This window comes from Zalophus californianus, chromosome 16 (genome assembly GCF_009762305.2).
Source record: "Zalophus californianus isolate mZalCal1 chromosome 16, mZalCal1.pri.v2, whole genome shotgun sequence".
NCBI classification, from domain to species: Eukaryota; Metazoa; Chordata; class Mammalia; order Carnivora; family Otariidae; genus Zalophus; species Zalophus californianus.
Window position 1 is genome coordinate 24792315 of NC_045610.1, and position 243793 is coordinate 25036107.

Below are 243793 nucleotides of genomic sequence, written 5' to 3' on the forward strand. Positions count from 1 at the left end.
ATCAGAAACTCCGGGGGTGGGGCCTGGCAATGTGGGGCCCAACAAGCCCCCCACCCCTGCCCCGCCCCGCCGTGATGCTCATGCGCTCAAGTCTGAGAACCACTGTTCTATAGTAACAGTGATAATACAGCAGAGATCAGTGATTATGGGCCCTCAAAACCGTGAGCTGTGTGTCCACCTGGCTAAGGGAAGCTAGTGGGAACTAAGCCCCTACCAGTGCCAAGCATTCTACATCCCTTATTCTTTTCATCTGCACAAAAACCTGAGAGCTAGGAAAAAACAAAACAAAACAAAACAAAAAGAAACCTGAGAGCTAGAGATTCTGAGCCCCTTTACTAAAGAGGGCTCAGAGAGGCAAGGTGATTGGCCTGGGGTCACACAGCAGGGAGCACAGGTCTGCTCGCTCCTGGTTTCCTGCTGAGCCCGGTCCCTTCCACAGATCCTCACATTCTCCAAGAAGCTGTACTATGATAACGAACAGACACTGAGAATGACAGATAACGTCAGGCCCTTGCAGGACCAGGGGCAGCGCCTCGTGTTCAAGTCTCAGGCCCCGGGACAGCTGCTTCCCTTGCCCCTGCCCGCCCTGCTGGTCCCCATGCTCACCTGCCTGACGGCTGGCTTCCTCCGATGATCGCTCACTTCTGGACACTTGACCTCTGCTCTCAGCGTGTAGAGGCCTGGGGCCTCCATTCCTCAGGCTTCCTAGCTTGGATTTTGATGATAATTAAATGGATATATTTTTGGAGAAAACTCTCTCAGGTCTATTTTTAGCTTCTATCTATCCCTGTGACTATCCCTGCCCTGTTCCCCTCAATCCGCCGCCGTTCCAGGGGAAGGGCCTGAAGTCCTGGAGATTCCTTCTGAGCAGGGACCATGAGGCACCCCCTCCCACCTTTGTGAACTCCCTGTCTACACCCCACTTGGAAAAATGCAAAGACGGCTCTGAGTTCCAACACAGAGAAAGCCACAGAAGTTCCAATCCAGCCTCCTCACTGTGTAACGGAGGAAGCCGAAGCTCCGAACAGAGAGCAGGCTGGATGGAGGCCACATGGTGGGGCTCTGGTAGAGGTGCCTCAGCCCCCGGCCCAGCGCTGTCTCCTCTGTCCTCGGGCTGGAGAGTGCGGGTCGTGTGTGCGTGCAGCCTAGGCAAGGGAGGTGCCAGGGTGTTCATTTATTTGCCCAAATATTTCTTGAGCGTCTATGTTCTAGGCACTGGGGATATGGCAGGGAAGGCAGACGAAAAATGCCAGCCCTCCTGGAGTCACCAGTCTAGCTGGAGTCACTGTGAATCAAACAAACATCGTACAGGTATCAGAAGGCAGTAAGAGCTACAGAGAAGCAAAATTGGGAAGGGAAGGTGGTTAGGGAAGGTCTCAGCTGGAAGGGACATCGGGAAGACTTGAATGAGGCCAGGGAGGGGGGCCATCTGGGAGCCAGCAGGTGTTCCTGTGGGGAGGGAAGGGCGCCAGTCAGAGGAAGAGCAGGAAGGCCAGCAGGAGTGGGGTGAGGGAAGGAGAAAGCCCTCGAGAGAGAGCTGGAGGGCCGGGGAGTGGGGGAGGTAAAGGGGAAAAGGGAGAGGTTAAGTGTGTGGGGGGCAGGGAGGGCTTATAGGAGGATATTGTAAGGATGCTGGTTTTGATCCTGAGAGGCTAGAGCAGAGGGGCCTGATATACTCCGTTGGGGGGAAGCAGGGGCTGCAGGGGGGAGGGGGGAGGGGAGGCTTCAATGATCCAAGGTGAATCCGAGCGTCTTTGGACACTTTGTGAGACCAGGAGGAGGCAGGTATGGGGAGGAGGAGGGTCCAGAAAACTGAGGGAGAAGGAGATAAGGGGCCCAAGGACAGGTCCCAAGCCAGGCAAGCAGGGGTCGAGGGGCCCCAGGCTCTGGGATCTCATCATCCAGGGCAGGGCTGGATTGTGGAGCCTGAGCTCAGGGAAGGGGAGGAGAATGAGGGTTGCTGGGTGAAGAGGGGTCCCTGGGGGGGTGGTGCTCTAGCAGGTTCTACCATCTGCAGGTGGTGAACTTCCCCACAGGAAGATGTGCCAGCTAATCGGGCACTCAAGGGATCCCATTACCCAGTGCTAGAAGCCCCTCCACCCCCACCCCCTGCAAGCCCTTGGTCTCTGGAGGGGAGCTGGTTGGTGGAGGTGACCTCTACGCCTTCTGCTACCCTGACACTCAGGGCCCCTGACCGGCCCTTTTCCCCTCCAGAGCTTCCCCTCCCCTTTTCCCCTCCGTGACCAAGAATAAGCACCCTCCTCCCTTCGTGCGGGTGACCACGTAGCCGTGAGGGTGGTGGTATTGCCGTCACCATGGCAACAGCAGGCAGCCTGTGTCAGCAGTGGGTGTGTGGACACCAAACCTGTTCTCTTTGGTTCCTGGTGCAGCCCCTGGGGGATCTGAGAGTACCCCCTCCCACCCGAGGCTCAGGGCTCTCAGAAATCCCAACTGTGCCCCCCACCACTAAGCCCCACACCCACCTGTCCGGGCCCTCCAGGCGGCATTCAGTGAGTAACAGGGCAGCAGGACCCAGAAGCCCCAGCTCTCTCCAAGGGACTCGAGGAGCCCAGGGGGAAGGCACGTGACCCTCCCTCGTCCCCCTGACCCCACAGTAATAAACCTGGCCAGTGGGTGCCAGAATGGGCACAGCTTGTTCAGGTCCCAGGGCTGAAACGTCTTCCCTGAGTTGCGTCCACCCTCCCTCACGCCTACGGCCCAGTAAGTGCTGTCAGCACGTGATTCATAGCAAGGTCATTCCTGGCCAGTGGCTGCCGGAGCCATTCCTGGAATTGGCCCCCACACCCTGGAGGTTGAGCCTGACAGGCAATCCCTCTTGTGGGGTGTGTGGGTTCTAGAGAGTCTCCTCTTCTGAGTCAATTCAATCCTTCCGTGCTGCCCCACCACCCTGGGCAGACCCCTTTCTAGAGACCGAGCCTGGCTCCTGACACAACTCTGCCGGAGATGTTAGGGGGCTGCCAGGGGCCCCCTTATTCAGAAAGAGGGCCCAGACTACCCTCCCCACAGCCCTGCTTTCATTTACTTCTACTGCCCCTTGGTCACTGCCCTGGGCATACAGTGTGTACACACACGCTTGCACACACATTCACTGTGGCCGGCCAGGCCTGGGGAAGGCCCAGTGCCTGATAGTTTGGGTCACCACCCGACTTCTCTGGGGTTGCCGGCTCCCAGCAAAGACCATGAGACACATCCGTTGGATGCCCGCTGAGTGCCAGACATGGGCCTCACTACAATCCTGTAAGGGTGGTGTTCTTCCTCTGTTGCACAGACGAGATGCCAAGGCACAGAGAGAGGTTAAGGTGATGTGGGAAACAAAGGCAGAAGAAAAATCCTTCAGTTTCCTTACTACTTAACAGCGCAATGACAAATTCTTGAAACAGGCCTAGTGACATTCCTCTAGGGACTCAACTGCCTTGATTTTGACCCTTTGGTAAGGGGCAAAAAGCCATCCTAGCCCGACCCTCCAGGATCCTGGAGTCTACTTTTAAACATGCAGAAATTTCTCCGTAAGCTCCCTTTATCTCCACTCCCACCCCCAACCAAGATACATGTTAGGAATCCTCTTCTAAGCATACGGCCCACTGATACACATCTGAAGGGTCTCCTCACTGAGTTTTTACGAAACAGTAATAAATGCCCTTTTTCTAACAATAGTTAGCCCCCTCAGGATCCTGGAAACCTTGTTTCCAAAAGACCTGGGAAGTTGGTTCTGTCCCTAACCCCCTCCCAACTTGCAAGTGTATAACGGGCCACTCCTCAGGATCTCAGTGCAGCTCCTTCTGCCCCACGGGTCGTGTCCCTGGGCTTTAATAAAGCTACCTTTTTGCAGCAAAGACATCTCAAGAATTCTTGGCCGTTGGCTTTGAACCCTAACATCTTTCCAAGGGGACCTGTCAGAATTTGGGGTCACTTCTCTGTACCTCCTCAGCTCCCACTTTTGGCCTGTGGCTGTTCCCAGGGAGACATATCTTTGGACCAGGGGTAGGGTGGGGTCTGTAGCACCCTGTCCCACCCTGTCTCTGCTGGCTGCTCTGTATCCCCGATGGCCCCGATGGCCCATTTCTCTGGTCTCCCTCTGGCCCCTGTTTAGATTTGGCATCTGGGTGGGAGCCAGGGGCTAAAAATACTCCCCATGTGTTTAGATGATTCTTGGAAAATAAACTTCCCCCATCTTGGCTCTCGGTTTGCACACTTCCTGGTCCTGCTTCCTGTGGCTCTGATCTGACAGGGCAGGGTGGGGGTGGGGAGAGTAGAAGGGTCTATAGGGGCCCAGAGTCATGGATCTGAAGTGTGCATGTGAGCACAGGTATGCGGAAAGCCTGCTTTGACACCAGACTCTAGGGGTTGCCTATACAGAGGCCCCATTATGAATAGTGCCCCTGTATGGTATGACCCCGAGGCTCTGTGCTTCTGTGTGGGAAGAGGCAGGGCAGCTGGTGGCATGGGCGCAAGGCCTCCCTGCTCTGGGCCTGTTTTTCCGTCTACGAAATGGGCTAAGCTTGACCTTTCCATCGGACCGGGCCTCGCGGTCCTCTGGCTTCTGCCGGTGACCTTGAAAGGAGGGCCGGGCCCATCTCCGCGGGCAGGGCGCTGCTCCTGCAGCACCTCCACTTACACATCTAGCAGCTCTGTTTGTTTAACTGAGTAGGGACAAAGGCATTATCTCCTCTAGGGACTAAGGACATGTCCCTGGGCCCAGGCGGGCCTGGGGCGGGGCTTCCTTTGGTGGGGTGCTACAGGACAGACAAGTCACAAGCCAGTTCCTTCCTCTGAGCCCTAGCCCCGGCTGAAAATGGACACATGGAAGGCTCTTCACATTCCACGTGTCGGCTGCTACAAGGCCTGGGAGGCTAGGCAGAGGGCCAGGGGACAGGGGAGGGATAAAGGTACATTTTGATCTTCCAACAAGATTTAGTCTTTCAACAAATACTATTATTTCCTCCGTGCCAGGGACTGAGGATTTGGGTAGGAAAAAACCCAGTCTGTGCTCCTCCCCCAAGACTCCTGGCCAAAGGGCAGACACGAGCAGGGCACAATACTGCCAGCTCTACAAAATAGACGGAGCATGGACCTCAGAGCCACACAGACCTAGATTTGAGTCTTCTTCTACTGCTGTGAAAAGCAAACGAGGAGCCTTTGATAACTGACCTTCCTTGAGCTTCTGTTTTCCTCATCTGTAAAATGGGAATGATGATGGTATTTACTTCATAAGGTCACTGTCAGGATGAAACAAGATGCCTGGCCGAGAGGATGTATTCCATAATTTGTAGTTATCATTATGATTCTTTTTATTAGAAAGAGCACTGAAGTTTGGGCAGGACCTACAGATGAAGAGAAACTGGCCGCTTCCAGGGATGGGGATAGGAAAGAGTAGGTGGGGTCCAAATTCTGAGGAGTGATGCCGCGATTTGCCTCTGTGATGGGGAGCAGAGGTGAGGTGGGGTTGCAGTCCTGCTCCTACGCAAGGGAGAAGCTGCAAGACCCCTCAAGGGGTCTGCTTCTCCGCTCAGACACTCGGACATCCCCCCCCCGCCCCAGCACTCCACCCCACCCATACACAGCTCAGGCCCAACCTGACCTCTGCCCAGAGTTGACTAAGGTCACCCAGAACAAAAGGGGGAGGCAAGGGGACCAACTGAGGCCCAGCCTGCTCTGCGGCGCTCACGTCCCTGCCTCGGTGGGTGGGGGTCCAGGGTAGAGTCGGGCCGAGCCTCCCCAGGCCCCCTGCTGCGTCCCTGCTGTGGGATCCATTTCACTTTCCTCCAGGCCTTCCTTGGGAGCTGCAGGATTACCGGATGTGCCCTCCGATGGGTCCCTTTCTCTATCACTGGCTCTGTCCCTGGCCGTCTGTCCTGTCTGGATTTGCTGCAGGCTCTCCCCAGCATATGATCTGTACCTAGGATTGCCAGATAAATTTGAATTTCAGAGAAAGAACACTTTTTTAAGTCTATCTCCAAAATTGCACCGGGCAGACTTATACTAAAACATTATCTGTTGTTTATCTGCCACTGAACTTGACCTGGGTGTCTTGAATTTGTATTTAGCAGGTCTGGTGACCTACCCCCATCCCACCTACGTCAGGCAAACTGAGGCCGAGAGGGAAGGGTGGACAAAGGAAGGGGTCAGAGACTGAGCAACCACCAGTTCCTCCTTGACCATCCCCCTCTCCCTCCGGCTGGCCACACCTTCCAGGAACTGATAGCAACTGGTTGAGGGTTTTCCCCTGCCTGGTATCAGGTTCCCTGTTGGGAGGGCAACTGGGTACACCTGGGCTGCCAGTGGACTTCCTCCCCACAGTTTTCCAAAGACTTGGGAGAGGTCGGTGCCAAGGAAACTGATGTGAAGAAAAATTCTTGTTTCCTTACTATTTACAGCCCATTGACAGGCCAAGTGACATTTCTCTAGGGACTCAACTGCCTTGATGTGGACACTTTGATAAGGGGCAAAAGGCAATCCTAGCCCGACCCTCCAGGATCCTGGGGTCTACTTTAAACATGCAGAAATTCCTTTGGAAGCTCCCTTTATCTCTACCTGCCCACCCCAAGATACAAGATACATCTCCTGCAAGCATATGGCCCACTGATAACACACCTGAAGGGTCTCCTGACTGAGGGTTTACTAAACAATAATAAATGACCTTCCCCAACAATAGCTAGGCCCCTCAGTGTCCTAGAAAACCTTGTTTCCCCAAAAGACCTTGGAGGTTTGTTCAGTCCCTAACCCCCTCCCAACTTGCAAGTACATAATCACCACCCCTTACAACTCCAGTGCAGCTCTTCCTGCCCACGGGTCCTGTCCCTGGGCTTTAATAAAACCACCTTTTTGTACCAAAGACATCTCAAGAACTCTTTCTTGGCCGTCGGACCCTAACATTTTCCTACACCAGAAATCGGATTCCTTCTCTTTGGGTCTCTGCTTGATGCCCGCCTCAGTGAGCTGGAGTGCGAGGGCCCCTTCCTGAGCTCAGCTCCCCCCAGCAGACCAGCCACCTCTCACGGAAGGGAGCCCTTGGGCAGCATCTGGCTGCCATCTCCAGGTGACGTCAGAAGGGGCCTGATGCCAGGGTTTTATTTACAAAGTCAGGAGAGACTCAAGAGGAACAGAACTCAGCTGCCTGCGGGAGCTGGAGTGCTCGCTCGCGTCAGAGCGTGGAGGACAGGAAGAGCAGGGCCCAGACACCGGCAGGCAGCTGAGTTCCCTCTGCCTAACTGCCGCCCCTCTGGTTCCTTTCTCCTTGTAATCGTCCTGATCTGTTTCACTACCTTCAGCTGTCATTATTTGCATGCACTATTTCACTGAATCCTGACAGTAATCTTTAGAACAAAAGCCTGCACTGGCACAGCCTCTTGGGGACAGCAGGGATCTTCATCTGTTCCGTTGACTACTTGTGGGGGACACTGTCCTGCACAGCTCAAAGCCCTAGGGATGCCTGCTCCCCCCACCCCCCACGATGAGTGCTGCTGGAGTGCAGATGCCTTCAGTCGTTGGCCTCTCCAGGGCAAGGAAGCCCCTCACTCAAGGTCACACTCCTTTCTGCAGCAGCCTCCAGCCAGTGACTGATCAGGTTGGGGGTACAGTCAGTCCAGTTCGGGGTGACTCCAAGGGATCATTCCAGCTTCTGAGCTCTGGGTGGGGCCAGTCAAGGTGACCACTGGGCCCGTGTGGCAGCTCCATCTCTCCCTCATCCCAGCCCAACCCTGCTTTGCTCTCTTCCACAGGTGTGGGTCCTAGAGGCACTTTTTTAAAAAAAGATTTTTATGTATTTATTTGCGGGGGCGGGGGCAGAGCACCAGCAGGGGGAGAGGCAGAGGGAGAGGGAGAAGCAGACTTCTCGTTGAGCAGGGAGCCCGATGTGGGGCTCAATCCCAGGACCCGGAGATTATGACCTGAGCCGAAGGCAGACGCTTAACCAACTGAGCCACCCAGGCGCCCCTTAGAGGCACTTCAATAAACATCTTGTGCACTGAACTCTGTCAGCTTCCTGGGGGAGCCAACCTGCAGGACTGTGGGGTATCAGTGCCCAGACAGCCTGGAGCACGTAGTAGGCTTTCAATCAGGACTGGCTTGGAAGAACCCTGGGACAGGCATTGCTAGTCCTGACTCCACACAAGTAACACTACACTAACAGCAGCTAATACTTATTCAGGTAAAACTATGCAACATGCTTTATTATCTCACTTAATCCTTAAAACAAGCTTCCGAGATGTGCGTTTCTATTTTCTCCATTTTCAGAGGAGGGAATGAAATGCATGGGACCTGTGACTGGCCGGTGGTTTAGCGGTAGTGGGACTTGGACCCTGTACAGGGCGGTACTCAACCCCACCCTTGGATCCTCAGTGTGCTCCACCATTTTTCTGAAGGAAACTGAGGCGTGGAGAGAGAAAGGGACTTGCCCCTTCCAGTGAGTGGCTGCCAGGTCTACAAACCCTGCAGTCCGAGCAGCTCCCCTTGGACTGAGTGCTGCTGGCCTGGAAGCACTTCCACGGTAGCTTGCGTTTAGAAGTCACCCAGCCAGCCAGAGACATGCTGTTCCCTAGATCTGGAACACTCTACCCTGCCCCCTCCCTACCTGTGTTCTTCTCATGAGGTTTACACACCAGCCAAAAACCCAGCTTAAAAGTGACTCCTCTGTGAAGCCCTCTTCAATGGAGGGCAGCTCCCCTCCATCTCCCTGACCAAGACCCCTGACTTGACATGATAGAAGATAAGACAAGGATTGCCTCTTAGGCATCCCGGTATGGAAGTGCCACTCCTTGGGTGGCCACATGGGGGGGGGGATGACAGATGTTTGCAAGATGAATGAATTTAAAAAAATGATAGCAAAACACTGAATTAGCAGGCACCATTCCAGGGCTGGAACTAAATATTTACCTTGCCCCCGGGGCAATCCTGAGAGATAAGCCAGGTTTTCTAAGCTCTATTTATGCTGACTTTCCTTCTGTGACTGACACAATCAATCTGGTTTTGTTAACAGTTTCCACATGTAGGGCCTGGACATAGGAGACACCTGATCCTAGGCTTTCACTGTTCCTCACATCATGTGTCCTTCTCAGGGAATCTGTTTCCCAATCCTTGGCCTGAGGTGACTGGGCTCCTCCATTCCGTGGGCACAGTCTCCACAAGGCTGCAGGTCAAATTGGGACCTCACTCTAGTGTGAGCTGTGGGTTCACGGGCAGCCACGGGGTTAACAGCTCTATCAGGAGCTTCTTGGACTATGTAGGACAGTCTTGCCTGGGTCCACTGCCCAAGTGGTCTCCTGGGAGATACCTCTTAAGGGAAACGGATTGCGTGTGACACGCTGGGTCCAAGTAAAGAGTCATAAGGGAGGATGGACTTGGAGTCCAGTGTGGCATTTATTAGCCTCTGGGATTCACACTGGAGTCTGTTAGAAAGAAACCCTCAGGCCCAAAATGGAGTCACCTATGTTAAAAGCCCAATGTCAGCAAACCAAGACTTAATACCTAACCTAACTGCAGTTTCAGCTCCCCTGGGATTGTAACCTTTAACCAGTCAGCCTGGAATTTCCTGGTCAGCACTAGGAAATGTACTGATAGACCCTTTCCCTTCCCTTAAAAGGGTGACCTTGCTTAAAACAATGCATTCTTTGCTAATAATTTCTTTTTCTGTTCTCTCTCTGCCTTTGAAAACATTTTCTTTCCTGCAGCTCAGTGGAGCTCTCCTCTACTTGCTAGACAGGATGCGCCCGATTCATGAATCAATTAGGAAAGCCAATTAGATCTCAAAAACTTACTTGGTTGAATTCTAGTTATTCAACAGGCCGTAACAGTAATGGAAGTGGCCCATGAAGATGGAAAGAGCAATCTCAGCTAAACACTAACACTTGCTTGTGGGGGGCAGGCAGCTCTGATGTGGGGACACTGGTATAAAGGCCCAGCGAACAACTCCCACCCTGGTGTCCATTCTGTGAGGGGACATTTTGGGGAGGCGGTGCTGGTGTTGCATGAGGGGATCAGAGATTGGAGGCTCCTCCTCAGGGGACACCACATGACAGCTGAGAGGCTTAGTTTAAGACATCTGTGAGATGCCCTCGGGAGGCAGCCTTCGCTATGTACAGGGAGAGGGGGATAAGGGGGAAGATGCAGTGAAACCTGTGTTATCACAGGGAGTGACCGTTCACTCACGGGGCGTGAGGCTGCTGAGGTGGGGCCAGCACACCTAGCACACCAGCCGATCCAGGAGACGCTGCTGTGTGGAATCCGCTGAGAGCGCAAGCTCAGGGCGTGGGCCTGTGCTCTAGATGAGGAAGAGGGTTTCCACAACAAACATCAGTGCAAACAGGGTAACAGATGAAATGTTTCATCCAAGCCTCTGCCAGGCGCCGAGCCTGTGCTGCCTCTCCCAGAAAGGTAGTACCCGGGCAGCGTGGTAGCTCCCTGACCCCGACATCGCTTTGCACATCAGTTTGCATTTATGGTGGTGATTTCCTCAGAGTCCACATTAGGCATGCTTCTCTTTCTTTTTTGACATATACCGGTTTCCCTTGCTATCCAAAAGTACAGCCTTCCTGGTGCCCCTGGGTGGCTCAGTCAATTAAGCGTCTGACTCTTGGTTTTGACTCAGATCATGACCTCTGGGCTGGGAGATCGAGCCCTGTTGTTGTGCTCCAGGCTCAGTGGGGCATCTGCTTGGGGTTCTCTCCCCCTCTGCCCATCCCTGCCTCTCAAAACAAAAACAAAGAAGTAGAGCATTCCTATGAAACCTTTCCTAAATTGAAGCGGTATAAAGCAAAGAGTATCGCCCACCTTCTGAAAGTTCTTGTTATACAACTTAGCCTTCATGAAAGACCCACGTTAATATGGTAGTGGCTTTTTTCATAAAAGTGAAAATCCTCTTTGGATTTCTTTTGGTAATGGAAAACTGGTACTAATGTAGGTCTTCTGTAAAAGTGAAGTGATGTAACTCCAACTTTCGGAAAATGGGGGATACCATTTTTGGAGAATGGGGCGCCTGGAGAGGGCATGAAAGCTCCACCCCCTTTCCTGCATACCTTGTATCGATTTTGGATTGAGGTCTAGCATTTCTATTACCATTGAAGAGGATAGAAAAACAAAGTTGGACTCATAGACCCCAGGGCGGGGGTGGGGAGGGGAAGGGGAAGACAATGGGCTGCCTCTGTGGGGCTCAGCACAGCCCGGACTGAATGGAAGGCGGCTGAGGAGTCGGCCTGCTCTGTGATGGACCGGCCATAGACGTGTGGTATTTGCTTTAGAACCCAGGCTGACAGGCGCGAAAACCTGGGTAGAAACAGTTTGGCTCAATTGTTCTCCCTCCCTTCCAGGGAAAAGGCCAGGAAGGAAAAGTCCCCAGCGTAGGGGAGGAGGCATTGTCCTCAGTGGGTTAAGTACCGTCAGGTAGCCCGGTCTGGCGGGGGGCCAGTGGGAAGCATGAGAATCTCAGGGCTGCTATAGCTGGGGGCTGCCCTCCCAAGAACAGCTCATTCAGTCCCTTTTGTCTTTCCTATCCTGCCTCTGGAACCATCACATCCCTGATCACATGTCCTGATATCTTCGGACACTTCAAAGTCCAGTTTGGAGTCACAGGCCTTGACCTGACCCCGAGTCCTTTCTCCCTCCCTCCCCAGTCCCACCCCCCCTCCTACGCCCTCTGTCCAGCTCCTAAGACCCCTGGGCTAGCAGAAGTGGAGAGAACAAACCTAGGGTGTCAGTCTCAGACAAGAGTCACTTCATGGCTGTCTGCTCCCAAGTGTTTATCTTCCAGGAACAAGGGGAGGAGGCTGTTTTCAGGACAACTACTTCCTCTCCTTGTGTAACAATAACACTTGCACATTGGCATAAGTGTTATCAGTTGTAAAAGGGTTTCACATTGACTTTTTTTTTTTTAACTTACTTAAGTAATCTCTACACCCAATGTGGGGCTCGAACTCACGACCCCAAGATCAAGAGTCGGGTGCTCTTCTGACTGAGCCAGCCAGGTGCCCTATCACTTTCACTTTCTCCTTCAGTGCTTACCACAACACTATAATGTAGTCAGGGTCATGGTGACCCTCATCTCTTGTCAAAGAAGCTCACAGGGGTTGTTTGGAGAGCTGGGTTGGTGAGCACGGGGAGACGTGAGGAGAATGGGGTGCCTGGAGAAGGCATGAAAGCTCCACACCCTTTCCTGCATACCTTGCCTGATGCATCTAGCTGTTCCTGAGCTGTGTATTTTCGTAGTAAGTCAGTAATCCAGTGGGGGCGGGGAAAGAAGGTCACGGGGGCTCAGAGTGCTTGACCATCTTGCCAGAGGTTGCTAAGTGGTAGATTACACACTCCAGTTGAAGCAGAGATGAGGTGGTATAGAAGCAGCCAGATTAACCTTTGAATCCAGCTCGGAAACGTTCCATCTGTGTGACACTTTTTTTTAAGATTTTATTTATTTGAGAGAGAGAGAATGAGAGAGAGCACGAGAGGGAAGAGGGTCAGAGGGAGAAGCAGACTCCCTGCTGAGCAGGGAGCCCGATGTGGGACTCGATCCCGGGACTCCAGGATCATGACCTGAGCCGAAGGCACTCGCTTAACCAACTGAGCCACCCAGGCGCCTCTGTGTGACACTTTGGATGAGAGACTTAATTTTATTGAGTTTCAGTTTCCTCATCCATAAAAAGGGATGATAATGCATCCCTCATAAAGCTGTGGTGAGCATTTAATAATGAATGAGATGTGCACAGCATGGGATTGGTAAATGGTAGATGTCCACTGATTGGCTAAGTGCCCCTTCCAGCTGTTCTTCTGGTTCCAAGTGCAGGCCTATCCTTTATGCCACACAGTAGGCGCTCAATAAACATTTGATGGATGAGCAATAAATTCCCCTTCCCCAACTCTTCCCAAAGTGAAAGAATGTTTATTTACAGCTCCAAGCCACAGGGAGCTCTGCAAACAAGGAGTGGCAGCAGTAACTCTCTCCAGCTGGCACAGTGGAAGGTCAAAGACCCTGGGGCTGGCTTCCTGTAGATGTCCAGCCACAGGTGCTCCAGCTGCTACCTGTGGTCTCTGCAGGGTTGGGAGCGGGCCTTCACTCTTGTTGGCTGTCTCCCCCCCCGCCCCCCCCCCCCCCCCACCGCTGCCCAGATGTCCTGTGAGCTTCAGAAAGGTCCACCCCAAGGCCACGGTGATTTCCAGCAGACCAAATGAGAATCTCTCCTGTGGCTTGGGACAATTCTCTGGGAGTTCCTCAGGCCCTGCATGACATCTTTCTGTATGCTTAGAGGTCAAAGGTGCTTTAATGCACATCTGATCCCTCACAGGTTGTTCAAGCAGCAACCCATCTCCCACCCTCACTTCAATCCGAGCAACTCCAACCTCATCTGCTTTAGCCACCTGTCCTTCAGATAAAATGGAGTTGGAAGGGTCCAGTCCCAATGTTGTTTCAAACCAAAAGCTGAAGACCACTGACTTAACGCAACCCCTTTATTATTCACAAAGGGGACTGAGGTGCAGAGGAGACAAATAATCTGCTCAAGGTCATACAATTCTTCAAGGAGCAGAAAAAACACTACAGACTAGATCTCTAGTCCTTGCCTTCTGTGGTGGCAGCTGAGTGCCCCAAACTTGAGGCTATAGCAGCCCCCGACGACCATAGGCATCTCCTGATGCAGTCCGGGAGGCTCTCTGCTGATCACTAATATGGAAGTCCCCTTCTCTCTACTTAACCTACAATCCCAGTGAGCACTAGGGTTTAGCCATCAGTAGCAGAGGATCCTGCTGTAGAGAATTAAAGAAGCCTGCCCCCATGGTCACCCAAAGCTTTGGATGCCCTACCAGCTCCCTCTGCTTTCTGGGCCTCCTCTCTCCTTCTTCGTTTCCAAAGCCCTTCTGGTTTTTCTCCCACCTTCCTGCCTGATTCTTTTTTCTTTTTCCTCCACTTAACTTTGATTATATTGGAGCACTTTAAGCCCAGCACCCTTCTGCGTTCCTCTTGGGCTCATGGTAAGGTTCAAAGTTCATTCTCAACAGAAATTTCAGCAAAAGGGGATTGTGTGTATAAAAAAGAGAAAGTTAAATGACAGCAAACAAAAACTTGCTTACAATAAAATGGTCTAAATGTAGTATGCACTTATGTAAACCATATGAAGGGGCGCCTCGGTGGCTTAAGCGTCTGCCTTCGGCTCAGGTCATGATCCCAGGGTCCTAGGATCGAGCCCGCATCAGGCTCCCTGCTCAGTGGGGAGCCTGCTTTTCTCTCTCCCTCTGCCTGCCGCTCGGCCTGCTTGTGCTCTAATAAATAAATAAAAAATCTTAAAAAAAAAACAGGTCTACACATCTCTGCTCCCTTGCCTGTTTAGACTGCCAGACTGTTCTGCACGCTTCTGATAAAGTCCCGATCTTGCTTCATGACACAGCTCATTTCCCTTTCCCATTTGGTTTTCCCTAAGTACTTTGTCAATAGCCTACTGTCTATTGCCCTCAGTCAGCACCTCATCAAAGACAATTATATCTAGGGAGCTTTGGTTAATTACTACCACTGCTCCTTGCATGTGTGCATATGCATATCATCATTCTCTGATTAGACTGAATAATGACTCATTCCCTGGAGCCCTGGTTTCCATAAATGACCAACCTGACGACCAGTGCGAACTGGCTGTAAAACATTATCCCCAGAGGAACTTATTAAAATTCAGATTCTTGGACTGCGTGGGAGATCTCCTAAATCTGAGTGTAGATGTACAGAACACAGGTTCAGTATGACAATGATGGGTGGGGACCCTGGAATCAGCACTTTTAACAAGCTCCTAGTTGATTTTGATGATACTGACAAATTGCCGGGTTGGGAACTGCTGACCCAGAGAACCTGGCACAGAGCCCTGTACCTAGAACGTGCTTACATGTTGTTATCTATATGCTTCTGGACTGGTAATGAACTTGATCATAACATGGTTGTATTATGCCTGTGTTCTGTTTCCCTAAATGAGGAAAGAATACTGTTATTTGAGTACTTAATAGGCATCAGATTCTGGGCCTATTTACATATATTACCTACTCCTTATAATAACCTTTTGAAGTAACATGGTATTCACTGGGCATGAGAAATCTGAGCATCTAAGGGACTTTTTAGTGCACAGCTGTTGTAATAGTTGATCTACAACCTGACTTTTGACTTAATGGGCTCTAAATCCATAATCTTTCTACTTGCCAGAGGGCACAGACTGGTGGCTTGTATCTAGCTTGCAGATAGGCTTTATGTGAGCAGTACAATGGTTAAAATTTTTTAAACATTAATCATAGACATTTCTAAATTGGGTATTTTGTATTAAAATCTGGATTACTGGTTTCTCTTTAGGGGTAAAGAAAAGATACGGTAACACGGGGGCCCACCTTCCTGCATGGCAACAATCAAATGGAGCCTTTGGATGGGTATGTGCTTGCATAGTCCCCACTACTCCCCATTCTCATCCATGGCTGAACCTGTTTCTCTTATACTCTGTTCTGAAACCGGGGTCCTATAGGCCTCTGAGTTTGCAATTCTTGCACTCTTATTTACTGTCTTGCTTTTCATTGTTCAGGAAGTTTGGCAAACCTAAAGACATCCTCTTTTTATTTGCACTGTCTTGTATGAGTCTCTGATCATAGGGGTGGGTGTGTGCACTTCTGACTCTGTGATTACTAAGGAACCAGCTGGTACATCATCGGGGAAACTAGGATCCTCTGTTCCCTAAGCTACACATTCTGGTTCTGGACTAGTAAAATCCTATATGCAACCCTTAAAATAGTTGGAGGAAATGTGGCAATTCATCAATTTGCTTCGATTCAATTGTGTCTGCAATTACGAAAGGCCAATGCCACCAAGCGGTAGAGAGATTGCATGTAGAAATGCTACTCTCAGCCAGAGAGGCTGGGAGGCCAAAAACCTCTCTCAATTTAAAGGGCCATTCAGAAACTAGAAACAAAATGCTTACCCATCTCCACAGGCCGGTTCTTTTCACGGTTGTCCTCTAGGGTGTCTGGGTGGCTCAGTTGGTTAAGCATCTGCCTTCAGCTCGGGTCATGATCCCAGGGTCCTGGGATCAAGTCCCATATCAGGCTCCCTGCTCGGCGGGGAGTCTGCTTCTCCCTCTCCCTCTGCTTCTCTGTCAAATAAATAAATAAAATCTTAAAAAAAGAAAAAGTTTATTCTTTAAAGAGCCAGAAACACAGACTGGCATTTTAGGAGTCATGCTTTATTTTGTATCTTTTTTAAAAAAGACATTTATTGGGGCGCCTGGGTGGCTCAGTCATTAAGCGTCTGCCTTTGGCTCAGGTCACGATCCCAGGGTCCTGGGATCGAGCCCCGCATCGGGCTCCCTGCTCAGCAGGAGGCCTGCTTCTCCCTCTCCCACTCCCCCTGCTTGTGTTCCCTCTCTCGCTGTGTCTCTCTCTGTCAAATAAATAAATAAAATCTTTTTTTATTTTTTATTTTTTTTATATTTTTATTTTTTTTAAAGATTTTTTATTTATTTACTTGAGAGAGAGAGAGAGAATGAGAGAGAGAGCACGAGAGGGAAGAGAGTCAGAGGGAGAAGCAGACTCCCTGCTGCGCAGGGAGCCCAGTGTGGGACTCGATCCCAGGACTCCAGGACCATGACCTGAGCCGAAGGCAGTCGCTTAACCAACTGAGCCCAGGCACCCTAAAATCTTTTTTTTAAAGATTTTATTTATTTGAGAGAGAGAGAATGAGAGACAGAGAGCACGAGAGGGAAGACGGTCAGAGGGAGAAGCAGACTCCCTGCTGAGCAGGGAGCCCGATGTGGGACTCGATCCCGGGACTCCAGGATCATGACCTGAGCTGAAGGCAGTTGCTTAACCAACTGAGCCACCCAGGCGCCCAATAAATAACATCTTTAAAAAAAAATGAAAAGACATTTATTTGAGAGAGAGAGGGAGAACACAGAGGGAGAGTAAAAGGGAAAAGCAGAATCCTCGTGGAGCAGGGAGCCCGATGCGGGGCTCCATCCCAGGACCCTGGGATCATGACCTGAGCTGAAGGCAGACACTTAACGACAGAGCCACCCAGGTGCCCTATTTTCGATGACTTTCTGGATTCTTTGTTTGTTTCCTTAAAGTAGCTACCACTGCTGCTGATTCAACATGTTTAATTCTATACATTTTTAATGTGTATTCCCGTTTTTGAGAATTTGAGCGAAGAGCTATTAAATTTTTTAGCATTAGAACAGCAAGAGTAAAAAAACCTCTTGGCAAAACATGATTGAATCTCATGGGGGTTGGATTCCACATTCATTGAGCATTTACCAAGGAACTGCCAGGCTTTTGTATACTTCATTTACTTAAGATAAGGCCGAGAGGTAGGCATTCTATTTTTAAAGATAAACAGTGACTGAGGGTGAAGGACCCACTGCCAAGTGCTTCCTTGGCGCCCTCCCAGAGAGACAACCCAGGGATATCCTTGGTTTCTCAGCGCCCCCTAAAAACCCAGGATCATCGAATCATTATTCAATGATAAGTCTTCCTCTTCACCTTCTGTCTTAAACTGCAAGAAAATGATTGTTAAGACCTCCTTCATCAAGTCTCTGTTCACTATCAGCTCTCATACACCCCCCTCCCCCCACGCCAGTGCCTTCCAAATAATTTCCTAACAGGGATGTGAGCAAAGTTTAAATCAATTCACCTGGTCACTGCAGGGATCTTGTTCTACCTTCAACAGTTTCCATTCTTTCGGAGATGGAGCATCCACTCTATGTCAGGTAGGTATTATTCAAGTAGGAGAATTAAACAGGGTCACAGAGAGAAAGGCTGAAAAATTTGACTTTTTTGGTGTTTACTTGTATAGAGGAAAAACAGCACATAGATGCATCCACAGTATTTAATTTGTTTGGGTAATAGTTACAGATAAACAGGTACACTCCATATACAATTACCAATACTTTTTTATACAGTTCATATTTCAGTACATCAACACTATTTTATTTACACTCTATATATGTACATTAACATCTTTCTAAAGTCAGTGCATTGTCAACAAGTTTTATACAGTAATTTACAAGGTGAATGTAGTTAATAGTTAATTTAATAAATTTTCTGCTAGTCATGAATTAAAAAATTAATTACAACCAATATAACAAACACAGATCAAACAACATTAGTAGATTGTGCTACCTGCTTAAATAAAACATCTGTAAGGAAATTATTTTAAATCTTCCACTTTTTCACGGGATTTGTCCAGGTAGAAATGGACAGATTTTTATATACTGAAATCATGACACTATAAAGCCTGCATTTTGTCTGACTTCATCATATTTTACCATTTAGGCCACTCCTTCCTACTTGTAATTACAGTCTTTTTCTGAATAGGGTTTTGACTTAGGTATCCATTTAAAACAACCTTTCCAAATGCTCTGAGAAGAACTGGATAATAACCTGCCTCAGGTATCAGAGCACAAATGCTTAATTACATTGGTACCTACTATCTGTGAGGAAGGAAGGTTAATGAAATCTGACAATTAATGAGAATCACTCCCAGGGTCCAGATGAATAAAAAAAAGAATGGAAAAAAAGGGGGGGGAATATTTACTTTACATATATTTAAAAACAACACAGGGAAAAAAAATGCTGCCCGAAATAAATAACATTTATACTTTTGTTCCAGTTTTGAATTATCAGAGGAAAAAAATGAAGCGAGCAAAGAAACATAATTTTTGATGAACACTACTGTGAAATTATTAAAAAAAGAAAGAAAAAAAAAGACAAACACCAAAAAACCCAAAAGACCAAACAAATGGACATGCAAACAAAACAAAAGCTTACTTCCTAAACCCACCAATTAAATAAAAAATACATACTATCAGTGTCTGGGATGTGTTTTGTTTTTAAATTTAATATGATGGGGCAAAATACCCCCTATTCAAGTTAATTTATAGCCCTTACAGCCATCAAATATGAACATGTTTTAAAAAAGTTCACTTGCATGTATTCTCTCTTTTTTTTAAAGTGCAAAACAAAGAAACAAAGAACAAACAACCCCTAGTTGTAAAACACCATCTAGCTTTGATGCCACCTTCCCTCTCAGAAGCTCTTGTGCAACGTGGGCATGTAATGATGGTGCAAATATTGGCAACTATCCTACTGTGCTTCAGCAGGGGTGGGGGATCCATTTCTGAGGACACTTGAAGTATCCTCAACATAAGATGCCTCTATGTGCAGGGCTCCTTTAGCTGGATTTCCCAGGATGCTTTTTTTCCCCCTACAGGGTCTCTGACCATGGCCCTGGGTAGAAGGCACACAGCTCTTGAGAGAGTCTCCTTTCTGAACTGACCACTTCTATATGCCTCTGCCACGAATGACTGGTTGTGTCTCAAACACGAACACAACAGAAACAAAAAGCAAGAAAGGCATAGAAAGAGTGGGGGAAATGGTTTAAAAAATAAATAGAAAAATGTGTGTCCATGCCAGAAGAATCCTTTGCACACCTTCTGATCTTGCTTTCTCCATCTTGTCAATATAATGGAATAAAACTTCAGGAAAAAGGAGGTAGCATATCATGTCGTCCCCAGACAACACTACAATTTTTTGTTTGACTTTGACTCCCAGGAAATTCTTAGCATTTTGTTATGGTTATTGGTAAACTCTACACTCACTACATGTTTGTTTATATCTGGACAAGCACAATTTAGTTCTTATTTGGTCCCAGGTGGCTGGTGCCAAACCCTTTTGCTTCCAGGCTAATGGTGGCTCTGCCTGAAAGTTCTCTACCAGAGAGCTCGTGTGAGACACTTCCAAACCAAAGTATTACTACTGTTATGTTAACTGCTATTTTAATTAGGATTTTTATTTTGTGCTTCAGGGTCACAGGATAAAATAACTACATTTAGCTTGCCTTTCAGCGACGCTTCTGCCAAATGTCAGCTACAGGGAGCCGTCCCCCTCACCACTAGCCTGCCTAGCAGCCAGAGTGGAAGCTCTACTGTAACACACAGTACTTTTTGTAATCAGACTCAAAGTCTTCATCCATGCTGCTCGTGTCTGCCATCTTTTTGCCATCGATCTTTGGCAGAAATTGTGCATAGTCTATCCCCTGCTGCTCATAGAAAAGAATGTAGGCAGAGTCGGTGTCAATTTCATCTGGGTGAAGTTCCTGAAGGGGAAAGAAAAGCCTTTAATAAAAAAGCCGTCCCTATGCTGGCTCTTAATCCTTGCTAGGGAAGGGAGCACCAACCTTCTTTAATTACTAACCCAGACTGCTTCCAATCAACTTAATATTTTGGCTGCCTGGTACCTGCCCTAAAATAAGTCCTATTATTCTCAATGTTTGTTTTGGGGAAAATAGTCTGACCATTGACAAATAAGAAGAATGAAAACAAAATAAAGAAAAAAACATCAAATCCTAATAGCTCAAAAGGTAAGAACCTTTTCTCATTAACCAATATCTTCTTTTTCCTCACCGTTCATGTTTTCATTCTCTACTCTGCACATCACTTTTTTTCCTTTAATACTGAAGGCACCTATATAATGACTCTAACAAAAATATCTATTTCCTATTTGGGACAAAGTCCATGATTTCAACAAATGTCCCCTAGATTTGTCGACATTTCTGTTTCTTTTATTTAAAGAGTGGGGATATTTACCTTACAGCTGCTGTCATTATAACAGTACCACTTGCTGTTTGGGTTTTTGGCATAAGTGACATAATGGCCCCCGCCCAGAATTCCTGAATGGCACTGCAAGAGAGAAAAAAGTAGAGGTATGTTAGTGGTTAACAGCAGTCTGGCCAGGGCACAACACTAGGACCCAATCAGGAAAACACAATCACTTAAGCGATTAAGAAAAATGTTTTGGAACCACCTACCCTTTTCTAAAAATAAAACAAAAAGAAAAGTCAAAGTTTAAAAGCTCCAAATCTTACCATTTTATAGTTGTAACTATTTTTTAAAAAGCTAAAATTCCCTAGGTGTACATAACTATGAATGCCTTGAACCCGTGACTCCAATTATAATATTACATGATTATCCCCTGCATTACACTGGGAGCACCTTGGATTCTACCCAGAAGGCCAAGATCTACTGCTAACTTTGTTATCATTAAGTTCAACGCCCAGCAAATAAGGAGGCCCTGAAAAAAATGACTGATGAATGAATGAAGATGAAGGAACCACAGAGAAGTGCAGATCACTCTGGAAACCATGTAACCACTTACCGAAATTGCATATAGATTATAAATAGGCTTAACACGAACATCTTCTCTTTGGTCATCAGTGCTATCTTCTTCACTGTGGTTTTCAAGCTGACCATTGCTGTAGCCATTGCCACATGCCTCATGATCATAAAGAAATCCATTGGCCAGAGCTCCTTCATGGTCCTGAGGGGTGACCAGCTCAGTTTGGCTGCCCCCCAGCATGTGCCCTCGGCTTGAGGCATCAGCCAGCTCACAAACTTGTCCAGCCCCATTCTCTCTGCTGGCATCCAAGTTCTCCTTACTACTTGACAGTTTATTTTTGCTGCCGATCTGGGGTAGCCGGAGCCTCCCTTTGCTCCTCCCTAAAGTCCTAGGGCTACTGTTAGGGCTGCTATTTTTGCTGGAGGGACAACTGGTTCCACTTTTTCTTGTTGAAGAAGGTGAACCTGTGAAAGGGAGAGAAGGACAAGATTCATAAATCCCAAATGCCACAAGTTTAACCAGCCGCCAAATGCTAACTTTGAAGCCAACTTCACAAGTGTACACATAAAAGTAAATACAGGGGTGTTCTGACCAGCTACTTTTTATTCCTATTATGTAGCCAATGAGTTCTTCCTCAGGCCAAGCTCCCACAGGCAGCAATGTCCTGAAAACGTAAAGTACCATGTAGGGACTTAAAAACAGCAGAAAGATGAAAATAAAATAAAAACAAACAGCAGAAAGATAACTTCGGTCAGATTCAGTTCCAAACAATTAGACTAAAAAAAAAAAAAACCACAATTACACTAAGATGTATTACAAATATTCTCCTTTGTTAAAGTAGATTAAAAGATATGATAGCCAATTATTAAGCACTTACTATTGCTAGGCACAGTATTGGGAACTCTCTACTATCTCTACCTCTCACAACAATCTGGTAAGGTAGTCGATCTCAAACCTTTTGGTCACAGCCTCCCTCACCTCCTTATGTACTCTTAAAAATTGTTGAAGACTCTAGAACTTTTGCTTCTGTGGGTTATATCTGTCAATATTAGTATTAGAAATTAAAACTGAGGAACTAAAAAATATGATACGTAAACACATATTTCACTGAAGATATCACATATCATGGTGGCTCTTACTCCAGGCACATTTGTGAGAATAGAAGTTGAAAAGGTGAATACTGTCTTAGTATTTTTTATGAAAAGAGTTCTACTCCTCCAGGCCCCCTGAAAGGGTCTCTCAGAGACCCTCTAGGGGTTCCCAGACTATACTTTGGGAACAAGGATGACAACTATCATTCATGATCACAACAGGTATCAGGCATATATGGTGTTTCGTTCTTGATGTAGCAAATCCTCAGACTCTGGGAACTTTTATGAATGAGAAAATAGATTTAGGGAGGCTGCATCTCTTGCTAAAAGTGACACAGGTGACTCAAATCTAGATAGGTCTGATTCCAGATAGGTTCCTTCTACCTCACCAAGCAGTTGTTCCAGAGTGGAAAAAGAGGGAAACACGAAGCCTATAGGGGTCCCAGGAAAGCCCTTCTCAGGGTGACATCTGGGCTCCATGAGACCCTCCAGGCTTCCTCACCTTTAGGGCTACTGATGATGTTTGCACTGAGTGAAGATGGGCTCTTGCTTAGGAGCACCTCCTCTTCCCCAGCTGAATTCTGAGCATCCACTTTCTTCGCGTCTCCTCCCGGAACCCTGGGCTCAGAGAGGTCATCCCCCTGGGGTGTGAGTGGTTTACGCTGACAGAGAGCCGGGTCTCTTGGTACCAAAAAAGCACTCGGGTCAAAACTTTCACGAGGAAATTTAACAATTTTCTGTGACTTTATCCATCGACCATTTACAAATTGAAATCGTTTAAGGTGAATAATCTGAAGAAGGAAAGGTAGAAAACAATTATGTTAAAGGGTTCAGAAGATACAAAATTACATGTAAAAACCTCAAGTCTAATACATGTGAATGTTCAAGAATATATAATCTTTTTTTTTCAAAAAGAATATATCTTATTATGTAACAGAATTATCAGTGGGGCCACTGGCCTTTAGATGTATAGCTAACATGGTAATCTCCCTAATTTCATAACCTGTGCATATCCTAAATTCTTCCCAAATTTCTGCAACATCCTAGGAGCCCATATTTGCGTGTCTTCCTCTGCTTCCTGGGCCTGTGACCCACACTGACTTTTACCTTTTTCCAACATCATAGAAGATCCACTCACAAATATACTTCTGTCATGAAGACAGAAGACTATACTGAGTATTTTGAAGAAAAATGGATGAAACTTACCCAATCTCCAGTAGGAGGCCTCTCATTTCTTACCATATCCTTTGGTTGTTACCAGAGAGTTTCACTGTCCTAAAGAACGTAAGAATCTCCCTTTTCCTTTGTGGCTTCTCTTTTCTTTTTCAAGAGCAACAAATTCCTCTAATCTTATACAGTGTTATTATATGATCTAGTGTGGGCACAGATCTTTGGGTGGCTACCTCTACCCTAAACGCTCACAATTTACTGTGTATATAAAGAGAAACCCTTCCTAAGGGGCATACTCCTATATGGATCTACAGAAGCCCATGGAGCTCTCAACATAAAATTCATTCTTTAAAGACATAAAAAACATAGTTTTTATATAAATACCTTTACTGCATATGTTCTGTGTGATTTCACAGGCATACATAATTATCAAAACTCATCAAACTAGACATTTAAAATCTATGCATTTAATTTCATGTTAATTACACCTCAGTTAAAAATAAACTTTCCCCCTTCCCACCCACCTGTCCCAAGCTTGCCCCTGCCCTTTTCCTTTCCTCCCAGAGTTCCCATCCCTGGAGCTGGCTAATTAATGTTATTAATTTCCTGTGCATCCCTTACTGGGAAGTTGTTCTGGTCCAAGGAAAGAAAACCTACATTTACCGTCTCACAGAGTAGTAGGAAGAAGACATGAAGAAAAAAATACACACAAGGTCTGGTTAAAATATACCAGTGCCTTACAGTTACATTTGATATGATACTTCCACCCTTAAGGAAAAATACTTTCTTTCTTAAATGAACAGGAAGATATGGCACTTCAAACTCTCCTGACAAGCAACAGAAGCATCTTCTCCTGAAGTTCAAATTCACCAGGACGCACACCTTGCGGCACTTCTCACATACTGCACTGAACTACAGTTAATGTTCTATATGACTTCCCTCTCCTTCTAGCCTGTATGCTCCTTCAGAGCAGGAACTGGGAGTAATAATATGTATAGAACAATTAATCTGTGTGCAACACAAAAACCTTGCACAGCCAAAGTGTTTTAAATACTGCCACAGGAAGAGTCTTCTTATTCTCAAAAGTAATAGAATTCCTATCTGTTCATGACTTCCTTCCTATATGCCAGGCTCCTGCTCTCTCAGAGGTAGGGCTGTAACATACCAGGATTGGGGGAAGCCTCCAGAGATCCAGCTTCTTGGTTGCCAAGCAGTGGGTCTTACACTTGGAACAGTAGTACATCTCATTTTCCCCTAGCTCCTCCTCACTGGTGAAAGCACGGAGACAGCTGTCCAGGTTGATGGGCTCAGCTTGTGCTTGTCGACTCTGTTCCACACTCTCATGCTCATCGACAACCTGCAGATGGAGGGAACAATAGGAATGGCAGAAGGGGTGGGCAGAAGGGAAGGAGGGAGGGGGTTTAAAATGGTCCCATGGCTAGGCATCATCCGTTAGGTGACTCATTCTCATTTTATTCTACATGAGGAAAAAGAAAACAGGACTCAAACAAGTCTGAGCAAATGCAGTATTTGTACATTTACTTCCAAAATCACATCAATAACATCTTGGATCAAATTTCTATTTATATGACTGTAATTGCTTTTCTTGAAAATTCTCTGAACTCTTCAAAAAGACAAAAACAAGGAATTGCCTGTTTGTTTTACAATTTTTGAATTATAATGATATATTTTATTTAATCCAATACATACAAAACGTATCATTTCAACATGTGATCAATATGAGAATTATTGATGACATATTTTAGATTCTTTTTTTTTAAAAGATTTTATTTATTTATTAGAGAGAGAGAGGATGAGAGAGAGCACAAGAGGGAAGAAGGTCAGAGGGAGAAGCAGACTCCCTGCTGAGCAGGGAGCCCAATGTGGGACTCGATCCCGGGACTCCAGGATCATGACCTGAGCCGAAGGCAGTTGCTTAACCAACTGAGCCACCCAGGTGCCCTAGATTCTTTTTCACTAAGTCTTTGGAATCCTTAACTTGAATCAGGCACATTTAAGTGTTCAAGAGCCACATGTGACTAGCGGCTACTACACCTCTATTTTACAATTTTGAAGTCCTAAAACAGCTTACATGTGAGCTCACCCTCAAGCCAGGGGTGTTGAGGTTAGGCCATTCATTTTCAACCAGAAAGACAATATTATTAGTAGGCTGCAGGCTTTACAGGAGAAATAATATCACTGGAACACAGGTGCCAGATCTGGATTAAATCAGAAAGGGTACAAAAAGCTCGCCAAGAGAAGGGAACATATGAGAGCATGAAACCCCACAGGATAAAACTCATTTGCATGCTGGTGCCATGTAACAGAGTTATCAGAATACCATGTGTATCATCTGTCCCCTGCCTCATGGGGCGTTTTTACCAGAGACGGCAATAAAGAGACGGCAATAAAAGCAACAGCGGGCTCAAAAAATGCCTAACTTTGTCGAGAAGACCCCTAATACCTGCCCAAACCTTTCCGGTTCTACTAACCAGCATGCTAGGTTCAGGAGCAAGAAGGACATATGTATGAGAGAGAGCGAGCAGAGGGGGTAGGTGTGCAAGGATGTGTGTTGGAGGTAGTGTGGGGTCAGCAAAGAGGAGAGCGGGAGGTACCTAGAATGCAACAGACAAGGAAGAATTTTCCCCTCTCCCATTCTTGTTGCCACTTAACAGCAACCGAGAACCACAGTGGGTGAGGCACAGCATCAGGACTTTGAATGCTACCGTGAGACTTCACACGGGGATCTTTTCATCCCAGGGCGGGGTCTGGACACCAAGTCCAACAATAAGGTCTCTCTTTCTGGCAAAGGGCACACACATGTCCATTACTGAACTTATTACTGACCCCATTCAGAGGTGAATTTGTTCTCTTTGCCTGAGGCAACTTCCCTTCTGTTTTCCTTCCTGAACTTATGATGGGAACACTGAGCCACCTAGCTTACAGATTGGCACGGCTCAGGACATTCAGTTTACAAGAGGTTTTCATGTGTGACTTTCCCCACATGAGAGGCTTGCTGAGTCACAGGCTGTCAAATGCTGGGTTGACCATGCAGTTAACGGTTTTAGCATTGCATCACCAGCCATTTCTAAAGATCTACAAAGAGGAACTTAGAGAAAAGTCTTTTTTTTTTTTTTTTTTTTCCAGAATGAGAAATCTGGCTTGACCTTAGGTCACTGACTTCTTTTCTGATACTAACTTTCATCATCTTTAGAGCTGGTCATCTAAGGGAAAAACTGACATGCTTCAAAAGAAAGTATGTTGCATCATGGTTGCTGGAATCAGAGTAGTAAAACAGTAATATTCTTTTCTCATAGCCAGTTAAACATTATCTCTATCAGGGATGCTTTATGGACAACAACCAATTGCAGTAAGCTAGTAAAGAATGTTGATCTTTATTCACTGTATTTCTCATGGAACACACAGGCTACTGGAGACAAGGAGGAAGGTTCGTTAAAAAAAACCTATTTGTGGGCTGATAATAATTTTTATTTATCAATAAAATTTCCCTAAATGACAAAGATTCCCTTTTTATGTCTTGGGATCCATTCCCACATCCTCTACCACTATTCAAATAGTTTAAATCACTCATTGGCACCCTCTTTCTTCTTCTGCTTGAAAGCTCATCCTTAACACAAAACATAAAGAATGAAGTCATGGCTTTCTCACATGATAAGACTATTAGAAAAAGAGGGAGATATAAAAAGCTATCTACTTCAATTAGCTATTGAGGAATGTGAAGTCTAAATAGGTGAAAAATAAAAAGACTAAGAGTAATTGCCTCTTTTTCTGTGTACCAAATAAAACATTTACATAGAAATTTTGAAAGCACAGAAAAATATAAAAAGGCAGGGAAACTTTTATATTCTTTTTTTTTTTTTTTAAATGTAGGCTCCACGCTCAGTGTGGAGCTCAATGGGGGCTTGAACTCAAAACCCTGAGATCATGATCTCAGCCAAAACCAAGAGTGGGACGCTTAACCAAATGAACCACCCAGGTGCCTGCCGTTTTATGTTCTTTTCCTTTTCCTAAATAGTATTCTTTTATATTGAAAAGATTTTTCAGTATGTGCAATTCTATACCTTGCTTTAAAAATAACCCATGACATCGTTAAGTATCTTCCCATATATGCCAATAAAAAAAAAAAAAACTGTGGTAATGGGGCACCTGGGGGGCGCAGTCTGTTAAGCATCCAATTCTTGGTTTCAGCTCAGGTTGTGATCTCAGGGTCATGAGACCAAGCCCCGTGCAGGGCTCTGAGCTTGGCTCTGAGCTTCGCGTGGAGTCTGCTTGAGACTCTCTCAAATAAATAAATCTTTAAAAAAAAACCCAGAAACCCCCCCAAAACCCCTGGTAATCATTATTTTCAATGACTGCATAATAGTTTACCCAGCTATTATACTATGCTTTATTTAACCATTCCTCTAATGTGGGACAAATACAAGTTTCAAATTTTTCTACTATTCTAAAAATACTATGATGAAGATTTGTCAGCAAATTACAGAGTATTTCCCTAGAATAAATTCCTAGAATCACTGGGATAAAAAACATAAAATATATGGGCAAAAATGTCAATTCTGAACCAAGGAATCTCCCTTGTCTACGTGACTCCCCAAGCACATGCAGAAACCACAGGTAGGAAGAGAAATTATGTAGAAATAAATTAGTCAAAAAAAAAAAAAAAAGAAAGAAAGAAATTAGTCATGTGGCCCCAGCCCCTAGCAAAGCAGGATATATCAACAGTAAGTTGGTTTCCATGGTATCCTAAGAGCATCACTGAAAGTGGAAATGGGGTGAGACTGAACAGGTCACGTAGGCCCTTCTTTCTATAAGCAGAATGTCCTCTAGAGTTTTTCAGATTGTACACTGGAAATTTCCATCAAGAGCCACATAAATGCAAAAGCCACTACAATTCTTCAGGTGACTAAAAAAAAAAAAAAAAATCCTTTGATTCTGTTGCTTTTACTTCTCCATCAGATTTGTCATATCTCTATCCATTAGCTACCTAGCCAAACTATCCTTCAAATGATATTTGGCAAACATTTTTAGGTATGGAGTTAGTATTCTTTTTGAAGTAACATTTTCAAAATTTAAAACTGCTCTGGCAATAGAGGAATGCTAAGTGTAAGAATAGCCATTGAGATGTACTCTTAGGTGCCCGGTCTTCAAACTTTCAATCTTTTCTCTAATTTTTCTGATCACTATGCCCATTAAGAACCTATAGCCCTGGGATGCCTTTGAGTTAACAGTGGTTACCAAATGCTACAGCTTCAATAATAATTAATAAACAGGCAGAGAGATATTTATTGCTTGGTATGTGATGGCCAAACAATATAACATCTTAAATATACCCAGAGTTTCAAGATTTATTTATTATTAGTATTTTTGAAATATAATGCCCCAATACAATTAACTCTAGAAGTGGGAAAACTGAAACATCCATGTAATCATGCCAATATATTAAGTGCCGCAGAGAATACCAATGAATATTTTTCTGATTGATGATTTAGATCACCTAAAACAGAAACGGCACAATACGATTAAACTGGGAAAATGCTTACAAATAAAAATCACCATCTTATGGTGGCCTTGAGTACTCACCCTTTCCTGTGATGTTTGATAGCGGAGGTGAAGAGCTGTGGGATCCCAATCCACAGCAATATAGGCATTTCCGATGAAAGCTCGGTCTTCCCCACAATCAATTTTACAGCCTCTGCAAAATCTAAAGGGGGGGGAATGATCTACTGAAGGATGGAATAATTATGAAAGAATCCAAATTTTCTTTATCAGATATATTCTCCCTTTCTACTCCACTTTCTTTCTTGGGTTCACAGTCTGTCATGGGCCTCTAACTTAAGACTGATCAATGCATGAATATATATTAGTAATTATTATTATTTCAGGGAAGCATGCCTATCACTTCTCATGTCTCTGTTTTTTCAAAGCACTTGACAGCCATTTTTAGTCCACATGAGTATGTGGACTTTATGGCAAGTAAATGACATGGAAATTGGACATTTGAGATAATACATGGGTAAGAAAATTCTAAATTTAGTTATTTAATGCTCTGAGGTAGGATAACTCATCTGATATAACAATGCCTATTTCTTTGTTTGTAAAAGTGATATGCTAAGTCTATTACAGTTTTCTGAAGGCTGACTTCAGTACTCAGGTATTTTCCAAGGTGCAACAGTAATGACCAATAAATCTCCATAATTCTTCTAAAAATAAAAAACAGATTTCCAGGAAAGTCTAGTAAGTAGACTATGTTTCACTGGACTCAGAACTGCTAAACTGATTTATATTTAAAGAGCAGAAAGTATAAAATAATAAATGTTGATCATAAACTATGAATTTGATGAGTATCATAGAGTTTATAGAACCACCTAAGACTCAAGAGCAAACCTAAGTTATAGACCTCATAATAAGGAAAAGATGAATCAATAATTCCTAAGTTTATTCTAAGCTTCTCATTATTCAATATTACTTCTTTTTTTTTTTTAAGATTTTACTTATTTATTTGACAGAGACACAGCGAGAGAGGGAACACAAGCAGGGGGAGTGAGAGACGGAGAAGCAGGCTTCCCGTGGAGCAGGGAGCCTGATGCGGGGCCCGATCCCAGGACCCTGGGATCATGACCTGAGCTGAAGGCAGACACTTAACAACTGAGCCACCCAGGAACCCCATATTCAATATTACTTCTAAAAACTGGAAACCTTATGAAAAAGGTATAATATCTGAAGTTGCAATTCTACTAAAATTTTTCTTTTGCAGAAGATCACTTTACCTATACCATGGGCACCAAGCACAGGAGTTTCCATCTTTCTGCACAACTCGTAGAGTGAAGGGATATTGATAGCCCATACTGTCATCACTGAAACAGAACATAAACCAAAGAGTATAAAAAAACATTTCTGATTTGAGGTCTCAACTCCTTTTCATTTTCTCTTGAAGTAACCCAAGGCAGGGACATCTGTCATAGCAGTATGCTCATGGTGATGGTTCAATGCTGGTTATCTTAACCCATAAGCAGCAGCCAGCCCTGTACTAAACACACTCAGGGCTCCCATGCTGTATCCCTGCATACAGAAGGGTAGACAGACTAGACTGCCAGATGTCTCTAAGAGAGTCCATGTGGTCCACGCAAATTTTATAAGATAAGCAAATCATGAAATCAAATACCAATTATCCTTCAGTCCTAATTCTATCATAAGATTTAATTCACACTAAACAAGTAATTAGACCTTTCTATGACAAGAACATTGACACAGCACAGAAGGCTGAAACGTCATAATGGTTTTTTAGAAGAGTCGACTAACTATATATTTAGAAGTTTTCTTTAATCAGAATCCTGATGTGGTACATGAGTTACCCCTTTTCCCTGCTTTAACTACTCAAAGCTATAAGGTACATAACATTTTTATTTATTTATTTTTTTTAAAGATTTATCCATTTGACAGAGAGAGAGAGACAGCGAGAGAGGGAACACAAGCAGGGGGAGTAGGAGAGGGAGAAGCAGGCTTCCTGCAGAGCAGGCAGCCCCATGTGGGGCTTGATCCCAGAACCCTGGGATCATGACCTGAGCCAGAGGCGGGTGCTTAATGACTGAGCCACCCAGGCGCCCCAGTAACATTTTTAGAGTAATGTCTTTTAACTGCAAAACAGTCTTGAATTCTCCAACTTAAAAAAATATTTATTCATCCTTGCCCCAATAAGAAGCAATACAGGGCAGCACATCTGGCAATTGGCAGTGGCTATTACATGGTTGCTGAAGGTAATCAAACCATGATAAGGACTTCACCACCTCCAAAAACCTCCGTTCCAAATATCCTACTTTGCAACAACCATCTCCTATCCTTTTAAATCACTTATTCAAGTATCACTACTTTAACAATTATTTGACCAAAGAGAAATTTATTTATTTCTTAAAAAGATTTTATTTATTAGAGAGAGAGAGCAGGGGCAGAGGAAGAGGGAGGAGACTCCCTGCTGAGCCGAGAGCCTGACACGGGGCCTCGATCCCAGGACCCTGGAATCGTGACCTGAGCCGAAGGTAAGACACTTAACCAACTGAGCTACCCAGGCCCCCAAGACCAAAGAGAAATTTCTAGTCACTGCCCTCAAATCCTCACTTTTCCTCCTTGTCCACTGTCCCTCAAAATCATCTTTTATATAGATCCTCAATTCCAGGAATTTGTCCATCTAATGTAAACATTCAAATTTACTGACATTAACACTCACAAAAAGAGAGAACTGTACAGTGAACCCCCATGTATTTGTCACCCAGCTATAACAATCACCAATCCTTGGCCACATCTATTTCATCTATCCCCTGGATTCTTTCATTCCATTAAAAAAAAAACTATGGTAAAATATACATAAAATTTACCATTTAACCATTTTTAAGTATACAATTCGGTGGCATTAAGTACGTTCACAATGCTGTGCAACCATCACCACCATCCATCTCCAGAAATTTTTCATCTTCCCAAACAGAAACTGTGTACCCATCAAGCAATAATAATTCCCCTGCACCTCTCCTCCCAAACCCTGGTAACCCCTAATCTACTTTCTGTCTATGAATTGCTACTTGAGATATCTTTTAAAAGTGAAATCCCATAGTATTTGTCCTTTTGTGTCTGGTTTATTTCACTTAGTATAATGTTTCTTTTTTTTTTTTTAAAGATTTTATTTATTTATTTGAGAGAATGAGAGATAGAGAGCACGAGAGGGAAGAGAGTCAGAGGGAGAAGCAGACTCCCCGCTGAGCAGGGAGCCCGATGCGGGACTCGATCCCGGGGCTCCAGGATCATGACCTGAGCCGAAGGCAGTTGCTTAACCGACTGAGCCACCCAGGCGCCCCTAGTATAATGTTTCTGAGGTTCATCTATGTTATAGTGGGTATTGGAACTTCATTCCTTTTTATGGTTAATGAACCCTCCGTTGTATGGATATACCACATATTGTTTATCCATTTGTCTGTTGATGAACATTTGGGTTATTAGCCTCTTGGCTATTGTGACCCACTAATTATTTTGAAGGAAATTGGAGGCATTTTACCATTTTCATTCATAAATATTTCAGCGTGCTTTCTCTTATTATTTCTTTATTGCCTGTAGAAGCACTTTCTCTTTTACCTGTTCTAACCTCCATGCCTTCATCTACACCACTCTACCAAAACAGCTTTTGCAAAGGTCACAAAGACTGCCATTTTATCAAGTCCAGTGGTCAGTTCCCACTGGCTGTTCCTTCTCAATCTCACTTGTCATTTTTCAACCTCTAAACGTTGGAATGGATCAGGAATTAGACTGTGGGTATCTTCTCTATATAACTCTTACTCTCTAAATGATATCATCTGGTCTCAGGGCTTTAAATACCAACTATTTGCTGATGACACCTGTGTCCATCTTCAGCAAAGGACACTTCAGTCTATTTCCCACTTGAAAATATAACCTACATCTTGAATTTAACTTGATTCCTGTCATCTCTTGCCCAAACCTGCTCCTTCCTCAGTTTTCCTCATTTCATTAAATGTTAAGACCATTCATAAACAATTGCTCAGGCTGAAAACCAAGCTTGGATTCCTCTTTCCCTCATACTCCATATCCAATTCATTAGCAAGCCCTGGGAAAAGTCCTCATTTGGAAGTCTTTCAATTCAGTCCGACTTTCCTTCAAATTTAATCCTGCCTTACTGTCATTTTTACTAAACACAACATTCCTCAACTAAATTGCTTATCTATTATTTGCAGTTTTCCTTTAAGATTTATCCTCAAGCCTTATCGTCGGCATCAAAAAACCCCATAACATAACCTACCAGCAAAGACAGCTTCTATTCAGTTAACACAGAAGCTGAACTCTCACTTGCACCACGACAACGAGATAATAAACTGCAATTCAGTTCAGATATAAATAAGGCATCATGATCCTAACAATTATTAGAAATAAACACATTTACTAATCCAACAGAACACTGGTAGGAGGAATGGAAAGAAAACAGAAGACATTTATTTTCTTTACCTAGACTTACGAAATTATTCTGTGTTAAACTGACATGGTATGGAAATAATCCAACTAAATCATTTGTTATGGCATGGGAATTTTTTAGAGTTCATGTATAGAAATGCACACTATTGTTCCCATCCTCAATTTCAGAGGGTTGAGAGGATACAAATTTCCTGGTGAATTCATACTCTCTAATTTTGCAATAACAAAAGTCAAGGATATTACCTGAAGGATTTAAAGCATTAGCAGGGGGGGTTTTAGGTAAGAGATTAGAGAATGAAAGGATTATTAGACACTAGAATGTCTAGGTGATAAAAGGAAGCTGTATAGTCTCTCCTACTCAAAAGATGAAACCAAATGGTTGAATTATATGCTCTCTGGGTGGTTCTTAAACAAGTGATTAACCTAACATGGAATGTATCCTATGTATCACACAGAATTCATAGAAATTCTTCTTCTTGAGTTTGGAAACCACAGGTCTAGGCTGATCCCCTAAACTCACCAATCCTGAGCATGGTTACTGGCTTCCTGAGGTGGGAGTGGGCTGGCTAATCGAGACACTTGAATCCAAACCGCATCATACAAGTCCTTCTTCCGGGTATGCACCGTACATGGAACAATCAGTGGCATTCCAAAGAGGCTGGGGCGATTCTTCTGAGATGAAAGGAAATACAGTTCTGTCCTCATCTGTATGTACAAACAAGAGAAGAGAGGACTGAGAAGACAGGCCTTTGATTCCTCCCTTTCATTCTTCTAAGACGGCCAATAACAGACATTGTTATCATTTTCAAATTAGTCACTACCACACCTCCATTTATTGACAGAACCATCTTTCCCTCATATGAAGAGAATGATTATTTAAAGTGGAGTCACTGAAAGGCTGAGGTATTGCCAGCTTCAGAGCTGCTATCAAACATAGGTTTTCAACATTTAATATTTTCAAACTAGTTTTTTCTGATAAATATTTCTCACACACACTGATTCATATGTAAAAACCAGTAATAGTTTCATAGCTCAAGGCTTTTAAAAGCAATTAAAATCCTTTCTCTAGAAAGTATGCCAGTAAACCAAAACTCCCTCCAAATGCGATTTTCTAATAAGGTGTTGACAGCTGCTGTTAGAGCATAATTCTCAAACTTTTGGAAAGGTACAAAACCCAGTCATTTAATGCTGTAAACACTTATGCACCTTCCTAAAAGTAGCTGAGTGACGTTAGTCATTTTTGTTTTTTAATTACATGATAGAATAAAAGTAAGGTACACTTTAAAAATATTTGATTTTAGTATGTTAAGGAGATTTTTATGATATTCCTTAATATAGAGATACTGCACAGAAGTAGCTTAGAAATGGCTGCTTAATAAAACAAAAGTTTAGGGGTGCCTGGGTGGCTCACTTGGTTAAGCGACTGCCTTCGGCTCAGGTCATGATCCGGGGTCCTGGGATCGAGTCCCACATAGGGCTCCCCCTGCTCTGCGGGGAGCCTGCTTCTCCCCTCTGCCTCTGCCTGTCACTCCCCCCGCTTGTGCTCTCTCTCTGTGTCAAATAAATAAAATCTTAAAAAAACAAATAAATAAAACAAAAGTTTAATGTAATAGAAAGGTTGGTTGGAGTTCAGGATTACTCAAAAAAGCTGCCAAGCACTTGGGACATTTAATTCTTTAAGGCTGGTCTCTGTGTAGTAGTTAGAGAAGCTAAATCAACAACTTAAAAACTCACTAAGGGTTATCTAGTTTCTAGGTGAAAAGACTTCAGATTCTCAAGCATTTTATCTTGCCATTATTCATTTTTTAATTAAAAATTTTAAAAAGATTTTGATTTTATTTTTTTAAAGATTTTATTTATTTATTTGACAGAGAGAGAGAGAGAGCGCACAAACATGCGGAGCAGCAGACAGAAGGAGAGGGAGAAGAAAGCTCCCCGCTGAGCAGGGAGCCCGATGCAGGACTCGATCCCAGGACTCCGGGATCATGACCTGAGCCAAAGGCAGTCGCTTAATCAACTGAGCAACCCAGGTGCCCCTAAAAGATTTTATTTTTAAGTAAACTCTACATCCAACGTGGGGCTCAAACTTACAAACCCCGAGATCAAGAGTCGCACGCTCCACTAACTGTGCCAGCCAGGCACCCCTTGCCATTATTTATTTAAGCTTAGTTAAATACATGATTCTAAGACCCCATTTCATGTGTTGATGTTCTTACAAGACTCATAGAAGTTGGGATGCCTGGATGGCTCAGTCGGTTAAGCATCTGCCTTTGGCTCAGGTCATGATCCCAGGGTCCTGGGATAGAACCCCACGTAGGGCTCCCTGCTCAGCAGGGAGCCTGCTTCTCCCTCTCCCTCTGCCCCTCCCCCCTGCTTGTGAACTCTCTCCCAAATAAAATCTTAAAAAAAAAAAAAAACTCACAGAAATGTGGATAGAATTCAGAACTATTTTAAATTCAGAACAACTGTTTTTTAAAAATCTAAAAATGTAAAAAAAAATCTAAAAACGTAGACTAGTTTTTCTTAAACTTCTACTATTTTTCCACTCCAACTCTAAGCAGATGACTTATTTTACTAAATGAGACTAAGTGAGATCACCTAAGCAATGATCTCTTTCCTCTACTCTCCTCAGTGTATCTCTTTTCTAAACCCACACAAAATTTTCATCCTCTTGAAGGTAACTTCTCGCAGTACCGTGGGGAGAGTCTGCTCAGTTCCATAGGGATAATGCTCCCACTTTCCTAAACCAGAAATTCTCCCTTTGCTCTCTCCTAACAACTTTTCCTCTCAGCTGAAAAAACTCATTGGACCTGACTGTGCAAAGAACTTGCTCCGTTTCTTTACTAGGTTACACTGTGAAACTGTAGTTTTCACTCTGACTTCTCTAGCCCATGTAAACCACTTCTTTTTTCTTTTAAATTGACTTGCCCTTTAGTTGTCATGTCAATACCGTTTTTCTATTTCTCTCTCTATTTTCTGAATACTGCTTATGTTGCCTTGCCTTAATCCTATTCTTTTTCTACCTTGTAGAAGGAAATAGGAAAAAAAAACTACTTTCAAAGTAACTCAACCATGATACCAAGAAGGTGGCAGGGAAAATGAAGAAATGGTAAATTCAAGTACTTCAAGTACTTTGAAAGAAGAAATTAAAGGGCATAGTGATATACTGAATATAGGGTTTTAGAAGAAAAGGGGGAAAAATCTAAGAACACTCCCAGCCTTTAGCTTTAGCGTGGAAGAATAATGTTGCCTTTCACAGAAATAATGGGAAAAGGAACCTGACTTGAGACAGACAGATGGTAAAATCAAATTTAGGCATTCCCAAAGCAGCTGCCTAGATCATGAAGGAAACTGGAAACAGGGAACTAGTTAAAAGGTGAAAATTAAGAGCTAACAATGTGGCTTTATGGTCCAATAATTATGAAAACCTGTACATAATGCTTTAGCACTTACCAAGCAATTATGTAACATATACATGATAATTGAAGAGAGCTGTTTTCTAAGAAAGACTGAAAAAAAGTACATCAGAGTTCTTAATTTATGATGTGATAACACTTGGTAAAAAAAGACAGGGAAATGCATGGATCAATTATTTTAGCTGATGGGACCAGTTGGAGCTGTGCTTAAAGACAATTCCAAGTCACAAGTGGATCCCTTAATTCTCTGTCTACTCATACAATCCTGTCTAGAACATGGTCCACAGAATGTTATCCATATGGTCAGAAACTCACTTTAAGTCAAGAGTTATTAATTCAAAGGGGGAGAAAAGTACATTTTATTTTATTTTTTTTAAGATTTTATTTGAGAGAGAGAATGAGAGATAGAGAGCACGAGAGGGAAGAGGGTCAGAGGGAGAAGCAGACCCCCCTGCTGAGCAGGGAGCCTGATGTGTCCCCCCGGGACTCCGGGATCATGACCTGAGCCGAAGGCAGTCGCTTAACCGACCGAGCCACCCAGGCGCCCGAGAAAAGTACATTTTAAAGAATTATCAGAAAGCAAAGGGCTGTATTATTACCACTCAGGTCAAGACAGAATACAGCCAGCACTCCAAAAGCCTCCCTATGCTTCCTCCCAATCACAAATTCTTTCTCCCTTCTAAAGTTAACAGTTTTAGGGCACCTGCGTGGCTCAGTCGGTTAAGTGTCTGACTCTTGATTTTGGCTCAGGTCATGGTCTCAGGGTTGTGAGGTCGAGCCCCATGTTGGGCTCCGTGCTGGGTGTGGAGGCTGCTTGGGATTCTCTCTTCTTCTCCCTCCACCCCCGCTGCCCTGCTCATGCACTTTCTCTAAATAAATAAATAAGTAAATAAAAATTAAAAGGAAAGTTACCAGTTTTTCTGAATTTTATGGTAGTCACTTCCTTGCTTTGTATAATTTCGTAGCCGATGCATAAAAAACAATTCCATTTTCCCTGTTTCTAAAGTTTTTGTTTAAAAAAATCATATAATTTATATTTTGTGTCTGGCTTCTTTCCCACAATATTATGTTTATGAGATTCATATATGTTGAATATAACTCTAAATCCATTCATTTTCATTGCTGTATAATATTCTATGGATATGTCTCAACTTGTTATCCCTCTACTACTAACGGACATTTATTTATTTATTTATTTATTTATTTATTTTTTTAAAGATTTTATTTATTTATTTGAGAGAGAGAGAATGAGAGATAGAGAGCACAAGAGGGAAGAGGGTCAGAGCGAGAAGCAGACTCCCTGCTGAGCAGGGAGCCCAATGTGGGACTCGATCCCGGGACTCCAGGATCATGACCTGAGCTGAAGGCAGTCGCTTAACCAACTGAGCCACCCAGGCGCCCGGACATTTATTTTTTTTAAGATTTATTTATTTTAGAGAGAGAGCAAGAGCGAGCAAGGGCGAGAGGGGCGAGGGGCAGAAGAAGAGGGAGGGAATCTCAAGCAGACTCTCCGCTGAGCACGGAGCCTGATGCGGGGCTCAATCTCACAACCCTGAGATCATGACCTGACCTGAAATCAAGAGTCCAACGCTTAACCAACTGAGACACCTAGGTGCACCAACTAATGGACATTTAATGTTTTCATCTTTTCATTTTCAGCTTTGGGTTATAGACAATGCTGTTATCTGAATGAATATTCTTCTACACTCCTGGTACACATATGTCTCTTTTTAGATGCTTAAAAAGGATAATTATCTTTAACTAGGTAACTATTTTCTAAAAGAGCTATATTAATTTATACTCTTATTAACAGTGTATGAGAATCCCTGTTGCTCAAATATCCTTATCAACAGTCAATCTGTTTAGTCTTAGCTCTTCTGGCAACGTGACTTTAATTTGCATTTCCCTGGTTAGAAGTGTGGCTGATCACTTTTTCATGTGGTTACTGGCTATTGGATATCCTTTCTGTGAAGTGCCTGTTTAAGTATCAACCATTTTTTATGTTTTTTTTCTTAATGATTTACATGAGTCCTTTGTATTTTCTGGATTGAGCCCTTTGGCGGTTATAGATGTTGCAAATATCTTCTATTCCAAGGCTTGCCTTTCTACTCTCTTAATGGTGTCTTTTTTTTTTTAAAGATTTTTTTATTTCTTTATTTGACAGAGAGAGAGAGCAGAAGCAGGGGGAGAGGCAGAGGCAGAGGGAGAAGCAGACTCCCCGTGGAGCAGGGAGCCCAACATGGGGCTTGATCCCAGGACCCTGGAATCATGACCTGAGCCGAAGGCAGCTGCTTAATTGACTGAGCCCCCCAGGCGCCCCTTAATGGTGTCTTTTGATGGAACTAAAGTTCTTAATTTTAATGATATCCAATTTATTAATCTTTTCCTTTATGGTTAGTGCTTTTTTTTTAAGATTTTTATTTATTTATTTGAGAGAGCGGGAATGAAAGAGAGAGAGAGAGCACATGAGAGGGGGGAGGGTCGGAGGGAGAAGCAGACTCCCCGCTGAGCGGGGAGCCTGATGCGGGACTCAATCCCGGGACTCCAGGATCATGACCCGAGCCGAAGGCAGTTGCTTAACCAACTGAGCCACCCAGGCGCCCTATGGTTAGTGCTTTTTGTGTCCTATTTAAGCAGTCTTTCCCTACGTCAAGGTCACAAATGTTATTCACCTTTATCATCTTCGGGGGGTTGTTTTATTGTTTTGCTTTCACATATATTCTATAGTCCACCTGGAATTGAACACTGTGTGATGAGAGAGGGAGATGCCAAGTTTCATATGGCTATCCAATTATCTCATCACCATTTACTGAGAAAATTGTCTTTTCTCTCACTGATCTGCAATGCCATCTTTGTCATAAAACAAGTGTTCATACATTTGTGAACCTGTTTCTGGGCCCTCTATTCTAATCCATTGGTCTACTTGCCTTTTTTCACAATATCACAATGTCTTAAGTATGTAGTAATATAAAATTGTAATATCTGGTAGCTCAATTCCTCGTGTTTTGTTCTTCTTCAAGAGTGTCTTGGTTATTCTGGTGCTTTGTACTTCCACTTTTCTTTTTTTTTTTTTTACTTTTTAAGTAAGCTCTAGGCCCAACATGGGGCTTAAACTCAAGACCCCAAGATCAAGAGTTGCATGCTCTACCGACTGAGCCAACCAGGCACCCCTGTACTTCCATTTTAGAATCAGCTTATCAAGTTATACATACACAATCACCCACACACAGAGTTAGCATTTTCATTGGGATTGTGCAGTGAATCTGTAGGTCAGTTTGTGGAGAACTGATATCTTTGAAATATTGGGTCTTCTAATCCATGAACGTGGTCTAATCCTTCAAATATTTGAGTCTTCTTTAATTTTTGTCAATATTTTATTGTTTTCCATATAGATGCCTTATATATCTGTTGTAGTTTATTTCTAGGTACTTAATTTTTTTCATACTATGACAAACAATATCTGTAGTGGATTGAATGGTGGCTCCCTGAAAGGTATGTCCACATCCTAACCCTCAGAACTTGTGAATGTGACTTTATTTGGCAAAATCGTTTTTGCAGATGTAATTAAGTAGAGGATCTTGAGGTTGAGATATCCTGGATTATCTGGATGGCCCTTACATCTAATGATAAGTGCTCTTATCAGTAAGTTATCAGTAAAAAAGCAAAGGGAGAAGGAGAAGACCATGCAAAGAAGGAGGCAGAGACTGGAGTTACCAGCTAAGAAATGCCTATGGAAGCTGGAAGAGGCAAGGAAGGATTCTCCTCTAAAGCCTTTGGAGGGAGCACGGCCCTGTTGATTTCAGATGTCTTGATTTTAGACTTCCAGCCTTTAGAAATATGTATGAAAGAATAAATTTCTGTTGTTTTAATCCACCAAATTTGTGCTAATTTTTTACAGCAGTCCTATGAAACAACTTGTTTTACCCAAGAACACACTTGTTTCTCTCCAACCAACCAAACCAATCTCCAAAGGTATCCACACTTAATGGCAGCGAAGGTGTACATGTCTACATGAACATAGGAGACACAAACTTTTAAAAGAAAGTAGTATTCTGGGTGCCTGGGTGGCTCAGATGGTTAAACATCTGCCTTCAGCTCAGGTCATGATGAGAGGGTCCGTCCAGGGATCGAGCCCCGCATCAGGCTCCACGCCTGCTTCTCCCTCTCCCTCTACTGTTTCCCCTGCTTGTGCTCTCTTGCTCTGTCAAATAAATAAATAAAATCTTTAAAAAAATAAAAAATAAAAGAAAGTAGTATTCAGATGTACCAGCTATCCTGTTGCTGTTTAATATGAGTGAGGAATGTCATTTCATACATAGGCCAGCATGTGTGATACCAAATCCCAGCTCTGATCACTTACACTATCATACATAATATATTGAAAGTGAACAAAATGAAGATGCTTCAAAGACAGAAAGTGGCTATGTTTCACATAGGACACTGGCAAGACCAGCAGTAACTTGCTTAGCATTAAACTAACCATTTTTCGGTGGACTGCAATGATGTAGCCTGTAAAGGAATTGTCAGGAAGAGATGGCATATGACCATTCACCATTCCATTTGTGAAGTTTTTCTCAGTTCCACATGGCACAACAGTGTTTGGCATTCCATTGGGTATGAATATTGGTCGGGGCAAGTCCCCATTGGTGGTTAGAGTGAACATTCCATTTGTAGATGGGGAAGAGGAGAAATCTACAAATTCAAAGATAAGGATAGCATCATAAGCTTGTGGTGCCTTCATCTTTGCTCTTTCCTCAAATAATGTGGGGACTCTGACCACTGTAGTACAGTCTCTTTTAGCAAAGGACAGGGAGAAATCATAGTTCAAATAGTAATTCTAGATTGATTAGAAGATTTTAATTTCAGATTTTATTTCTATAACTCACACTTAAGACTAAATGACAAAGCAAGAATAATTGCTGGAAAGTTTTCTGAATAGTATAAGTAAATTTTTGTAAGAACCTTTATCAGCACTATATTGTTACATGCAGTTTTCTTTTTCCTCTCTACAAATTCATTTCTCCATTCTCTTAAAAATGTTTAGTTGAATACAGTAGTCTCTAGCTAGATGTTGCCTTTTTTTTTAACTTTACACAGATTTCCCATATACCCTAGGTCTCCACAACTGCAAAGCCTTCCCCATTAGCAACACCCCCCAACCAAAGTAATATATTTGTTACAAATGATGATGAAAGATACTTTTTAAATTTAAAATAAAAATGCAATTTTTTCAGTCTCAATAGTGCTCAACACTCCATGTGACTAGTGGATATTCTATTAGATGCAAAAGGTTATAGGATAGACAAACAATACTATATGGTCAAAAAGACTCAGATAACCATATCAAATCACATGCAATATTAGATAAACAGTAATTCTTCTTTTGTTTTTCTTTCCCACCCTAATCCTAAAGAGATTACTTTTTAGTTGTGTTTATTATTTTGTTTTCTGATAGTATATATCTCTTATGCCATCTGTTGACATGTTAGTGTCACATAAAAAGAATTAAGAGATCTGAATTCCAGTGGCAGATTTAGTTAAGCATCTACTTGTCACTTACACTGCCTGAATTTTAGGCTCCTTGTCTAAAAAATGAGGAATTTGAGCCAAATGATCACCAAGGTTTCCATCAGGCTCCAAAATTCTTTTGCCCAAATATCCTTAGCCCAAACAAATATAAACCCAATATTTAAAGCTAAAATCAAAAGAAGGAGCTCTAGTTCTACCTTACCTGTCTGTATTGGACTAGAAGCTGAAATCGGAGATCCAGGAATGGGGATTTCAAATGCACACAAAAATCCACTTACTGAGAGTCGTACTTTTTGGTTGTCCTGAGGGAAATTCTACAGAAAAAGAGGTAAGATGAGCAGGGGGAAATGTTTCAGGTAAAATGGAAAATCATCACTCTGATACATACAAGCTCATGTCTTCGATGCTTCCACCAATAAAACAAATAAGATGATTGAATAATTTTTATCAAACAACTAAAAGATGAAAGCTTGATATACTGACTGAAAACTAACCTGACAAAACCGTTATCCCTTTCCATAGGAAAGAAGTATATTGTGTGTAACTGGCTCCTTAAGTTTTGTCCCTCGTTTCAAGCATCTAAACCCCAACCTCAGAGAGTTCTTACCTTTGCTTTACACATGAGAAAAACATCAATTAGGTGAGTTTGTTTAGAAACCCCAAAGATAAATATTAATAATACCAATGGTAGGAGCTCAATTCAGGGTAGGTAACATATTATTTTATTAGAAAATTTTTTAAACTTATTTTATTTAAATTCAATTAGCGGGGGCGCCTGGGTGGCTCAGTCGTTAAGCGTCTGCCTTGGGCTCAGGTCATGATCTCAGGGTCCTGGGATCAAGCCCCGCATTGGGCTCCCAGCTCGGCGGGAAGCCTGCTTCTCCCTCTCCCATTCCCCCTGCTTGTGTTCCCTCTCTCGCTGTCTCTGTCAAATAAATAAGATCTTTAATAAAATAAAATTCAATTAGTGTATCATTAGTTTCAGATGTACAGTTCAGTTATTCATCCAGTGCTCATTGCATCACTTGCCCTCCTTAATGCCCAATACCCAGTTACTCCATCCCTCCCCATGTAAATTTATTTATTTTTTTGTTTCAAATTTTTTAAAAATTCTAGTTAGTTAACATATGGTGTAATATTAGTTTTAGGCAATATACTTGTTAAACTGCTTATTTTTGTAGCTGGTATGCAGGAAGAAGTGACCTACGTCAATTTGTCTTTGCTCTCTAACTTCTTAAGAGTATTGAAAGGCCAGGTGTATATATTCATAAAGAAACAGTAAAAGCACACATTTATAAATATGTATAAAGTTTTAACCTAGGAAGAATTCTAGTGAGCGTGGTAATATAGAAGAGCTGCAGGGGCGCCTGGGTAGCTCAGTCGTTAAGCGTCTGCCTTCGGCTCACGTCATGATCCCAGGGTCCTGGGATCGAGCCCCACATCAGGCTCCCTGCTCCGCGGGAAGCCTGCTTCTCCCTCTCCCACTCCCCCTGCTTGTGTTCCCTCTCTCGCTGTGTCTCTCTCTGTCAAATAAATAAATAAAATCTTAAAAAAAAAAAAAAGAAGAGCTGTAAAGTGTAGCACCAGTAGTCAATAGGGGAATTCTATACTGTAGTGACATAGCTCCATACAGATAGCACTGGACTCATATATTTCCCTTCTTTAAAAATGCCACTATCATTATTACTTCTTTATGCTGGCAGATAACCCTTTTTAAAGCTTCTGGGATGGGAAACTTGAGAAATTTTTTTGTTGTCTTTGTTGTTACTAGTATCTCCTTCAGTCATTAATTGATAAAACTGTGATTTTTTTTTTATTTAAAAGATTTATTTTATTTATCTGAGAGAGAGAGCGGTGGGGGGGAGAGTAGAGGGAGAAGCAGACTCCCCACTGAGCACAGAGGTGGATGCAGGGCTTGATTCCAGGACCCCGAGATCATGACCTGAGCCGAAATCAAGAGTTAGCCAGCCGCTCAATCGACTGAGCCATCCAGGAGTCCCGAGAAAACTGTGATCTTTGAAGGATGGAATCAAGGGTTTCTTAGAAAGAATAGTTAATATTACCTTTATGTTGGAACCATGTACTTCTGCAAGAAGGATTTGTTCTGATTTAAGCCCACAGAGATCGCTCAGCTGTTTTTTTAATCCCGTGTACTTTTCATCCATATTCAGTCGTAGTCCATATCGTACAGGGGTAGTACCATCCAGCTTAATAACTAGTAAAGAAAAAACATCTTTTATCAGTAAAATGCAGGTTTCTTTGAAAGCTTTCCTGTGTGTGTGTGTGTGTGTGTGTGTGTGTGTGTGTGTGTGTGTGAGAGAGAGAGAGAGAGAGAGAGAGAGAGAGAAAGAGAGAGAGAGACTTGGAAATAGCAAACATTTCAGTCTAGAATTTTTTTTTTGAAGATTTTATTATTTATTTGAGAGAGAGGGATAGAACATGAGCAGGGGGAACAGCAGAGGGAGAGAGAGAAGCAGAGTCCCTGCTGAGCAGGGAGCCCAATGTGGGACTCCATCCCAGGACCCTGGGATCATGACCTGAGCTGAAGACAGACACTTAACCGACTAAGCTACCCAGGCGCCCCTCAGTCTAGAATTTTTATTTTATTTGTAAACTACAATAGATAGTACTCGGGGATGATATTGAATGAAATCATTATTATTTTTTTTAAAGATTATTTATTTATTTATTAAAGAGAGAGAGGGACAGCGAGAGATGGAACACAAGTAGGGGGAATGGGAGAGGGACAAGCAGGCTTCCTGCTAAGCAGGAAGCCTGACACGGGGCTCGATCCCAGGACCCTGGGACCATGACCTGAGCCAAAGGCAGACGCTTAACGACTGAGCCACCCAGGCACCCGAAATCATTATTTTTTGATGTTCATCTGCTACAGAAGTGTGAATGGCTTTGCAAGATTGTAAAGAGTTTCTGATATGTTTGAAACAACAGAGGAATCAATGGGTACAAGGCTTGGACCTATATTCCAGGTCTTTCAAACTTCAACTTATGCCTAAAATTAGATTGCTAGATTATAACATGCTGGCCAATTTTTATGAGAATGCATTATAAAGAAATGACTATACTTACAAATTCGGGTTACCTGAATAAGGTAAAAGACACTGAAGTAATTTTTCAGAACTTTGTGACCTACCTGTTATTTCTAAGTGCATATAACTGTCCATTGGGAGTGGTAAAGACAAAAAATTGAAAGGGTCAAATCGGACACTTATATGCCCACATGTCTTGCATCTGACTTGGGACCTCAGCTGCCCATGGAACAAATCCACAACAATTGATCTATTCCTTCTCAGATGGTTGTCCCAGGCCTAGCAAGGAAAAAGATTAGAGAAATTTTTTCCCCCAAAATTCAAAAGATAATTATTTCTACACAAATTCAAATAAATTGGCTAAATCTGTTAGGTTTAAATGTCAAGAATATAATCCTCTGAAACTAATATAACATTGTGTATCAACTATACCCCAATAAAAAAAAGAACATAATCCTTAAACTTCATTTAAAATACGGAAGCTCTCTGCCTGTAAATTTACAATGCAGTATGTAATTTAAAATGTACCACCTACTGAGATAGTACAGAAAACCAGTTCTTGAATGGAATGTGATTCTTTCTGTTCAACCTATATGATATTAAATACAGATGGAAAATCCTATTTTTTTGTTCTTATCATTGTGACAATGATGAGTATTAAAGTTCTTTATCCATTAAAAGGCAGATAAAACATGCCTATTGGTCACTGTACACATTATTTTAGCAATTATGGGGACTCCAAGTTCTACTGAATAATTATTCCTACATTCTTTCCCAAAAGTTTACAATGTAAAAAGGCAACATTTTAAAACTTGCATTAAAGATGCTTTGTTTTGGTGTTACTGAACAAGAATTAAACAGAGAAATATAAATTCCTTCACTTCCACAGTACAATTCTGATCATAGAATAGTTTAGCTAGCATTTACGTTGTGCAACACACATTTATGGCCAGAACATTTGATCTACTGCTTACATTAGAAATTCAAAACTGACAAACCTCTGCAGCTACTTCCCAGTCTGGTCGGCCATCGCTGTCCTTCAGTTCCACATATGGCTTCTCATGGACTCGGTTGAGATCCTCATGAAGACCATCCAAGAGAAAAGCCAGAAGTTCTTGGGAGTCTTGTTGCTGGAACCCATTAAACCTGGGAGCATATTTTGCTATGGTCCACTATAAATATAACAGGAATCAAACTCATTATTTGCTACCCCATAAAATTTGGAATGAACATGCCCCATCATTCATTCAGAGGCATTATGAGAAGGTAAACAGTATTTAGTCTGCCTTGATTTCAGCAAATATATTTTGAATAATCACGAAATCTTTCTAGTCTTAATCTCAAATGACAAAGAAAAAAAGGTATTTTGGCCAATACTGTGTCCCAGTTCAGTATCATATAAGCAAACAGTTCTTTAGGTACACAGATATTATTTAAGACAGGTAGGACACAAATATTAAAATAGCTTTTGCTCTCATTGAAAAAGTTCCTGTTACAGTTTTCTTTTACAGTTAACTCTTCTAGTCTTGTATCCTAACTTTTATTGTTAGAGGCAGAATAGCCTTGTGTTTAACTGTGAGGACTTACTAACTAGCTTATAATCTTGGGCAAGCTGTTTAACTGCCCTGAGCCTTAGTTTCCTAAGCCATAAAATGAGGATAATAATATTGCTTTACATTTTAGGATTATTTAGAAGATTAAATGAGTTAATACACATAAAGTAATAGTGCTTGGAAGTGGTTAAGTAGTCAAAGTTTTAGTTATTATGATTAATTTTTAATCTAAAAAGTTTTTGTGTTGTTTTTAAAGATAAAAAATAATCCTAAAAAATAATAATCCTAACTTTACTACATATAATATAAAATTTGTATCCATGAATTTCAGTAATATACTTTCTTTCTGCTTTTTATTTTTAATTAAATTAATTATTTTTAAATTAGGCTCCATGCCCAGCGTGGAGCCCAATGTGGGGGTTAAACTCCATCACCGTGAGATCAAGACCTGAGTTGAGAGAGCTGGATGCTTAATCGACTGAGACACCCAGGTGCCCCTCTTGCTGCTTTTTAAAATTCTGTAGGTGGGGGACCTGGATAGCTCAGTCGGTTAAGCATCTGTCTTCAGCTTGGGTCACGATCCCAGGGTCCTGGGATTGAACCCCACATTGGGCTCCCTGCTCAGCGGGGAGCCTGCTTCTCCCTCTCCCTCTCCCTCTGCTTGCCACTCCCCCTGCTTGTCCTCTCTGGCCCTCTCTCTCTCTGTCAAATAAATAAATAAAATCTTAAAAAACAATTCTATAGATAGAACTAATTATCTTAGTAATGTTAAAAATGTATCAGTATCATTTACTATGCTCAGAGGTATACCCTGCAGTTAAAATATCGCTAACAGTAAAGGACTAACAAAGGAAGATTTACTATGTATACATATATTTGATAAATTAGTAAACTGAATGACATCCCAAATTTAGACTATGACTTTGATCATTTCCTAACACTACACCTATAGCAGCATTTTACATATATTTGAGCAAGTAAAAATATTTGACACCTAGTTTATGTCTCATGAAAGATCTAAAACACATTAGTTAAACTAAAGCTAAAAAGCTAAACATAAAAAGCAGGTAGAAAAAAATCAGTTACTTAAACAACTGCTTAGGACTTAATACATTTGTATTATTTTAATCTGCTTACCCGAAGCTTTAATGGGGCAACATTCTTCTGAGTTCCACTCCAAAGTTCCTGTACTAAATCCCCATAGCATTTAGCCATATGCCCCTTCATACCAATGGGATTTGTCCTAGAAGTTAGAGAGGAAAATCTGTTACCAAAGGTTCTCAAAAATCACAATCACATGGGCATAGAAATGTCTAGCATCTATTTTCTCACATCAAAATTTCTTTTTAAAACAAGAGAAGTATCCCTTGCCCCTTATTTCATACTAAATAGGGCAAATAAGATAAGTCTTTTCTCCCCCGGGGTGAAGAAAGAGATTTAAGTGATAGTGGGTTCATATCAAAGTCATAAAGAGAGGGTAATGAACCAAGAAGTACTACCTGTTGAGTTCATAAAGATGTCTCCCTGAGATAAAATACTGTGTCAGTGGCTGTGTGTTACTAACACACTGGATGCTTGAGTTCATGAAGCAAGTGTTTCCCAGGTTACTCAGACCAGTGGCTCCTTTTTCTGTGGGAACTGGAACAAACAATTATGAGAAGGAAGCCTAACTATAGTAAGATGTCGCAGGCAGATCAGTTACTTGTATTTGATGCAATGATTTTTATAATTTTTTTTAATCAGCTAAATGGAGCTAATACTTCTTTATCTGGTCTTGTAATGCCAAAGTAGAGAAGGTTTTTCATAGACAGTCACTGGCAATCATGATAATCCAAGCTCATTTGTAATCTAAAACTAGCAAAGATTCTCTTTAACTAGTGCTAAGATAGTTTTTTACAATTCAAACAATCCTCTCCAGTGTATTATGTCTTTAAAAATATATAAATTATTTAATTGCAAGGTTAGAAAAAAAAATTGTGATACTCCAGGAAAAAGAAAAAGGGGTCCTAATCAATTTTGAACTAGAAAGCCAGAAGTTGTTAACACTTCAATAGCTGAGAAAGAAAAAAAGAATAATTTTAAGATAATCTCTTTAGAAATAATTAACCAGAGACTTACCCTTGTGTCTATCTATTTTACTACTGTTTGCTATAAAGGACATTTCCTCAGGCCAACTCATATCTTTGTTGCGAACTGGAAAGACAGAGAGAAGAACGTGTTAATTTCTTACCCATTCAAATCACACCCACTCAATTGCTTCTGTTTAAAAAAAAAAAATTTCTTGTTTCTAAATCAGAAACTGAAAAAAAAATTGAGTTAATTTTAGTAATTGATTCTGAAACCATTCCAATTCTTTATATTGGGGACTTCATAGCCACTTGATTAGAATTCATTAGTAAGCTATTCCCTCAATTACCAACCTGAATTATAATTATACTCAAACATCTATAGAAGTAATTAAAGCTCTTAAACTTAATGCATTAGAATTATCACAATTCCTTCTTAAATTATGACAACTGTTAGAATAATCTATTTTATTTATTTTTTCAACTTTTTAAAATTTTATTATGTTATGTTAATCACCATACATTACATCATTAGTTTTTGATGTAGTGTTCCGTGATTCATTGTTTGCATATAACACCCAGTGCTCCATTCAATACATGAGAGACTATGGACTGAGAAACAAACTGAGGGTTCTAGAGGGGAGGGGGGTGGCGGGATGGGTTAGCCTGGTGATGGGTATTAAGGAGGGCGGGTATTGAATGGAGCACTGGGTGTTATAATCTATTTATTTTAATACAAAGGCAGTCTGCAGTGTTTCCAAAAATCTTGAAGGGAAAAGATACATTTTTAAGTTTACAGTGACATGTCCATGTCAGTGTGTAAATCTATGTGTGGCGAGTGACCAGCGTTTGATGACTAATGAAAGCCTCTGCCACTAACTATGCCAGAAAGTTAGTTTTCTTACTCAAACTCAAAAAGGCAGGTTGAAATTTTATAAATTTATAACTGAATTCACTTGTTTCTACCCAATGTTTCTATTCCTTGCCAACCAATGAATGCAGACATATTTTTCTTTTAAAGCAATCTAGATAGTATGTAGGATTACATAAGAGCTTAATGGTTTTTCTTTACTATAAAGAATATAATGATCAAATAATAGAAAAATTATAAAACAGATTATTAGTAACTAAATCTTTAAATTCTTTCCCTAAAACCTAATATAGATGCATGCTTCCATCTTATACCTTCAATAACCAGATGCTGCTCATCTTGGATTTTCAAATATTCCAATCTATGATCCTCATCATCCAGAAGAGTAAGGTAATTCTGTGTATGGAGGAGGAAATGATTTTGTTAATTTGATTACTAAACTAAACTTGAAAAGGAAATAAAAATGAATGATAATTAAAACAATTAAACATGTCCTTGTATTTCCATAACTCATGTGACAGATATTTTGCATATTATAGTTGTTCATAAATATTTATAATTTAGGTGGCAAAATGAGAGAAAAACAATGTCTGCTTTATAAACAAATACTTTATGCTCTAAAACAAAATTATAACAGAATTTTGGGGAGATCAGAAGACTCATCACACACCAACCCAAAATTCATTGAGATTTAGATTTTCTGAAGCACTTGTACAAAAGAAATTTTCTTTAGTATCTAGTATGAAATTCAGTAAACATGCTTATGATCAAGATGAAACTTACCAGGAACCAAAAATATAAAATCAAAGTCCTACAGTAGAATTACATGTTTTTGTTTGTGCTCACAAAACTAAGTTATTTAATTCTAAGGGAGATACTATTATGTATGAGAAAATTGAGACAGTTAAGTGACTTGCTCTGGATTATACAAGTAAACAAGTGGTAGGGCCAGGATTTAATCCCTGGCAGCGTGGCTCCAGGAACAGTGCTCTTAACTATTATACTATACTGCCTCTCAATGGTGATCACAGGAAGATATAAAGAGGGAACAATGGAATAGAGAACAGGTTAAAACTGCATATCTTATGATCCAATTTCAGAGTATAATCTGAAAACATACTGCATGTGTTAGGAAGAATATATAACCAATTAATAGCACTACCTCTGAGGAGGATGGGAGACAGGGGTCAGAGAATGAGAATGAAGAATTTTCACTATATACTTTTGTACTGTTTGGATCTTTTTCAGCATGTGTACAAGTCACCTTACAACAGGAAATGACTTACCTCACTGTTGTAGAGCCACAGGCGCATATCTTCCTCTTTGATGCGTAGCCTTTGAGACAGATATTCATGAATTTCCTTGATGGTCTGCATTCGACTAAAACAGCCTGTATAGGCTAAGACCCGCTTTAATGGCGCATTCGGAGAAGGTACATTTCCTATGGTCAAGGTAATCATAGTAAGGAAAAAGGTAGATGTAAAAAAAAAAAAAAGCACCCCATTCAGCAATGACTGTTTTAGGAAGTAATGATGAGAAATGAGAATTATAGGCTTAATAATTTTATAAATTAAGAAGCTTTAAAATTAAGATAGGAGACCAGCTGTGTTAAGTTCAAAGCCCTTAACTTTGGAAGGAAGAGCAACAAAACCAGAAGCCCAAGTAACAGGTAGTATTTGGATCCCAAGAGGAGTGGCAAATATCAACAATAGACACGGTATCTTGGCTGCCCTCAGCAGGGTCACACTCAATAGCAAAATCAATATTCAATGTAAGAATGGGGAAGATCATATGGGACTGGATTTGAATTCCACAGATAATTGGATTCACTAAAAAGAATTCCACAGAAAATTGAATTCATTAAAAAGAAAACCACTGGCCCAAAATGGGATCACTTATGTTAAAGCTCTAAGTCAGTAAACTAAGACTTATTAATACCTGACCTAACTGCAGTTTCAAACCCCTAGAAATGTAACCTTTAACCGGTCAACATGGGAATTTCTTCGTCAGTACTAGGAAATTTATTGATAGACCCTACTATTCCCTTTAAAAGGGAGACCTTGCTTAAAACAATGGAATCTTTGTGAAGAGTTTCCTTTTTTCCACTCCCTCTCTACCTAACACTTTTTTTCCTTTTTTCTGTAGCTCTTGGGAGCACCCCTCTACTTGCTAGAAGGGACGTTGCCAGATTCATAAATCAATTAATAAAGCCAATTAGATCTTTCAAATTTACTTGGTTGAATTTTTGTTATTTAACAACATGACCCACTTTCTTAAAATAAATTGTCTTTGAATTACTAATCCCATCACTCCCAGTAATTAAGTGCCCCAAATACCAGGCACAGAAGTACAATTACACAAGAAACTTTTACTTAAAATTCTAAATAGGCAGAGACTCTACAATGGCCAGAGTTTAAAGTGAAACCAAGAACGTTCCCATGACAAAAAAAATTGCCCCGCTGAAAAGGCAGGAGGCAGGAAAACCATATAACCTGCCTGCAAAATAAGATGACAGCAGAAATGATCGTGAATTGCAAGAGGGCTCAAGAAACAAAAAGAATGGTAATAAGGGGAAAGAGAGATAAGTGAAGAAAGAATATATCAAGTTTAACCACCTACTTCAAAAGAGAAGGGGGATGAAGCAACAAGAGATTATGGAAGTCAAAAACAGGTTGCTAATACAATTAACTAAACCTTGGTTTACTATTCAGCCAAAAACCCAGGCAAGAGCTGTAGCTTAAAATGGTCCTCTCTAGCTATAGTAGGTTATAGTTTACCGAGCAACCCCAAACAAAAATAAACATAGCATATCAATATAATCCATCTAGGGTACAATTATACATGCCAGGTAATTTTCTACCCGTCCAAAGGAGACTCAGCTTTTTTCCTCTTATTAAATGCCTTTGAATCTTCACCTACTAAACAAAGCAGAGAAAAGTATTGGTATCATCTGCTTTTTTTATTTTTAAAGATTTTATTTATTTGACAGAGACAGACACAGTGAAAGAGGGAACACAAGCAAGGGGAGTGGGAGAGGGAGAAGCAGACTCCCCACTGAGCAGGGATTCTGACAGATGAGCAGGGATTCTGACAGACGTGGGGCTTGATCCCAGGACCCTGGGATCATGACCTGAGCCGAAGGCAGACGCTTAACAACTGAGCCACCCAGGCGCTCCTATCATCCGCTTTTTAAAGAGCTTGCAAAAAGAATTCACTCACCTCCAACAGGCTGAAAAACCATATGAGAAACAAAGACCCTGTAGCCTTATCTGTCACAAGGCTATGTTTAAGTCACTGTTAACTGTGTCACAGTTTGTACACCCATCACTTCAGAAGTAATAAAAGAGTCTAGTAAACAGCCCTAATACACTGAGTAATGAGAAAGATGAAAAATAAGTTATGGCAGAACAAAACCCAACCATGATCAATTTTTAAACCTAGCAAATAGACTAGCAAATATTTTACTATCAGATAGCAAGCAAAGGATAATTCTTAACAGAAAATAAAAGAACAAAATTTTCCAATTATACATCAGAGGATTAGTTATAAGATTACAGCAAGAAAGCGTATTTTCATAAACTTCAAAATGACTAATGATTGATTTCAGAATTAATTAGTAAGGAATAAAATTTCAAATTAAGAATAAATTTGGAGCATAACTACCCAGTTCAAGGATTTAGAAGCATTTGCAAGTGTAGTGTCCAAGTCAATTTCTCTTGTTGTAAGCCACATAAGAAATTTATTTGAATTCTAGACAGTTTTTATAGCATAGCTCATTAAGCAGGCAGCCACTTATTACACATAATTTTGTGTTTTTGAATAGCACTAACAAATCTAGTGGAATTTACAGAAGCAGCAAAAATCTAGGATCAGCACAAGAGTTACAAAGAGTACTTACTAAAAGCGCAACAACACATCTTGCTTCTCATGTTATCTTTCAAAGAGAATTGAGAAAGATATATGCTATGGGTGCCATGGAAGCAAGGTGAATATTTTTATTCAATGGAAAATTAAATTAAGAATGTTTCATAGTGATTCTATTTCACTGCTCCTCGATTTTGACATTTTCCCAAGTTTGGTCAGGCAGAAGCCAATGCTTTGCTATAATTCTTACCAAACAATATGTGTAAGAATATCCAATATCTTATGTGAATATAACCTTTAAGGAAGACAAACTATTTGATTTCAAAGGAGGAATGGTGCTCATAGGGTTGGTTTGGGTTCAAAGGTAGTTCTTGCATCCTAAGTTATATTAATAACATTCTGGCATTGTTACACAAAGTAAGACTTTGTGTAAATGTATAACTCATTATTTCTGCTGAAGAACAATGTCAAATATTTGCAAAGCAAAAGCATAGAGCAAGTCCTGCCTGTCAATAAAATTTAACCTCACAAAGAAATCAAAGGGAACTTTCTGCATGTAATACATTAAAATGGGAACTTATATGTCATTTTGATAGGCTTGATGTTTTTTTCTTTAAATTTTTATTGTTATGTTAATCACCATATATTACCTCATTAGTTTTTGATGTAGTGTTCCATGATTCATTGCTAGGCTTGATGTTTTTCAAAGCAAATGTGCCATTTTAATTTTCAAAAATATATTCTTCACTTTATATTATCTGTCTCTTATAAAGACTCCTTGGACCAAGCATGAGAAATGTATCATGTTTTGCCAAGAGTCCCCCAAAACACCAACAAATAAACAGAAATATGATATTGTGAAAGAAATTACTTTTCAGATATTTGAGTGGAGTTGAAAAGACCAGTCAGTCATTGACTGGCAGATTCTAACTTAGGACAAATAATTTATAATGGCTTCTTTTCTTTGTATGCTTACAAACCAGAAAAGGAAACAATTCTCAGTTTGATGATGAGACTTTGCCACTACCCCATCTAGTCTTGCGCATGACCATAGATCTAAGCCCCACAGATGATTTACTGATTCTGTATGAAAGTAGATGGGAATATGTGTTAGTACAGTGGCACCAGACTTTGAGCAACTTGGTTGTTTTTGTTTTTGAAAGAGATGTATGGTATTCTTGCTGCATTCTTAAGTTACCTCTTGGTAAATGCTGAGGAAACATTCTCAGGCTCATCATACCCATATTCACCCAGATGTTAGACTGCTGTGTCCGAGTGGCAGGCTGCTGTCTTAGAAAGAGAAGATATCGAGGAAATAACTCCAGCTCTGGGATTTCTGTCTTGCTATTCTTGATCACCTATTGTTATAAAAGATATAATGTGATCACTATAAAAGAAACAAAACGTCATTTTTTACCGAATTTCTGAGATTTATTTTTAAACTAAAATGTTCAATAGGTTCACTACCTATGTTAGATTACAAAGATTCATAGATTTAAATTACATGGGTTTAAATACTCTCAGGCTCCTGGTCCTAAACCTATCTTCCAAGATTAGAACTCCTGGTGATTATTTTCTCCTCTTTTATTTAAAAGCAAGTAACAGTGAAATTAAGGGGAAAAATCCTAAATATTATCTATAATTCTATTCCCTTCACACTATAATTCTTTTCACTTTTACATACTTCATGTATATAAATGATGTCCTTTAAGGGACAAATTCTTAGGTCTGGAGTTGTAAGTCAAAAAGTATGGAAGGCCATATCATTAACTATCTAAGTTATTTTGCCAGCCAAAGTGTAGCAATTTATAATATTCTCAGAAATTTATGAACATATTTCTCATAAAACCTTATCAGTGGACATCATTTGAAAATACCCTGTTTCTTTAACACATATAAAGAATATTATAAATTTGCTTAAAATTTTATTTCTTATATTAGTAGTAAGGATAAAAATGTTTTCATATAAAAATTTGCTATGTTCTACTGTAACTGGTTTGCTCAATATATTTTTGTCTATGATAAAGACAATTACAGTGGGTGAACGAAATTGAGATTCATGTTGAAACAGGATTTTTCAGTAACCCCCTCCAATAATGTGCTTGCCAGCCCAAAGACACAGGAAAACATTTCATTATAAAAATACTGCTCCAAGAGTTTTAAGAGTAGAACATTATCAATTTAGTATTCCAAAAGGATAGCAGGATTAACATACTTTAAAACATAAAATCCTACATAATCTTTAACAGTCCAAGTGATCAGGTTTTATTTTATTTCCTTCTGCCCTAGTAACCAATGTCTTCTGCAATAGAGCATTTTTCAGTATCAAGAGGGGGCAGTAAAGAACCAAATGAAAACAATGCTACAAACCAAACAATTAGGACTTTTTCTTAAAAGTATTCTGCATATTCTGATATGCTACAGTATGGCACTTGAAAAGTTCCATTCGGGAGCTTTTTCAAATCCTACTTAAATGATAAGCAGTAAAAGGGCTCTCCCTGGTATTCTCCTCTAAGACTGCTGGACGAAGTCTGTCCACTTCTAGACAGGTACTAATAGCTACAAAGCCAACCATAATTTCTTATGATTTCAGTTTAATATGATTTGAGGCAAGATTAATAATTCAGTATCGGTAGTTGTCAGGCTACATAAAAACATACCTTTGGCAGAATTTGAACTGATAATGAAGTAGTTTTTATAATATGCATCTTGTTTGCCAAGATAAATGATTTTGTGAAAAATTACAAATTAACAAATTCTTATGCACAAACATACAAAAACACATATTTATTTACATTTTAATTATTCTTGTCTTTGAATTTGTTAACTTCAGTGGCAACTGGCAAACAATAGATGCAATTCCGTGTGCAAGAATTTGCCTTAAAGAGATCACACATTTGGAAAAAACCCTGAGATCAAGACCTGAGCTGAGATCAAGAGTTGGATGCTTAACCGACTGAGCTACCCAGACACCCCAAAGATATTTTTAAATAAGTAGTATGACTTATGTAAGTATGAAGGTGAAAGCATTCACTTTTAACCTTGCTATGGCAATACATTTAGTATTCTCTACCTGAAAACACCATTTTATTTTATTGTCCTTTTTTTAAAAAGATTTTATTTATTCATTTGAGACACAGAGATACAGAGGGAGAGAGAGAACATGAGCAGGGGGAGAGGCAGAGGGAGAAGGAGAAGCAGGCTCCCATCTAGCAGGGAGCCCAATGTGGGGCTCAATCCCAGGACCCCGGGATCATGACCTGAGCCGAAGGCAGACGCTTAACCATCTGAGCCACCCAGGAGCCCTGAAAATACCATTTTAAATGTTTTTTGCAGCATTTTTTCCTGAAATCAGGCAAATGTGTCATATTTAGAGATGAAAAAAATTCTATCAAGCTAGCAAATGCAGCTTTGATCTAGTAAAATTATTTTAATATTTGTCTGGCATCAATGTAAAAAACATACCTTGTGTGAGGCTCTGAAGATGACGATGATGATGCTATTAGCAACTGTCAGCATTTGCTGACCACTTACTATAAATCAGATGCTGTGCTAATTGTATGTATTATTTAATTATCAAAACAACTCTAATGAAATAGATACGGTCATGTTCATTTTAGAGAAGAGGAAGAAACTAAGGTTTAGAGATTGGGACACTGGTAATCCAAATCTAGGCAGGCTCTAAAACATCAAACTATATATATGTCAAACACAATTATCACAATGTTTTCCCAGATATAGAATATAAAGATAAAGCTGGAAAGTCCCAGAAATTAAGTGACTAACTGAAGGACTACCCCACCTCCCAATAAATAAAGTATATGTATGTTTATGTATCTATGTACATTCGTATTTGTATGTATCTTCTAGGAGTTCTGATGCCAAATACAGTAGGAACCTTTTGGAGCCAACAAACACAAAGCCCAAATTCCTGTTTCCGACTTAAACACAATTTTTAATAAACATAATTATTAGTCAAAGTCAACATCAAAATTATAGACTAAGGCTTTACAGCAGACTTCTTCCTCTCTTTGGAAGTGATCTAAGTTACTGTATCTCATTTATGCAAACTTTTCTGGTGTAAGAAATTTCAATCTGGGACATTATATGAGGGAGAGTGTTTCTTGATCTACAAAAAGAACCTTCTTACGAAGTATTTTACTGCATTGACAACACAAAGAGTATTCAGGGTATGAATCCTAAGCCCAACAGTATAATGGTATAGTTAACTCGCTAATATTGTGATATTATATACTTCAAGTCTTTTAAATTACTTTAGAGCATTTTATTTATGCTCTCAATGACTCATCCTAGTAATGGCAACAATCAGAATTCACTTGCCTTGGATTCCTGTTATCACCCTGTTATGATCATTTTTGTGTCCTTCCCTCAAAAAGACAAAACACAAAAATCCACCAACAACTATGGGATGAACCAACCCCTAAATGGATGCCTGTGTGGTTAATAAAGATAACAGTCTCAGAAGTAATCATTGCACCACTTCCCCTATATTCACTGAACTTTTCAGCACCGGCTCTCAGACTTCTGCTCCAGCCTAAGCCCTACATTATCCTAAAGTCTGCGTTTATATGGATGACTTATTTAATAGCCTAGCCTCACAATCCCTTGACTTTATTTAGTCCAGTGACTACTCCCTCCGCTCCAGGTAAGCCACCCACTCCCACAGGCACATCATTGTAGAGCTGGTACTAATACAGTGCTCGGTGAATGTATGAATAAATGAATGAATAAATGTAAAGAAATCTCAATTTTGTTCAACTAATTTACAGGTACTGAGTACTCTGTTGCCATTAGTAAGAACTAATTTGTGGATAGTGAGATTCATATAGAAAAGTAATGGAAGACCCAACCAGGACTGTTCCTTTCATAAAGCACCACTGGTTATACTTACAGGTCTGGGTAGAGCCAGATTTGCTCCATACCAGTGATAAAGCGCTCTCCACACAGGTTCTGGGACCATTTCATAATCTCTTCCATGGATCAGCTGTGGCGTTCGTTTTAATCGTCCTCCTTCTAGTGTTAATGATGTAGCCTTAGAAAGAACGGAATACAAATGTTGATATTTAATATTTTTAGTATTATAGTCTCGTGTTTTAACAAAATCTAGACACAGGAGAACAAACACATATGTCACTATTCAGTTTCATGTTATCGGAAAGTAATTTTCTAAACGAGATTTTTATTTTTAACTTTCGAAATAAATTATTTAAGAAAGAGAACTCAAGGCAAATCATTTGAAAAATCACTAGAGCATTTGGAAATGAGACTGGCTTAGAAATTATTATTTTGGAAAAAAATTCCACATACACATAAAACTACATTTTCAAAGTAGCTGTCCTAATAAGTAAGAATATTTCTAAGGATTACTACACTGCTTCTATGCAATTACTAAATCATAAAATATCCTCACAGAAATATACTGTGCAGAGATTTCCATCTCCAACAGGTTAATTTAATGAACCATGAATGTACGAATGTCATGCTATACATTAAAACCTCTAGAATGAAATTTATTTGCCACTTTTTTGAAAGAGAATTGTTTTACATAGATGTCGTATCACCTACCTTTACAGGTTCTTGAGTTACTAGTGGCTGGTTATCAATAGCCCCTGGTTTCTGAGGATTGAGATGCAACAAAATATTCCCATTGGCTCCTAGCAAACACTGGTTATTATTGTCAGACGTGTTATGCTGTCGGGCAAAGCACATATCTGCCCCCGGTGTGGCAGAATACAGAAAGCCTGTAAGGGAAAAGAGGATGGAATCTCTTTATTTTTAGTTATTATACATAAATAGGCTTGAAGATATGAACTCAATGTCCATGTATTAGATTAATGCTATTTTTCTGTTGGCAGGTCAGTACAGTATAAGATTTTGATAACTCTGCAGAAGATAGGAAATACAGACGTCATCCTTCTGGACAATACCTACCGTAACACTAGGTGGAAGAAAAGCTTTAAAAACTGTTACCAAATGAGGCGCCTGACTGGTGCAGTCGGTTAAGTGTCCGACTCTTCATTTCAGCTCAGGTCATGATCTCAGGGTTGTAAGATCCAGCCCCACGTCTGGCTCCACGCTCAGCTCAGCGTGGAGTCTGCTTGGGATTCTTTCTTTCCCTCTCCCCCTGGCCCTGGTCCCCCTCAACCCCATTCACATGCTCTCTTTCTAAAATAAATAAATACAAATCTAAAAAAACAAAAAACCCCCCAAAAAACCAACAGTTACCAAATGAACATTTGGCCAGCATCCTAAAATATCTAATAATTCACAAGAATTATACATCCTCTGATAGAAAAGGAAGAGGTATGGTCAAATACCTGGGATCTCACACAGTCACCCTTAATTCTTTTTTTTCACCTGTAAACACATTCCAAATGTTCTTAGTAGATTGGTCATAAGAAGTCTCTAAACCAAAGGGAAGGAGCTAAAACAAGAACTGTAACAGAAGAGTGCCAGAGAGGAGGGAACTTCCCTAATAAATTTATTTCAAAGGAAGGCATGCCAGGTTACAATAGAAAAATGCACACAGAAAAATGATTAATGATGACTTAAGAGTTGTGAACCTCAATGGTATTTTAAGCTTTTTCAACTCTGAACTACAGACTAACCATTCTAGCCATCAACTGAGTAAACATTCTAGCCATCAGTCACTTTAAACCTTTTGTCTGCGGCACTGCTCAGCCTATGGGTAGCACAGGTCAGGGTAAGCACGTATCAAAAAGGACCTTAGAGAGGGTTAAAAATAATCTTGGTGTTAAAGCTCATCAGAGACAGAACTTCTAGGACTGCTGAATGATCGCTGTAATGTCAGATGGGGAACAAGAAGGAGTAGATTCTACAAAGAACTTTGTAGAGAGGATGCTAGATCTGTCCAATTTGCCAGATCTCAAAGATGAAATAACAACAGAGTAAGGTTGAGAGCACTGCCACTGTTATCAGCAGAAGGATCAGCTCAACTCAACTATGCCACAAACATCAAAGTATTTTCCCCAAATGTGTAGAAACATTGAGTTTTAGTGTTTTTTTAGTTTTTAGTTTTAGTCCTACCAAAGACTGTAGGGGATTATGGGAAGCATTATGACTTTTTCTCAATAGTTTAACAAAATAATCCCCCAATTCCAGCCTGAAATGTCTGTAGAATCTGATATGAGGGTGCATTTAATCCAATGAAGGCAGAGAGTGTCTCGGAGATGGAATTTTAGATTTTCTCAAAAACAGTCTTTTCTCAAAAATTGTCTTTCCAAATTATTGACAAAATAATAGCAATACAGAAAGAAGTAGCTTTAATCAATGAAAACAGTGAAAGTATTTTTTTTCTTCTTTTTTTTTTTTTTTACAAATGAACTTACTTATTTTAAGGAGGTCCATGCCCCACATGGGCCTTGAACCACAACCCTGAGATCAATAGTTGCATGCTCTACTGACTGAGCCAGCCAGGCGCCCCAACAGTGAACATATTTTCAAATTGAGAGATTAATGAAGTAGAATATAGAAGAGTTTCTCTTTGTAAAGCTACTAATGTATTCAGGAATTTTATAATTGACCATTTCATTGAAAACTTATTTCTGTGAATAGAAACCTGATTATATCCTACGAAGCACATTTCTGACAAAGTATACTCCTTTAAGACATGACCCTCAATAAACTTTATGGGAAACAAGCCATACTTACCACTGCCAGCAGTTTCTGAGGCTTCAGATGCAGAAGAAATGTTGTCTGAAAATTTCTCTTCTGTGGTATTCACGTAAGTGAGGCTGCCTCCTCCGATTCTATCTTCACTCTGCTCTATACAATGTACTGCTGTTCCAAATGAGTATTTTCCTCCATTCAGAACAGATGATGGCTCAATTACAACAGGGCTGGCATCCTAAAAATCACGAAGTAAGAGATTAAAAGGTACAATTTAATAATCCAAGAACTAAGCAGCCTTCAAAAATGAATCCCCAAATTACCTATCGCTTCTAATCCTCCTGTAGTTAGCTACTGCCAATTAAGAACTTTTTTTTTAAGATTTTATTTATTTTTTGACAGAGAGAGACAGTGAGAGAGGGAACACAAGCAGGGGCAGTGGGAGAGGGAGAAGCAGGCTTCCCACTGAGCAGGCAGCCCAGTGCTGGGCTCGATCCAGGACCCTGGGATCATGACCTGAGCTGAAGGCAGACGCTTAATGACTGAGCCACCTAGGTACCCCAATTAAGAACATTTTAATGTATAACTAAATTTTAGTTTTTTCCAAGGGGAAGAGTGTGTATAAATAAAATTGGTAACGCAGACTGGGAACACATACTGCAAAGGACTCTGACAGAAAGTGAGTGAGTGATGTACGTATGTATGTGTTTATTTAATTTTTTTAAAAAATCTTTTTTTAATCTTTTAAGATTTTATTAATTTGACAGAGAGGCAGAGAGACAGCACAAATAGGCAAAGCAGCAGGCAGAGGGAGAGGGAGAAGCAGGCTCCCAGATGAGCAGGGAGCCCCATGCGGGGCTCCATCCCAGCACTCTGGGATCACGACCCAAGCTGAAGGCAGACACTCAACTGACTGAGCCATCCAGGCACCCCTGTTTATTTATTTTTTAAAGATTTATTTATTTATTATTGCAGAGGGAAGCAGGGGGTGGGGGTAGGGAGGGGAGGAACAGAAGGAGAGGGAGAGAGAATCCCCAGCAGACTACCTGCCAAGTGCGGAGCCCAACATGGGTCTCGACCTCCTGACCCTGAGATCACGACCTGAGCCAAAATCAACAGTCAGACACTCAACCGAGCCACCCAGGTGCCCCTGTTTATTTATTATGTTTTAAAGTAAGCTCTACATCCAATGTGGACCTTAAAAGCATGACCCTGAGATCAAGAGTCGCATGTTCTACCGATTGAGCCAGCCAGCCAGCAGCCCAGGTGCCCCGAACACAAGGTAATTTAGGCTTTATTCTGTTGAAAACTGAAAATCATGGAAGGTTTTTTCTTATATTAAAAAATTAAATAATATTTATTCTTTTTATTATTACAGATTATATTGTCACTGTAGGAAATATAGAAAAATATCACAAATATGCCAAATGACCCCATCATTTAGCATTAACTACAGTTGATATTTTGATGTTTCCTTTATTTTTTTGTGACTGAAAACATACACGTACATGTAAAAAATAGTGTGCAGTATATAGTTGGAATTAAGGGCAGCTTTCTGACTTACCAGCTATGTGAACTTTCACAATAATTTTTTTTAAGTAGGCTCCACACCCAGCATGGAGCCCAACACAGGACTTGATTGAACACACTACTCTGAGATCAAGACCTGAGCTGAGATCAAGAGTCAGATACTTAACTGACTCTTGAGCCACCCAGGAGCCCCCACAATAAGTAAATTTCTAAGCCTCAGTTTCTTCATGGGTAGAAATCAGGATAATATTAGTATCTACCTCAGAGTTACTGTGAAGATTTCATGAGCAACATATGTAAAGTGCCTCGCATTTAGTAAATGTGAACTATCATTCTGGTTGCTATAAAACAGGTATTACATTTTATTTTTTAATTTTTATTTTTTATAGTTTTTCTTTTTTTTTTAAGATTTTATTTATTTATTTATGAGAGACAGAGAGAGGGAGAGAGAGAGAGAGGCAGAGGGAGAAGCAGTCTCCCAAGGAGCAGGGGGCCCGATGCAGGACTCGATCCCAGGACTCCAGGACCATGACCTGAGCCAAAGGCAGACACTTAACCATCTGAGCCACCCAGGCACCCAGGTATTACATTTGAAACACAGCATATAGTTTTTCTTTCACTTAGCTTATTTTCACAGGATTTTTCTGTGAGAGGCTTTCAAACGGAACAGTATAATCCATTTTTTACTTCAAAAAGTACTCTACAGAAAGGACTAGAGGCAGAAATGGAAAACTGAGACACAAGTTAGAGGTATCCTGTAATGGGGCGCCTGGGTGGCTCAATCGGTTAAGCATCCAACTCTTGATTTCAGCTCAGGTCATGATCTCGGGGTTGTGGGATCAGGCCCTGTGTCAGGCTCCTTGCTCAGCAGGGAGTCTACTTGAGATTCGCTCTCACTCTCCCTCTGCCTCTCCCTTCCCTGCGAGGTCTCTTCTCTCTAAAATAAATATAAATAATTTTTTTTAAAAAAAATAAAGTGTTAAAAAAAAAGTGGCTCCTATAATAATTCAAGGCAAGAGATGATAAGGTACTAATCCATAAAGCTAGATCCAGAAATAAGTAGATGGAGAGAAGAACATGGATTAAGGATATGTAGGAGGTGAAAAAATTTGACAACTAATTGTGTATGAAAGAGGAGCAAAGATAACTCCAGGTAGAACCTGAGGTGCTGGTGTAGATGATTAGATGGGAGTTGGCACCTTTATAAGATAAAGTATATGAGTTAATGGGATCATTTGGGGAATGAGCTTATTTTGGGATATTCTTGTTTGAGTTACCTGGACACTTGAGTCTTGTGGTCAGGACAGAAAAAGAGGCAGAATATAAAAATTTGAAGCTCAAGAGCCTTCCTGAAGAATAAGAACATGGTGTATGTAGAATAAGGAGAGAACAAAATTTACAAAATAGGCAATGTAAGAATCTGGAAGGTCACTGAATCTGATGATGGAAGAAAAATCAGGAGTACAGTACCAGAAGCAGAGACTATTAGCACAGAATTATTTTCTACTAAGTTTAGTGATAGAAAAACAGAACGATAAGATTCTGAGAACATTTATCTATGAATGTTTTTAGAAGATCAGGATATTTGTAACTGACAGGGTAAAGAGAAAGACTAAAGGGATTTACCAGTGAAACAAGGTCCCACAGGCATCTGAGGAGATTTGCAATAGCATGGGGAGAAGAACTCAAGTTGCATTCAGTAAACACTGACATGCATTTTATGGAGAAAACTGATTACTGGAGGCACTGCTTATAAAGCAAATGACCCAACCCAAGAAAAATATCCAATTTAAAAGACGAACTCCAAGTAACAGCATAGCAATTGCACAGTGGGGGCTTTAGTTTCTTTTAATGCAATTAGAGCATCCCTAATTTTAGCGCAGAGAGACACTGGATCAACATTTTATTAGATGCTTTCTCCTCTCTTATCTATAAGCCAGGTGAATACTATCAATCTGTAGATCCTTCAGAAGACAGCTCCGAAGAAATTTCAGTGCCTTTAACTGAAAGAGTGGCAAGAAGAATGAGAATAAAACCTAGGTCCCTTTCTACAGACCAACTGACTTTTGGGATTACATTTTTTAAAATATCAAGTGTTAAAACTTCAATTCAGAAGCATATGGATTCTTTATAACAGATCCTAATGTTGGCATCTTCTGTCAATAAGTTTCCTAAAGTATGGGAAAGGTACCAGATTATTCTGGGTATTAAATAACCTAGTTCACAGTGAAAAAGTTAGTCCCTATCAATTCTCTCTCAATCCTCTAATTACTTCAAGGAAAGGGTCCCCATTTGGTACTAATGTGCTAATCTTTTTTTTTAATGTGCTAATCTAATACTTGATCTGCTAATGAACACTTGATCATTTCTCTTTTTAACAGAGAACAGATCTTAATACTAGTCTTCAAAGGGCAATACTATTTAGCTGGAATTTGATATTTTCACTGAATTTATTTTTATTTTGACCTTCTATTTCTGGAGTGTGACACTGATTTTTTATTTAAGATACTGATATAAAGTTTATTTTAAAAATATTTATTTACATAAAAATGATAAAGTAATTTAAATAAACATATTAAGCAAATAATTTTATGGGCATTATATGGCAAAATATGATGGCCATAGTACACAAATGACTAAAAACTGGGAATCTACATTAAATATGAATTTTGGGCATTAGGATTTATTCTTTTCTTAAGTAAGCTCTATGCCCAACATGGGGCTTGAACTCATGACCCGGAGAGCAACAGTTGCATGCTCTACCAACTGAACCAGCTAGGCGCCCCCATCAGTATTTTAAATTAGACTATGCACCAAAGAAATCAAAATTGTATGGACAACAGAACAAAAATAACCTATGGCTAAAGAAGCTGAAATGTAAATTAGGCTTGAGTAATTTATATTATTAATCCTATGTTTGGCCTTCAGTGTGTGGATTTCATGGCAATTTCTTAAAGATAATATTGATTGTCTCACAGCTTTTCTGATGTCGAGTCCATACCAACGAAAATGGATTCAATTTAAATTAAGTTTCAAAAGAAATTTTCAGTAAACAAGATGACTTATTTATATTAATTCAATCTTTTTTTTTCAATTATGCTTTCTGATTTATTTGGTCTGGAGCGGAACAGAGGCATTTCTTTTCTTCCTTTTTTTGTAAAGGCCTTTATGTGATCCTATTACGCAGTCAAAATTGATTACCACTGCCCTAGTGAGGATGTGTTTTCATAACGTGCTCCAAACGCTGAGAGTATAGTAGTAACTGATTTCTTACTGAATGTACTACTTGCTCTGGAACTTGCTTTTTAAAAAGCTTCAGATTTTAATGAACCTTTGGGTCATTTGCTTCTTTCCTATAAAGATGGAGTAAAACTAATAAGATAGCCATTTTGAAAGAATAACTTGAAAAATTAAAGTCTTCTAGCAGGTCACTTCATTATCCTACAGGAAAATCACTTTATTTCTGCTACAAGTGTTCTTGAACTTAAATGATGTCCACATAACTATCATGTGGACTTGACAGGCAACTCTTTTTAGAATTTATATTCAATTCTCTATTCCATTCAAGTTTGTTTATGTACTATAAGATACTTTTAAAAAATATGTATTAATAAATTTTGAGGAAGATTGGGTCTCCTTTAATTCCACTTGAGTAAAAAATTTCTTCAAGCTTTCCTCTGAGTTTGACATTTTTTTATTATTTAAAAAAATTTTATTAACATATAATGTATTATTTGTTTCAGGGGTACAGGTCTGTGATTCACCAGTCTTACACAGTTCACAGCGCTCACCATAGTAGATACCCTCTCCAATATCCATCACCAGCCACCCCATCCCTCCTACCCCCCTGCACTCCAGCAACCCTCAGTTTGTTTCCTGAGATTAAGAGTCTCTTATGTATACCACATCTTCTTTATCCATTCATCCGTCGATGGACATCTTGGCTCTTTCCATAGTTTGACTACTGTGGACATTGTTGCTATAAACATCGGGGTGCACGTACCCCTTCAGATCCCTACATTTGTACCTTTGGGGTAAATACCCAGAAGTACAATTGCTGGGTTGTATGGTAGCGCTATTTTCAACTTTTTGAGGATCAGAGAAAGACATGTATCATACGATCTCACTGATATGAGGAATTCTTAATCTCAGGAAACAAACTGAGGGTTGCTGGAGTGGGGGGGGAGGGATGGGGTGGCTGGGTGACAGACACTGGGGAGGGTATGTGCTATGGTGAACGCTGTGAATTGTGTAAGACTGTTGAATCACAGACCTGTACCTCTGAAACAAATAATACATTATATGTTAAAAAAAAAAAAAAGAAGATAGCAGGAAGGGAAAAATTAAGGGGGGGAAATCGGAGGGAGAGACGAACCATGAGAGACTATGGACTCTGAGAAACAAACTGAGGGTTCTAGAGGGGAGGAGGGTGGGGGGATGGATTAGCCTGGTGATGGGTATTAAAGAGGGCACGTTCTGCATGGAGCACTGGGTGTTATACGCAAACAATGAATCATGGAACACTACGTCAAAAACTAATGATGTATGGTGATTAACATAACATAATAAAATTTAAAAAAAAAGAAAGAATGTAAAAAAAAAAGAGTCTCTTATAGTCTGTCTCCCTCTCTGGTTTCCTCTTGTTTCATTTTTGTGAGTTTGACATTTAACAGAATTTCAAAGAGAAATATTTGGAATTGTATTTAAAATTTTTTTTAAAGATTTATTTATTTATTTGAGAGAGAGAGAGAGAGAGAGCTGCACAAGTGGGGGAGGGGGAAAGGGGCAGAGGGAGAGGGAGAAGCAGACTCCCAGCTGAGCAGGGAGCCCAACTCAGGGCTCGGTCCCAGGACCCCAGATTATGACCTGAGCTGAGGGCAGACACTTAAAATTGACTGGCCCAGGCTTTGGAAATCTTATATATAGCTTATATTTCTAAAGAAAATTTACATGAAACCATTCTTATTTCTTTTCTGAACAGATAAGTCCTTAGGATGAAATCTACAGATATCATTGGTAAGAAAACGGGGTGATAAAAATATTACCAGGCATTAAATCTGTTAGAGTTTTACAATAATTCAGCAACAGAATAATTGTAATAGCTTATCAGAGACTGCAATCTTTCATCAGTGACTGCACACCATACCATATACTTTTAACATGGCGCAGTGAATGATACCCTTTTTAGATAGAGAATAAAGGCTTTTCTTCACTTATTTTCCAATGTTCCAACTATAGTGGTCTATCTTCTCACTGTCTGGCTTGCTTTTGTATTCTAGGAATCTATTGCTCTCAGTGTTGGGCACTCTCTGAAACTGTCACCATCACTCAGGTTCTTTCTTCTTCCCCCTTCTCTGCCCTATTTTTCAGATCATTGCTTCCACCCTTGGCTTTTAGTGAAATTGTCAACATTTTCAGTTGACTAATCTTATGACTACTTTCCTTTTACATGTTTGTGGATGGTCACATACATAGCCACTGGCTCTGAGTGTTATTTCCCGTTGCTCCAAGAAATTTTCCCCTTAAATGTCAAAGGGTCTTGTTTTGTTTTTACTGACTTCTGGTTCTGGAACTATTAGCAACTATCCTGTGTTTTCAGAAGATAGGTCTCTAGGTAGGTCAAGTTTCACCAATGGTGAAAAATTTCCTCCTTCTCTGAGTCAATGATTTCTAAAAGTGCTATGTGGCACTTTAATATAAGATAATTCTATTTTGAGCATGTCATGATTTCTTTTGAGTTGTATCAGTGGTTAATGATGTTCCAAAATAAGGGTCAGGATTCACTTTCTTCTCTATCAGTGATGATGCTACTTTTTTCTATACATATGAATATTACAAGTATTAATGAACTTAAACAACTACTAGTTATGCCAATTTTACATTTCATTAGTCTGCAATGCTGGTTTTTGAAAAATGGAAGATAGTATGGAGTAATGGAAAAAGTACTAAGGTAGGAGTCAAGAGACCTGAACTCTAGAAATCTAGATCAGGTAATAAAGTAATTGCCTAATACAACTCTGTGCAATTACAAAACCTAAAGGGCCCTTTAGAGGCTTTGTTTGTAAATTTAGAAAAGTGCTTAAAGTGCTTTCTAACTCCAAAGTCACATAACAACCAATAATACATAATAAACAGTAAAATCTGTAATTGAGTAGTAAGAGCTGCTCCCTCAGTTCTCAAACAGGAGGGAAGACAACAATATATACTACAATGATGACAAACAGAAAAGATTTCATCATTTCTCCCCATTTACATTTGTACAAAAGGAGATTTCACATCGTAGAAAAAACTTCGGCTCATCAAAGGAACAGATCTCATAAGCAGATCAAATATTCAAACTCAAGTCAATCATTCATATCTGAGGCAAACCACTTCTGAGAAAGGACTGCTTATTTTTCCTGCTCCCTTAGTCTCTATTTAGGCATGCTACTGTCTGAAAGATACAGTCTGCCCTCATAGACAATTACTAATTCACATAAGCAAATATGCCATTTTATGAAAAGACATTAACTAAAGCTAACTTATATCTTATTAGGTGGGCAGACTAAGCCCAGAGGAAATTATCCAACACATTAAAAACACCGATTTATTTTTCTTAAATAAAGCATTTGCCAAAATTGCCATATATACTGAAAAGGCAAATGTAAATCACTAATTACTACTGCTACTGCTTTGCTAAAACCACTGCTAGTATTACTACCATTACTTCCTTTAACTTTACATAGGGTCCTACTTGCCAGGCATGGGGCTAAGTGCTTCACATATGTTAATTCATTTAATTCTTTGTAACAACCCTACTGAAATAGGTATCATTATTAACCCTGTTGTTTGTATGAGGAAACTGAGGCAGAGAAAGGCTAAGTAACTTGTTCAAGGTCATACCACAAGTAGCAGGACCAGGACTCTAACACAGGGAGTACAAGCTCACTACTATTATCCTATACTGTTTTCTCAGACTATTAGCTAATACTTATTAAGTACTTACTATGTGCCAGACACTGTTCTAAGACGCTTAGCATGTATCGACTCCTCTAATCTTCATAACCTCCTGTGATGGAGGTAACTGTTCTTTTTTTTTTTGCAAAACCTGTGTAACTTTATTTAGCCCGGTGTTTTCCAAGCCTGGTGGATCACGGAACCTTCTAATACCTCGTGGGACAGTGTTCCACGGGACACCACAGTTTGGGAATGCTATGGGCAAAGGCTGCAGGGGAGCCTCTGAAAGTAGAGGAAGGGTCTGGCCCAGGTAAGCCACAGCAAGATTCCAGTGCCAGAGGGGGAAGGAGGGAGGCGGCTGCAAAGCCCAGGGCGAGGGACCCCATAACTGAAGGGAAGGGTGCACATGAGAGACCCACGGTGGGGAGACAAAGAGGACCAGAGTGCTGTTTGGATGTGGAGGGGAGAGAAAAGGAGGCAGAGGTGACCCTGAGAATTCACATTTCGGGAGGCAGCAGGAAGGGGGCAAGGATTGGGGGGCATCCCTCACTTCCACACCACCCACTCTCTGCCCGCTCGCCCCATCGCTCCTCCCCAACCGTGTGACCGAGGTGAGTCTCGGCCCCGTGGCTTCCCCCCCCCAGGAGGAGCCTGGAGAGAGAAGGGTGGGAACAGCCACGTCATGGGGACGAGCAGCCCCCAGGAGGCCGGAGACGTGCTGCCCCCGCTACGCACAGATCGTGTAGTTGTAAAATCGACAGCAGACGTCCAGGGCCTCTCGGTGGACCTCTGGGCTGGGGCTCTGGAAGGCCCCGCAGCAGCACTGGTACACCTCGAAGTTGCTGCCGTCCATGGTTGTGTTCAGGAAGGTCGTGCAGTTGACCGCAGCCCCCCGGGGCACATAGAGGATCCCTGCCACGCAGGCATTCACCAGCGACACACAGGTCCCAGTGCAGAGCACCCGCAGCACTATCTGGGAGAAGTCGCTCTTCCGCTGGGGGGCCATGGAGGTCAGTCCTCCCAGCATGATCCCAATGGAACTGAAGTTGGCAAATCCACAGAGGGCAAACGTCGTGAGGATTTCTGCTCTGACCTTGGAGGTAACTGTTCTTAATCTCATTTTACAGACAAGGCCCAGGATGTCACTTTTTTAAAAAGTGATTTGCATTTTTTTTTTAAAGATTTTATTTATTTGAGAGCGAGAGAGCATGAGCAGGGCGGGGGGGGAGAGAGGGAGAGAGAGAGAGAGAGAGAGAGAGAGAGAGAGAGAAGCAGGACTCGCTGAACTGGGAGCCTACATGGGGCTTGATCCCAGGACCCCAGTGAAATCAAGAGTCAGACGCTTAACTGACTGAGCCACCTAGATGCCCCCAGCCAGTTTCATTTTAAAGTAACTTTAAAGTCTGCATTTGACAGACACATACTAGACAATAACACAGAATGCCACAGTGGAGAGAATATGATACTTAAGTGCAGACTTCCCCCTCCACATCTCTCCCTTACCACCCTCCACTAATTCTTTTAATGCAAGAAGGGTTATGGCAGGCAAGAGCAAATCAGGTTTGTGTTCTTGGCAGTGCACTTCTGTTTATAAGGGATGAGCTGTGAAGAACAAGACCTCTACCGTGTTCCTACAGGAAACAAAAAGTAATACTTCAAAACACAAAATGAGGTTACACTTTGCATCTGCAGACAGTAAAATATTAATAACCATTCATTCTAAGGCCAATCTAAGAACATAAAGGACAGAAAACATTTCAAAATAGAGTGGGATGCTTTACCCCAATGTTTTCATTTTCTACTTAACAATCACCATCATTATCATGTACCTATACAAGGTTTGAAGTCATTTGCCTACTTGTTTACTCCTTCAACAACACTGATTAATATATTTTGTATGTGAAAACACAATATTAAACTCTGAAAAATAGAAAAAGAACCAGGCAGAATAATGAAGTCAATAACATAAACAGTCTACCAATATTCTGATAAATAAACAATGACCGAAAAAGACACATAGAAAAACAATATAAATTGGGTGCCTGGGTGGCTCAGTCATTAAACGTCTGCCTTCTGCTCAGGTCATCATCCCGGGGTCCTGGGATCGAGCCCCACATCGGGCTCCCTGCTCAGCAGGAAGCCTGCTTCTCCCTCTCCTACTCCCCCTGCTTGTGCTCCCTCTCTCACTGTGTCTCTCTCTGTCAAATAAATAAATAAAATCTTAAAAAAAGAAAAGAAAAAATATAAATTAAATAATCAGGTTAGTGATCATTTGGTAAGTAACAAGGAGTCTACATTAATCAACTGGCTCTCCAAATATGGAGAAATTTGATTCCTGGCATTACTCTGAGTCTTTTAATTCTGAAGAAAAATCCATTCTGTTTTAAGTAAGATGAGAATATTCACTAATGAGAATTTCTCTTTGAATTCTTTATTTAGAACAATGGCAGATTATCATTTAGAAATTGAGTTCTAATTTAAGTTCTGAAATTAACTTTTTTAAACAGAAAATCAATACTTCTTACCCAAGGGTCTTCAACATTTTGATGAAAAAGGTGAACAAATGAAGGATAATGTAACTGATGTGGTTGAGATACCATTGGCTTAAAAGTCAGTGCTTAGGTTTGATCCCAGAACTTCCACCCTGTATTTAGGTTACCTTTCATGTCAGCCTCAGGTTCATCACAGGTAAAATGAGTTCATACCACCTTCCTCCCAGGGATACTGTGAGGATTAACTGAGATATGTAAGGTGCATATGCAAGCACCCCCATGTCCATTATTACCTTCCTCACAGAGTTGTTGCAAGGGAGGAAATTTATGTGGAAGTTTAAGCACAGGGCTTAGTCCATAGAAGTATCACACAGGTATTCATTTCTTCCCCCTTCCAATCCTTATCTACATTGAAGCATTTTATTCCTGGCCAGTAGTCACACAAAGTCTGATAGAGTTGAGAATTCTATGAAATATGTAGATAAAGGGGAATCATACTCACATATTTGACATATTCTTTCCACTGCTGCCACCACTGCATGGAGATGATAAACCAATTGTGTCCTGGTTGCAGACCATACCTGCTCTCTCGTTCTAACCATCCTCTGCACATACAAAAGAAATTCAGTACATCAAATGGTATATGAAACGGATGATCACACACACATCCAGAAGTTATCATTAGAAATTCTTACAAAGTAAAAACATGACACAGATATACTCGGGAGACTGCCATAGTTTCAATTAGTGAAACACTGATAAGTCAATTTTAGGAGTCTTAACACCACTATCAAGCTTCATACCTGATGTTTTAAAAAATATTTTTATTGAGGAATAATTTACATAACATAAAATTTACCTGAATTAAGAGTATAACTCAATGATTGTGGTAAATTTATAGACATGTGCAACTATCACCACAATCCAACAATCCAATTCTAGAACATTTCCATTACCCCCAACAGCTATCCTGTGTCCACTTTTAGTCAATTCATGTTACCACCCTCAGCCCAGGAAATCACTAGTCTATTTTCTGTCTCTTACAAATTTCCCTTTTCTGAACATTTCATATAAATGGAATAATAGAACACATGGTCTTTTACATCTGGCCTCTTTGACTTACCATGTTTTTGAGGTTCACCTACGTTGTAGCAGATATCATTACTTTGTGCTTTGTAATTCCATTCCAAATACTATTTTTTTATTTTATTTATTTATTTATTTTTAAAAAGATTTTATTTATTTGAGAGAGAGAATGAGAGAGAGAGCACATGAGAGGGGGGAAGGGCAGAGGGAGAAGCAGACTCCCTGCTGAGCAGGGAGCCCGATGTGGGACTCGATCCTGGATCCTGGGACTCCAGGATCATGACCTGAGCTGAAGGCAGTCACTTAACCAACTGAGCCACCCAGGTGCCCCCCAAATATTATTTTTTAAAAAGATTTATTTACAGAGAGAGAGCGAGAGTGAGCACGAGTGTGGGGGAGGGGCAGAGGGAGAGGTATAGAGAGAATCTCAAGCAGACTCCCCACTGAGCACATAGCCTGACACAGGGCTCAATCCCAGGACCCTGAGATCATGACCTGAGCCAAAATCAAGAGTTGCCCGGCTGCTTAACTGACTGAGCCAAATACTATTTATAATGCATCCCACAGGTAGGTATACACCACATTTTGTTTATCCATCTAACATCTGATATTTTGAAATTGGCAAGCTATTCTCCAAAGTGGCCGCACCATTTAACACTTTCATCAGTAATGTATAATGGTTCTAGTTTTTTCATATTCTTGGCAATGCTTGTTACTATCTTTTCTATCATAAAGGTTTAAGTGGGTGTGAAGTGGCATCACATCGTGATTTTAAAGTCTGTTTTTACGAAGGAGAAATTCATAACATAAGGTGGTGGTTGCATATTTTGAATGTACTAATGCCATTGAATTGTATGCTTTAAAATAGTCACTTCTATGCTATGTGTATTTCTCCAAAACATTCTCATACATCCCAACTGAGTAGTTATACATTAGGTGGTTATTTCCTATTACTACCTTCCCCGAGTCTTTGATAATCACCATTCTTTCTGTATCTATTCATTTACCTATTCTGGATATTTCATATAAATGGAATCATTCAATGTGACCTTCCATTATTTGGGTTCTCTCATTTGTAAGGTTCATCCATGTTGTTGCATGCACAAATACATGTACCATTCCTTCGTAAGGCTGAATAATTTTCCATAGTATGTATATATGACATTTTGTTTATCCATTCATCCACTGATGGCTATTTGGACTGTTTCCACTTACTGGCTAATGTGTATTGTGTTGCTATGAACATTTGTGTACCAACACTGGAGCTCCTGTTTTCAACTGTTTGGGGTATATATCTAGAAGTGGAATTGCCAGGTTACATGGTAGTTGAGGAACTACCAATTTTTTTGCACAGCAGTTACACCATTTTACATTTCCACCAGCGATGTATCAGTGCCCCAATTTCTCCATATCCTCACAGAATTTATTGTCCATTTAAAAAATTATAAACATCCTAGTAAATGCAAAGTAGAATCATTGTGGTTTTCAGAGTTGCATTTCCTTAATGACTAATGATTTTGAGCAACTTTTTATGTGCTTGATGACCATCTGTATGTCATCTCTGGAGAAATGTGTTTTCAAGTCCCTTGCCCAGTTTTTAGTTTTCTTTTTGTCGGTGAGCTGCAGGAGTTCTGTATATATTCTGGTTACTTGACCTCTGGCAGATCTATGACTTACAAATATTATCTCCCATTTTGTAGGCTGTCTTTTTACTTTCTTGACAACGTCCTTTGATAAAAAGAAGTTTTAAATTTTAATGAGTCAAATTTATCTATTTTTTCTTTGGTTGCTTATGCTTTTAGTGTCACATACAAGAATTCAACTTAAAAGCCAAATCACTCTTGAAAAAATATTCTTCCCAGATATAGAATAGAAGTACCGTAGTGCTTTTCTGGATTCCAAGATTTCTGATGAGAAACCTGCTGTTAATCTTATTGAGAAGCTACTGTATGTGTAGCTTTTCTCTTGCTTTTAAGATTTACTCTGTCCCGGGTGCCTGGGTGGCTCAGTCGGTTAAGCGACTGCCTTCGGCTCAGGTCATGATCCTGGAGTCCCGGGATCGAGTCCCGCATCGGGCTCCCTGCTCGGCAGGGAGTCTGCCTCTCCCTCTGACCTTCTTGCCTCTCATGCTCTCTCTCTACCATTCTCTCTCTCTCTCAATAAATAAATAAATAAATAAATAAAACTTTAAAAAAAAAAAAGATTTACTCTGTCCCTAGGCTTCTGACCATCTGATTATAATGTGTCTTGGTGTGAGTCACTTAAGAGTTTTATCCTTCTTGGAGTTCAATGAGCTTTTGAATGTTTAGTTAACATCTTTTGTCAAATTTGGGGAGTTTGGGGCCATTATTTCTTCAAATATTCTGCCACTTTCCCTCCTCTCCTTTCTGGGATTCCTATCATGTGTATGCCGATATGGCTGCTGCTATTTCATAGGTCTAGTGAGCTCTGTTCATTTCCCTTCGTTCTTTTTTCTATTTCTCAGTCTCAATAGCTTCAACTGACCTATCTTTAGATTTTAACTTCTCTCAGCCAGGCTTTGGGTTCTCAGTGTAAAAAAACAAAAACATTCCTAACTTGCAGGCTGTATAAATCAGGCATTGGACCAAAGTTAGCCAACGGGCCATAATCCGTGGCTTAACAATATTGCAGGTGTACCTGAATATGTACTCTGCTGTTGTTGGTTGGTGTCGTCCTGCTGCATGCACATGTATTTACAATTTTTATATCTTCCTGATGAATTAAAACTTTTATCATTATAAAATGTCTGCCTGTAATAATAATTCTTTGCCTAAAAAGCCATTTTTTCCTAATGTCGGTACATCCACTCCAGCTCTCTTATGGTTACTATGTGCCTGGTTATATCTATTTCATCATTTTACTTTCAACCTATTTGTGTCTTTGAATGTCAAGTATTTGGATTAAAAATATCAGTCTATATTTATTTATTTTTAAAGATTTTATTTATTTATTTGACAGAGAGAGACACAACGAGAGAGGGAACACAAGCAGAGGGACTGGTAGAGGGAGAAGGAGGCTTCCCACGGAGCAGGGAACCCGATGTGGGGCTCGATCCCACGACCCTGGGATCATGACCTGAGCCGAAGGCAGACGCTTAACGACTGAGCCACCCAGGCACCCCAAAAATATCAGTCTATCTTTAGCTTCTGATAATTGTTTAATCCATTTATATTTAAGGTAATTATTAATATGGATTTGTGCCTACCATTTTATTACTTGTTTCCTACTCATCTCAAGTATTTTTATTTGTTTTTCTATTCCTCCTTTACTTCCTTTTGTGTTAAGTAGATTGTTTCCTACTATATCATTTTAATTATTTTCTAAAGAAACTGTATTTGGGATTATTTTCTTACTGGTTGCTCTAGAGGTACAAAATAAAGCTTAACAGATGCTACTTCAGATTAATACTAATTTATTCCAGTAAATTATAGAAGCTGCTCAAATATAGTTCTACTTCCTATTCTTTTGGTTGTATTATCATCATCATGCATATGACATCTTTTTAAGCTGTAAGAACAACATAGCTTTCAAATTATTGTCTCATGATTTTGTATTTTATTAATTAAAAGGATGAAACAGGCTGCCCGTGGACGCCGCAGAGTAAGTATTGTTAAAGTCTCCCCTCCCACCACCGTCATGTCTAAGTCAGAGTCTCCCAAAGAGCCTGAACAGCTGAGGAAGCTCTTCATCGGAGGTTTGAGCTTTGAAACAACCGATGAGAGTCTGAGGAGCCATTTTGAGCAATGGGGAACGCTTACGGACTGTGTGGTAATGAGAGATCCAAACACCAAGCGCTCCAGAGGCTTTGGGTTTGTCACGTATGCCACTGTGGAGGAGGTGGATGCAGCCATGAACGCAAGGCCACACAAGGTGGATGGAAGAGTTGTGGAACCAAAGAGGGCTGTCTCAAGACAAGATTCTCAAAGACCTGGTGCCCACTTAACTGTGAAAAAGATTTTTGTTGGTGGCATTAAAGAAGACACTGAAGAACATCATCTAAGAGATTATTTTGAACAGTATGGGAAAGTTGAAGTGATCGAGATCATGACTGACCCAGGCAGTGGCAAAAAGAGAGGTTTTGCTTTTGTAACATTTGATGACCATGACTCTGTGGACAAGATTGTCATTCAAAAATACCATACTGTGAATGGCCACAACTGTGCAGTAAGGAAAGCCCTATCTAAGCAAGAGATGGCTAGTGCTTCATCCAGCCAAAGAGGTCGAAGTGGTTCTGGAAACTTTGGTGGTGGTCGTGGAGGTGGTTTTGGTGGGAATGACAACTTTGGTCGTGGAGGGAACTTCAGTGGTCGAGGTGGCTTTGGTGGCAGTCGAGGTGGTGGTGGATATGGTGGCAGTGGGGATGGCTGTAACGGATTTGGTAATGATGGAAGCAACTCTGGAGGTGGCAGAAGCTATCATAGTTTTGGCAATTACAACAATCAATCCTCAAATTTTGGGCCCAGGAAAGGAGGAAATTTTGGAGGCAGAAGCTCTGGCCCCTATGGTGGTGGAGGCCAATACTTTGCCAAACCACGAAACCAAGGTGGCTGTGGTGGTTCCAGGAGCAGCAGTAGCTATTGCAGTGGCAGGAGGTTTTAAGTGCTGCCAGGAAACAAAGCTTAGCAGGAGAGGAGAGCCAGAGAAGTGACAGGGAAGCTACAGGTTACAAGAGATTTGTGAACTCAGCCAAGCACAGTGGTGGCAGGGCCTAGCTGCTACAGAGAAGACATGTTTTAGACAATACTCATGTGTATGGGCAAAAAACTCGAGGACTGTATTTGTGACTAATTGTACAACAGGTTATTTTAGTTTCTGTTCTGTGGAAAGTGTAAAGCATTCCAACAAAGGGTTTTAATGTAGATTTTTTTTTTTTTTTGCACCCATGCTGTTGACTGCTAAATGTAATAGTCTGATCATGACGCTGAATAAATGTGTCTTTAAAAAAAAAAAGGATGAAACAGAAAAACATTTATACTGTCTTAAGTATGTAATTATGTTTACTGGTGCTCTATATTTCTTTGTGTAGTTCAAATTATTGTTTGGGGTCACTTTGTTTTAGCATGAAGAAGTTCTTTCAGTATTTTCAGTATTTTAATCCTTTAGTATTTAAGTGTTTACTAGCAACAGTGTTTATATGGGAATATTTTCAAATTACCTAAATTTCTGAAGGATAGTTCTGCCTGATAAAGAATTCTGGGTTGACAGTTTTTCCCCCTTCAGCACTTTGAATGTCATCCCACTGCCTACCGACCTCCATCATTTCTATAAAAAAATGGTCAGCCGTTAATCTTATTGGGGTTGCCTTCTACAGAACGAGTAATCTTTCTCTTCCTACTATTAGGATCTTTTCTTTGTAGCTTTGAACAGTTTGTGATATGTTTAGATGTGGATCTCTGTTTTTAACCTCCTTGCAGTTCGTTGAGCTTCTTGGATTAACAAATTAAAGCAATTTTAGGAGGTTTGGCCATTATTTCATCAAATATTTTTTTCTGCTCCTTTCTCTCCTTTTGGGAATTCCATTATGTGTGTATTGATATAGTTGTCTCTGGTGTTCCACATATCTCAGGTTCTGTTCATTTTTATTTATTTTCTCTGTTCTTTGTATTGGAAAAATCTATTTAATTATATTCTATTTTGCTGGTTATTTCTCTGCAGCTCCAATCTGTTGCTGAGTCACTGGGGTGAATTTTCATTTATTATAATTTTCAACTCCAGAATTTCCATTTAGATCACTTTCAAAATTTCTGTTGATATTTTATATTTGATTAGTTACTGTCATCATACTTTCCTTTAATTCTTTAAAACAAAGCTTCCATTAGCAGTGAAAGCATTTACAATACTGCTTTGAAGGCTTTGTGTCCTAAGTCAATCTGGGGCTACCTCTATCAATGAGTGTCCCCACCACCACCACAGGTCACATTTTCCTATTTTGTTGCATGTTTCATCATCTTCTGTTACTGAGAACTGGACATATTTGATAATATATTTCGCCAATTCTGTTTTCTGATACTACCTGTGTGTTTTGCCTTGTGACTTCCTGGACTAATTCTATAAAGTGTTTCCCCTGCAGTGTGAGGCTGTTTAGTTTTCTTCATTATTGGCTTCCTCGAGGAGAGCATAACTTACTGGTCAGCCAATGACTGGTGAGGGGCTGTGCTGAAACATCTTGAGCCAGTGACACTTGCACCTTTTTCTTGATGTATCAGTTCAGTTTGGGAAATGATGCAAAGTTCAGGCAGGTTACAAAATTTCCTAGGTTTTTATTTTCTGCATGTGCAAGGCCTTACATTCAATCAGGAATTAATAGATAGCTAAGACCCTCTTTGGTTTCTGCTGAGCTTGTGCATAGCCTTGTATATATGAGCAGCCTTCCAGATCATTTGGGATATGGGGAAGTTTATCAATACATACTATGGTTGTCTTGTTCTCTGGATCTCTTTGTTAAACTTTTGACTGGTCTCTCAGTTTGTTGCTTTCCTTAACCAGTATCTCAACCCCAAGCTAATGATATTCCTTGACTATTTGCCACCATGATCACTGTTTGTTACAATTCTCTTAGGCAGGCATTCATCCCTGCTCTATTCCAAATCAAGTCAGCCCTGTCATCCCTGCCTTGGTAAAACTATCATGTTGGGTAGGAGGGAATGGGATTAGCCCTAGGTAAAATTACTATGGATTCCCATTATTCTTATCAAGGTTTAGTGGTTTTTCTTGAATAAATGCTTCTCAACTTGTTGAATACCTATGGTCAGTTTCCAGAATCCTGAAATAGTTGGCTGACAATTTTGTACAGTGCTATATTTTGTCCAGTTGCTTTTGAGGGAAAGGATTTGCTGAGATCCTCACTCAGCCACTGCAGAAATCATGATACTAATTTTGAAACAAATTACTGACCCTTTATGTTAGAGACAAATATTTCTTTCACCTCGTTGCTTATTTACCAACCTGATTCATCTTTTAAAAATTATCCTAAAAATTCAAATGAATTTTTAGAAGTGAAAATGGAGGTAAAATAAAACAAAACTCAAAAATCACAAACGAAATTAATCAGTTTGGAATCTAGAATTTAAATTTCAGATTTATTTAAAAATAAGGAATACAGGGGTGCCTGGGTGACTCAGTCGTTAAGCGTCTGCCTTCGGCTCAGGTCATGATCCCAGGGTCCTGGGATTGAGCCCCGCATCGGGCTCCCTGCTCAGCAGGAAACCTGCTTCTCCCTCTCCCACTCCCCCTGCTTGTGTTCCCTCTCTCGTTGTGTCTCTCTCTGTCAAATAAATAAATAAAATCTTTAAAAAATTAAAAATTAAAAAATAAAAATAAGGAATACAGAAAGCAGATCATTTGATTTCAATGATGAAAAAAGTTCTAGACTTGATTCTATCACTTCCATGCAATTTTGGTAAGTTCCTCAACTTTTGTGAATCTCAGTTTCCTCTTTTATAAAATGGGATGGTGACACTAATTTAATGCAGTTATTTTAAGGAACAGATGAAATAATGCAAGTAGAACAAAGTTCCATAAAAACATGAGATTATGCCAACATTATATTTTTAAATAGGGATGCTATAAGCATCTGCAAAATAATTAAGCCAAGAAATATATACACTGTGCTATATAGGCTCCCTGCTCGGCGGGGAGTCTGCTTCTCCCTCTGACCCTATCCCCTCTCATGTGCTCTCTCTCTCTCATTCTCTCTCTCAAATAAATAAAATCTTTAAAAAAAAAAGTTAAAAAAAATAGCATTCCTTTAAAAAAATTTTTTTTAAATATGTTATTTATTTATTTGTCAGAGAGCGAGACAGAGAGAGAGAGAAAGAGCACAAGCAGGGGGAGTAGCAGGCAGAGGGAGAAGCAAGCCCCCTGCTGAGCAAGAAGCCCGAAGCGGGACTTGATCCCAGCACCCTGGGATCATGACCTGAGCCGAAGGCAGATGCTTAACCGACTGAGCCACCCAGGCATCCCTTCTTTTTTTTTTAAATCAACATTTCTTTTTTTTAAGTTTTTATTTTAATACCAGTTAGTTAACATACAGTGTTACGTTAGTTTCAGGTGTACAATATAGTGATTCAACAATTCCATACATCACCCAGTGCTTATCTCAGTAGCATTCTTAGTATCTATGGTAAGTCATGCTGACTTCAGAAGATATTAGTATGTGATGAAATCAGACTGCAATATTCTAAGAAAAAAAAAAGCTACTGCAGCTACATAAAAGCCTTTCAGTATTTCTTTACAATTTCTCATTTGTATACTTAAATATTTTTTAAAATGTTATTTTATGATAGCTAAAAATCAGAAAAAAAATCAAGACAACATTGTCAACATAGGAATATTATAAACAAGAATGAGTCTTCTGAGCATGAAAATTAAAAAGACTACATGAGACAAGTTTTTTTATGAAAACAATATTTTAAAAAATGGATTTTGCTTAACATTCTTTAAAAAAATAACCGTTTTTTATTTTTTTAATTTTTATTTATTTTTTTTAAAGATTTTATTTATTTATTTATGAGAGACAGAGAGAGAGAGAGAGAGAGAGAGGCAGGGGGAGAAGCAGGCTCCCCGCCGAGCAGGGAGCCCGACGCGGGGCTCGATCCCAGGACCCTGGGACCATGACCTGAGCCGAAGGCAGTCGCTTAACGACTGAGCCCCCCAGGCGCCCCTGTTTCGGTAAACTCTTTTATCAAGCAATCCTACACCAAAAAAAAGTACTGAAAAATTTGTATACACACTACTTTTAAGAATAAGTAACAAACTATGTATTGAATTTATTTTTAAAAGCGAAGTTTATTAGAGATTCTGTCCTGTTTCTGAAACTTTCTACACAAATGTAGAGTATAATGGTATAACACTCAAACAATGAAGGATAGCTGATGTACTAAAAATTGAATCACAGCCATAAAAACGTGCAAGCCTATTAACCAAGATATTTCATCACAAGTAATTTTGCCTAAATACACATCTAACCAAAGGAATATAGACTTTATTACTAAATTATACTAAGAAAAATAGAGATTAAAAATAGGGGATGAAAAGGGCCTATTAATCATTTGAATCATAAGAGGCTTTACTGATATGTAAAAGTATCATTTGATATGATCTGCAGTGAAAATGGAGGCCCAAAATAAAACAATATTTTGAAGTATTCTCATTTAAAAAAAATTACAAATTCCAACAAAGGCATAAACATATGGGTATACGTATATAAAAATGTCAATAGTGCAACCATCAACAAAATGAAGTCAATCTATGGGATGGGAGGAAATATTTGCAAACCACAAATCTGGTAAGGGATTATATCCAAAAAAAAAAAAGAAATTCATATCACTTAATAGTAAAATTAATAATAATAATAATAAAAAAATAACAAAGAACCTAAATAGACATTTTTCTAAAAAAAGACATACAAATGGCCAACAGCTACATGAAAAGATATTTAACATCACTAATCATCAGGGAAATACAAATCAAAACACAATGAGGTACGACCTCACACCTGTCAGGATGGTTATTATCAAAAACACAAGAGATAATATACACTGGCCAAGATGGAGAGAAAAAGGACCCCTTGTACCCTGCTGGTGGGACTGTAAGCTGGAATAGCCACTGTAAGAAAAAGGCTTCACATGAGATTTTAAGAAAGAACTACCATATAACCCAGCAATCCCACTTCTGGGTATATAACCAAAGGAAGCAAAATCATCTGGAAGATGACAGCTTTACTTCCATATTCTTTGAAGCATTATTCACAAAAGTCAAGGTATGGAAACAACCTAAGTGTCCAACAATGAATGAATGGATAAACAAAATGTGGTACATATATACAATGGACTATTATCTAGTCTTAAGAAGGAAATCCTGTCATTTACAGCAACAGGAATGAGGATGAAAGGAATTATACCAAGTGAAATAAGCCAAAGAGAGACAAATACTGCAAGGTATAGCACTTATATGTAGAATCATAAAAAAGTCGAATTCAGAAACAGAGAGTAGAAAAGTGGTTGTTGGGGGTTGGGGGAAATAGAGAAAGGCTGATAAAAAAGGGTACAAACTTTTGTGATAAGATGTATCAAGTCTGCAGATGTAATGTACAACATGGTGACTACAGTTGATTAACACTATAGTGTATAACTGAAGAGTGGAACTTAAATATTCTCACTCACACTAAAAAGTATGTGAGGGGCTAGTGATGGATGTGTTAATTCGATGAAGGGAATCCTTTCACAATGGATACATATATCAAATCACACTGTACGCTTTAAATATCTTACAATATTAGATGTCAGTTATACCTCAATAATGCTGGAAAAAATGTCAACAGCAATTACCTGTAAATAAAGAGGTGATGGGCATTTTTTTGCTTCTTTTTGTTTAGCTCTACTTTATAATCAAACATGAATTGTTTTGTAGTAAGGAAAAATTGCTACCTTTTATCTTTTGTATAAAATGTCTTATTTCAAAAAATAATAATTCAGTACTCAATGCAATTTTAATGCTAATGAGAATCTGATTTCTGAATTAATCCAATCCCTTGGTTAGGAAATTAACAAAAATATTTCAACATGAAATTAATTTGGAGAAACAAAGTGTCACTGTAATGACTGTATTAAAATGGGACATGCTGTTACTTATTAACAATATATTTCAGGTGTCAGAAATTTCAACTATATATACATATAATGAAAAATACACAGATTGAAACTATAAACTTACCTAATAATTTGTCCTTCCTCTTCTGGAGTGGCTGGTCTTAACCCCAGAACTATGTGACATACCTAGAGAAAAAAGTGGTAAATCAAACTTCATTGACTGGTGCCAAAGACTGGACTGTATAATATTTCACATTCTCTGCATGAGTTCCACTTTGTAGATGGGAATCTGAATTAGCAATAGCTTTCAACTGATGAGTTATCAATGATTCACTTGAACAACTTTGACCTTTAAACTTTAGCTGTTTGTTTTTATTTTAAACAAACCATTTCAATAGAGGCCAACTTCCAAATCTCTGTGTGAGATAGGAAAGGAAAGGAGGGAGGGAGGGCGAGAGAGACAGAGAGACAGAGAAAGAAGAAAGAAAAGAACCATGCAGAGAATATTATTTTCATTCCTGAAATCTGAAGAGCATATCATGGCACTTGGGGAGGAAGGTGGAGGGGAGATGAAGAGGCTATAGGAGACAAAAGATATGGGTGGCACTTTAAATAGTTCAAAGAGAAAAATTATTGCCACTAATGTTAAATATGCTTTTTAAGACTCATTTCCTCCTTATTTGCCTTCTCTAAATATCATCACAAAAGATGTAATTTTTTTCAACATTTTCTCATGAAAAATTTCAAAAATACAGAAAAGTTGAAAGAATTTTACACTGAACACATTATACCCATTACCTAGATTCTAACATTAACATTTTATTATACTTGCATCTATCTATCCCTTAATTCATCCATCAATCCATCTTAATTTTTGGATGCATTTCAAAGTAAATTACAGACATTAGTACAGCTTTTTATAAATACATCAGCATGGCCAACATTAATCAGAGTTCAATATCTGTTTACAGTTTTGTTTACCTTTTGAGGTAACATTTACATAACAACAAAATCCACAAATTGGGTTTTTGAGACTCAGCAGTTCATTTTTACTGCTGAGTAGTATTCCACTGTTTGAACATACCACTGTTTGTTTCATCCATTCTCATATTAACAAATACTTGAGCTTTTGAAACCTATTTTTCTTTTTTAAAGATTTATTTATTTGAGGGGCCTGGGGGGAATCAGAGGGAGAGATTCTTCAAGCAGACTCCCCACTGAGCCTGATGCAGGGCTTGATCTGACTACCTCATCTGACCTGAGCCAAAATCAAGAGTTGGACGCTTAACCGACTGAGCCACACAGATGCCTCAAAACCTATTTTTCTAAGCAAACTTACAGAAAATGGAAATACTGGGTAAGTCAAGAAATAGAACACTGCTATCTCATCCAAAGTCCCACTATGGGTTCCTTCTCACACATCACTGAGCCTCTTTGATGTAACCATGATCCTCAATTCTGTCACCATAGAATAGGTTTTGTCTGCTTTTGAATTTTTTGGTCTAGTATTTTCAACTCAAGATTATATAAGATTCATCCATGTTTTTGTGTATGGCACTATTATACTTATTTTCATTGCATTACAATATACCACTCTATGCACATGTTACAATTTACTTATTGTTTATGTATTTATTGTTGATAAGTACTTGGGTCATTTTCTGCTTTGGGCTATAACAAGTTATAAGAACTTACCTGTATGTCTTATGGTGCTCAGATATACACGTTTCTGTAGGGCTTACATACAGGGTAGACTTTATGAGTCATGGAGTAAGTGTACATTCAACTTTTGAAAATACTGCCAAGCAATTTCCAAATTATTTGTTTATTTTTTTAAAGATCTTATTTCTTTATTTATCAGAGAAGAGTGAGAGAACACAAACAGGGGGAGTGGCACTCCCCACTGTGCAGGGAGCCTGACACGGAGCTCAATCCCAGGACCCCGGGGTCATGACCTGAGCTGAAGTCAGACACTTAAGTGACTGAGCCACCCAGGTGCCCCAATTCCCAAAGTATTTGTAATAATTTATATACCTACTGGCAATGTATGAGAGTTCCAGGTTCTTGTTATCCTCACCAATACTTCATATCACTTAAAAACTATTCTGGGGCATGTCTACTACTATTTCATATGTGGTTTTAATAGTATTTCTATGATGACTAAGGAGCCCCTTTTCATAACATTCATTAACTATTTGGATATTCTCTTTGGTAAAGCATCTCTTCAAGTTTTCTTTACACATTTTTATACTAAAGTTTTACCTTTTTCTCATTGATTTTTATGCTCTGTATGCCCTAGACACCCATCTTGTTGGATATAGGTATCACAAACAACTTCTCCCACTGCACTACTTATCTTTTCATTTTCTTAATGGTATCTCCCAATTAAAAAACAAAAATAAAAAACCTCTTAATTTTACTGAAGTCCAACTTAAAAACTTTTCCTTGGTGGTTAATGCTTTCTGTGTCCTTTTAAAGAACTCTTTTCCACCTCAAAGCCATTAAAATATTCTTGTACATTATTTTCTAAATGCTTTATTTTTACCTTTCAAACTTTTTAGACTTATAATCCTACTTGGGATTAATTTTCATCTATGGCATGAGGTAGGAATAATGATGCATTTTTCCCCATAGAGATACCAATTGACCCAGTACACCATTTATTGACAAGATCATCCCCTCCCATCTGCAATGCAATGTCTTCTTGGTTATAAATCAAGTGATCACATACATGTAGGTCTGTTTAAATAAACTCTCAGTATTGTTTCACTGGTCTATGTCTACCTTCACACACACAAATATCATATTGTCTTAATACTGTTGTTTTACAGGAAGTCGTAATATCCGGTGACTTCAGTCCTCTAACACTGTTCTTTACATTATCCTATTTTTGGCCCTTTCTACTTCTTTATGTACTTAGAATCAGCTTAAGTTCCACAAAAACAATGACATTAAACTTTCTGGGATTTTGATTGCTAGCATACCAAATCTACAAACCAATTTAAAGGGATCTGACACCTTGAAGATGTTGAGCCTTAAGACCCATAAATGTGGATTATCTTCCTCTGCATTGGTTTTTTATTGCATCTGTAATAAATTATCACAAATTCAGCATCTTAAAACAACACAAATTTATTATCTTACAGTTCTGTAGGTCAAAAGTCAGACATGGACCTCGCTAGGTTAAAAAGTCAAGGTGTCGGGCGCCTGGGTGGCTCAGTTGGTTAAGCGACTGCCTTCGGCTTGGGTCATGATCCTGGAGTCCCGGGATCGAGTCCCGCATCAGGCTCCCTGCTCAGCAGGGAGTCTGCTTCTCCCTCTGACCCTCTTCCTTCTCATGCTTTCTATCTCTCATTCTCTCTCTCAAATAAATAAATAAAATCTTTAAAAAAAAAAAAATCAAGGTGTCGGGGCACCTAGGTGGCTCAGTAGGTTAAGCATCTGCCTTCGGCTCAGGTCATGATCCCAGGGTCCTGGGGTTGAGTCCTGTATCAAGCGCAGGGAGGCTGGTTCTCCCTCTGCCTCTTTCTCTCTGTCTCTCATGAATAAATAAATAAAATCTTAAAAAAAAAATCAAGGTGTCAGCAGAGCTGCATTCCTTTCTGGAGGTTAAAAAAAGAATACAGGGGCCTGGGGGTTTCAGTTGTTAAGTGGCTGCCTTAGGCTCAGGTCATGATCCCAGGGTCCTGGGATCGAGCCCCGTATTGGGCTCCCTGCTCGGCCGGGAAGCCTGCTTCTCCGTTTCCCACTGCCCCTGCCTGTGTTCCCTCTCTCGTTGTCTCTGTCAAATAAATAAGTAATCTTAAAAAAATAAAAAATAAAAAAAGAATACATTTCCTTGCCTTTTCCAGCTTCCAGAGTTCATCCACATTACTTTGCTCACAGCCCCTTCCTTTACCTCAAAGCCAGCATCTCTAACCCTTCTTCCAATGTCATTTCTCTCCCTCTCCTCCTTTACCTCCCTCCCTCTTTCTGACCACAGCTGGAAAAGGTGCTCTACTTTTAAGGACTCATGTGATTAGACAGGCCCATCTGCTAGGCTAATCTCCCTGTCTCAGAGTCTTTAACCTGATACATCTGCAAAGTCCCTTTTGCCATGTAAGATTACATATGCAAAGGTTCCAGGGATTAGGGCATGGATAACTGGTGTTGGAGGTGGTGTGCATTTTTCTGCCTACCACGCTTTTTAAAACTTGACACTTTTTGACAAATGCACAAGAAACAAGACCCTGGTTATGTTTAGCATGCTTCCTCTGCAAAATATTGCGCACTGAGTTTACAAAAAAGATTGAAAATAAAGATACTACTACAGGGATGGTTTTCTAATTCTATTGACACTTATGTATGTTACACTTAAATAGCCAAAACACTCAGTCAAGAGGGATCTTGCCAAATAAGAGCGTATTTCAAGCTTTTATTGCTAGACTTACCAACTAACTCTACCAATTTTAAGACACATAGAAAATAAAACAACTTAGCATAACAGTCTCTTACTTAAAAGTGTATTGTATATGAAATAAAGTGAATGTAGTAAAATGTATGTTAAAATGTAGGTGACAGGTATTCAATGGAAACTATTCCAGCTCTTCATAGTATGTTAGAAACACACACACACAAAAGTAAATCTCAAGCATATGCTTATTTATAAATAAGTCATAGAAAAATAGTGCCACTCCAAGTCCTTGATAAGAATGAGAAAAAAAATAAGAAAATAGAAAAGGCAATACAAAAAAAATCAAAATGCTATGCTATGTGAGAGCTACAAGATGACACAGACATAAGCCTAAGTGATCTAAATGTTTATATAATTATGAGATAAAGTAATGAGGATATTATTTTAAATGAGATAAAAATAGTTGATCAATTTACCAAGCAAGTCATTTCTGTTTAGAATAGTGATTTATACAATTTTTGTATTTGTTTATATTTTATAAAGCCATCAACTTAAATCCTGATGAAAATTATAACTGATAGTGGAGCAACTGCTTGATGTAAATTGATATTACAGGCTTTTTAGACTGCATATGTTTTATATCTATAGTCATTAGTCACTAGCTATTAGGAAGAGGCCAATTTCCATTTATTCCAACATAGCCATACACAGACGAGTTTTTCTTTTTTTTTAAAATGGAAGAGTATCACCCAGCCACCCCATCCCTCCCACCCCACCCCCACTCCAGCAACCCTCCATTTGTTTCCTGAGATTAAGAATTCCTCATATCCGTGAGGTCATATGATACATGTCTTTCTCTGATAGACTTATTTCATTCAGCATAACACCAGCATGGAGCACTGGGTGTTATGCACAAACAATGAATCATGGAACACTACATCAAAAACTAATGATGTAATGTATGGTGATTAACATAACAATAAAAAATTTAAAGAAAAAAAATGGAAGAGCATGATAGATACAAAAATACCAAACTTTACTGACCTTCACAGGGGTGTTTTTACAAGGGAAGGAAAATAAAAAAAGAATCTAAAATACCACTACTAAATCAACCACTACTATTTATGAAGAATTATAAAAAATGGGAAATCATAAATTACTTTTTTAAACTGGAGCAAGAGAACTACTCTAATGAGGAAAATAGTTGAAATCTGGCAAGCCTTATGACTTAATGTTCATTCCTGGCATTTTGCACTTTTTCTCTCCTCCTTCTTCAATCTTTCTTGGTTCTTCTAAAGAATTTTTTAAAAAATTTAGAAATAGCCTTGCAGCCAAAATAATCTAACTGGAGAGACTGTGTACATTGAAAATTTTACAGCTGCCTACTTATGATCCATCTTTCTGTTCACACTGACTGAGTTGTTAGGAAGGGCCTTTAAAAAAGACAACAGTGAAGAAAAATAGGAAATTATGATGGCTTTTGCAATCTAAAATTATTCTCTATGTATTTAACACGCTGGTCTACCATGAGTTATAAGATAAATAAAACATAATCACCTCTATTCTACTTCCTCATCTCTCATGTCATGATTTTGAGATGCCTCAGGGCTCTCATACTCTATCTTACCATCTTTCAGGTGTATACAGGATAATGTAGTTCTTTTTATAATAGGTGGTTTTGTAGCTGAGTTGTAATAACCACTACACAATGAAACAGACGTAGAACTACTATTCTCTGTACCTGTCATTTACCTTAAACATACCTGGAAAAGCAGATTCAAAAATTCATTGGCAAGAACATTTTTCACACTCCAGATCTGATAGTCTTCTAGAGTAAGATGGCCCATCTGAAAGAGAAAGAATATTTTAGAAGATTTCATGTTAAGAAATGTCCTCATTTTTAAAGACTGTTTTTTTTTTTTTTAATTTATTTGAGAGAGAGAGAGGAGGGGACGCATAAGCAGGGAGGAGGAGCAGAGGGAGATGGAGAAGTAGACTCCCTGCTGAGCAGGGAGCCCGACAAGGGGCTCAACATGGGGCTCAATCCCAGGGATCATGACTTGAGCTGAAGGCAGACGCCCAACTGACTAAGCCATCTAGGCACCCCAAGAATGCCCTCATTTTTATAGCATTTGAATAAAATCTGGTTTATTAAACTTATATCAGTAATTTTTCTGAAAGCAAACCAAAAATTTAAAGTAGATGCTGTGTGTTCATCTGAAAACTTAGACCAGCTAGGATAAGTTTAAAAGTAACAAAACTCTGTCAAAGCAGTCAGTGGTAATAAGGACAATTTATTGTCAACAATCTTCATTCCTCCAAATAGATCTGGGAAATAACTCACATTATCTCCTGCTTCAAGGGTTATCTATGGAAAACCGCAAAAGGCTCTGAATAGGGAAAGTGGAATATTTACAAATTGTGAAAGCAAAAAGCAGACTCTCTGGATTATGCACTTTATTCTAATAATTTTCTTTTCTTTCTTTTTTTTAAAGATTTTATTTATTCATTTGAGAGAGAGAAAATGACCCAAGAGAACATGAGCAGGGGAAGGGGCAGTGGGAGAGGCAGAAGCAGACTCCCTGCTGAGCAGGGAGCCCAATGTGGGGCTCTTCCAGGACCTCAGGATCATGATTTGAGAGGAAGAGACACTCAACCAACTGAGCCACACAGGAGTCCCAATTCTAACAATTTTCTAAGCCCCTCTTAGAAATATCTGACAATATTATCAGACTAATTAGACATTTAAAGGAACTTGATAACAAATTTTTGATATATCAAAAATGAATAAATAACTATATTAATTTTCCCCAAAAAACAATTTAACAAATTACAAGTTGAGTAAAGCAACATTTTTGTGGTGTCAACATATACAAAAAATTACATATGCATATAGAGGCAACATGTTTTTTTCTTGTTCAGCAGAACTATAACCATATAGTTCATATAACTATAATTTACTAAAATTATAGTAAAGCTATAACTTTACTGCATGTGTTCAATTCTAGATGAACAGTAATGTTTTTTGCTTTTATTAATGATATTGATATGTTCTCTTTTCACTATATGATAACCATATATGATACAAAAAGATTTTAAAGTACTGTGATTATAATTATTAGTTTTCATAATACAGCTTCTTCTTAGTATGTTAATACTAAATCTAAAAGTACCAAAAAAAGTGTAATATTGACATAATCTGTCTCCAGTGATAATGGTTAATAGGTTTGGCTGAAAGGTCCAAGTTTTATTCTAAACTGTTACCATTATTAGCTTCTTGTTTTTTTTCTTTTTTTTAAAGACTTTATTTTTTTTTTTTTTATTTTTTTTTTTTATTTTTTTTTTTAAAGATTTTATTTATTTATTTGAGAGAGAGAGAGAATGAGAGATAGAAAGCACGAAGGGAAGAGGGTCAGAGGGAGAAGCAGACTCCCTGCCGAGCAGGAAGCCCGATGTGGGACTCGATCCCGGGACTCCAGGATCATGACCTGAGCCGAAGGCAGTCGCTTAACCAACTGAGCCACCCAGGCGCCCTTAAAGACTTTATTTATTGGGGTGCCTGGGTGGCTCAGTCATTAAGCGTCTGCCTCCGGCTGAGGTCTTGATCCCAGGGTCCTGGGATTGAGCACCGCATCGGGCTCCCTGCTCTGCGGGAAGCCTGCTTCTCCCTCTGCCACTCCCCCTGCTTGTGTTCCCTCTCTCGCTGTAACTCTCTCTGTCAAATAAATAAATAAAATCTTTTAAAAAAATTTTATTTATTTATTTATTTGAGAGAGAGAGTGAGTGAGAGTAAGAGAGGGCACGAGTGGGGGAAGGGAGAGAGAGAAACAGACTCCCCTGCCAAGCAGGAAGCCCAGTGCAGGGCTCAATCCCAGGACCCCAGGATCATGACCTGAGAGGAAGGTAGGTCAACCTACTTACGCTCAACCAACTTAGCCACCCAGATGTCCCTAATTATCTTCTTGTTAATGTTCACAGTAGAGCCAGAAGAAGAAATTACATCTTACATAAAATAGACAGTAATAATACCTACATATTTACCGCTCAGAAAAAGGGTATTAGAAATGGTACCTCTATATCAGGGATTTTCTAACAGAAATTTTTCCAGGTTTCTATGCATATCAAAGAGAAGTGGATACCTTAGTTTTTTGGAAGAGAGAAGCAAAGGAGGGAGAAGGCTGTATTGCCAAACAAGCTCAAGCCCTGTAAGACTCACTTCTATTATTTGTTTCTATTGAGCATCAGTTAATAAGACTATAATGATTCCTTCTGGAATTGTGACTGAAGAAAGAAAAAAAAAAACCTGATGTCACTTATTTTTTCTAAACCTCTGTAATACCACTACGGACTATCTCTAACCAATCTGGTACTTGGTACATATCCATGTTTGAATGGAAAGGCTCAAAATAACTCAAATGTGCCTCACATATGTGCTTTATTTTCAATTTCACACAGGGTCACAAAGACATTACAGTAATATAAGCCATAGGAATAAATCTATAATAATATCCTTATTAATAAATGTTGTCTAAAAAAAAAATCAAGAATTTACTCTTTGTAAAGTATATGCTTATTCCTGGTATTACATGATTAATTTGGTTGCCATTAAATAATTCAGGGGAGAGCTTTACCAATACTATTGAAAAAAGTAATTCAGGAATGTATGCATTACCCCCAGATTGAGATAAAAAATCATTTCCATCAGAGCGCCTGGGTGGCTCAGTTGGTTAAGCATCTGACTTCGGCTCAGGTCGTGATCTCAGGGTCCTGGGATCAAGTCCCACGTGGGGCTCCCCATGTCGAGCTCCCCATGTTGGGCTCCTGGCTCAGCAGGGAGTTTGCTTATCCCCCTGCCCCTCCCCCTGCTTGTGCACTCTCTTTCTCTCAAATAAACAAACAAAATCTTAAAAAAAAAAATCATTTCCATCATCCCAGATATCTTACGGTCCTTCCCAATTAATCCACCCATCCCCCAAATAACTATTCTAATACCTATCACCATTTGTTAGTTTTGCCTCTGTTTTTGAGTTTCATATACATGGAAACATACAGTAAATATTCTTTATTGTGTGACTTCTTTTGCTCAGTATAAGGTTAGCCCTACCATAACTTATTAAAATGGGAAAAATAAATATTATAAACCATAGATGATAAGGGCTATGTCTACTTAATTTTTATAAAATACCTAGCTTATAAAATATAGATATATATATAAACACTTAATGGAGTTGTTTAAAGATGGAATGGGCTGGGCGCCTGGGTGGCACAGTTAGTTAAGCATCTGCCTTCAGCTCAGGTCACTATCTCGGCGTCCTGGGATCAAGCCCCACTGCCCTTCCGCCCACCCCTGCTTGTACTCTTTCTCTTGTGCACACACCTCTCTCTCTCTAATAAATAAATAAAATCTTAAAAAAAAAAAAAAGATGGAATGGGCTATCTTTAGAGACAACTTGGAGGTACTATAACTAAGTCCAAATAAGCACTTGGAGGAGATGATGCAGGAGAGATTCAAATATGTATATAAGCTATATATCCTAATTCAGAGTACCATGGTAGTTTTATTTATTTATTTTTTAAAAGATTTTATTTATTTATTTGACAGAGAGAGACACAGTGAGAGAGGGAACACAAGCAGGGGGAGTAGAAGAGGGAGAAGCAGGCTTCCCGCAGAGCAGGGAGCCCGATGCAGGGCTCGATCCCAGGACCCCAGGACCCCAGGATCACGACCTGAGCCGAAGGCAGACGCTTAACGACTGAGCCACCCAGGTGCCCCACCATGGTATTTTTAGAAAAGAATATAATTCATTTTAGTCCTAGCTAGACTCACCTTTGTGGTGTCATGTGCATTTAATATGCCTTCTACAATGTCAGATAGATCCGTATGTAACTCCTTTAAAAAAAGAGATCCAAAGGAATAATTAGAAAAGAGTAGTTACCATTTTTATTATTCAATGGCTAAAGTATACTGTATTTTGGTCAAGTATTTAAAGAATTTTTTTATTAAAAATTTTTTTAATATTATTTTATATTTTTACAGCGTTATACATGTTATATTGGTTTCAGGTATACAATATAGTGGTTCAAAAATTCCATACATCACCCACTGCTCATCACAAGTGCCCTCCCTAATTCCCATCACCTGTTTAACCCATCCTCCCACATCCCTCCACTCTAGTAATTATCAGTCAAGTACTTTTTTAAAATTACCTTAATAAATAGATTTGCTTTGAAATAATTAAGAGAATTCTCCTGCAGTTTCATTCTTACTTTACACAGTAAGTTCAGTTTATTAAATTTTCTAAGGCATATTCTCTTCCCAATTTTGTACCTTCAGCTATGAATATGTGGAGTAGTAGCCTCTCTTTTTAAATCCTCCACTCTATTTTCCTATTGGAAGTTTACATGCAACAATATGTATAAAATCAGAACTTACCGGGATATCATCTGTGCGGTTGTCCTTCCACACCTCTAAAAGTGCAACCACCATGTCTCTCAGTTCAACCCTGGAGAGAACTCCATCACGGTCAACATCAAACACCTTGAAGCAAACTAAAGAAAAGAAACTCTTATGGAGGGAAATTACTTTTCTATTCTGAAGTACAATGACTTTCACTAGAAGTTGCCCTACTAAAATCACTTAGTTTCTCAAGCAAGTATATTCTGGATTAAGTTCTCATCTGCAGCAGACTATAATACGTCTTTAAAGTCCTCTGCACTAGTAGGATTTCTGCATACTTCATATATCTCTCTCTGAATCACTACCTGGGTTACAGAGTCCTATCCTTTCCCCAAATCTAGAGCTAAATTCCTTGCAAACTAATAAAAAAGGATTAAGTTACCATACAATAAATATTACAATACCTCAGAGTTTTGAGGAGGTAATCCAAGCCTTTAATTTCTAATATTTAAAACTGATCATTGCAGAATTGATTTTTATAATGTTGAAAATATTCCATTTATATTAAGAATCAATAATAAGGTGGGGCACCTGGGTGGCTCAGTCGGTTAAGCGTCTGACTCTTGGTTTTGGCTCAGGTCATGAACTAAGGGTCATGATATCAAGCCCCACTTTGGGCTCCATGCTCAGTGGGGAGTCTGCTTGAGATTCTCTCTCGCCCTCTCCTGCTGGCCCTCCCCATCCCTGCTCACTTTCACAATTGCTCACTCTCTCTCAAATTTAAAAAAGAAAAAAGAATCAATAACAAGGTGTTATAAAGATGGTCTGCTTCCACTCTGCCTCTCTAATATAATTAATGCACACTCAATTTTTTGCCAAAGAACAATTTCAACTCTTCAATGAAGTTATATACAACATGCTAAGAATTAGAAATATCAGCAGTGGGGTGCCTGGGTGGCTCAGTCGGTTTAGGTGTCTGACTTTGGCTCAGGTCATGATCTCAGGGTCCTGGGATTGAGCCCTGCTCAGCAAGAAGTCTGCTTCTCTACTCAGCAAGAAGTCTGCTTCTCCTTCTACCCCTCCCCTAACTCCTGCACATACACTCTCCCAAATAAATAAATAAAATCTTCAAAAAAAAAAAAAGAAAAGAAATATCAGCACTTTCCTAATTAACTCCAAACAAATCACGACAGTTTGCTAACTTCTGTTAGTCCATCAGCAAAAAGGAAATTAAAAACAAATATAAGGTGATAATTAACCTCATATGAGAAGCAAAGATTTCAGCCTCCTTATTTAAAATTAGAACTTTAATGGGAACATGTAATCTACTATAAAGCCAGACTGTAGTAATGGCATATCATCAGGGAAGAATCCTGAATTTTAAGATTAAATAATTATCTATTTCAATATGCCGCCATAATAATTATGCTATTAAATCAATTGAGTGCATCACAGTAAATATTACTAAAGAAGATCAAAATATCAAATAGCACACCCAAAATAAGTGACATTTGTGAAGCTGTATTTTAGAAAGACACAGAAATGATGATCCTAGTAAATACAATAGAATTAGGTTCCAATTTGTTGCATTTTCTCAAATATGGTTAAGATTTAATAATGTAATGTACTTATGCTTGTAAATTATGCTATAACATTTTAGCTAGGTTAAAAAGACCATTTTAGTATTTAATAAAGTTGTGTTTTGATCATAGATTTCATCTTACTAATAAAATATTAATGTATACAAGTGACAGAAAATGAGTTGTACTTTAAATTATGCAAGACACAAAATTCTCTATGGACTACCAGAAAATGTTTTCTAAATGCTTACTGTCAAATATATTGTGACTGATGTAGTTCACTTATCATGAACTGCAAATTCATCAGGAAAATCAATTCCATTATTAATCACAAAGATCCCAAACTACTCCACAGTAAAAAAGAAGAGAAGATTGAATCCTTAGACTGACTTCAGTAAAACCTCAACGTGAGACTGGTATTTGCCAACCTGACAACGTGATAAAAATTCAAGCCTTAATACACAGATGATGTTACATGGATGAATGCTAATTTTTTCTCTGTATATACAGTTTGCAAATTTTTAATTGTTTAAATTAAATGTTTAACACACTTACATTTTTGTCTTTCAGCCAGGGGTCCCCTGCAACAGGCTGATAACCCACAAGATATCTCCTTAAAATCTATATGATTGTCACGATTTTCATCAAAAGCATTGAACAAACCTGTGAAATAGGAAAAGACACCATAAATCACAGCCAACAAGCCTCCTAATGTTAATACTATCATGTTTATGAAAGGAGAATGACACCCATAAACTGGCCAAATTAAAAAAAAAAAAGTTTATCAGTAATTCCCACTGTCTCAGGAAGCATTTTTCTCCTGGTATAACTAAAACTTAAGATCCTCGCAGAAAATACATTACAGTCGTTTAGTGTTCAGTTATATTTTCCTGTTTGTCTCTATCTTCTATCAGTTGTAACAGCTAAAGATGACAATAGTATGTAAAAAATTAAAATCAATTTAAAAAATTAAAAACTGAAAAAAATCAGCAATTACAATTATCCTTACTTAGAAAGATTAAGAAGAAAAAGGAAAAATGAAGGAGAAAAGCTGATGTATGCTCAAAGATATAACATGTTATGTAAGCTCCCATAAAGCTTTCATTAAGCAAAGAAAAAAAACACCATATTACAAACAAAAGATATTCTCTGTACTGTAGTCTTCTTTGTCATAGTTCATGTTTTATAAATAAATATTTAAAATCAGAAAGAGAATATAATCCTGTGGTTTTTAAACTTTTTGTAAAATACAAGTGGAATAATTTTGTTTTCAAATAAAATGATTTCTCAATATTCAATTCTAAAAAGGTAAAATCCCAATTGCACTGTTGAAGTAAGTGGAAAAGCCTAGAGCCCTATCTGCTCTGGCTCCTCCAATAAGTACTTCTGAAGTAGCCCAGGAATCTGAAGAACACAGACTGTACATTTTAAGAATGTAATTCCTTAAACAGTAGAAAACTAAAGCTCAGGAGGGGTTAAATGATTGGCCAAAAGTAAAGAAAAGTTGAAAAAGGTCAGAATCAAAAAGAGAACCCAAATATTCAGATTCTGAATATTTTTATGATATCACCCATAATTACTCTCTGTATTCCTAATTAAACAAAAAATGTTATAATAATGAAAAGTTTAGAGCTAGAAAGGACCTCAGAGATGGTCCAGTCCAACAGTTTCTTAAATCTTTTTTTGGTGCAGGGGGTATAGGGGTGGGGTGGGGTGGATACAGCAGTGGAACCTTCTTATGTAGAAGAAAAAAAGTGGAGGCGCTTGAGGTGAAGAAGAGGTGGGGTTATGTGTGGAGACCTGGAGCTCTACCCAGGCAGTGAGCACCACCCTAATCCCTGTACCAGTGGCTGAGATACTTCACTGGAATACAGTGACTAACTTGGTCAAACTCGTTTTATATTTGAGGATATTCAGGTGCAGGGAGCTAACCTTTATGCAAGGTTACATAGGTAGAATAGGAAGCTCAACACTACAATCTTAATTCCCCTTTTAGTTTTTTTCCACTATACTATTTTTAAGAAACTTGCAAACTTATAACATTATGGGGTCTTTTAGAGTTAAGATATATTGATTAGAAATAAGAGATGGCTTCAGGTGTGTTTACCAAAGAACATTTGTAGAAAATAGAATGATTCCTACCTTCACTTAGAGATGGACGAATGGGTGGTGAAACCAATGGGCCAAATGTCTCTAGGTCAAACCGTCCAGTCCGGGATTGAGCCTTTAGCAACCAGTAGCGTTTCTCCAGATCAATGATGTCTGATTCCTCCACTGAGCGTTAAATCAAGTAAGATTATAAAACCTCAGACTTCTCTTCTAGGCAGTTAGTTCAACCTGATCATTTAACTTCCAAGGATACATTTTAATTTTCCAATTCAATTGCTAAAAACAATTACCTAAACAACACTCTGAAAGACAAATATATTATATCTAAAATGGCATGAAAATTGGGGTGCCTGGGTGGCTTAGCTGGTTAAGTGTCTGACTCTTGATTTTGCTGACTCTTGATTTTGGCTCATATCATGATCTCAGGGTCATGAGATCTAGCCTGGAGTTGGGCTCCCCACTGGGTTTGATTAAGATTCTCTCTCCCTCTCCATATGCCCCTCCCCCACCCCCGCTTGTGCTCTAAAATAAATTAAAAAATAAAGAAAACGGCATGAAAATTAAATTTAAATTAATATAAAAGTGGCTTCAAAATCAGAAAAAAAATGTTTGCAATTTCCCATTAAGTAGTTTGCTTAAATCCAACATGTAAAATAATAAACAACTGAGATATTTCTTTTTGGGTTCCTATACCACTTTTCTTATACTCATTTTTCATAATTTTCAATCTCTATCTTGGATTTAAAGATTTTTTTTTAATTCACGTTAGTTAACATATAGTATATTATTAGTTTCAGGGGGAGAATTTAATGATTCATCAGTTGCATGTAACACCCAGTGCTCATTACATCAAGTGCCCTCCTTAATGCCCATCACCCAATTACCTCATTCCCCCCACCCACCTCCCCTCTAGCAACCCTCAGTTTATTCCCTAGAGTTAAGAGTCTCTTATGGTTTGCCTCTCTCTCTGTTTTTATCTTATTTCATTCCTGGTTACACTGTAATCATCCTAATAGCAGGATCCATGTCTGATTCATCCTGTTGATAGAATAACTACCTACAGAGTCGATACTTATTAAATTAATGAAAAAGAATATGAAAAGGATCTTATAAATAACAAAAGTCAATAAATGACAGATGAGGTAGAATAGGATTTATAATGTGGTAAGTAATAGGAGCATCATGAAAACATGAATATCTTTCTCTCCTCATTCAACAGAGGGTACAATAAAAAATTACAGATAAGCTCCAACCATAGTTACATTTTATATGTGCTTTTCCCCCCAAAGAACTAAAGTAAGATCTAGAAAGCAAGCAGGTGAGTCCTTCCATTGCCATGGTTTTTTTTACCTGCAGCCACTTTCCAGACATTGGTAAGGTATGAGGACCCAAAGCAGTGAGATTTCACTAAGTTAAACCGAGAAGCTGTAGTTCTGGGAGGTTAAGACAGCTGAAATTTACAGGGCAGATTACTGGAGAGGAAAGAGTTATACAAAGAAAGAGCTCCAAAAGTCTGCACAGGACTCTTGTTGAGTTTTGGCAGAATAGCAGAAGAGTAAGCTGTGTATGCACACAGTGAAATTCATTGAGGCTGGGCTTGGATATGCCTAAGTTTTGACCAGCCAGAGTGGAGATACCTTACTGAATGAACACTGGGAGTATTCATAGACTCAGAGGGTCACACTTAAAAAAGGGGAAAAACTAACTCCAGAATAAAGACTACTCCAGACCTGCCCCAACACAGCTTTTAAAAAAATCCTTCAAAATGTCAAGCTGATCCACAAGTAATTTAACTGCCTATCAAAAGAAAACAAACTTCTTTTAAAGGGAGAATCCACTTAGCCTTAAGATTCACAATGTCTAGCATCCACAAAAATATGAAAACAAGCAGGAAAAAGTGATCCAAAACCAAGATAAAAATTAGTCAATACAAAAAGCTAATAGAAATAACAGATGATGGAATTAGCAAACAAGGCCTTAAAACATCTATTAGAAATACCTCAAGAATTTACGGAAAACCATGACTACACTGAGGAAAGAAATGGAATCTATAAAAAAGTACCAACTGGAACTACTAAAGAATACAATATCTGAAATTTAAAAATTCACTGGAAAATTTAATAGCAGACTAAAACCTACAGAGGAAAGATAAGTGATTCTGAACACCAAGCAAAAGAAATGCTATCCAAATGGAAGCATAAGGAGAGAAAAAAGGTGAAGTTACTAGAATCTTAGTGAACTATATAAGATAGTATCAAGCAGCACAACACACATGGGATCCCATAAAGGGATGGCAGAAAATATCTGAAATAATAACAGCTGAAAAATTCCCAAATCTGATGAAAACTGTAATTCCACAAATCCCAAAGTTCATTAAACAACTCTGTGTAAGAAAAATTCAAAGAAGACCAAACCACGGCAAGTCACAATCAAATTGCTAATAGCAAAACTTTAAAGCAGCAACAGAGGTAAGCAAAACACATTACAAACAAGGGAACGAAGATAAGCAATGACTTCCCTTCAGAAACAAGGGAGCCAGAAGACAATGGGGGAAAAAAGTGCTGAAAGAAAAAAAGTACTGTTAATCTCATATTCTATATCCCGTGAAAATATTCTTCCCCCAAAAAAGGCAAAATGAAGAATTTTTTGGACAAATCAAAGCTGAGAGACTTCATCAATAGCAGAACTGCACCAAAAGTAGTATTAAAGGATGTTCCTCAGACTGAATGATGCCAGAGAGCAATCAACACAAGGGAATGATGAAAATAGGGAATGCAAAGTCCCTCATTTCCATGGGGCTGATATCACTGATCATCCCAGATTTTGGATAGGAGCTTGACTGCAGCTTTGGTTAGACTAAGTTTGCCTCTGTTCAAATGCTTTGAAAACTGAGTTCAGATTTTTATTCAGGAAAACCCAGAAACTGCTAGTTTTTGAAATTAGGGGTCCATAAACTCCAGCCTAAAGGCTGCATGCATGTTTATATAAATAACATTTTATTAAAACACAGCCACGCCATTTACTTACATATAGTCTATGACTGCTAATGTCTTATAATGGCAGAGTTGAGTAATGGTGATAAACAGACATATGGCCCCCAAGTCTGAAATATTTATTATCTGCCTTTTTAAAAAAATGTTTTGTCAATCTCTGTGTTAGATCTTAAACTTGCATGACCGCAAGACCAAAACTATGAGACTTCACAAAATGACAGCACCTAGGGACCACAGAGCCTTGAGACTGCTAGCCTTCAACAGTCTGAGATTTCAAAACTGTTAGGCCATGAAACTGCAAATCAAGAGATCTCTCTTCACTTTTCAGCTTGCCCCCAATCTCAGCAAGATTTCCACATGAGAGAACTGGGTGGAAACAATTATCTTTGTATTTAGGGTCTCTTCAGATTCAAATCTGAAACAGGTTTCTCAAAAGTCTGGCTGGTTTCTCCTCATTCCCGTAAAGCTTGTCCTCAGGCAGGCTCACTCCTCTGCCAGCCTTACTCCCAATCTCAGCCTCTGGCCTGAGATAGGAAAGACCTCTACATCCCTTGATCACCTAGGAAGGGCTTTGTCCCTCTGGAGTTTAGTCTTTCCCTCTCCCTTCCTAAGATTTCTTTGCATTCGAGGGCTTTAAAAAAAGAGTATGATTATTTAGTTTATGTGATGATTTCATGTTATTACAATGGGAGTGAAGGTCTTTCATATCTTTCTACTTCCCAACCTCAAGCAGAACCCTTCAATTATTATTTAACATGAATCTGAAAATTCTTGCCAATTCAGTAAGATATAAATACAAAGTATAAAATTAGAAAAGAAGCAAGGTTATTCTTTGCATATGAGCACAATGCATATCAAAAAACAGAGGTTTTTTATTTTTTTACAAATTATAACTGAGTTTAAAAATCTGTAGAGATACAAAATACATATACAAAAATCAATGTTTTTCTCTATAACATTAATAACGTGTAAGAAAACATTAAAGAGAAAAAACACAAAACTAGCAATTCCCCATAAGAAACAAATATCTAAAAGTAAACTTTAAGATGTGAGATTTTTATGAAGAAAACTTTATAAAATAATATTAAAGATCTGAATAAATGAAGCCTACCATGGTCCTAAAAAGGGCCTTGATAGAGGCATACCATGGGCTTGAATAGGGTGGTTCTGTAAGATCACACTGTGAGGGTGACAGGAGTACAGATCTGGAGGAGGCAAGGGGGCAAATGGAGAAAAACCTTTCTACACAGAGAGAACAAGGAGAGAGGCCTTGAGACAAAAGCACGCTTAGCAAGGTCAAGGAAAAGAAAGAAGATCAGAGTGACTGAAGTGGAGTTAGTGAGGGAGACAGGAGTAGGAGATAAAGTCTAAGGAAAAATGGGGGTCAGGTTAATGTAGGTCATTGTGAGGACTTTGGTTTTAAACTGTGAACCATGGAGGGCCTGAAGCGGAGGACTGACATGATCTCACTTAGATTACTCTTCACTACTAAGTTGAGAACAGCCTGGTGGGCAGCAAGAACAGAAGTGAGATGACCAGTTAGATGTTTAATAAAGATTTAAAATCATCAATACATGCAATTGAAAAACATTAAGACCACAGATTAACAAGCACAGACAGACAATTCATAATAATGGGGGGACTTAATTTCACTAATAATAAAAAAAACCACTTCAGAAGAAAAATTTAAACAGAATCATGCTACTTCTCTGCTTCAAAACTTTTCAACATTCTTCCCGAAGATACCTGCAATGGTTACTCCAACGACTCCTTCAGTTCTTCACTCAAATGTCACATTCTCAGACCATCTGAACTGCACCCCACCTAATGATACTCCTCCATCCCTTTTCCCTGTTTTACTTTGCTCCCTAATATTTATCAATATATGGCATAATTTACTTGTTTTGTTTATTGGATGCCTCCTTCAGCTAGAACATATCTTCCTTGAGGTAAGGTCTTACGGCCTATTTTGTTCATTGTTATATTCTAACACTCAGAATAATACCTGACACATTTTGAACACTCATTTAATATTTTTTAATGAACAAATAAGAATTATTTGTTGAACCCAGGATATATATATTCAGAATAATGTTAACTGTGATAAAAGATGAAGATTGGTATCAGTAGGGAAACTTGGCCTCCAATAACTTACAAGTTACTAGGAAGACAAGAACAGTGTTCTCTAAATTTCCACTGCTTTCAAAGGATTCTTACTCTATTCTTTAGTAGTTTTAGCACAAATTTAGGGGGAAAACTTTTTTACTCACCAACAAGATAACTGAGAGATAGTCAAATCAAAATGCATACCTGTACTGTATTTGTGTAAGTGCTATAGTCGTAAGAAGGTGAATAAATGAAAACATATATTCTACCAACTTCCACAAAATTTTAAGAAAAATTACATTCTTTTTGCTTGGTTTTCAAGGGGCTCTCAGGACTTAAAGCTGATGTCTCTCTATTTTCCCTTCATACTCCTTATTCTGCCCTGTTTTCTATACCTGAAACCTAAAAGAGAGGTTTTTACTTAAATGATCTAAGAGTGAAATTCTTTTGAAAGTAAAATATGAAAATAAAAATCAATCTGCACTAGGAATACAGAATTTTGTGCACGTTATTACACATGAGCAGATGGAAGAACTGAGATTTTGAGAAAGACAATGTTCTAATTTACCCTGAAGCAGAAAAAGTACATGGAAATGACCATACCTGCCACAGGTGAAAACAAAAAAGGCCTTGACAGAAGTCACTGATTCTAACTTGTCCCCATTTTATGCTCTCTTAGAAAGTTCTTAACTTGGCTATCCCTAGAATAGTCCTCTTAATGATCCACAAAATCTAGGAACAGGGATTCTAAGAGTGAAAATGAAGTTACCCTACACTTTGATATTTAAAAAGAACTAATTACTTATTATTAAAAGTAACTATAAACAACAGTGAAAACTGAGTCACAGTTATAACATGTTTTAAAAAGTTAAAAACTCAAGGGGCGCCTGGGTGGCTCAGTCAGTTAAGCGTCTGCCTTCGGCTCAGGTCATGATCCCAGGGTCCTGGGACTGGGCCCCACATCAGGCTCTCTGCTCAGCAGGAAGCCTGCTTCTCCTTCTCCCTCTGCCTGCAGGTCCCCCTGCTTGTGCTGTCAAATAAATAAAATCTTTAAAAAAAAAGTTAAAAATTGAAAATACTAATAATACTAATTTAATTTTTAATTTTTTTTAGAAAGATTTTATTTGAGAGAGAAAGCGAGCACAAATGGGGGTAGGGACAGAGGGAGAGGGAGAAGCAGACTCCCCACTGAGTGGGGAGCCAGATGCTCGATCCTAGGACTGAGAGATCATGACCTGGGCTGAAGTCAGACACTTAATCCACTGAGCCACCCAAGCACCCCAATTTTAAATTTATATTACTTGTTTTTACTAGACTAGTAACACATTTTGTTGCATGAAAAATTATTTAAAATATAGGTAATAAAAAAAAGGAAAAAGAAAAAATATAATTGCATGTTTTCATACAGCCATATTTATTTGGACATACATGTATTTATTTATTTAAAGATTCATTTATTTGTTTTAGAAAGAGAGAGAGCACGCACGCACACAAGATAGAGCTAGAGCATAAGCAGGGGGAGGGATAGAGGGAGAGGAAAAGAGAGAATCCCAAGCAGACTCCCTGCTGAGCTCGGAGCCCAAAGTGGGGCCCAATCCCATGACCCTGAGATCATGACCTGAGCCAAAAATCAAGAGTTGGACGCTTAACTGATTGAACCACCCAGGCACCCCTGAAGGTACATGTATTTAAACCGAATGTCACTTAGATTGTTTGGGAAGATTATTTTCAATACTTTCATTGTTATCATCTATACCATTGTTATGATTTCTCAAATTACACAAAATCATTGTTCACAGTTTCAAATAATCAATGGGCTAAATTAATTTTTAAAATTTTATAACAAAATCATCAAGAAAGACTGAGATACAAAAAAGATAAAATTTTCACACAAGTGTACACATTTTTCTTTTTTAAACAAAGACCAAATATACTACATTGTAACCTTCTTTTTTTTAAAGATTTTATTTATTTATTTGAGAGAGAGAATGAGAGAGAGAGAGCGAGCACATGAGAGGGGGAGGGTCAGAGGGAGAAGCTGACTCCCTGCTGAGCAGGGAGCCCGATGCGGGACTCGATCCCGGGACTCCAGGATCATGACCTGAGCTGAAGGCAGTCGCTTAACCAACTGAGCCACCCAGACGCCCCCCTTGTAACCTTCTGATGAATCAACCTTTGCAAAGGTCCAATTATTTTGGAACTGGAGCTAATTTTTAAAATATGCAAAACTTCTAATGAGCACGTAGCTTTCATTTTTTTTAGAAGAGAGGTATCTACTTCAAATACCTAGATAACTGAATCTACTAAAAAGAAGTATTTAAAAATTTAACAATAAGGAGAGTAATCACAGGTGTCTGATAAATATATTAAGATAGCATACTGTTTCCTTTTCCAAAATTAAGATATCTGTTCACTCCATTTAGAATATATGAAAGAAAGAGAAACCTCTTCTGTTCCTGCAGAGAAACAGCTTTCTCAAATTCTAAACTTTCTTCCAAGTAATAGATCTGCACATAAAAAATCTGACCCTGAAACAAAACAAAGAAGACAGCAGCCTTAACAGAAACTGTGTTCTTATTTCTATAATTCTTGGTACTGAGCATATGTTCAGTAAGTACTTCTGATTAACTGGTGTTTACACAATACACTAAATTAGAAACACACACACAAATCACACTAACTGCCTCTCAATTTTTTTTTACTTTTGAAAACTGTTTATTAATCTCCTTAAGAAACACAATTTCTTTGCTTAAGGAGAAATGTGGAAAGACACGTAGAAGATATTTAAAAGAAAAAAAAATGATTAGACTGTCATGGTCACCAATTAAAACCATGTTTTACGGTTGCCTTTTAAACTTATGTGATCTGTTCGTATTTTCGTTATAGACTGCATGCAATCCATTATCGAGTATTTGCCAAAAGCAAGCTAAAGTAAATTATATATATTAGTACTAACCAAACATTTTACATGAATTGGCAGCTGAATTCCTGGGAAGAGGGAAGGAAACTAACTTTATTTTCACTTAAAGAAGTTAGAGGTAATGACTGCAATAATTACTCTACTGGCAATTCATAGGTCAATACCAAAACTTACACTTTACTAGTTAAATAGGATTGAATTTATCACCCACCTACAGGTATAATTTTTTCTGGTTCACAACAGCAGCACACCATACTCCCAACATTCTAAATAATTCTTGGCCCATACTTTGGGCCATCCTAATCAAGTCTCACCTTACCAGAGGCTGCAGCTGCAGAAATAGGTCTTTAATGCCAAAACTGGATTCTCATTTAAAACAAAACAAAACAAAACAAAACAAAAACAGGCAAAATATCCCAGTATTTTCAAACAGTAACATAGCTCTTTAACATTGTTGAGGAAGCAACCTGTTCACAAACGCAATGACCTTCTGAGATCTACTTAAATCAGCTGTAATCCCTACATCACATACAACCAGCTAAGAGGATAATGAAGAAGGGATATGCAGATTTACTAGGCGTTTATATTCAAAGAATCACTGAAATACTTTTTTTCTCATTGAAAAAAGGTGCTAGCAATACCAACTGAAGTGTGGCAAGGGAATATAACATGAATTTTTAGTTGAGATAATAAATGCTAAAACAGAGACAATTTAAGTTAGATATGAAAAGAAAAATGATCAAAATGAATTCTATGGCCCTAAAATTAGCCCAAAATACTACATTAATTACCTCAACATCCAGATTCTACTACTAAAAAGAAATCACTGAGTTAATAGGCTTATTCATTCTTATGATACATTTTAAGGAAATCCCAAAAACTCTTTCTTAGTTTATTTAGAGACATATTTATAAGAAAGAATAGGCACAGGGGCACCTGGGTGGCTCAATCCATTAAGTGTCTGACTCTTGATCTCAGCACAGGTCTTGATCTTAGGAATGTGAGTTCAAGCCCTATGCTGGGCTCCATGATGGGTGTGGAGCCTACTTAAGAAAACAAAAACAAAAATAAAGAAAAAAAATTGGTACACATATTTTCTGCCAAAAATATAGCTAAATTATGTGAAAATATGATCAACACTAAAGAAAATAACTCATTTTTAAAACATAGTTCATAAAATCATAGTTCTACTGCCAATTTCACTGTTGGTAAATATACAATCATTCAAGGATCTTGCTTGGATCAAATGAAATTAATTATTGACGAGATATAAAAAAATAATCATTTGTAAATATCCCAAGAGGGGGGAAAAAAAGGAAATTGGAAAAGTGAATCTGCAAAACTGTCTGGAGTCTGAAGGAGATGGCGCACCACAACCACAATAACCACATGACCAACTCCTTTATCTATAATTACAAGCTACTCATAAAAGATTGAAGAATAACAAGAGTGTGTGTCAATAAACTGTTCATCCCAGTTTTGGCACCGATTAGCCATCTGATCTTGAGAAAGTTTCTTTAATTCCTTAGAGCCTTAGTTTCCTCATCTTTAGAATATGGATAAAATGAACCTCAAAGAGGGCACAAGGATTAAACAAGATAATATACACAGAGTACATATAGTACCTCCTCTAGTAAATGCTCAATCTGCACTAATAATGAACCTTCAGGAAGAGAAATTAAGAACACAGTCCTATTTATATACAACTATTAAAAAGAATAAAATATCTAGAAATAAATTTAATCAAGCAGAGAGGAGACCTATACTCTGAAAACTGTAGGACCTTCTTTAGTATTATGTTTAGATTCCCTTCTATTTTTTTGTGTATATATTATAGATTTTTGGCTTGTGGTTACCATGAGATTCATACAACACCCGAATATATATACAGTAGTCTATTTTAAGTTTGTGGTCATGTAAGCTCAAATGCATTCTAAAAACACTACATTTTTACCATCTGCCCCCACATTTATGTTTTTGATGTCATATTTTACTTTTTATTCTGAGTATGCCTTAACTAATTATTGTAGAAATAGACTTTACTACTTTGTCTTTTAACCTTCATACTAGCATTACAAGTGGTTGCACTACCTTTACTATATGTTTGCTTTTACCAGTCAGATTTTTTTCTTTCATAATTTTCTTCTACTTCATGGCCTTTTCTTTTCCACTTAAAGAAGTCCCTTGAATATTTCTTATAAGGCAGGTTTAATGGTGATAAACTCCTTTAACTTTTGTTTGGGAAGTCTGGGAAACTCTTTCTCTCTCCTTTTATTCTGAGTGATAACCTTGTCGGGGAGAGTATTCTTGGTTGTAGGTTTTTTTCCTTACAGCACTTTGAATATATCATGCTACTCCCTTTGGCCTGCAAAGTTTCTGCTGAAAAATCAGCTCATGGTCTCATGGGGGTTCTCCTGTATTTGCTCTTACTGCTTTTAAGTTTCTCTCTGATCTTAATTTTTGACATTTCATTTGGGGGGAGGGGCAGAAGGAGAGAAGCAGACCCCCACTGAACACAGAGCCGACGGGAGGGCTCAATCTCATGACTTTGAGATTATGACCTGAGCCAAAATCGAGAGTCAGATGCTTACCTGACTGAGCCACCTAGGCGCCCCTAATTTTTGACATTTTAATTATTATGCTTCTTCCTGGGGATCTCTTTGGGTTTATCTCATATGGAACTCTCTGTGATTCCTGGACCCAAATGTCCCCAGATTTAGGGAAATTTTCAGCTTTTATTTCTTCAAAAATGTTTTCTGCCCCTTTCTCTCTTCTCCTTTTGGTACCCCCATGATACAAATATTAATAGGCCTGATGTTGTCCCAGAAGTCCTTTAAACCATCCTCATTTTTAATAATTCTTTTTCCTTTTTGCTGTTCAGCTTGGGTGATGTCCACCACTCTGTCTTCCAGATTGTTGATCTGTTTTTCTGCATCATTAATCTGCTATCGATTCCCTCTAGTGTATTTTTCATTTCATTTACTATATTCTTCACCTCTGATTGGTTGTTTTTTATATTTTCTAGCTCTTTGTTGCTGTTTTCACTGTGTTTATCCATTCTTTTCCTCAGTTCGGTGAGCATCTTTAGAACCACTGCTTTTAAGTCTTTATCAAGAAGATTGTTCATCTGTTTCATTAGTTCTTTTTCTGAGGTTTTGTCTTATTTTTTCATTTAGAACGTATTCCTGTGTCTCCTCATTCTACCTGTGTTTGTTTCTATGTATTAGGTAGATCAGTCACATCTCCTAGTCTTGAAGGAGTGGCCTTATGTAGAACACATCCTGTGGGGCCCAGAAGCACAGTCCCCCTGGCCACCAAAACCAGGAGCTCCAAGGGTATTCCCCTGTGGGTTGTATGTGCCTTCCTATTGTGACTGGGGTGTGATGGCTGCAAGGGCACTGATAAGTGGGACTGTCCCTAGCACAACTGGCCGAAATGACTGGATGCGGCTGCTATAGGCACACTAGTGAGTTGGGCTGACCCTCTGGGGTGGAAGTCAGTTTGGGGGTTGCTGGTCCAGGCCACACCCACACACTGCGTGCAGAATGGCAGGAGCTACTTTGGGGGTCCCTGGTCTTGGTGGAGGCCACCCAATGGGTGCTGTGGGGAGGGAGCCATTTGAGAAGGGTACTAGATCCAGCTGACAAGCTGTTTTGGAGAGTCACCTGCTTGGAGGGGGGACAATTTAGGGGTGCAGGAATGCTGGGTTATGGTGAGTGGTACTAGTAAAGCAGATGGAGAATGTCAGAAATGGCACCTACCAGCACCAGGCCAGCTAAGTAGGAGAGTAAGAAAAATGGCACCTACCTCCGTTTCTGTTCCAGGATAAAGTTCCTACAAACCCCTGCCCCTTCAGCACATGCACTAAAATTGGCAAATAAATCTCCTTCACATATGACCCAGGGACTTTTCAAACTCCTGCCTCTGTGCTCTTGGAGTGAGTGCATTTGTGCACAGACTACTTTTAAGAGTAGAGTTTCGGGTTTCTTATAGCTCAGCAGCTCTCCTGGAGTTAAGCGCTGCTGAGTGTCAAAGCAAGGCTTTTTGGGAGCTCATCTTTCCAGTACAGGACCCTAGAGTGGAGATGTCCCATGTGGGGCTTGAAATCCCTTGTTCTCCAGGGAGGACTTCCACACTTGTGATATACCTTCTGTGTAAGGGTTACCACACTGGGGGTGTCGTTCCTGACTACACCATATCTCTGCGCCCCTCCTACCTAGCTCAGTGTGGCTTCTCCTTTCTATCTTTAGTTGTGGATTAGCTGTTCTACTCGTCTTAAGGTCGTTGGGGTTGTAGTTTTGGTGTGTCTGTGAGAGGACGTAAGCCCAGAATCTTCCTTCTCTACCACCTTGATCTTCTTCAGATCTAATCTTAGGTATTTAAATAGCAAATTATAATAGAAAAATATAACAGCCCTAATAAAAATTTAATTGAGATCTACTCAAACATTAAAAACTTTACTCTGCACTAAAGTTCCAATTCAGTTTCTTAAATTAAAAAAAAAATGGTAAGGTAACAATAATTTGGAATTTGCAGTTCTGAAAAATGCACTTGCCATGACAAAATCTAAAATCTTGTATAAATCAAATCAGTTAATTATTCTAACCTGTATTGAATACAAATAGCTCCCCAGTTTCCTTTGTGATTTACATAAAAGAGAACAACATTTGATTAAATATGGCAATGTGTTCAACTTACTGTGAATTCAAATTTTACTTTATAATTGTATGTGAAAAAGTAATTAAAGGCATCTACACTCTAATGTAAATGTTATAAGTGAGAAATTTTAATTCCTTTTTGTTTCCTAGATACTTTGGCTCATTACACAAACTTAAATGGAGTCACTGATGCTTTAAAATAAATATTTTCTATCTACTTATAAATCGGTTAATAACACTATTTTTTTAATACAAGTTTCCACATTCAGGACACATTATTTGAGAAGTTTAATGTACCAAATATTCTCTGAGTGGAAGAGCCTGCAAAGAATTCAACTGTGAACTGTTCACCCAGAAACTGAGAATTTACACATAATATGACAAATCATAGCCATCAGAATGTAAACCTACCCATGTCAGAATTTATAAATGAAATTTAGCAGTAATTCTGACTTTGTGATAATGCTTTCATAGTAAGCCCCATGAAGAACGTAGCTATCTGCTGAAGCCCATAGCCACTGAGTTGTCTATTCCACTGGTTTATGTTGGTTCTTTGTTTCTATAAATTATAAAATAAAACAAACTAGGAAGAAAAAGACTTCCTTCCCACAGATGTGGACGAGGTAATTTTTATACCGATCTACAACCCTCTATTACAAAATTACTTGCTTCTAAAACAATCACTCCCTGGAGATAATGGGGTGAAGCTCACCGACATTTGCAAGCCAAGTGTTCAGTGATACATGAGGATGCATATTCATTGTAAAGCAACAATTCCAGAACACGCATGGAGCTGAGTCCTTTAAAACAGGTATTATCTCAAGTACGCCTAAAGGGTAGAACAATATGCCAACCCAAATATGTCACTTTGGCATAAGGATTAAATTGAGTTGCAGGTAATTGAGAAGAAGCAGGTAAGAGAAAAGCTCTCTGCAAACTACCCCCCGCCCCATTTACTTAATCTGTAAAAGTGTCTTCCCTGCCCCTCTACCAGGAAGGACAGAAATAATCACCAGAGACTACTCTAGATCCTTACCAACATGGAGATTGCACCAGATAAATGAATCTACATAACAAACCTTACTAAGCAGCCCTATCTACTATTAGTTTCTCCACACATTTGCCTTCCCATGATTTGCCACCTCTAGAAGCTCAAAGTCAGTCTTTTTCCTTTGTCTTGTCTCTTTCCTACAAAATTACTGTTCTTTGCTAAGATGAGATATAAACTCAAGTTCTAACCACCTGTTTCAGTTACTCATCAATAAATACTCCCATGCATAAGAAATGTTAATAAACTTATGTTTTTTGCTTGTTATCTGCCTTTTGTCGGTCTAATTTAAAGGGCCCTAGCCAATGAACCCAAGATGGATAGAGCAAAAAAGTTTTCCTCCCCTACATGCCTTAGAACACACCTGTGAAGTAAACTGTATCATTTTCCCTGTTTTCCAGAGGAGGAAAAAGAAGTTCAGAGAGATTAAATAAATTTCTCAAACTTACATGAGTAATAAGTGGTAGGGCCAGAGTGTGACTCAGAGTCTGAAGACTCCTAAACATCCTATCAGTATTTCTCAAAATGTAGTTCATGGCCCACCTACATCAGAATTACGTTAGATGTCTGTTCAAGTACGCAGTTCTAAGGCCCACTGAATAACAATCATGATCATAGAACCAGTAACCTGCACTTTTAATACCCTCTCCAAATAATTCTAATGCTCAGTTAAAGACTGGTAACTACCAATATACCATCGTAGCCTTATATTTGATTAATTTTTAATTTTGGTGTATTCCTCTTACAAGAGACAAGGATTGACAAAATTCAACTAAGATGCCAGCATTTAAAATGTTATAAATAACTGAAAAAATCTGAAGCATAGCATTTCTTCAGGCTTTTACCATACACTACTGACTTATTTCTATGGCCACCAGGGAAATCAATGGGCGCACTACAGGGGTAGATAAAATAATTAATTCAGATAGATAATTCCCTCCTATTTATAATAAGCTGATCCTCTATGTGCCTTAATGCTAACCAATTTTCTGTATTTAACATCATTTATCTAACCAAGGGTTTCAGAAGGAAGATCTTAGAACTAACTTTGCAACCTTCAGCAGTTACTTCAGCAGTGATTTTTAAATATCATAATTCATTTCCCCCTAAAAATATAGTATGTCTTTATATGAACACATATTATGAGACTGTTGAACCTTTTTTTTTTTTTTTTAAGATTATATCCATTTAGGGCGCCTGGGTGGCTCAGTCGTTGGGCGTCTGCCTTCGGCTCGGGTCATGGTCCCGGGGTCCTGGGATCGAGTCCCGCATCGGGCTCCCTGCTCAGCGAGAAGCCTGCTTCTCCCTCTCCCACTCCCCCTGCTTGTGTTCCTGCTCTCGCTGTCTCTCTCTGTCAAATAAATAAATAAAATCTAAAAAAAAAAAAGATTATATCCATTTATATGAGAGACAGTGAGAAAGAATACAGCAGAGGGGGCGGGGGCAGGGAAAAGCAAGCTCCCTGCTGAACAGGGAGCCCTCGATCCTAGGAAGGACCCCGGGATCACCAGGACCCGGGATCACAATGTGAGCTGCAAAGGCAGTCACTTAACCGACTGAGCCACCCAGGCGCCCCGAGACTGTTGAACCTTATTCAAACATGATGTTGGCCTTTCTCCTTGGCATTAGTGCTATAATCCTAAAAGAGCATGTACTTCCTGCTCACTCCTCGGGAAATCAAATGTTTAAATCAGTACTTAGGAAGTAGACTGTTAGTGGCTGAAAAATTTTCAATACTGTCCAGTCCAGTAACATGCATTTATTTAGTCCACTGTACTAAAAAGAACTCAAAGATGAATTGGACAAGAGCCTTGTCCTCCAGGGACCTGTAACTTCTGGGGAGAATCAAAGCCATTTCCAAATGCCTCTAAGGTAAGGCAAAAAGCATCTTAATTGCTTTAATTGAAGTGTAAAATGAGCAAGAATGCAAATGGAAAGTAATTCAAACTGAAGTAAAATGGAGAAAGCATGACAAAAAAGGGAGCATATGAATTGGGCTTTGAGGGCAAAGAAGTATTTCTTTGGTCTGCTCAAATCCAGTCTTAGCAAAGAATCCTGCCAAGTTGTCTGCCTACCCTGGATATCTGATCAAGTTCCTCATACCCCACCTTTGATGAGTAAGTCCTTGGCTTGCCTTTAGCAAGAATTCCCCCTACCTTTGACATCTCTTCTTAGTAATTTTCCCTCCACTGACCACCTTGCCTCACTCCCCAGCTACAATTCCTCATTTGTCCTCGTTAGAGAGTTTTGACCAATCTCTCTCTCCTCTAGCAATTCACTAGTGCAGAAGTCTTGGATTTGAGTCTTCCTTACCATTTTAACAAGTGTCAGAATAACTTTTTCTTTAACATAAGTCATTAAAAGAAAGTAGTCACACTTAGCCAATATTAACAGAAAAATAATTTACCATACAATCACAAATAAAAGCAAAAGTTCAGCAAAATATCCATAAGAATGACAATTTAAATATTAAAGTAAGTTAGAGCTTACAGTGAATATAAAAGATTCCCTAATTGTTTATGCAAAACAATTTTTTTTAAAGAGGCTTCCTATCAAAAATAAAGACAAGGGCACTGAAAAGTAGTAGAATCAAGTTCATTGCCAATTCATGCCAGAATTTATCGGAATTTCTGGTAAGAATGGAACGAAAATGGGCAGAAAAGTAGCTGCTGTATAATTAAGAGCCAGTCATAGTTCCATAAAGCAACAGATACAAATAGTATGTGACATCCAAGGTACTCTATTCAGTCAACAAATACTTATTTTTAAGGCTTGGCACAGAGGGAGAAAAAGGAAAGAATATAGACTCTATGACTTAAGAGAGATGACATGTACACAGGCTCTACACTGGGCATAGAGCCTGCTTGGCATTCTCTCTCTCCCTCTCCCTCTGCCCCTCCCCCACCCACTCGCATGTTCTCTCTCTCTCTCTAAAAAAGAGAGAGATGACATGTACACATAAATAGAATGCTATAAATAATTACAATAAAAGATGGAAAGTGGTAAGCTTATCCAAGAAGTGTACATAAAGGTGTTACGAGAGTTCAGAGGAATGACAGATGATTTCTCACAGGAAGGCAAGAAAAGGTTTCATGGAAACAAAGGGGCATGTGATTTAAGTCTTCAAAGATGACCAGGATTTATAGGGAGAAGGAAAGGGAAAGGCATTCCAGGGTTAAGAAGTAGCATTAGCAAAAGCCCAGTGCAGGTACTTTTCTGTACCCACAGTGGTGGGTTCAATGCTATCCCTCAAAAATTCATGATCACCTGGAACCTCAGAATGTGACCTTATTTGGAAATAGGGTCTTTGTAGATGTAATGAATTCAGCACCCTGAATTTAGGCTGGGCCCTAAATCCAATAACTAGCATCCTTATAAGAAAAGGAGAGGACACAGAGAGATATAGAGAGGGCCACAGGGAGATGGAGGCAGAGAGTGGAGTTACACTGCCACAAGCAAAGCCTGGGGTCGCCAGAAGCTGGGAGAGGCAAGGAAGGATTCTTTCCTAGGGCCTTCAGAGGAAATGTGTTAACACCTTGATTTCAGTTTCCAGAACTGTGCTAATTTGTTACAGCAACTTTAGGAAACTAAACCTCTTGGTTAAGGACAATTAGTAGAGGGCTATTGTGAAATAGTATGAAATTGGTTTCTCTGCCCCTGGTTCCTAATATTTGGTCTTTGGCCAAACTCTTATAACTTCCTGAATGATAAGGGTTTCTGACAAAGAAGTCCTAAATCCCTTGTAATTTCCTGGGTGATAGCAGTCTTTTGTTCTAATGCTTGAGGTGATTCTTTTTTTTTTTTTTTAAGATTTTATTTATTTATTTGAGAGGGAGAGAATGAGAGATAGAGAGCACGAGAGGGAAGAGGGTCAGAGGGAGAAGCAGACTCCCTGCTGAGCAGGGAGCCCGATGCGGGACTCCAGGATCATGACCTGAGCCGAAGGCAGTCGCTTAACCAACTGAGCCACCCAGGCACCCATGCTTGAGGTGATTCTTGTTGGGCTTCTGGATGGGGGCTGGTCACCAGAGAGACCAAGCCATAATTAGAAACTTGGAACTTTCAGCCCTACTCCCCATTTGCTAGAGACTGGAAATTCAGTTAATAATTGATCATACCTATATGTGATGAGGCCTCCATAAAAATCCCAAAAGTATGGGCTTTGGAGAGCTTCTGGTTGGATGAACATATCCACATGCCAGAAGGATTGGCGCATCCCAGCTCCTGTGCTTGGGACCCTTCCAGACTTGCCCTATGTATCTCTTCATCTGGCTTTTCATCTGTGTTTTAACATATGCTTTATTATATATTAAGTCAGTAAATATAAACTGTTTCCCTGAGTTTTATGAGCTCTTCTCCCAAATTATCAAACCCAAGGAGGGGGATCATCTAATTCAGAGCTGGTTGATCAGAAGCACTGGTGACAACCGGGATTTGTGATTGGCCTCTGATGTGGGCAGCAGATGGATAGTCTTATGGGACTGAGCCCTAAACCTGTGGTATCTGTGCTAACCCCCAGGTAGACAGTATGTGAGAAATGAACTGAACTATAGAACACCCATTTGGTATATAAAGAACACTGGGGAATTGCTTTGTGTGGGGAAAAACCCCACACATGTGAACTACAAAAATATTTGGTGAGTAGAGAAAAAACAAGAGTTTTCCTTTTCAGCTATGTACCAAATGCTCCAGAGTATTTTTATTTTATTACACTTTGGAAGAAAAAAACCACTGACAATAAATTTCTCCTTAAGAGCCATATTCTCGTATTACCAGGCAATTGTATTAAAAAGTGAATAGAAAACAATGAAATGCCATTACTTACAATGTGTGACTCCAGCTAGAGTTTGGTAGAAAGTGGGAGTATCACTATCATCAGTGAGGGTCACATAAACACCTCCAGATAGTAGCCAACGAGAGAAGGTAAAAGCATCTTTGTTTAGAAGAAGCCAATTTCTAAACTTTTCATAGTTTACCTTTTCACCCTAAAATTAAAAGAAAAAAAAAAAACGATAGGTTTAGTCAAATTTTAAGGTATCTTACTTAGAACTTGCACAACCTGAAATCTGCGATTTGTTGACATTTACCTTTGGCTGACATTTAGGATTATCTAAATAACACTACAGGCTGTACACTTGGAAATCAAACTGCTTTCAAAAATAACTGTATTTAAGAACTTCCATTTCCATAAAATCTATATTGCTAGTTGTAAATTATTTCATCAATTAATTAAAGCAGCGCATTGTTACTAATAAGCCAAATTTTATTTACTAAGGTATATCCTGAAATCAGTAACTGCATTTTTTTCTATATTTAAGAAGGCCAATCTTTTACTAATCTGTCATAATTAGCATATTTTAATTAAATATGTGTGGTATTAAAATACTCTTCTAAATTTCATGGGCAAATTAAAAATAACTATCCTAGGGCCCTCTTCCAGAAGGCATCACTGAATACATGTATTCATAAGTCAACTAGAATACAAAAAGAAACAAGTACATTTCTATTTCTTTGCTTTCTTATCAAATATTTTGTTTTCTAAATCTCTGGATAAAAAAAGTATCTGAGCAGAGAAAGAACATCACTTAGCTGTGCAAGTCAATTTCTTTGTCTGGAAGACAAGAGGACCTAGGGTGAATGAGGGCCAGATGTTTCTATGAAAAAAAGAAGCAACCCACTTGGAAATACAATGAAGAAAGACATTCAGGAGCCTATCAGGTCTAATCCTGATAGAAATATTAAGGAATACAAATAACTCATAACCTAAAAGAGATATATGGTAGAAATAATTTCTACATTGTTTGGCAGCATCCTATTAAGTACAGCAATATACTTAGCCTAGTAGTTTCAGAAGACTTAACAGTATAATCCAAAACCTCAAAACAACATTGACAGTCTTGTTTTTCTGAATGGAAGAATGTGGCATTCAGAGTTGCTGCAGGGACATGTGAGGACATTGCCAGCATGTGTAGAAATTAGGGATCATACCCATATTCTTTCTCTGTTTCCCACATTTAGTCTAGAAAGACGATTAGCTGTATATATCTCACAAGCTCACACACATTTTTACACATGTTAACATCTCTAACATTGGGATGAATTTTAATATCAATAGCATCCTTCAATTATAACTGGCAGGTTTTTTCTTTTTTTGTAATACATACAGGTACATCTTACAATTGATGGGATCTTAGATACAGCGAAACATGTAGCATCATTGGTTTCAGAGAAGCTAAGATGTTGTTGCTATAAAATGCACCCTCATGTACTAAGAAAGAGAGAAGCTGCCAGTTAAAATAGACACTTCTACCACCTTCCCATATAGTTAATATTATTTACAATTCCCTAAGCACTGTTCTAAAAAATTTTTTTTAAGATTTTCTTTTTAAGTAATCTCTATACCCAACATGGGGCTCAAACTCACAATCCTGAGGTCAAGAGTCACAAGCTCCCCCCAAATGAGGCAGCCAGGCACCCCTAAACATTTTTATATTAATTTAATCTTCAAAGTAACCCTCTGTAGGAGATACTATTATCATCTCTATTTCACCCAAGAGAAAATTGAGGCATTAAAAAGTTAAATAATCTAAGGTTATACAGTGACAGGGATATGACTGAACCCAGGTAGTCCAAATCTTCTAAGCCTAAGCTATACACCACACTTGTTGGCTGACTCAGTGAAATATAAAATAGGCGCTGAAATCTATCTGTCCATTCAGATCACTGCAATACTGGTAACACCAAAATTCCATCTGTTAAACCTGACTTTTTATGTTTTTGAGTCATGGACATCTTCTAAAAAGGGCAGCAAACAGAAAATTACCTTTTATAAATTGTCACAATAGCAGTTTAGAAAAAAAATTCCAGAAACATGGAGCAATTAAAAATGAACAGGCTCCTGAAACTGATACATCTTTAAAGAACAATACAAAATATGAATTTCTACCTTAAAAATTGACAACCAAAGAAAATATTCAGTAAGAAAAGAATAATACAACTCCTATGTGGTTTCCTTTAAAACTTCATCAAGGCTAATAAAAGTACAAGATAGAAAAAGCTGAAACCCATTCCATGTCACTAAATCTAGGTGCTAGGTCCACATCTTTTAGCTAAAGTGCTTCTCTTTATAGTTTTGGGGGTTTTTTTTGGATTGCCCCAAAACAACACAAAGCACTGTTATGGGAGGTCTAAATAAGTCCATTCTAATACAAGTAGATTCATACTGAAACATGGTTAACTTGAAAAGCAAGGGTTTGGACATAATCAGACACATTACTCAGAAATTACAGCAGGTAAATACATCAAGTAGTTGAATCAGATAAAAAATTAGCCCATTTACAGGGTTGGTTTTTTACCAACCACAAGCATCTAGTGATTTAAATAGCTTCTTCATGAGTATTCCAAAACCAGGGCCTCTCATTTCTTTGATCTTTCCTCTTCCAAAGATCTTGTCCTTCATACAACACTTAACCGCAACCTTACTAACAGCCTTATGATCTTTTCATTATAATAACGGTTCCCTTTCCATTAAATGCAATTTTAACATTCCACTTTCCCCCTTACAATTTCCTCTTATGAGCAAACTTCTTTTAGTATCCTAACTCCAGTGATTTTTTTTTTTTTAACTCCACAGGACCTACACCAATGACCTTCTTCTACATTGCCAAATCTAATAATCACTTCTCAATGATCAAAGGTCAACCCACTTGACCTTTCAGTTTATTTGATGCAAGTACTCCTTTCTTTTAAAACACTTTCATCACTTGGCTTCCAGGACACCATTCTCTTCTGGTTCTCCTTATGGGTTATTCCTTAGGTTCCTGTTTTGATTCTTCTTCATCTCATTAATCTCTAAACATTGGAATACAGGACTCAGTCTTCCAATCTGTTTTCTATCTAAATTCACTCTAAGATGATCTCATCCTCAACTATAAGCCAACAAATCCTATTCCATGAACTCTAAATCATATATCAAAAAGCATAGTTGACATCTCCACTTTAATGTCTAAAATGATTCTCAAATTTAATTATGTCCTAAATCTCCCTTGATATCAAAACCCCAAACTTGAACCTCTAATAGTCTTAGCCATCGTAATTAAAGGAAACTTCATTCACTTACTAAATCAAGCCAAACACCTTAATCATCCTCTTCTCTCTGCCATACACCATAATCAATACAAGAAAAATTCCTGTCAATTCTCTCTTCAAAATAAATGCAGAATCTGAAAACTTATCATCTCACTGTTATACCATGATCTACATGACTATCACCTCTTACCTGGATTATTAACAGATAACTCAGTTGGACTCCGTTTAGTCTACCCTCTACAGAAGAGCCAAACTGATCATGTTAAAAAAAAAACCTTATGTTGGGGCACCTGGGTGGCTCAGTCAGTTAAGTGTCTGACTCTTGGTTTTGGCACAGGTCACGATCTTGGGGTCATGAGATTGAGCCGGGTGGACTCTGCATTCAGCAGAGGCTGAGATTCTCTTTCTCCCTCTCCCACTGCCCCTCCCCTCTATGCTCTCGCTCTCAAATAATCTTAAAAACAAACAAACAAAACAAAAAAACGCTCATCTATTCATTCCTCTGCCCAAAACGTTCCAATGTTTTACCTCACTTGATAAAAGTCAAAGAACTCACACTGTCCTCCAAAGTCATATATAATCTCCCCCACTTTATCCCACCCTCTTCCCCAACCTCTGTAACTTCATTTCCTACCACTCTCTTACTCTATTCCAGGTTACTTGTTGCTTGGACATGTCAAGCAGGGCCTTCGCTGTATTCTCTTCTTGAAAAATGCTTTCCCCTAGATATCTGCATGGTTATAGCTCTCTTCCTTTAAATTCTTAGTTCAAATGTCACTTTATCTGACAAGCCTTTCCCAATTATCCTACACAAAATTATCTACACAGTCACATCCTCCTTATCACTAACTATCCCCCTTATTTTACTTAAATTTTCCCCTATAGCACTAATTATCATCTAATACATGTACCTGCTATTGTGCATAAACTTTAGAGAACTTCAGAGAACTGGGTTTAGAGAAACTAGAAACATTTAATTCCCATCTATAAAATGGGAATGTGTGCATAAAACGCATTAAAATAAGAAAAATATACATTCTCCCCCAAAATGTGCAGAGTATTAATGCATTTGACATCTCTGTGAAAAATCCAATTAAGCAGGCCTGCAAAGATTAGATGACTTTTTTTGACCAGACAATATTTGTTACTGGAGAGAAAAACCATAGCTTAGTTTGTCTTGAAGTACTGAAATACCATCACAGCAACTTCCAGTCAATATGTCAATGCAGGAAGCCAATCCTTTTATACCAAACACAGAGAAATGCTGGGTAAATTGTAACACCATAACCACTACCAAAATACAGGCATACAGGCAAGCTCAAAGCAAGAAAGGGAAATCCCCAGGTGCTACCAACACAGAAGAAACTCAGACAGAATAGTGAAAAGCTAGAGGGTCCAAAGAGACGTTAGAACCAAATATATGCATATGGCTGGAGTATAGACAATCAGTCCCTATACAGTTAGGAAGGTGATTAAACTAAACTGAATAAAACTATGAGCAGTGGGACTGTCATATCTGTGAAATGCAAGTAGGTAAAACAGCCACCTGTAAGAAATCATGCAGCATTGAGTTCACTGCAGGAAAGGATCAGAAAATTCTAAAAGGGTTTTTACTCTACCATCTCTAGGGACTTTTCCCATATTAGCAGACCTAGGAAAAGGAAGGAAAAAAAAGAGTTTTCTCTGTTAAAGATATGCATTTTTTATTGTTTAAGTCTTCTACAATGAAAATGTATTATTTATGAAAACAGGAAAAAATGACAGACTTTTCAGACCTAAATATTTCACTATGCAATCAGCTAAGTTAAATAAATGATAAAATAAGCCTTGACAGGTCCCAGAGTCACAGAATGACTCAAGGCCATTTATACAATGAAAAGCAACGAAACTACAATGTGAGCTATGCTCAGCTTCCTGCAGGATCACCAGTGTGTGTTGGTGTAAGAATGTGAGAGTGTGTTTCATTATACCATAAGTATAGACACTTGCCTTTTAAGTAGAATTGGGAATTTTCAGATTCACAAATATAGCAATAATAAGTGTCATGGACCTTTGAGCACAGCTGAAACATCAACCATTAAAAACAAAAATGTCAAGAATATGCTGCACGTAAACATCTAAGAGTTAATACTTTGTAGCAGGTAGGGATGAAATGTAAATCTTTAAATATACCTCTGAGAAACACTTCCTGAGTGTATCTGGGACTTTACCATCCACCACATGGAGCATTCTTTCCATTTCTTCCCGTACAACATAACTCCCAGATTCACTTGCAAAAAGACTAAAAATGTCTAGGAGAAAGAAAGAATAAATTAAACTTACCATAGATTAAATATACTTTGGTAGAAGTAGGGAAGGAAGTGAGAGGTAAATATTACTGAGTGATTACTAGTGCCAAGCACTTTATAAATATATAATTTAATTTATTCCAAAAAAAAAAAGAAAGAAAGAAAATGAAAACCAGCAATACAAATTAAAACAGCAATGGGATAGCTTTTCAAACACACCAAATTTGCAAAAATGTTTAGGTGTGACAAGACAAAGTGTCAGCAATAAATTGGGAGAAACAGAAACTTTTATACACTGTTAATAAGAGTATGAATTATTGGGTTGCCTGGGTGGCTCAGTTGGTTAAGTGGCTGCCTTTGGCTCAGGTCATGATCCTGGTGTTCTGGGATCGAGTCCCACATCAGGCTCCTTGCTCAGCAGGGAGCCTGCTTCTCCCTCTGCCTGCAGCTTCCCCCACTTGTACTTGCTCTCTCTCTTCTCTGACAAATAAATAAATAAAATCTTAAAAAAAAAAAGTATGAATTATTGCAACCATTTTGGAGAGTAACTTGGCCAAATCTAGCAAAGGTGATATATGCTAGAAATTCAGATTCTAAGCAACTCAACTTCCACCCTTGAGAAACTTTCATCCATATGCATGAGATACAACAATGTTCACTGGAGTATTATTAGTATTAGCAAAACTTAGGGAAAAAAAGATAAATGTCTATCAATAAGAAAATAGGTAAACTGAGATATACACACACAATGAAATGCTATATAGCAGTTAGAATAAAGGAACTAAGTGTTTCAAGATGGATAAGTATCAAAAATATTCAGGGAAAAAGCAAATTGCAAAATAATCTGTACCATATGCCATTTACTTAAAAAGTTTAAAATCTGCAAAAGAGGTGAAGATATGTTTAAGGGTATATAAAAAGTCATAAATGTATAAAGACCTACATGAGGGGCGCCTGGGTGGCTCAGTCGTTAAGCGTCTGCCTTCGGCTCAGGTCATGATCCCAGGGTCCCGGGATCGAGCCCCGCATCGGGCTCCCTGCTCTGCGGGAAGCCTGCTTCTCCCTCCCCCACTCCCTCTACTTGCGTTCCCTCTCTCGCTGTGTCTCTCTCTGTCAAATAAATAAATAAAATCTTTAAAAAAAAAGATTCTCAGGCGCCTGGGTGGCTCAGTCGGTTGAGCGACTGCCTTCGGCTCAGGTCATGATCCTGGAGTCCCGGGATCGAGTCCCACATCGGGCTCCCTGCTCAGCGGGAAGTCTGCTTCTCCCTCTGACCCTCTTCCCTCTCGTGCTCTCTATCTCTCATTCTCTCTCTCTCTCAAATAAATGAATAAAATCTTTAAAAAATAAATAAATAGGTAGATAAATAAATAAATACACAGACCTACATGAGGAACGAAAGATCACTATATCCATGAGAGTGGGTACCTCTGTGAAGGGAAGAATGGGGACAGAACCATGAAGAGATACAGAGAGAGAGAGCACCACACCTTGGCTGTATTATTTTATTTCCTAAAAAAATAAGATCCGGGACAAATATGATATAATGTTAAGAAATAATAAAGCTGGGTGGATGTACATATTATATGTATGTTTGAAATATTGCTGTTATGGATTGAACTGCATCTCCCAGAAAGATATGTTGAAACCCAACCTCCAGGTACTTGTGAATGGGACCTTATTTGGAAAGATAGAAGACAGAAAGGTAGAAGAGACATTCCATCCCTCTGAAGGCATTATTCTCTCAGAGGGAGCAGGGCCCTGCCAACATCTTCAATTTGGACTTCTAGTTTACAGAACTGTAAGACAGTTAAGTTTCTGTTGTTTTAAGCCATTTATGAAAGTATGCAGTACTTTGTTAGGGCAACCCTAGAAAACTAATACAACGGTATAATAAAAATAAAGAGGGGCACCTGGGTGTGTGGCTCAGTCAGTTAAGTGTCTGCCTTCAGCTCGGGGCATGATCCTGGGGTCCTGGGATCGAGCCCCACATTGAGCTCTCTACTCAAAGGGGAGCCTGCTTCTGTGCTCTTTTTCTCTCTCTCAAAGAAATAAATAAAATCTTAAAAAAAAAAAACACATTTAAATATATGTTTATGTTTGTGAGCCTCCCAAAAATGTTATTTTTAATTACTGGCTGCCTGGAGCCACACTATTTGTTGGTAGAGGGATGCTAATTTGAAAAACCAGGATCACAGTGAAATTCCAATTGGGTTTAAGGATACATTCAATATCTTAACTGTGATAATGTGGGTACATATATGTGTCGAAACATATCAAAATCTGTACTTTTTATATGTGCATTTTAAGTCAATTACACCTCAATAAAACTATAAAAAAGGAAAAAGATTAAAAAGAACAGTCTAAATTCAGGGGTAAGAGAGAAGATTCTGAGAGACTTAGGGGAAGCAGTCAGAAGGCAGGTTAGAAAAGGAAGAAGGAAGAGAGAAAGACCCAACATCCAGTGGCCAAGGATAAAAACCTAGGAATTTTTGGAGCAAAGTGTTATATATATCCTATGTAACAGAAACACTTGCCTTTACTTCCCCTGGGAAATTTTCCTTTTTTTTTTTTCTTTTTTAAGGATTTTATTTATGTATTTGAAAGAGAGAGTGAGCAAAAGAGGAGAGAGCACAAGCCCGGGGAAGGGCAGAGGGAGAAGCAGGCTCCCTGCTGAGCAGGGAGTCTGATGCAGGACTCGATCCCAGAACCCTGTGATCATAACCTGAACTGAAAGCAGAAGCTTAACTCACTGAGCCACTCAGGCGCCCCTCCCCTGGGAAATTTTCAATAAAACTTTCATCCCAAAAAGAAACCCACCTTTATTAGCAGTTGTTCTCCATTTTTCCTCTCCTCCACCAGCCTCTGGCAATCACTAATCTACTGTGCCTAAGGATTTGCTTAATCCAGACATTTCATATAAATGGAATTACATACTACGTGGCCTACTTTGGCATTTATGACTTCAATAATATTTTCAGGTTCACATGTTACAGCATTTATTTGTACTTTATTCCTTTTTATTGTCAAGCAGTAATTTATTATATGGACATACACATTTTGTTTATGTTGAATGCATAAGTTGATGGACACTAGGGTTGTTTGCATCTTGTGACTATTATGCACAGTGCTTCTGTGAATACTCATGCATATTTTTTTAATGAATACATGTTTTCAATTTTCCGGGATATATACATAGGAGTGGAATTGCCAGGTCATATGATAACTCAATGTTTAACAATTTGAAGAACTACCTAACAGTTTTCCAAAAGTGACAGTACTATTTTACACTCCCAGCAACAATGTATAAGGGTTGCAACTTTTCCATCCTCACCAATCCTAATCTGTCTTTTTTATTTCAGCCATCCTGGTAGATATGCCGTGGTATCTCACTCTAATTTTAATGCATATTTCCCTAATACCTGATCATGTTGAGCATTTTTTCAAGTGCTTATTGGCCACTTGTATATTTTCTTTGGAGAAATATTAACTCAAATGCTTTGACTGTCATCAAGAATTTTCAGGTAAGGAGCGCCTGGGTGGCTCAGTCGTTAGGCGTCTGCTTTCGGCTCAGGTCATGATCCCAGGGTCCTGGGATTGAGCCCCGCATCGGGCTCCCTGCTCCGCGGGAAGCCTGCTTCTCCCTTTCCCACTCCCCCTGCTTGTGTTCCCTCTCTTGCTGTCTCTCTGTCAAATAAATAAAATCTTTAAAAAAAAAAAAAGAATTTTCAGGTAAATTATTCTGCACACAAATGTAGTATCATCATTTTGAGATAATAAAAGTACTTACATTTTGCTTTCTCTTCATCTCTGCCTCTTGTAAGAAGGACAAGTCCAACTATTAAGTTATTGAAGTGCAGTCCTTTGGATGTTCCACCAAAAGAACAGTAAATCACCTAGGAGAAAATGATAAAGACAACGTTAGATGTTTTAGTTGTTGAGGAATTTGAGGCTGGTATCACCTTTACCAAATCTTGTCTCCATCTCCAAATAAGGCTTTGGTAAACTTTAGTGAAATGATGTTAAGTTTCTCCCTCTTCTTCCTCTTACACATCTTGTTATTGCACTCAGCCAAAAATACACTGTATCTATTCTAAAGTACATATATCACTGGCTCACACACTGAATATTCTTTCTCTTTGGAGTCCTTATCAAGGCCAAAGAAGATAAAGGTCCTCCCCTTCAAAAGCCCCAATAATGTGATAAGAATTTTGTGTAATTACAGAATTTCCTTCAACCTCTGTAAAACTTAGACACATTTTGATTTGAAAGATGGACATTCTCTTAAGTGAAAGTTCAGAAATGGAATGGCAATCATATTACAATATATAAATGTATCAAATTAACATGTATGCCTCAAATTTACAATGTTATTTGTTCAATTTTTAAAAAGTAAAATATATAGAGACCACAAAAGACACTTTTTACACTCTTAGAAATGAGTATTACAGTGATCAAAAATAAAGAAAAAAAGCTATGCATAAGAAAGGGACAGCAACAATCACATAAATTCATTGGACAATTTTGTGATATTGTGTTATAAGAAGAAATACATATATGGTCTTCTTCCAGGTTCCTGATACAAGAGCTTCTAAAAATCCTTCCTTACTGATGTAGGTGAAAGGAGCATCTTTTGTTATTCATCTAATAAGCCCCTTTCATTCATATGCTAATGAGGTGACTTCTGGTGGGCCTTTACAAAGCTCAGAATGTAAGCCTACCAATCAGAGGAAAAGATGTGATTAGAGGACTGAACTATTCAGCATCTCTCCACAGTCTCCAGGAAGGGGAAAGGGGCCTGAAACTGAGTTAATCACCAATAGCCAATCAATAGCCAATTATTTAACCAACCATGCCTACGTAATGGAACTTCCATTAAAAACCCTTAAACCATGGGGTTTGGAGAGCTTCCAGGTTGGTGAATACATCAAGGTGCTAGAAGGGTGGAGCACCCAGAGATGGCATGGAAGTTCTGCATACCATCTCCCTCCTTGCCCATCCAGATCCCTTGCTGCCGCCACCGTCAGCCTCTCTTCCCATTTGGCTGTTACTGAGTTGTAGTCTTTAAAATAAACTGGTAGGGCGCCTGGGTGGCTCAGTTGTTAAGCGTCTGCCTTCGGTTCAGGTCATGATCCCAGGGTCCTGGGATCGAGTCCCACATCAGGCTCCCTGCTCAGCGGGAAGCCTGCTTCTCCCTCTCCCACTCCCCCTGCTTGTGTTCTGCTCTCACTGTCTCTCTCTGTCAAATAAATAAATAAAATCTTAAAAAAAAAATAAAAAAAAATAAACTGGTAATAGTAATTAAAGTGTCTTCCTGAGTTCTGTGAGCCATTCTAACAAATTATCGAACCCCTAGAGGAGTCACAGGAACCCTAGATTTACAGCCAATTGGTCAGAAGTACCAGAGGTCCAGGACCAGACCTGTGAGGTATGCACTAATTCCAGGTACTTAGTATCAGAATTGAATTGAACTGTAGGACATCCAAGTGGTGTCCAGAGAGTTGAAAAACTGACTGATAAAGGGAAAAAACCCACACAACTGGTGTCAGAAGTGCCATGTTCTTTAAAACAAACTCACCTAGTATTTGCGATGCAGAATTTTTGTCAATAAAATGCATGATTAAAGAATAGTTCAAACCCAAAGGAATCTATAGATTCAATGCAACTTCTACTAAAATACCAACATCATTTTTCAAAGAACTACAACAAACAATATTAAAATTTGCATGGAACCACAAAAGACCCCCCCCTCCAATAGTCAAAGCAGTCTTGAGAAAGAACAACAAAGCTGGAACTCCCAGATTTCAAGATTTACTACAAAGTTATAGTAATCAATACAGCATAATATTGTCATAAAAACAGACATAGAAATCAATGGAACAGAATAAACAGCCCAGAAATAAACACATACTTATATGGTCAATTAATCTATGACAAAAGAGGCAAGAATATACAATGAGAAAATGAAAAGTCTCTTCAATAAATGGTGCTGGGAAAACTGGACAGGTCTGGGAAACTAGACTACCTGTTTATACAAAACACAAAAATAAAATAAAAATGGAATCAAGATTTCTATGTGAGATATCAAACCGTAAAACTCCCAGAAGAAAACATAGGCAGTAATTTCTTTGACATCAGCTGTTGTTAACATTTTTCTAGGTAAAATGGAAACAAAAGCAAAAATAAAACTATTGGGACTACACCAAAATAAAAATATTTTGCATACTGATGGAAACCATCAACAAAATGAAAAGGCAATCTACTGAATGAGAAAAGATATTCGAAAAATAATATATCTGATAAGGGGTTAATATCTAAAATATATATAAGAACTTACACAATTCAACACCAAAAAAACAAATAATCTGATTTTAAAATGGACATGGGGCACCTGGGTGGCTCAATCAGTTAAGCACCTGATTCTTGATCTCAGCTCAGGTCTTGATCTCAGGGTTGTGAGTTCAAGCCCCACAGGTTGGGCTCTGTGCTGGGCATGGAGCTACTTAAAAAAAAAAGGGCAGAGGATCTGAACAGGCATTTTTTCCAAAGTAAACATACAGATAGCCAACAGACACATGAAAAGATGCTCGATATCAGTAATCATCAGGGAAGTGCAAATCAAAACCACAATGAGGTATCACCTTACACTTATCAGAACGGCTAGAATCAAAAACACAAAAAATAACAAGTGTTGGTGAGGACTGGAGAAAAAGGGAGCCCTTGTACACTGTTGGTGGGATTATAAATTGTGCAGCCCCTGTAGAAAAGGGTACAGAGGTTCCTCAAAATATCAAAAATAGAAATACCATATGGTCCAGTAATTCCACTACTGGCTATTTACCCAAAGAAAATGAAAACGCTAATTTGAAAAGATATATGCACCCCTATGCTTATTGCAGTATTATTTATAATGGCCAAGATATGGAAGTAACTCAAGTGTCCACTGATAGATGAATGGATAAAGAAGATGTGGTGTGTGTACACACACACACACACACACACACAGGAATATTACTCAGCCATACAAAAGGGATGAGATCTTGACAACTGCAACAACACGGATGGACCCAGAAGTTATTATGCCAAGTGAGATAAGTCAGACAGAGAAAGACAATGATTTCACTTATATGTGGAATCTAAAAAGCAAAACAAATGAATAAACAAACAAAAAGAAGAAACAGACCCGAAGATACAGAAAAACTGATGGCTGCCAGAGGGGCAGGGGAGGATAGGCAAATGGGTGAAGGGGAGTGGGAGATACAGGCTTCCAGTTATAGAATTAATAAGTCACATGGATAAAAGGTACAGCATAGGGAATATAGTCAATTGTACTATAATAGTATTGTATGGTGACTGATGGTAGCTACACTTGTGCTGAGCATAGCATGATGAATAGAGAAGCTAAATCACTATGTTGTACACCTGAAACTAATTTAACATTGTATATCAATTATACTTCAATAAAAAAAGAATTAAAGAAATAAAACTTAGAATCAATATGAAAAATGAAAATATATTAAGTGATATTTATAATTATATTTAATAACACACTTGATGCCAAAAACTTTGTATCTCTGGTGCCATTGATAGAAAAGTCTAGCAAAAACTAACCTAGGGAGATGGCTTCAGATTAGAACATAAAAAAAATTTTTAAAAATCTTAATATACTTTATGGAGTAACTATTTTTAGTTGGCCCCTGCATAAACTGAAAGAAGGTAACAGAAAAAACCCTCTATCCCTGAGGCAGGGGTAGAAAACATCATAGCCCTAGATCTTTAGAGATCCCCTACCCCTGGGAGAGAGGTGGAACCACTGAGAAAGTCTCTGGGGATACACTGCCTGCCTAAAACTGAAACAGAAAAATGGAAAACAGACTGTCCCCTGCCCTAGCACCCACACCCATTACCACCATTGTGTTAGCAAACACTGAGGTAATAAATAACATCAGTCTACTGCTGGGAAGGGAAGAGTAGGGAGAGAGACACTCTCTAAGGTACTGTAACAACTAAGAAAGTGAGATCCAAAGTTGAAGGTAGGGCAGACATTAGAAAAATCCTCTGGTGGGGCACCTGGGTGGCTCAGTCAGTTAAGCGTCCAACTCTTGATTTCAGCTTGGGTCATGATCTCAGGGTCCTGAGATCGAGCCCTGTGTCAGGCTCAGCTCTCAGCAGGGAGTCTGCTTGAGATTCTCTCCCTCTGTGTGTGCTTTCTCTCTCAAAAAATAAATAAATCTTAGGGGCGCCTGGGTGGCGCAGTTGGTTAAGTGACTGCCTTCAGCTCAGGTCATAATCCCAGAGTCCCGGGATCAAGTCCCACGTCCCTGCTCAGCGGGGAGTCTGCTTCTCCCTCTGCCCTTCACCCTGCTTGTATTCTCTCTTGCTCACTCTCTCTCTCAAATAAATAAAATCTTTAAAAAAAATAAAAATAAAAAAGGTAACCCTAGACTGGAATTTGAAGTCTGTAGTGCACTGTGGGTAAGCATAGCAATACAAAATACAGCTCAACCACAGACAAGACGGACTCAGCTACTCATGCTAAAGATCTAGGCAGGCATAAATACTATTTCCCTCAGTCTGTACTGTCTGGTATATAAAACATCCATCTTTCAACCACAAATTATAAGTTACACAAGGAAGGAAAGGAAAAAACCACCCTGACAAAGGAAAAACGGGAACAGAGAGTTAATAAAAGCTTTGGAATGGCTCAACAGTAAACTCCAGAGAGTCAAGTAAGAGACTGTCCAAAATGAAACAGGGGAAAAAATGTGTGGGTAGGAAGGAACAAAACAGAAGATCCAAGAGCTGTGGTAAAATCAACTGATTTAACACACATGCAGTTGAAATCTTAGAAGTAAAAGAGAATGGAGAAGAAGTATCTGAAAAGATAATGCTGAGAATTTTCCAAAACTAATAAAGACACAAAACCACAGACAGAAGTTGTTCTGAGAACAGGGAGGATAAATTACACCTCTAACCCCCCAAAACCAACCAGACAAATCATATTCAAACTACTCAAAACCAAAGATAAAAAGAAAATCTTTAAGGCACACAGAGGGAAAAAAACATACTATATCGAGAGAAACATTTCTCATCAAAAACTACATAAGCCAGGGCGCCTGGGTGGCTCAGTTGGTTAAGCGACTGCCTTCGGCTCAGGTCATGATCCTGGAGTCCTGGGATCGAGTCCCGCATCGGGCTCCCTGCTCGGCGGGGAGTCTGCTTCTCCCTCTAACCCTCCCCCCTCTCATGTGCTCTCTCTCTCTCTCATTCTCACTCTCTCAAAAATAAATAAATAAATCTTTTAAAAAAAAAAAAAAACTACATAAGCCAGAAGATGGTGAAGTGGCACATTTTCAACACTAAGAAGAAAAAACTGAGAATCCTACACTCAGAGAAAGTATCTTTGAAAAAGAAAGGTCAAATAGATTTTTTCAGGAAAACAAAAACAAAGAAGTCATTACCAGCAAAGCTGCACCACATAAAATGGGAAGAAAAGCACTTTAGGCTAAAGGAAATACAATACCAAACCAGACTCATGTACCTACACAAAGACAAAATAAGGGAAATGGCAATAAATGAAGGTACATATAAAATGTAGTTTTTTCCTTATTTTTAATTGCTCTAAAAGATAATTGGCTATCTAAAGGAATAGGAGTAAAAATGTAATGTTTATAGCATGTGTAAAATTAAAACACATGGCGGGCCTGGGTGGCTCAGATGGTTAAGTGCCTGCCTTCAGCTCAGGTCATGGTATCAGGGTCCTGGGATCGAGCCCCACATAGGGCTCCCTGCTCAGCGGGAAGCCTGCTTCTCCCTCTCCCTCTACTGCTCCCCCTGCTTGTACTCTCTCACTCTCTCTGTCGAATAAATAAATAAAATCTTTAAAAAATATATTAAAACACATGACAGTAGCACAGAAGATGGGAGAAAGGAACTGGACACGTACTGTTGCATACTACACGTACAATGGTATATCATGTATCTTGATCTTTATATTGCCAGTCATTAAGAAACTACTTACTAAATCACAGCACTATAGTCCTCAACCCAACATTAACTCCATTAATAAATTATTATTTTCATAATAATAAAAACAACAGCCAACATTTAAATGCCTATTATGTGCCATAAAACTGTTGTGGTAAGTGGTTTAACAGTATTAAGCCTCAAGATGATTCCATGAGGAAAGTATTACTGGTTGTCCCCATTTTGTGGTTGAGCAAAACTAGAGCCCAAGGAGAGTAAGTAACTTGTCCAAAGTCATACATTAATGAGGTGGCAGAGTCAAGATTCAAACCCTAGGCAAGACAGGTTCCTGAAACTGAACTCTTAACCACTTCATGGTTCTATAATATGGCTATAAACACTCTTTAGTATTACATGAAATGAAAGCCATCATCAGCAAGATGAAACTGTTTTGGTAAAATCTATTGAAAATTAAACTACAAAATTCCAAAATTCCAAATACAAATTCAATGTATAACCACTATGTCTTCGGCATCTCCTTTCCCCTGCTTTAACTTAATAATGTAGGCTCTTCATTTCTGACCACTTACCTGACTTTAATACAAAGACAGTAAAGTTAATCAAGGAATTTTGGGTAAGATATGATTTTCAGTGTTGCAAGTATTTCTAAAATACAGAAGATTTTGTTTTGAATACGTCTGGTTGGAATGCTGGAACATACTGGTAACCTCACTCCCAAAATACAGGAACAGTAATAACCATCCAAAACTACCAAGTTCAAAAGTTCATCTGACAGATGAGGAAAAGAGGCCCAGGAAAATCACCCTATTTCCTGAATTCTAAGGCATATGTATTTTCCACCTTTTATTAATGTTTCAGAAATCATCACGTATCTAACACATCTAATGTGCAATATTTTTATCCCCAAGAAGTTATTTTTAAAGCAATGGTTATGTTACAACTGACAATGCTTTAACACTAATGAAATACTAAGTGCCATGCTCATTACTACTCAGCTTTGTTTTTAGGATTGGTGAGAGCGTGTGTGCACAGGATAGAAAGGATATTTTGATGCTACTTTTTAAAAAGCACATAAGTGTTTATTATTATTGTAACTCATTATAAGATCTTTATTTAAAAATCTCTTGGGGTGCCTCAATGGCTCAGTTGGTTAAGTGTCCGATTCTTGATTTCAGGGCCGTGAGTTGGAGCCCTGCGTTAGGCTCCCCCCCGCAAAAAAATCTTTTTAGTTATTTTCTGTAGCTATTAAAAAATAAAGGAGAATAAGAAACATATTTTCTTAAATATTTGGTAGCCATAAATATCCAGACTGAGACTTGGCATATTATACTAATGTAGAATAAAACTGATGCTTTAAACATGCATAAAATGCATTTTTTGCATTTTATGCATAAGATGCATAAAAATGATCTCACTAGCTTCCTTTCAGGCAATGATATCATCCCAGTAAATAATATCATTAGTGCAGAAAAGAAATTAATATGCATTTTAAAAGAGAAAGACTTTAAAAACAAACGAGAAAGACTTATTCTATATTCTGTAACATACCAAGAATTCTTGGAATATAGTTAAAAGGTTAAAAACAGGCAGATGTACATAGATCTCCAGATTTAAGGAAAAGTTGTGCCATGTTTCAGCTGCTGCCCTGTTCCCTGGTCCTTCTCCTCCCACTGTCTTTTGGCTATAAGGTACAAGGGTATTCCACTATTCCTTGGGGAAAATAAGTGATGCACACTTTCATGGCCTTTGACGTGAGAGAGACCTGGGTTTGAACACAGCCTTTATTAATTTATTAGCTATATGATCTTGGGCAAATCACTTAACTTCCTGAGACTTAGTTCCACTCCATTCCATGCCCGTGTCACATGTCTTCTCATTCCAGGACCCAGACCGAAGAGTAGCTCCTGTGTGTGAAGTGCTATTCTCAGGGCAGAAGACAGAAACCAGAGCTTGACTCCACTTTGTTAATTAGTAAGAATTAATTCGGAATCAATGAGCTCATAACTTTTGCCTTGGAAAGTTTCCTAAGTAAACTCTACTACGCTTTTTAAACTGCTTGATTAATACTCAACAGAACCAAATTTATGTTTTCAATTTTCATTTCATTTTACATAAATTTTGTGAGGATCAATACTTTTCCATTTAAACTTTTAATGAGCATTTGATTCATCAACTAGTTTTACTCCATATCAAAATTTTTCTATGCTTTCTTTTGAAGTTGTTATTTCTTTCAAAACCAATTTTCTCACATCAAATTTAGCAGCTCTCAATTTGTTAATGAAGAACTGATTTTTCTGGAAATGCCTAGACAACAACAAACTTATTCTGTGTTTTAAAAAAAGCTCTATGCAGTTTATTCTTAATGTGATATGTAAATATTTTATTATGTATTACAAGATACTTTAAAAATATAACCATACTAGGACTACCACTTAAAAAACCTGTCTCCCCCAAATTCTTATGTTGAATCCCAATGTGAGGTAGGACACTTTGGGAGGTGATTAGGTAATGTAGAGCCCTCATGAATGAGATTAGTCATCCTTACAAAAGAGGCCTGAGAGAGCTCCCTTGCCCTTTCTACCATGTGAGACAGGTGACACAGGGAAAGAGAGTTATCTATGAAGCAGAAAGCAAGCCCTCACCAGATTCTATATGTGTGGGCATCTTTTTTTTTTTTTTTTAAGATTTTATCTATTCATTTGAGACACACACAGAAAGAGAACATGAACAGGGGGAGAGGTAGAGGGAAAAGGAGAAGCAGACTTCCCGCTGAGCCAGGAGCCTGACGTAGGGCTCGATCCCAGGACCCGGAGATCATGACCTGAGCCGAAGGCAGAAGCTTAACCCAGATCTGAGCCACCCAGGCACTCCTATGGGGGCATCTTAATCTTGGGTTTCCCAGACTCCAGAACTGTGAGAAACAAATTTCTGTTGTTTATAAGTCACTCAGAATACGATATTGTTATACCAGTCCAAACAGACTGACATGAAAACTAACAAAAATTCCTTAGTATCACCAAGTATCTAGTCAGTATTCAAGTTTCCTCAACTGTCTCGTAATTTTTTTCAACTTGTTTGTTCAAATTAGGATCTAAAATATATAATTCGTTGCTAGACTCTTAAGTCTCTTTATATGTACATTTTCTTTCTCTCTCTCTCCTTCCAACCCTGTCTTTTTTTCCTCACAATTTACTTGCTGAAGAAACCAAGATGTTGGTCCTGAGCAGTTACCCAAAGTTTGCATTTTGATGATTACATATTCTGTCCTCTGTATTTTCTGTGCAATGGTAGTTCCAGCGAACTGATTATATTTTTTAGCAAAAACCACCTCCCAGTTGATGCTATTGTATCTCCATCAGAAGGCACATAATGACTGCTTATCTCTCTTTCTGTGACATTAGTAGCCATTGATGGCCACTGCCTACACTCACAAATTCACTAAAGGTTAAAAAATGCTGGTAATTATAATCCTGCCATTCTTTTGTTAATTGGCTAGAATACTTCTATAGCAAGAAAATTCCCCTAAGCAACTGTTTGGCCATCCTGAGATATATTTTGTATAGAAGAGCCAGGGTGGCCCAAGATTAGAGGTGCTGAGGGTGCTTATTGATTGGGTATTAGTGATTGCTTCTCAGACTTTTCAGTGGACTGTGCTAGAAAATACATCATGAATTTATACTCATACTCCCATATACATGTAATCTTTCCCTTCTTATGTCAACTAATCACTATATTTTTATATGGATTAAATATTTCAATATGAACAATGTGTCAATCCTCCTTCCTAAAGGGCATTGCTGAACTAAGGTAACAAGAAGGTAGCATAATAAGAACAGGAATGTAATTCCAATGATAATTTCAAAAGGGAAATTGAGAGCATAAAGCATGAAAATATTAGGCCTAGATATTTGTAGGAGAGGCTTCTGATGCTCTCACAAATATAGTTCTCCTTTCTTTTGGGGCATAAGGCAAGGAAACATTTCTTCATGCTCCTTGTAATTGATATGACTATTTGTGACCAAAGGGCTAAGGAAAGAATGACAAATACCACTTCTGGGCTAAATATCTAATTGCAGGCAAGAGACCCCTCCCTGGCATGACCACCTCTACCTTGGTGATTTACAGAAGCTCTTTCTGATAAACAAAAACGCCATAAGAATTGACACTGCCTGGAAAGTTGAACCTACACATAAAGGAGCTGTTACAGAGAATCACCTGACTCCATCAACAGAATTTTTATGAGTGAAAAATAACCTTTTGTTATCTCAAGCTACTATTTTGGGGGAAACATCTGTTACAAAAGTGTAACATCATCTATACTGACTCACATAGCATTAAAAAAAAAAAGTACAAAAGCTCAAAGTAAAAAAAAAAACCAAAACATATTTTCCCAAAGACCCTGATTCTACCAACCGATAGGCCTAAAAATTGTCTTTTATATAATTAATGACAAATATGTAACATGAATACACAAAATGAGTCACACTCTATGTTGGTGAAGTTCAAAGAATAATTCAAGCACACAATAAGACCCACAGTACATAATCTATGAAAACACAAAATGTTCATTTACATAAAATATACTTAATACCCATAAAATTTCAAATATTGCTATTCGAATGCAAACTCTGATTCTATATATGTGTTGAAAAGATTTTTCCTCTTAAAGATAAAAAGTATTTGTTTACATTACTGCCTTTGCAGAAAGTCTATTCCAACTAAATGTTTCTTTACTTCAAATGCATTTCATAATACTAATCAAATTTTCCTTTTCTGTAAATTCTATACAGAAATATCATGAGATAGAGTCAGACTTAGCTTCAGAAAATCAAAAAAGGACCCCTTGAAGTTCCGAATAACATTCAGGAGTATAATGTAAACTCCACACACAAAAAAGAACAAATACCAAGGAAAAACTACCAGGTATTGGGAAGCTGAATATTACCCAAAGCTTGTACGAAGTTGACAAGTCAGAAGAGAGACCTCCATTAATATCCAGTGCATTTAGAAGAGACTCCAGAAGAATCAATCCTCACTATTAGAACTAAAAAAAGATTTAGAATAAAGGCTACTTAAGACCCAACATAACAAAAATTTAAAATAAGCCTCAGAAGGATTAGACTAATCTGCAACTAATTTCACTGTTGCTAGAATAAAAGAGAGCTAGCACTATTTAAATGAAGACAACAAAACTCAAGTACTCAAGACATAAAGTTTATAATATCCACTAGAGGGGTGCTTGGTGGCTCAGTCAGTTAAGCATTTGACTCTTGGTTTCCACTCAGGTCATGATCTCATGGATCATGACACTGAGCCAGTGTAGGGCTCTGCAATCAGCAGGGAGTCTGCTTGAAGATATTCTCTCCTACTCTGTCCCTCCCCCTGCTTGCACATGCTCTCTCTCTCTCTCTCTAAAATAAATGAATAAATCTTTAAAAAATATTAGAGGTGCCTGGGTGGAACAGCTGGTTAAGCCTCCCAACTCTTGGTTTCAGCTCAGGCTGTGACTGCAGGGTGGTGGGATCAAGCCCAGCCGCAGGCTCCACGCTCAATGCAGAATCGGCTTGGGTTTCTCACTCCCTCTCCCCCTACCCCCCACCCCATGCTCTCTCTGTCTCTCTCTTTATGTGGCTCAGTTGGTTAAGCATCTGCCTTCAGCTCAGGTCATGATCCCGGGGTCCTGGGATCAAGCCCTGCCTGGCTTCCTGCTCAGTGGGGAGTCTGCTTCACCCTCTCCCTCTGCCTCTCCCCTTTGCTCATGCTCTCTCTCTCAGATGAGTAAAGTCTTTTAAAAAAATTTATATTATCCAGCAGATATAAACAATACTAGATGTAAGAAGAAAATGTAAACAATCACCAGAAATAAAATCAGGCAAAAGAATGACAGAGATGATTAAAAACTAGTATATAAGAAGCTGAAAATAACTATTAAATAAGGTTAAGGATTTAAATGAAGATATGAACATGAAAACTGAAACTATATATTTTTACAAAAATTTTTAAGTATTTTATTTATTTGAGTGGGGGAGAGAGAGTGAGAGTGTGTGTGCATGCATGCACACAAGCAGTGAGGAAGGGGTAGAGGGAGATGCAGGTTCTTTGCTGAGCAGGGAGCCCAATGCAGGACTCGATCCCAGGACCCTGGAATCATGACCTGAGCTGAAGGCAGACGCTTAACAGACTGAGCCACCCAGGTGCCCCTGAAACCATATTTTAAAAGAAAAAATTTAATTTTCAAAGTGAAAAAATAACAATACCTGAAAAAGTTAACTGTAGAGTTTTAACATCATATTTAACACTGGCAAGTAAAAGATCAGTGAACCTAAAGACCAGACAATTTTATCTATCCAAGCTGAAGTACAATAAGAAAAAATGTTACAAGTGGGGGATGGGGAAGAGATGAAAGTAAATTAAAGAGAAAATCAGAGTCCCAGTCATGTGAATAATCACCATTTTTGCGTGCATGTAATTGGAGGCCAAGAAAAAGGAAGGGGAGATAGAAAACATATTTGAAAGATAGTGGCAAAGTACCTCTCCAGTTCAATCACAGATCCAAGATTCTTAAAAAGAAACTCATACAAGATAAATACAGAAAACCAAACTAAGGCATATCATATATTCATGAAAAAACAATGAAAATTTTGGGGCGCCTGGGTGGCTCAGTCATTAAGCGTCTGCCTTAGGCTCAGGTCATGATCCCAGGGTCCTGGGATCGAGCCCCGCATTGGGCTCCAGCCCTGCACTGGGCTCCCTGCTCAGCGGGAAACCTGCAGAATCTCCCTCTCCCACTCCCCCTGCTTGTGTTCCCTCTCTCGCTGTCTCTCTCTGTCAAATAAATAAATTAATTAAAATTTAAAAAAAAAAAAAAGAAAATTTTAAAAGCACCGAGGGGGAAAAAAATGGACACATTATATAGCAAAACAAAAATAATCACTGACTTCTGAAAAACACAAGCCAGAAGACAGTAAAAGGAACACATTTAAAGGGCTGAAAGGAAGAAAAAACTGCACACAGCCTAGGATTCTATATTCAATAACAAAGACAACCCAATTAATGAGCAAATGAAAAAACAAAAACTAGGAGACTTTATAAACCAGAAAACAAATAATGGGCAGATGACTTAAACAGAAATTTCTCCAAAGAAGATATACAAATGGGGGCACCTGGGTGGCTCAGTCGTTAGGCGTCTGCCTTCAGCTCAGGTCATGGTCCCAGGGTCCTGGGATTGAGCCCCACATCGGGCTCTCTGCTCTGCGGGAAGCCTGCTTCTCCCTCTCCCACTCCCCCTGCCTGTGTTCCCCCTATTGCTGTGTCTCTCTCTGTCAAATACATAAATAAAATCTTAAAAAAAAAAAAAGATATACAAATGACCAATAAGCACATGAAAAGATGCTCAAAATCTTAGTCATTACAGAAATGTAAATCAAATGAATAAAGCAATCTTTTAATCATTAAATATACCAATTCTTACTCTGAAAAAGGGCTCAATTCAAACCACTATAAAAGTGGTTAAATTATACATCTTTCTAAGAGATCACATAAAAAATAAACTAACTCCCGGGGCACCTGTGTGGCTCAGTCGGTTAAGCATTTGCCTTCAGCTCAGGTCATGATCTTGGGGTCCTGGGATCAAGCCCTGCCTGGCTTCCTGCTCAGCGGGGAGCCTGCTTCTCCCTCTCCCTCTCCCTGCCACTCCCCCTACTTGTGCTCTCTTTCTCTCTCTGTCAAATAAATAAATAAAATCTTAAAAGAAAAGAAATAGACCAGCTCCCTCATATGCCTAACCCAAAGTTAGCCTAGAAGTTACAAAAAAAATTTATTAGATTCCATGTTATGACAAAGATCATGTTCCAGAAATTTTAAACGGTACAGTAATCAAATTAACAAATAAGAATTAAAGTAAATGCAAGCTTACTTTCCTTAGACAAATATTTGACAAGATCTCATTATATTTTAGATATTATGGTAAACTGTAGACTTAATAATTATAGTTAGAGCCATACAAATATGGCTGAGTGATTATAAACACAAAAAATACTGATTAAAAATTCTATATCTTCTTTTTTTAATTCTGCTTTTTTTAAAGTGTTTATTTTATTGTATGTTTTATTTTTTTAAAAGATTTTGTCAGAGAGAGAGAGAGCACAAGCAGGGGGATCAGAAGGCAGAGGGAGAAGCAGGCTCCCCGCTGAGCAAGGAGCCTCATGTGGGATTCGATCCCAGGACCCTGGGATCATGACCTGAGCTGAAGGCAGTTGCCTAACCAACTGAGCCACCCAGGTGTCCCAAGAATTCTATATTTTCTTTGGAAAAAAGACTCTAAAGAAGTCCTAACTGGACTTTATTTTTATTATAACTATTAAACATTTTTTAAGATTTTATTTATTTATTTGACACACATGGGGGGAAGAGCACAAGCAGGGGGAGCAGAAGGAGAAGCAGGCTCCCCAATGAGCAGGGAGCCCTATGTGGGGCTCCATACCAGGACCCTGGGATCATGACCTGAGCCAAAGGCAAATGCTTAACTGACTGAGCCAACCAGGCGCCCCTATTAAACATCTTTTTGTCAGTGATTTGGATTTGACACAGAAGGCATGTATATTAATTTCATAAATGACAAAAGCAGGAGGAATGGCTAATAAAATAGGTAACAATATAGAATCAAATTCGCCTTAGGCAAAATGTATTTAGAGTTTCTTAAAAACAGTGTATATAAGGATAGAAAAACAAGATTAAGCTTGAAAATTTTTAGCTAAGAAAGCTATGAGCTTTTTGCTTAAGTTAATACAATTTTATGCTGCATGGTAGTGATTAAAGAATTAAATATTCTCCTACTGTTCACTAATCTAATTCCATCTAGAGAACAGCATGAGATTAAATAGTATACATATTAACTATGCTTAAGAAGCAGCAGGGGAAAAGGACTTATTCACATGCCTAGAAGGGAAGGTTCCAGTTTCCCAATTCAAATAGGTGAATTCCAACTCAAAGAGGTAAATGATTTCCATTGGGCATTCTAGTAGCACAAACTTTGGGATCATGATACTATGCCAAAATCCCCAGTGGCTTCCAGCTCCACCGCCATCTCTAAAGCTAGAAAATGAGACTGGGACTAGGTCAGGGGCATACACCAAACTATTTCAATGCCCCCAAATTTAAATGGAGTGGAACCATAAGCAAAAATTTCATTGAATTCAAGACATCCTACATCTTCAAATTGATTTGTCACATCAATTTAAAATATACAACAATTAGCAAGATAAAAAAACTTTTAACAATGTAAGAGAAACGTTAAACAGAAGGATACTGTGAGGAAAAAACCACTTTCAAGTTACTAGTTACAATGAGATACTATTCAGCCATAAAAAGAAAGGAACTTCTAACACATGCTACAACCTGGATGGATCCTGAAAACATTATGTAAAGTGAAATGAGCTACACAAAAAGAGAAATATTGTATGATTCCATTCATATGAAATATTTATAATAAGCAAATTCAAAGAGGCAGAAAGTGGACTGTGAGGCAAGGGGTTGGGGGGAGGCCTATTACTGCTTAATGGGTATAGAGCTTCTCTTTAGGGTGATAAAAATATTTTAGACAAAGATAGTAGTGATATGTCCATAACACTGTGAATTCAATTAATGCCACTGAAATGTACTTAAAAATGGTTAAAATGGCAAATTTTATTCTATGTATTTTATTCCAACTACCTCTCTGCCCTCTCTCAGCTCAGGAGGATCCAGCAAAGAAAGTGACTTACTGGAGTCCTGACCTATCTCACTCATCCAGTCCAAGTCTGTAGTGTCATGGAGTTACTTAGAAAATTTAAAGACTGACTAGCAAAATCAAACAAAACCTAACCCAAAGAGAGCCCTTAAATAACTCAAGTAATTCTAGTTATTAAGAAATAAAGAGGGGGTGCCTGGGTGGCTCAGTTGATGGGCGTCTGCCTTCGGCTCAGGTCATGATCCCAGGGTCCTGGGATCGAGCCCTGCATCGAGCTCCCCGCTCTGTGGGAAGCCTGCTTCTCCCACTCCCCCACTGCTTGTGTTCCCTCTCTCGCTGTCTCTTAAAAAAAAAAAAAAATCTTAAAAAAAAAGAAGGAAATAATTCCCAACTTACACACTATATACCTACAGTTTGTGAAAATGACTATTTAGAATACAGAATGCATTTTCCCTCATAATTAATGATCAGATTTCCTTAGCTAACCCCCAGAATTCTACCTAAAATATAATGAGGTTAAAATACTGAGTAATTAACAACAATAATTATAAGGACCTTAAAAGCATACTACTATGAATGTATGTACTTCATCTGTGTTATTTATGAACTAAATAAGCTTGGGAGCTAGTATAGGAATGCAGTCATCATCTACAAACATTGTTTCAAGAGAGATAGGCCTGCACTATGTGGTAAAAAAGGTAATAAAAAGACAACATGAATATGTCTCTGCTCATCTCTCCTCCCTTACCTGGTTCTTCCTAGTCCCACTGCTGAGATTATTAGGCAGACAAAAATAAGCTGAAGAAATGGAGTGAGCAACTGGAGTAGGGACAGGAGACATTATCAGGTCCCTATATCCTAGAAATGATACATCTAGCCAAAATCACATTCACAGAACCTGGACATTCCTCTAAGGATGGGATCAATCAAGCAAGATAGTAACATGTTTGACTACCCTTTTTGTCCATTCCTTCCTCTCATTTCTAGGAATCCAGTTCAAGTCAAGAAATAATGAGGCAACTGATCACAGAACACAACTTTCTGCACCATACACATCGGCTACTGGCAATAATAAACCTGCAGGGAAGTCAACAGTACCAGGGAATGGTAGTGAGGTGCTGTCACATGCCACTGCTGCCCTAGGTCTTTAAAAAGATAGGGACTCTACTATTTTGAAGAATGTGATAATAACTTTGTGCCAAGACATTCTTCTCTTACTTGTTCCCTCAGTAATCAAAGATTCACATATTCATTCTAGGCAACAACAACAACAACAGAGTAAACAAGTGGGACTACATCAAACCAAAAAGCTTCTGCACAGCAAAAAAAACCAACAACAGAATGAAAAGGCAACCTATGGAATGGGAGAAAATATTTGCAAATCATATATACAATAACATACATATGTTGTATGCTATCGTACAGTGCAATAGCACAAAAACAAAACAAAACAAAAAAACCTGATTCTTAAAATGGCAGGAATCAAACAGACATTCTTCCAAAGACATTCAAATGACCAATAGGTATATGAAAAGGTGCGCAACATCATTAATCACTGGAATAATGCAAATCAAAACCACAATGAGATACCACCTCACACCTGTTAGAATAGCTATCATTGGGGCGCCTGGGTGGTGCAGTTTGTTTAGTGTCTGACTCTTGGTTTAAGCTCAGGTGGTGATCTCAGGGTCATGAAATCAAGCCTCTGCGCTCAACAGGGAGTCTGCTTAAGACATTGTCTCCCCTCATGAACCATGAGAGACAATGGACTCTGAAAAACAAACTGAGGGTTCTAGAGGGGAGGGGGGTGAGGGGATGGGTTAGCCTGGTGATGGGTATTAAAGAGGGCACATTCTGCGTGGAGCACTGGGTGTTACGCACAATGAATCATGGAACACTACATCAAAAACTAAGGATGTAATGTATGGTGATTAACATAACAAAATTTAAAAAAAGACACTCTCTCCCCTCATTTTTCTCTGCTCCCCACCTTGCTCACTCTCTCTCTAAAATAAATAAAGCAATCTTAAAAAAAAAGAAAAGAACAGCTATCATCTATAGACAAACACATCAAAAAGAATACAATATCTAGGAATGAATTAACCAAGAAGGTGAAAGACCTGTACTCTGAAAACTATAACACTGATAAAAGAAACTGAAGAAACACAAAGGAATGGGAAGATATACTGTACTCATGAATTAGAAGATTATTGCTAAAATGCCCATACTACCCAAAACAACCTACAAATTCAATGTAATCCCTATCAAAATACCAACGGCATTTTTCACAAAACTAGAACAAATAATCCTAAAATTTATATGAAACCATAAAAGACCTCCAATAACCAAAGCAACCTAGAGAAAGAAGAACAAAGCTGGTGGCATCACAACCGCAGATTTCAAACTATACTACAAAGCTGTAACAGTCAAAACAATATGGTACTGGCACAAAAAGAGATACATAGATCAATGGAAGAGAACAGTGAGTCCAGAAATAAACCCATGTTTATATGGTCAATTAATCTTCGACAAAGGAGACAAGAATATACAATGGGGAAAAAACAGTCTCTTTAATAAATGGGTGTTGGAAAAACTAGACAACTTTATGCAAAAGAATGAAACCAGGACCACTTTCATTATAGCATATACAAAAACAAACTCAAAATGAATTAAAGACCTTAATGTAAGACCAGAAACCATAAAACTCCGGAGAAAACATAGATAGTAAGGTCTTTGATATGAGTCTTTGTAGTATTTTTTTGGATCTGTTTCCTCAGGGAAAGGTAACAAAAGCAAAAATAAACAAATAGAACTACATCAAACTAAAAAAACTCTTGCAGTGAAGGAAACCATAAGCAAAATGAAAAGGAAACCTACTGAATGGTAAAAGATATTTGAAAATGATATAACCATAAGAGGTTAATATCCAAAATATATAAAGAACTCACACAACTCACTATGAAAAACAAACAATCCAATTAAAAGTGGGAAGAGGACCTGAATGGACATTATATAATAGAGAATACATACAGATGGCCAACAGGCACATGAAAAGATGCCCAATATCACTAATCATCAGGGAAATGCAAATCAAAACAATGAGATACCACCTCACACCTGCCAGAATGGCTATCATGAAAAAGAATTAACAGGTATTAGGGAGGGTGTGGAGAAAAGGGAGCACTCATGCACTGTTGGTACGCATGGAAATTCCGGAGCCACTATGAAAAATAGTATGGGGTTCCTCAAAAAATTAAAAATAGAAGTAACAGTTAAAAACTAATAAAAAAATAGAAATAACATACGAGGGGTGCCTGGGTGGGTCAGTCGTCAAGCGTCTGCCTTCGGCTCAGGTCATGATCCCAGGGTCCTGGGATTGAGCCCCGCATCGGGCTCCCTGCTCAGCAGGAAGCCTGCTTCTCCCTCTCCCACTCCCCCTGTTTGTGTTCCCTCTCTCGCTGTCTGTCAAATAAATACATAAAATCGTTAACAAAAAAAAAAGAAAAGAAATAACATATGGGTGCCTGGGTGGCTCAGTTGGTTGAGCATCCGACTCTTGATTTTGGCTCAGGTCATGATCTCAGGGTCGTGAGATCAAGCCCCATGTCAGCTCTGTGCTCAGTGGGGAGTCTGCTTCCCCTCTCCCTCTTCCCCTGCCCCTTCCCTCATACATGCTCTAAATAAATAAATAAGTAAATAAATATTTTTTAAAAATAGATATAACATATGATCCAGCAATTCCATTTCTAAGTATTTACCCATAAAAAAGAAAACACTAATTTGAAAATATATATGCACCCCTATGTTCACTGCAGCAGTTTACAATAGCCAAGATATGGAAGCAATGTAAGCATCCATCAATAGATCAATGGATAAAGATGTGGCATATATACACAATGGAGTATTACTCAGCCATAAAAAGGAATGAAATCTTGCCATTTGGGACAACATGGACACACACACACACACACACACACACACACACACACACACACACACACACACACACACACACACATCTTGCCATTTGGGACAACATGGACACACACACACACACACACACACACACACACACACACACACACACACACACACACACACCCACCCACCCTGAACTATTATTCAGGAGAAAGAAGGAAATCCTGTCATTTGTGACAACATGGATAAGCCCTGAGGGCTTATAGCATGTGAAATAAACCAGATAAGAGAAAGACAAATAATTCCCAGTATCACTTACATGCGGAATATTTAAGTAAGAAAAGAGGGGGGGGGAGGAAGAGAAAAAAAAGAGAAATTTACACTCTTAGAAACAGAGGGTAGGAAAGTAGTTGTCAGGGGCTGGGGAGTGGGGGGAAATAGGGACAGGTTGGTAAAAGTGTACACATTTTCAGCTGTAAAATTAATAGTCTCAGGTTCTAATGTAAAACATGGTGACTATAGTTGATAATTCTGTATACATAATTCAAACTTGTTAAGAGAGTAGAGCTTATATGTTCTAACCAAAAAAGCAAAGAACAGAAAAGAAATCCCCAAGAGTTAGATACTGTAAAAAAAACTCACAACTACAGGGTAACAAAGTATTTTAGAAACCTAAGGAAACTGGTAATAATGTCATTTTTAAAAAAAAAGAATACTATCCCAATTCATATTTGTAAGATACATCTTAACTTTGACAGAATACATCAAAAAATGGTAAGATCCTTCCTTTTAGGAAGGGAAACTAGGTGGCCAGGGAATTGGATGGAAAGGAGATTTTTCACTGTTCTTTTGCTCTTTTTAAAATTTTGAACCATGAGAATGTATATCTGTTAAAAAACACAAAAGAAGGGCACCTGGGTGGCTCAGTTGGTTAAGCGACTGCCTTCGGCTCAGGTCATGATCCTGGAGTCCCTGGATCGAGTCCCGCATCGGGCTCCCTGCTCAGCAGGGAGTCTGCTTCTCCCTCTGACCCTCCCCCCATCTCATGTGCTTTCTCTCTCATTCTCTCTGTCTCTCAAATAAATAAATAAAATCTTTAAAAAAAAAAACAAAAGAAAATATAAGCATTTTCCAATTGCCCTCACACACTATATCACACTGGGTGAAAAATGAAGTCACAGTCACTAGACAAGATAGTTTTCTAAGTAAGACAATGCAATACATTTTATATAAGAGTCAACATGACAAATCAATGTATAAGCCTACAATTTTCAGTGAAATACAGAGTTAAAAACTCTGGAGCCAAACAGACATGAGGTCAAATCATTGTCAAATCCTAGCCCTTCTACTCAAGGATTATGTGGTTCTTGGACAAATTATGTAACTTCTGTTTGTCTAGCGAAAACAAGATTAATAATAATAGCGCATGGTGTGGTGAGAATTAAGTGAGAACATTTACATAACATGTTTAGCATAGTGCCAAGTATATGGTAAATAAGTCCAATGTTAGTTATTACCATTATCAGTGGGAGGCAACATAAAAGAGTAGCTAATATGAATTTGGATACTTGGACTTGAATCTTGGATCCATGTATTAGCTTTAATGCTTAGGCAAGTAAATTAACATTTGTATCTTTTCCTCATTCATAAAATGGTAATAATATCAGTACCTGCACCATGACAAACATCATATAACTTAAAAAGATACCAGATAAAAACTTGTGAACTCACTAGGCAAACACAATCTTAAGTATTCAAAGTTAACATTCCCAATAAGATAAACCAGTTACATATGATTGTTCAAAGTACTAAATGATATATTTATAAAGCAGGCAATAACTAGCATGCAATACTAATAAACAACAACCAAAGTTCTTCACAGTTAAATAGTTTCTCTGAGGGAAAGATCTGGTTTCAAATAAACAAGCTGCTTTCATTTGTACCCTGTGTAACACCTGTAAACTGTCACTACATATGAGTATGTTATTGCCAGTTTGGGGTTCAGCTGAACCCCAAAGGATTTCCACAAGAGGATAAAACAAATGACCTTGGCCATTATAGCATGATACTCTCAAATGACCTAATAAGAAACAGATTCATGATAATTAAATAGTTCAGGTAGTATCTCTTTGGAGTTTAAGGGTATTAAATAAATATCTTGCTATCTTTCAAAATAAATAGCCTGGTGAGGGCATAATGTGGTTTCCAGAGATTATTGAAAAAAATAATCCTGACCCTGTGAGAGAAAAAAAAAGAGAGAGAAACTATGAAAAAATTGATAATAGGGGCTATTTTTCAGTCCCAAAACTTTTCAATACACATCTTTGATAGTATCAGTACAATTAAGCTTCTCATCTTTTTTCAGGTTGTCTAGACAAATGATAGGGTCTTCAAACAGACCTGAAAAGGGACTCCAATTCTCAGGAAACAAGAGTACCATAAACCAAACCCAATCATTACTAGAAACCAAAGGAACTTTGTGGGGAAAAGACTAATAAATGGACAATAGCAAACCATATTGTGCATGGGTTCCATGCTGTGACAACAAAAAGCCTCTAACACCAGAAAATCCAAAAGTTGTCAAACTATCAAGCTTTGATGACTTCACCAACTATTTAGTAGCTTGACCATGGTGGTAGATACACAAGCCCCCATAGTTACAGAATTACACAGAACTGAGTACACAAACACGCACACACACGCACACACACACATACACAGGCACACACACACACACACAAACTGGGGAAAGCAGTTTAAGATCAGTGGCTAGATAGCATCTGTGTCAATATCCTAGCTGTGATATGCATTTGAAAAATATTACCTTCAGTGGAAACTAGCAAGGTATAAAAAAGGAACCCCCTGTATTCTTATTAACTGCATGTGAATCTGTATTTATCTTAATAAAAAATTTTTAAAATTTTATTTTATTTGAGAGAGCAAGATCGAGAGAGAGAGAGAGAGAGCACGAGCTGGGTGAGGGGCAGAGGAAGAAGCAGACTCCCCACCGAGCAGGAAGCCTGATGCAGAACTCAATCATGACCCAAGCTGAAGGCAGATGACCAACCAACCAACTGAGCCATCCAGGCGCCCCTTAATAAAAATTTTAATTAAAAATTTTAGGAAGAACAGATTTTCAGAATATTTGAGTAAATGTACCACAGGAAAAAAATATTTTTTTTAATTTTATATTAAATGTATTCTAAATAATATTTCCTCCCCACTACTAGTTTTAATAGCTAGCTCTTCTCCTACGGGCACAATGACCAAGGAAAAAAATTCCACAAAGATCCACACATATAGAACTTGAACTTATTTCAAAACAATAAACAACATAACACTTTTCCAGTTCAAGAGAGGAAACACAAACTAACCATAGAGCCACATGACTAATTAAAAATTATATTCCACATAATATTTATTGTGCATCTTACATGCCAGACATCAATGGGATACAGGAGACACAATGGAAGAGAAATAAATGACTTAATTGGTCTTTCCTGGCACTAACATTTTGTAGAACGTTAATTGAAAATAGACGTATACATCTTTCTTTACATGTGCTTAATCTGCTTCCTTCTTCTACATCTTCCTCATCTCATTAATTGTCTGGTTTTGAAGGAAGGTTTATTTTCTGAGATTTTTAGAAATCCTCTGAGAGACACAAAGATTTGATTTAGTAGTATATCATTCCTATTCCTTAAGTGTAAGCGTTGCAGTAAGCAAGGTTCTTCTGAGAACTACCTTCACAGTCAAAAACGGTCTTGCCTGAAAAAGGAATGCGGAAACTAGAGTAAAATAGTTATTAGCTTGACCTGCTCTTCCAAACTAAAAGCGACATGCCCAGGGCAAGCTCTTCCCAAACTCATGCCAGTTCATGCCCTTACCTACACCCTTTGGTAGCTTATATTGACCTAAACACTGTACCACCACTCAACCATTACGTAAATACTATATAACTCTATGAGAAATGGGAAAAACAAAGCCTAACTCAATAACCTGTATAAGAATGTGCCCAATACTGTATCAACAGCTGGATTTTATTTTATTAATTAACAGGGTAACTGGAATAGTCATTACAAAACAAAGGAAGACAGGTTATAAATATTTTCAGTATCATCATTAGAACAATGTTACCCACATAATAAATTTTTAGTCATCTCTGTTGAAAATCTCAAACTGAGACTTAAACAACCAAAAATACATAATTATATAAACCTATCTCCAGTAGTCAAGAAAGATATCCCTAACTAAATAAAAATATTTTCAGAGAGTAATAAGTAATAAACCTGGCATTTTAGAACATGGGCATTTATTACCACAATTCTACAGACACATGCCACATGCAGTTCCAGGGATCAGGACCTGGAGATTTTGGGGGACCATTATTCAGCCTATCTTACTCTCCAATCAGAACACTTATAATCCCAGGCACCTGGGTGGCTCAGTTGGTTAAGTGTCTGCCTTCGGCTCGGGTCATGATTCCAGGGTCGTGGGATCGAGTCCCACACCGGGCTCCCCTGCTCAGTGGGGAGTCTGTTTCTCCCTCTGCCCCTCCCCCTGCTCCTGGTCTCTCTTTCTCTCAAATAAATAAAATCTTAAAAAAAAAAAAAAAGAACACCTATAATCCCAAGAGGATGGGACAAACTCCCATTTTTTTTTTTCCTTCTCTCTGTTGTCCTAGAGCTTAGCTCCAGACACAAGGAGAGTAGTGGAAAGTGTGTGGCCACAGGAGGGTAACTAAAGAACCAGCCTTCTGAAAGGAGAACTAAAAATGGCAGCTCCTGGGAAAGGGAAAGTACTATAGATATTGAGAGGAGGAAGGAGCTCAGGAAAGTTGTTTTTGACTCCTGGGTTCACCTCCTAACAGTACACGCATGGATTGGAATTTAAACATCACAACGTAGTCTGAGAATTAAATTCAGGATAGATCACTGTCCAGGTTCCAGACTGGCCACTGGGTGGTGCACACATGAAACAGATCAAATAACAGTGCACAGGCTTTGAAAACTCAACTGACATTGGAACCACAACCAAAAGAAGACAGATTGGAACTTGCAGCCTAAACGATCAATATCAACGATCTAATACAACAAATATATCAACCTCTCCATAGGATTTAAAGAGACTCAGAATCTCATAACATAATATTAAAAATGTCTGGAATGTAATCCAGAATTCCTCTGCATATAAAGAACCAGGAAAACTCTAAATTCAATTAGGAAAAGATAATCAACAACTACATGAGACAGATATTGGACCTATCAAAGACACTGGGGAAGCCATTATAAAAATGACCAAAGAAATGAGGTCAAACACTCACTGCTGAATGGAAAGATAGAAAGTCTTAGTACAGAAACAGAAGATACAAAGAAAAACCAAATGCAAATTTTAGAACTGAAAAATCCAATACCAACAAAAAATATCACTTCTCTATATCTACTAATTGGAAATGTGGGAAAACAAGCTCTTTTAAGAGTGATAACTCCTTGTGAAGGCCAACTCTATCAATCATTAACACCTCAGTGTTAATTATTTTAATCAGATGGCTTTCTTCATAACCCTAGTAGTACTAAGTGAGAAAGATATATTTCAACTTTGTCACAACATGAGTCATCACTTCTTGATAAAGTGCCCATCAAGTTTGTTCTCAGTAACTACTGAATAAAGTTAATGAACAGAAATAAAATAGTATCTAAGCATAAGTCCTTATTAGATGGAGAAAAAAAATTAAAATGTGACCACCAGGTACAAAACAGGCCTACTGTTTCACAAGATGTGTTTAACAAGATGTGTTTAACAGATCCTCAGACTCAAGATGCTGTTTAATCTTTAAAGTGAGAAGGGTAGATCCCTCTGCAGATCTAAATCATATTTGTGTTAAAAACAATGTTCTTAGATGAATTTGTAGTCAGTATTACAATATACAAACCAAGAAAATATATGTTGTGACTTATATTCAATGGCATTTCATTTGGTTCTCTATATTAGTAAATCATCAGAAGAATTTATTTATACAAAATTAATAATGAAACAGATATTATAAAAATTAGATTTTAAAAAGTAGATAAAATTTGAGAAAAGGATTAAGATTGGAAAACATCAAAATTAACTGACTGTCAAAGAAGAAGAGATGGACCCTGGGTTTTAGACTTGGAGTTATACTTACAGAACCCTAATATGAAATATAGATTAGATCCTTTATTATCAACATTAAGTTTAATTAATGATTGTTACCTTAAATTTTAAAAAATATTATTGCTAAAATACAGAAAGCCGCAAATTCTTTAGAGCCCTCAAAAGGCTTGAGACAATTAAGCCAAACACAAAATCCCATATACATGCACACCACAAAATGTATAAATCTTTATTGCACATTTCAGATCCACCAATGTATTTAATTGGGATCCCTGAACAGTTAGGAGATTATTTTCAAATACTCTTTTTTAAAAATTAAAAACTTAAGGTATGCCTGGGTGGCTCAGTTGGTTAAGCGTCTGCCTTCAGCTCAGGTCATGATCCCCAGGGTCCTGGGATTGAGCCCCAAGTCTGGCTCCCTGCACAGTGAGGGATCGGCTTCTCCCTCTATCTCTGCCCCTTCCCCCACTCATGTGCATGCCCTCTTTCACTCCCTCTCTCTCTCTCAAATGAATGAATAAAATCCTTTAAAAAAATTAAAATTAAAAACTTTATTTCAGGATACCATTATTTAGGGAAATGCAAATCAAAACCACAGTGAGATACCACTTCATACCCACTAGGATGTCTCTAACCAAAACACAGATAACAACAAGGTTGGAAAGAATGTAGAAAAGTTGCAACCCTCATACACCATTGGTGATAATGTAAAATGGTACAGCCACTTCGGAAAAATCCTAAAAGGTTAAACAAACAGTTACCATATGACCCAGAAATTCCATCCAAGGTATATATCCAAGAGAAATGAAAATATATGCCCACACAAATGCACATGAATGCTCATAACATCCTTTTTTATAATAGCCAAAAAGTAGAAGTAACCCAAATATCCATCAATTGATGAACAAGCAAAATGTGATATATCCATACAAGGGACTATCATTCATCAATTAGAAGGAATGAAGGACTGATACACGCTGCAACACAGCATAATGTTTTCAAGATTCATCTAAGTCAAAGAAGCCAGTCACAGAAGACAATATATTATAGATTTCATTTTGACGAAATGCCCAGAAGAGGTAAATCTATAAAGATGTTAAGTAAATTAGTATATTAGCCTAGGGCTGATGGAGGAGGGGATGGAGAAAACAGGGGTGACAAAGGTACAGGGTTTCTTTTGGGGGTGATGAAACTAATTGAGTGATGGCTGTACAACTCTGTGAACAAACTGAAGACATTAACCATATATTTTATTTTTTTAATAATTTTTATTGTTATGTTAATCACCATACATTACATCATTAGTTTTTGATGTAGTGTTCCATGATTCATTGTTTGTGCATAACACCCAGTGCTCCACGCAGAACGTGCCCTCTTTAATACCCATCACCAGGCTAACCCATCCCCCCACCCCCCTCCCCTCTAGAACCCTCAGTTTGTTTTTCAGAGTCCATCGTCTCTCATGGTTCGTCTCCCCCTCCAACTTACTCCCCTTCATTCTTCCCCTCCTGCTATCTTCTTTTTTTTTTTCTTAACATATATTGCATTATTTGTTTCAAAAGTACAGATCTGTGATTCATCAGTCTTGTACAATTCACAGTGCTCACCATAGCACATACCCTCCCCAATGTCTATCACCCAGCCACCCAACCCCTCCCACCCCCCACCACTCCAGCAACCCTCAGTTTGTTTCCTGAGATTAAGAATTCCTCATATCAGTGAGGTCATATGATACACGTCTTTCTCTGACTGACTTATTTCACTCAGCATAACACCCTCCAGTTCCATCCACGTCGTTGCAAATGGCAAGATCTCATTCTTTTTGATGGCTGCATAATATTCCATTGTGTATATATACCACCTCTTCTTTATCCATTCATCTGTCGATGGACATCTTGGCTCTTTCCACAGTTTGGCTATTGTGGACATTGCTGCTATAAACATTGGGGTGCACGTACCCCTTCGGATCCCTACATTTGTATCTTTGTGGTAAATACCCAGTAGTGCAATTGCTGGATCGTATGGTAGCTCTATTTTCAACTGTTTGAGGAACCTCCATACTGTTTTCCAGAGTGGTTGCACCAGCTTGCATTCCCATCAACAGTGTAGGAGGGTTCCCCTTTCTCCACATCCCCGCCAACATGTCGTTTCCTGACTTGTTAATTTAACCATTCTGACGGGTGTGAGGTGGTATCTCATTGAGGTTTTGATTTGGATTTCCCTGATGCCGAGCGATGTTGAGCACTTTTTCATGTGTCTGTTGGCCATCTGGATGCCTTCTTTGGAAAAATGTCTGTTCATGTCTTCTGCCCATTTCTTGATTGGATTATTTGTTCTTTAACCATACATTTTAAATGGGTGAATTGAGGAGTGCCGGGCTGGTTCAGTTGGTGGAGCATGCAACTCTTGATCTCAGGGTTATGAGTTTGAACCCCATGTTGGGTGTAGAGATTACTTAAAAATAAAATGAAATAAAATATGCCTGCTGCTCCCCCTGCTTGTGCTCTCTCTCTCTGACAAATAAATAAAATCTTAATAAAATAAAATAAAATAAAATAAAATAAAATAAAATAGGTGAGTTGAATAGAATGTATTATATCTCAATATTTAGGAAACTATAAGGGAAAAGGCTGTTAGGAAACAATACCAGTATTTCATTCAAAGCAAAGATCTGGTATACATAGCAAAGTTGGCTTAACACATTTTCCCGAAGACTGCTCCTATAAGCCTTTTTACTCATCTAAAATTTTTGAAAGTCAAATGTAAAAATAAAAAAGAATGAAAATAGGAAAAACAGTTCAGAGTGAATCCTCATGTGTGGTATTGTAGGTCAATATTTTTTTTTAATTTTTAAAATTTTTTTAAGATTTTTATTTATCAGAAAGAGAGTGTGAGCAAGCACAGAAGCAGGGGGAGTGGCAGGCAGAGGGAGAAGCAGGCATCCCACTGAGCAAGGAGCTGGATGCAGGCTCGATCCCAGGAATCTGGGATCATGACCCGAGCCAAAGGCAGACGCTTAACTGACTGAGCCACCCAGGCATCCCATGTCAATATTCTTTTTTATATAAATGTCAAAACACTCTACTGCTTCTGTCACTTGGAAATAAATGAGAAAATTATTCTTCAGAGCTGGAATACTACTAATGTTGCCACCCATATATAAAATAACTTAAGGGTACCTGGGTGACTCTGTTAAGCGTCTGAGATCGAGTCCCGCCTCAGGCTCCCAGCTCAGCAGGGAGTCTGCTTCTTCCTCTGCCCCGCCCCCACTCGGGCTTGCTTGCGTGTGCACTCCCTCACCCACAAAAATAAATAAAATCTTAAAAAAATAAAATATAATAACTTAAGCAAACTATATTGCCTACTACTAATTTCTATGAGCAGTGCCAATTATAAACTGGTTTTAGTAATTATAAACTATTTAAAAAGTTAAATTCTAGCCAGAATCTGTAAAAAATAAAACACAATTTTAGAAATGCTACTAACTTGATTTTAAAGAGTATCTCAGCTTTCGCATTAGACAAGGAATAAAAAAAACTAATTCTTCAGCCTGACTTCTCTTTCCTCTGAGGTCAAGTGCTTCACACAGATGGAATTTTATACCTAGTATTTTACCATTGTTGTTATTAATGGTAATTTAACATAATGCAAATGATGTGATTAAAATTCAACCCCATTTCACCACCTATATTTTACCTTGATGTTCCACATTATCTCAATAGTAAGTAAAGAAAACTAATTAAATCTTGAATCAGAAATTTTTTTATCTACAGTTGGGACACAGAAGGCCAAAAAGTATAAAAGTTCATAGAATATAAGAGGACAGAATGACAGCCTGGTATAAATAAACAGATAGATATATATGACATTTATGTATGTATCACAACTAAAATACTTAAACTAAAAGTACATTTAGAAAATCAGTGTAAAAAATTAGCCTTTGACTCACGAAAAATTACACCAAAAAGCTTTTGGAATGTTTGAGATGATTTACCCACAGGTATGAAAACTAAGCAAATGAAAAAATAAGGTAACTGTTAACCCCAGGGAAAAAAACAAAAAAAGAAAGAAACAAAACTAAGGGGCGCCTGGGTGGCTCAGTCGTTAAGCGTCTGCCTTCAGCTCAGGTCATGATCCCAGGGTCCTGGGATTGAGCCCCACATCGGGCTTGCTGCTCAGTGGGAAGCCTGCTTCTCCCTCTGCCACTCCCCCTGCTTGTGTTCCCTCTCTCGCTGTGTCTCTCTCTGTCAAATAAATAAATAAAATCTTTAAAAAAAAAAAGAAAACTAAATCATAGCATACCATGTTGCAAAAAAAATTTACATAATCATAACACTCAAGATTGAGTAGGTAGGGGACTCTTGGTTTTTCACTAGCTCTTTCTGATTCTGCTCTGACCATGTACATATATCACTATGATAAAAAAGATAATTTAAAAACTTTATTTGCGGGGCACCTGGGTGGCTCAGTCGGTGAAGTGTCTGCCTTCGGCTCAGGTCATGATCCCAGGGGTCCTGGGATTGAACCCTACGCTGGGCTCCCTGCTCAGCAGCACACCATTTAAAACTTACAGAAGTATTTTTAATGAAAAGTAAAATAAACCTTCTCCATCTTATCCCTATTACCTAGAGTCCTTCCCCAGCAGCAACCAGTTATCCTGTTTTGCAAATAAAGCTGGGTGGTTTTTTTTAAGATTCATTTATTTGAGAGAGAGACAGAGATAGTGAGAAGAGAGCATGAGCAAGGAGGAGAGGGAGAAGCAGGCTCCCCACTGAGCAAGGAGCCCAATGTGGGACTCAATCCCAGGACCTTGGGATCAAGACCTGAGCTGAAGGCAGACACTTAACGGACTGAGCCACCCAGGCATCCCAAAACACAATTTTATTAAATGAAATTTTCATTTATATAGGAATGACCAGCCTCCACGATACTGTCTAATCTATTTAAATAAATTCCTGTTACTACTCACCCCAGATCATAATACAGCTTGTGTGATATAGCTTTTGGCAAAAACTGTTAGCAGTCTACACAATATCCATTTTTTCTTCCTTCCTTAGTAATAGAACCTCAAATTTCCCCAAGATATTAATGATCAATCATAAATCAAAACTTGTATTTCAGATCATCTGCTCTTATAATTTGATTTGGGGGTCCATATTGGACACCATGGTTTATTTTCTCATTCTACTGAGACTTAATGCTGGTAGTCACATGGAATTCCTAGGCCTCAGTATGAGAAACTCTATAAGTTACCTATCTCTTTGAGGTTCCTCCAGAGAATCACCAAAGGAAAATTCATGCATATAGGATAGAATGATCTATAATTTTAGTCCTATTTCCCCAAAAAGTCTTACCAAGGGCTATGAAAATAAATCTGATTATTTTCACAGGACATTCTAAAAGACAGAAATTAATTTTATTTATGTAGATTACTATCCTCTCAAATTACTTTATTGTTAAAGAATCAGTTGTTAAATTCGTTAAAGGGAAAAAATTAAATATTATTTTCAGAAAAAAGGTAAAACATGCCATTTGCTCTATATTCTTAAGTATATTTTATTATATTTACCCTATAATCCCTATTTTTTTCACATAAGAACTGTCCTAGAGTTTCATAAGCCTGTGTCAGGTATCTATCCCAAAGAACCATTGACTATTAGATGCTAAGCATAAACCCACATCATAAAATGTTTACGTAACACCAGAGTCCGAGAGTAAGTTACTAATACTCTTTTTAAATTTAGAGACTCCGTATTACTTCTCTCCATTCTTCAAGCCCCAAAGCAAAGGAGCCCTGCCTAAACAAAATAACCCAGGATACCTCTGTACATTACCTATTTATATCTGACAGACTGTCCGACCAATAACTAATCCTAGGATTAACTGGACAAACCAGATTATTAGCTCTTTTTGTCTTAGGTAACTTCCTGCTGCCACCACACCAAAGAGCAAGTTCTGAGATTCAGTCTCTACCGCTTTTCTCATCTCTAAAAATACCTTGTCTATTTAAGTCTATCCAAATACACAACTACATGTCATGCTCAGAGCATAAACTACAGTATCACTAGACATCAGTGAGGTAAATTATTAGTATACCCTCTCAATTAGTTTGGCAGTGGTTTAAAATAATTAAATAATTTCTCTGAAGTTCTGGGTTTTAACTCCCCTTCCACTTACCAGCTTCCTTTAAACCAAATATTTGTCCCTGATCTATTCCCATCCCAATGAAGAAGCTGAAGTCTCCTTAGATCCATAGGTGCTCTGAAGAAGCTTTAGGTTCAACTACAAGGTTTCAAATCAAAACTGCTCTCCTTGGAGTCAGAGTCTCTGAATTCTGTCTATGGAGATTTCCTGGCTTTTTTCCTTGTTTTCATACCTTAATGCATGATACTAAGATTGGATCCTTGTCCTTACAACTGGCTCCCTGTCCTACTTTATTATCCATACTTTTCTTGGAAACTGATTATCCTGGATCTTCTATTTCTAACGATCTCATTCTGGAGTCTCCTTGCTTTAACTTCCATTTTCTACAAGTTTAATTTAATCCGTAACTTCAAATCAAGAGGGAAAAGGCAGAGTTCCAAATTTATCACTGAGAATTCCTCCCTTTCACTGCCCCAACTTTCTCAGCCTAACCTAGCCCACATCCTTTCCCACTCCATTCCAGGTCAATTTCAAAGACCACTAAAACATCATAAATTTAACTGCATTTCTAATTTTTCTAATTAAAATCAAGCTGCTCATACACCTCATTCTACAACAATTCTTATGAAAGGTTTGGAGGTTCTTTTGCCTCAGAACTTAAGTGACTACGGGACGCCTGAGTGGCTCAGTCAGTTAAGCGGCTGCCTTCGGCTCAGGTCATGGTCTCAGGGTCCCGGGATTGAGTCCCTCATTGGGCTCCCTGCTCAGTGGGGAGCCTGCTTCTCCCTCTCCCTCTGCTTGTGCTCCTTCTGTCAAATAAATAAAATCTTTAAAAAAAAAAAGAACTTAAGTGACTAGGAAAAGACCTTTAAGTAAATTAATAAAGTTAGAACTAAAACCCAAATACCCTAACAAAGACTGAAAAAGAAATGATACATCTTGTCAATAGACAATTTTTATATTTCAGGCTCACTTTTCCAAACAGTATAAGTATTCTTCCTGAAAAACACAAAAAGTACATCTAATTAAATGTTTTTACAAAGTTTTTGAGGGATAACTGAAATACAATAAACTGCAAATATTTTTATTAGTCCCATTTTTAAACTGCACATATTTAAAGTATACAAATGACCAGTTTTGTGATGCCATGTCATACCACTGAAACTATCACCACAATCAAAAAAACTAAACATTTTTATCACCTCAAAAGTGTCCTCATGTCTCTCTGTAATCTCTCTCTCCCTCTTCTTCCCTGTGCACCACAAGCAATCAGTAAGCTTCCTTTCAGAATAGAGAACTTTGCAACTTCTAGAATTTTATTATGAGTGGAATCATAAGCATATATTCTATTTTTACTTGGATTCCTTCACTTAGCACAGTGATTTTGAGATTTGTTCATGTTTTTACATTTATCAATAGAACTTCCTCTTTTTTTGATCTTCCTTTTTATTGCAGTCAAGTATGATTTTTCAAAGTAGTTAAATCTTCATTGTGAATACATCTTAGTATATTTAAAATGAACAGAACAGATATTTTTAATATGCTTCTATTTATTTTTTTAAGATTTTATTTATTTATTTGACAAAGATAGCGAGAACAGGAACACAAGCAGCGGGAGTGGGAGAGGGAGAAGCAGGCGTCCGCCCGAGGAGGAAGCCCAATGTGGTATTCGATCCCAGGACCCTGGGATCATGACCTGAGTCGAAGGCAGACGCTTAACGACTGAGCCACTCAGGCGCCCATTATATGCTTCTATTTTAAAAGGAAGAATGTCATAGACTGCCCGATGAAGAAATATATTTTAGTAGTATATCACCTCTGAAAAAAAAAGAATTAAAAACTTCTAATTAATTAGAAGAATTTTGGAATGTTTAACAGCTATAAATACAGGACAAGATTTCCTTTAAAACTTATTCCCACGCATGGGACACCTGGGTGACTCAATCGGTTAGGTGTCTGCCTTCAGCTCGGGTCATGATCCCAGAGTCCTGGGATCAAGCCCCACATCGGGCTCCGAGCATGATCCCTGCTCAGTGGGGAGCCTGCTTCTCCCTCTCCTCCCCACTTGTGCCCTCTCCCCTATCTGTCTTCTCTCTCTTTCTCTTTCAAATAAATAAATAAATAAAATCTTTTTTTAAAAGTACATTAAGAAAGGATTCTCACATTTATCACTTAATGACAAAAATAAAGAAATAGAGAAGTGTAACTGTATTTTACAACTCTTTTCCCTACACCGTAATCTAAATACTGAATGCAATATCTCACAACTAGTCAAAGATGATAGTCTTAGAAAATAATAACTACCATATGCAAGGCAAACAAAATGGTTCCATTTCTGCAACAATTTTATTAGGTAGCTCCTCAATAAAATAAAGCTATATTTATTCCATCTATGGGCATGGGGAGAAAGATAAGAATTCAGATGTCTCCCTCTATATTCACCCAAGTTTAGCAAATATTCGTTGCTTTTCCCACCATTAGAATTCTTTTTAAATGAATGTTATGATTTCTATAGTCAAACAGCTAAATCTTATCAGCTAAATTTTGGCAGAGTTTTTAACATGGTTATAAATTAAATCAACCTTATTTTACCTTGTAATGCCAATTAAGGAACATGCTATTGGACAGATGTGTTTATCAAAACTGACTTGAACAGGATACTGATTATTTTTACCATCTACTACAGAAGTCGTTTCAGTAGCTCAGTTAATACACCAAGAATTCAAGTGATTATGTGATTATGCATAATTGATTATGCATAAGTTATTTTCTTTTTTTAAAAAGGATTTTACTTCTTCGACAGAGAGAGAGAGACAGCAAGAGAGGGAACACAAACAGGGGGAGTGGCTTAGGGAGAAACAGGCTTCCCACTGAGCTGAGCAGGGAGCCCGATACGGGGCTCGATCCCAGGACCCTGGGATCATGACCTGAGCCGAAGGCAGACGCTTAACAACTGAGCCACCCAGGCACCCCATGCATAAGTTACTCTCTGTGAGACTATTTTTTAGTTCCAATATAAATGAATAACTTCTTTGACATCTGCAATGCCATTTACAACATTCATAATTTATATACTTGATATAACATTTTATATAATAAGTTCACTAGTTCCGTTATGCTTAATGACATGTCAGCTCTTCCACTATAAACTGCCTTTTTAAAAATATTTGTTTGTGAGAGAGAGAGAGAGAGAGAGCGCGCATGTGCACACACAAGCTGAGGAGCAGAGTGAGAGGAAGAGAATCCTCAAGCAGACTCCCTGTTACAGCCTAAATCCCAAGACCCTGAAATCATGACCTGAGCCAAAATCGAGTTGGACACTCTATAAACTCTAAAAACTCTGTTTCTCAATAGTTTATGAAGCCGTTTAAAAATCACTCTAGGGGGGCGCCTGAGTGGCTCAGTCGTTAAGCATCTGCCTTCGGCTCAGGTCATGATCCCAGGGTCCTGGGATCGGGCCCCACATTGGGACACCTGCTGCGCGGGAAGCCTGCTTCTCCCTCTCCCACTCCCCCTGCTTGTGTTCCCCCTCTCACTGTCTCTCTCTGTCAAATAAATAAAATTTTTTTAAAAAAATTAAATAAATTTAAAAAAATAGAATTTCTTTGGGAGGATAGGAGTTGGGGGATGGTGACACTCAAAAGAAAATATAAGCACTGGATTATTAAGAGTTAGTTGCCTTGGTTCAGAAAAGGCCAATTTCAAGTATTACACATTTTCCATTTACTTACCACGTACTTCATTTGACTTTGTTTTCTCAATCTCCTCAAATTCTATTCATTTAATATTCTACTCAATACATGGTTACTATTATAAGCAAGATCAGAATTGCATCAAAATATCAATTACACTAATCTATCCTAGAAACAATGAGACAAATGAAATCAATTCTTAAATTCCAAAAATTGTAAACTGTCATGTTTTTATTCTTTATCCCAAATGTCTTAGAATTTATCACAGTAAGTCTTCAGAGAAGGTAAAAAAAAAATGAGAGTTCAGTTCAATCCTAAATAAATCTCTCCTTGCTCTAAAAATATACAGCTACTCTCTTCTAGAAAATAATTTAAAAATTCACATTGCTTCCTTAATTAACATATTAAGGACTAAAGTCACTTTTTAAGTTCATCATCTTTTTCTACTGAGATTCCAAAAATATCTCCCCTTACTTTTCAAAGATATATCATTACCTTTACTTTAAAGGAAAACACTGATTAACTAGGGAATGAAGTTCTCCCTCCATCCACAATTGGCAGCTTAAATGGTTCCTGTGGCTTTTCTTATAGAGATACTGACGTTAAAATAATGCAGTTGTGCCTCAAAACATTAATTTCAGAATCTCACCAAGAGTAGGTGACCCTCTTCACCCAAATTTAAAGCTGAAGCTCTCCACGGGATTTTAAGAAAGGCCTCACAAGGGCCATCACTTTATTTATAAATCCAATCATTTAACTTATTTCCCTGAAGCTATAAAATACAACTCCATTCTGAGTCTACCTACTCACTAAAACTAAATTCAAGCTTTAAATAAATAAATAAATAAATTCAAACTTCAAAACTACCTGCATAGACCTATAACTTCCATTTTATTTAAAATGTAGCATTTCTCCTTCAGCAAATGACTCTGTACTCTGCAAATATGAATTATACTAATAAATTCTCTCCCTTTCCCAAATACACACAAAAGCTGATGAAATCCATCTACTGACCTGCCTATCTCAGAGAGATGGCTAAAATAAACCACAAGCTGATGTTGAAACTGCTCCAAAACTGAGCTTAAATGAGGTTCACTTATCCTTTTGAGATTCGGTATGAGAAACTATAAAGACTTCCTTTCCTGAGAAAATACCCGCAATTAATTACAGATAAAAGTACTTATTAGCTCCTGGGGCGCCTGGGTGGCTCAGTTGGTTAAGCAACTCCCTTCAGCTCGGGTCATGATCCTGGAGTCCCGGGATCGAGTCCGGCATCGGGCTCCCTGCTCGGCGGGGAGTCTGCTTCTCCCTCTGACCCTCCCCCCTCTCATGTTCTCTCTCTCTCTCTATCTCATTCTCTCTCTCAAATAAATAAATAAAATCTTAAAAAAAAAGTACTTATTAGCTCCTTATTATACTTCACAATTTACACATTACACTTACTAATCAATATCCACATGCTAATAGTACCCATCCTCACTTAAAGTAAACCTACTTCAGTAAGTAAGTAAGGGCAAAAAAAGCTAGTATCATCACTAAAAGCATTTATAGAATTTATGTGTTTTAATACCGTGCTAGATTTTACACACAAAACGGCTTTAACTACAATGAAACTGAAACTTGAAACTATAACTGTGGACTTTACAATTTAACATTAAGATTGTTCTTGTAAAATAATTACCTTAATTATTCTACCAGTGATTAATCTTAACAGAGTCCAAAGGACAGAGGAAGATTCTTGAAGCAGTTTTGGGCGAAATGAAATTTATGAGATATTCACATAAAAATGATGTTGCAAGGAGTTCCACTTCCACCTTAGATGTAAAAGGTCTGAAAAGGTGTTATTTCTAACCTAAAAACCAGAAAAAGCCAAATAAACTATCATATTACAACATTTCTTGAGCCTATCAGAGGCAATCAAGTAGCCTGACATCCCAGAAAGGACAGATTCCTCCAAAACACGGGATGCATGAACTGCCTCTCCAATAGCAGAACACGGGAAGATGCAGCTGCTATGCACGCAAGTAAGGAAAAAAATCAACTAAAATTTTAAAAAATCTATTTTCTGTTTCTATAGATTGGCTATTTTGACCATTTCATACAAATGGGATAAAAAAATGGGTCTTTTGTGTTTAGCTTCTTTGACTTAGCATGTTTTTGCAGGTTCTTCTATGCACATATCAAAAAACTTCATTCCTTTTTTTTCATTCCTTTTTATTAACAAATAATATTCCATTGTGTGGATTCTACATTTTTGTTCAGCTGATAGACATTTGCCTTGCACAATGAAAACTATAGAACGTTAAAAAAATTAAAAATCTGAATGTGAAAACTTCCTAATTTCATTAACTCAGAAGCCTTAAAATATTGTTAAAATGGTAATACTCCCCACACCAATCTACAGATTCAATGCAACCCCTATCAAAATCCCAGATGCCTTTTTTGCATAAACTGACAAGATGATCCTAAAATTCATCTGTGAATACAAGGGACCTAGAATAGCACAACAACTTGAAAAAGAAGGTCAAAGTTAGAAGAATAACATGTTTTGGGGGCACCGGGTTAGCTCAGTCAGTTAAGCATCTGACTTTGGCTCAGGTCATGATCTCAGGGTCCTGGGATTGAGCCCCGCAGCGGGCTCCCTGCTCAGCAGGGAGTCTGCTTGTCCCTCTGCTTCTCTCCCTATTCATGCTCATGCTCTCTCTCTTTCTCTCTCACTCTCTCAAATAAAAAAATAAAATCTTAAAAAAAAAGAGGAATAACATGTTTTGACTTCAAATCTTAAAACCAGAGTAATCAAGACAATGTGATACTGATGCAAGTAGACACAGATATCAATGGAACAGAATGGAGAATCCAAAAATAAAACTATGTTTATGGCCAACTGACTTTCAACAATTTTAACAACAGTGACAAGACAATTCAATGGGGAAAGAATAGTCTTTTTGACAAATGGTTCCACAACAACTGGAGAACTACTTGCAAAAGAATGAAGTTGGACTCCTTATCCCATACACAAAAATAATACAAAATAGATGAGACCTAAATTTAAAAGCCAAAACTCTTAAAGGAAAACAGAAGAGTAAATCTTTAAGACCTTGGGTTAGGCAATGATTTCTTTTCTTTTTTTTTGGCAATGATTTCTTAGATACGATACCTAAAACACAATGATAAAAGGAAAAACAGGTAAACTGGACTTCACCAAAATTTTAAGTTTTGTGTTTCAAAGGGTACCATCAAAAGAAAGTAAAAAGACAACCTACAGAATGGGAGGGTATATTTGCAAATATGTATCTTATAAGGCACTTGTATCTAGAATACATAAAGAACTCTTACAACTCAATGTACACATGTAAATCTTTATATATGGTCCAAAGAGACAAGTGAGATAGTCTGACTTAATTTATTCCCAGTACCACGAACTACATTGAGTCTGACAGTTTTGACTTTAAGAAAGGAGGTGAAGGGAGAGAAAGGCTGAAGGCAGTATATATTTGAATTTGGAATATTTTAATTATTATGGACTCAGAGGACCCTTCCTCAACTGCCAACTTACAGTATCTCGTAAATTGCTAGTTATATACTAAAATAAAATAAATTCCAAAATTTTATATACAAGCATTTAAGACAAAACGATTGAAAGAAATAGGAAGATGAACTCACAATGAAACAGAAAATCCAATAAATAGTATTAAGAAAAAAGTTAACTCCGTCATAAATCTGAAACAATGACAGAGATATGTAATTTTACCAAAAAAAATATATTTAAGAGAATTAACGCAACATACACCCCCACAAAACAAAGATAAAAATTAAAAATGTAAACTGTATATTACATAAACCACAGGTTCAAAAGCACACAGCCCATGTTAGAAGCAAAAACTGTCACTAATTAAGAATGGTGAATTACAGTTCTTTGTAACATAATAAGCTTAAAATTCCTGTAATTTTCAGTGTTTTATTAACATTTTCAGTGTTAGATTCATATCAACTTAGGACATTTTAACTCCACCTAAAATTTTTAGTAGAAATTAAGCAAGTCTTTACAGGTTCCAATAAGCTAGTGTTTCATTTACAACATTTAATTTTATAGAATTAATTTAATTTGGTTTTGCTATATGGAAAGGTTTTCTTTAACACAAAATTTGTAAAACATACTCCCAACATAAAATGTATACATCAGAGTAATGAAGTTTATAAGAATAAGAAGTCAGTCATACAAATGGTCCCATGGTTACAGTCAGTGGCTATTAAAGCTCAGAAGAATAAAAGCAGCAAACCACAGATCTGTGTTACTCCCATTTGGCCTCTAAAAACACAGCCATATTGACATCTAAAATAAGACCTATTTACCTATTCAGCAAGAAAAATAACTGTAGGGAAGATTACACATGTTAAGACCAGAAAGCTCCTCAAAAATTCAGGCTGGTGGATAACCATCTCAAAGGAAAACCTAGAATATAAAGATTACCTCAGCAACTTTGGGAGGCACTCCATCCCCAAGCACTTCCCTGATGAAGCAGTGCTGGCCCATATAGTATGAGAGCCCACAGGTCCTCTTAAAGGCATCTTTCAGTCGTTTCAGCTCTACATCTGTAACTGCAATTCAGAAATTGAAGAGGGTAAGAAACCAGAAGAGAAAAGAAGTCTCTCGAAATCTTCATTTTTTAAAAATAAGTGTTGGCAAGAATGTGGAGAAAGGGAACCCTTGTGCATTGTTGGTGGGAACGTAAATTGGTGCAGCCACAATGGAACATTTTGGAGGTTCCTCAAAAAATTAAAAACAGAAATACCATATGATTCAGCAATCTACTTCTGAGTATTCCCCCCCTACACACACTTCTGAGTATTTCTCCAAAGAAAACAAAAACACTAATTTCAAAAGACAGATGCACCCCTATGTTCACTACAGCATTATGTACAATAGCCAAATTATGGAAGCAACCTAAGTGTCCATTAATAAATAAATGGGTATAGGGCACCCGGGTGGCTCAGTTGGTTGAGCATCCGACTCTTGATTTTGGCTCAGGTCATGATCTCAGGGTCCTGAGATCAAGCCCCGTGTCAGGCTCCGTGCTCAGTGTGGAATCTGCTTGAGATTCTCTCTCTCCCTCTGCTTCTCCCCCCAGTCACGCTCGTGTGTGCACGCTTTTACTCTCTCTCTCAAAATAAATAAATATTTAAAAAATAATGAATGGATAAAGATAAGGTATGTGTGTATACACACACACACACACACACACACACATATATGTAATACAGAATATTACTCAGACATGAAAAAGAACAAAATCTTGCCATTTGCAACAATTTGGATGGACCTAGAGGGCATTATTCTAAATGAAATAAGTCTGACAGGGAAAGACAAATACTGTATGATTTCACATACATGTGGAATCTTAAAAACAAAACAAAACAGAAACAGACTCATAAATACAAAGAACAAACTGGTGGTTGACAGAGGAGAGACAGATGAGGGGATGGATAAAATAGGTAAAGGGGATGAAGAGTACAAACTTTCCAGTTATAAAATAAATAAGTCACGGGGATGTAAAGAGCAGCATTGGGAATATAAATAATATTGTATTAACCTTGTATGACAACCATTCATAATGTATATAAATCACTATGTTGTATACCTGAAACTAATATTACATTGTATACCAACTATACTTCAGCTTCCTTTGGGATGAAAATTATATTATTTATACTCCTTGAGCACTTATCTATCCATGTGGAGGACAGTCTCCAAGCTTAGCTTAGATTTTGTCATCGTTTACAAAGAAAGTAATCTATAAATTATTCTAACAACCTAGTATTTTTAGACACCCACCATCAAAAAAAATTACTGAGTCGTTACTTTAGGCGTTTTGAAGACCTTTTTTCACCAATTAGAACAATATCTGCCTAGAAGGAGAAGAAAAATACTCTTTAATATTACGTAGTCAGTTCAAGGATCATAACGGAGGCACAGAAAAGGTAGGTACCTTTAGCGGATGCTGGGAGAAAGAGAAGACTCTGGACAGAGAGGATGATTACATAAAAATGTAAAGGCTAACTAAAGCAAAAGAGACAAGGGCATGCCAGGCAGAAATGACAGTTCGTTATAAAGTACAATAATGAATGGAGTGTATGGAACTATATGTTACTAGAACAAAATAAACAAGGCAGGGAGTAGTAAATGATAAACCTAGGGTGGCAGTCACTTGACCAAGTCATAGAAATTTTGCTCTGTCATAATAAAGAAGGGATATAGTCAGACACAATTCAGATACAAATTCCAGGCAGACAGGAAACAGGACCCAGTCAGATACAATTCAGATAGTTCATTCTACCAGTAGTGGAATATGAGAATAAGGAATATGGAATAGGAGAAGCAAAAAGTAGACTAATACAAGAAGAAAAGGAAAAGCTAAATCTGGGAAATGTCTAGAAGAAAAGTCAGTAGAACTTGGAGCCTGACTGAGAAACAATCTAGGATAATATTCAGGATTCTAGTCAGGGAAACATGGTATTATCATGTAGAAAGGGAATGTAAGAAAAAGATAAGTGAGGAAGAAAAGATGATAAACTCTGGTAAGGATATACTGCATATGAAAAACCTTGGGGAAATTCAGTGCGTTTTTACAATGATGAGTGTAAAGCTTAGGAGAGGTTTGAAGAGAATCATCAGCATAGAGGTGGCAATTAAAACCATATATAAGCACAGTGAATCAGAGAAAAAAACTGTAAGAAACCAATGCTTACAGGATCTGCAGACAAAGAAAAAATACTCTAAGAATATTGATAAGGAACAGTTAGAACAGGAAAAACAAGAAAGTATAGTGTCCAAAGGACAAGGAAAAGGGATTGGTCTACAGTCTCGCATAAGGTAGAAAGACCAACAAGATAAAGACTGAAGAGTCCCTGGCACGTATATTATCATTCAATAAATGTTCATAGTAGGGAGAGAAACATGGGTTTGACAATTTGTAGGGCAATGATAGAACAATAACAACTAATACTTGAATAAGTAGCTAGAGGAAAGTGTGAATACTACATGCTTAATTCATTAAAATTTGGAGTCATACTATTAATATCCTCAATATACTCATTTTTTTCCTTAAAGAATACAAAAGTGAGGGGTGCCTGGATGGCTCAGTCGGTTAGACCTTGGACTCTTGATTTCAGCTTGGGTCGTATCTTGGGGTCAGGACATCAGGCCCCGTGTCAGGTGGAGGCTGCTTGAGATACCCTCCCTCTCCTTCTGCCCCGCCCCCCATGTGTGCACTCTCTCTCTTAAAAAAAAAAAAAAGGAATGCAAAAGTGAAAAACAGAACAAAGCTCATCTCATACTATAGTAATGGAAAAGAAATTACTTCAGCTACTGGAATACATATTTCTTCAAGATGCCCAATTTTCATTAACAACTTTACTAACAAATTAGAAGGCTGACAGTCCAGCGGAAGAGACAAGAAAATCAATCATTGGGATATAAAATGATAATCTCGAGATATGTTCGTTAGATTTCTCCTTTCTGCCTGTGGAGGCCGCAGAGTAAGCATCGTTAAAGTCTCCCCTCCCACCACCGTCATGTCTAGGTCAGAGTCTCCCAAAGAGCATGAACAGCTGAGGAAGCTCTTCATCGGAGGTTTGAGCTTTGAAACAACCGATGAGAGTCTGAGGAGCCATTTTGAGCAATGGGGAACGCTTACGGACTGTGTGGTAATGAGAGATCCAAACACCAAGCGCTCGAGAGGCTTTGGGTTTGTCACGTATGCCACTGTGGAGGAGGTGGATGCAGCCATGAACGCAAGGCCACACAAGGTGGATGGAAGAGTTGTGGAACCAAAGAGGGCTGTCTCAAGACAAGATTCTCAAAGACCTGGTGCCCACTTAACTGTGAAAAAGATTTTTGTTGGTGGCATTAAAGAAGACACTGAAGAACATCATCTAAGAGATTATTTTGAACAGTATGGGAAAGTTGAAGTGATCGAGATCATGACTGACCCAGGCAGTGGCAAAAAGAGAGGTTTTGCTTTTGTAACATTTGATGACCATGACTCTGTAGACGAGATTGTCATTCAAAAATACCACACTGCGAATGGCCACAACTGTGCAGTAAGGAAAGCCCTATCTAAGCAAGAGATGGCTAGTGCTTCATCCAGCCAAAGAGGTCAAAGTGGTTCTGGAAACTTTGGTGGTGGTCGTGGAGGTGGTTTTGGTGGGAATGACAACTTTGGTCGTGGAGGGAACTTCAGTGGTCGAGGTGGCTTTGGTGGCAGTCGAGGTGGTGGTGGATATGGTGGCAGTGGGGATGGCTGTAACGGATTTGGTAATGATGGAAGCAACTCTGGAGGTGGCAGAAGCTATAATAGTTTTGGCAATTACAACAATCAATCCTCAAATTTTGGGCCCAGGAAAGGAGGAAATTTTGGAGGCAGAAGCTCTGGCCCCTATGGTGGTGGAGGCCAATACTTTGCCAAACCACGAAACCAAGGTGGCTGTGGTGGTTCCAGGAGCAGCAGTAGCTATTGCAGTGGCAGGAGGTTTTAATTGCTGCCAGGAAACAAAGCTTAGCAGGAGAGGAGAGCCAGAGAAGTGACAGGGAAGCTACAGGTTACAAGAGATTTGTGAACTCAGCCAAGCACAGTGGTGGCAGGGCCTAGCTATTACAGAGAAGACATGTTTTAGACAATACTCATGTGTATGGGCAAAAAACTCGAGGACTGTATTTGTGACTAATTGTACAATAGGTTATTTTAGTTTCTGTTCTGTGGGAAGTGTAAAGCATTCCAACAAAGGGTTTTAATGTAGATTTTTTTTTTTGCACCCATGCTGTTGATTGCTAAAATGTAATAGTCTGATCCTGACGCTGAATAAATGTGCCTTTAAAAAAAAATAAAAATAAATAAATAAATAAAATGATAATCTCATACACTGTTGGTTACAGATCATTTGAAGGACTATTTGGTAGTATGTTTAAAAAATAGCAGTCTATTGACAAACTTACTCATTTATAAAATGAGAAAATATATGTAATAGGCTTTTTTTTTTTAAGATTTTATTTATTTATTTGACAGAGAGAAAGATAGCGAGAGCAGGAACACAAGCAGGGGGAGTGGGAGAGGGAGAAGCAGGCTTCCCGCTGAGTGGGAAGCCCGATGTGGGGGCTCGATCCCAGAACCCTGGGATCATGACCTGAGCCGAAGGCAGAAGCTTAATGACTGAGCCACCCAGGCACCCCTGTAATAAGTTTTTTAAAGCATTTATAAGAAGCAAATGATGACCATCAACACAGGACAGATTGAGTAAGTTATATAGTTGAAACAGAGTATCAGACACTAATATACTGCCCAGATCCACAATTACTGAAAATAAACAGCATTTTTATTTATTCAAAATAGACTAACAATTGGCTCATATGTAGACAAGGAGTACATACATTAAAAGTGTTCTCTTCTACAAGTGAAACTTTGAAAACTTTAAAAATAAAAATTTAGGAGGATTGCAATCCCAGCTGGGCCACTCCTTATCCCTGGAGCCTTCTGTAAGATGGCAATTCGAAGAGTATGTACCTTACTGGGTGGCTGGGAGGATTCTGTTCACTAATGCAAAGTGCTCAGAACAGTGCCTGAGTTATAGGAAGCCATCTAAATGTTATTTATTGTGGCTATCATCATCGTATCTGTGAGATAAGAATAGGTTCCTGTAACTGTTGTGAGAAAATCATGAAATAAAATGAAATTATACCATAATACTTCCCATATGTTTCTAACAGCTTCACATACTTTTGTTTAAACTAAGGTGCCCAATGAATATAAACCATATAATAGGTTTAGGACATCCAGACATTCAATAAATGGTATCTACTTTAAAAATTAAATAACAAAAATAAAATAAAAATTTAGGCAGATGGAAAACAGACCAGAATCAAGCCTAGTAAAATTTTAAAGTAGGAAAACATAACATTAATGTAGTTATTTTAATTTTAGAAAGAAAAAACAATTTCAGGTAAAAAATGGAAAACTGAACACATTTTTTAAATTTATTTATTTGTCAGAGGGAGAGTACAAGCAGGGGGGAGCCAGAGGCAGAGAAAGCAGCATGGTCCCCACTGATCCCTGACACATGGCTCGATTCCAGGACCCTAGGATCATGACCCGAGCCGAAGGCAGATGTTTAACGGACTGAGCCATCCAAGCATCCCTGAACACATATTTTTAAAAATCTCTTCTCTTGGGGCAGCTGAGTGGTTCAGTCAATTAACTGTCTGACTCTTGATTTCAGCTCGGGTCATGATCTCAGGGTCTTAAGAGCATGCCCCACATGGGGCTCCATGCTCAGTGTGGAGTCTGCTTGGCATTCTCTCCCACTCCCTCTGCCCCTCCCTCAGCTCACACTTGTACTCTTTCTCTCAAATAAATAAATAAAATCTTTAAAAAAAAAATCTCTTGGGGCACCTGGGTGGCTCAGTTGTTAAGCGTCTGCCTTCAGCTCAGGTCATGATCCCAGGGTCCTGGGATCAAGTCCCGCATCGGGCTCCCTGCTCAGCAGGAAGCTGCTTCTCCCTCTCCCACTCCCCCCTGCTTGTGTTCCCTCTCTTGCTTTCTCTCTCTGTCAAATAAATAAAAAAAATCTTTAAAAAATAATAAGAAAAAATCTCCTCTCTCTCTAGACTTCACTAAAATTACAGCAAGAATTAAAAAGGATATAAACTCACAAGGACAAAGAGAAGAGAAAACTGAGGACCTAAGAGTCAAATATTTCTGGTAACCATTAAGTGTCTTGAGGGGTGGTGACTGACCTAAGCAGACCAAAGAATTAAAACCTAAGCACTAGAAATATAAACAAGAAGCAAACTAATTTACCTGTTTTACCCTATCCAGAGCACCCCAAAAAAGGCTCAGGGACTGATGGTACCAGTTACCACCAAAGGTGCAGGTCAGGGGCGGGGTAGGTGGTAAAAGGTGGGGATAAAGAAAGACTGACTGGTTGAGAGTCTATATAAAAAGTAATTAGACTCTCAGGTCTAACCTTGAAGCATGATGTAGTCAGGCACGCCACCACTTTTACACAAACCTTTTAGATGTAGATATATATTAAAAGACCAGAGATACATTCTCTGGAGAATCTGAGGTAGAAAGGCTTCATACATGGAAATACCAGGTTTATCTGAGAGCTGTAAGAATAATGAGGTATGGGGCGCCTGGGTGGCTCAGATGGTTAAGCGTCTGCCTTCGGCTCAGGTCGTGGGATCGAGTCCCGCATCGGACTCCCTGCTCAGTGGGAAGCCTGCTTCTCCCTCTCCCACTCTCCCTGCTTGTGTTCCCTCTCTCGCTGTGTCTGTCAAATAAATAAATAAAATCTTTTTTTTAAAAAAAAGAACATATACTGTATGACTGCATTATATTAAAGTCTTAAAGAGGCAAAACTAGCTATGGTGACAAAGACAGTGGTTAACCAGTGGTGGAGTGAAGGGTGTGTGGGTAGAAATGTAGGGAACAGACTGCAAAGAAATAGGAGGGAACTCTTCTGAGGTGATGGAAATGTTTTATATATTTGCCTGGGGTGGCAATTACACAAGAGAATACATTTGTCAAAACTAATTAAACGGAATACTTAAAATCTGTGCATTGTAAATAAATTTTATTTCAATAGAGTGGACCTTTAAAAAATGAATGAACAAAGAACACCAAATATTGAGGAAGATTCCAACAAGGAAGGTAGCAAAACAAATAGGGGTTAGCGGGGTGAACAAAAATAATGAAGAATGAAAAAAAAAACTAAAACCTCCAAATACTCTTAGAGAAGGATAAAAAAAAATTACATCCAAATAAGTACTATAAAATATAGTAATGAGAAAGTAACAATAATCTCTTGGACCCTTTCACAGCCAGCTATAAGAGAATGTTCTACATCAAAAGAAGGGGATATAATGTATGGTGATTAACATAATAAAAAATAAAAAAAAATAAGAGGATAAACAAAAGAAAGAAAAGGGATCTAGGAAACATTGACTCCAGCATGAGAGTGGTAAAGGACGGCTGATTATGACATGACATCCCAGGATGACAGCTACACAGTAGACCTAGAGGACTGGGCCAGATTAGAAACGAAGGGCTCCAGAAAAACAGACAGCAGGACAGTAAACCAAGTGATGCATCTGACCACAGTGCAAACAGCTTTAAGAGGTATTTCACCCTCAAAAAATAAATCTCAAGGACTAGTCTTATTTTAGGTTTTTCTTAACAACCTAAAAAAGAGAAGCATTTCAAAATACAGTCGACCCTTGAACAATACAGGCTTGAACCGCATGGGTCCACTTATACGTGGACTTTTTTCAATAATGATGCTGAAAAATTTTTTGAAAATTTGCAATCTGAAAAAAACAGATGAACTGTATAGCCCAGAAACATCAAAAAAACTGAAAGGTATGTCATGAATGCATGAAATATATGTAGATACTTGTCTATTTTATCATTTACTACCATAAAATATATTTATTAGAAAAAGTTAAAATTTATCAAAACTTACACACACTTACATACATGGTACCATTCCAACCGAGAGAAATGTAAACAAATGTAAAGATGCAGTATTAAGTCATAACTGCATAAAATTAACTGTAGTACATACTGTACAACTGTTAATAATTTCATAGCCATCTCCTGTTGCTATTACAGTGAGTTCAAGTGTTAGAATGTCTGTTTAAAATGCTGTGTGATGCTAATCATTTCTGTGTGAATAGTTCATCTCTCCAGTAAATTGCGTATCACAGTAAAAAGTGATCTCTCGTGGTTCTCACGTATTTTTCATGTTGAGTACAAAACCATAAGCCTTGAATAACATCAGGGGACCCATAGGAAGTGCCACTAGCGATGCCGGAAGTGCTCCCAAGAAGCAGAGAAAAGTCAAAACATTGTAAGAAAAAGCTGAATTGCCTGATATGTACCACAGACTGAGGTCTGCAGCTCTGCTGCCCACTATTTCAAGATAAATGAATCCACTAAGGACCATTTAAAAAATTTAAAAAAAAAAGGGAAATTTGTGAAGCCATCACCACATCTGTACCAGCAGGAGTGAAAACCTTGTACTTTAGTGAAATACCTTCTTATCTTGTACTGAAAATGCAGCTTTTATGTGGGTGCAGGTTGTTAAAAAGAAAGGTGTACCTGTAGACTCTAATATGATTCAAGAAAAATCAAATTCATCAGATGACAACTTACAGCAAAAAGAAGATGAATGATCTAAAGCAAGCTGAAGAATTTAATGCTAGCAAAGGATGGTTTGAGAATTTGAAAAAGAGGTTTGCCTTAAAAAGTCAACAAGAAAAGCAGGTTTTGCGACCAAGAGGCAGTAGATGAATTCCCAGACGCCATTTAGAAAATCACTGGGAGAAGGATATCTGCCTGAGCAAGTTTTTAATGCAGATGTAAGTGTCCTAGCCTGTGAAAAAAAAAATGCCACAAAGAACATTTATTAGTAAGGAAGAGAAGCAAGCACCAGGATTTAAGGTAGGAAGAGCTAGGCTAACTCTACTGTTTTGTACAAATGCAGCTGGGTTAATGATCAGGACTGCCCTTATCTCTAAAGTTGCAACCACCTGATCTTTGAAGGGAAAAGATAAACATCAGCTGCCAGTCATTGGGTTGTACAACAAGAAGTCTCTGGACAACGAGAACCAGTTTCCTAAATTGGTTCCATTAATGCTCTGTCCGTATAGTCGGAAGTACCTTGCCAGTAAGGGTCTACTTTTTAAAGTTCTTTTGATTCTCATCCTTGTTAAATTTTGAACACTGGACCCTGTGGCCAGGACTGCTAATGCCACTCATACCACCCATGCCAAATGCATTCTGCACAGTTCCAGCCTCTGTATCACCATGTCCTGAGGCACAGTCTGGCAGGTGGTCATCTGAGTGGTGGAGCCACAAGGAGACATGTCCAACTGCAAGAATGTCTGGGAAATTAGGTCTTTCCCTCTAATGGATGGAGGTTGTCTCCACCCCTACCAAGACTCTTAAAAACAAACAAAAAAAAGACTCTTTAAGTGTGACATCCCTTTACGTAGGAAAAGGGGTACAAATCCTGGGGGTGGACACTGCGGTTGAGGAATGGAAAAACAATGACAAATTTCAGCAGTTCTCAGACTAGAACTTTATCTGGTCCATTGTAGGCACTCAGATTTGCTTAGATGAGTGACTAGTAAATCACACTTTTCAAATGAAAAAATATTTTTGATATTGAACAATGCCCCTGACCACCCAGAACCCCATGATTGCAACACCAAAGGTGTCAAAGTGATCTACTTGCACCTAAACATAATGTCTCTAATTCAACCTCTAGATCAGGGGCTCAGGTCATAAGAAGCCTTAAAGGTCATTACATGTGGTACTCTATGGAAGGGACTGTCAATGCTATGGAAGAGAACCCCAAAAAGAGAGAACATCATGAGGCTCTGGAAAGATTACACCACTGAATATGCCATCACTGTTAATAGAAAAAGCAGTGAAAGCCATCAAAGCCTGAAACAATAAATTCCTGCTGGAGAAAACTGTGTCCAAATGTTATGCATGCCTTCACAAGATGTACAACACAGTCAATCAAGGAAAACACAAAAGAGATTCTAGATATGGCCAAAAAAAAAAAAAAAAAAGTGGGGGATTAGAGAGTTTCAAGATAGGGATCTTGGAGAAATTCAAGAGCTAATAGACACACCAGAAGGCAGAACTTGATGGGGACATGATGGAGATAAGTGCTTCCAAACCAGTGCCAGATGATGAGAAAGAAGATATAAAAGACGCAGTGCCAGCTACTGGGTATTCACCCCAAAGATACAAATGTAGGGATCCAAAGGGGTACGTGCACCCCAATGTTTATAGCAGCAATGTCCACAATAGCCAAACTGTGGAGTCAAGATGTCCATCGACAGATGAATGGATAAAGAAGATGTGATACATATACACAATGGAATATTATGCAGCCATCAAAAGGAATGAGATCTTGCCATTTGCAACGACGTGGATGGAACCGGAGGGTGTTATGCTGAGTGAAATAAGTCAATCAGAGAAAGAAAAGTATCATATGACCTCACTGATATGAGGAATTCTTAATCTCAGGAAACAAACTGAGGGTTGCTGGAGTTGGGGGGTGGATGGGAGGGATGGGGTGGCTGGGTGATAGGTACTGGGGAGGGTATGTGCTATGGTGAGCGCTGTGAATTGTGCAATACTGCTGAATCACAGATCTGTACTTCTGAAACAAATAATGCAATGTATGTTAAGAAAAAAAGAAGAAGAAGATAGCAGGAGGGGAAGAATGAAGGGGACGAAATCAGAGGGGAAGACGAAGCATGAGAGACAATGGACTCTGAAAAACAAACTGAGGGTTCTAGAGGGGAGGGGGGTGGGGGGATGCGTTAGCCTGGTGATGGGTATTAAGGAGGGCACATTCTGCGTGGAGCACTGGGTGTTATACACAAACAATGAATCATGGAACACTACATCCAAAACTAATGATGTAATGTACGGTGATTAACATAACAATAAAAAATTTAAAAAAAAATTAAAAGAAGCAGTGCCAGAAAACAAATTGACATTAGACAATTTAGCAGAAAGATTTCAATTAGTCAAGCCTGTTTTGAATTCTTTTATGACCTGGACCCTTCTATGATATGGGCACTAAAACTAAAGCAAATGGTGGAAGAAGGATTGGTACTATATCATGCTGACATCTCTATGCGATGTTTTTAGAAAAACAAAAAAAGCAAAAAAGTCAGGCAGAAATTAGAATGTATTTCCATAAAGTTATACCGAGTGTGCTTGCCTCTTCTGCCTCCTATCCCACGTCCTCTGCCTCTGCCACCCGAGACAGCAAGACAAGCCCTCCTCTTCCTCCACCTCAGCCAATTCAATAAGACAATGAGGAAGACCTTTATGACAATCCACTTCTACTTAATGAATAGCAAATAATTATATGTCAAAGTTAAAAAGCTTATCTCTTGTGTATGTGTGTGTCTTTGTGTGAACATCTATTTATGGCAAGAACTGTAGACGTTTTTGTGTCATCATCATCTAACTATTCCTCATGTGGAACACCAGTGGACAGCCTACCTTTATGTATGCATGAAGTGAATGATATTCCATATAAAATAAATAATGCATTAGTTTTCTTACTGTTTTATAATTATTCTTTCAAAGAACTGTATTACTGGTACAGTATGCCTCTCTCATAATTGGAGACACTGCATTATCAGACTACGATCACAGGTATTTTTTCAATGTGACAATGTAATTCGAAAAGGACTACAGGGGTGCCTGGGTGGCTCAGTTGTTAAGCGTCTGCCTTCAGCTCAGGTCATGATCCCAGGGTCCTGGGATCGTGCCCCACATCGGGCTCCTTGCTCCGCGGGAAGCCTGCTTCTCCCTCTCCCACTCCTCCTGCTTGTGTTCCCTCTCTCACTGTGTCTCTCTGTCATATAAATACATAAAATCTTTAAAGAAAAGAAAAGAAAAGGATTACAATAATGTATGCCATGAAAACTGTATAAGGATTCATTCATAAGATGAATTCATTAGACTAGGCTAATGTGAAACTAATGGATCAATAACACCAGGCTACCATAAAGCAATCATATTGCTGCTGCTTTATTATCAAATCATGAATTGTTAAGCCTATAAATAAATACGAATTTCTTGTTCACACTATCTTTTCATTTTTGATGCCTGTTAGTAATACATATAACATCTACAATCTTTTATATTATATATGATAATATTGATGTAGGTACTCACAGATGATTCATCTTGTAAACATATGACACAAACTTACGATCTCAATAAAAATAGTAGTGTTATAAATGTATTTCCTCTTCCTTGTGATTAATAACATTTTCTCTAGCTTACTTTAAGAATACAGTATATAATACACATACAAGATATGTGTTAATTGAATGTTTATGTAAACAGTAAAGGTTCCAGTCAATAGCAGGCTATTAACTGTTAAGATTTTGGGGAATCAAGGGCACCTGGCTGGCTCAGTCGGTAGAGTTTGATCTCTAGACTCTTGATCTCGGGGTCGTGTCTTGAGTTCAACCCTCATGTTGGGCAAAGAGATTACTTAAAGAAATTTTTTTTTGAGAATCAAGAGTTTTCTGTGAATTTCTGACTGCCCAGGGGGTCGGTGCCCCTAACCCTCAAGGGTCAAGGGTCAACTGTACACCTATAACATAAACCACCCAGAATCTTATTGAAAGCTATAAGGACAGAACCATAATCCCTCCTCAAACAGGAAGTGTGAACAGAAGACAACAACAAGGAAGCACCAAAGGTAAAGAAAGAAGGGCAAAATTTTTTTTCTCATATCAAAACAGATTTTCAGGGAAATTTAACACAAATCTCATCCAACAAAAAGCCTTGGTGACTTCAAGACATCTGTTTTTAAAATATTCAATTGGTGAGAATTAGCAATTCACAATCAAATATCAAGATCTGGTAAGAAAAAGAAAGTACTTGATAATCACTTTCTGATTGTAGCACAAAAGAAGTAAAAGCAATTACACAGAAAGGGCCGATACTGGACCAGAGATAAAACAAAGATTATGGTATTCACTACTGAAATAGAATCTTTTCAGTAAGACCATCCTGAAATGCAAAACATAAAAATTAAAATATTACAAGCTACTGAGCCCTGGGCGCCTGGGTGGCTCAGTCGGTTTAAGCGACTGCCTTCGGCTCAGGTCATGATCCTGGAGTCCCGGGATCAAGTCCCACATCGGGCTCCCTGCTCAGCAGGGAGTCTGCTTCTCCCTCTGACCCTCTTCCCTCTCGTGCTCTCTCTCTCTCTCATTCTCTCTCAAATAAATAAATAAAAATCTTTAAAATAAAAAAAAAATATTACAAGCTACTGAGCCCTTACTTATCATATGCCCAAACACTGCTATGCAATGGAGAACACAAACCTATATAATAATCAACTCGACCTTCAAGAGACAGACTCATGAATAAATAATGACAATATAGTAAATATAAAAGACATAGCTGGGCACAGAGGAAGAACACCTAAAAAGAGAGGAAGAGTGCTCTAAAACTACATCACTAAACACAACTTACAGTAAAACAGACAACTACCTGCATCTAGTGATTACTTCCATATACTTATGGAATATACTTATTGTGAGTTCTTCTTACATTTGATCATGTATAGCATGACATTCTAAAAACCTATTTGACCTATAATAAACCTAATATAGCAACTTATCAACATAAACAACCTAATCACCAGTTATAATCATGTTTTTAAGAGAAAATTGCAGTATTCTGTGATAAGATTTACAGGTTGGTATAACTAATGTGGCTGGATTTGAGTTAGTTGTCATGAGAAGGAGAAGAGATGGGGCGCCTGGGTGGCTCAGTCGTTAAGCGTCTGCTTTCAGCTCAGGTCATGATCCCGGGGTCCTGGGATCGAGCCCCACATCAGGCTCCCTGTTCCGCGGGAAGCCTGCTTCTCCCTCTCCCGCTCCCTCTGCTTGTGTTCCCTCTCTCGCTGCGTCTCTCTCTGTCAAATAAATAAATAAAATCTTTTAAAAAAAGAGAGAGAGAAGAAGAGAGAACTAACTTCTGGAATTCCCCATGTGCTTTCAGGCCATCAACCTTCTCATCTGGATGGGAAAATGAAAAGCCCTCAGACATGGACAATAGGGCTAGCCACAGATTTGTGCTTCCTGGTTTTCCCATCCCAGATTTTCCCATCCTTTCTCATCATTTGGTTTTCTGAGCAGGGCAAAGGAAACGGTGTACTTTGATGCGCTAAAAGGAGGATGCTGAATTTACTCCAGGCAGCAGTCTATGTCCCGCTGAAGGACTACATAATCAGGGCAGTGGGTGCTAACGAGAAACTTGTGCTTCTTCAATACTCTCCACTATTTCTGAACCACATTTCATCTGATCTTTACCAACACTATCAATACGAATTATCTAAATAAATGAAAATACATGCATAATTCCAACTGAAAAGGCCAGAAACATTAGACATCTCCCTCACACCTGACTGTTCTCAGATCGGACACTAGAAAGAAAAGCTGTATGAATAAAAATATTCTGTGGCTCCTTTGCTAAGAAAGAAAAGTTCAAGCATAACAGGAATTACTGGAGATAGTAAAGAGTGATGGTGCAAAGCTCAAAAACAAATACCTACAGGGAGGAGGAGGGCAATCTAAGTGAGGAATCCCTGCCAACCCAGCTACCACCTAACAATGGAACAAAGGGGAAGGAAGAGAAAGAAAGAGAGAAGAGGAAGAAGGGAAATATCAAGAAGAAGGAAACTTCTGTAGCTCTTGACAGACAACTTAAGGGAAGAGCATTGTCATTCACTACAAAGAACGTATCCAAGCAACTGTATTAGATTTGAGCATGAGTGCTGTTTTACCTAAAGCCAAGTAAGTCATATTACCGTGAGTATTCATCAACACTATAATATATAAAAAGTCATTAACATTCTATAAAATTATAAACAAAATCATCCTTCATAAAACAAATTTTGCTATCAACATTACATGAAAGAAGTCAGGAGTCACTTGGTATTAACAGATCAAAGTTTCAATCTGGTGAGTTGGCTATATTCACTGGTTACAGGTTACACAAAATATGGTATTTACTCAAAGCATGGATACGTTCACTTGCTATACTTTATCTACACAAGGTCCTAATCACACAAAAGCCCCTTGAACTAAAGTCACCAAGAATTCATCATGTACTCATTTTAAAAATAAGACTATTTTGTAACAGATTAAAGAATGGGGTTTCTTTGATATAACCCATACATACGACACAAGACTACTACAAAGTTCACTAAATCCAAGACTTGTCTAGAGGGTATTTTTAAATTTGTTTTTTAAATACAAACAAGAGCAGAAAAAACATTTCACAATTTTGTCTAGCAGTTTCTAGTTAATTGTAATCCAAGCATATTCTGAGTAGTCATTATGAAATATCATAAAAACTAAATAGATGTGTATTTCACCTAACATATATAATCGGCAACAGTGTGTTGAGTTCTATGGGGGGTACAAAGAAAAGGTATTGTCCTTGGTGGGGGTTTTTGTTTTCATTTCCTTGATTTTAAAAGCTTAAAATCTGTCAATAAATACTTGAGTCGTATTCTGGTCAGTGAAAGAAGAAGAAGGAGTAAACTTTTTAAAATGGGAATTCAAGGGGTGCCTGGGTGGCTTAGTCAGTTAAGCGGCTGCCTTCGTCTCAGGTCATGATCCCAGGGTCCTGGAATTGAGCCCCACATCAGGCTCCTTGCTCAGCGGGGAGCCTGCTTCTCCCCTGCCTGCCGCTCCCCCTGCTTGTGCTTGCTCTCTCCCCCAGTGTCAAATAAATAAATAAAATCTTTAAATATAAAATAATATGGGAATTCAAGCGGTGCCTAGGTGGCCTCAGTCAGTTAAGCCTCTGCCTTTGGCTCAGGTCATGATCTCAGGGTCCTGGGATCGAGTCCCATATCGGGCTCCCTGCTCAGCCCGAGGGGGAGCATACAGTTCCTCCTCGCTCACTCTCTTGAGTAAATAAATAAAATCTTAAAAGGAGAATTCAAATCTGGAAGCTACTGAAAGACTAAATTTGATGTAAGAGTTCTATTAAGTGCTCAGTGTTCATATAGACACAACATACTCCCCTTGAACAACTTTACATTTTGAAGAAGAAAGCCCGGAGGAACATACATCGGCCCTCATACAAAACCACCCCTCCTCATTTTATTTCATTTTCTGCTAACAGAGGAGAAGGAAGAAGGGTCACTGGACCTCAGTTTGAGATTTCCAACACTATGGAAAAATATTTACCAAAATGCCTACCATCTATCTGCTCCCTGGACAAAGAAATGATGCAGGAAAGAGAAAGAAGGCAAGACTGAGTGAAGGGAGGAAAACAGAATAATAAAGTTAACAAAGTTAAAGAGAAAGATTAGGTAGAACATATTAGACAAAAAGGCAAAAGAAATCAAATACATTTCACTGGTATATGTAATAAAAAGTTGAAATAATAAGACTGTCACTTCTGCTGTAGTCCCAAGCCTGCCCAGATTCAAGAAGAGCAACCACAGATCCCGCTTTTCATGGGAGAAGTGTCATAATCATATTGCAAGCAGCAAGTGGGATAGGAGATATTGTCATGCCATCTTTTAAAAAAATATAATCTGCCAGGGGCGCCTGCCTAGGTGGCTCAGTTGTTAAGCATCTGCCTTCGGCTTGGGTCATGGTCCCAGGGTCCTGTGATCAATTCCTGCTTTGGGCTCCCTGCCAAGCCGGGAGCTGCTTCTCCCTCTGCCCGCTGCTCCCCCTGCTTGTGTGCGCTCTCTCTCTCTGACAAATAAAAATATAATCTGGCATATAATGAACACTAAATATTTGTACCAAGTTTTCTTTTTTCCATAGCCACTATTTACAAATCTTTGCAAGACAAGTTATATACATAGGTACTAAAGAAAACAGCACGTTGCAAAAAAAGAAGTGTTACTAAGTAAGTCAACCATACCACTCTCCTTCAGGAATACTCAATGATTATAGTAGACTACCCCTAGCCAAAAACAGAGCTAAACTAAAGATTTAAACTTCCAAGCTAACATCTTAGAAAAGGTACAAAATAGAAAGAGAGAAGACAGAGGAAAAGCATGTGATCTGCTACCCAACTGGGAAAGATCAAAATCCCATCTGTACTACACCTAAGGGCATTATTTCAGAAACTGGAAGTAACCCAGTCTTAGGGGAAAAAAGGGAGGGAAAGGAGATTGTGAATTATTTCTTCACAAGGAACTTCAGCATCTAAGATCTATCAAAAGAAAAGGAAGGAAGGAAGGAAAGAAGGAAGGAATGGAGGGTGGGAGGGAGGAAGGGAGGAATGGGGGAAGTGGGGGAAAGGAGGGAAGGAGGAAAGGAGGGAAGGAAAAGTAGTCCAAGGCAAAAGGGAAAGAAAAAGTAGGCTAGCTTCCAGTGACTCCCTGATCAGGGAGGCTCTAGGGTCTATCTAGAGCCCTTCTTCCTCAGTTTAAATGAAAATTTTCTCCTCTCCTTACTCAACATGACTTCTATAATTAAGTATGACTTAGCAAGGCAATGGATACACCGTCCCTGGAAATGAAAATCAAAGATGAAACAGAGCTAGGTAAAATTGTAATTATTTTGTCATAGACTTTTTAAAAGGGTAGGGGGAAGCATAATCTGAAAAAAAAAATACATTTATAAAAATTCATTTACAAAGCAGAGCTATCAAGACTAATTCTGTCTAACTTTGTTTTAAGCAATAAGTACCTTCAAATCATTCAACTAGGGATTTCAGAAATTTCCCTAATTATCATTTTAATGTTATAGTCTGTATATCCTAAATATTCATTATCTGCAGTTCCTACAGTTTTTAACTGCACGTGGCCTATAAGCATAACATTCTTTCTTTTTTAAAATGGTGCTTTTAGCTGATTTTTCTCAACAGTCTTTTATTAAATGCTACTATGTGTCAGTCACTATAAAGATGAATAAGACATAGTTCACACATTCTAATACTTCAAATTTCAATAGGTAAGATTGGCACACAACCAAATAACTGTTATACCAGATAGGAAATGTTACAGTGGAAGTAGTAAAATGCAGTCCCAAAATAGGGAGTGATTAATTCTGAGTTGGTGATTAAGAAAGGCTTCCAAGAGGTTGATTCTTGAAGTGAAGGGGTTCACCTGGCAAAAAAAAAAAAGACCGAAGGGTATTCCATGCAAGGAAAACATATATAAAAGAATAAAGTAGCACAGGGGCGCCTGGGTGGCTCAGTTGGTTAAGTGACTGACTTCGGCTCAGGTCATGATCCCAGGGTCCTGGGATTGAGCCCTGAGTCGGGCTCCCTGCTCGGCGGGAGGCCTGCTTCTCCCTCTCCCACTCCCCGCTGCTTGTGTTCTCTCTCGCACTATGTCTCTCTATTAAATAAATTAATAAAAATCTTTAAAAAAAAAGAATAAAGTAGCACAATAATCAGGAACTGCAAGTACTTTGATATAAATGAACTATAGGTTGCAAGAAGCAGAGCTGCAGGAAATGAGAATGGAATAACTGGCAAATATATACAACCCTACTTTATTCAAGGTGATAATGTTGCCAGCTAAAAAAAAAAACCTATACTTTCCAGCTTCCCTTGCAACTAGAAATGGCCAGTGAAATGTAACAAAAATTGCTAAGAGTAGACTCTTTAAAAAGTTCTAGATAGTTAGTAATGAATGTCCTTTTGCTTTTGTCTCTTCCTCCCACCTGGAACTCAGAAAGCAATGGCTACCTCTCCAGCCCCTCTCCTACACTACAAATGAACCTGAAGTTATAAACCACAGAAAAAGCTTAGATGACCATGAAATTACCATACAACCTCTGGATATCCTATCTCCAGATTTGTATGTGAGAAAAATAAACTCCTACATCTTATTTAAGAAATTTTCTGTTTAGGGGATACCTGGGTGGCTAAATCGGTTAAGCATCTGCCTTGGGTTCAGGTCATGATCCCAGAGTCCTGGGGTGGAGCCTGGCATCGGGCTCCCTGCTCAGCGGGGAGTCTGCTTCTCCCTCTGCCTGCACTCCCCCTGCTTGTGCTTGCAGGCTCTCTCTCTGACAAATAAATAAATAAAATCTTTAAAAAAAAAAAAAGAAAGAAAGAAAAATTTTCTGTTTAGGGGTGCCTAGGTGGCTCAGTCGGTTAAGTGTCTGCCTTCAGCTCAGGTCATGGTCTCGGGGCCCTGGGATGGAGCCCCACATCGGACTCCCTCCTGCTCATGCTCTCTCTCTCTCAAATAAATAAAATCTTAGAAAAAAAAAATTTCTGTTTAATACTCATCCAAACTTAATCCTAACTGATAGAGGTATCCAGTCCAATTGTACGGAAGGACACTCTAAGCTATTTCTGAGTTTTTAAACAAATAAGTAACAAACAGATTTATGTTCACACTCGTGTTAAGATGTTAAAAAGATTAGAAAAACGCCACATAGGCAGCACCAAGACCAGCTGAGAAGCTACTGCATTCCTTCAGACAAGAGATGAGGGCTAAAAGGCAGATTCAAGAGACATTAAAATTGACTGAACAGGGTTCAATGGGTTCAATGGATAATTAATTAGCTGTGAAAGGACAAGAAAGAAAAAGGATCTAAATGTCTGCTTAGTCCTGAAGTGTATTCAGTGTCACTGATGAAGATGAAGTCTATACCAGAATTTTAATATTTTACATGGTATTTACATTTCTGTTGGGCAAGAAATGTATGTGTCACTCCCAAAATTCAAACGTTGAAGCCCTAACCCCCACTGTGGCTGCATTTAGAGTTAAGAATTACTGTTAACTGAGGTTACAAGGGTGGGGCTAATAGGATTAGTACCCACAGAAGAAGACACACCAAAGAGCTCCTGCTTCCCTTCCTGACCCCCACCTCCCTGCATGCAAACAGAAGAAAGGCCATGTGAAGACTCAGAGCAGGGAGCCATCTGTAAGCCAAGAAGAGAGTCTTCGCCAGAAACTAAACCCTGCCAGAACCTCAATTTTGGACTCTCCAGCCTCCAGAACTGTGAGAAAGTAAGATTTCTATTGTTTAAGCCATCCAGTCTATGATATTTTGTTATGGCAGCCTAAGGTAATACAGAATTTGGTATTGAGAAATTGGGTGCTGCCATACCAAACCCCTAAAAATATGCAAGTGGCTTTGGAACTGGGTAATGGGTAGAGGCTGGAGGAGTTATGAGGTGCATGCTAAAAAAGGTCTAGAGGTGCCTGGCTGGCTCAGTAGGAAGAGCATGCAACTCTTGAACTCGGGATTGTGAGTTGGACCCCCACACTGGGTGCAGAGATTACTAAAAAAATAAATAAATAAGCTTTATATATAAAAGGCCCAGACTGCTGTGAAGGGACTACTGGTAGAAATATGGCCCTCAAAGGTGACAAGCGGTGAAGAAAGGTGCAAGTTCAGAGAGAAGAAAGCCACAGAGACGGTCCCTATCATCCTAAAGAGTATTTAAATCATGAATAGAACGTTGGTTAGGAATAGGAACATTAAAGACCATTATGGTAAGATATCAGACAGAAATGAGGAACATGTTACTGGAAACTGAAGGAGAGGTGATCCTTGTTTTAAACAAACAAACAAACAAACAAAAAACAGCAAAGAGAGGCACCTGGGTGGCTCGGTTGGTTAAGCATCTGACTCTTGATTTCCTGCTCAGGTCATCATCTCAGGGTCATGAGATCAAGCCCCATGTCAGGCTCCACACTCAGCAGGGAGTCTACTTGAGATTCCCTCTGCCCCTCCCCCCACTCATGCTCGCTCACTCTCTCGCAAAATAAATAAAATCTTTAAAAAATGGCAAAGAACTTGGCTAAACTGTGTTCAGATTCTAGTGTTTTGTAAAAGATAAAACTTTGAGTGACAAAACTGGGTATTTAACTAAGAAAGGTTTCTAAGCAAAGTGTTGAAGACTTGTTTTGTCCTTACAACTTTTAGTAAAATGTGAGAGGAAAGAAATAAAATGAAGGAACCGTTAAGCAAAAAAGACCTAGAACTTGAAGATCTGGAAAATTCTCAGACTATCCATACTGCCAAAAATGATAAAGCTTATTCTGAAAAGAACACTAAGGGCATGTCCAAACTACTATTTGATAAGGAGATTAGTGTGGGTGTGAGCCACAAATTTAATCAACCACCTCAGCAGAAGCCAGGAATAAAGACTGGATAACAGCAGCAGAGCCGGTTGAGGCTGAGACACTAACGGGAAGAGGAAAAAAAAATGGTATGGAATGAAAGACAGCTATCAGACTTCTGGGATTCTACAGGATAAGACAATAGAGTTATCCAGCTTCAAACATGAGTTATCCTTTAATTTTTTAAAGTTTACCCCAAAGGGGATTCAGAGATGACAGGGCTGCCACTCCCACCACAGGTCCAGAGGGCAGGTCTGGTTTCTCCTCAGTTTCAAAGGGTGAAGCCTCCTTGGTTTGGGAGTAGGGAACCAAGATGCCACCACCCAGTGCCTCAAGAGCAAGGCCATGGCCCAGTACCTGGGAGCAGGGCTGCTCCACAGAACCATGAGAGTGGCACTGACTCCCAATGGGCCTGGCAGGCAGGGCTGAACCCAAGAGGTTTGTTCTCAAAACATAACAACTAATGGAATTTGCCTTGCTAAGTTTTGGACTTGCTTGGAACCTTCGCCTCTTTCCAAATTCTCCCTTTTGGAATGAGAATGTCTACCCTATTCTGTCCCACTACTGTATTTTGGAAGCACATAACTTTGTCTAGATTCACAGGTTCACAGCTAGAGAGAAATTTTTCCTCAGGTTAATCCTATCTCCAGTCTCACCTATGCCTGGATTTAGAGGATATTTAGATGAGACTATGGGCTTCAGACTTTAGAGTTGATGCTGGAATGAGTTAAGACTGTGGGGGCTGTTGGAATGCAATGAATGTATTTTAGATGCAAGGAAGATATTAATCTGGAGGACCAGGGGTAGAAAGTTATTGACTGAATTTATATGTCCCCCCAAAACTCATGTTGAAACCCTAAACCCCTAGCGAGGATGCACTTGGATCTGGGAAGAAATTAAAGTTTAATGAGGTCCTAAAGCTGGGGTCCTTAAATAAAAATTTTTTTAGAAAACTTTTCTAAAGGGACACCTGGCTAGCTCAGTCAGAAGAGTGTGTGACTCTTGATCTCAGGGTCATGAGTTCAAGCCCAATGATGGGTGTAGAGATTACTTAAATAAAAATTTTTAAAAAAATTTTTAAATAAATAAATAAAGGTGGGGTCCTGATCAGGTAAGACTAGCATCCTTATAACAAGAGACACCAGAGAGTTTGCAAGTTCAGACATACAGGGGAAAGGCCACGTGGAGGCTCAGAGATAAGACAGCCATCTGTAAGCCAAGAAGAAAGTCTTCACCAGAAACCAAACCCTGCCAGAACCTTGATCTTGGACTTTTGTTTTTTAAGCCACCCAGTCTATGGGATATTATGGCAGCCCAAGGAGACTAATACAATTTGTACAGTACCAGTAATAAATAGGTCAATTCCACCTTTCTGATTTAGATAGAGATGCTATTTAAATGGCTTTTACAGGGTCATATGAAGAGATTAAAACTTGCTGTCCTGGAAAGTAAAATAAAATATGTACTTTAATTATGGCACCAAAACAAAACAAAACAAAAAAACCTCAGTATAAAAGAAAGAACAATACAATGCTCAACTCTCCTACAATTTGGGGGGAAAGGGGTGGTTTCTATAACAGTAGTTATCAAACTTTTTCTGTGGTGACAGGATGGATGTTTTCATTTCATGGGCATTCCCTGAACCCTAGCTGTAACTAAACTAACTCTTTTTACTTCCAGTAAAGAAATCATATGCATATGTGAAATACGTGAACTTTAATCCACTTTTGTAAAGGTAGGCTTCCCCCCCCAAAATTCAGTACTTCATAATACTCATTAAATGGCTATAAAATATTTCACAACAGGCCATGGTACTGGCATTCTATATTCCTATTATATGCTCCTTTATACTATAACTTTTTTCCAAAGGTAAAGGTTAAGTCTTATCTCTCCAAGCAGATGTTAAGTCTCTCAAAAGCAGGGACTAGGTAATCTATTTCTTCTCTCTCACAGAACCAAGGCAGTGTCTTGCATTCAGATTTATGCTAAAATACAGGAGTCGCTGTTTTGACAGTTTGGTTCCCAAAGGCATGGATAAAAATTTAACATCTGAGGGGCACCCGGGTGGCTCAGTCATTAAGCATCTGCCTTCGGCTCAGGTGGTGAGCCCAGGGTCCTGGGATCGAGCCCCGCACTGGTCTCCCTGCTCGGCGGGGGAGGCTGCCTCTCCCTCTCCCTCTCCCCCTGCTTGTGTTCCCTCTCTCGCTGTCTCTCTGTCAGATAAATAAATAAAATCTTTAAAAAAAAATTTTAACATCTGAATCCGAGGATAACCACTAAGGTAAACAAACACTGGGAAATATGCTTTTCACTATCAAAGTAGGGTAAGAATTTCCAAACACAGAAGAAGCAAAAAGTAGAACATAGCAAAGAAATCATAACCAACATTAATTTATAAATGTGCTTTGTGAATTTACCTATCAAAAGACTCTAGCAGGCTGCCTATAGCACAAGTTACTGCAAAGCCACGTCAGGTAGATAATAAAGGGTATCCTAGATGAAACATCTCAGACGAGATGCAGCCTACAAAGAACAAGTTTTTTGCCACTCGTGACTGTCAAGAACACAACTTTACCAGAATTTCAGAATGAATCTCAGGCTAAATGATGTAAGTTTTTTTTCTTACGAAAGGGGGCAAAGTTGAAATGTTAAACTCACACATATTCATAACCTTTAATCAAGTGGCACAAAATTGAACATTCTGAAACTGGCCTGGTATTAGTTCTATAAACTAGAATCTCTAACAATATAAATGGATCAATTCCTTCAAAGTAGACTTTCATTTTAATTCTAAATTGGTTAGTATATATTTAAGCATTAACAAGAAGTATACAAAGAAATTACCTCTAAATAATCAATGTAAAAAATAATTTTAGTAATTATACATTTATTCTAAAAAGATTAAAGGACTAATGAGAGCCACAGTTTTCCACAGTAACTCCAGAAAGTGGGGAAGAAGTTCCCAATTTTTATAAGTGATGCCAAAAGACTAACTTGGCAAATCAAGGACAATGCTAACACTGTAACTACAGACTGTGATCCCTAACCATTGTTACCCTCAGAGAAAGTAATGACTGATAGGACTTATAACAATGTTATACAAATTGTTTCTGTGGTCGATAATGGTAGATTTGGTTATGGTTGTACCTGTGAGCACAAAATACAAACTCTTATTATAGTTTAAATTCAATGTGCTTTATACCTATTCTGAATTCTGTTCATCGAAATATAAAAAGCAAATGAGATTAAAAAACCAATGCTGGGCGCCTGGGTGGCTCAGTTGGTTAAGCGACTGCCTTCGGCTCAGGTCATGATCCTGGAGTCCCAGGATCAAGTCCCACATTGGGCTCCCTGCTCAGCAGGGAGTGTGCTTCTCCCTTTGACCCTCCCCCCTCTCATGTGCTCTCTCTCTCTCTCTCTCTCTCAAACAAATAAAATCTTTAAAAAAATAATAAAAATAAAAATAAATAAAATACCAATGCTAAGACCCCTGGTCAAACCAAGAAGCAATCATACCAGAGTAGTAACTACATCACTTCTGAACATCTATACCTTCATGTCTCAGAGAGTGATCTCTAAGTTATCAGGCTCTTTATCTTCCTTGAGAGCCCAACTGAGAGACACACAAAAAAAGACTTAAATGAGAGGATAACCAAATCAATAAACACTCAATGAACATGAGAAGAACATTAAATGTTGGCAAGGATGGGGCGCCTGGGTGGCTCAGATGGTTAAGCGTCTGCCTTCGGCTCAGGTCATGGTCCCAGGGTCCTGGGATCGAGTCCCGCATCGGGCTCCCTGCTCCTTGGGAGCCTGCTTCTCCCTCTGCCTCTCTATCTCTCTCTCTCTGTGTCTCTCATGAATAAATAAATAAAATCTTTTAAAAAATAAATAAATAAATAAATAAATGTTGGCAAGGATATAGAGGAAATGGAATTCTTATTCATTGCTATTCATAGTGGGAATGTAAAATGGTATATCTGCTTTGGAAAAAGGTTTAGCAGTTTCTTATTAAGCTCAATATACACCTGTCCTTTGACCTAGCAATTTTACACCTAGGTATTTACTTAAAAGAAATGATAACATAAGATCCCAAAAGATGTATACAAAGTGTTCACAGTAACTTGATTGATGATAGCTGAGAAATGCAAATGACCCAAACGTTCATGAACAAGACAACAAAAAGATTATGATACATTAATATTATAGTATACTATTCTGCAATAAAGAAGAAAAAACTGATACATTTAACAACATGGATGAAGCTCACAGATAGTAACACTGGGCAAAAGAAGGCTGATTTTTTAAAGTGTAGAATCTGCTTACGTAAAAAATCCCCAGCTTTTCACAAATGAACAAAAATTCCCTAAAAATAACTCTTATCCTCTGTGACTAATCTTACTGTTACTGTGCTTCATCTAGTTTTCCACAGTAACGGTTTCTACTACTTTTTTATTGCAGATGTATGGTATTTCAGCTAAACAATGACTTAAAATTTCTGTAAGCCACAACCCTACAAAACTAATCAGCATTTATAACATTGTTTCCATGGAGAAATAAATGTTAAATTCAGTAAAAATTAATAAAAGGAAACGCCATTTAGAATGGAGTTGGGAGGCCTAGAGGGGGAATGCTCATGCCCAGCACTCTTGCCAATTATAGACCCAACAGGAAGAGAGGAACCTTCCTTTAAGCTGGATACTACTGGACTATCCCAGCAGGAAGGAAGTTTTCTTCACGCAAAGCAACAGCCCAGCCAATAAGAGACAGTCACAACTCAGCCAATGAACAGCCACTATACTTAGAACTCCCAGTTTACTCTCATGGGCTTTTTGTTTGTAACAGCCCTCCCAACTTCCCCCCTTTCATCTATAAAAGGGCATGGATTTGCCTATGGTTTTGCCAGAGCTTGCTTGTCCTGGATTGCAATTCTCTGCTATTCCTTAATAAAGCTCTCCTTTTGCTGGTAAAATAACTGGCAGAGGTTAACAATCCTGAGTAAACTTTTAGAACTCAATCTACAGAGAACTTTAAACAACAAAAACCCCCACGTTCCAATAGTTCAGTTAATCAATAGGTTTCTCTAGCATCATTAAATCACTAGTACAAATCTAATCTTTGATAGTGAACAAGTCTACCAAAATGACATTTTCACAGATCCCTTTAAACACTGACTGCATTCTGTTTTGACTTTAAACTCAAACATAGAAATATAGCATTCTGAAGGTAAAGTCAAAAATAACCATCCCTCCAAAGTTTCCAAAATATCTATTAGAAAAAGAATGGTAAAATATAAACAACTAAACATAAAAGTAGAAATAATACACAAGAAATCCCACAATAGAAACAAATTTCTATAAATATGACCCAGGAAAAGCACAAAACGCAAACTAGTGATGATTAAATTATGACTGGCATTGAGTAGATTGCAAAGGTAAGTATTAGATATATTATAGAAAAGAAGAAGTTCCAGACTAGATCTGTATATCTAATATAATAAGGAGAATAGGGGTGCCTGGGTAGCTTAGCTGGTTGGGTGTCTGACTCTTGATTTCAGCTCAGGTCATGATCTCACAAGATCAAGCCACTGCTGGGATTCCCACCCAGCAGGGGGGCTCTGCTTGGGATTCTCTCCCTCTGCCCCAACCCCCACGCATGCTCACACTCTCTAAGATAAATGGATGAATCTTAAAAAAAAATAATGACGGTATATGAAAGACAATTAATGGCTACTTGAAATATGTAAAAATGTACAGAAAGCAATCAGAAAAAAATCAGTTACAGATCAGAACCTCACAAGTGACAAATAGTACAGAAAAATGGAGTTAATTCAAAATTCAAAGGAGCAGAACACCATTAAAGTAAGACAAGGTTTGGGGCACCTGGGTGGCTCAGTCAGTTAAGTGCCTGCCTTTGGCTCAGGCCATGATCTCGGGGTCCTGGGATTGAGCCCTGCTCAGCAGGGAGTCTGCGTCTCCTTCTGTCTCTGCCCTTCCCCCACCCCGCTCGTGCTCACTCTCATTCTCTCTCTCGAATAAATGAAAATCTTTAAAAAAGTAATAAAATAAAAAAATAAAGTAAGGCAAAAGCTTAATAAGGTAATGTTACTCTGTACATCAAGAATATCAAAGGCCACTAGAAACTAGTGAGAACAGGATATTGATGAGGAGGATGCTTCCTCGGGCTTTGATTCTACCTTATGGGGCATCTCAGAAACTAAGAAAATGTACCTTGTGCCATGGTTCGAAGGCCAGGAAGAATGTCACTTGCAAAGACTTGAGAATCCTAGGCTTAGACCAAAAGAATCTAAAATGTTTTGACAGCAATAAATTGATGAAAATTGTAAATGCAAACCTTAGAACCAGAAGTAGAGATATATACAAAGGCTCCAGCTATTCCAAACTACTTACCACTCCCTAAGCACATTATGTTCACTGTCATCATCCTCACAATGTTCTTTACCTCTTATCCTCAATTTTTTTTTCCTCAACTAATCTAATTGGCCCAACATCCTTCAAGACTTGGTTTAATGTCTCTCCTTTATTTTTTAGAAGCCTATTCTGAATGCTTCCATGCCCTACTACCTACAGTTAGGTGTCCCTTCTACAGAATTACCTTCCTTGTAATCACTTACTCAGTATCAAACTTTGTGCTTTAACTTTAACACAACTTAATACTATATTTTCTGATTTAATTGTATATCTCCCTCTGCTCCTTCAGAACAAAGAAATGGTCTTATCTGTATCCAACACTTAATCAAAGAACCGTAAATACTACTGATGCACAATACATTTTTGGATAAAGTTTAGTTTTTAAATGATCAAATAAATGTCCTATCTATTCTCTCATTTACTGACTCCCACTTACTAATGAACCTCAGTATCTAGAACAATACTGACTCACAGTAAAGGCTCAAAAAAATATTTTTACATTATCCTACACCTGATGTTTGTCATCACTAAATGTGACCATAATGCAGATGTGACCATAATACAAGTATTATCTCCTCACAGCTTTCCTTAGCCTAAATCCAATTTGGAATCACGTTTAGTAGCCTACTAAATGGAACTCAGATAAGAAACACGAAGTTTAGAATATGTTAATTCTAAAAGTGCTGGAATAGGTATAATTTAGACATTTACCTGCCCAAAGGCAGAAAATCAAACGATGGCTTTCTCAAAATCTCTTACATTTGATAAATCCATCTTTTTATCATTAAAAACATACACCCTGTACTCAAAAATTATTATTTATACATTTATGTAATATGCTTTTGCTTCAAATGACAAAAAGTGACAAATTTTAGAAAAATAATCACACAGTATCAAACAAGGCAGATAAGATACAACCTACACACAACAGTCTTGTTCCAAAGATCCTCCAAGTTATGATTTTTTAAAAAATTTTATCAAATACTTCCTCTACGCCAGACACAATTCCAGTTGTTTTACAAATATTTCACTTAATCCTTGTAAAAATTCTACAGAGTAGATACTGTTACTTTCCCATTTTTACAGATGAGGAAGTGGAAGCACCCAAGTGAAGTCGCTTTCCTGAGGTCACACAGTTAATGAGTGGCAGAGGCAGGATTTGCATCCACAAAGTCAGACTCCAGTATCCATACTCTTCATTTCTCTGTTATGCTTTTAAAAAGAAATTTGAATGGTAAGGTGTGGTAAATTTGTACTTTACCACTGCTGGTAGCATTATGCACTGGTAAAATCCTTTTATAAAATAATATGGTAATACTTAAGAAGAGCCAGAAATGTTCATATCCTTTGATCATGTGGTTCATTCCTGGGAAATTCAGTTAAAGAAATAATTTAAAAGTATTATTACAGATGGTAATAAAGACTTCACAGAAACATGAAAACATGTTTGTAATATAATAAATGAACAACCGCAGATTATTAAAAGTAGACAAATATATACACAAATGAATACAATGTGCAAATAAAGTAGTTGTACTGGGTAGTACCAGGGGATTTTTTTTTTTTTTTTTTTTTTGAGAGAGAGAGTGTGCGTGCGCAGATGGAGGGGCAGAGGGAGAGGAATAGAGAATCTCAAACAGCCTCTATGCCCAGCATGAAGCCCAATGCAGGGCTCAATCCCATGACCCTGAGATCACCATCTAAGGCAAAACCAAGAGTTGGACGCTTAACCAACTGAGCCTCCCAGGCACCCCTGGGGGATAACTGTTTAGTTTTTTTATTACACAAGTAGTAAGTAAATGAATTCTTCTTTTAAATTCAAAACAGTACATACAGCTAAGGCTAAAGACATCACCACTACCAAATCCTAGTCACTTATTCCCTCTAGTCCTAATCCCTACCTCTCTCTCACCCTTCCCAAGAGATAATCAATGTTTGGTCTATCTCTTTTCAGATCTTTTTCCATGTTTTTATAAATACCCAGTGAAACTTATAGTGGTATCCTACTATACATATCACAATGCAACTTACTCTGTTACAAATAGATCTAACTTATTCTTTTATGTGCTGTATAGTATTCCATTACATAATAATACTACAGACTATCTAGCTATTCACATATTGTTGGACACTCAGGCTGTTTCTCAATTTTCCTTCATACAACACTTGCCATGAAAAATCATGGGCATGCCTCCTTGGAGAAATATATACACATACCCATTTGCTTCTCTAGTAAGCAGTAGGTCACTCACACTTTTTTTGGTTTAATAAATATTGCCAAACTCCCTTCGAAATGACTCTACCAATTTACATTCCCACAATTATGCTTTCTCTAAGCCTTTTATCCACTATTGTTTATGTGGTCTCAGAAATTCAAACAAACAAAAACTTCTAAAAGAATCCCATATAGCCCACCTTTGAGTAGCTGTTTAAACAGTGGAGAAAATAAATCTCCATTTCTCTTGTTATTGAGAAGATAAAAATCTAGCTCTCTGTATTATATCTTAGTTTATATCCCTGAGCACATCAGCTGTAATTCAAAGCAGAAAACAGTGTGGCAATTCATATACTGCTTGGCCTTAGTGCTCAAAGATATAATGTTGACAGTATTGCTCTGTGTGGGTGTGTGGAAACTAAAAGTGGATCCAGTTATCTCTTCTACTATGTCCATACAAAGCTGTTCTTGGCTTTACCACAACACACATAAGGTTAGTGCAGGTTGTAGAATATATTGTGGCTCCATATCTTCACTTCACAGACTGCCAATGTCTGTAATCAAAACGAACCACCCTATCTTTGCAGACCATCTGCTACTACTTCTGTTCCCCAGCATCCCTAAGCTTTGAGCTTTGCTGTATTGCATAAAAAAAAAACTGAAGTAGTCTAAGAGAAAATTCTGCTTCCTCCCTCCTATTGGTTTTCATTAACAAGCATGAAAATGTGAAGAAAAAAATAATATAGAACAGAGTCTGTGCTAGACAACAAAGCTATTTTGTCAATGAATGAAACAGTAGTAACTTATAAACTTAGAATACAAATGAGGAAACACGCAAGTTGTACAAGTTTTCTTCTACTAAGAATGACAGGCTCATATTATACCAAATATGCCACCTTATAGTTAACAACTTCAAATAATTCAAGAATGTGTCTTTGAAAACTGGCCATAAGAAAAGAACATAAATCACAAAAGACACCACTCAGTTTATTGCAAAGAAAATCTGTTATATACTTAAACGCTGTAGGAGAGCCTTAAAAATGTCATGGAAAGAATGCCTTTAAGTGTTCATTAGCTTTTTTTATTTTCCATAACATAACAAAATGACTATTTAACATGTTGATGACAAGTTTTCTAGTTCATTCACTTGCTTCCAGCAGTTTCTCAAATCACACAATTTATCATTCTCCCGGTCCATAAACTTCTGAGCTATCAGCAACATGGCACTCATCAGTTCAACTACATTAAAATATATGTTTCTAAGTACCCTTCTTTCTTCCAGAGGTGGGGAAAAATTTAGTCAAGACATCTAGTAGCCCAAATTCCTTTGTGAATTTAACCAAAATGTAATGACAGATTGTCATCAGTGTTTTAATCTTAAAGATATTAAGATTAATAATAGCTGCTTTATCTAACCTAGCATTTTACTCCTTTTTAAAATTTTAATTCCAGTATAGTTAACAGTTTCAGGTGTACAATATAGAGATTCAACAATTCTGTACATTACTCAGTGCTCATCATGATAAGTGTACTCTTTGAGGGTGGGCATGGATCTCAAGGAGACTCTACACTAAGCCCAATGCAGGGCTCCACCCCAGGACCCCAAGATCATGACTGAGCCAAAGGCAGACACTTAACCGACTGAGCCACCCAGGCGCCCCCAAAGATTCTTACAATAGTTTAATAAGGATAACATACATATCTGTGTTGGTGCTTTTGTTTTGGGGAGAGGAGGGAGAAAGGAAGGGGTAGAATGCTAGGAGGGAAAGCTGGCAGGGAGGCAGGAAGATAGGAAGGAAGGAGGGAAGGCCAGCCCACATAGAAGTAGGCCCACGCATAAGTACATATGTCTTCAGGTTCCCTAAAGGGATCAGTGATGTTTCCTTTCACCATCATCCCCCAAAACGTACTAAGCCAATCCCATTAACTATCCATGAATTTAAAATCATTTATAACCTCCATTCTATTTCACTTTAAGAGTAGTCTTTTATAGGGGTGCCTGGATGGCTTAGATGGGTAAGCATCTGCCTTCGGGTCAGGTCATGATCTTGCGGTCCTGGGATCGAGCCCCACATCAGGCTCCCTGCTTAGCAGGGAGTCTGCTTTTCCTTCTCCCTCTGAACCTACCCCACCCCCCGCTCATGTAAATTAATTAATTAAATAAATAAATAAATAAAATTTAAAAAAATAAGTCTTTTATAACATATCCTAAGCACCACCCCTTTCCAAAAACTTTATTATTCACTAATAAGTTCACAGAATAAGTCCAATCCTCCAATGAATTTCACAAATGAGAAAGCCACAAATAACAACATAGATTTACATCATCAAGTGACTAGAGAATTAAAAGTCAGACCTTTGACATTCTACCATTAGTACTAGCTAAAGCCATAATATTCAAGTTGGAAGCTATTTCCTTATACCTTTTAATTAAGAAATCATGAAATTTTTCCTAGAATTCTATGAGAACTCATCCACCCTTATTTATCACTAAGATCCTTGTTGAAAGGCATTACAAAAAAACTACCTCGGAAGAGAACAAATTAATCAAATCTGGAAACAAAAAAACAGTTGGTCAGGGGGCACCTGGGGTGGCTCAGTCAGTTTAGCATCCAACTCTTGATTTTGGGTCAGGTCATGATCTCAGGGTCCTGAGGACAGGCTTCCTGGGGAATCTGCTTCCTCCTTCTCCCTCTTCCTCTGCCCCTCCCTCTGCTCACAAGCACAGGCATGCCCGGCACTCTCTCTCTCTAAAATAAATAAGTAAATCTTAAAAAAAAAAAAAAAATTGGTCAGAATAAAACATATTAATGAAATTTGGAATTATTCTTGTCCTATCCATACACAGTGGAAATAGCTGGAATTTTTAACATCCTTCTTGGCAAACTGGTGAAAAAGAACACATACAGTATTCTATTCTCAATGTTGCTGTCACTTGGGAAGAAATACTGTTGAAAACAAACTGATACCTTGGAAACCACACCTAACAAGTGGCAAAAATGTCATTTTCAGTACTGTGAATGGTAACAACAAATAACATCTGACAAAATTTCATACATTATTCCTTTTTTTAAAAAAAAAGATTTTATTTATTTATTTGACAGAGAGAGAGAACACAAGTAGGCAGAGCAGCAGGCAGAGAGAGAGGGAGAAGCAGGCTCCCCGCCAAGCAGGGAGCCCAATGCGGGGCTCAATCCCAGGACCCTGGCATCATGACCTGAGCTGAAGGCAGACGCCCAACCGACTGAGCCACCCAGGAGCCCCTACATTATTCCTTCTAATATCAAAAGCAATTCTGAAAAAAATCACATAAATGGGTAAGAGTCAGGTGTGGGCAATTCTGAATTCTTTAAAGAAATTCACACATTTACAACTGAAAAACTGAGTTCTTGATTTTTCAAGAGTATTTACCAATACTTTGCAATTAGAAAATGCATACCAATCTGGTAATAACAATGTTTTAATTTGAAAATTCAAATTAAAATGATAATAAAATATAATAGCTTCCAATTTTTGTAGAAAGGGCTCATGTACCATAGGTACTTAATTTTCATGAGTATTTTAGATCTCATTCCTTACCAGTTCCCTGATCTCAGATTTTCTAATAGTAATGACACATATTCTATCCTAAACTCTCATTCACAACTTTCAGACAGGTGTCTGACATGGCAACACACTAACAGTTCACCCATAAGCATGGAGGAAAAAGTCATTACTATTCTACTAAACATTCAGGTAGAGGAAAAGACAACAGCATTTCCAGTTTATGGTGTGAAGAAAATTGAAAAGAAAGTTACTTCAACAAGTGAACATTAATTTGTTTAAATAAAGAAAATGTTCATTGTTTTCCAATTTTCCTTATCAGCTAAGCTCTAATTATTCAGTTAATCTAGCTTCATAAATGAGTTTATTTCTTTATAAAAATGACTGCATTTTAAAGTTGAACTTAACTTTCAAGGCAATTAATCTGTAACCAAAGAATTACCTTCCCTGTAATCATTCACTCAATATTTCCCCCAAGGAATTCTTGTCCTAGTTATGTACAAAAATCTTAATACTTTTTTCATTACTCTATACCATGACTTCACGGTAATGGTTATGAGGCTGTCAGGAAATAAAAGTAATTACTAAAAGAATCTATTCAGAGAAGGCATTTTTACAAATAAAATATATATGTAATTTTATTAAAACACCAAAAATAATGCCACAGAGTAAATATATATAAGAAAAACTAGAATGAAACTACCAAAAGAGTTTGGCCTTGAACCCAAACTCCCAAAAAGAGTAGGTTACAAAATGACATAAGAAATCAATTTGTAGGGGCGCCTGGGTGGTTCAGTCGGTTAAGCGGCTGCCTTCGGCTCAGGGTCCTGGGATCGAGCCCCGCTAGGCGGGGAGCCTGCTTCTCCCTCTCCCTCTGCCTGCCTCTCTGCCTACTTGTTCTCTCTCTGTATCTCTCTGCGAAATAAATAAATAAAATCTTAAAAAAAAAAGAAATCAATTTGTACTTTTTAGTATGAATTCTAGTATTCTGACACTTAAAAATAAAATGAATACTTTACTACACTTTTAAGAAAAATAAATATAATTGTTATATTTGGTAGCAGATTGCTATTGATTCTTGATTTCCAGAACTCTAAAAATATTCTAATTTAAGTCTACTGTTGAAAACCTGTGGTACTTCTTTCTCCCAGATACAGAAACACATTGCTATTATGAAAGTGGGTAAGAATCTTAAGCCCAGGGGCGCCTGGGTGGCTCACTTATAAAGCATCTGCCTTCTGCTCAGGTCATGATCCCTGCTCAGTGCGGAGCCTGCTTCTCCCTCCCCCACTCCCCCTGCTTTGTTCCCTCTCTTGCTGTCTCTCTCTGTCAAATGAATAAATAAAATCTTTAAAAAAAAAAAAAGATTCTTTTTTTTTTTAAGATTTTATTTATTCATTCATGAGAGACAGAGGGATAGAGAGAGAGAGAGAAAGAGAGAGAGAAGCAGAGGGAGAAGCAGGCTCCCAAGGAGCAGGGAGCCCGACGCGGGACTCGATCCCAGGACCCTGGGACCATGACCTGAGCCGAAGGCAGACACTTAACCATCTGAGCCACCCAGGCACCCAAAAAAAAAAGAATCTTAAGCCCACTTTTTAAAAGAAACCCATATAACTACCTCAAAAAAACAAAAAAGCCAATAGGCAACAAACAAATTTTAAAAAAGAAAATGCAAGGGTTGATATTAAGTAAAAATTCCACCTAACCAAGTTTACTCTGTTTCGTAAAACATAGTTCTATCCTTCTTTCCTCAAGAGAAATACAGTACAGCTGATCCTTGAACAACACCGGTTAGAAGCACCAACCCCCACCACTTTGCCTGTACAATCGAAAATGTGCATAAACTTGACTTCCCAAAAACTTGACTATCAATAGCCTACTGTTCACCAGAAACTTTAACAATAACATAAACAGTTGATTAACACTTATTATATGTATTATAGACTGTAGTCTTACAATAAAGTACACTAGAGAAAAGAAAATGTTAAGAAAAATCATGAGAAAATATATCTATAGTACTATACTATAGTATTCAATACTATACTATTGTATCGAAAAAAATCTGCGTATAAATGGACCCATCAAACCCATGTCGTTCGCTGTATTTAGAGATAATGAAGTACTTCATGCTATACTGCAATAGTAGCTAGTGTACCACTTGCTTACTTATTTTAATGCAAATTTTTTAAAGATTTATTTATCTGAGAGAGCGTGCGTGCACACACGAGTACAGAAAAGGGTAGAGGAAGAGAGAGAATCATTTTCAAGCAGACTCCCAGCTGAGTGTGGAGCCCAACATGGGGCTTGATCTTACAACGCTGAGCTTGTGACCTGAGCCGAAATCAAGAGTCAGACACTTAACCAACTGAGCCATCCAGGCACCCCTTAATGTAAATTTTTTTTAAGCTTGACAGAGTTATATAAAAATTAGATTGCTTTTCATTCCAATAGGTAGTTTATTGGTTTTGTTTGGTTGGTTCTTTTTTTTCTTATAGAAATCAAGGGGGAGGGGAGTTCTATTGCTTATAGTTAATATGAAATCCTGATAGAAAAATCTAAAGGAGTTTCTCAAATAGAGGAAAATCTTTTCAACCCAAAGGCCTTGGTTCAGAAACAAGGCTACTAGTTGTAGGACCATTATAAGAAAATAAATAAATAGGGCGCCTGGGTGGCTCAGTTGGTTAAGTGACTGCCTTCAGCTCAGGTCATGATCCTGGAGTCCCGGGATCGAGTCCCACATCGGGCTCCCTGCTCAGCAGGGAGTCTGCTTCTCCCTCTGACCCTCTTCCCTCTCGTGTTCTCTATCTCTCATTCTCTCTCTCTCGAATAAATAAATAAAATCTTAAAAAAAAAGAAAAAAGAAAATAAATAAATAAAAGCTGAAGAGAAAATACATTTTAAACTGAGATCCTAGTTAAAAAACAAAAACAAAACAGTTAAAACTAAGAACTGAATCTGGCCATCAAACAATAAACACAAAATAAGCCTAGGAGTTTATTTTCCTTATTCAGCACAGTAAGCACTTCACAGTTGTGAGCAATTTCCTGATAACCATATATGGTGTTATAAGCAACCTCAAGATGGCAACATTCTCAAGTTTTATTACATAAAAGCAAAAGTGTACCAACACTTCCCAAACAACCAAAGAACAGAATAATTTAAAATAAGGAAGTCTAGACTTCATATGATGCAATGAAAGTTGCTCTGAGAAAATACACAAGTTTCTGATGCAAGACTACAAGAAGGAATAATTAGAATTTATGAGGAAAAACAGAAGTTACTATACATATTCAAATTATTTTTTAAAGGATTGTTTTTAAATGAAAATGATTCCCTGGCTCATATTGGATTAGCTGCTTAGCAGTTAGAACACCAAAAAACCCTCAAATTTAGATCCTTTTCCCATACTCCAAAATAAATCTCAGGTGAATAAAAGTTGAATACTGAAAATATGAAGTCATAAATTAGAATCAATTATTTTTCAGGCACATGTCAGAGTAAAAATGTGAAACTTCAGAATGATATAAAATATACAGTTGGCAGATCTGACTATACAAATTTTGAGCTCATGGATATTACTCAGCCATAAAAAAGAATGAAATCTTGCCATCTGTGACAACATGGATGAACCGAAACAGTTTTATGCTAAGTGAAATAAGTCAGAGAAAGACAAATACTATATGAAATTTCACTTATATGTGAAATTTTCAAAAGAAAACAAATAAACAAAACAAAACAGAAACAGACTCATAAATACAGAAAACAAACCGGTGGTTGTCAGAGCAAAGATGCAAGGAAATAGACTAAATAGGTAAAGGGTATTAAGAGGTAAAAATTTCAGGTGCTTGGGTGGCTCAATCGGTTAAGTGTCTGCCTTGGGCTCAGATCATGATCCCAGGGTCCTGGGATCGAGCCCTGCATTGGGCTACTTGCTGAGCAGGGAGCCTGCTTCTCCCTTTGCCTGCTTTTCCCTCTACCTGCCACTCCCCCTGCTTGTGCTCTCTGCCAAATAAATAAAATCTTAAAAAAAAAAAAGAGGTATAAACTTCAGTTGTAAAATAAGTCACTGGGATGTAACGTACAGCATTGAGAATACAGTCAATAATATGGTAGTAATTTTGTATGGTGACAAATGGTGACTACACTTAAAGTGGTGAGCATTTCATAATGTATATAAATGTTGAATCACTGTGTTATACACCTGAAACTAATATAATGTTGCATGTCAACTATACTTCATTTTAAAACAAATAGAAAAAAGAAAAATAGCAAAAAAAGGTAACAAAATGGCAAACCCACTGCAGAAAATATTTGCAGCAAATCCATCTGATGGTTAACATTCAAGGCATTTATTATAAAGAGTTCTACAAATTGATTTTAAAAAAACAATTTTAAGAACTAGAAATGTTACTAAGACTAAAAGACAAAAAAATGAGGAAATACAACTACCAAAAATGTGGAGAAAGGTTCTACCTTGACATCTAATCTAAAAATAAAAATTAAAACAAGCTGCCATTTTAGACTAATTAGCAAAAAAGGTGTTTTTTTTTGCAAATTATAATACCAAATTCTGATAAATGTTTAGTAAAATCAATATTCATATCACTTTCAGATAATGATCTGAGTCAAAAAAGATGGTTATTTCTGGAAATCTAAGGAAATAATCCTAAAAATGGGGAAATTTAAATGATGCTCATTTCAGCATAATGTAATAAGTGAAAAACTGGAAGAAATTTAAGTATCAATTGATAAGGCAACAGTAAATTACAGACAATCCAGGCAATGGAATATCAAGCAACCAAGAAAAATCATAATTATGAAAATAATTTGAAAAAATAAAATAATATGCTATGTGACAAAAAATATACAGAGTTCTGATAAAAGAATAGTGAACTGAAACACATTTAATTTCATTCCCTTCTTAAAGCCCACTTTTCAAAAAGGGGTTCTTTTTTTTAAGTCATAAACCCAAAGAGAAAAAAAATCAGGATAGGAGATAAAACTAAGAAAACTTTGGAAGCTGAAGAGAAAATGGATACATATTAAAGGACTTAGTAGATGTAAGAAAATCGAATCCTAAACTGCCAATAGGAAAGGTAAGGTTTTTATATGGAGGAATCCCATAAAGATTCAGAATTAGTGGGACAAGGGTGCCTCCAGAAGATGTAGAAGGGTGGGGGCAAAGAAAGCAGTGGTGCTACTGACTCAATTCTATTTAAGTAGTGACATTCCAGAGATCCCCAACCCCATTCCACACAGCCTAGCTACCAAGCCTCCCCAGCCATGGCAAAAAACTAGAGGTATATTATATGGAAGGTATGAAACCCTGAAAATCTCTGGACACTAGACATAAATGAGGTTAACTAAACCACTCTAAAAACGGAGGTATTAAGTAATGAATGGGAATGTAAAGACATTTCCCCTCTTCCTCCTTTGAGCTTCCTGAGTCTGGCAACCAGACCTTTACTCTCCAGACTGGCAACCAGACCTTTACTCACCAGACAGAAGAGCTGAGAAGACTTTTCTGAGTAAAGATCTAAAGATACTGACTAGGAATTAGGGAGGGGTTCCACACTGAAAATGCTCAAAACAAGCACCACTAACACAGAACTTGTATTCAGCTTTATGAGCAGAGAAACAAGATTATTAGGCATCTGCAGAAAGCCTATGAGAGAAGCAAAAAACAGGAAAAAAATTTTTGAAGAAACAGTCTATAGGAGGAACAGAAACTTTTAAAAATGTGTTATTAATATCCTCAAAGAGGTAAGATTACAACATAAGTGAAAAAAATAACAAGATGCTACTAAACAAAATTCATAGAACAAAAAAGGGCTCAGAAGGACATACAGATGGTCAACATGCACAAGGTGTTCAACATGAACAGTGATCGAGGAAATACAAATGAAAACCACACTGAGATACTACTTCCCACCAATCTAAATATCTAGAATTAAAAGAATGCACAATACTAAGCCTGGTAAGGAGAGAGAGGAACTGAACTAGCAGAAATGAAAAAAAATTATATAACCGCTTTGAAAAATTATTTGGTGGTTTCCAAGAAAGCTAAACATATACTATTCTATGACCTACCATTCCACTCCACTCCTAGGGATATAAGATGCATGAAAATATATGTCCAGAAAGTCTTGTACAAAAATGTTTAAAGCAGTTTTACTCATAATAGTCCAAACCAGGAAATGTCCAATTGAAGAATAAATAATCATGTTATATTCATATAGAATACTACTCAGCAACATGGATAAATATCACATCTCTTAGATATTATGTTGACCCAAAAAAGGCAAACACAAAAGGATACTACATACAATATGATTCCATTTGGACTAAGTACAAAAACAAACATAATGGTGACAAAAATCAGATCAGTAGTTGCCTCTGGTGGCAGGGGGCCTGGGGGGCTGATGACTGACTGAAAAAAGACATGAAGGATTTTCTAGGGTGATGCAAATATTCTTTATCTTGATTTTGGTGATAAATACAAAGCACTTGTCAAAATTGATTGAACTAAATACTTGAGATGTATATCTTGGTAGGAGTATAGGTTACCTGGGTGGAATTTTTTTGTTTGGGGGTGTTCTTTTTGCATAGGCACGGGCTTTATTAGCACACTTCCCTGTGTGCATTGGCCTACAGCCTTACTCCAGGGGGAAGGATTCTGGTGATGATGGGTTATGTATTTTTAAACTCACTGAAGTGTACACTTGAGATTTATGTAAGATTTTACTACATGTAAATTTATCACATGAAAATTTTCAATAAAGAAAAAATTAAGAGCTCTTAAAAAATTAAAAATTGAGAGCAAAAGGAGACCAATTAAGATTGGAAGGCAAGGGGCGCCTGGGTGGCTCAGATGGTTAAGCGTCTGCCTTTGGCTTGGGTCATGATCCCAGGGTCCTGGGAGCGAGCCTCACATCAGGCTCCTGGCTCAGTGGGGAGCCTGCTTCTCCCTCTCCCTCTGCCTCTCCCTCTGCTCATGCTCTCTCTTTCTCAGTATCTCTGTGTCTCAAATGAATACATAAAACATCTTTTTAAAAATAAAAAAAGATTGGAAGGCAAGGTTAAAGAAATCTTCCAAAAAGGAGTAAAAAGACAAAGATAGAAAAAAGTAAGAAAATTAGAGAATCAGTTCAGTAGCTCCAACATCCAAATACAAGTTTCAGAAAAAAAAAATCTAAGAGAGGAAATCATTTATAAGATAATTAAATTTCTCAGAACTCAATTCAGGCACCAACTTTCAGGTTAGAGCCCATTTTTACTAGCCAATAGGTGAAAACAGAGCCATACTAAATGACAACACTGTGAAATTTCAGAACACTGTGAATAAAGATACTATAAGCTTCCAGAAACAGAAACAAACACAATGATCCAAGAATTAGAATGGTACTGGATAGCTCAACAAGATGGGAAACCAGCCTAAAAAATGAAGCAATACTTTTTCAAAATTTTAAAGAAAAATGATTTCTAATTTAGAATTCTAACTCTGGACACTTATAAAAGTCATATGTGAAGACAGATTTAGACTTACAAATCTCAAATAATTTACCTCACATAAATTCTTTCTCCAAGTTCCTGGAGGAAGTCATCCACCAAAACAAGAAAAAATCCAGAAAGCAAAAGACATGGGATAGAGGTTAACCAAAGATCTAGTACATAAGAAGCCCCAGGATGAGGGTGAAGGGAGTTCCCAGAATCATCACTATGGACCATGTTCAAAGAGTAACCAATCCAGTTTGAAACCAGTCCACAGGTTACATGCAGACATCAGAAGAAACTGACAAGATGTGATAATCTTGAGAGGAGACGTGAGCAAGTGACAAGAGTGTATGCAGGATTAAATCAGTGATAAATACTTAGAATACTAAACAAACACAAATAAAACCATAATTATGAGCTCTAGGGAAAATAAAACATTGCACCAGAAAAATAATCACAGTTTACTACATACCTTGAGTTGTGAATCATACATGTACATGGTCACAAGGTAAACATTAAATATTTATCTAACCAAAATCATCATACAACAATAGTGGCAGGATGAAGTAATAAGGAGAAAGGAAGAGGAAGTGGCTAAGGGAGAAGGAGGGGGAAGAAAGCTAAATTCTCACGCCCAGAAAGTAGGAAGTCGATAATGCCTAAAACTGAAAAATCAGTACCAAATACCAAAGATCAACTAAAAGAATATACAGTAGTACCTTCTGGGAAAGAGAGAATGCCAAGATTAGGCAACTGCATCTTATTCAAGTTTTTTTTTAATTCAACAAATCTTATGCAAACTATTTAACACTTTAAACTATATGAATATACAACTGATAAAAATAGACATCTCAGAAAAAAAACAAGATACAAAATCCCAGGTATGTTATGATTAAAACAATATGGAAATATAAAGCATTTATGAGAAAAAGGAATAAAAGCAAATAATTAGCTGTAAGTGACAGATCATTAGTGAAATTTTCTCCCTTTCCCAACGAATCTCTCAGTAATGTTATATTGCTTTATAATTTTTAAACAAAGTTTACAAAGGTGCTGTTGGTTGTTAGCTGACATTCCTATCTGCCTTTTCTTACAATGCTCCCTCCTCTATGGATACCACCCTACTTCTTGCAATGCCACCTGAACAACTAATCCTCTTTTCCAATCTGAGTTAAATCATCACCTCTCTCGGGGTGCCTGGGTGGCTCAGTCGGTTAAGCATCAGACTCTTGGTTTTGGCTAAGGTGATGATTTCCCGTCAGGAGATCAAGCTCCGCCAGGGGCTCAGTGCAGAGTCTGCTTATCTCTCCCTCACCCTCTACCCTTCTCCACTGCTAGTGCGCACGCACGTGTGCACACACACACACACACACAAACCTTTCTCTCTAATAAATAAGATATTAAAAAAAAACCAAAATCACCTCTTGCCTTTCATTCCCAGACTACTCTCTCCTTCATGACCCTACTCTTATATGAATAATAAGCTCCTCGAGGGTAGTATCATTTCTTGTCTTGGTAGCCCTAGCACTCAGCACAGAACATTTAATAAATAACTAATCAGTCATTCAATTATGTATTTACTCCAATAACCATAAGAAATCTAAGTGCTTTTGTCATGTCAAAGCACAGGCCATACATTTTTAAAAAGAGGTAAGAAAAGCAAAAGGAACTAATAAATTACACAAAAGGAGACTTCTTTAAAAAGGAAATGTAGGGCGCCTGGGTGGCTCAGTTGGTTGGGCGACTGCGTTCGGCTCAGGTCGTGATCCTGGCGTCCTGGGATCGAGTCCCGCATCGGGCTTCCTGCTCGGCGGGGAGTCTGCTTCTCCCTCTGACCCTCTTCCCTCTCGTGCTTTCTATCTCTCATTCTCTCTCTCAAATAAATAAATAAAATCTTTAAAAAAATAAAATAAAAAGGAAATGTAATTCATTATTAAATTTCTTTTTCTCTACTTTAACACTTAAAATAATCTAACCTTAACTTCTCTATGTAACTCAGATTGGCAAAACATTATTCAAATTTTCAGCAGAAACTTATTTAGATTACCTTACAGATAAACTCAAAATGTCTTAAATTCTTCATAAACTAATAAAAGAGACAGCTATCACACAGTTCTTTAAACTTTGATGTTGAAGAGAATGTTCTATATTTAAGAAAATGTTTTTCAATTATATTGACCAATAAGTCCTAGAACTCTTCACCTGATCATACTGCCAACACAAACATTTTAAAGGTGATGCCAAAAACCGCCTCCATTTTTCTGCTGCCCAAAATATTTTAAAAAGCTGTGAAACAATGAAGTGAATAAATTAAAAGAGCTATTAAGGGCTGCCTGGCTATCTCAGTCAGTGAAGCATGCAACACTTGATTCTAAGTTTGAGCTCAACGTTGGGTGGAGAGATTACTTAAAAAATAAAATCCTAAAAAAAAAAGAGCTATTAAAAGCTTCACAAAACACAAATCGATTTTCATGAAACTACTCGTTACAAAATACACAAAAAACATTTACATATTAATTTGGAAAATTAACTTTAGGGTGCCTGGGTGGCTCAGTCATTAAGCGTCTGTCTTCGCCTCAGGTCATGATCCCAGGGTCCTGGGATTGAGCCCCACATCGGGCTCTCTGCTCAGCGGGAAGTCTGCTTCTCCCTCTCCCACTCCCCCTGCTTATGTTCCCTCTCTGGCTGTGTCTCTCTCTGTCAAATAAATAAATAAATAAATAAATCTTTAAAAAAAAAGAAAAGAAAAGAAAAATTAACATTAAAAAAGTCACACACAAAATTTTACAATGAGACTTTAATCCCACTGGACTATCAAAAGAAATGGCACTTGTTACATCAAAATGTGAAAAACAGTCTTTTATGAAGAGAACTAAAAAGTGATGCTTTTTTTTGGTAATAAAAACAGTTTTAAGTACAATTAAATTATTTTTAGATAATAAAGATATATAAGGAAAATCACCTTCAACTTCACAACACAGAGATAATCTGTTAATGTTTTGCAATATAGCTGACCCATGGACAACTTGGGGTTTAGGGGCACCAACCCCACTTCCAGTGGAAAATCCATGTATAATTTCTGACTCCCCAAAAACTTAACTACTAATAGCTTACTGCTGACCAGAAACCTTACCAATAACAGTCAATTAACACATATTTTGTATGTTTTACATATTATATCCATACTTCAAGATTTTATTTATTTGAGAGAGAAAGAGGGGGAGAGAGAGCATGAGCAAGGGAAGGGCAGAGTGAGAGGGAGAAGTAAACTCCCCACTGAGCAGAGAGCCCGATGTGGGGCTTGATCCCAAGACCGCTGGATCATGACCTGAGCCAAAGGCAGACGCTTAACTGACTGAGCCACCCAGGTGCCCCATATACCTTATTCTTACAATAAAGTAAGCTAGAGAAAAAGAAAACACCATTAAGACCATCATAGGGAAAATACATACAGTACTACACTGTTATTTCAGCATAAGACCTGCACAGTTGAAACCTCTGTTAAGGGTCAACTGTTTATTCTTCAAACTTGTTTTTCTTTACACATATATAATTTTTTAAAAAATGACATCATACATTATTTCATGTTTTCCTCATCGTACCATATTGTACATGCTTTCCATGTTACTAAAATGTCCTTCTACAAGTATCAATTTTAATGGTATATGATATTCACTGTATAGATACAGCAATTTATTTTACTAATCTACTGGTGGACACTTAGGCTATTCATAATTTTTTAAAAACTATAAACAATCTAAAACAAATAGTCTTGAGGGGCACCTGGCTGACTCAGTAGAGCATGTGACTCTTGATCTCAGGGTCGTGAGTCAAGACCCACACTGGGCGTAGAGATTACTAAAAAATAAATAAACTTAAAAAAAAAACCACTTTAAAGTAGTCTTGTTACTAAATCTTTTTAGTAAAAAGAGAATACCTTTGTTAATCAGTTACAAGGTAGGTAACAGATGAAAAACCTCAAATCTTACAAATCTACCTACGGAAATAAGCACCTCATACACTGTCTATACTAAAGGCAATAAGCTCATAGAATTTTTTAAGTGTAAGAAACAGGTTATATAGGTCGGCTTCACATCCTTTTCTCTACAAACCACAAACACATTCCTGCTTTCTTGAAATCAAATCCTCACCAAAACGTGTATTTTATGAACAATTAAGAGAAAGTAAGGTTAATTCTTTTTAATAAAAAGGCAGTCCTTGTTTCGCATGGTTACCATATTCACGAATTTGTTTCTACAATTTAGTTAAATAACACAAGCCCCCCCAAAAAACATAGTTCAAATTTCAGTCACCACATCATATTAACTGTATATAATTTCATAAAATACAAACTGCATGGCTGGTTCTTCAGTCCATGAATCCCTATGTTAATAAAAGATGCATATCATGATCAGTAACCAATCACGTCACTTCTTTCAAAATCTGTCTATAATTGGTCCCTACACAGCTGTTACTCAGTTCATATGTAGAGTAAGAAGGTATAATTGTTGTGTGATAAATCCAAGTGGTATTTTATGAAAATGGATAATCAAAAGAGGAAACTAGCCAACAAAGATAAAAATGTAGCAAAGAAATGAAAAGTGATAATGCTAACTTCCAATTAAACATAGAGATTTAGAAGAAATAGCTGACCATGGAAATGTTGACACTTTTACCTTTCAAGAGATACTAGATATGCATTCAGAGGAACTCAGTGAAAGGTAAATGGGAAAAGTGGCCACAACAAAAAAGATAAAGATGTCCCAGAGGAAGCAACACTGGCAGAAAAAACAAAAAAAAACAAAAAACTTTTACAGAGCTCAGATACTTTCACAACAGGGAAAACACAAAAGAGAAAATGTTGGAAGCTAATCCAAACTTAGAAAGGAATGACAATTCACCAAAGCATAGAAAGGATCCCACTCCGTATTTTAAAGTATACAAGGCAAGCTTGAAACTACTTGACAGGTTTTTCTACAAAGAAATAAAACACTAGTTCTGGTATTTTAAATTACACCATACTACATAAATATTATCACTGGGCATTTAAAGGAATATCTATAATGTACTGTAAATTATATAACACGATGCCAGAATTTGCATTCTAGGACTCTAAACATATATACAAATCCATGAAGTGTATGAATAACACAGACTAAATTATCTCTTTGGTTAACACTATTTCTCCTTTTCCTATTTTAAATGTAATAGAAATAAGTAGATAAATAAATAATGTAGTAGAGCTGAATATATTTCATGGATAAAGCCAGTTATGATTACCTTTAGGCCATAAACTTAGGTAGAGGCAATCTGACAGAAAGCTGCAGAAATAAGTCTAAAATGCCAATCAGAGTTGAGATGTAAATTCTCTTTTTTTTTAAATTTTATTTATTTATTTGACAGAGACAGCACAAGTAGGCAGAGGGAGAGGGAGAAGCAGGCTTCCCGCTGAGCAGAGAGCCCGACACAGGGCTCAATCCCAGGACCCTGAGATCATGACCCGAGCCGAAGGCAGATGCTTAACCGACTGAGCCACCCAGGTGCCCTGAGATGTAAATTCTAAGCACAGAATGACAGAACAACAAAAACTTCAACAGCAAAGTGAAAAAAGTAAATATGAATTTGACATGTCATTTTTAATTTTTCTGACAAATCTTTAATCTCTAAACTAATACGGTAAGAGAGGATAATTCATATCTTTCAGTGTGTATATAACTGGAAAACAATAAATCAGAATATGCATTGCACTGTTTACTATCAGTTTTTTGCCAATTAGACTTTTTTTTATTTTATGAAAAGTACCAACTTCTAAAAAATAAAGAAAATTTAATTTCTTCCTTGGAGTACTCTTAACTATAACTGCACTAAATTACAATAAATCAATAATGGCACTAATGTTTAACACAACATTAAAGTACTAATAATCAATTAAAGCCACTCAGTTAAATAAACAATGTTCAAATATGGGAAAAAAATTTCAGACTAACATAGCGTATCAGAGCCTCCAGTCTAGAATAAAAGTTTTTCCAATCTATGAAGTTACAAAAAGCCACTGCCAAAAGATAAAAACTTCTGGAAGAATTACTAGATAAATGACTGACAACCTCTATTAAAAATGCACAGAACATTGCTGTAATAAAATTTTGATATGCAAAGGACTACATCGAAGGGACTGCATAGCCAAAAAGATATCTTACAGCCAGTATTTATCACCCCCTTAAACTCACCTATTTATCTATATATGTCCATTAAGATATGTTAACTTTTAAGAACCTGCCCCCAGACAGTAAGCTGAAAAACATAGGCAGACCTTTCTTTAAAAGAGTGCCTACTAAAACAAAAAATTTTAAAACATATAAATGTCATTGCATCACTAAGTAGCAATCATATAGTCTCTACTCCAGTAGCATATGTAACACATAAGCCTTAGGCCTCCACAGTACTTCGGTTAACAAACGTTCAATTTTTAGAATTCAAAGAAGACACAGGCACGTCTCATTCTTAAGGAAGAGACTACCTGCTACTATTTGTGTATGTGTTTGCAGTAATAGAGGCCAACCTTTTTGATATTCCTCAAAGAACAGCCTGACTTTGCACCCTGGCTAAGATTTGATAATAAAGCTAGCTCTTCTCTGCTTTCATTACAGACAGCACTGCTTTTAAGAACTGTTTGCTTTTTATTTACCTAAGAGCTGTGTGGACTATTTGGAAAATTATTTCTAAAGCATTCTCTTTATTTGGGGAGGAGGGGGTCTTTGGGGTATAGGAAGTAGGGTTCTTTCTACCTTGGTTTTCTGCAACTATGAGGTCAATCTTTCAGAGTTTTGTGGGTTTTATCTCTGCACAGTCTAAAACATTAAGTTCAAAACTATCTGATACCATGAAAATTAAAAGCTTTTGAGCATGAAAAGACAGTATCAAGAACATGAAAAACACCCCACAGAAAGGGAGAAAATAACTGTAAATCACCTAACTGATAAGGTATCCAGAATACAAGCATAACCTCATTTTATTGCACCTAACTTTTCTGCACTTTGCAGATACTGTGTTTTTTATAAATTGAAGGTTTTTGGCAACTCTACTGGTATCATTTTTTCAACAGCATTTGCTCATTTCATGTCTGTGTGTCACACTTGGTAATTCTCAGAATATTTCAAACCCTTTCATTATTGTTATATTTTTACAGTGCTCAATGATCAGTGATCCTTGATGTTACTATTGTAATTATTTTGGGGCACCCGAACCATGGCCATATAATACAGCAAACTTAATTGATAAATGTTGTGTATGTTCTGACTGCTCCACCAGCTGGCCACTCCCTGGTCTTTCTCCCTCTCCTCCGGTCTCTCTATTCCCTGAGAAACAACAATATTGAAATCAGGCCAATTAATAACCCTACAATAGCCTCAAGCATTCAGGTGAAAGGGAGAGCCCCACATCTCTCACTTTAAGTCAAAAACTAGAAATGATTAAGCTTAGTGATTAATCTTCAAAGGCATGTCTAAAGCTAAGACAGGCCGAAAGCCAGGCCTCTTGCATCAGTTAGCCAAATGGTGAATGCAAATGAAAAGTTCTTGAAGGAAGTTAAAAGCACTATTCTAGGGAACACACAAATGACAAGAAGGTGAAACAGTCTTATTGCTGATACAGAGAAAGTTTTAATGGTCTGGAAAGATCAAACCAGCCACAACATTCCCTTAAACTAATCCAGAATAAGACTCTAATTCTCTTCAATTCTACGAAGACTGAGAGAGGTAAGGAAGCTCTAGAAGAAGAGACTGAAGCTAGCAGAGGTTGGTTCGTGAGGTTTAAGGAAAGAAGCCGTCTCCATAACATAAAAGTGCAATAGCTTAATTAATGAAGGTGGCTACACTAAACAAGATTTTCAATGTAGATGAAACATTATACTGGAAAAAGAGGTCATCTAGGACTTTCATAGCTAAAGAGAAGTCAATGCCTCACTTCAAAGCTTCAAAAGACAGGCTGCCTCTCTTGTAAGGGGCTAATGCAGGTGGGGACTTTAAGTTGAAGTCAACGCTATTTTACCATTCTGAAAGTCCCAGGGTCCTTAAGAATTAATGCTAAATCAAATCTACTGCCTGTGCTGTACAAATGGAACACAGCCTGGATTACAACACATCTGTTTACAACATGACTGTTTTCTCTTTTTTCTAAAGATTTTATTTATTTGACAGAGAGAGCACAAGCAGAGGTAGCAGCCGGCAGAGGCAGAGGGAGAAGCAGACTCCCCGCTGAGCAGGGAGCCCATGCAGGACTCGATCCGGGATCATGACCTGAGCCAAAGGCAGCTGCTTACCCGACTGAGTCACCCAGGCGTCCCTACAACATGATTTACTGAATATTTTAAGCCCACTGTTGACATCTATTGCTCAGATAAAAAGATTCCTTTCAAAATATGGATGCTCATTGTTAATGCACTTGGTCACCTAAGAGAACTGATGGAGATGGAAGAGATTAATGCTGTTTCGATGCCTGCTAATACAACATTTGTTCTGCAGCCACATATCAAAAAGTAATTTCAATTCAAATCTTTTTCTTTAAGAAACACATTTCATGGGGTGCCTGATCTTGGGGTCCTGAGTTTAAGCCCTACATTGGAGGCAGAGTTTACTTTAAAAATAAAAAATAGGGACGCCTAGGTGGCTCAGTTGGTTAAGCATCCGACTCTTGACTTTGACTCAGGTCATGATCTCAAGATCATGAGATCAAGCCCCATGTCAGGCTCTGCATGCTAGGCGTGGAGCCTGCTTAAGATTCTCTCTCTCTCTGCCCCTCCCCTCTCATGCGCTCATTCTCTCTAAAAAAAGAAATAAATTAAAGAAAAAATAAAAGAAAAAAAAGAAATACATTTTGTAAGACTATAGCTGCCATAGAAAGTGATTTCTCTGATGGATCTGGGCAAAATAAATTGAAAACCTTCTGGAAAGGATTCATCATTCTAGATGCCATTAAGAACATTTGTGATTCATGGGAATGGGTCAAAATATCAACATTAACAGGAGTTTGAAAAAAGTTGATTCCAACCTTCATGGACGACTTTGAGGGGTTCAAGAGTTCAGTGGAGAAACTGCAGATGTGGTGGAAACAGCAAGAGAACTAGAATCAGAAGTGGAGCCTGAAGATGTAACTGAATTGCTGCAATCTCATGATAAAAGTTTAATAGGTGAGGAGTTAATTTTTAATAATGAGCAAAGAAAGTGGTTTCTTGAGATGGAATCTATTCCTCGTAAAGATGCTATGAAGACTGTTGAGGGGTACCTGGCTGGCTCGGTCAGAAGAGCATGCAACTCTTGATTTCGGGGTCATGAGTTTGAGTCCCACACTGGCTGTAGAGATTATTAAAAAAATAATAATAAATTATAAAAAAAGATTGCTGAAATAACAAAGGACTTAGAATATAAACTTAGTTGATAAAGCAGCAGCAGGGTTTGAGAAGACTGACTTCCAATTTTGAAAGTTCTACTGCAAGTAAAATGCTATCAAACAGCATCACATGTTACAGAGAAATTGTTTGTGAAAGGAAGACTCAATCAATACAGCAAACTTCACTGTAGTCTTATTTTAAGAAATTGCCACACCCACCCCAACCTTTAGCAACCACCACCCTGAACAGTCTGCAGCAATCAACACCAAGGCAAGACCCTCCACCAGCAAAGATTCAGACTCACTGAAAGCTCAGATGATGGTTAGCACTTTTTTAAAATAAAGTGTTTTGGGGGACACCTGGATGACTCAGTCAGTTAAGTGTCTGACTCTTGGTTTCAACTCAGGTCATGATTTCATGGGTCATGGGATCGAGCCCCATGCCAGGCTCCACACTCAGCAGGGAGTCTGCTTAAAGATTGTCTCCTTCTGCCCCTCCCCCACTCACTCGCACACTCATACACACACACACACTCTCTCTCTCTCTAAAATAAAGAAATAGGGCGCCTGGGTGGCTCAGTTGGTTAAGTGACTGCCTTCAGCTCAGGTCATGATCCAGGAGTCCCTGGATCGAGTCCCACATCAGGCTCCCTGCTCAGCAGAGTCTGCTTCTCCCTCTGACCCTCCCCCCTCTCATGTGCTCTCTCTCTCTCTCTCTCTCTCGCTCTCTCATTCTGTCTCAAATAAATAAAATAAATAAAGAAATAAATCTTTAAAAAATAAAGTATTTTTTAAATTAAGGTACATATATTGCTTTTTTAGACATAATGCTATTTTACACTTAATAGACTACAGTATAGTGAAAACATAACTTTTATATAATCGAGCACAGGAAAACATGCTCAACATCACTAGCCATTAAGGAAACACAAATCAAAACTACAATGAGATACTATTTCACAACCACTAAGATGGCTTAAGAAAGATAACAACAACTATAGTCAAGGATGTGGAAAAATCATAACCCTCATACATGACTGAGAGTAGTGTAAAATAGTGCAGCCACTTTGCAAAACAGCTTGGTAGTTCCTCAAACTGTTAAACATCAAGTTACCATATGACCCAGCAAGTCTACTCCTAGGTATACATTCAAAAGAACTGAAAGCAGGGACTCAGATCTTTGTACATCAATATCCATAGCAGCATTATTCACAATAGCAAAAAGGTGAAAACAATCCAAATGTCCATTAACAGATGAATGGATAAACAAAATGTGGTATACACACATTATTCAGCCATAAAAAGGAATGAAATTCTACTACATGCTACAACATGGATGAACCTTGAAAATATTATGCTAAATGGAAAAAGACATGAAAGGATAAATATTGCATGATTCTACTTATAGGAGGTACGTAAAATAGGCACATTCAGAGACAAAAAGTAGAATGGAGATTACCAGGGACTGGGGGGAAGGGAAAATGGGGAGTTATTCAGGGACTACACAATTTCTATTTGGGATGATGAACAAGTTCTGGAAATGAATATTGGTGATGATTGTACAATGTTATGAATGTACTTAATGACACTGCATTATACAACTTAAAATGGTTCAGGGGCACCTGGCTGGCTCAGTCAGTACAGCATGAAACTCATGATCTCGGGGTTGTGAGCTCGAGCCCCACACTGGGTATAGAGATTACTTAAAAGTAAAATCTTAAGGAAACTAAAATAAATTAAAATGGTTCAAAGAATAAATTTCATCTTATGTATAATTTAACCACAATAATAAATTGCTAAAGCCAGAAAATAAAATTATATATGTACCTAAGCTTGTGAAGATCAGACAAAAATTCACATGAAATATTTCATAAGTCCCTTACAACAATCCTAACACATATGGTTGAAAATACAATACTGATCATAAGGCGATATTCCTATTACAATCAGAATTCATAATTTAGTGCAATTTTTGCTTTCTCTCTCATATATATGAGAAAAAGCAAATTTACTTATTTGTTAATATTAGAATCACAAGAGATATTGGTAAGTAGTCATCATCTTGGGTGCATTCTCAAATCTTCAAACTGACACAAATACATAAGATAAGCAAAAGTCTCCTAAATTCCTTTGCAACCTATAACTGTCTAATAAATTCTAGCATGTATAGAACTGCCATGCCGTGCAGTCCTCTTGGACCCATTATTTTAACTTTCAGTCACACTCCTATAAACTTGCGAATTGGGAGTCTGAGATATGAGCCACATGTTAAACACTCAGAAGAACACATGAAAATGAAAGTTAAAAGCTGTATCTTAAAACTAAATAAGACAACTTGATTTTAAAAAGCAACACATCACCATTATATAAAGGCACCAATGACTGCAACCATTTGGTTTCTCTCCACCATCAAGCATATACTGAACACCTGTTTGTACTTAAAACAATGCAAAGTGGTTAAAAAAAAAAGATTCTTCCTCAAGAAACTTAAAATCGAGTGGGGAGATTAAATTAATACACATAAAACAATACCAATACCATATGTATATAAAAATATTCAAATACCAAGGATACAAATTAAGAGTCATAGGAATTCAAAGGAGATAAGTGCTCTATAGTCCAGGAATGTTCCAGAGAAGATCTAGGCAAAATCTAGAAGTCCAGAAAGATGAGTAAAATCAAATGAAGATGAACCCTTCATAATCTAGCTTCATTTTGCCCACTCAACACTTTGTACAATATAAAATTATTAGAATAGATAAAGGTAGAGAAAAAGTCACTCCACATAAGTGAAATCACAGAAATACGAAATGAAGAGAGTAAACCACTTGGCCCACATTTAAGAGATTAAAAAATTTTAAGTAGAGGGGCACCTGGGTAGCTCAGTCAGTTAAGTGTCCGACTCTTGATTTTGGCTCAGGTCACGATCTCAGGGTTGTAAGATTGAGCCCCATGTCTGGCTCCATGCTGGGCATGGGCCTGCTTGGGATTCTCTCTCTCTTCCTCTCCCTCTGCCCCTTCCCCATTCCCCAAGCCCCCTCTTGTGCCCATGTGCACTCTGTCTCTGGGGAAAAAAAAAAATTTAGAAGTACATATTAAATTACATAAATTATTTGAAAGTAGTTTCAAAAATTGCATGGAATTTTGCCATGATTTTACCATGTTTTCCTATTCACACCAACAAGTATTTGCTACTTATGAAAAATTTGAGTGTCTCAAAACCAGTCAAATCAAGGCTCACCTGCAAAATGTCAGCACTAAATTTAATCAAAGCTGCTAATTATAACAAATTACAAATCTACAAGTCATTGCATGTAAGATTGTGTTTCCTTTTTCCTTCATATTTTCTACTGAGTGCTTCATGGATTCAGGTAATTTTAGTTTAGAGCCAGCAGGTATTCTTTTTAACCCAAATTTTAAATATTTATATTCCTGGAACATTTGGAATATTTGTATAAATGTCATGAAACAACTATAATTTATACTGTAAAAATACAATTTACCAGATTATTACTATAAGTTGTCCCATCCATTCAATCAACATTTTAACAAGCCCTGCCAATGACCTTCTAGGCCCCAGGGTTACTCTCAAGGATTTCAGAACTCACATAAAGTAGACAGGCAATTAAACTAGCAGCTATAATGCAGTGGGATAACCACTCCGATTAAAGTGTTACAGCAGAAAGGGGGAGGAAAAGTAGGAGCGATATCAGGGAAAACTAGTGAGAGGATGTGATGCCTGGGCTTAGTTTTGATGGATGAGGATCCAGTGAGGCAGACAGTTCAGGGATCAGGATGCCTGTCAATTCATCAATAAGCATGTACTTCATGCCAGTCACCACACTAGCTTCTGGAAGTAAAAATAATACACTTGCCCTAATTTCAAGACACTAGTAATCTTTTCAGGAATTTACTTCATAAAGAAAAGGCTTAAAATTTGGTCTTAAAAAAGAGTTCACATCTCATTAAAAAAAAAAAGAGTTCACCATGCACACACACACAAAGTAAATATTCTACGATTTTATTTATACAAGACTCAAAAATAGGTGAAACTAATCTATAGGGATAAAAGTCAGAACAGTGGTTACCTCTGAGGGGCAGTATCAACCTGGAGAGGGCAAGAGAGAGCCTACTGGAGTGCTGGAAATGTTCTCTATCTTGGTTTTGCATAGTGGTTGCTTGGGTACATAGCTAAAATTTCATCAAGCTATATAGCATCATTTGTGCACTTTAGTGAGCATAAGTAATAAAGGAAGGCATTCCATGATCTGGGAAGCAGCATTTCAAAGGCACAGAGTGTTCAGGCAGGGGCCAAATCACAGAAACCTACCAGCGCTTCCCAACACTAAAGACTGACTTCAAACCACAGGGTGTTGGGTACCTTCCACTGGTGAGCATCTGAATAAAATGAACAGATGTATATTTCAGAAAGGTTATTCTGGTGGAAATATAAAGAATGGACTGAAAAGGTAGGAGACCAATAATAGTCCAGAGGACAGATGAAGGCCTTTTCTAAGACAATGACTTTAAAGATGGAGAAGAAACAAAAGATAATAAGGTAGCACCAAAGGGACACTGTGATCGATCAAATGTGAACAGAGAAAAGAAAGAGCCTCAACTGATAACCAGGTTTCTACCTTGGGCCCATGAGTAAATCACACACATGCAATACATAAGCAGATCTGTGGAAAAATAAGTTGCATTTAGTTTGGGACTCTACTGAAATAATATAAAAAAATATGCTCTGCTCAAAATGAAACATTTTTCTATAAGATGTTATTTACTGCCAAGTATTCATTCAGTTGATATCCTATTTCTTTCATTATTGAAATATATTTGCTTGGCAATCTTCTGTCAACTTCAATTTATATCTATATGGTATCACTGATGTGACAATAAAAAATGCTTCCACCATCGATTATTCCTTACTATACCTCTAAGCCTATAAAGAATGAGCAATTTCTTGTCCTTCCATAATTAGCTATAAAGAGGTAGTCTTACCTCAGCATCTCTGACAAAGAGTAACTTCTGATCTATAAAACTACACACACTGAAAGATTTCATTTATGGATGCTTGCATAAACTAAAGAATCTCTAAACCAAATTTATTAATCAAACAATTGTTCTACTCCCACCACAGCTTCCTACCACAGCTGCTCACCAATAGATCCCAAAACCAACTTTAAAGCAGAGCCAAAAATGACACAATAACATTTTAATACAACTAACAATTTTTTAAAGGCAAAAGATGCATTTAAATATATGTACACAGATATAAAAATATGAGTTTTAAGCCTCAGGGCATACACCCATGAGCACACAAACATTTATCCTGAACCAAGTTTTCTCTAAAAGTTTAATCTGGTTGTATTGAGTAGCTAACATAAGGCAAAAAACATGGAGTTGCTAGAAATATAGCAGTGAACAAAACAGACATGCCCCCACCCTCATGGAGTTTTATAGCCTAGAGGTACATGATCAGGAAAACTGCATTCTAGGGCAATGTCTTCCTCCTACCCCAGTTTCTAACTGACCATGCAATGAAACTGCCCTAAAGCTTAAATTAAGACTCACATGACCAGAGATCAAGTATAAGAATTACTAAAAAGGAACTTCTGAATAATTACTTGGTAAAAAACAGAGAGAGCCTCTTGGAAACTGACGAGTAAAAGAACAGAGATATAAGAATTCATTTAAAGTAAGAAAGCAACAGCTTAAGAATAAAGGTCTTAAAGCTTTACCTCCCATGCACCCTTCCTCAGGAAGCTACCGGATGATGAATTCCATCAAAATAACACAGTAAGTCAAGAAAGAGGAAACAAGGGATACAGAAAACAGGGGATCCAACACAAAACAGTGAAGGAAATCTCCAGGAAAATGGTGAAAGAAGATCCCAGGATGGCAGCTATGCTTCAAGCACAAGGGCAAAAGGTACAGATCGGAGCAGGCCAAAAGGCTCCAAGAAAAATTTTCAATATAATGAACTGAGTGAACACCTGATGTATATTAACATATAGACAGACTTGGGGCACCTGAGTGCCTCAGTCGGTTAAGCATGTGCCTTCAGCTCAGGTCATGATCCCAGGGTCCTGCGATCGAGCCCCATGTCAGGGGAGCCTGCTTCTCCCTCTCCTCCCTGCTCATGCTCCCTCTCTCGCTATCTCTGTCTCTCTCTCTCTCTCTCTCTCTCTCTCACACACACACACACACACACACACACACACACACACACACACACACACACGGATAGATTTAACAACTGGGTGGGATCTTTGGGGGTTGAATTACAGTAAATAGAAACCTAAGCAAATAAAATAAAAGACAATTATTACAGGAAATATTTAGGAGGAAATCAAGTATATAAGAAAGGAAAAGTAATCCTACTACATTAAACTACTTAGCTGTGAAAAGCATTTTATAAGGACCTAATTATGTAAATACTGAACAATGATCTAACCAAAATTTTATTTTATTTTTTTTTAAAGATTTTATTTATTTATTTGACACAGAGAGAGATAGCGACAGCAGGAACACAAGCAGGGGGAGTGGGCGAGGGAGAAGCAGACTCCCCGCGGAGCAGGGAGCCCGATGTGGGGCTCGATCCCAGGACCCTGGGATCACGACCCGAGCCGAAGGCAGACGCTTAACGACTGAGCCACCCAGGCGCCTCTAACCAAAATTTTAAAATACATATACCAGGACGCCTGGGTGGCTCAGTTGGTTAAGTGTCTGCCTTCGGCTCAGGTCATGATCCCAGAGTCCTGGGATCGCGTCCTGCATCAGCCTCCCCGCTCAGCGGAGAGCTGCTTCTCCCTCTCCCTCTGTCTGTTGCTCTCCCCCACTTGTGTTCGTGCTCTCTGACAAATAAATAAATAAAATCTTAGGGGCACCTGAGTGGCTCAGATGGTTAAGCGTCTGCCTTCGGCTCAGGTCATGGTCCCGGAGTCCTGGGATCGAGCCCCGTGTTGGGCTCCCTGCTTGGTAGGGAGCCTGCTTCTCCCTCTGCCTCTCTCTCTCTCTCTCTCTGACTCTCATGAATATATAAACATTTTTTAAATAAATAAATAAAATCTTAAAAAAATACAACAAAAAAACATATACCAAGATGAGGAAATGGGACTATAGAAGGAGCACATGTATGTATCTGGAGGACGGGGAGCAGTGAAATAAAGAGCTAAATCCTGATCTTTAATAGTGGGATGCCAATAAATATTCCTTAAATGGAAAAAAAAGTATCACTACAAATGTATTATTTGGAGATATAATGTAAAGACCAAATTAATAAATTTAAAATATCAAAAGTATTGGACAGTTAGTAGAGGAAAACTGGAAAGGAAGAGAGGAAAACAGTACTACTGTTTTCATAACAAACCCTGTAGAACCATTTGATTCTAAATTATGCACATATATCACTGTGATAAAAATTAAAACTAAAAGAATAAGAAAAGAAGGTGGGAGGGAGGAGCATTAGCCATGGAATACAAGACAAAAAGAACTTTGGACCAAAAAAAAACATAATATTTATGTATTTTATTTATTTACTCTTTAGTGAGCTCTATGCCCAATGTGGGGCTTGAGCTCACGACCCTGAGTTCAACAGTCAAATGTTCTACCAACTGAACCAGCCAGGTGCCTCTAAAATTTATTTTTACATCACCTGGACCTATATTTAGAACCAATGAAAGCATTCTATGTTGATGTGAATTTTATTCTCAGCTTCCGAAGTAACACTGTACAACATTTTAAGCAAAAAAGTTTGCAACTCTAACCTTACATTTGGCAGTAGGATGCTACTTGTCATCATAGATGAAAAGTACATGAAAATCACTGTGTGAAAATAAATCATTTCATGGGCAAAATTATTAAATATTATATTTTACCAAAAGACATTCTCAAGTGTTCATGAACATAATACTTAATACCATACTAGTCTCTTAACGTCTACTCAGGAATTTAATTCGGTATCTAAATTTAAATATCTGAACAAACAAAATCACATACTATACTTAAGGCACATATATTTTTAACTATCATTCAAAACATTTAGTACATTTTTCTAAGTTGATTAAAGGAAAAGAAATCTTGAGATCAATATATCACTTAATTTACTCAATTCCTGTCAGTACTCGATCCTTTACCCTCCAACCTTACAAACATTATGCAAGTTCTCTAAATCTTCTATCATTTATACATTTATACACTCACCCAGCCATCCAATATTTACTCAGCACTTAAAATATAGCCGGCACTGCACTTATCCTGGCACTGGAGATTCATCATCATGTCTGACAATAAACATGTTAATTATATATTATGATAAAGGCTATGAATGAACCATACAGAATAGTGTAATACTGACAGACCACTTCGTATAAGACAGTAAAAGAAAGCCTCATGAGGCCATCAGAGCTCATACTTTAGGTATGAAAAATGAGCCAGACCTGTGAAAATTTGTAGGCAGCCTTTCTAGGCTGAGAGGAAAGGAATAACAGGATCTGATTTGAATTTTAGGATTATACTGGCTGGGGCTGTGTGAAACCAGAAAACCACTGCATAGTATCTTAGCAAGGGATGATGGCAGCTGGGACTAGAGCAGTAACAGTGAAGATGAACAGAAGTTAACAGACTGGATACCAAACTAACAGGACTAGATGACAGATTCAAACTGGGGATAAGAAGATAGGTCAGGGGCGCCTGGGTGGCTCAGTTGTTCAGCATCTGCTTTCGGGGCACCTGGGTGGCTCAGTTAAGCGTCTGCCTTCGGCTCAGGTCATGATCCCAGGGTCCTGGGATTGAGCCCGGCGTCGGGCTCCCTGCTCCACGCGGAGCCTGCTTCTCCCTCTCCCATGCCCCCTGCTTGTGTTCCCTCTCTCACTGTGTCTCTCTCTATCAAATAAATAAATAAAATCTTTAAAAAAAAAAAGCGTCTGCTTTCGGCTCAGGTCATGATCCCAGGGTCCTGGAATCGAGCCCCACATCGGGCTCTCTGCTCAGAAGGAAGCCTGCTTCTCCCTCTCCCACTCCCCCTGCTTGTGTTCCCTCTCTCGCTGAACCCGATGCAGGGCTCGATCCCAGGACCCCAGGATTATGACCTGAGCTGAAGGCAGACGCGTAATTGACTGAGTCACCCAGGCGCCCCTGTAAAACTTCATTTTAGCCCAGTTTTCTTTTAATGCAGTCCAGTATCAAGGATTCCAAGAACGACGTTATAGCAAGGTCTCGATACATCAAGTTTTCTGAACCTTGTTTACAAGATAGTGATAAACTTGAGATTTCCCTGAAATAAAAAGAGCCTTATGTTAATGAACACTAAATCTCTAATAAAGAAGGGTGTTAAAGGAAGGCCTTCATCTTTGAAGAGATAGGTCTTCTAATAGGTCTCTAACTTTAACAGTAAATCTAGAACTACTAGTTTGATCAGGCTTTTGTCAGTAATTAACTATCCACCTTTGACTTCCAAAAGATCTTTATTTTTAGTAAGAGGAACAAGAGAATTTATTAGCATACAGAAAGAGGTGGAGCGGCTCAATTTATTTATCTTTTTAAAAGCAGATTTTATTTATTTAGTTATTTATTTAAGTAATCTACATCCAGTGTGGGCTTCGAAGTCACAACCCCAAGATCAAGAGTCAATGCTCCTAGCTCTGAGCCAGCCAGGTACCCTTAGATTGGCTCAATTTAAACACATTTATCATGAAGCCCAAAGGGTAAAAGCAGAAGCATAAACAAGCCCTGAACAGAGAAGCCATGCTTTTTGGATATGGTATGAAAAGAACTCTGAGTTCCATTTCAAGTCTTCTCAATACCATTATCAGACCATCAACCAATTTTTTAATTGGTGACATACACTATTATATTTTTAGGTGATTTGACAATTACATACGTTACAAAATGCTCACCATGATTAGTATAATTAGCATCTGCCACCAAAGTTATTACGTATTATTGACTATATTCTCTGTGCTGTACTTTCCATCCCTGTGACTTACTTATTTTATAACTGGAGTTTGTACCTCTTAATCTCCTTCACCTAATTCACCCATTCCCCCACCCCCCTCCTCTCTGGCAACCTGTATCTATGCGCCTGTTGCTCTTTGTTGCTGTTGGTTTATTCGTTTTGTTTAAGGTTCCATATAAGTGAAATCATATGGTATTTGCCTTTGTCTGACTTCTTTCATTTAGCATAATACCCTCTAGTCTCCATGTTGTCCCAAATCAAACCACCAACTTTTAATTCATAAATAAAATCCCTCCACCTCTGCAGCTGTTTAACATCAAAGCTTCTAATCCCAGCTCTCAGCATTAATCTCTAGTTCTTCAAATCCAAAAACAGATTTCCTACAGTCACAGCAAGAATAATCATTTCTCTAATTTTTCCTGTGACCTACCATATAATCGAGTGCCAAAAATCTCTTTCTCCAGAGAAATCACCTCACGACTGGCTGGTCACCACATTCCCAACTCTAGGTACTTACACATCTTTCTGGAAGGCAATCCTGAATGCTGTTACTGTGAAGTCTCTCTAACCAAGCACAAAGACAAACAATGAACAAGAAAAAACAAACAACAGCTGTCCAGTTTGGTAAATGGGGAGGCCATTAACATCAAGTGATGTCACCTCATTCTGCTCATCCTCCCCAAATCCAGGGTTCATTGGCATATTTATCTCCTCTTTGTCATGGACACTCCAAATGGAGTGTCGAACTGAAGATTATGAAGAACAGCACCTGTGTAATTACTTAGGTGACTACATATAAGCAGACTAACTTAAAACTACCCCATTTTTCTCCTTCACATATAATAACAGCTGGTTAGGTATACTTGCAAATGGCTTAACCAAAACCTGTAATTCCATGCTAATGCAAGAGAGCTCACTGGTAAATTTAATAAATTCAGACAAAGGCAAGTAAGTGCTTTAATAAGAGAAAATAGTGCATCCCAGAAGGTAACAAGTGTGATATTAAATTTTCATTTATACAATGGTATATTATGCTAAACCAGCTAACATCACAGCATAGAATAATATCAGTGAAATTTTAATATTAATACTATGAAACTTGGTGAATAAAATCTTGGTTGGGGAGTCAATGTTTTGGAGCATATGAGGGCTGGTGGATAATAACCAAAATGCAAAGTACTGGAATCTTCAACTATTACACACTTAATTATTCCAGTAGCAAATACAACCACCTTTAAGAGATAAGGAAATTAAATTCTTTAGCACACAATTATTGAACACATACTATGAAATGAGTAGTGTTAGGTATTTTCAGGCCAATACACCAACACACACTCTACATCCCTATAGCACTTCCTTCTATAGCACTGTAGCATTTAACATACTACATGTTAATCATTTATAAATAATATACATATATACTACTTTTTGAAAATATCGTACATTATCAAACATACACAAAATAGAACTTTAAAAAGAAGTTTTACTATTTTATTCCCACCTCCCATGCATTGTCCTGCATACACCTTGAGGGTATACACACTTCAGTGGACTGACCAGCCTATATGCTCCTAGAGAGGGTCTTAGTCATCTTTGTTTCTACAGTGCCTAAGTCACAGGCAGCACTCAGTAAAAATGTGCTGAATGAATGAGCAAAGGAGCACTCAAAAACGTGGAACCACAGCATAATTTCTGACATGCTATATTTCATCACCCAACTACTTAGTCTAATATAAGTGCCAAATTCTTCTTAAAGGGATTAGAAGAAATTCACCCACTTTATTTTATTAACACAGTTTAAAAGCTAAAGACAATTTTAATTCAGCCAATTCTTGGGGGGCGGGGGGGGAGGAAGCCTTATAATTCTGTTTCCAGAATGATGAAAAGGAGAGAGGAGCAGGAAGAAAGAATAAAGAACTGGAGATTTTTAAGGTTTCTTGGAGTTCTGAACTACTCTAAACTGCAATTCATCTTTCATTCAATGTTTTTTCTAATGCTTTGTTCCAAGCATTTAGAATATATTTTTAGGAATACACAAGCCACAAACTTAGATGCCAGAGGAAGTGAAGAGATGAACATAGCTGCTAAATTCTCAGTACCCATGAAACACAGGAGATACACTTCAGAAAATACATGCAATCTAAACAAGTGTCAAGCCTTCAAGGAACAGCCTATTTGTGTTCTATTCAAGACTAGATAGATAGAAAGAGGCCCAAAATAAAAGCTACCACTAATACATCTACCTTAAAAAAAATCTTAAGGTATGCTTTCAGAAAACTATTAATGTTTACATAACTGACACACAGTCTAGCTGAAATAGCATGCAAAACCAATCTTCCTAATTTCTAGAGCTTCTGCAATGTAAATGAGAAGTCACTAGGCTGGCCTTCACCTAGGTCCAGTGAGCGTTATCTGTCACTGACATAACACTCCATTTCCAAGGCCCCATTTTAGAAGATAAACTGCCTGCAATTCCTTGTTTGCAGCAATATACAGATGGCTATTTTTTTTAATACTACCTAATTATGGTTAGGCATTATTTACTGCTCAATAATTTTAACTAAAGTCAAGTGGGTATTTCAGTAGTTTATCAAGCTTGCTTTTCACTTGTATAGTGATGCATATAACCTACAGTGTATTTGTCCAATCCTCTCCCTACCCACGCTCCAAATCACCTTACAAGGAAGACTCTATGGACAGAGGTTTCAGTATCTATTTAGATTCTTCACATGCCCCTCAAAAGTTCCCAAACCATTTTTTTGCTCTATCAAAAGCTTTATAAATTCTTTCTATAATCTTAGTAAAAGAAATTCTACAGTAGGAGCGCTTGGGTGGCTCAGCTGGTTAAGCCTCTGCCTTTGGCTCAGATCATGATCCCAGGGTCCAGGGATGGAGCCCTGAGTCAGACTCCCTGCTCAGCAGGAAGTCTGCTTCTCCCTCTCCCCCTGCCCCTTCCCCCCTCATGCTGTCTCACACTCTAAAAAATAAATAAAATCTTTAAAAAGAAAGAAAAAGAAAGAAAGAAAGAGAAAGAAAGAAAAAGAAAGAAAGAAAGAAAGAAAAAGAAAAAGAAAGAAAGAAAGAAAAATTCTATAGGTCTAACATTTTGGGGCACCTGGGTGGCTTAGCTGGTTAAGTCTGTCTTCAGCTTGGGTCGTGATCTCAGGGTCCTGCTCAACGGGGATTCTGCTTCTTCCTCTACCTCTGCCCCTAGCCCCCCACCCCCGCTCGTGTGCATGCTCTCTCAAATAAATAAATAAAAATCTTTAAAAATAAAGTCTAACATTTACTACAGTAAACAGTATGTTCAAAAGAATTACCCACTTTTTAAAAAAAGCTCCTGGTTTACATTTAGAAATACTATTTATCAACGTGCTTCTCTCTTTTGCTTCTATTTTCCTCTGAAGCAAAACTAATAAAACATAAACTTATTCAAAGAATAATTTTAAAAGGTTTTAACAAATATTTCTGCTACCTCTTCAAATATTCATTTTAAAATTCAACAGGCAAACACCGTAATAAACTGAACGAAGACCTTCAATCAAATCAGTTTAAAATGCACCAACTATTAATTTCATTTATATTTACAAAAGTACTAAAATCTTAGTTTGATATGAGAGTGAGCAAGGTAGAGTTTAATAAAAGTTAAATTTTAGAATTCCTTTAACGCCAGCTACATCACCCACAAACTTAAGAAACTGAACACTTCTGAACCATGAAGCTGTAAACCAATTTGAGTGATGTCCTCTTTCATGCCATGTAAGCCATTGCCTAATTGAGGCCAGACCTGTCAGGCTTGACAGCATCCCGGAAATGACTAGCCTACTAGAGCTGGAAACACATCAAGAATTTGGAATATTTCTCATATTGAGAAAAAAGTTCAAGCGAGATTGTCCATAAAAACAATCATTACACTGTTCGGTAGAAAAAAGATAGAAAAAGCTTATGTTTGTGTTTCTGGCCAGGCCACAATGAATACACCTAAATTCTGTTATCTATTTTCCGGTGATGTCCCTCTGAATTTATCTTTTTTTCCTACATACGAACAGAGTTCACTACTAAATCATTTTGAATGCCTGTCTTTTAATCCAATTTTTATTTTGTATCCTTAGCTACTGACACCATTACCTGGAGCATGGCTGGTTTCTTGACTTAGAAACCTGTTAACAATAATGCCAAGCATCCAACCTGCTTAAATGTTTCACTTCTTACCAAGAAAATCCATTAAATGTCGACAAGAAATACAAGCATACATACACACACACACACACACACACACACACACTCAAATCCTAGTCATGAAAAATTAAGTCACATTCTGGCCATAAACTATGCAACAGACACTTCCAGTTAGCGTGTGCTGTAGTGATCACGGACAGCGGTATCAGAGTAAGTGGTAGGGGGTTGGGGCTGTTAACAACACACTGTGCATCAGAGCCAATAAGCAGCAGGCTAGGACTGGCAGCAAGGCCGGTCTCTAAAGGGAGCTATAACACAATATCAGAATGCTGGATTTCCGAATGCCATTTTACAGGGAGGAGGGGGTGAGAACTGGGGATCAAGTGCAATGTAAGGCTCTGGCCAGTGTCTAAGGAGGTGAAACCTAAAACAAGGTCTTGTGGCAACACCAGCTGTCCAGTCTCATCTCACCTCAAATACAACTTAATTTCAGGGGTCGTTTTTATCAAAGTCAGTCGCTCAAAGGGTGAGGGGGTGGTAGAAGTGAATGATGGTAGCCCCTAGAGACTGGCAAAGGCCCTTCGAAAAGGCGGAGACTCCACAATTGGAAGGGGCTTCCAGCAGCAAAAAGAGAAGAGGGCTTTGCAGCCGCCTCCCCTCTCCCTCCCAACCAAGGCTGTTGGGTACGAGCTCAGGATGTTGTCAGGTTTTATGAAGGAGTGATATGAGAAAATGGCAGTAAAGGATGAGGGGGGCTGGAAGGGCTGGTGCCACCCAAGAAAGGGGGGAGAGGACTTCCCTGGACACAGCCAGGATAACAACGCCACCAAAGAGCACGGGCATTTCCCTACCAGCACCAGATACTCCTCTCTCTGGGAAAGCTTCTCCCCCTTCCATACGGTCCCCATTCCCAAACACTTCTCCCACCCGACCCTTCTCCCCAATAATATTCCCCATTCGCTAGCCTCCTTTCCCTTCCGCCTCTGGCGCCCCACGCCCTCAACCTCTCCTCCCCTTCCCGGGTCACCCACCCTCGGGGCAGCCCGTCGCTGGCCTCCCCGGCAGCTCGCCCAGACCCCTCCCCCCTCACCTCTCCTCAGCGCCTCCTCGTAGCTGAGGAATCCGATCCGTGACTCCTTGGCGCCCATGCTCCCCTCATCCCCTCGGCCGGGGGTCGGAGCCTGATCTCGCCCCCAACCCCCCTCCCGCCCACGACTCGGCGTCCCTGGGTGACGGTGTCGGCGTCCCCCAGCCCCCTCCTCCCCCCACACTAACAAGTGCGGCTTCTGCCCCGGCAGCTCCTCCCGGCCGCCGCCACCGCCTCCATGCCGAATCACGTGACCCGCTCCCACCCCGCCCCCTTCCCCTCCCTCCTACTCCGCCCTTCTCCTCTCTCCTCCCTTCCCTTTCCTCCTCACGCCCTCTTCCCTCCCCCCTCTCCCCGCCCGCCGGCCCCGCCGAGGGTCACCTGACCCGAGGCCAGGGATTGTTCCGGGTAATGGCCGCCAAGGGCCACACGCTCCGCCCCGCCCCTACGCTCTCCGCGCTCGAGAGCGTAGGGGCGGGGCCGAATCTCGCGCGTAACGCATCATCCCGCAGCTTCCCGCCAATCCGAAGCCGCAAGGCCCGGGAGCCTCCGCCCACCTGAGTGGGCGACTTCCGGGGCGCTCGGAGCCGTGACTCCCGCCCACCCGTTCTGGCGTCTGGGGGGCGGGGCCGGAGCAACTGGCGTTTGGGGTGTCCTTGGACAGGCCCCATCTTGGGTGGGATCTTAGGGAACCGGGGTCTGAGGGGTGCAGTGAGAGAAAGGGGTTGGGCAGGGGAGAAACTCCTAACGTTGTGGAAATTTTTGGCTGGGAGGGAGTTGTGAAAGGAAAGAGACCCTCAAGGATTTCCTGTGACGAAAGCGTTCTTAATCCGGGTGGGGAGATCCCTAAGGAAAAAACCTTGTGAAAAGTTTAGAATATCTTCCTTTTCACGTTATCCCGTCTCCCCCTTCCACCCCAGTTGACTCTAGATTTTCTTTCACGTCCGCAAGCCCACCTCCCGCTCTGGACCTGCCTCTATAGAATCTCTAGAAGCTCCTCTGCAAAAGGCTTAGCTTCTCTCTAAGAGTTGCTCCCCACCAGAGATGTGAGACTTACAAGATTTGCAACGGAGCCCCTTACTTTTCAAAAAAGTTCTTTTTTATTGTGGTAAAATACTAACAATTAACCATGTTTATGTACCTTATGAGTGGAATCATACAATATTTCTCCTTTCCTGTCTGGCTAGACTTAGCATAATATCCTCAGGTTTTGTCCCTGTTGTAGCATGTGTCAGAATTTCCCAGATTTATTGTATGATCCGGGATTCCACTTGCCGAAAGAATGCAGGGACACATATTTATACACCCATATTTATAGAACATTATTCCCAATAGCCAAAATGTAGAAATAACCCAAGTGTCCATCAATGGACAGATGAATAGATGTGGTTTAGCTGACCTTTGAACACAGATTTGACTGCAGGGGTCCTCTTGTATGTGGATTTTTTTTCCCATAAACACAATAGAGTACTGTAAGTGTATTTTCCTTATGGTTTTCTTAACGTTTTCTTTTCTCTAGCTTATGTTATTATAAGAATACAGTATAGAAAACATATAGCATGTAATATATGTGTTAACTGTTTAAGTTACTGGCAAGGCTCTGGTTAATCAACAGTGGTAAAGTTTTGGAGGAGTTATTCAAGGATTTTTGCCTATACAGGAGGGTTGGTACCCCATCTTGTTCAAAAGTCAAATGTGTGTGTGTGTGTGTGTGTGTATGCACATACAGGTGTATATACAACAATGTATTTTGCATGTATATATATACACACACACAATATACAGATGTATTCTATATGCAGTTGTTTAATATTCAATTCCTCGCTTTTTTTTAAAGATTTTATTTATTTATTTGACAGAGAGAGACAGTGAGAAAAGGAACACAAGCAGCGGGGTGGGAGAGGGAGAAGCAGGCTCCCTGCGGAGCAGGGAGCCCGATGGGGGGCTCGATCCCAGGACCCTGAGATCACGACCTGAGCCGAAGGCAGCTGCTTAACTGACTGAGCCACCCAGGTGCCCCAATTCCTCGCTTTTTAAGTCTATTTAATTTGTTTCTGTTAGTCTTCACCCTCAAAGTTACAGGGTAAAGCTTTTGGATAAGGAAATAACTTTGAAAAATAACTATTTGGATTAGATTAGACGGGAGGTGCCAGTTAGGTAATTCAGAGCCAGCAAAAGGATTTTAGTTCCTAAAGCCAACAGATTATAATATGCCCTGCTAGAGAAAGAAGGCAATACTCTTGTTTCTCTACTCACATTTCCTGGCAAACCAGATCAGCAGCATGGCATTAGTCACTGTGCTGCCCTTTCCAGTTCACCATGAGGCAGTTAATTTTAAGACCTCAGATTAGTTTCATTACTAAAAGGCCATGAATAAGGGGGTTGGGAACATACTTCAAAGCCTTTAATTTCCAGATCATTAGTTTGGGTATAGACAGAAGTATCCAGACAAAACAACTCTGTCGTCTTCAGCCTGCAGTTAGATTATCATAATTAATGGGAAGTGAATCTTAAGGGCGCAGCTGTAGGGGAAAGACCCTCAAGAGTTCAACTGCAACATATCTAAGCATTATTACTGTCCCAAATAATCAATACCTAAAGGCAACCTTGGTGTACAAAAGATAGACCTGAGTGATTATCTACCCATTTGATGTACAGTGGAATTAGAAGCAAATTGTTTTAGCTCTTTGTAGTACTTGCCCCCTTTGAAAGGTGGGACTAGAGTTGGACTTAACCTATCATATGAAATAGTAAATTATTATAAAATACTGGGGAAAGAATAGAATATAAACTCTGTAGTGAAAGATTTAAAGCAGTACTAACATACAGGAACTTTTAAAATTTCCTCCTTGGTTTCAGGCCTGCATTCCCATAGGGCCATAAAAATTTTCATCTTAATCACATAGTTTACCATGGATTAAACACTTCCCAAAATTGTGAGTTGAAATAGCAAACTAAGAAATAGTATTTCTCCTTTGAGTTAAATTAAGCATATTATTGAAGGCAGTGAAGAAGATATGTCTGATGGGAATTTTAAATGTTAAGCTGGGATTAAAACCTGCCTTCTGGTTTGTATTACACAGTATCAGGCAGTCAAATGTTAAACATCCCTCTATAACTTAAAATTGACACAGTACTTAAGTTTGATGGTGTAGAAAATCTAAAGTCTACCTGCCATGATGAAAGGAATTCTATTAATCAATTATTTGTTCATTTTCATTATATTTCACTTAATCTGGTGAGGAGTTGGCCAGCCACCTGATTTTAAGCATTAGGTTGCACTTGGGGAACCATTGTTTTAACTGTAATTACATGCCTGTGAAAGAGTTGTTCATATGAAGATTTAAAGCATGGGAGATTGGCATGTAATTTCTACTTCCAGTTGAGCAACCTAAATGACAGTGTTCCTCAGTTTGTACTCCCAGAGAAATAACACAGGAATAGGGCAGAGTCATTTTAGAACTTGCCAAAGAGGCTTAGGTCATAGACAGGGAGGTCAGTACAATAAAGAAGGTATGCAACAGCACCTAATTTATGTATAACTTGATTGCCACAAAATGAGGCCACAGTGAATGAAGCATGACTACACAATAAGAGAACTGGGATTTTTCTTCTAGTATTATGCACTTGTTGCCTTATAATGACAAAATACGAGGATGTGGTCACTGTGTTATATTTTTTAAAATATAGGTATTTTAGAGTAAATGAAAATGTAACTTTCAAGACTTCAAGTTATTTTTAATGAAAATAATATACATTCTACGTAAAAAAATGTTTTTCCATCAGTGAAAAAAGTGTATATAAAGTAAAAGGTCATACTTCTACTTCACCCAGTCTTATTCCCTAGGAGTGTGTATCCTTCCAGTTTTTTGTAACTATACCCACTACACACCTTTTTCTTAGTCTACATACTAATCTGCAATTTCTTTTTCAATCAATAGTATAGCTCAAACTGCTTTTCATGCCAGCTTATAGATTTACTTTATTCTTTTTAACATACATAATGTGCCAATTTTGTGTATTTAATGTATAATTTACCAATCACCTGTTGATGAACATTAGTTTCAAGGGTTTTAATATCACAAACATTGTTGCAATTAACATCCTAGTACATATATCCTCTTTACAAATGTGAGTATATCTGTAGATGGAATTTCCAGAAGTTGAACTGCAGAATCTTTTTTTTAAAGTGTAATGTTTTTGTTGTTGTTTTTAAAGATTGTATTTATTTATTTGACAGAGAGAGACAGAGCGAGAGAGGGAACACAAGCAGGGGGAGTGGGAGAGGGAGAAGCAGGCTTTCCGCGGAGCAGGGAGCCAGATGCGGGGCTCAATCATGACCTGAGCTGAAGGCAGACGCTCAACGACTGAGCCACCCAGGTGCCCCTGAACTGCAGAATCTTAAGACTATGCACCTTTTAAGTTTTAATAGTAGATGTTGCCAAATTGCTAGAAAGATTTGGATCATTTTCATTCTAATCAAGAGTTTCTGAGAAAACCAATTTCCTCTCACCTTGCTAACATTAATATCAATTTAAACTAATTTTTGTCTTTACCCTCTACCTATCACAAATCTTACCAACACAGAACTGAATCCCTGCTTTTCTAGACATGAAATTCATTTTCATTTTAAACCTGGACAAAGGGGCGTCTTGGTGGCTTCCTTTGAGCATCTGCCTTCCGCTCGAGTCATGATCCCAGGGTCCTGGGATCAAGCCCCAAGTTGGGCTCCCTGCTCAGCAGGGAGTCTGCTTCTCCCTCTCCCTCTGCTGCTCCCCCTCTGCTCATGCTCTGTCTCTCACTTTCTCTCTCTCTCAAATAAATAAAATCTTTAAATAAATAAATAAATAAACCTGGACAAAATATTTTAAGAATGACTAAAGAGATGTCATTCTCAGGATGCCTGGGTGGCTCAGTCCGTTAAGCGTCTGCTCAGGTCATGATCCCAGAGTCCTGGGATCGAGTCCTACATCAGGCTTCCTGCTGAGCAGGGAGCCTGCTTCTCCCTCTGCCTGCCACTCCCCCAGCTTGTGCCCTCTCTCCCTTGAATAAATAAATGAAATCTTTAAGAAATATCATTCTCTCATCTGCATTTAAAGGTGTTTCTCCTTTCTTTTTATCATTCTTTAAGAGGTGCCTACATTTGGCAAAATTTCAACAGTGCCTATTCCCTAGGAGCTTCTGACTCACAAGCTACATAGGCTAAAACTAAGAATGGGAAAGAAGTAAAACATTCAAAGGGAGGGCCTTTAACTTAGACCTACTTTAGAAGGTGTCTTTTTCTGTCTTACCACAATCCATGCTTCGCAAACAATTTACCCACTGAACCTATGAGTAAATGTTTACTCTTGTATAATACTCCAAATTGCCCCCCGCCACCCGAACTGCAATGATGTTGTATTTATGTCTCTTTCAAATTAATAGTTTACAAGGTTAGGGAATGGGTACTGTGGACAGTTTCAACAGTAAATGTTGTTGTTCTTGCTGTTGTTAGCTCCTGAAAAATCAAGCAGCTTCTTTTTAGTCCTCATCTGATCTTATTCCTTCTATTTCTTCTAATGTGACAACTATATTTTACTCTTAGGCCAGTCTTTTCCAGCAAAATAGAAACTACAAACTAGGAGGCTAGAATTAATATTCACTGAGATGTAGAATAGATGACAAAGGGAAGGGCAGGTTTGTGGGACAAGTTCAGGAGCTCAGCTTTGGATCTGTTACTTTTGAAATGCCTATTGGACATCCAAGCAGAGATGTTGAATAGAGAGTTAAATATTTGTCTGAAGTGAGAAATGGTTCTGGCTGGAGATATAAATTGAGGAGTCATTAGAGATTCATGATACTTTAAGATACTTTAAGAATAAGTACATTAATTGAATTCTAATCAGAAGTTAAAACATAGAATAATACAGAATCCAGTTCCGAACAAATAAGATATGCCTTACTTCAGTTTCTCGGATCGAAGACTTGTCAAGTCATCTGAAGTCCAGCTTATCATGCTAATATGATTTGTTAGATATTTGAGAAATGCCAACTCCAGCTGTATACCTTAGACTTTGATTTCTTTGTCTAGTGGATGAAGGCTTTAAACTCAATCAGGCTTTTTCCAGTTCTTAAATTCTATTATCTTATTATCTCTTGTAATGTACATTCTCTTGCCAGCTCAAATCTTTTTATTTTTTGGTCATGCTGAGTTTTTTCTCACCTGGCTATTAATATAATGCTTCTATTCTGTTTTCCACCTTTTACTGAACTACCAGTTTGCTATTTGTCTAATTATCCTCCCTTTCTTCACTCCAAGCTTCCTTTCGATTAATAACTATTGTTTTGATGGGGAAGACTATGCATGCATGGGGAGAGGGGCTATATGGGAAATCTCTGTACTTTCTGCTCAGTTTTGCTGTGAACCTAAAACTGCTCTAAAAAATCAAGTGTGTTAATAAAAAATTCTGATAGAGCCGTACCTGCCTACATGTAGGTATTTAATAGCTAGTAATTGTGGTATAATTCAAAACCTCTGACATTCACAGTGGGAGTGAAGATGGAGTAAATCATTAGTCTTCAAAGGAGTTAGTAGGTGAAGCTAGATATGCAGTATGTGAGTTGCGATCTAGGTTTAGGTAAAACTTTTTGCTTGGCGGTCCTGATTCAACAAGTAAAAATTTTTAAAAATCCCAATGTTTTCTTCCAGAAGGATTTGAAAGCTATAAAATAGCATTTGGCCAAAATTTTTTTGGCAATTATATTTATTTACTGGCATTCTGGGGGTGGGGGTGGCATCAAATCTGGGTTTCTTTGAAAAAGGAAGGAAATTCATATAAAAACAGAAGAAGTTGAGAAGTGTCTAACTCATGTCTAACATCTTCTCACTGCCCCAACATTTGGTATGAATGTTGCAAATAGCTCATTTTTAAAATTTATTAAGCATTTTCTGTGTGCAAGGGACTGTGTTAAACCCTAGGGAATACAAAGATGAATTCTTTTTAAAGCCTCTAGGAAGTACTATAATCAAGACAAATATAGTATGTTATGGGAACTGAGACTAGGGAGAGTCCAAATTAAAGGAGTGGGGGAGGGAGGGAAGCCTTGGGGGATGGGAGTCTTGAAGGACCAAGTAAGAAATCAGCCATTCATTCACTCCTTCAGCAAGTTCAAAGTGCCTAGTATGTAGCAGGCATCATCCTAGGTCCTGAAGATATGGAATTGAACAAAGAAAAATTCCTGGTCTTATGAAATTTACTTTTTAAGGAAAACGAAAGACAATAAAATAAATAAAATAATGGAGTTCATTGGTAACAAGTTCTGTGGAGAAAAATTGCAGAGAAAGGAGACAGAAGTGCTGAGATGAAGGCTATAATTTAAAATAGAATAGTCAGAGAGGAGCAAAAAGGTGATCTTTAAGCCTAAATCTAAAGGAGATAATGGAGTAAACCTTGTGGATATCCTAGGCACCGAGGCAAGAGCATCCTGGCTGGTATAAGGATCAGCAAGGAGCAAGTGTGACTGAACACTGAGGGAAGTGGTTGGAGGTACATCCTCCCTGAAGACTTTGGCTCTTACTGTTTAGAAAATGGGATGCCATTGAGGGATTTTGCATAGAGAAGAGACCTGTCATACACTTGAAATGGATCTCTTTGATGTGTTGAAAATGAACTAGAGTGAGAGAAGAGATGAAAGGGTAAAAAGACAGAGGAGTGCCTTTCTGTCTCAGTTGGGAGAGCATATGACTCTTGATCTCTGGGTTGTGAGTTTGAGCCCCAGGTTGTGTGTGGAGTTTACTTGAAAAAGAAAGAAAAAGACAGAAAGGAAGGAAAGAAGAAAGAAAGAGAGAGAGAAAGGGTAAATATAGGGAGACCAGTCGGAAGGCTACTGCAGATACCCAGGCAGGGAGGGTTAAGGGGTGAATGGTGGGGTCCAAGATAATATTTTGAAGGAAGAGCCAACAGGATTTATCAATAGACTGAATTGGGATGTGTCAGAGAATAGCCACTTCAAACTTGGTGGCCAAAGGAACTAGGAGGCTAGAATTAATATTCACTGAGATGTAGAATAGACGACAAAGGGAAGGGCAGGTTTGTGGGACAAGTTCAGGAGCTCAGCTTTGGATCTGTTACTTTTGAAATGCCTATTGGACATCCAAGCAGAGATGTTGAATAGTGAGTTAAATATTTGTCTGAAGTGAGAAATGGTTCTGGCTGGAGATATAAATTGAGGAGTCAGTAGAGATTCATGATATTTAAAGTCATGGAACTGGATGAGATCTCCCAGGACATGATCCACTCCCAAGGTAACTGGGGCTTCCAACATTAAAAGTTCAGAGATGGGGAACTAGCAAGAAGAATGAGAAGGGGAAGCCAGTGAGGTAGGAAAGCAAAGAATGAGGAAAAGAGGGGAGTGCCTGGGTGGCTCAGTCGGTTGAGTGGCCAACTCTTATTTTGGCTGGGGTCATGATCTCAGGGTCCTGGGATCAAGCCCCAGTAGCCTCAGGGTCCTAGGGTGGAGCCTCGGCGCGCAGCAAGGAGTCTGCTTGAGGATTCTTTCTCCCTCTCCCTCTGCCCCTCCTCCCACGCACATGCTCTCTCCCTCTCAAGTAAACCAATCTCTAAAGGGTTGGGGGAGAGCATTCCAGGAAAGAAGAAAAGTGTGAATAAAGGCACAGAGGTATAAAGTAGAACTCAAAAGATAAGAAGCTCTGCCTCATCATAAATGCCCTTTATATGAACAAAAAAGCTAGCTACTAACACAACTGAAAAATCAAAATGCATTATTAACTAGCAAGGTAATAATTCTCACTTCTAACAGTTGGTAAGAATTATAAGTATTTCAGGTAGATTTTAAGAGCTTATTTGCTTTTCATCAGATTTCTATTTTGCTGTGATCTCTTTGATCTATCAATGGACAATACTTGAGAGAAGGTTCTGGGGACAGTATGTACTCTTAAAATTTGTTCTACAAGAATTGAGTTAGGCTAAAGTATGATAATTAATGGTAGAAGGTAGATTTCTACCTAGGCATGAACTTCAGCCTGGATGTCACTCAAGAGAGATTGTTTAGGCCCACATATTTTTGTGTACATTAGTAAATAATACTGACATCCTAATTAATTCATACCAAAGTCTGAGGGAGTACCCAATGGATACTAAGATTGTCCCCAGAAAGTCCACAGGGAAAGGGTTCGATTTCTCCCACTCAGAAAAGCTCTCTTCATTAGTAGCTCAGACCACATCCTAGACTCATGGGCAACCTTTCCCTAAAACAGTACTAAATTAACCCAAATCGCTAATTTCTATGGATATGGAACAAAAACAAAGGTGGGCAGACTGAAATTCTAGTTATAGATCACTGTGTGCATTTATTAACTACACCCAATCTTGCATTATGCAAACATTTCTCCATCCTCAATACTCCATCCCTCACTAATCTCAAACTTTTTCATTCCCCTGAAGTACTTGAGCACTAAATGGAATTACATGCCAGTACATATATATTTGTTTCTACATGTGAGCATACCCGTGCCATTGCATGTGATCGTGATTCTGATTATTATTGCTGCTCAAGAAATTACCCCCAAAACTTAGTGGCATAAAACAATGATAATATTTATTTTGCTTATGAATCTGTGATTTGGGCAAGGTTCTGCGGAGAGAGCTAACCATTCCTCCATTTAGTCAGCAGCAACAGCTTGAAAGCTAAAGAGTGGAATCCTCTGAAGGCTCGCTCACTCACATGCCTGACAGTTGGTGCCTGTCGTTGGCTGAGACCTTAGCTGGAACTGTGGGCACAAACAATGTGCTTCCTCTTTTCCTCACAACACTGTGGCTAGTTTCCAAAGGTGAGCAGTGGCGCTGTGCCTGTGGTGTGGAGGACAGGAGTAATCAGCTTACGTTGTATCACCTTTTATGACCTAGCCTTAGATGCAACACAATGTCACTTGGGCTGCATTCTAGCCATTGAAGTGGTCACAAAGTTCTGCCTGGGTTCAAGGAGAGGGGAAATGGGGTCCAGCAGTATTGCTGTAACACAGCCTGCCTTCTGGTGAAAACAATTTACATTTCTCCTGTCTACAATCTACATTCATCCCTTTCTCCAAAATCCGAGTTATTAATCCAGGTTCAAGCCTGGACTGTAGGATCTCATCATTGAGATCAGGTCCAGGTGTGAATGAGGCTACTTGGGTGTGTTTCTCTCTCTCTCTTTTGAGTCTCTCTCTCTCTTTTGAAGATTTTATTTTTAAGTAATTTCTACACCCAATGATGTGGGGCTCAAACTCACAACACCGAGACTGAGTCGCACACTCCACCAGCTGAGCCAGCCAGGCGCCCTCAAATAGAATATCTCTTGACTTGAATTCCTGTTCTTAGTAAATATACACTGGGGTTATTTAGGGGAAAGGGACCATGAGATATGAAACTTACTTTTAAAGGGTTCAGGAAAAAACAAAGTTTTTATGCACACAACACACACATTTCTGGAATATAGATATTGTATGTACGTGTGTGTGCACGCGCGCGCGTGTGTGTAGAGAAAGAATAGGAAAGAGGGAGAATGCTACAATAAAGCAAATTGATTAAAACGCTAACAAATGAATCTGAGTAAAGGGCATACAAGTATTCTTTGTCGTTTTTTTTTTACAACTTTTCTGTAAGCTTGAAATTATTTCCAAGTAAAAAGTTGTGTTTTTTTTTTTTAATGTGACACACATGGCATAGGTCTTAAGCATTGATCTTTTGATATTTTTAATTCCAGGGAAAAGTCCTAACGATGTTTGTATTCACTCTTGGTGGTTGAGAGAAGACCCTTTAGTTCTGCCTTTGCCTAGATGTCTATGAGAAGGCGCTATCACTTCCCACTTTGGCCTATCTTCCTCCACATCTCATTTCCTTAAAGAGCTAGTCTGGGAAAGATCCCTTTTTGAGAGGGGGTTTTGGCCGTGCTGAAACACAGCTTTTCAAAGGTCTTTGTGTTGCGTACCAGACCAAAGGCATCCTTAAGTGTGGCTTGGCTTATTTAGAGAAATTGTAGAAGGATGCACCTCAGTTTCCTTGTTACAAAAGAGACTGGGATTAGCCCCCTTCAAGCACCATCATTGTGCTCCCAGAGCACATACTCTAAAAATAGTGGCTGCCGAGAAACAGTCTTCTCAAGTTTCCAGTTTGAAAAGGACACTTAAATAGAAAGCTGGTCTTTTTAGCCACTGTCACAATCCCCAAACAAACAGAGAATAATCACTAGTAGGAGTTCCAGTTTAGAATGCACAAGCTGGTCATTTAACGAATTTATTCATGGCCCTCAAGAGCTTGTTGGCTGCCCAGAAAAAGCTTCCCAGGTTGGCAATAATCTTAGTGCAATCACCCCAGTTGTATCTGTTTGCCTTTCTTACACAAGTACTCAGGACAGAGTTCTGCACAGAGGTGCACTCAATCTCAATATATTACTGTTGCACAAATAAAGCAGCCGTGGGTAATTACCCCCGAGTGCAGGCCTGGAAAGGAAGCCAGGTTTGATCCTACCAAAACAAGTTAACGGAGAATGTCTTTCCCGGGACCAGGTTCCCGGATTGTGAATGTACCTCTTTTTTTGTGGGGTAGTAGAACCTAGAAAAAAGATGTTAT

At 38.7% G+C, this 243793-nt stretch overlaps 2 protein-coding genes and 1 pseudogene across 4 annotated transcripts in view; 2 read left to right on the top strand and 1 right to left on the bottom strand.

The window, feature by feature from the left end:
• The window catches only part of CA4 (carbonic anhydrase 4), an 8778-nt gene extending 8025 nt beyond the window's left edge, over positions 1–753 (top strand). The window contains exon 8 of the mRNA XM_027603205.1: positions 440–753. Within this exon, the coding sequence (XP_027459006.1) occupies positions 440–634 (195 nt within the window). The 3' untranslated portion in view covers positions 635–753. The remainder of the gene's footprint in view (positions 1–439) is intronic.
• A 4666-nt stretch (positions 754–5419) lies between these two features.
• On the top strand, positions 5420–14727 carry LOC113935300 (annotated as a pseudogene).
• Positions 14728–17818: 3091 nt separating this feature from the next.
• On the bottom strand, positions 17819–232388 carry USP32 (ubiquitin specific peptidase 32). Of its 3 annotated transcripts, none has more exons than XM_035724554.1 (34): positions 232188–232388; positions 166679–166806; positions 126392–126497; positions 122486–122604; positions 117051–117210; positions 98534–98665; positions 96947–97054; positions 94848–94963; positions 94242–94304; positions 90178–90261; positions 84146–84207; positions 72828–72930; positions 61410–61605; positions 59304–59479; positions 58630–58770; positions 54958–55075; positions 51140–51294; positions 50168–50249; positions 49035–49109; positions 48416–48554; positions 48054–48159; positions 46362–46535; positions 45468–45642; positions 44380–44531; positions 42519–42630; positions 41268–41479; positions 33892–34076; positions 30173–30259; positions 28986–29106; positions 24550–24741; positions 22717–23005; positions 21163–21587; positions 20595–20687; positions 17819–20104 (listed from the first exon to the last, which is right to left on the bottom strand). In XM_035724554.1, exons 1-34 carry the CDS (start codon positions 232243–232245, stop codon positions 19931–19933), a joined length of 4818 nt encoding a protein of 1605 aa, XP_035580447.1. In that variant the 5' UTR covers positions 232246–232388; the 3' UTR covers positions 17819–19930. The 3 variants fall into 3 exon arrangements, with proteins under 3 accessions (XP_035580447.1, XP_035580446.1, XP_035580448.1); XM_035724553.1 differs by having other exon boundaries at positions 54916–55075; XM_035724555.1 differs by lacking the exon at positions 166679–166806 and having other exon boundaries at positions 54916–55075; positions 232188–232292.
• Positions 232389–243793: the final 11405 nt, after the last annotated feature.

What these genes read in the sequence shown, in the direction of transcription:
- USP32 (XM_035724553.1), bottom strand. Translation starts at nt 232,245, where the DNA reads ATGGGCGCCAAGGAGTCACGGATCGGATTCCTCAGCTACGAGGAGGCG. An exon ending in TTGCAGTCCACCGAAAAATG is followed by an intron (nt 34,077 to 41,267) that starts GTTAGTTTAATG and finishes TTGTACATACAG; the next exon opens with ATGAGGACAGAACTGTATTT. An exon ending in GCTTGGTGCCCATGGTATAG is followed by an intron (nt 29,107 to 30,172) that starts GTAAAGTGATCT and finishes CCCCCCCTTTAG; the next exon opens with ATTTTGCAGAGGCTGTAAAA.